Source organism: Schistocerca serialis, chromosome 2 (genome assembly GCF_023864345.2).
Source record: "Schistocerca serialis cubense isolate TAMUIC-IGC-003099 chromosome 2, iqSchSeri2.2, whole genome shotgun sequence".
In the NCBI taxonomy this organism is placed as follows: domain Eukaryota; kingdom Metazoa; phylum Arthropoda; class Insecta; order Orthoptera; family Acrididae; genus Schistocerca; species Schistocerca serialis.
Window position 1 is genome coordinate 341,208,540 of NC_064639.1, and position 288,358 is coordinate 341,496,897.

Consider the following 288,358-nt stretch of genomic DNA (forward strand, 5'->3'; position numbering starts at 1 on the left):
AACTGCCGCAACCTGCAGGCTGTCGGCTCTGTCCCGTTCGACGATTGCACGCGAGCAGCACACGTGCGGCACTGTGTGCTCATGAGCCGCGTGCAGCGTTTGCCCGCCCCTGGCTCGAGTGTAAATCTGTATTGTAAATACTATGTTTAAATTGTGTAATATTTAACACTGGCAAGTCAGGGCATATTTAGTTAACGTTGAAGTCAGAGAGATTGCTTTGTCGCGCCTCTGGGCGCGGGAGCGCGCCAGCGGGTAGTAGCAGCAGTGACGCCGTGCTCGGAGTAAGGCGTACAGTCGAGTGCTGCTAGTCCTAGCTGTGTTACATCTAACGGCTAGTGTGTGGATCTAAGTACGACGGGAAAGTAATGGTCGGCATATCTGGAAGCGTGGCCGGGCAAGTTATTATGGATTAATGGGCATAGTGCTGAAGAAACGAGGACTTAAATGTGAAGCGCACTGTGGGCCCAAGTCGCAACAGTAAAAGCCCGCTGCCACATTGTGTCGCTGCCGTGGACTTCCGTCGATCCACCAACGAGGGAAGTAAGATCTACGTAATTTTCGTAGGATAAAATTGTAGAAGGCTTGCCAGTGACTGTGCTTTTCTCTGATGTTGAACAATTAATAACAAGCACTTTATAATCGAAGTGTTGGAGTTACATTCCACCCGACAATAACATCAAGTAGGTTCCTTCCGATCCTTACCTTATTGAACCGATTGTATCACGCCATTATCAAGAGAAAATATCAAATTATCAAATTATTAATTGTCAAATTATTTGTATAGATGGTGAAGAGTAAATTTGAGACTAGTTATCGTAGTTAATTGTTGCACTTAATAAGCTTACGCCAACCGTAGTAGCTTAATAATAGACTGAAGCAATAAATTTGATTATTAAGATTTATATCAATGCATATTCAGTTGAAGTCAGTTCAAGGATATTTCATGAAACTATAAAGCTTATTCCACCTGACAATCCCCCTATTAATGATTTATTATCATTCAAAACATAGTTTATCAATTATTGGCAATACATTTCATTATCACTAGATTAAACTGTGCAAAGTACCTAATTTTAAAGACAGAATGACAGTCCATTATTCAAAATCTCGATAGATAATTATCTGTGTTGTCAGCATTGCACTTAGCTGACAAATTATGAACAAAATAACTATAAAAATACTTATTGAAAGTTAACCATTAATTTTTAAGTGTAGTTAGATTGTTATGACATTGTTTTATATGACTACTGAGCCTGACATAGCACTTACGTAAAAGTTCCCGTTCCACCTGCTGCGCTACAAACAGGTAAACTTTATTTTTGACACAATTATTCACGTACTTGACAGTACTGTCGCTCATCAGTTGAGCTGGCGACCGATTTTTTAATTGCTTTTACAACTTATCATTTCTTTCAGCAAAATTTTCACTGGCAAAATTTATTTCCAAATTATTTCCATTATTTCATTTACCGATAGTTAATGAATGATATTACTGATTGAATAACGATCAAGTTATAACGTCTCCTGTTTCCCGCGGAATAATCATTATTTACTTCGGATTCGGATGCCTTATCCCGACGCGGGTCAAAACTCATAATTCACGGTGATTGTCAACTAGTAATTTCGAAATTCCCGGGAAGCCGGGGTGGTGTTATATCACTTATTAAGAACCCTCCACACGTTCAATATACTGAGTACTGACCAATAGGACTGAGGCGACAGAAGTCGTGGGGTAGCGATCTGCGCAAATACATTGCCGATGGTATCGCTTACACCACGTATAAAAGGACAGTGCAATGGCGGAGCTGTGATCTGCACTCAGATGATTCATCTGAAAAGGTTACCAACGTGACAATGGCCTCATGCCGGGAATTAGCAGACTTTGAACGCGAAATGGTAATTAGAGCTAGACGTATGGGACATTCCGTTGTAAGGTGGCTATAATTTTGCACCTTACAAGCACTCATCCACATACTTTGCTGTGAACTACAACCACAATTAGGTACCATTTGATAGGTTGTACATCGCATATATGAATATTTTGAGGAGACTGACATTGTCACGTATGCCTTGTAAATAATTGTTAACGATTATTGCATGAAAGGTGACGGGGTGTCTTTATTATCAGAATGGCGTAATGAATGATTGCCTGTACTAGTGGAGGTTGGATCGCCAGTGGAGATGAAACGGCAGGCAGAACTCAAGCTCTAGGTGGAAGGCCCGCACATGTGTTGTCCTGCTTAAAAACAGGAAGTAGCTAGATGGGCGTCGTGGCACCTGAGCTCTGGAGCACAGTACGGTGACGGCAGGCCGCTATTGTAGCAGGACCGGAGGAATAGCAGGGAACTCTGCAAATCTTGGACGCAAGTGAGAGGAACGAAGAGGCGGCATCTCGGAAACCACGCAGGCTGGGTTATAGGCCTTGAAACACTGAACACAGATCAATCGAGAAAACAGGAAGAAGTTGCGTGGAACTATGAAAAAAATAAGCAAAATATACAAACTGAGTAGTCCATGTGCAAGACAGGTAACATCAAGGAGAATGTGATAAAAGGAGCGTCGTGGTCCCGTGGTAAGCGTGAGGCGCTGCAGAGTGAGAGTTCCTTGGTTCAAGTCTCCCCTCGAGTGAAAAGTTTAATTTTTTATTTTCAGACAATTATTATCTGTCCGTCCGATGAGAGGTAACTGCGCCGTAGTATGGGGACGTTGTATGAAAACGTTAAAAACATATGCTTTGACAGAGCACAGGGAAAATTGTGCGACTGTGAAACTCTTGTATTCATTTGTTGCAGTTTATGTGACAAACTCTTATGTTTTCATCACTTTTTTGGGAGTGATTATCACATCCACAAGAAAACCTAAATCGGGCAAGGTAGAAGAATATTTTTACCCATTTGCCAAGTGTACAAATTAGGTGGGTCGACAACATATTCCTGTCATGTGACGCACATGCCGTTACCAGTGTCGTATAGAATATATCAGACGTGTTTTCCTGTGGAGGAATCGGTTGACCTATGACCTTGCGATCAAATGTTTTCGGTTCCCATTGGAGAGGCACGTCCTTTCGTCTACTAATCGCACGGTTTTGCGGTGCGGTCCAAAAACTGATCACAGTGAACAAAAACGCCAATGAACGAACGGAAAGATCATAACTTTGCGAAAATAAAGAAAGTAAATTTTTCACTCGACAGAAGGTTTGAACCAAAGACCTCTCGTTCCGCAGCTCCTCACGCTAACCACGGGACCACAGTGCTCCACAGTTTACGTTCTCCTTGATGTTGCCTATCTTGCTCATGGACTACTCAGTTTGTATATTTTGCTTTTTTTTCATAGTTCCACGCAACTTCTTCCTGTTTTCTCGATTGATGTGTGTTCAGTTTTCCAAGGCCTATCCACTGGGCTAACTTATAACTAAATCTGAGGGGGGTGCGATATGGAGGTTCCCTTGTCAGTAGAGCACCACTGTACGAGTATAGGTTTTTCCTCGCAAACTTTCCGCGCTGGACGACAAAAGACTAAAATATGGTTGGTCGGCGTTCGGAAGACTCTATAGAGAGGGAGAATATTCCGTGGTTTCGGGAATATGATTCGTTTTCGGAATTACGAAAGTGGGGAGCCGAGCCTTGCTGGGAAGCCAGCGGTGGAGAGACGTCTTCCGTTGTGAACGCCCGTGTGTGACGGTCGCTCGGTTTTAGCTTTGTTGGTACAGACGGACTTGCTGTGTTTGCTCTCAGGAGAGTTTATAGTTAGAACAGTTAGGCACTGTACTGATGCGAACGCCGGCCGGGGTTGCCGAGCGGTTCGAGGCGGTGCAATCTGGAACCGAGCGACGGCTACGGTCGCAGGTTCGAATTCTGCCTCGGGCATGGATGTGTGTGCTGTCCTTAGGTTAGTTAGGTTTAAGTAGTTCTAAGTTCTAGGGGACTGATGATCTCAGAAGTTAAGTCCCATAGTGCTCAGAGCCATTTGAACCACTGTTGCGAACCTATACGATTCTGGATTTCACCTCCGGGTTGGAAGTCGTCGTTGGGTACGCAGCGTTCAGTAACTGATAGAACTTCTTGTGCCCATGCTTACTTTGAGATGTTATCTGAACTCCGTCCTTGTGGCTGGGAGTTCGCGTTTCTAATCTGTAGAACACAGAGCAGAAGACAGTATTGAGTATATTAGAGGACCGCCTTCTGCTGTCCTAGTGTTTGAAAGCGTTTGTTTGTGGCCAGAGTTCTTCCATCGTCACAGACGAGTGCGAGAACCATCACTTCGACGCATCGAACGCAGTACATACGGTGATATCGCAAATTGCTTCGGCTTATTTGGGCTATAGAGCTAAACAGCTGTGATCACGTTAGTTTACTTCCACTGAGGTTCCACATCACCGCAGATCATCTTTGAAAGCAGTGTCTTCTAGTGTTTGCGACGTAGATGATGTCAGTCATTTCGCATTAGTGATGTTAGACCACACAGTCATAATAAGGGGCAGAGTTGGGCAACTGATTAATAATTTTAGTTAGGAAATATAGACAATTGTACTTAAAGGATTGATTTTAATCTACAATAAATATATATTGAACAACAACGTCTATCATTTAGTAGTATTAGTTCACTTCATCGTTAATTTATGTTTAGATTGTCATTTATATGTAAAAAAGAGCATTAAGGGCTCCTAAGATCTGCTTCAGGGGGTAGGCAGACAGAGCCAAATAATCATATTAGCGTTTATTATTTTACGTTGCGCACATTCATTTTTACACCCGCCTGGAGTAGCATATTGGACCATTTTGAAAATCGTTAGGGAATTAAATGCTCTTGAGATCCACAATGTCAACAGTGTGCCGGAAACACCAAATTTCAGGTATTAACTTTCACCACTATGGGCAACAGCCTTCTCTGAACGACCGAAAGCAACGTCTGCACAGAGTTTTCACTGCTAGCAGACAAGCAACACTGAGTGAAATATCAGCAGAAATCAATGTGGGACGTACGACGAACGTTTCCGTTAGGAAGGCGTGGCGAAATTTGGCATGAATGGGGCTATGGGAGCAGACGATCGACGCCAGTGCCTTGGTTCAAATGGTTCAAATGGCTCTGAGCACTATGGGACTCAACTGCTGTGGTCATAAGTCCCCTAGAACTTAGAACTACTTAAACCTAACTAACCTAAGGACATCACACACATCCATGCCCGAGGCAGGATTCGAACCTGCGACCGTAGCGGTCGTGCGGTTCCAGACTGTAGCGCCTTTAACCGCTCAGCCACTCCGGCCGGCAGTGCCTTGGTAACAGCACGACATCGCCTGCAGCGCCTCCCCTAGGCTCGTGACTATATCGGTTGGAGCCTAGACGAATGATTGGTTGAAGCGTCCGGCGGAGTCAGCATGTCAGCAGTGTGAAAGGTTGTCAAGAACGTCGCACTGCCGACAGACGTTTCCCACAGAAAAATGTGTGGGAATCAACTTTTAGAGGGATGAGGTGTTTCATTAACATCTACATCTACATTTATACACCGTAAGCCACCCAACGGTGTGTGGCGGAGGGCACTTTACGTGCCACTGTCATTACCTCCCTTTCCTCTTCCAATCGCGTATGGTTCGCGGGAAGAACGACTGCCGGAAAGCCTCCGTGCGCGCTCGAAAGTCCGACCTCAGGAAGATTTCTTTGGTTTCCAGAGGAATGTAGGAACACTCGAGATAGCACTGAGGCTACGAAGTACGGAAGAAGGTAAACTGAAGACAGGCAAATCTACTTTTATATCCTTGGTAGATTTAGATGAAGCGTTCGACAGTGTTGAAAGAAATAGAAGCGTTGCAATTCTGAAGGCAGCAGAGATACAGTGCAGGGCGCGAAATACTCAGTTTGCACAAAAACCAGACCACAGTCGAATCAATCGTTTTGAAAAGGCCATATGTCCAGCTCCACCACGTTTCCATTTTAGTTCAAAATCTGTAAGTACTCGAAGAAACGCGCATTACTTGTGAAAAGGCCATATCCTGCTCACTCCCATGTGAGTGATATTAAGAGTCGTATTTCACCTTCTGCGGGAAAGAGCCATATCTCCTGCGATATGGCCTTTTCGGAGTCGCCAGCTGTTGGATCATGTGCTGACCACTGCAAGGCTGCACGCCGACTATATACACTCCTGGAAATGGAAAAAAGAACACATTGACACCGGTGTGTCAGACCCACCATACTTGCTCCTGACACTGCGAGAGGGCTGTACAAGCAATGATCACACGCACGGCACAGCGGACACACCAGGAACCGCGGTGTTGGCCGTCGAATGGCGCTAGCTGCGCAGCATTTGTGCACCGCCGCCGTCAGTGTCAGCCAGTTTGCCATGGCATACGGAGCTCCATCGCAGTCTTTAACACTGGTAGCATGCCGCGACAGCGTGGACGTGAACCGTATGTGCAGTTGACGGACTTTGAGCGAGGGCGTATAGTGGGCATGCGGGAGGCCGGGTGGACGTACCGCCGAATTGCTCAACACGTGGGGCGTGAGGTCTCCACAGTACATCGATGTTGTCGCCAGTGGTCGGCGGAAGGTGCACGTGCCCGTCGACCTGGTACCGGACCGCAGCGACGCACGGATGCACGCCAAGACCGTAGGATCCTACGCAGTGCCGTAGGGGACCGCACCGCCACTTCCCAGCAAATTAGGGACACTGTTGCTCCTGGGGTATCGGCGAGGACCATTCGCAACCGTCTCCATGAAGCTGGGCTACGGTCCCGCACACCGTTAGGCCGTCTTCCGCTCACGCCCCAACATCGTGCAGCCCGCCTCCAGTGGTGTCGCGACAGGCGTGAATGGAGGGACGAATGGAGACGTGTCGTCTTCAGCGATGAGAGTCGCTTCTGCCTTGGTGCCAATGATGGTCGTATGCGTGTTTGGCGCCGTGCAGGTGAGCGCCACAATCAGGACTGCATACGACCGAGGCACACAGGGCCAACACCCGGCATCATGGTGTCGGGAGCGATCTCCTACACTGGCCGTACACCACTGGTGATCGTCGAGGGGACACTGAATAGTGCACGGTACATCCAAACCGTCATCGAACCCATCGTTCTACCATTCCTAGACCGGCAAGGGAACTTGCTGTTCCAACAGGACAATGCACGTCCGCATGTATCCCGTGCCACCCAACGTGCTCTAGAAGGTGTAAGTCAACTACCCTGGCCAGCAAGATCTCCGGATCTGTCCCCCATTGAGCATGTTTGGGACTGGATGAAGCGTCGTCTCACGCGGTCTGCACGTCCAGCACGAACGCTGGTCCAACTGAGGCGCCAGGTGGAAATGGCATGGCAAGCCGTTCCACAGGACTACATCCAGCATCTCTACGATCGTCTCCATGGGAGAATAGCAGCCTGCATTGCTGCGAAAGGTGGATATACACTGTACTAGTGCCGACATTGTGCATGCTCTGTTGCCTGTGTCTATGTGCCTGTGGTTCTGTCAGTGTGATCATGTGATGTATCTGACCCCAGGAATGTGTCAATAAAGTTTCCCCTTCCTGGGACAATGAATTCACGGTGTTCTTATTTCAATTTCCAGGAGTGTATTTGCGTAGAGTGTTGCCAGTGCTTCCTCGTAGGCTTATTTTATACAATTGTCTACAGTGAGCGGAAGTGATAGTGTCAGTGATTGCGAGGGTATAAAGAGAAAGGGTAGTTTGAGTAAATATTATGGAATAAAGAAACCATAAGTTCAAGGAAAACAGCATGTGAACATGTGAACTACGGTGGAAACGTCGTACAAGCACGCAAAACGGGACCTCACTGCAGTTAGGTATAGTTACTGATGTTGCGCAAAGAACCTTAGGTGACAACTTACAGCCGTATTGGGCAATACTCTTAGAAATCCTAACTCAATTAGCGTGCAGACGTACCTTGAAAAATGAGATGTTTGATCAAAAATTGATTGATTGTGTTGGTGTTTTCAGATGTCCCAGAAAGTGTTTTGAGACGGTGGCAGAGGATTCGCAAATGCAAATGCTGATACACATGAATAGTTTTGCTGAGAAAAATACTCAGGTCTAATTGATGTGCATCTCATAAAAAGAGAAAGGAAGTCAAAGACCTCAAATGTCACAGTGCTAATGGCTAATTTTCATTATCAAGTGAGCAGTGATGGAAGACGAACCTGAGTTTGTAAAAATGCGTTCTTGTCTCTCCATGGAATAAGTGAGAAACATGTTTGTCGTTTAAATCATCTGCTACTGCCAGACAGCTCATCGGTTGACATGCGTGACAAATCGAGGGGGTTCAAGATATAACTTAATCCCCGGAGAAGGATGATCCCTGACTAAGGGCCGTACTGAATCATGAAGTCCATTATTCGAACAATATACGAAGAAAATTCTTACCAGCACAGTTGGATGACAGTGAAATGCAGGAGTTAAATGGTTCAAATGGCTCTGAGGACTATGGGACTTAACTGCTGTGGTCATCAGTCACCTAGAACTTAAAACTACATCCATGCCCGAGGCATGATTCGAACCTGCGACCGTAGCGGTCGCGTGGTTCCAGACTGTAGCGCCTAGTACCGCTCGGCCACTCTGGCCGGCTGCACGAGTTATTTAAACAACAATATCCTGATGCTAAAGTGAACTACAAATTTTATTTGAAATTCGTCAAGGACAATTTTTACTACAAATTTGGAAAATCCGCAGATATTGACACGCAATCGACACGTGAGGAGCTGAATCAAAAAATTAGAAGTCCGAATTCGAATGACACTGCGAAAAGAGTGGCTACACCAAAACTCATAGTGCATAAAAACCGAGCCACGAAATTTTACGAGAAAATTTACACAATAAAGAATCTTGACGCAAATAAAGAATCTAGGTGGCATTACTATTGACTAAATGTCAGAACATCCCACCGCCGGATATTCCAGCGCAGGATGTTCTATTACAGGCGATTGTGGGTTTTGGAATTTTGCATTGTCAATTTACAGGATCATATGCCAACATTTATCTCATACCATGAGGGACAGGCTAGTAAAGGACCCAATACAGCCTGCGCCTTGCTAAACAAGTGTTTTCAGGAAAATATTCCCCAAGAGGTGACAGAGCTACATATCGTCTCAGATGGAGGCCCTGGACAGAAAAAAATAACACCTTGTGCAGATTTTTGTTAGCGACATCATCGCCTGGGCGATTTGAAAAGATCAGTCATTACTTTCTAATCAGCGGACATTCATTCCTGCCTTGTGATACGGCTTTCGCCAAGACAAAGAGATGTATTCGCAAGACTGAACGAATTTACACACCAAACGAAATCAACACACTAATAGGAAGTGCAAGTTCCAATTTCCGAGTTCATCCAGTGCAAACTAATGACATCATTGATTTTAAAGCTTGACAGCCTAAACATTTATAAAAAAATCTGTCCTATAAAGGAAACCACTGGCCGAAATTCCACGTGAACAGGAAGTGACCCTAGAACTGTCGCAGTATATGATGTATGAATACTGTGAAGTCAATCAGGCTTGTTGAAACCACATCAGAGGATCGATGGCGTGCAGCGAGAACATTTTTTGTTAGGGAAGCCTGTGGGGTTCACGACTGAACTACCAAACACTGCTGCATACAAAGGAAAATTTCCAGTCGTTGTGAAAAAATTTCAGACATTAGGAAATTGAATCAGTACATACCATACGATGAATTAGACTTCTACAATGAACTTTGTGAATGACCTACAAATGCCCTGTATGAGCACGAAGAAGACTTCTGATTATAAACAGTTTTTCTGTTTTGTACTGTTCTAAACTTAAAAGATTGTGCAATAAAAAGCACGGCAACATATGAGTCATGCTACATTCTTTATTATCTACATTTATTGTCATTTATATACTTGACATAGCTGCATGGTATCAACGATTTGTAGAATGTTATTTATAAAAACAAGTCCACTGGAAAAGCCCATATCTCCACATCGGTTGCTCGATCATAACATAGGTCATGTATTTTTCTCGCACACAATTTTATAGTCACATTATGTTAAATGACCTACACTATATAAACGAAAACATTTTAATCTTCGGTTTTGCAATCCAAACGGTTTTACCTTTCTCCGGAAAATTTTACTTTGGCCTTTTCGACACGACTTATTCAACTCTAAGAGTCGAAGTAGCAGTTGAGAAGGTAGTGACATAGGTTTGTAGCTTATCCATGATGTTATTCAATCTGTGCACTGGCCAAGCTGTCAAGGGAACCAAGTAGAACATTTGAAATGACAATTTAAAGAACTAAAGTTCAGCGAGAAGAAATGAAAACTTGAGTTACTCATAGCGTATAGAATGATGAAACAGCTTACGAAAATGCATCCTGGTGACGTCTTGGACATTAGCCGACGTTTCGTTTGGTAAATAGTTATTTATTTTCAAAGCACAAATGCAACGAGAAACGTTGTGCAATGAAATTTAAAACCTCTGTATGTAGGGCTACCCCAAACAAGAATCATATTACGTCTTATGCAGAAAGGCAAAACACACACACAGTAAATTACTAGCACACCGCACAACTAAATACACTACTGGCCATTAAAATTGCTACACCGCGAAGATGACGTGCTACAGACGCGAAATTTAACCGACAGGAAGAAGATGCTGTGATATGCAAACGATTAGCTTTTCAGAGCATTCACACAAGGTTGGCGCTGGTGGTGACACCTACAACGTGCTGACATGAGGAATGTTTCCAACAGATTTCTCAAACACAAACAGAAGTTGACCGGCATTACCTGGTGAAACAGTGTTGTGATGCCTTAGTGTGAGGAGAAATGCATACCATCACGTTTCCGACTTTGATAAAGGTCTGATTGTAGCCTATCGCGATTGCGGTTAATCGTATCGCGACATTGCTGCTCGCGTTGGTCGAGATCCAATGACTGTTAGCAGAATATGGAATCGGTGGGTTCAGGAGGGTGAGACGGAACGCCGTGCTGGATCCCAACGGCCTCGTATCACTAGCAGTCGAGATGACAGGCATCTTATCCGCATGGCTGTAACGGATCGTGCAGCCACGTCTCGATTCCTGAGTCGACAGATAGGGACATTTGCAAGACAACAACCATCTGCACGAACAGTTCGACGACGTTTGCAGCAGCATGGACTATCAGCTCGGAGACCATGGCTGCGGTTACCCTTGACGCTGCATCACAGACAGGAGCGCCTGCGATGGTGTACTCAACGACGAACCTGGGTGCACGAATGGCAAAACCATTTATTCGGCTGAATCCAGGTTCTGTGTACAGCATCATGATGGTCGCATCCGTGTTTGGCGACATCGAGGTGAACGCACATTGGAAGCGTGTATACGTCATCGCCATAGTGGCGTATCGCCCGGCGTGATGGTATGGGGTGCCATTGGTTACACGTCTCGGTCCCTCTTGTTCGCGTTGACGGCACTTTAAACAGTTGACGTTACATTTCAAATGTGTTACGACCCGTGGCTCTACCCTTCATTCGATCCCTGCGAAACCCTACATTTCAGCAAGATAATGCACGACCGCATGTTTCAGGTCCTGTACGGGCCTTTCTGGATACAGAAAATGTTCGACTGCTGCCCTGGCCAGCACATTCTCCAGATCTCTCATCAACTGCAAACGTCTGGTCAATGGTGGCCGAGCAACTGGCTCGTCGCAATACGCCAATCACTACTCTTGATGAACTGTGGTATCGTGTTGAAGCTGCACGGGCAGCTGTACCTTTACACGCCATCCAAGCTCTGTTTGACTCAATGCCCACGCGTATCAAGGGCGTTATTACGCCCAGAGGTGGTTGTTCTGGGTACTGATTTCTCAGGATCTATGCACCCAAATTGCGTGAAAATGTAATCACATGTCAGTTCTAGTATAATATATTTGTCCAATGAATACCCGCTTATCACCTGCATTTCTTATGGGTGTAGCAATTTTAATGGCCAGTAGTGTATGTCCACCGAATGTAGTCGATAGTGAATAACTATTATTTCTGTTGTTTGACCAGGGAGACCGGACCAGGGAGACAGCAGGATTTCATGAAGAACGTAAGTTAAAACATGCATCTCTGTTTATAAGGTCACTTACTAACTTAATCTCACTGCTTCCTTGATAATAATATGCTAACTGCTGAAAGTGCTCGTCAGAATCTGTTTGCTGTTGTATTCCATAGGGTGACCAGTCACCAGTTATGAAATGGTAGATTTGGTCCACTGTTGTAATCGTGTATGACACTTAATGCTCAGCACGCTGGTGATCCGCTGTCCTGATGGTCTCTCCACTGTACAACATGCCATCACTGCAAGACATACAGTAGACACACTCCTAAAGCAAACCAAGATCATTCTGATCTTAATTGGTGGTCAAAAACACACTTCACACTTAGTTTCTGTAGAGAATGACCAATTCTCAGAAAGGAAAAAAGGCCACAATCTCAGATGTCACCTCTTTATTTTATTCACACACTCAAGCGCAACCAGCGTCTGATTTGTCTTTTGCTATAACTATTATGGCGGAAGGCTACTACGAGGTGGGCTAACTCGACTAACTATCATGGTGTGAGGCGACACGACCCTATGAACCAAGGTAGGAGCTACCCTTCACGCTGAGGCGGATGATGACAACTATCATCCTGAAAATACTAATAAGTGTGAGTCAGTTTTCTGTAATGGACATGTCCCAACGTATCATCAACCTTTCTTCTTTCAGATAAGGGAAGACAACCATTATTTTCCACCTCCATAGTGAAGCGAATATTCGGCTGAAATGAATTCAGGTGTTGTGAATAGTTGTTTAAATTGTCATTTTCACTAGGTCAAACAATGAAAATATTGTCTAAGTTTGTAAAAAGCAACAAGGTTTTAATTCCGCCAATGTTTGGAAGATCGTTATTAGCCAAGATCACCTTTTCCTATATGCTGTCTTGACTAATAAAGATTTTACAAAAAGTATCACCATTCATTGAAATAACAGATCGGTATCACTACGCCGACAGTCAGGTAGCTAAAAATTACAAAAATATCAGAGTCATAACTTCTGACATTGGTCGTCTTTTGCTGCATGGTGGCGCCAGCTAGTTACATTGTGTGTAGTCTTTCTGCATTTTTGCCTTGAAATGAGGGGTTGTACAACTGACGGAGTACCGGCCGTTGTCACCCTGCTTCATTCCCCCAAGTTGTTTGAATAAATAAAAACATTAAGGTTTGCTGATAGCATTGTAATTCTGCCAGAGGAGGCCAATGGCTTGGAAGAGCAGTTGAACGAAATGGATAGATGGATGGTGTAACATGAAAATCAGCAAATGTAAAACAAGGGTAGTTAAATGTAGTTGAATTAAACCAGGCGATGCTGGAAATGAGACACAAAAAATAATAGGTGATATTTTTTATGTGGACAGCAATATAACTGATAATGGCCGAAGTAGAGCGGATATAAAATGCGGCCTGGTAATAGCAAGAGAAAGGAAATTGTTAATATAGAATATAAATTTAATGTCAGGAAGCTTTTTTTATGAAGGTTTTGTCTGGAGCACAGTTCTTGTGCTGAAGTGAAACAAGGAGAGAATAGAAGCTTTTGAACAGTTGTGCTACAGAAGAACGCTGAATATTAAACGGGTAAGTGTAATAACTAACAAGCAGATACTGAACCGAATTTGGGGGGAAACGAAATTTATAGCACAACGAAACAAAAAGAAGGGATCGCTTGATAAATCACGTAAGGCACCATGAAGTCTATTTGTTTACAGAGTGAAGTTTCAGAAGGAAGCTATGGCTCGAATACATAAGCAGGTTGAAATGGATGTAGGCTACAGTAGTTAAGCAGAGATGAAGACACTTGCACAGACTAGACTACCGAGGAGAACTGGATCTTGGGTCTAAAAACCACGACAATATATCAGTATCTCACAAGGCCTAACTCAGTAAATCTGTGCGATTTTATGAATGTGATTTGTTTACAGAGTGAAGTTTCAGAAGGAAGCTATGGCTCGAATACATAAGCAGGTTGAAATGGATGTAGGCTACAGTAGTTAAGCAGAGATGAAGACACTTGCACAGACTAGACTACCGAGGAGAACTGGATCTTGGGTCTAAAAACCACGACAATATATCAGTATCTCACAAGGCCTAACTCAGTAAATCTGTGCGATTTTATGAATGTGATGACGCTAATAGTACACTGCGTATCATCAAATGTAACTGTGGTGTTATTTTACCTAGCGATATTTGGCAGTAATAATTTTCAACATTCTCAACACAACCTTTAACCATTTATATCGGCTACTTCTGATGCAATTCTGATATTAAATGACACAAGATTTTGCCTTTGCCCTCGTTTCATCGTCGTAAATCATTTCCTCGAAAGAAGAAGGAGAGAGAATGATTACAGTTCAACTTCTCGTCTTTAGGGACGGGGCGCAAACACAAATTCGAGAGATATGGGAAAGGAAATCAGCCGCGTTCTTTTCAAAGGAACCATCCTCACAACAGCCTTAACCGATTTAGGGAAATTTAAATGAGGTTGGGGAAACACAGGAAACGTAATCTGGATGACCGGGGTCTTCCCACTGCGTCACCTCACTAGGCCATTGGTTTCACAATGAGGTCATGTCAACGACACAACTTCAGTTATTTCTTTTCGTTTCTCATTTCTGACGGAGGAGACGTAGAGAAGTAATATGAACTTTTTAATGCTGCTATAACTAAAGATGTTTCGCACCGGTAAAGCTGCAGTCCGAGGCTGTTATTTCATCTCGTACAAATTGCTACAATGTTGCCGACGGAAGACAGACTTGTCGTCCACCTGGTGCTGATTACACGTTTTTCGCTCTTTCGCAGTTTTTGTTCTGAGATTGCCGTCTTCTCAGAAAACTAAATTCCGTACGCGTCATGCTTGCAACTTCCATCTCAATTTGTGAGAAACGGAAGATTAAATGGTACGTCATTTATAATTCTGGAGCACAGACGTTGAGCGAGTTTCTTGCTTCGAAATATACGAAGTCGTAATAGCATACTTGTGTGTGCGTGTGTTTCTTTTTTTTTGTTTTTGTTTTTGTTTTTTTTTTCTTTTTTCACGGAGACTTGAAACGGATCTCTACTTTCGTCGTTTGTTTGTATCTCAGGGGTAAAATTCCGCTGTATAATAAATACGACGACAAATTAAGACTCCTTGTTCCAAGAGATGAATTCCTTCCTTCCTCGTGTCTAGTTTAAAGCACTGTCGCTAATGACATCATCTCAGACGGCTGGTTAAACGCTTACCTTCTTTAGCTTGAAGCAGAAAACTGTAGTTACAAGAAGAGTATTAAGTCAAGTTTGTAGCGTCCGACACGACGCAGACGCTTGTGCCGAGAAGTGAAGCGTTCTCATGGTTTGTGTACAACAGCTAAATCGCGGCTGTTACGATAGTTCCACGCCGGCCGCCAGAGGCACTGTGTTTCGCGTTAAATAAATGAATCGCGGCTGTCAAGAGTTCTGCGCCCGACCGCCGGAGCGCTGTTTATTATATTTTTTCGTGTGTGCATGTGTCTTCTCCATGCACGACGTTCATCGTTTATTACTGTGTTTTTGTGTTCCATGTTTTTTGATGTTTTATGTTCTGCACAGTCACTCTGCGTCACAATTCAGTTAGCGTCTTGCTGTCATCCAATAAAGAGTTTCCTATTAAGCGTAATCCTTTGGTATCGGTTTAACCATCGTTAATCGGTTCTAACTACACTGATCCCGACAAGTTCAGGCTCCAGATTTAGCCTCTCATATCAACACAACAGGTGAAATTAGCTTGTTTCTGAATAATGTCAGGTACAAATTCTGAAGCAGTGTTGCGAGCACTCCATTTATAGTCCATGTACGCAATTTCCCACAGTGACATAGTTTCTGCGACTGATATATTCCTTGGATGGAATCAAAGGTACTACCAGTCTCCCAGTAAAGCCCTATCATCACGCTGCAGCAGGCGGCAAGAACAGAGAAAAGCTACCGGAGAATGAACCGCATTGTATAGTAAAGACTAAGATTAGAAGGTCCAAAACAAATCTTATCACTCAGATATCTCGAGTTTCTAGTTTGATACAAAAAAAATTAAGGGTGCTGAATAAGGCATGGATGTACAAATAAGATGGGGCCAACATTTACCGATACTTCACTCGAGTACCACGTTTCACTATGTTCGTCTTCTACACTGTGGCAAACATTCATGCCTAAAAATACTGAATTCAAAGTCCTTTAACGCAAAGGAAGGGAAATGAAGTCGAACAAGTACTGTGGGACAAGTGAATTTGGGTCACTAACGCAGTAGCGTGTAACATCTATTTTTCCCCGAAAGAATCCTAGTTTGGATTCCACGACAGACCACATTCTTATGGGAACCATTTAACCATGATCGCTCGCCTACAGCGCAAGAAGATACGTCGGAGTTGGACTAAAAGTGCGCCCATGTTGCCCGATGGCATCCCAGATGTAGTTAGTAAGTCAGATTACCTGGTGTCATTGCTGAGGCGGTAGAGTTCTGACAGAATGGGAACGATGGAGCGGTAGGCTGTCTTTCTGAAAGAACAAGTTTCCTACCGGAGGCAAAAGATCAGTCAATAGGCACTCGCAACATTCTCCGTGAGATAACATCATCTTACACGAGAATATCTCAGCCACTTGCATGAATGATGCCCTATTGGTAAGCGGTTAGCTTTCGAGCCTCAGAGCCGCATTTACACAGTCAAGTTAGTCACATTACTGCGATAACCGACAATGTTCGACGTCAAGATGCAACGACCACTCACATACAGCAGGTGGCAGCACTAGCGGTTGATATGGAGAGTACGTAAGGCGTATATATATATATATATATATATATATGTATATATATATATATATATAATGTTGCAGTAAAGTGGTACGAACCCTCTTACACACGTAAACGACGATGACGTAATTATTTTGTATGGGCTTTGTCGGCTGATGTTTCAGTACACAGCTGACACGAATTGTGCCAGAATGTCACCCTCAAACCTCCCACTATTTCGCGTCAAATTATCAATGGTGTCAGGTGATATGAGTGACACTTCATTTAGCACAATCGCTAAAACTTTTAAAATAATAGATGCTGGAATTTAGGTAAGATGAATTTTTTTGAATCTGCAGAAAATGCATTTCCTCCTTTTCATTCCAATAAGGACTGATAAAACTACAAATTAGTGTCATCAGACGCGGATTCACTAATTCTTGAATCCCGGGAAGAACATTTTCAGACAGCTCGAAATGTACAAGATGTCTTAACACCAGTAGCTTTTTGTACAGCTTGTTTCTAAGTCTTTGCTAGAAACATCGAGGGGTGGGAGAGCACGCCATGGGAAACAATTTTTGTTGGGGACAAAATGCTAGCTCACGCATCCCGGCGACGATGGGTGCCGTTTTATTGGATTCGGCGGCCATGGGACAACGAGATTTGGCCCAGCTAGTAGGGTCTACTAACCGGGTGTGCTGCATCTGAATTTTCAACAAGAAAACATTAAGAACGAACGTCTCTAAGTGGAGAAAGATATTTTAGAAACTCGGCCTACCAAATTATACGCAGAGCAAACGACTGGTTTATAGACATCACCCCATCACTCACGACATACGAACGTTGCGGAGTGCTTTGGCTCTGCAGCCTCTCAGGGATATGTAATCACTAAACATTTTGGTTGGTTGGTTGATTTGGGGGGAGGGGACCAAACAGCGAGGTCAGCAGCCCCATTGGGTTAGGGAGGGACGAGGAAGGAAGTTGGCCGTGCCCTTTCAAAGGCACCATCCCGGCATTTGCGTGAAGCGATTTAGGGAAATCACGGAAAAGCTAAATCCGGACGGCCGGACGCGGGTTTGAACCGTCGTCCTCCCGAATACGAGTCCAGTCTGCTAACTACTGTGCCACCTCGCTCGGTAAACTTTTTTCCCCTAACGTATGTTCTTCCCCATGACGCGATCTGTAACTCCTTGACGTTTTTTCGCAAAGTATGTAGCTCTATATAGCTTACTAACTGTTGACGTCGTAGCAAGGTCACGCGACCACTGTGAGCGTTTTAACGAGAAATTTTTTTAAAATTACAGATGAGTGAAAAATTTTTCTCACAATAATTATACTTATAGTTACGGTATATTATTTTTGTAATGGGAATTCTGAATTTGGCGTGGACATGAATCTTAACGATATGCTCGTTTCTTGTTCAGTGCAGTTCTTCTTAGTCAAAATAACAAACTGCATTCAATGCCTTAACTAGTGGAGCAGGACCAGTTCAAAGACAAGGTACAGTGCAATGTCATAACACACCCACGCCCCTAGACTATTGAGTGTGGTACATTCAAGGCCACGGTGTAGCCCGAAACCTGTCACGTTTCAAGACAAGCTCCCGCCCTTTCTTCCACCCACGACATTATGCCAATTGTAGGAATAAAGATGATGGAAAAATGAAGGTGAGCCATCCCCTGTGCGGTACAAGGATATTAATTGATCTAGGCCAAAGGTGTGACTTAAGAGTGGCGGGAAAATCAGGTGCCCCGCTCCCTCTCCCCCTTTCTCCTTCTCTCCGTCTCTCTCTCTCTCTCTCTCCCCCCCTCTCCCTCCCTCCCTCTCTCTCTCTCTATAACAGTATGATAGTCTTGTCGTTCGTGCTCTGTGTACCGTAGTTAATGGATCATCATGAAGCGCCAGCAGCAGAGATCAGCCGCCACCTCTATCCACTCCTCTACGCATGTTATCCTACTTGAAGCTGATGACAAATACTGTATTAATTATGAAAATATTAATTAACATAATTAATTATCAAAAATGGTCACATCAAGTATCTTATATTAGTTATAACAATTATCATCAGGGTGTTGGGCATTATTTGTAAGCATTCCAATTAATAACCAACTACCATTCTTTTCTACTATTTTGGGGTTATACGTTTCACCTTTTGACCGATTTTCTTCTCCCACTGCACACTAGACTTAAGAATTTTAGCAATTACCACAGTGTGATATTATGACAATTACAACTCTATCCCAGTTAAAATGCTTGCACAATGCAATATTTTAGCAAGTGCACAGACACCCCGCGTTAACTATTTGGCACAGGGCGATATTTTAAGAAATACACCGCCGTCACATGTTAAACAATTTAGCACACCGCAACAAATACGCTCTTGCTACGTACCAAGTATATTTCCCTGCAAGGAACTTATCCAGCATTATTAGTGGGTTAAAAATGATGATGTCAGTATCAGTCTGTCTTATTGGAGTCTGACACTATAATATTAAAGTAAACTGGTAAAGTACGGCGGGATATTGGAGTGGGAACGTTTCTACAGACAACACATCATAAGAAATTAGAACGAAGCAATTTCATGTTATTGCACTGCTACCACCGCAGCTGGCGATGGGATCGGGATAGTTTATTCAAAATAAACTAAAAATACAATGTGGAGTCCCACATGTAATTGTCTCCGTGGCCGCGTATAACTCTGCAGATAGTTGGCAAAGGACCGACTGCCTCAGCCGACACACTGATCAGCCAGAACATTATGACCAGCTTCCTAATAGCCTGCATGCATACCTCTGATACGGATAACACATGCGACGCGTCGTGGCAGGAAGCAGTAAGGCCTTAGTAGGTCGCAGGAGTGAGTAGGCACCATATCTGCACACACAAGTCACCTAATTCCCACAAATTCCGGAGAGGGGGTCGATGACCTCCAGTGCCACTTTCAGTCACAGTCCAATAGCTGAACAGCACGATGCGAATTGTCAGCGGAACCATGAGGCCAACACCAACACATTGCCTGCCAATTCTAAGTCACATACCACCTGCGGACCTACGTCGGAAAAATACTCTTCTCCGGGAATATAGGAAGATACTCGACAACGCCCGGCTCCCTATACACTGCGACATGCCTGACCTGTTTCGCTGGCTCTCTATTTGCATTGTTTTACTATTACTCGCGTAACAACTAATATATGAGATAAAATATGTTGCTACGAAAAGAGCCCCGAAATACCTTTTAGTAATGCTGTGCTGTGACTTTCTTTGGATCATTAATTTTCAACAAAACAAAATATATTATGTTCTTATTATTCTGGATCTGGCTTTCTATTAAAGGAACATTTTTTCGTTACTGTAACTCGCCATAAAGTTCAACATATCTTCCTTACTTTACAGTTATTGAAAAGGTTAATGAAAATTACTTCGTTATCAATACTGATGTTACAGTACGCAGTGATTGTTCAGCATCAAAATTTTGCAGTGGATTTTTGTTAACAGTGAAACACCAAGAAGTACCACGACTAACACGAGAACATGAGACTATTATCATAGAAAAAGATGTTTTTACTACAAGGTTTGCCAGACCAGAACTACGCACAGTAAGATTTCTTTTATGTTATGAAGGTAAATTATCTTTTTGCACTGTTAGTAATATATCATCAGCAGCCCGTGTCAAGCTGTAAAACACATCATAAAATCTGCTGCTCTGCTCTGCAATTCCGGAAGCTGAAAGAAATAATTTTAGTTCACTATTACCTGTCCGCTTCTTTGCGGTATGATTGGTTTCATTTAAGCAGTTTGAATGCGCCGCGGCAGCGGCTCGTTCGTTTGTAGCGCAGCTCTGCACCACGAATGATATTTAAATAACTGAAAATGTCTTAAAGGGATGGGATAAAATGCCAGGCAAGCTTATTACAAATCATAATGCAAGTTTTCACTAAGTAACTCTATTCAAAACATTTAAACAGATTAAGTTATTACACACCTTTACAAATCAATGTCTAATGGCATGCCTCTCTCAATCTTGACAAAAGAATACTACGCAAGCGTACAATATAACGTCACAGGCTCTTACTACTCACGAAACTACAAGAAGACGACAGAGAAATTAATGTTCGGTTATTACTATTTATACTAGTCACATATTCTCATCTTTGTTTGATATTTAATAAGTATCGTCTGTGGCGGTTTCAGTACTCGCCGACACAGATATTATTAAAAAAAACAATCAGTACATAATTCTATACAAGAACAAAACATGACACATAATGCTTTCACTTTATTACATAAAGTTCACACAATCGTTGTCCACGCAATTACAATCATCCAGTTCAATTATTCTTTTCTCCTTCTTTTTTACCACATATAATATGTCTTTTGCTAAGAGACGTTACACCTGGACAGAAACAGACTTCGGTCTAGACAACCAACAATGATAACAGCCAAGGAATTGCAAAGTATAAACTTCGATGCAGTAAAGACCTGGAGGGAACAACGGCGAGAGGTGTGCCCTGAGCATTGTCAAGCCCTCCCCTGTATCACTTAGAGGCCGCCCGGATATGAAGTACCACGTAAAATATGGTCATCCCTTAACAGAGTACGGACAAATCACGGATGATGTGCAGATATTCTTTACAAATGGGGAAAAACACCAACTCCCAACTGTGACTGCGGAGCCAAAAGACAGGCCAGCCGCCACATCGTCCAAGAGTGCAACAGAAGAGCATACAATGGCAAGTTCAGTGATTTTCTGATGGCGACAGACGCTGCAAAAGACTTTATATAGAATATTGATGCCGGTATTTGATTGTATTGACCATATATAATCTTGATGTCTCTATTGAATTGTATTGCCGATTATCTGTATGTTTTATTGTGTTTTTTTATGTATATCTTTGTTTACACATCTGTAAGAAGCGTAAATTGATGGCCACTGCCATACGCTAAATAATTACAGTCCAAATCGATCGGGTTCAGATATGGCGAATTGGTGGGACAGCACATCAACTGGAATTCGCCATTGTGTTCTTCGAACCACTCCATCACACTCTTGGCTTTGTGACCTGGCGCATTAACTAGCTGAAAAATGCCACTGCCGTCGGGAAACATGATCGTCATGGAGGGGTGCACGTGGTCTGCAAGCAGTGTCTCCCTGGCCGTCACGGTGCCTTGCACGAGCCCCGCTGGACACATGGATGCCAACGTGAATGTTCCCCAGAGCATAGTGGAGTCGCTGCCAGCTTGTCTCCGTCCCGAAATACGGGTGTCAAGGAGACGTTCCCCTGGCAGAAGGCGGATTCGCACTCTCCCAGCGGCATGATGAAGAAGTTATCTGGATTCGTCAGACTATGCAAGGCTCTGTCACTGCGCCAACGTCCAGTGCTGATGGCCACATGTCCATTTCAGTCGTAGTTGCTGATGTCGTGGGTCAACATTAGCTTACGCACGCGACGTCGGCTGCGGAGGCCTATCGTTAGCAGTGTTCGGTGCACTGTGTTTTCAGACACACTTTTACTCCGCCCGGCTTTAATGCCTGATGTGTGTTCCGATACAGATCGCCGTCTGTACTGTTTTGCCAATATGCCCACTCTACGACGTCCGGCAACTGAAATGAGTGCTGGCCGCCCAGCCCAACTATGAATGAACTTGGTTTCAGCATCGTTTCGTCACATGTTGAAGACACTCACCAGAGCACTCCTCGAACACCCAACGGGTCGTGCACCTTCCAAAATGCTCGTGCCGAGCCTCCGGGCCATCACAATCCGCACTCAGTCAAACTAAGATAGATCGCATGCCTTCCCACTTCTATACACAAACAGCACGTTCACTGATATTACGAGGTGCATTCAAGTTCTAAGGCCTCCGATTTTTTTTCTCCGGACTGGAAAGAGATAGAAACACGCGCATTGTTTTGAAATGAGGCTGCGTTCATTGTCAATACGTCCCAGAGATGGCAGCACCGTACGGCAGATGGAATTTTACCGCCAGCGGCGAGAATGAGAACTGTTTTAAATACTTAAAATGGCGACGTTTTCCTTACTTGAACAGCGTGCAATCATTCGTTTTCTGAATTTTCGTGGTGTGAAACCAATTGAAATTTCCCGACAGTTGAAGGAGACATGTGGTGATTGAGTTATAGATGTGTCGAAAGTGCGTTCGTGGGTGCGACAGTTTAATGAAGGCAGAACATCATGTGACAACAAACCGAAACAACCTCGGGCTCGCACAAGCCGGTCTGACGACATGATTGAGAAAGTGGAGAGAATTGTTTTGGGGGATCGCCGAATGACCGTTGAACAGATCGCCTCCAGAGTTGGCATTTCTGTGGGTTCTGCGCACACAATCCTGCATGACGACCTGAAAATGCGAAAAGTGTCATCCAGGTGGGTGCCACGAATGCTGAAGGACGACCACATGGCTGCCCGTGTGGCATGTTGCCAAGCACTGTTGACGCACAACGACAGCATGAGTGGGACTTTCTTTTCGCCGGTTGTGACAACGGATGAGACGTGGATGCCATTTTTCAATCCAGAAACAAAGCGCCAGTCAGCTCAATGGCAGCACACAGATTCACCGCCACCAAAAAAATTTTGGGTAACCGCCAGTGCTGAAAAAATGATGGTGTCCATGTTCTGGGACAGCGAGGGCGTAATACTTACCCATTGCGTTCCAAAGGGCGCTACGGTAACAGGTGCATCCTACGAAAATGTTTTGAAGAACAAATTCCTTCCTGCACTGCAACAAAAACGTCCGGGAAGGGCTGCGCGTGTGCTGTTGCACCAAGACAACGCACCCGCACATCGAGCTAACGTTACGCAACAGTTTCTTCGTGATAACAACTTTGAAGTGATTCCTCATGCTCCCTACACACCTGACCTGGCTCCTAGTGACTTTTGGCTTTTTCCAACAATGAAAGACACTCTCCGTGGCCGCACATTCACCAGCCGTGCTGCTATAGCCTCAGCGATTTTCCAGTGGTCAAAACAGACTCCTAAAGAAGCCTTCGCTTCTGCCAACGTTGTGAAAAATGTGTACGTCTGCAGGGCGATTACATCGAGAAGTAACGCCAGTTTCATCGATTTCGGGTGAGTAGTTAATTAGAAAAAAAAATCGGAGGCCTTAGAACTTGAATGCACCTCGTATACACAGCCTGCACGTTCACTGATATTACATGCACAGTACGTGTGTCTGGCAAGCAGTCATTCCACGACACGTGACGCTACTATCGCCTGGGCGGGTTCATATCGATAGTAGGTTAGTGGTCACAACGCTCTGACTGATCAGTGTACTTGGTAACAGGGGGATCATCTCAATTTTATTAAAACCCCAGCCGAGTCTTGCATTGTGTCAACTTTTATCATGTAGTAATTGTCTACAAGAAGCTGATGTAGTTGATCCACTAGAACATGAATTTAACATTGGTAGGCTCCAATTTATACGCCATAATTATAGGTTTCCTGCATTTAATCTCGGATTTTGTCGGTCGACTTTTCTTGGAAGGCGTGGAACACCGTGAACACCATGCCATTGATTGGCGTTTGGTCTCCGGATCGTATTGATAGCGACAGGTTTCAACTCCTACGATGGCGTGAATATCCAACAATGAGTGGCCACGATTCTTCGATCAATTCCACAACAAGAGTTTGCAGACAGTTTCCAGCAGCTTTACAACCGATGTAAGAAGCGTTCTGTGATTGATGGTGATTACTTTGAAGGCCAGTAAAAGTATTTTGCTCGAAACTCTTGTTTCCTTTATTTTGTGAGACCATTCACCGAACTTTTCAGGCGCACCTTGTATGTAGAGGATTTTTCAAAATGAATGTACGAATTATAAGGCTTTGTGGCATTTATTACATTCAGCTTATCAAATGAAAGAGCAGCTCAGACGTCGTTCTTACAAGTATTCCATGAGAACACCATTCGTCACCCTTCGAATCAGTGGGCGAGTTATTCCCAAACTTTGATCAATATGACGGGAGTACTGTTGCAACAATGCTGCTACTGAAGTCGGGTGGGTCAGTGTGTAGCGGAGGGACATTGACGTGATTCAATATGAACCCCAATGGTAAATATCGCATAGCGTCAGATCGAGTATGAAAGTGGCGGTCATGCAAAACAAGCTCGGTCATCCGGCCCCACGAGGCGAATCCAACGGTCGGGCACAACGTCTTTTAACCAGTCGCATACAGAGAAATGCTAGTGAGGTGGCGCACTATCTTGCTGCTTAATAAAGTTCTGTGGTTCAACTTCTTCCATTTGAGGAAAGAGCCATAGCTCTAGCGTATCAAGATAGAAAAAATCTGATGCAGTTCCTTCGCCGAAAAAGTAAATCCCATTAGCTTTCGGCCAGGATATGGCACAAAATACATTTAAGTTAGGAGAGTCTCGTTGCAGCCTTAGAATCTCGTGGGGATTTTCTAACCCCCGCCCCCAATGCATACAGTATACACACATCAAAAAAGCTTTTCATCATCCCAGTTCCCAGAACTCCTGCGGATAGACGTTGACTGTGGATATTGTATCACAGACACAGTCCCTTTGACTGCTCAGAGATGTCACTAAACCCACCCAAAGATGTAAATTACTATGCATGAACAGCGCCTGTTAGACGGAGGGGGTCCGACAACCGAACGGTTCCAGTCATTCTACCAGAAAGTGGGAGCACGAATCATGTTGTCTGTAATTCAACCATGCCTAGACGGTCAATACTGCGGTTCGATCGCGTCCGCATTGATACTTTGTGCCAGGAAGGGCTCTCAACAACGGAAGGTGTCCAGGTGTCTCGGAATAAATCAAAGCGATGTTGTTCGGACATGGAGTAGATACATAGAGACAGGAACTATCGATGACATGTCTGCTGCAGTGGATGACCGCTACCTACGGAATATGCCTCGAAGGAACCCTGACAGCAACGCCACCATGTTGAATAATGCTTTTCGTGCAGCCACAGGACGTCGTGTTACAATTAAAACTGTGCGCAATAGGCTGCATCATGCGCAACTTCACTTCCAACGTCCATGGGGAGGTCCATCTTTGCAACCACGACACTATGCAGCGCGGTACAGACGGGCCTAACAACACGCCGAATGGACCGCTCAGGATTGGCATCACGTTCTCTTCATCGATGAGTGTCACATATGCCATCAATCATCGGAAACGTGTATGGAGGCAACACGGTCAGGCTGAACGCCTTAGACACACTGTCCAGCGAGTGCAGCAAGGTGGAGGTCCTCTGCTGTTTTGGGGTCGCATTGCGTGGGGCTGACGCACGCCGCTGGTGATCACAGAAGGCGCCGCAACGGTTGTACGATACGTGAACGCCTCCGACCGATATTACAACCATATCGGCAGTATATTGGCGAGGCATTCGTTTTCATGGACGACAATTCGCGGCCCTATCGTGCATATCTTGTGAATGACTTCCTTCAGGGTAACGACATCGCTCGACTAGAGTGACCAGCATGTTCAGACATGAACCCTATCGAACGTGCGTGGGATAGATTGAAAAGGGCTGTTTATGGACGACGTGACCCACCAACTACTCTGCATCGCTGTTGAGGAGTGGGACAATGTGGACCATCAGTGCCGTGATGAGGTTGTAGATAGTATTCCATGACGAATATAGGCACGCGTCAGTGCTAGAGGACTTGCTACTGGGTGTTAGAGGTACCGGTGTGTACAGCAATATGGATCACCAGCTCTGAAGCTCTCGCTGTGTGGTGGTACAACATACAATGTGTCATTTTTATGAGCAATAAAAAGGGCGGAAAATGTTTTTATGTTGATCTCTACTCCAATATTCTGTATAGATACCGGAACTCTCGGAACCGAGGTGACGTAAAACTTTTTTTGATGTGTGTATTGTGTTCACAGTTCCACTTGGGTGAAACGTCGATTCATCACTGAAGGCGACACTTCCAAAAAATTTTCATCACGCAGCAACACTGTTTGCAAAGTAGGCTTGTAAACCATAGTCTGTAGGTTTAAGAGCTTGTAACAGTTGCAAACGATAAGGACTTAGTTCTCAAAAATGGCTCAAATGGCTCTGAGCACTATGGGACTCAACTGCTGTGGTCATAAGTCCCCTAGAACTACTTAAACCTAACTAACCTAAGGACAGCACACAACACCCAGCCATCACGAGGCAGAGAAATTCCCTGGCCCCGCCGGGAATCGAACCCGGGAACCCGGGCGTGGGAAGCGAGAACGCTACCGCACGACCACGAGATGCGGGCACTTAGTTCTAAGCGTCTCCTTAAAAATCTCCGCACAGTCGTCACCATAATACGTAACTGACAATTTAGCCTTCCGAACTATATTGGGGATGTACGTGTAAGATTCTCTCTCTCGTTTAATATATTCTTCAGTCACTCTTGGTCGTTCTATACTCTGCAATTGCTTACTCGTATACAAACGAACCTGTTTGAGTTGCTGTTTCATTTGATGTGTTATTTATACTAATTGTAAGATGAATGTAATCAGCACTACAAAGCCTTAAAACCCGTATGTTCATTTTGAAACACCCTGTACTCTACTCACAGATGACAGGAGCTATGCTCGAAACTGGCCCTGCGAAAAGGTCTGAATAAATAGGTTTTACGACCCTAAAGTGTCAAAAATGACTTCAGCGACAACAAGTGTTTGGAAATGAGAATGTTACACCCTATTACGACATAAAAAGCGGTAAAAATGGTACATTGTATCTCAGTGTCCAGCCCAAACAAAATAAAACGTAACTATTGTAGGTTAAAGTAACCTGTCTATATGTTAAACTCGCGTCGGTGACCCGTACCAGCAGCGCCCAGTACACCAGCGAGTGACGCAGAATGAAGAGGTCTTCGCTGATCATGCAGATGGGTTGCAGTTGCGAGAAGCGAAGCTAGAGTTCCTAATCTTTCTTTTTTTCTGGGCGAAGGCTCCGTCTTTGATATTCTAGACGCGGCCGGAGCGGCATAAATTCGGCCGAGCGGTTCCCTTTACGGCGCTCACACAGCAGGCCGTGTCTGCCTTTTTGCGACCAGCGCCGGCAGGAACGTCCAATGTACCAACGCCCTCCTCCCCCCGCCCTCCCATCGCACCAAGGGGCCACTAAGTCGCTCTTTTTAGTCCACACCGCGACTTCCGGTTGCAGAATCCGCGCAGCTGCGTCCTCTGGCCATTCTGCACGGGACCCTTAAGCCGTCGGCCGCTTTAGCTGGACACTGAGCGCCCACGCAAACCTTAGGAGGGCCTTGCCACCCTGGCTGGATTTCGCCTACTCGATTACTGTGTGTGTTTACAGTGTCCAGTAACACCGTCGTCCGCCCGCAAAGAATTTTTGCTTTCTGGAGAGTCATACTGCAGCAGCATAGATTTGCATGTTTTTTTGTTGTTGTGGTCTTCAGTCCTGAGACTGGTTTGATGCAGCTCTCCATGCTACTCTATCCTGTGCAAGCTTCTTCATCTCTCAGTACCTACTGCAACCTACATCCCTCTGAATCTGCTTAGTGTATTCATCTCTTGGTCTCCCTCTACGATTTTTACCCTCCAAGCTGCCCTCCAATACTAAATTGGTGATCCCTTGATGCCTCAGAACATGTCCTACCAACCGATCCCTTCTTCTAGTCAAGTTGTGCCACAAACTCCTCTTCTCCCCAATTCTATTCAATATCTCCTCATTAGTTATGTGATCTACCCATCTAATGTTCAGCATTCTTCTGTAGCACCACATTTCTAAAGCTTCTATTCTCTTCTTGTCCAAACTATTTATCGTCCCTGGTTTCACTTCCATACATGGCTACGCTCCATACAAGTACTTTCAGAAACGACTTCCTGACACTTAAATCTATACCTGATGTTAACAAATTTCTCTTCTTTAGAAACGTTTTCAAGCCGTTGCCAGCCTACATTTTATATCCTCTCTACTTCGACCATCATCAGTTATTTTGCTCCCCAAATAGCAAAACTCCTTTACTACTTTAAGTGTCTCATTTCCTAATCTAATTCCCTCAGCATCACCCGACTTAGTTCGACTACATTCCATTATCCTCGTTTTGCTTTTGTTGATGTTCATCTTATACCCTCCTTTCAAGACACTATTCATTCTGTTCAACTCTCTTCCAGATCCTTTGCTGTCTCTAACAGAATTACAATGTCATCGGTGAACCTCAAATTTTTTATTTCTTCTCCATGGATTTTAATACCTACTCCGAATTTTTCTTTTGCTTTCTTCACAGCTTGCTCAATATACAGATTGAATAACATCGGGGATAAGGTACAACCCTGTCTCACTCACTTCCCAACCACTGCTTCCCTTTCATGCCCCTCGACTCTTATAACTGCCATCTGGTTTCTGTACAAATTGTAAATAGCCTTTCGCTCCCTGTATTTTACCCCTGCCATCTTCAGAATTTGAAAGAGAGTGTTCCAGTTAACATTGTCAAAAGCTTTCTCTAAGATTTTCATGGTAAAGTAAATGATTGGCTTAAGTCGCGCAGGAGGCCTTCGACCTTAATGTAAACTCGTAGCACTCCTTACATAACAGCTGTAACACGTCGCTTAAAGTCAACAGATCACTTGCTGTTAGAAATTAAATTTGTCGCGTTTCGGACGTCGCTCAGCATCATAACATCGGAAATTGCGTTAACACATAGATTAGTGTCACATTACATTTCAAACACTGATGTTGAAAATATAGTTACGTGACGGTTTACTTCTTATTAAAGGGACTAGCGCGCGAATAAATGTCAAAAACTGATTTTTTAAATTTTTGTCTTAACAAATTTTTCTGTTGTTTTTCTGATCAAGAAAATATTTACTTCCAGCAAATGGTACAAAAGAGAGCCCAAAAATTGGAGGAATTCAACAGTGTCTACAGACATGACGATGTGCCTATGTCAAGCACACTGCTCTGTTAGAAACATGATTTTGTTCTCACTGTTTCGTTTTTTTGTGATTTTTAGTCTCTAATGTCTTACTCATACAAAATTATTAGGAAAGTAGTTCCATGGTAGCACTCAAAACGCAATTGAAAGTTTTAACAGCTGTGTATGGAAACGGATTTCAAAAAGTGTTCGAGTAGGACTAAATACTTTGAAAATAGGTGTGCTCGATGCTCTTATATGTTTCAGTGATGGCACAGTGTCAAAGTTTAAGGTTATGAAACTGATAGGATTTTTTTTTTTTAAGAGGTGGAGCCCCTCCACGCCCACACCGGCATGATGGCCAACACAAAAGGTCTACTGCCATCTCTGCATAAGGGTTAGTATTCACTAAAGTGAGGTGTCACAGGATGTGGGTACTGCGATGTCTGCGTACGTCTGGTTAGGATTAACCATTAATACGCGCTCATCTGGAGATAGATTGGTCGAAATCTGACGAAGGGTAGCGGTTTGAAGGGCAGAGGAAAAAAAGTGCCAAAGCAAGAGCCAAGGGAAAAAAACCTCTGCGAAAGTTAGGTCGGGCGGCAAGAGCAGTAGAGGTTGTCTTGCTGCCTGCGATAGGTTGTGTAAGGATAGGCTTTGTTAGTAGTGGGTATCATGCATGTCGATACCTTGACGTTGTGCGTTTGTGCTGCTCGGCGGCTGGCGCTGGGTGCTGGTATAGAGATCTCGTTCAGCGTCCTGCAACCTGCAACAGTTAGGTTTGTTATCGGTCTTGTGTCCGATAGGTCATATACCGGAGGCACAGTGTGAGGGAGTGTTGGCAGATTGTTCGTGCGTCTGTGGGCGAGCTCGTCGGTGTCCCTGCTGTGGCCTGTTGGTTGGCTCTAATAGCAGCTGGTAGTTGCCAGTCAGTGTTGCTGATATGCAGTGGCTTACCGGCGTTTGTCGCTGTTTGCGTATGTTAGTTTGCCATAGGTGGTTATGCCCTAGCTAGCAGTGTCTTTGGCCGCTTGTGTTTCCACCTGTGGTTGTGATCGTAGTTTCCCAGAGTGAGGATGAAAGGATTGTTCGAGTGTCTCGAGTTCCTGTATAGTCGTGTGGCGTGTTTCTTGAATACTTCCTTGAGGGTATCAAGGCGGTATTCATGGTGAAGATCCACTGTGCGTGTGTAGCGTGGAGCATTGCTGATGATTCGTAGCACCTTGTTCTGTACGATCTGCAGGCGGCGCAGTCGTGTGGGAGCTGCATATCCCCAGACGGGAGCTGCGTACGTCATCAGAGGTCTAATCAGTGTCATGTATAAGGACCTCGACACCCTCCTATTCAGTGTGCTTGCCCTGTTGAGCATTGGGTAGAGCTGTTTGAGCCTCGCGTGCGCTCGGTTGGCAACGTATTCGATGTGGTCCCCCCATGTAAGTTTCCGGTCCAGCCAGACACCAAGGTATCTGACTTTCTCTCGGAAACGTATTGGGCGTGTATGTAGTGTTATCGGTCTACAGTGTTGGTGTTTGCGCAGTAGTTTCGGTCTGCGTGTGAACAGAACTGCTTCGCACTTGTCGACGTTTACTTTAATACGCCATCGCTCCAGCCAAGGCTCAGCTGTTCTGAGTGCTGTCTGTATTCGTGAGTTGATGTTCGACGGTTTCCAGTCTTGCGCGAGGATGGCTGTGTCATCCGCGTAGACGGCTAACGTCGTGTTTCGTGTCGCTGGGAAGTCATTAATGTACAGGTTAAACAAGATGGGCCCTAGGATGCTTCCTTGGGGTACTCCAGCTTGGATACCGTGTTGTGTTGATTGTTTATCCTGCACGTTAGTGTTGAAACATCTGTTCGTGAGATATGAGTGTATGAGACGCACGAGTCCGTCCGGGAAACCAGCTTCGCTTAGTTTGCGTATGAGTCCGTTGTGCCAGAGACGATCGAAAGCCTTTTCGATGTCTAGGAACACGGCCCCTGTGGCTTTGTTCATGTTGTAGCCGTGTGTTATATGTTCGACTACGCGGAGGAGTTGTTGTGTTGTCAAGTGGTGATTCCTAAAGCCGAATTGCTCCGGTCTTAGGGTGTCGTTGGCGATGCAATGCCTAGTGATACGTTTTAGTATTACCTTCTCAACAATCTTGCTGAGCGAGCACAGCAGACTGATAGGTCGGTAATTTTGTGGGAGGGAGTGGTCTTTCCCTGGCTTCCTGAACATCAGGACCTTGGCCGCCTTCCAAAAGTCAGGGAAGTGTTGGTGTGTCAGGATGGCATTAGTTAAGTGTGTGAGGTATTCTACGGCTTTATCCGTGAACTCCTGGAGGACACGGTTTTGAATGCCATCAGGCCCAGGGGCTTTTCTAGCGTTGGTGTGCTTGATAGCCCATGTGTCTTCATTTGTGCTAGCACGTCTTATTTCGTTGCGCGAGGGCTGGGCTACAAGTCGTGTAACCTCCTGGTCCGTTTCAAGTGTGAATGCTGGGTCTGAAGGAACCAGATTCGGCATGAAAGACGCTCCAAGTGTTGTGACCATAAGTTCTGCCTTCTCCGTCGCGGTACTCTAAATGTACAAAGAGCTTTGATTACCATTGACCGCAAGGAGGCACGTAGAAGCGGAGAAATCAGTGTTGGAAGCCACCAAAGGGCCAAGAATGGAAAAAGAAAAGCAAGGAAGAACAACACCAGAAACGAGATGAATATGGACCTTGAATGTATTAGTGTTATGCAGGGTAGGCAAAGAAACAAGTTTTAACTTTAACTTGAATTTCCCAGAAGTTCACTTTCTTGATATTCTGGTATATTGGTTAAAAACAAAGGGTGAAATTTTATATATTGTCTTAAACATGCTTAATTAAAAATTAGACTATTCGTGTGATATAGAGTGGAATAGTAAAGATATTTTTTTCAAAAATTGTAAGTTAATTACCGAAATTATTAGGAAATTTTTTTGAATAATGATTTATGATAGCAACTATTTTTAAAATCCTGCTTGAAACATAATAGTGTAAAGACCTTCCAGAAAAAGAAACAAGCTTCTACTTTGTTTTGTTTCGAGATATGTGTGCCTATGCTGTACATAAACAATTAATATGCTTCGTTTCGCTGGCAACATAAAATACAATACAGAAGACCGTGTAAGACCTAAAGGTGGTTCATACATCGCATTGCTCTCGAAACATGGGATTAGAACTCTTATTTTTTTAGGTACACTCTTTCGAAACCGGAAAAATTTTTCAGAATTCGCCCTTATGTTCACTTACAAGTTCTCTTTAAGCAATTTGTAATGTGCTGATGGTAGACTGCGTCCGAAATGCTTTAAATATATAGTTTATAACAATAAGTGATTCGAATATTTTGAGTTATCTATTACAGCAGTGATATAAGAAATGGTTCTAAAATACTCGATAATACGAGGTTAAATTTTTTATTATCATCTCGAAAAATAAAGTCATGTAATTGATACTTTCTTTGTTTTTGTATACATGACGATAGCACTGGTACGCATTGAAATCTCTGCGTTACAGCACCGTTGCACGCCGTTAGAGCAGACAAAACAAAATGGTGGATCCCGTTGACACATTTCTCATTATCGTGCAGTAATTAGTGTCGACAGTAGAAACGTCAGGCCATTCGAGACGGCTAAAGAAGTCATCTAGATCGGCTCGCACACCTGTGACATTTCCACATTTCCACTATACCTTAAGAACGGGCTTCGCCATTTAGTTTTGGTCGCCCTAGCGGCGTGTTACGGTACTGTATCGCAAAGATTTCGGTGTGTAGAAGTTCTATAGTCATGTACATAGAACAAAGATGATATTAATTACGTAATTTTTTACACGATGTGATAGTCATCACTACCCCTTATACGCGAATTCTGAAGTTTCCTCTGCTATATATTACTCGGTATTCAACCCGGCTTACAACGCAATCGTTATGTACAATATTTCTATGGCTGATCAGCTTCTAGTAATCAGATCAACAAAGCGACGTCCTCTGTTAACCAGCCTGTTGGTAGGTGGACAAAGAAAAAAAGAAAAAAAAAACCTCGATATCGGGTTTAACCTATCGCCCATGACGAGCTCATTGGAGTATAAGCGAGAATGTGCGAAGCAAGTCAGCAGTGTTCTTTCTGCGGAACCAGCGCGGAATTTTCTGAAGTGATTTAGGCAAATCACGAAAACCTAAATACCAATGGCACGGCGAACATTTGAACCGTCGACCTCCCGAATACGTGTGCAGTGTCCTTCCACAACACCACCCCTTCCAGTACGTTGACAAAGAGGACATTTTTCTGCCTGCAGCGAGAGACCTTTAGATGCTTAATTTTCGACATCTATCTCCTTTTAGGTTAACGCATTTTTCGGACGTTTTTTCAGCGAGAAAGTTCCAATAAATGAATAGCAACGTTAGAAGGAAAGGAAATCTTTTCAAACGAACTGCCCGACATTTAACTTAAGCGATGCCAACCTAAATGTTGGGATTTTAAACTCTATCCTCACGAATGGATGTCCATTGTCGTAACACTGCTCGAACTCGCAGTTGCATTAAAGACACGCTGAACAGAAATTCAGAAAGTAATAAATAAAATGAGACTAAATTGAATAATTAAAATCCCGTGGCTATTTCTATGTACCCATGTGTAAGAAGAGAATAGAAGCTTTCGAAATGTGGTGCTACAGAAGAATGCTGAACATTAGATGGGTAGATCACATAACTAATGAGGAAGTTCTGAATAGGATTGGGGAGAAGAGAAGTTTGTGGCACAACTTGACCAGAAGAAGGGATGAGTTGGTAGGACATGTTCTGAGGCATCAAGGGATCACCGATTTAGTGTTGGAGGGCAGCGTGGAGGGTAAAAATCGTAGAGAGAGACCAAGAGATGAATACACTAAGCAGATTCAGAAGGATGTAGGTTGCAGTAGGTACTGGGAGATGAAGAAGCTTGCACAGGATAGAGTAGCATGGAGAGCTGCACCAAACCAATCTCAGGACTGAAGACCACAACAACAACAACAACATGTGTAAGTAAGGTTCCAATTCTGTCAAAAGACGAAGTTAAACACTCATTAATAAGGCTGCTTACAATAACTGTCCAAGTAGATAAGATGAAGGAAAAGGAAAATAAATTAAGACGTACAGAGAGAATGAGACAAACAAAGTGAATGATTTACACAGAATTTCTAGTTGTTGTGATGAACAGCAGTTTGGTCTAAATTTAGAATAATGAAAGTTAATATGGATGAGTAGGAAAAACAGTCCCGTAATGTTCGAATTTAGCATTAGTAATCTGCTGCTTGACACACTCACATTGATTAAATATCTAGGCGTAACGTTGTTTAGCGATATGAAACGGAATCAGCACGTAAGGACGGTAGTCGCGAAGGCGAAAGCTCGACTTAGTTTTATTGGGAGAATTTTGGGAAAGCGTAACTCATCTGCAAAGCAGACGGCGTGTAGAACGCTAGTGCGAGACATTCTTGAGTACTACTCGACCGCCCGCATCTCGTGGTCGTGCGGTAGCGTTCTCGCTTCCTACGCCAGGGTTCCCGGGTTCGATTCCCGGCGGGGTCAGGGATTTTCTCTGCCTCGTGATGGCTGGGTGTTGTGTGCTGTCCTTAGGTTAGTTAGATTTAAGTAGTTCTAAGTTCTAGGGGACTTATGACCACAGCAGTTGAGTCCCATAGTGCTCAGAGCCATTTGAACTACTCGACCTACCAGGTCTGATTAAAGAAAGACATCGACGGATTTCAGAAAAGTGCAACTAGGTTTGTAACAGGTAGATTTGATCAGCACGCAAGTATTATGTAAGCGCTTTGTGAACTAAAATGGACATGCCTGGAGGTAAGATGAGGCACTTACCGCAAGGCACTATTCCGAATATTTAGAGAATCGGCGTTTGAGGCCGACTGCAGATCGATTCTACACTACTACCCATTAAAATTGCTACACCAAGAAGAAATGCAGATGATAAACGGGTATTCATTGGACAAAGATATTATACTAGAACTGACACGTGATTACATTTTCACGCAATTTGGGTGCATAGATCCTGAGAAATCAGTACCCAGAACAACCACCTCTGGCCGTAATAACGGCTTTGATACGCCTGGGCGTTCTATCAGAGCTTGGATGGCGTGTACAGGTAAACTTGCCCGCGGAGCTTCAACACGATACCACAGTTCATCAAGAGTAGTGACTGGCGTATTGTGAAGAGCCAGTTGCTCGGCCACCATTGACCAGACGTTTTCAATTGGTAAGAGAGATGTGGAGAATGAGCTGGCCAGGGCAGCAGTCGAACATTTTCTGTATCCAGAAAGGCCCGTACAGGACCTGCAACACGCGGTCGTGCATTATCCTGCTGAAATGTAGGGTTTCGCAGGGATCGAATGATGGGTAGAGCCACGGGTCGTAACACATCTGAAATGTAACACGTCCACTGTTCAAAGTGCCGTCGTGCGAACAAGTGGTGACCGAACATGTAACCAATGGCACCCCGTACCATCACGCCGGGTGAGACGCCTGTATGGCGATGACGAATACACGCTTCCAATCTGCGTTCACCGCGATGTCGCCAAACACGGATGCGACCATCATGATGCTGTAAACGGAACCTGGATTCATCCGAAAAAATGACGTTTTGCCATTCGTGCACCCAGGTTCGTCGTTGAGTACACCATCGCAGGCGCTCCTGTCTGTGATGCAGCGTCAAGGGTAACCGCAGCCATGGTCTCCGAGCTGATAGTCCATGCTGCTGCAAACGTCGTCGAACTGTTCGTGCAGTCCCCATCTGCTGACTCAGGGATCGGGACGTGGCTTCACGATCCGTTGCGGCTATGCGGATAAGATGCCTGTCATCTCGACTGCTAGTGATACGAGGCCGTTGGGATCCAGCACGGCGTTCCGCATTACCCTCCTGAACCCACCGATTCCATATTCTGCTAACAGTCATTGGATCTCGACCAACGCGAGCAGCAATGTCGCGATACGATAAACCGCAATCGCGGTAGGCTACAATCCGACGTTTATCAAAGTCGGAAACGTGATGGTACGCATTTCTCCTCCTTACACGAGGCATCACAAGAACGTTTCACCAGGCAACGCCGGTCAACTGCTGTTTGTGTATGAGAAATCGGTTGGAAACTTTCCTCATGTCAGCACGTTGTAGGTGTCGCCAACGGCGCCAAACTTGTGTGAATGCTCTGAAAAGCTAATCATTTGCATATCAGAGCAACTTCTTCCTGTCGGTTAAATTTCGCGTCTGTAGCACGTAATCTTCGTGGTGTAGCAATTTTAATGGCCAGTAGTGTAGTTCCGCTAACGTACATTTCGCATAAGACCCATGAGGATAAGATGAGAGAAACTAGGGCTCGTGTAGAGACTTAATAGACAGTCGTTTTTCCCTCTCCCTATTTGCGACTGGAAGAGTGAAAGAAATGACTTCTAGTGGTACCTGGTACGTTCCGCTATGCACTGTACGGTGGCTTGCGGCGTTTGTATGTAGACGTAGAATGACATCACGTACCGAAGAATTAAATAGAATTTAAATTCTCTTACATTTTCTGTACTATAGATGTAATATCAAAAGTGATACATGTTCCAGTATATGGATAAGAACAATTCGGACGATCAACACCAGCTATAAGAAATCGAAGTAGCCTGCACAGAAGAAGGCGGGCTGATAAAGGCTCTTGAAATAAATCGATAAACAAAGAAATGATATTCGGTTTGACCTAGACGCTCTGTGGATTTCATTCATGAAGCCGAATCCTGTTTCTGAATGTTTCACATTTGACGACGCTTTAGTCTGAGAAGGTCAGACACGAACCAGCAACACCTAAACAACAGGTTTTGCGAAATTAAATGGCCATTACCTGTCACTTCAACGGCTTCGTAAATGGTGATACATTCCTTTATAATTAACGCTCCTGACGAAGCCGTGGGGAGGGGGGCGGGGGGCAGATGCATCGGTCCGGTGTCGTCATAAATAATGGCACGCACTTTTTCGATTCCATTTCTGGAAAGTAATAAGGCAGCATCTGCGCGCCAGTTGAGCTCAACGTGCTCACTCGCGAAGCCGCGCAGGTGTCGTTAATTGTCGATCTCTGTAATTAGAGAGGTGGTCTTTTCTTTGTCCTGGCGGGGAAACGAATGCTGAATCTTTACCAAGTGCAGCAGATGTTATGCACGCCGTCCGCTCATTGCCTGCTGCCGTACCGAAAGTGCAGCTGTCGCCGCTTTTGCAATTCATGACTGCATTTTTACTCATCAGTATGCTTCTGCTGCGTTAACAGGCCCATACTAATAGATGTGGTAAAGCTCCAAAAAACAGACTACTCTGTTAACAACAGATCAATGACTGTTTCCACTTAAAGAGACTGGTTTTCGAGACTGAGGGTCCTCGTTGGATGTCTCCTCAGACCCATTTACAAGATAATCAGAATACCGGTATTACCTTCTGCTGACCATTTTGGGCAGTGTCACCAATCTGGTAATTGCTTGGAAGCTGCACTGGTGAAGGAAAATGTTTCTAAATTTCGTATCCTACAACAAATTCAAGTGACAAATGATGTTAACATCGTATTGGAGCCTTTACTTAAATTAACAGCCGCGCAGGATTAGCCGAGCGGATTAAGGCGCTGTAGTCATGGACTGTGCGGCTGGTCCCGGCGGAGGTTCGAGTCCTCCCTCGGGCATGGGTGTGTGTGCTTGTCCTTAGGATAATTTAGGTTAAGTAGTGTGTAAGCTTACGGACTGATGACCTTAGCAGTTAAGTCCCATAAGATTTCACACACATTTGAACATTTTTTGACTTAAATTAACACGCCGGCATCACGAACAGCAGGAGCTGTTTATTTCGTGAAGCACATCCTGCAAGACAGACGGAGGTAGGGCAAAGCTGAAAAACTCCCCAGATCAAGACCCGGATCAATCTCACGGTGTGAAATGACTTAGAAGTAGACCAAGATTTATGGTGGGAAAATAATGGTAACGAATCAGGTCAGTATGAGTAAGTCATTGTTACTATCGAACTATGTAGAAATAGAAACTCAAATTTTGGTAGTCAGTGGGAGTCAAAGAAGTGTTCTAGCCAGTCATTTTATGAGCATGTAAAAACAGAATATGATGTTGTCAGATTTCCTTCTGTGGGAATAAAATTAATCACTGCTGCAGGAACATATAGAAGACCTAGTAACAAAGAAGGTTTCTTGTGTTACTCAGTTAAATGTTTCACCTGAGAACACGAATTTTTTAGATGTGCCTGAACTGAGTTCAGATATCATTGAGTAATTAGACAGAGTTTTGAAACACGAAACCTGAACAAAATTTGCTTTTCTGAGAACAAAATTGAAGAAATTGCGCACCAAATTTGGAATATTTCGTGAGAGCAATGGGAGGATCTCCACAATGTTTTGGTTGAGACTACAGAATTGTTTTCAGACAAACCAGGTATCGGCAATTATTATGAACATAAAATGAAAACTATGCTGCATGAACCTATCTATACACATGTTTATCAGATACCATTATCTAACGAGACATTGGAAGAAAATGAAGTAGGCCATGACGAAGAATCAGCAGAGCTGCAGGGGTGAAGGAAGTACACAATCTAATCAAAGCAATGTGAAACACGTTGACCAAAATGTTTGGACAAAATTTTTCAAAAATTTCGCAATCTGCAGTAGATGATGAGTTAATATTTTACTGCAGGTTGTTGGCGAATATCCTTGGTCCCACAATCGAGAAAGCTTACAGTTCTTCTATACGCAGATACATGCTATCCGCATTAACTTTACTCAGATATGAATTTTGCCTCATTTTTCGATGGATTTTCTTTCTACGTTCTTAGAAAATGAAGATTATGTAGACACAGTGTAAATGGATAGTATTTATGAAAGTCGACTAGCAGACGATATTTCACGTATGAAGACATATCAAATAGAACGAGGTAAATACTACAGAGAAGTTGAAAGTAGGGAGAAAATTGCACCACTATTCAAAAGTTTCTTTAAATGCTTATGCAGTTCAAGAGATTAATCGTGAATAAAGACAGTTAACAGTGACAAAATGAGATTCCAGATGGAACTCCAAATCAGGGATATAAAGCCATTCGAGTGATGAAGAAAACAATGTTTTAGTGGAAATGGTTGTGGCTGAAGGGAACGTAATGCAAAACTATTTGCGAAATTATTTAGAGTAACTATATGAAAGAAGACAATTTTCCAAAATTGAAACAATGATATTATTTTCGAACTTTACAAGAAACTAGGAAAACAAGACATAAAAGTTGTAGATATTTCAGCTTCTTCTTCAGAAATGTTCAAGATTTTAATCAACTTCATTACCACCTGTAAAGACTTAACAATGGATTTTAAATAAATTAAAGAAGTGAGCTGTGCCCTACAAATGGGTATTTCAAGAGCTGAATCCAATTATAGGAAGGAATAATTAGTATGAATTACCACTTTGTCTGGCACTAATACTTTGAGGAACGTTGTGATACAGTTACGAAAATATCTGAACAAATATCAGTCGAGAAACAAGGCACTGATTCAACTTAACGCAGTATACAGAATAATGTATGTGTTATTCTACAGATTCCATTGGAATTCATCAGTGTAATGGAAAACTGAAATTGAAAGAAGAGTCAGGCGATGATACTTCATACTTAGACAATTATTCTCAGCAGTCCTAGAGCAAATTTTGACATCTTTGAACCAAGAAAAAGCAGAACACATGCATGTTGGTGTTGTTTATGGTCATGTACTGTTTGCCTCTAATGTAGATAAAATTCAGTGACGAACAGAGCAGCTGTATGTAGTAAGTAAGCAACTAATCCAGGAAGGAAGTTATAACAAGACAGAAGTATTCTGTGGGAGTGTGTTTCACCTGGATGACAGTGTACCTAGGAACACATGATTTTACTGGTCGGTGTTTCAATCTACTGACCGAATTTAGAATCAAATGAAGTAATGCGCACTAAGACCGACATATACAGTTCTCGACATTTTCTACTGTTTTTGTTGTAGTGAGACTTGAGGTTGTGTTTTGTACAGAGATTGTACATATTCTGAGTTCTACATGTTTAAGTGCTGTATAGTGTATTAAAGCTATTTGGAGGATATTGTTAATGCTTTAGTTACAGCTTTATTGTGAGTATAACGTCGTATTTTATTTGCAAAGTCCGGCCTCATCGTGTATGTTGCACAATTGGTTATTAGCAATTTCAGCCATATCTCCCAGCAGATCGTAAAAATATTCAGATACTAGTACAAACGTCAATAATTTATAAACATAGGTATATTTTGAAAACTACAGTAGATACGGTTAAGCCGTACTTTGTCAGTCATCCACGACTTTGCAACTTGAAAGAGAAGGTATTCTGCTATAGAACACGTGATATTTCAGATGACTGAGCTTATTTATTGTCCTAAAAATTTTTCCCGTCTTGAAAATAGAAGTTTATGTTAGTTACCAACAAATTCGATTTCAGAATGCTTTAAACTTGTAACTGGTTTTTGATAATGCAGTTAAACTTTCTTATAACGACATCGGTTACAACAACTCGGCTATAACGTCGTGATTTCTGCAGTATGGCCATATTCCTCGTGGTGAGCGTACTTCTCATCTTTGCTTAATACGACATATGTATATGCGTGTTCCTCGTGTGAAACATCATTTTCAGCCTCATTAGCAACAAGAGCTTCCAAGAATCAATGTACTGTGGAAGGAAATCTGTTCTAATATGGCAACCTGGCATACTCTTCTCCCTGCCCTTCCGTCAATAGCAGGTGCAGTATAGACTCCTCACCTCATTGTTACCTTAGCACATTTGTACTACAGTAGTGGTGACGAAAACAGAACTCGTCAACAGTACACGTGGTGTCAGTTTCCGTAACAATTTGCTACGAAGTGGACGAGTTTTAGAACTGCATGGCCAGCGAAAAAAAAAAAAAAATTTAACGGTGGAAGAAAAAGTGAAAGTGATTCACGCAATCGAGAATGGAGCTAATAAGACTGACGTGCCGTCAGTATGACCTCGAAAATTGCGCAGTCCAAACGATTTGGAAGAACAAGGACCAAATTGTTACTGCGTTTGAACGAAATTGATCTGGAATTAAGCGGTTAGGAAAAGCTAAACTGAGCGACAGAGAGGAAGCGCTGCTGAAGTGGTTTAGCAACAGAAAAGCATCAATGTACCCATTAGTGGACCTCTCCTCAATGCAAAAGCAGAAGAATGTGCCAAGAAATTAAGAGATTAGAAATTTGTGTGCAGCAGCGGCTGGATTGACAGTTTCAAGCAATGACACGGTATTACTTTCGGTCAAGTGAGCAGTGAAGCCAACAGCGTGAATACTGAAACCATCTAACAATGGCTCGCTACTGTGTGGCTTACAATTCGACCGCATATGTAGGCTGTGACACTTTTAATGAAGACGAGATTGGCATTTTACTTAAATTGACACCTGCGAAAACTCTGAAACTCGAGGGTGAAAAACGTGTTCGTGGCAAATTATCTAAAGAACGAATAATAGTTCTCGTTTGTGCTACCACAGATGGAACAGAAAAGAAAAAAATTGTTCACAATAGGGAAATAAAAATATGCTAGGTGTTTTAAACATGTAGAAATACCCGCCAGTGCACTACAATGCTAATAAAAAGTCCTGGATGGCCTCCGAATTCTTTGAATCTGAAATAAAGCACTGGGATCGGGAGACTGGAAGTCTTAAAAGGAAGATACTGGTTCTCGTTGATAGCTGTCCTGCACATCCTTCCCTAACTGATCTGGATAATATTAAGCTTGTTTATCTTCATGCAAATGAGACAAGCTTATTGCAGCCCATGGATCAAGAAGCAATTACGAGTCTGAAATGTCACTATCGTTAGCAGTATTGCTGAAAATGATACAGTGCATTGATAAAAAGCAGGATTATTCTATTACACTGATGGATGCGATCAGAAGCATTTCCAAACCTTGGAGCTGGGTCACAGCACAAACCATCAAAACTGTTTGCATCATGCGGGAATTACGACAAATCATCCGATATTTATTTCGACCTAAACACTGTTTGCTGTAATGATAGTACATTACCGGCTACATTTGTTTGTAATTGAAAACGTCTGACAGTTGATCCTCAATATTTGCTATGTTAAGATCATGTATTTCAACCACTCGGTGAGTGTTAGGTATTGAAACTACCAATCAAGTAGTATCACAACTTTCAACTCCATCTCTAAACTGCCATTAACATTATCATTACCAAGACAGACATAACGCTAACAAACCACAGTGACACAAGTTTGCATGCCTACCTACACCACAGGTGATGAACAGATTCAAACAATCTACGATAAAAGAGATTTTTCAGACAGATAAATGAGACAAAAATTTAAAATGTGATGAGAGACTGGAATACTGCAGCAGTTTTACCAAAACTCGAATCAGCTGAACATGAAAGCTTTCAACTATGCTCTGACAGATACTGCATTCACAATCAACTTTATACAGCTCACCGTGACTAACTTCACATAACTCCATGACGTGCCATTATCAATTATATACGTCCATAATTTGTTATATGGAACTGTTTCATAGGCTTTCTGGAGATCTACAAAGACGAGGTGGGTCCTAAGGCCCCTTGCTGTCCTTTTCTCCACTAGGTTTTTGATGGTAAATACTCCATCAGTACAGGAGCGACCAGATTTGAATCCATTTTGTTCTTCAGATTCAGTTATTTCTTCTTCTATCCTCTTATTTAGGTTACGGCCATTGACTTTCGCCATGAATGGCATGACACTAATACCACGATAGTTTGCACAATTTCTCCTGTTGCCCTTCTTAAATATTGATGTAATTGTTGCCTTTTTGCACTCCTTTGGGACTTCGTCACCTCTAAGGTATTTGTCAAAAATCACTGCCAATATCTCAAAGAGTTTGGACGGTGCTGCTTTAACGAGTTCTATATAAACTAATCTAAATTAATCCTAGACCTGACGACTTTCTGTTTTTCATGGTATTAATTGAATTTTGGACTTCCTTCGGTGTTATTGGTGGTATATTATCATTACTGATCTCAATGTGTGGTGAGTTCTCAGTAAAAGCCGCTATGTTCTCAGTTAGTGGTCCTTGGTAGTGTTGTGCGCATTCCTGCATGCTAATGAGGTTTATATCTGCATTATTTTTATTCTGTGTTCTCATTGTTTTTAATACCTTCCAGGCTTTATTTGCTCGTGTATTCCCCATGCTTTTTTTTCTACCTCTTCACCGGTTTTCTGCCAGCCTTCGTTTTTTGCCATGCATTTTAAGGACTATGTTTGATGATGACCACTACCTCGGCTTTATCTATCTTATTTACTAGTCATCAGTTCTTCCGCTATTTAACTTTGCTTTTTCTCACTTTGTTTCTGATAATAAACTGCTGTTCAAGTATATTTTATTTTGTGGTCCCAGTATCTTACCCCTCCCCAAATAGCACCCTGCCGTTTCTGAAACCTGGTAGTCAAGGGAAGGCAGGATTCGGTTACGATTGTGGACGGACCGTAATCAGTTACTACTGGTTGCCTTTTACAGTTACAGTTCCAGACTCAACAATAAATAAAAATACCACGCGTTATTAATGAAGGAATAAACAACTATGTAAATAATAGTACTATCAGTGAGTTACAATTTAGCAAATCACCATTAAATACAGATAAAGCAGATAACGTTTAAAAACCAAGCCTCTGTGATCTGGGCCTTACACGCCAGGAATGGCAACAAATTAAGAATTGTTTAAAACTCGCTGCAACTTACAAATTACAGGTACTGAAATATTAATGGCAAGTCGCCACAAACACAGCAGAAGCACATCATACGCCAGGAATGGCAGTAAATAAGGCTTTAAAGGCTTACTGCGTAAATACAAATACCAAATTAGAATTTTAAGGTAAATGACCACAAGCACAGCTGAAGGCCTTACACGCCAGGAACGGCAATAATATAAAAAAATTAGAAACCTGCTGTAAAACTGCAAATACATTAGCAAAGGTTAATTAAAATCAACTGATTACCAAACGGGTGAAATAAGATGATGGTAAACTTTGTAACACAATCCTTAACATCCACTGAACACTACACTGCTAGATTTATTCCAGAAGGCGACCAGATCTATTAACTAGACATATATAATCTTTAATGTAGGCATTACAAAGTATTGTAATAAAGACCAGTACGTAAGTTCCTTAAAGGGTACTGAGGCAGACTATACCCGCGGAAGACGTGGGCTGAAGAAGCGTTACACTGAACTACTGGCCGTCAGACCTCCTTTTAGAACACACATGTCTTACAAGAACCAAGGGGCCACAGACGGTGCTCCAGGAATCGACCTCTGAGAAGTTCCGGCAACAAGCACTTTCGCGAGCGATGAGATAGGCAGCCAAAAGTAGCATTCACCTCACAAGATGGTAGCTCAGACTAGTGGCAGTCTAACGAATGACTAATCATAACCTTGCTGAAGCTACCCGACGTACGATAAACCAATTGCAACAGTGGAACAATACACCGAAGCCGGAACCGGTGGTCTGCACAACGTCCCCAGAATGCTGTGTTTAGAGGGTCCGGAACGAGAAAGGAACCACTACCACCAGAGTAGAAGAATCACCCACCGGTCTACAATCAAGAAAGCTGTCAAAACTACACGCCTTACCGGACAGCAGCGGCAAGGTGAGGAAACGTACACTGCCGTTACGTACACTAATCCCCAGGGCAGGTAACTGTGGTGTTAGCGGCCACCAGGCAACAAAAATTACCGCTGGTTGAACTTAACAAATTGTAACAAGTTGAACGCAGTAAATAGTAAAAAGAAGTCGAGGAAAGCTAATTAGACCCGCCTTCCCAAAGTACTCCACTCGCTGCTCTTCGCCTCGGCAACACTACGAGCAGCAACACGAACCCAAGTCCCTGGAGAATCGAGAGATATCACAGTGGTGGAGGTTTCTCTACTTGGATTGAAATGCACTCATCTTAAAACTTGCTGGATCCGGTTTACGACGAGGTCGTGCACCCTCGTGACCACAACCCTTCCATCCGGCAGTCCATGCGTGCCAGCAGCGGTCCCGGCGTGTTCTGGCACTGGACGGACCTGGCTCCTACTGAGTCCCCACCGAACTGACCCACCCACACGACCAGAAAAACAACAACGTCGCCCCAAAGATAGAGCAACAGTTACTACATATCGATAACCGCCGCTACTGCCAAGAGCGGACAGGCAACGCTTGCGAAACCGAGTGGCGCCAGTCAACACGAGAAGAAGACAAACAACCGCAACGATGCCAACTAAACGATACCGCCTGGCCTCCAACAGAGGGCGGAAACCTACAAACAGTGCCAACTCGAGCCGCAACACGGCTCAGTTTCACTAATGTTATTACGCACTGAGGTGATAAAAGTCATAAGATATTTCCCGCGTAGTGCAGCAACTAGAGGCATGGACTCACAAAGTCGCTGGAAGTCCCCTGCAGAAATACTGAGCCACGCTGCCTCTATAGCAGTCCATAACTGCGAAAGTGTTGCCAGTGCAGGATTTTGTGCACGAACTGGCCCCTCCATTATGTGTCGTTCGTAGGTATTTATATCGGCTATCTGGGTGGCCAAATCATTCACTCGAATTGTCCAGAATGTTCTTCAAACCAATCACGAACAATTTTCACCGCGTGACATGGCGCATTTTCATCCATAAAAATTTCATCGTTGTTTGGAAAGTTCATGAATGGCTGAATATGGTCTGCAAGTAGTCGAACGTAACCATTTCCAGTCAATGATCGATTCAGTTGGAATAAAGGACCTAGTCCACTCCTTGCAAACACGGCCCACACTATTACAGAGACTCCACCAGCTTGAAGAGTGACTTGTTGACAGCTTGGGACCATGGCTTCATAGCGTCTGCGCCACACTTGAGCACTACCATCAGCTGTTACCAACTGAAATGGAGACTCATTTGACCAGGCTACGGCTTTCCAGTTATCTAGAATCCAACCGATATGTTCACTAGCCCAGGAGAGGCGCTGCTGGCGAACTCCTGTTGTTACTCTCATAGGTCATCTGCTGCCATAGCCCATAACACCAAATGTCGTCGCACTGTCCTACGGATACGTTCATCGAATGACCCACATTGATTTCTGTGGTTATTAATTTTCGTGCACTGTTGCTTGTCTGCTAGCACTGACAACTGTGCTGTAACGTCGCTCGTTAAGTGAAGGCTGTCGGCCACTGCGGAGTCCATGGTGAGAGATAATGCCTCAAATCTGTCATTCTCGACACACTCTGAACACTGTACGTCTCGTAATATCGGATTCCCTAACGATTTCCGAAATGGAACGTCACAAGTATATATCTTCAACTACCATTCTGCATTCAAAGACTGTTTACTCCCGTCGTGTGGCCATAATCTGGCCCGAAATCTTTTCTCGTGGATCCACCCGAGTACTAATAACAACCCCGCCAATGCACTTGATTTGTATTGCTTGTATACGCTATACTACCGCCATCCATATACCTGCATATGACCTTTGTCACCTCAGTGTAGGTACCAGTTTTCGAGAAGTACTACTGTTGCTAAGCACATACGATAAATAATTAATCGCTGCCAGAAGAAGTGGTGCTAATACCGTATAACACTGCCGCTAGCTTTAGTAATCAACTCAATTCAGCGAGTCCACTAATTCTTCGGATACTCTGCTGAAGCCACTCGTTGATGATTAGATGGGGTAGAACAACCAGTCTGCGGGCATGTTCATTGCTACGTTTCACCCGCCGCTACAAGTTGTCCCAGACGTTTTCTATGGGATTGATACGGGGTGATTTAGCTGGCCAGCCGATGTGCCTTAGAGTTTTGACTGTGTGTCAAACCAGGATCGTATATGTGCAACTCTGTAAGTCTTGGAAGAAGAGAGAGTCCACAGTGTACTCGTCATGAAGGTCAGAAAGGGCAAGATTTGAGCACAAAGGCTGCTTAAATAAATACCATGGTTTAAAAAGAGGCTACACACCCTAGTGGCCTGCTTTCCACTTTCAATGTTGTTTGACGACTTACGGACGCGCAGCATTACGGCCGGTGTGATCCCTGACAACGGCAATTGCTGTTGAATTTGAAAACGACTGCCATTGACAAGGCATGGTCCTCTTCTCCGGACTCTATCGATTAGGATCTTTGCACGTTCATGGCTCTCACGCAGTTTGACATGGCTCAGAGTGGTGCAGCATACCTTGTAGACTCGCTCAACAGTCCGCATTGATACACGAACAAATCGGACAAGATCATTTACGGTCATGGGGATGACCAAACACGATGGCACTTTTCTGCCATTTCTCCTATCGCCACGTCGATCCATCTTACTCTGCTGATATCATACAATAGACTGGTAGACGCCCACCCTTCCCCACTACTACAAGTCAGTGGTGTTGTGTCACGTGCCTGCCTGGTAGGAGTTCTATTACATCTGCAGTATTTCAAGGGGACTTTTTTCTGTCATTCCGGGCGGCTGATTCATTACGGTTAACTGAGGTTACGTTTGGGGTTGTACTAACGAAACTATTTCGAAATGTGTTGGCTTCGATTTACTTTTCATTCATTGGACAGTAGTGTGAGTAGACAGAGAGAATTGCAGTAGGAAGCCCGTTGTCACCTATTATTGCAAATTTGTTAATGAATACTTCGAGGAACGTGCCTTAGAGTCGGTGGCTTTGAAACCAGAGTGTTTTTTCGGATAAGTACACGACACTTTTGTTGTTTGGCCTCATGACAATGAGAATTTGAACGACATTTTACAACACCTGAATTCAATCGACCAGAGGTGGAGGTCAAAAAGGATGGCTGCCTTCCCTTCCTTGAAGTGTTGGTCACGAAGAGGTCTGACAGTACGTTGGGACATGCTGCTTATTGGAAGCCCACCCACATTGACTTGTAGCTAAAGGCTGATAGTTGTTACCATCCGGCTCAGCGTGATGGGGTACTTCTTACCTTGGTTCGCAGGGACTACGTCATTTCAGACTTTGAGAGTTTGTCAGCTGACTAACCAACCTTGGTGTTGCCTTTCGTCAGAACGACTACAGTGAAAGACTGATCAAGCGTGTGTTGCGCTATTGATCGCCGGCCGGGGTGGCCGAGCGGTTCTAGGAGCTACAGTCTGGATCCGCGCGACCGCTACGGTCGCAGGTTCGAATCGTGCCTCGGGCATGGATGTGTGTGAGGCCCTTAGGTTAGTTAGGTATAAGTAGTTCTCAGTTCTAGGAGACTGATGACCTCAGAAGTTAAGCCCCATAGTGCTCAGAGCCATTTGAACCATTTTTTTGCGCTATTGATCAACCGTGCACCAGTTGAGTGTTGATAATACCGACTTGGCTCCGGGGTCTACGGCCTTTCTGCCTTACACAGGGAGCATTTCCAACAAGGTTGGTAACATTTTGCGGAAACATGATGTGAAACGTTTTTTCCGGCGTCCGGTCCGTCTAAAATTAGGATCCTTTTCTTCTTTTAGGTTCCGTTAAGGATGATGTTGGTTCGCATAAGACGGGTATCTGTCATATTCCTTGCATTGTGGCGTGTCACATACTGATCAGACGACCAGGACCGTGGAGGAGCGGTATACTCAGCATAAGCGTCATATAAGCTTACAACAGCCGAGTAAGTCGACTACCGTAGAACGTTGTCTTGGCCCCGGTTATCCTATGGAATATAACACGGAGATTGTGGCAATCACTTCCAACTATTGGCATAGTGTTGTTAAGGATACAGCTGAAATTAAATTAGTAAGTAACATTGTACATACAGATGGAGAGGTCTTTCCTTAAAGTCTTCGCGGAATCCTGCTCTCTCATGTGTTAAAAAACAGAGGGGTAGAGTTAATGGTACTTTTGTGTTAGCAGAAGAGCCAACACCGTGTTACGAGTGGAGGCCGAAATGCACGCGTTTTAGCTCACCCAGGCTGGCGTGAAGAGGGAAGAACTATACTGACGTGTGAAGTCTGGGACAATACAAGGAATGAGAATTCAGAAAGCGGATGTAATTAGTTTGATACTTAACTTTAATCCATTAATGATGAACGTCGCTCTTGACGGTACATGATTCACAATATTCTAGGCACTCAGTCCAGAACCGCGCGACTGCTACGGTCGCAGGTTCGAATCCTGCCTCGGGCATGGATGTTTGTGATATCCTTAGGTTAGTTAGGTTTAAGTAGTTCTAAGTTCTAGGGAACTGATGACCACAGATGTTAAGTCCCATAGTGCTCAGAACCATTTGAACCATTTGATTCACAATATTATCTGTTCAGAATACATTCTTGAAGATAGTACATATAGTAACTGAATATGGCGCCTTGCTAGGTCGTAGCAAATGACGTAGCTGAAGGCTACGTTAAACTGTCGTCTCTGCAAATTAGAGCGTATGTAGAGAGTAAACCATCTCTAGCAAAGTCGGCTGTACAACTGGGGCGAATGCTAGGGAGTCTCTCTAGACTAGACCTGCCGTGTGGCGGCGCTCGGTCTGCAATCACTTATAGTGGCGACACGCGGGTCCGACGTATAGGCCTACTAACGGACCACGGCAGATTTAAAGGCTACCACCTAGCAAGTGTGGTGTTTGGCGGTGACACCACAGGTACATTACCGTTCTTTAGTAAATTTCACTATCGATAACTTCCAGCATTGGTCATTTTTGGTTGAGTGGTGCCGTTAATGTTTACAGTTTGTGTGTATGTGTGTGTGTGTGTGTGTGTGTGTGTGTGTGTGTGTGTGTGTGTGCGAGTGTGTGTGTGTTTCCAGAATTGCTCTGCAAACCGAAGTTTCAAATTTCTTTGCGCAGAGCTTTCTTGTTTCCGTTTTCGTTTGAAAATGACAGGTTGGTCACCTGTCGATATAACGGCTGCGTTCTCGTAAGTTATGTGAACATGTACGATGTATGTGAGTGTGATACCGAGCGGCGCTTTTGACTCACTAACATGTGGCCACCAGATCACCTGCTGCTGCTAGCTACTGACGAGCGAATCCGTCAACAGTGAAAGAAATTGTGCGAGACCTGAGGCTGTTTTATCGAAAGTTCTTGAATGATTTCTATGGGCGTATCCATGTATCTGCTAGCGAGTTCAGGGGTTCTTACTCTCGGTAACATAATTATTTCATGACTGTTGCATACTGTCCTCATTTCCCAAGGTAAGAAGACCGCGAATAAGCACCCAGAAATTTTTTCCTTTGCAGGCCTTTTCTCTGGTACAAACATCGATGTGTTGATGTGTCCTTTTATCTTCAAAAGTAACCTTTATATCATCAAATTTCTTTTATTGCTCTAGTTCAACAAACGTCCCTGGGTGCACTTTCGGTCGGTCCCGGTCCGGAAAGGTGACAGAGGCTTGCCTGGTGTGCTGTGGCGTCTTTCTCGGTCTCTGGCTCTAACCTTCGTATAGTTTCTGGCACGAAATGGCTAAGCCTCTATCGTGCCTTGCGGTCGTGTACATTCATTGTTTTGTAACAGTGATCCAACTTGTTTGTCAAAATAAATAGTTGCATCATAATCGAGTAACAGTCCTGCAGTTGCTGTTCGAGGTCCCTTTATCTATAATTATTTGTAAATACTGAACTCAAGTGAAATCACACTATAATTTATAAATTAATAACCTTAAACCTAATCAAATCCGTTATTGCCACATTCGTAGGGCGGCTCTGCAGTTATGTGTCTTCCCCCGCTTCAAGTGTTCCTTGCCATTCATCACGCAGGTCCTCGATCCGTTCAGAGTGTTCCATGTCTTCCAGGGCAAGTCGATGCTCTTTATCCATGGTTTCACTCATGTATAAACAAGTCACGTATATTTCACATTTATTTAACATATTTGGTACATATTTGCACACATACTTCATCAGTATTCTACCTCTCCACTATTGTTTTCACTCATCTCAGTGTTTATGACGTCATATCACATGAAATTCGTGTCATAGAATGATATGCTTTTGGAAGTACGTTCATTGGTATATGTCAATAATGCCTGCAAAATGTGCTCCAAGTAAAGAAGTAATAAATTAAACGGAGATGCGTGATGTAGCAGTTTTGTGCACTAAAAGCGAAAACGTAGTACGCGATAAACTTTTTTCCTTTCATCATTTAGTGGGGAGTGTCGTTAAGTTTGGTGCAAGTCGCTAAGTGCTCTCGTTTCCAAATACTGGATGAAAATCGTCTGGCTATCTGCGTGTCATGAAGCACGCTTCTCTTTTCAGCCCACTCCCAACCCTTTGAAACATACGTAGTTCTTACACACATAGTGGTTCTTTCCTGACAGTGCATGGTATGTGTATTAACTTTGGTTGAGATCGATCCAGTGGTTTAGGAGGAGAGATGGAACGAACATAATAGATACATACATACATACTTACATACATACATGAATCCACTTTTATAATATGTATGGGCGACTGGGACTGGCTATGGACATCTGAGGGTTAAATTATATAACTCTGAAATTTATAACAATGTAAATATGAGCATCATGAATAAAGACAGCTGAGTGGATTATGTTACGTACATGTTATTAATAAATACAGTGTAACTCCATTGAGATCCAACTGATAAATTAATTTAAAGAAATACTGGAATTGATCTTCATATATACTTTGCCATGGTCACAATACGCCAGGCCTCTGAGATAATAAACTAGTAGTGTCCATCGTCCAGGGGAAAGATGTGCTTGATTTGGGCCTAAGGGGATTCGTAGCCCCAGACACAAAATGTCTATTTATGCACCTATTTTTTTTCAATATCTATAGTTGTTGTGCTCATTATGTGCTAACTAGTGTTTGTCGTATGCATCCTCTTGCCACAACGCTGTCCCAATCGTAGTTTTCGTCTGTGTGGCACATGTACATCTCCTCCAGACGTGTGCTGCCTCTTGTATTATGGAGAATTGTCTACAGATGTACGATTGACTTATGTGTTTGAGCTGCAGATGACTCCTGAAAATGATATTCTGCACATATGCTTTGACCATTTTGTGTACAGTGTGAGTGATGAATGTTAATGTGTCACAGTGGGCCAGAATTTCAGGTTATTTCCTCCTGGTTTTTCATTTCTTTGCTTTTTCCTCATTGCATACATTAATCAACATTCTTCTCCAGATGTGACTTTCAAGTCACCTACAGAAGAATCAAAAGTTTTTAATAATTACTAACATAAATTTTTATTATGAAATACAAGTAACAAACTTAAAATTTAAGATACATTAATATTGTTTCTTTATTTATATGAAAGACTATGGCAATTGCAGGCAGAAAATTATTATTGATACAAAATTTTAATACACTTAACCTACAATCAGTCAAATTCTGTATAACAATAACTTTAAAACATTACTTAACTATAATTTACCCTCTTTATCGTTCTCTAACAACAACCAGTTAATACAAACTATGTAATAATTGTTTTGAGAGATAGAGATTTTCAACATATGCAAATAAATAAAAAGTAACAGTTGTAACAGCTGTCACTATTAAAATTCAGAAACATCCTCAGGTTTTTCAATAGTTTATATGAGATCACGTAAATGCTGAGTATTCAATAAACTTTAAGCTAAAACATAGATATCAGATTTACAATTAAATTTTATAAAAATATATCTTTACCTGTTAATGATATTTCTTATACAATGCTTTGTTATTATATAGATATATACAACTGTAGAAAATATTAACTTTAAAATAAGATAACTTTAACAATTTAACTATAGAACTTTTCATTTGAATATTTCTGCAATTTTGGAATCTTATTTGCCACATAGTAACAAACATTAATTAGGGACACAATCTAATAATAAGGATCACAAAATATGGCTTTAGTTCGTTGATGTCGTAATTACATCTAAATTAGATAAAGTGAAAGTTTTGTTTCAGAGAGATATACAAGTGTGCAAGCCTCCATTTTACTTTCTGCAGAAGTTAGAGCAGTTATCTCACGTCCTATACTACTAGTAAGGAAGCTGATGCATCCAGTAAACTGTAACAAAAAACTTGGAGCAAGATATTACCAAAACCTAAGGATTTATGAACTCACTCTATATTATTCCAAGATATTCAGAGTCGCACGAAGTTTGTAAGGAATTCTCTCACATCAACGAAAATTAAATCTTTCTTGTGGTGTTTAATATGGTCAGTGTGATTACCAACATCGATGATCTCTAGAAAAATAATAGTGTGTACTCCACAAAAGCACGTATATAGTCCTGTAGAGACTTATGTATTTCTACTGCATCTATCTAAATAACATTCACTGCCATGAAAATAATAAAAGAACTTTATGATCGTTATGCACATGCTGCCATGAATGAACACTACTTTCTGTTCATGGATGAATAGTACTGATTCACTTTGCCACCTCACTTGGCGTAAAGGTCAAATAGAGGGGCTGTGGAGGGTGTTACGTTATGCCTAGAGGTTGTAGAGGGGAAGTAGCAAACAAAATGTTGATAAAGAACCCATGTTTGGAAATTTACCCTATGGGTACAAAATAAGTTTCAAGATGGGAACACTTATAAATCTCTATCTTCATGATGCTCATACCACCTCCGACTGTGGGTATTCGCAGTTGCTGGTAAGATGTGTCACAACTGCATTGGTAGTTAAATGGTGGTCGTAACAAGGAGAACACCCTATATATGTGATGTGTCATGCTTCAGGCATTGTTTTCGGTATGTTTATCTAGGAACACGGAGTTTTTCTGTACCATAATAGTTTTTTTACAGGTTACTGACATTTGTTAAATTACAATGTGACCCAAAAGACTGTTAATATTTGAAAATATACTAATTCACGGAATAATGTTGGTAGAAAGGTAAAACTTGAAACATATACCTGAAATGACACGGGGTTTCATTGAAACCAAAAACGAGTGCAAAAACGGTTAACAGATGGCACTGGACAGAAAATGTCAGTGATGCGCGGTAGGTGCTAGATACATCGATATATAATCGCATCACTCCTGGCCTAGCAGGCCTGGCAGATAAACACCTGCTGAAAGGTACGACTTTTATGTGACATGGCGCTACGCCCCATATTGTGAGAGATCTCTCGCGCACATCGTTTGGTGAGGATGGCGTGCTTCCCACCAGTTCCTTCATGTTTGGCCACCCAAGTCGCCAGACGTCAATCTGTGTAATTATTGATTGCCTGAACTCACAAGTCTACCGCAATCGCCTGACCTCGAAAGCGATGCCGAAAGACTACATCCCCCGGTACTTATTTCCATGCTGTACGGCGCTATGACGACATTGACCCTCGACTACGAGTATTGCTGATGAGCGTGGCCGACAAATTGACCACTCGTTATAAGGAACATTGTCTTTTCTAAAAATCGTTGTGTTAATTTTTGCTTTTGTATCATTTGAAGCGCCATCTGTTGGTCACGTCGTGTATTTCTTTGGTTCAATAAAACCCCGTGTCATTTCAAGCAAGTGGTCACGGGCAAGGCGAACTCTAGATTGCGGTTTATTGGTAGAATCCTGAAGCGATGCAGTCTACCAACAAACGAAATTGCTTACAGTACGTTAGTTCGTCCAGAGTATTGTTCGTCTGTATGGGACCCTTACCAGTTGGATCTGATTCAAGAAATTGAGAAGGTCCAAAGAAGAATGGCAAGATTCGTGACTGGTACATTTAGCCATCGCGAGAGTGTTACATATCTCACAGGAAGTTTGAGGTAGGACACACTTGCCGATAGACGACGCGCTAAACGGAAGGGGCTGCTCACTAAATTCCGAAATTCCATCTTCGCCGAGGATGTAGAGCATATATTATTACCTCCAACTTTCAAATCGCGCAATGATCACCATTCAAAGATAAGGGAAATTAGAGCTCGTACTGAGGTGTTCAGGCAGTCGTTTTTCCCTCACGCGATCCATGAGTGGAACAGGGGGTGAGGGAAAGGGGGGGGGGGGGGTGCGGAATATGACTTTGGCGCGAATTGTACTCTCCGCCAGACACAGCTTGGTGGCTAGCGGAGTATAGATGTAGATGTGGATGTAGATTTTATCTCTCTGACAAAATTATTCCGTGAAATATTCATTTTCGAAATGTTAACGGACTTTTGATTCACCCTGTATAAGATGTCAGTTGCATAACAAGAAATTTAAAACGTTTGCATCATTGTCAGAACAGCCGACACTGTTTATGTCTCGGCGAATTCGCTGCGGACGTCTTTAACAGTTGGAATTCACCCTAGCTTGCACATCCAGGTGAATCTAATGACGACATGTTTACAAGCCTCAAAGGCACATCCCTGGTGAGAGGCAGAGAAGGTCCACGAGTGGCAGCGTCGCTCACCAGGGCCTCCACATGCTTCCCGGCGGCTGGTGCGTCGCTTCGGGCACCGTCATCAGCAGTCCGGCCACCGGCTTGGCCAAGTCGCTGGCGCTGGGGGTGGAGGACAGCGACGCCGCGGAGGCTGCAGCCGCGGTAGGCGGCGGAGGCGACGCAGTCTCGGGGGCGGCCGCGTAGTGGTCGGAGGGTCGGTGGTCGGCGGTGGGGGCGGCGACGGCGGAGGAGGGTGCTGTGAGCGCGCAGGGAGACACGGGCGGCGAGAAGGCACCGGAACGTGGCGGCGCCGGCACCTGTACGCTCAGGGGGGCGGTGGGGGCGGCGGGGGCGGCGGTGGGCGGCGCGCAACGCGACAGGTGCGACACCAGCCGCGCCGACAGCCGCGCGTCCAGCCCGGGCAGCGACACCAGGAACTGGCACGCCTCCGTCGCGCACTGGCTGAACCCCGCCTGCCGGCAAACGCGACAGCTGTCAAGTCCCGGGCGTCACACATAGGGCCAGCGTCCCAAAAAAGTGATCATAAATACAGAAATAGTTCAGAGTTTCCGCTTAATGGGTCGGCTAGAGTAATTTATTTATTTATTGCCAAATTATAGACCTCTTACCTGAATATAAATAAAATTTTGTTGTTTTTTTAAGAAGAATATAAAAAGATGATAGGTTAGAGGAGAGATTTGTTAGTACCATCACCGAATGTGACTGACGATGAATACCTCAGGATGGTTTCTTCGAGCCGTTGACCGCCAGTCACACACACACACACACACACACACACACACACACACACACACACACACACACACACGCTTATTTACTGTCACATCTCAGCTTCCTCCTCCTGTTCGTCCTCATTGTCACTATTTTCGCTGTCACTGTGGGTATCGCTGTCCACCCACTGGAGATTGTTTTGGCTAGAGTAATGCTGGAATTATTGAATCCTGGTCTTAGAAGTGGCCATCCGTTTCTTCTGAAGGTTGAATTTCTTAGGATGATTTTTTTTATTGAGCGAAATCAAGCGAAATTTTTGTTGAAAGGATGCTATTATATTAGGTATGTACTTGATTGCTGACACTTACTTCATACTTTAATCATTTACTAACCATTAGTACTAGTTAATTAACTTCTTACGGGAATGCAAGCTAGAAGACTTGAAAACGCGAGCGACCGAAATAAGTTTTACATTCCGTCATAAAGTATGTACTATTATCTTCGCGGATCAGCCATCTGTCACGGTCCGCGCGGCTTCCCCCTTCGGTGTATTGTCGGTGTATTGTCCTTAGCGTAAGTTGGTTTAAATTAGCTTAGTGCGTAAGCTTAGGGACCGATGACCTTAGCAGTTTGGTCCCATAAGACCTTACCACAAATTTCCAGTTTTCAATCAGCTGTCAAATCCACCTACTAGCCGCAACGGCTTTGAGCCATTTTTTGAGCGACCGCCACAGTTGCAACGTGCCGTTCTTTACAATGAGAAAATATAATCGAAAATTTTACTAAAATTCAAATAAAACATACATGCGCCGCCCGGGTGGCCGAGCGGTTCTAGGCGCTACAGTCTGGAACCGCGCGATCGCTACGGTCGCAGGTTCGAATCCTGCCTCGGGCATGGATGTGTGTGATGTCCTTAAGTTAGTTAGGTTTAAGTAGTTCAAGTTCTAGGGGACTGATGACCTCAGAAGCTGAGTCCCATAGTGCTCAGAGCCATTTGAACCATTTTTGAACATATATGCATACATAATCATACACTTATTATTTGTATAGCATCGCTAATAAGCTATTACAAAATAAAAATATAAATATTCGATATAAGAACGTATATTTTAAACGCATTAAAAATGTGAGAAGTACACTTTGTAAAATAATTGTAATGTCTCATACTCATAAGCTCTTCCTTCACAAATCTAATTCTGTGAAATTATATTTTATATTATATATATCTTCTTTGCGGTAACAGTCTCCAAGGAAAGTGGACACTTCGTCGTCGGAAGCTATTGCCCTCTTCACACCTGCTGAGAATTATGAGTAATCAGATGCTGAGGTTGATGAAGAGGATACAAATGACGGTGAGAAAGAGGATGATGAGGGACATGAAGATGAACAGCAAGAAATAAAAAAAAAGAAAGAAGATTAGGATGCTGAAGAGGATGAAGAGGATATAAACGTCGGTGAGGAAGGTGGTGACGAAAAGCATGAAGATGAAGAACAACAAACACAAGAGGAAGAAGATTATGAAGTCCTATAAAACTTTCAATTTTTGTTACTAGTATATGTTTTTCGTAATAAAGTCAGTAATAGAGGGAATTTTTTAATAAAGTTTACCACTGAAATTATAGAACAATTTTTGTGCATTTCATAATTTTTTTCACATTGCTTTCGCGATATTGAACCCAACATTTAGAATTTCTCAATTTCGATATAAAATCGTTATAAGAAGGGTCAGACCCATTTTGCCATACTGGAGCAGATTTTTGCAATTTTCGCTACGTTTTCTGGATTCTTGTCCATTGTGCGTTGAGGAGCCTTACAGCCGCTGAAAACTGTGTACAGAGATCTTCTGATTACATTACATTAGATACCAGCAAACCACAAACGCAGATTCTTTAAAAACATTATATCTCCCGAATTATACGCCGTACAACTTTTTACAGTTACTTTCGGTGGAATACTATCTGCAAAATGTGTTGTGGATAGAGTTAACAGTAAAGAAGTAATAAACTAAAAGACCATGCCTGATGCCGCAGTCTTACTGCACGAACAGCGAAAAAGTAGTAAGCGATAAACGTTTTCATTTTGATAATTTTGTGGGGGGTGTCAGCGAGAAGTGTCAGGAAGATTTGAAATTATGTGTAAAGTTTGTTGAAAGTTGCTAAGCGCTCTCGTTCTCAGATACTCGATGAATACAGTCTGGGTCATCCGACCTGCGAAACTTTTCAGTCCTTAGCAAGCAGTTGCACATGACTGCTAAAAGCGAAAATATTTCATCACTCTACTCCGAAAGGAATTCAGTTGGTATAGAGAAAAGGGGCCTATAACGCTATAGTTCCCTAATGTGAGACACCACGATTGTGTCCATAGTAGGTGCTGAACTCTGACGGTGAGTTTCTTAAACAGGTCTCTAGCATGTCCGACGACGACACAGCGAACAGGACGCTATTGTTGAGCCGGACAGAGTACGTGGAGGCTGTTATAATATTTATAGTACTGTTGGAGTTTTTGTGACATCGGTGCTAAGTAAATATTTCTGCTAAAAGGTGAGCGAAAACAGTGTGAATATCAATCAAGATGTTTGGTCCAGTATTATCGGTGACCAAGTGACGGGTATTTGGAAATTTGTGGTAATTTCCTACGGTACCAAACTGCTAGCCTTACACATTACTTAATCTATCTTTAACTTAAGCTAAGGACTACACACACACCCATGCCGGAGGGAGGACTCGAACCTCCGACGGGGACAGCCGCCCGAACCGTGGCAACCAAGTATTGGCCTCTCTTCTGCACCCTCGTGTGAGAATGGTGTAGACACTCTCTAGATAACATCAGACTTGTTGATAGGGTTGCACTCATACTTTCCTACCTTGACGACATCCGAGCCACCGTATCGCTTCCAATTTAATCCCACACAAAATGTGTTGTGTTGGGTTCAGGTGCGGCAGGCAGGACCATTTCAAGAGTTGTTCTCATGTCTTTGAAGTAAACACTCCAAAAACCAATTCACAGAATCCATTTACTGATGGCTCCTTTATGCAAGTACCGATCTATCTGACTGTCACACGTAGTGCATAGGGGCCCGAGGATGGCATTAATGAGCTGCCGAAACTGATTGTCTAAATGAATAACTTCTCAAAAGATACGGCTGTTTGGCGATTTTCCTTGATAAAGATCCAAACCCTTCCATCGAACTGCCACTGGTTATAGCACGATTCATCGCTTGAAATCTCTTGGTTCCCGCCGTCCACAGTTCTGTGCCGTCTCTCCTTACACCACCCCCAAGCGACTTTTAGCACTGCTTACAGAAATATTATATGGGGAGTTGCTCGACCATTGTACACTATAATTTTTAACTCTCTACACACTGTCATTGAGCTAACTAAGACAGCTACCAGCACTTTGGAACTGAAGAAAGATTCCTTGCACTGACTTCACGAGCTGTTTTGCAATCACCCTGAGTAATACTTTCGGTCAGTAGATGAAGTCTGCCTGGTCAACAACGGTCGACTTCAGGAGCTATAGAAGGGTTGAAATAGCTCTGATCAGTTTTTTACTCAGCTGACATCGAGTGACTAGTCCACAGTCGAAGTCACTGACCTTTTCTGACCCAGACAGTCTGCTGTCAACTTCTTCTCTGCTGTCAACTTCAATACTCTCCGCCTCCTTTTATACTGACGGGTGGTCTCACGTGACTCCACATTACGCAGATGTGTCCGGATGTTATCGATCGGATAGTGTATTTAAAACACTGTGTATTTCATGTATTGTATTTTATTGTATTGTATGTTAACCGGGGGCCTAGAAACGACGGATAGGCTCCGTCCCCGCCGCAGCCGCAGTGGTCCACAACCCCACGACGACGCAGTCCACTTCACCCCTCCTCCGCCCCACACCGAACCATTCTTTCAGGGTTATTGTGCGGTTCGGCTCCCGGTAGACCCCCCCCCCCCCAGGGAATGTCTCACATCAGACGAGTGTAACCCCTAATTTTGCGTGGGAGAGTAATGGTGGTGTACGTGTACGTGGAGAACTTGTTTGCGCAGCAATCGCCGACATAGTGTAGCTGAGGCGGAATAAGGGAAACCAGCCCGCATTCGCCGAGGCAGATGGAAAACCGCCTAAAAACCATCCACAGACTGGCCGCCTCACCGGACTTCGACACGTCCGCCGGGCGGATTCGTGGTGGGGCCCAGGCGCTTCTTCCCAATACGGAAAGCCGCGCGTTAGACCGCACGCTCACCGGGCGGGAATTTCATGTACTATTTATTTGTACTCTATTCACGTAATTGCAATCTAGTAGTCTATTTTCAGCAAAACAATAAAAAAATCTCTACCAATCACACTACTGCGCTATGTTGCCCTTATGGTGATAGACAACTTCTTTTCTTTGCTCTGATTTGCTCGTGGCTTTGGGTTGTCCTAAGAAATGCAACAACCTACAGCTGTTCCCAATAGACAGCATGCCTGTTTGTAACGTTACAGGTGACTGGTCAATGTTCCGGCCGAGAGGATGTGCCCAGTGGCCGTTTCACGAATGTCTTAATAAGCTCGGCCAACCACCGTGAGCGAACAGCGTGACCGCGTACGTGATCCACCGCTGGTCATTAACTACGTTTAGCCGCCGTCCGCAGTTTTTAGTGCATGGCTCGTTAGAGGCTACCATCGACAGAGCCTCGGATAACTCGGCGTACTGCACAGTCTAGTGGGCTGCACAGGAAACTGTTTCAGCATGCCAAAGAGCATATATATGTAACCAGGAAGAATCCGTTGCTCTGATTAGATGTCTAGATGCTTACTAGCCGTGTACAGAAGGGGAATTGGAACCAAGACGTCTAGACTTGAGCAGGTAGTTCTCCACCATCTGACAGATAACATAAACGGCACATACCAGCCTCGCCTTTGTACTCTATTTCACCGTCGCTTGTACGAAAGATGCTAATCTACGTGGGAGAATTAGGTGAGAAAATCTTGCAGTTACTTTTCTTTACCTTGCTTTCCGTACACCCTTCCCATCACAAAGTGTCACCGCGTTGCCGTGAGCTCTGTAGCTTCGTGCGGATATTTGCTTCACCGAGCACTGCCTTTCGCTAAATTCTGCACAATGGCGGCGCATACGTAGAAGGGTTGCGAATAAGGTGAAGGCAGACAGAGTTCTGAGGCTTTTGGGATGACAGGCGGGAAGGTTAACACTCGATAATCGCAACAGTAAATTAGATTGTAAGATAAATCTGGAACAGTGCTGTAATTACTCGTATTTTGCTTGACAAAAGGAGACAGACAAAGCATAAAAATTCTTGTCAAACAAAACCACAGCAGCAGCTGAAAAATCTTTAAAGATGCACACAGTCTCGACCACAAAAACATTTATTTTGACGGTAACCAGTTTCGGTCAGTTTTTATCGGTGGTGGTGATCGGAGCGGGTTGACATTAGTGCAGTTACAACGCCCACTCCATTCAGCGCCACCGTCTACTATCACTACTAACGTAATACTACAAAAAATAAAAGCAATAGCAAAATAAAGTTGCTGCGACAATGTTAGGTCATTTATACAGGGTGTCTCAAAAAGAATGACCCGACTTTAACTTGTAATATTATTGAGACAAATGTCACTAGGTTACTGAAACTGCGCTAGATGAAATCGGCATGGTCTAGTGTGAGAAAAAACCCGCTAGATGTCGCTACGAGCGCTGACCTGGAGCGTGCACCCAGTCTCGCGCAATATAGCGTCAGCGCAACAGAAGGCGTATTGTGTTACTGAATTTAGTCGTACTCAGTCAGAGATCGCAGTTCAATGGGCGTTTCATATTCCATTTCGTGCTAAAGCGCCATCACCAAAGAACATTCGACAGTGGTATAAACAGTTTGAAGACACAGGGTGCCTGTGTAAAGGCAAAAGTCCTGCCCGGCCATGCGTTCCTGAACAAACAGTGGAACAAATCATACCTTGCAATGCTACAGAACTGGTTATTTCCACAACTTGACTCTGACAATTTCATATATCAGCAAGATGGAACACCACCGCACTGGCAGAACAACATGCGCAGTTTCCTCAATGCCAATGTACCTCAATGTTGGATAGGGCATACAGGACTGCGAGACCAGGCTTTACACTCTTGGCCTCCGAGGTCCCCTGACCTAACACCATGTGATGTCTTCCTGTGGGGATATGTTAAACAATGTGTTTACGTTCCTCCCTTACCTCGTGACACTGATGAACTAAAAACCAGAATATCAGCTGCTTCAGTGACAGAAGACACCTTATGCTCAGTTTGGGATGAATTTGGCTATCGGCTAGATATCGTCTGTGCAGCCAATGGAGGACATATTGAACATTTATGATGGATTTTTATAAACTTCTGTTTTTTCCGAATAGTGTAGTATGCAATTTGTTGGTGTTAAGCCTTTCTTCCTAATAAATAATTGTATTTAAAATCTGGTCATTCTTTTTGGGACACCCTGTATTAATATGCATGGAACACAAACAACATAATATGTATAATGGAGAAATTATGTCTCAACTAATGATACATCATAATTTTGTTTGGTAGTGACATACCAATGCAGATGTGAACATAAAGTAACCCAGTATTTATTACTAAACATTATAATAAAATACTTGTCTCAGTGATTACATCATTCTTTAGAACAGGGTCTGAGGATGGTCAAAAACTGACCGCAATCGGCTATCAGCAAAATAAATGTTTTTGCAGTCGAGTCTGTTTGTATTAATTGTTAATGTACTTTTTGAAAGACCGCTGTTCTCCGCAAGAAATCTTCTGAATAAGTAGTTGAATAATTCTTTATTACTACTAACTGTTGCACAACCTAACGTTGCACCATCAGGTTCTTTACGTAGAGAAACCGGTTTTACTAATAGATGATTGTTCAACTGCTGCTGCCGTTTTGTTTAACAAGAATCCATTCTTACAGCTGTGGTTGCCCGCGATATAAAGTGTGTTGTTAAGGCATAAAAAACTACGAACTTAAAGACGCCTTTTCTTAATGCATCAATTAATTACTATGAGTACGATAATGAAAGTGATCTTATTTTATAATGTGTTTTCATTAATTCCCCGCACCCCCTCATGTAGTCGCCATACAGTTTTAAACATTTTTCGCAGTAAACAAGCTTTTCTGTGCCTACTCTTGCACTTTCAGTTACCTCAAGTGGCTAAAACTGTCACTAACGGCTGCTTTCAGTTCGTTGTTATTTGCATGGTGCTTACTAGCCAGAAAGTCCTTCAAGTTGGGAAAAAGATGGTAATCACTCGGTGCCTTTGCCTGTCGCGGGCAAGTGATCTACCATCTGAGCTACCCAGGCACGACTCACGACCCTCCTTGGGTAGCTCAGATGGTAGAGCACTTGCCCGCGAAAGGCAAAGCTCCCGAGTTCGAGTCTCGGTCCGGCACGCCTGCCAGGAAGTTTCATATCAGTGCACACTCCGCAGCAGAGTGAAAATCTCATCCTGGGAACTATGAACTGGTTTCTGTACACTACTGTAGTAGTGGTGTTACGGCAGTCTAAGGAAACCAGTCCATAGTTGTTGGCCACTGATGTCATCGTGTATATGAGAGTCAGTTGGTTGTTGATGGTTGCAGACTCAACACCGATGTTACAGTGTATGGATACCAGTTCACAAATGCTGACTACTGATGGCTCCGTGCATACGAGTACATGTCCTCAGCGTCTGAGGATGGTGTATTGAATCACGAAACTAGTAGCTATATAATAAACAACATCGAAATTATTCCTTTTTATTATATAAGTGAACGGCCGTAGTCCCTGAAAACCTTGAGTCAGGAGAATAGACATAAAAAAGCTGGTCATCAATGTGAACTTTCACCCTCATTCAACGACTTTCCAAGGATGCTGACAACAGCTGCTCTCGAACAGCCAGCGAGCTTCGCCGTTTCCGGCGCTCTTCGCAGGTGCCGGTCCATACTCAGCAGATCTTTATCCAACTCGCTTATGATGGTGGATTTCCGCATTCACACTAGCTTCCTCAAGTGCGGGTCCACGCCTTGACAAAATTTCTGAATGCTAAAAGCATTTTGCACAGGATCTGGCATGTAGGGCATCCGCATCTGAGAGGCATGATTAATTAATTTAAAGAGATTAGCTTCAGTTATACTAATGATTTGTTTACCACTAACGGTTTCGATATGTTAAAAATCCATTTTCAGATATCAAACTAATGTATTTGATGCACTGACTGGCCCAACCGCGTCTTGTGCATGACCAAATACACCAGAAGATGGAATTTTAAAATCACGATACCGGTCGTGGTTTGAACAAGAAATATGAGCAGCTGAAGTGGATCTCTTTAAGTGAAACCATTTTCAATGTATGTCGTAGACTGTAACTATTCTTTCTTTAATTCAAATGAACATTATTGCATCATGTGTTATATTACAGGCCAGTTTCGGCCCGTGGCCATTTAGAAGTACGCTTGCGTTGGTGAAATGTGTGTCTTATTTAAAAGCTATTTAGTGCTATTTGCGGCCCATACTGTCGCTAGAAGAATTGTCTATGCTCCGCTTGTATACATTCATTATCATGTCACTTGCACGTAACGCCAACAAGCAGCATTCAATATCGAGGTGGGCAGTCGTCATATCGCTTTGGCTCATAATTGCGCGGGTACACCGCAGAATATCCTCTCGTTCTGTCCTAAGACCACCTCCAACTGCGCTATTCGATGAGGTCGCGCATTCTGATCCATAAAAATTAAGTGAGGGCCGAATGCACTCCTGAAAAGAGGTAAATGGGGTAGTAACACAATGTCACGAAAACACTGAGCTGTTAGTGCACCACGTTCAAATATTTGGAGATCAGTACGCCCATACAACATTGTTCCTCCCCATTTAATAACACATGGACCACTAAAGCGACTATATTAGCTAATGTTCCTGGGTAAATCACGTCTTCCCACCCCTCACCTTAGGAGGGAACGTGCAGTCCTACCACAAGAAACCTTTATCAACCTTGTGGCCATCGTGGGAACACGTTGTAGACAATGCATTCTACATCTACATCTACATACACACTCTGCAAGCCACTGTACGATACTTGGCGGAGGGTACCCTGCACCACTGCTTGTCATTTCCCCTCCTGCTCCACTGGCAAATAGCGAGGGAAACACGACTGTCTATACGCTTCAGTATGAGCCCTAATTTCTCGTGTTTCATCTTCCTGCTCCTCACGCGCGATGTATGTTGGCGACAGTAGAATCGTTCAGCAGTCAGTCTTAAATGCCGGTTTTCCAAACTTTCTCAACAGTGTTTCTCGTAAACAACGTCACCTTCCCTCCACGAGTTTCAATTCAAGTTCCCGAATCATCTCCGTAACATTAATGTGTTGCTCGAAACCAGCGACAACAAATTTAGCAGCCCACCTCTGAATTGCTTCGATGTCTTCCTTGAATCCGACCTGGTACGGATCCCAAACACTCAAGCAGTACTCAAGAATACGTCGCACCAGCCTTCTACATGCAGTCTCTTTCCTAAAATTCTCCCAATAAACCGAAGTCAAACATTTGCCTTCCCTACCACAATTTTCACGTGCTTGTTCCACCTCATATCGCTCTGCAACGTTACGCCCAGATACTGAAACGACTTGACTGTGTCAAGCACGACACTAGTAATACTGTATCCCACCATTACAGATTTGTTTTCCCTTCCCATCCACCATCCGCATTAACTTACATTTTTCCACATTCAAGATGCAGATAAAGACTCAGATCACAACATAGTAGTGATGAAGAATAGGCTGAAGTTTAAGACAATAGTGAGGAAGAATCAATACGCAAAGAAGTGCGATACTTAGGAATGACGAGATACGCTTGAAGTTCTCTAAGGCTATAGATACAGCAATAAGAAATACTTCGGAAAGCAGTACAGTAGAAGAGGAATAGACATCCTTAAAAAGGGCGATAACAGAAGTTGGGAAGGAAAACTGCGGGAAGGTAACTGCGAAGAAACCATGGGTAACAGAAGAACTACCTCAATAGATAGATGAAAGGAGGAAGTACAAAAATGTTCTGGGAGACTCAGGAATACAGAAATACAAGACGCTGAGGAATGAAATAAATAGGAAGCGCAGGAAAGCTAAGACGAAATGACTGCATGAAAAACGTGCAGAAGTCGAAAAAAATATTATTGTCGGTAGGACTGACCCAGCACACAGGTAATCCAGAACAACCTTTCGGTGACGTTAAAATCAAGGGTGATAACATTAAGAGTGCAACGGTAATGCCACTGTTAAATGCAGACGCGAGAGCGGATAGGTGGAAAGAATACATTGAAAGTCTCTATAAGGGGGAAGATTTGTCTCATGTCATAGAAGAAGAAACAGGAGTCGATTTACAAGAGATATTGGACCCAGTATTAGAATGAGAATATAAAAGAGCTTTGGAGGACTTGAGATCAAAATGGTTCAAACGGCTCTGAGCACTATGGGACTTAACATCTGAGGTCATCCGTTCCCTAGAACTTAGAACCTAACTAACCTAAGGACTTCACACACATCCATGCCCGAGGCAGGATTCCAACCTCCGACATTAGCAGTCGCGCGGTTCCGGACTGAAGCGCCTAGAACCGCTCGGCCACCGCGGGCGGCAGGATTTGTTGACCTGGAAAAACCTTCGACAATTTAAAATGGTGCAAGATATCCCAAATTATGAGAAAAATAGGGGTAAGCTAAAGGGTGAGACGGGTCATATATGGCATGTACAACATCCAAGGGGGAATAATAAGAGAGGACGACCAAGAACGAAGTGCTTGCATTAAAAACGCTGTAAGGCAAAGATGAAGTTTTCCCCCCCCCTCACTGTTTAATCTGTACATCAAGGAAGCTATAAGCTAAATAAAAGAAAGGTTCAGGAGTGCAATTAAAATTCAAGATGGAAGGATATCGATGATACGATTCGATGATGACATTGCCATCCTGTGTGAATGTGAAGAAGAATTACATAAGCTGCCGAATGGAATGAACTGTCTAATAAGTACAGAATATGGATTGAGAGTAAATCGAAGAAAGACAAAGAAGTAGTAGAAATGAGAATAGCGAGAAACTTAATACCAGGATCGAAGGTCACGAAGTAGGTGACATTAAGGAAATCTGTTACCTAGGCAGTAAAATGACGAGTGACGGACCGAGTAAAGAGGACATCAAAAGCAGATTATCAATGGCAAAAAGGGCATTCTTGGCCAAGAGATGTCTACTAATATCAAATATCGGCCTTAATATGAGGAAGATATTTCTGAGAATGTACGTCTGGAGTGCAGCATTGAATGATAGTGAAACAAGGACTGTGGGAGAACCGGAACAGAAGAGAATCGAAGCATTTGAGATGTTGTGCTACAGGTGAATGTTGAAAATTAGGTGGACTAATAAGGTAAGGAATGAGGAGGTTATGTGCAGAATTGGAGAGGAAAGGAATATGTGGAAAACACTGATAAGGAGAAGGGACAGGTTGATAGGACATCTGTTTAGACATGAGGGAATGACTTCTGTGGTACTAGAGAGAGCTGTAGAGGGCAAAAACTGTAGAGGAAGGCAGAGATTGGAATAAATCCAGCAAATAGTAGAGCACGTAGGCTGCAAGTACTCTCAGATGAAGAGTTTGGCACAGGAGAGGAATTCGTGGCGGGTTGCATCAAACAAGTCAGTAGACTGATGACCTGCCCCCCCCCCCCCCCCAAAAAAAAAAAAAAATAAATAAATCCGGGGGTTGGGTTGTTTGGAGAAGGGGACCAGACAGCGAGGTCATCGATCTCATCGGATTAGGGAAGGACGGGGAAGGAAGTTGGCCGTGTCCTTTGAAAGGAACCATCCCGGCATTTGCCTGGAGCGATTTAGGGAAATCACGGGAAACCTAAATCAGGATGGCCGGACGCGGGATTGAACCGTCGTCCTCCCGAATGCGAGTCCAGTGCTTCTCTACGCCAGGTATGCTTATTTCTATGTCGTCCATACGGGAGTCTGTTCGATGGTCAAATGACGATATGTTTGTACGGTTCTCTTCTACATCTACATCTACATTTATACTCCGCAAGCCACCCAACGGTGTGTGGCGGAGGGCACTTTACGTGCCACTGTCATTACCTCCCTTTCCTGTTCCAGTCGCGTATGGTTCGCGGGAAGAACGACTGTCTGAAAGCCTCCGTGCGCGCTCTAATCTCTCTAATTTTACATTCGTGATCTCCTCGGGAGGTATAAGTAGGGGGAAGCAATATATTCGATACCTCATCCAGAAACGCACCCTCTCGAAACCTGGCGAGCAATCTACACCGCGATGCAGAGCGCCTCTCTTGCAGAGTCTGCCACTTGAGTTTATTAAACATCTCCGTAACGCTATCACGGTTACCAAATAACCCTGTAACGAAACGCGCCGCTCTTCTTTGGATCTTCTCTATCTCCTCCGTCAAACCGATCTGGTACGGATCCCACACTGATGAGCAATACTCAAGTATAGGTCGAACGAGTGTTTTGTAAGCCACCTCCTTTGTTGATGGACTACATTTTCTAAGCACTCTCCCAATGAATCTCAACCTGGTACCCGCCTTACCAACAATTAATTTTATATGATCATTCCACTTCAAATCGTTCCGCACGCATACTCCCAGATATTTTACAGAAGTAACTGCTACCAGTGTTTGTTCCGCTATCATATAATCATACAATAAAGGATCCTTCTTTCTATGTATTCGCAATACATTACATTTGTCTATATTAAGGGACAGTTGCCACTCCCTGCACCAAGTGCCTATCCGCTGCAGATCTTCCTGCATTTCGCTACAATTTTCTAATGCTGCAACTTCTCTGTATACTACAGCATCATCCGCGAAAAGCCGCATGGAACTTCCGACACTATCTACTAGGTCATTTATATATATTGTGTAAAGCAATGGTCCCATAACACTCCCCTGTGGCACGCCAGAGGTTACTTTAACGTCTGTAGACGTCTCTCCATTGATAACAACATGCTGTGTTCTGTTTGCTAAAAACTCTTCAATTCAGCCACACAGCTGGTCTGATATTCCGTAGGCTCTTACTTTGTTTATCAGGCGACAGTGCGGAACTGTATCGAACGCCTTCCGGAAGTCAAGAAAAATAGCATCTACCTGGGAGCCTGTATCTAATATTTTCTGGGTCTCATGAACAAATAAAGCGAGGTGGGTCTCACACGATCGCTGTTTCCGGAATCCATGTTGATTCCTACATAGTAGATTCTGGGTTTCCAAAAACGACATGATACTCGAGCAAAAAACATGTTCTAAAATTCTACAACAGATCGACGTCAGAGATGTAGGTCCATAGTTTTGCGCATCTGCTCGACGACCCTTCTTGAAGACTGGGACTACCTGTGCTCTTTTCCAATCATTTGGAACCCTCCGTTCCTCTAGAGACTTGCGGCACACGGCTGTTAGAAGGGGGGCAAGTTCTTTCGCTTACTCTGTGTAGAATCGAATTGGTATCCCGTCAGGTCCAGTGGACTTTCCTCTTGTGTCAACGATTTTTTGAACGTGAAATTTAAAACTTCTGCTTTCGTTTTGCTATCTCCAACTGCCACACCAGACTGGTCAACATGCGACTGAATGGAAATCTTAGACCAGATTAAAGATTTTATAATACGACCAGAATTTCCTCGGATTTCCTGCCAGATTTTTTGCTAAGGTGTGACGGTGGTAACTGTTCTATGTATGCTTCGCGCATAGATCTTTTCACAGATGCACGAGTCTCTACTAACCTTCGCTTGTCGTCATTTGTGCGTCTCCTTTTGTACCTAGAGTGCAATAGCCTCTGTTTCCTCAGCGTCCGCCGAATTTCATTATTAAACCATGGTGGGTCCCATCCTTTATCCACTAGGCACGTAACTCTCCAGATCACGATTTACAATCTGCTTCAACTTTGCCCATAATTCTTCAAAATCCATCTTATTGGAATTAGGTGATGTCAATTCGCTGCCTGAGAATTTAGTAATTGTTTATCTGCTCTGTCTAACAGAAACACTCTACTAGCCTTCTTGACTGATTTATTAAGTTCCGAAATCGTAGTTGCTATAATGACATCACGAGCACTAATCCCCATTTCTGTGCTGACATTGTCGATAAGGTCCGGAATATTTGTAGCTACAAGGTCTAAGATATTTCCATTGAGTGTGGGCTGCCGAGCTAGCTGCTCAAGAAAATTTTCAGAAAACGTTTTCAAAAGTATTTCACATGACTGTCTGTCTGTACTCCCGCACAATGAGCCCACAGACATCCCCGTCTGTACTCGGCGGATCAAAGTCGCCTCCAGCTAATATTGCGTGATCTCGGTTTTTAGGAGCTACTGACCGTACACTTTTTTTGAATGGCTCTAGAATCGCCATAGCGGAATCGGGTCTGCGGTAAGACATCCAAAGATTAACTTGGTTTCACCTACACCTGTTATACGCTACCAGATGACTTCATGGTCACACTCAACTTCGACCTCAATAAAGACAATATTTTCGTCAACTGCAAGGAACTCTCCTCCTCCTATAGTCTCTAATCTGTCTTTCCGATGTACGTTCCACCACTCGCTGAATATCTGAGCATTACCGTCCTTTGTGACCACACACCTCACGTTCCGCCTCTTGTAATGTCCAGCGATCTTCATCAGTTGCAGTGACTTAGCGTAATTATTGTCTTTGAGTAAAAGTGTCATTTCTGTTCATCTCAATGTGTATTAGTTTCACTCATCTTCTGTACTATAACGTTGCAGTTCTTTCTATGTATGGTGCTGGGTACATCGAGTTTTGTTACTTGGCATTGACCCATCATGTGAAACTTACTTCCGTCCTTAATTTTTGCGCGCCAGTTCACATATACGTAAAATCACTTCTCAAAATAAAATGCGGGTCTGTTGTCTTTATGAAGTGTATGATTGTCTCTGCAGTCTCAGAAAAGATATACACGCTAAGGGGGGGGGGGGGGGGGGGGAATAACGCACCGCAACGAATTAACCGAATGGGTTGGAAATCGGTAGATGTAATGTAGATCTACAAACAAACAGATCATTACAATATCAGAAAAGATTGGATGATTTATTAAAGTGAAAGAGCTTCTAAAATTGAGCAACTCAGTAACGCGTTGGACCAACTCCGGCTCTTACTCAAGCAGTTATTCGGTTCACGCCAGACTCTGTCGGCCTGTTGGGTCCTCGAAATCCCGAGCTGACTGAAGGCCCGTATGCTCGGTGACAGTTCCGTGACAGTCAGATTGGTATCCAACGTCCAATTAGATCCTCAAAATACCGAGCTGGTTGGTGGACCATATGGAGGAAGACAGTCAGGTTGGTATCCCACCGCTGGCAGATGCCTCTCCAGACAAGTGTTCGCTGGTAATCAGGGCTCAGTCCGTCATCGGGGCTCAGTTCGAAGCGGGACTTACCACTGAAAAACGTTCTATGCCAGTAATGAGATTACATATCGAAGATTTATCTGGATATGACCTGAACAGTGGTGGGATGTCAGTCTGTCGTCCGCCATACTGCCTGACAACCAGGAGTGGTGCTCTGGGGTGCCATTTCTTCTCATAGCAGTACCATTTGGTTGTCATCTGCGGCAGCATAGGGTCGACGTTATTCTGCACCCCGTTTTTTGTCCTTCATGACAAGCCATCCTGGGGTTAACTTTCAGCACGATAAAGCCCGCACAACACGGCGAGAGTTTCTACTGTTTGTCTGCGAACTTGCCAAACCCTACCTTGGCCAGCAAGGCCGTCGGACATGTTCCCAGTTGAGAACGTTTGAGCATTTCAGGCAATGACCTCCAATCAGCTCGGGATTTTGAGGCTCTAAAGCGCCAATTGGACAGAATTTGGCATTGTATCTCTCAAGAGGAAATCCAACAACTGTGTCAGCCAATGCCAAGCTTGCGTATGAACCACGGGTCGACTTGCTCAATTTGTGAAGCTCTTTCGCTTGAATAAATCTTCCAATTTTTCTGAAATTGTAATGCTTTGTTAGTCCCTATATGTACATCACATCTACCGTTGGGATAATTCCGTCCTCGTGTGGTTTTTCTTTCTTTTTTTTTGTCTTAGAGTATATTACAGCTAAATCTGAGAGCGTGTGGAAAAGGTAAGAACGAATTCTTACTTTCAGCTTATATGGGAATAATGTCCCGTGGAGATTAGCAGAGCTAAAGATGCCATTCCATATGCTGTCCGTGATTCAGCGGTATGGCATTTTCGTGAGTAAGCAGCAGCATGCATCACTGGCCACGGCCGTTTATGGCGGCGTGTCTCACCCCAGAGCAATTCACTGTGCGTGTGCTCCCTGACTGTAGGTCGTGCCGCCGTCGGGACGTGCAGCGCATGGCGAGTAGACGCAGACCGGCTCTTCCTGCACTGACCGCCGATTCTGAGCGCGCCCTGTCCAGACTCGAGATTCGGCAAAAAGCGGCGTCCTTGCCTCTCGACGGAACGGGACCAGCTTCCGTTCCCACACTGCTCGCGACGCGTGCCCGGCATTCTATCGGCACCAGCGCGCCAGTGATGTCAGAGATACCTCGCTATCTGTGCCCAACATATCAAACGACTGGACTCGTTTCCTGCAAGTGAACGGTCTGAAGTCTGCATGTCACACAGAAGGTAATTCAGCAGATAGGGGGAGGTCTGCGTCATCCATCTCAGTGTTGATCGAGGTCATCTAAATCGACATCTACATCTACATCTACATAGATACCACGCAAGCCACAGTAAGGTGCGTGGCGAAGGATACACTGCACCACCACAAGTCACTTCCCTCCCCGTTCCACTCGCAAATAGAGCAAGGGAGAAACGACGGCCTATATGCCTCCGTATAAGCCCTAATTTCTCGTATCCTATCTTCATGGTCCTTACGCAAAGTATGTTAGCGGCAGTAGTATCGTTCGGCAGTCAGCTTGAAATGCCGGTTATGTAAATTTTCTCCAGAGTGTTTTCAGAAAAGAGCGTCGCCTTCCTTCCAGGGATTACCATTAGAGTTCCCGAACCATTCCTTAACACTTATACGTTGTTCAAACCTAACGGCAACAAATTCTAGCAGCCCGAGTCTGAAATTGCTTCGATGTCTTCCTACAGTCCGACCTGGAACGGATCCCAAACACTCGAGCAGTATTTCTTTAATGTCAGTACCGCCATTAGACTGTTGTTTATTTACAGCGTTACATTTACACTTACGCAATCATGATTTCAGCTTCAAAGTGCCATTATCAAGTGTTTTCTGAAAGCAGATTAGACAAAACAGTGAAATACATAACAAGTGATATAACCATATAAGAATCCATATTTATAATGCTTACTTACAAGTGATGAAATGGGAGATACGATACTGCGTGAAGAGTTTGACAGAGCACTGAAAGACCTGAGTCGAAACAAGGCCCCCGGAGTAGACAAATAATTGGAACTACTGCCGGCCTTGGGGGAGCCAGTCCTGACAAAACTCTACCATCTGGTGAGCAAGTTGTATGAGACAGGCGAAATACCCTCAGACTTCAAGAAGAATATAATAATTCCAATCCCAAAGAAAACAGGTGTCGACAGATGTGAAAATTACCGAACTATCAGTTTAATAAGTCACAGCTGCAAAATCCTAATCGGCGAAGGTCAGTTTGGATTCCGCAGAAATGTTGGAACACGTGAGGCAATACTGACCCTACGACCTATCTTAGAAAATAGATTAAGGAAAGGCAAACCTACATTTCTAGCATTTGTAGACTTAGAGAGAGCTTTTGACAATGTTGACTGGAATACTCTCTCTCAAATTCTAAAGGTGGCAGGGGTAAAATACAGGGAGCGAAAGGCTATTTACAATTTGTACAGAAACCAGATGGCAGTTATAAGAGTCGAGGGGCACGAAAGGGAAGCAATGGTTGGGAAGGGAGTGAGACAGGGTTGTACCCTGTCCCCGATGTTGTTCAATCTGTATATTGAGCAAGCAGTAAAGGAAACAGAAGAAAAATTCGGAGTAGGTATTAAAGTCCATGGAGAAGAAATAAAAACGTTGAGGTTCGCCGATGACATTTTAATTCTGTCAGAGACAGCAAAGGACTTGGAAGAGCAGTTGAACGGAATGGACAGTGTCTTGAAAGGAGGATATAAGATGAACATCAACAAAAGCAAAACGAGGATAATGGAATGTAGTCGAATTAAGTCGGGTGATGTTGAGGGAATTAGATTAGGAAATGAGACACTTAAAGTAGTAAAGGAGTTTTGCTATTTGGGGAGCAAAATAACTGATGATGGTCGAAGTGGAGAGGATATAAAATGTAGACTGGCAATGGCAAGGAAAGCGTTTCTGAAGAAGACAAATTTGTTAACATCGAGTATAGATTTAAGTGTCAGGAAGTCGTTTATGAAAGTATTTGTATGGAGTGTAGCCCTGTATGGAAGTGAAACATGGACGATAAATAGTTTGGACAAGAAAAGAATAGAAGCTTTCGAAATGTGGTGCTACAGAAGAATGCTGAAGATTAGATGGGTAGATCACATAACTAATGAGGAGGTATTGAATAGAATTGGGGAGAAGAGGAGTTTGTGGCACAACTTGACAAGAAGTAGGGACCGGTTGGTAGGACATGTTCTGAGGCATCAAGGAATCACCAAATTAGCATTGGAGGGCAGCGTGGAGGGTAAAAATCGTAGAGGGAGACCAAGAGATGAATACACTAAGCAGATTCAGAAGGATGTAGGTTGCAGTAAATACTGGGAGATGAAGAAGCTTGCACAGGATAGAGTAGCATGGAGAGCTGCATCAAACCAGTCTCAGGACTGAAGACAACAACAACAACAACAACACTTACAAGTGTTATACATTGCCTAAGATGGCATACTGTCGTATTAAAATACACTATTAGACACATTGTCTAAGAGTCGATATTTCTGCGGCTGGTCCCGGCGGAGGTTCGAGTCCTCCCTGGGGCATGGGTGTGTGTGTTTGTCCTTAGGATACTTTAGGTTAAGTACTGTGTAAGCTTAGGGACTGATGACCTTAGCAGTTAAGTCCCATAAGATTTCACACACATTTGAACATTTGATATTTCTGACTCTTAGCCAACTGTCATTCATTCAAGATCGTGTACTCAGTGAAGAAACAAAGCAGTAGGCTCTCCCAGAAATATCGACTCTTAGACAATGTGTCTAATAGTGTATTTTAATACGACAAAAATGGTTCAAATGGCTCTGAGCACTATGCGACTTAACTTCTGAGGTCATCAGTCGCCTAGAACTTAGAACATTATTAAACCTAACTAACCTAAGGACATCACACACATCCATGCCCGAGGCAGGATTCGAACCTGCGACCGGAGCGGTCGCTCGGCTCCAGACTGTAGCTCCTATAACCGCACGGCCTTAATACGACAGTATGCCATCTTAGGCAATGTGTTAACACTTGTAAGTAAGCATTACAAATATGAATTCTTATATGGTTATATCACTTATGTCTTTCACTGTTATTGTCTACTCTGCTTTCAGAAAACACTTGATAATGGCACTTTGAAGCCGAAATCATGATTGTGTAAGTGTAAATGTAACACTGTAAATAAACAAGTCTAACGGCGCTACTGACTTTAAAGAATTATACAGGGTGATTCAAAAAGAATACCACAACTTTAAAAATGTGTATTTAATGAAAGAAACATAATAGAACCTTCTGTTATACATCATTACAAAGAGTATTTAAAAAGGTTTTTTTTTCACTCAAAAACAAGTTCAGAGATGTTCAATATGGCCCCCTCCTGACACTCGAGCAATATCAACCCGATACTCTAACTCGTTCCACACTCTCTGTAGCATATCAGGCGTAACAGTTTGGATAGCTGCTGTTATTTCTCGTTTCAAATCATCAATGGTGGCTGGGAGAGGTGGCCGAAACACCATAACCTTAACATACCCCCATAAGAAAAAATCGCGGGGGGTATGATCAGGGCTTCTTGGAGGCTTTCATCACTCGTTCTCGGCCGTCCAGAACTTTTCCCTTTGCACAAACACCCATTCTCTGTAAACTGTTTGTACCAACGTTTAATACACCAACTATCAGGAGGTTTAACACCACACTTCGTTCGAAATGCACGCTGAACAACTGTCGTCGATTCACTTCTGCCGTACTCAATAACACAAAAAGGTTTCTGTTGAGCGGTCGCCATCTTAGCATCAACTGACGCTGACGCCTAGTCAACAGCTCCTCAAGTGAACAAATGTACAACTAAATGAAACTTTATAGCTCCCTTAATTCGCCGACAGATAGTGCTTAGCTCTGCCTTTTGTCGTTGCAGAGTTTTAAATTCCTAAAGTTGTGGTATTCTTTTTGAATCACCCTGTATTATGACTGTGGCCCCGCACTATGGAAAAAAAAAAATATTAAACTCGCCCAGTAATCAGCAATAGATCGCACTAGCGTCCTATATGCAGTCTCCTTTACAGATGAACAAGTCTTTCATAAAATTCTCCCAAGAAACGTAAATCGACCATTCGCCTTCCCTACCACAGTTCTTACAAGCTCCTTCCATCTCATATTGCTTTGTAAAGTTAATTCCAGACATTTAAACGACTTGACTGTGTCGACCAGGACACTAGTAATACTGTAGCCAAACATTACAGGTTTGTTCTTCCTACTCATTCGCATTAATTTAAATGTTACCTCATTTAAGGTTAGCTGCCATTTATCACACCAACTGGAAGTTTTTTCTGAGTCGTCTTGTACCTTCCTGCAGTCACTCAACTATGACACCCTACCGTACACCATCGCGTCATCAGCAAAGAACCGCATATTGCTGTCCACCCCTTCCGCCAAATTATTTGTGTATACAGAGAACAACAGCCGTCCTGTTAGACTGCCCTGGGGCACTCCTGATGATACTCTTGTCTCCGATGAACACTCGCCGTCGAGGCAACATATTGGGTGCTGTTACTTAAGAAGTTTTCAAGCCACTCACATATCTGTGAGCATATTCCATATACTCTTATCTTCATTAACAGCCTGCGACGAGGCACCGCTTCAAATGATTTCCGGAAATCTAGAAATATGGAATCTGCCTCTAGCCTTTCACCCATAATTCGCAGTATATCACTTCAGAAAAGGGCAAGCTGAGTTTCGCACGAGCGAAGCCCTCTAAAACCAAGCTGATTCGTGGACGTAAGCTTCTCAGTCTCAAGAAAGTTTATTATTTCGAAACTGAGAATATGTTCAAGGTAAAAAGTAAATTAAAGTGTATCTCTCTTGGGAAACTTACCGTAAGATGTCTCAATGTATCTGTCTAGGCAAACTGCTTCGAAGGCTGCGTCTACATCTACATCTTATGGCGTGTGGTGGAGGGCAATTCTGCACTATGATTGACAGTAAGCCTCCGTATTAGCTCTAACGTTTTCAATTTTCTAGTCGTGGACAGTTCGTGTGACGCATATGGGAGGATGCTGTACGGTCTCGAAATTTCAACAGTGACTATAGTCGACATATTCGTGTCGTGATAATCAGCAACTGTATCAATATCGATCACTCAGGATCATCTTCGGATCTAAAATGTAGTAAAATTAAGTACGTACCATCTAATTTTTTACGTAAGTAGAGAAAAAGAAACTGTACTTAAACGTAGAATTTTCCTCGGCAGTTGCGTCTGCGATCAGTCCTGTCTACTCAGAGCCAAGCATCAGAGTACTGTCTTTTGGAACACTGATTGCAGCCGCGAAATACGGCTCTCTGATGCGGTTCTGAGTAGACAAGACAGGTTCCTGATACAAATATTTAGGTAAAGTCTACATTTACGTACAAAATTTTTTCTGCTGATTGTAAAATATTAGCTGCTACATATTTAATTTTACGTTGTTTGAGGTCTGAAGATATCCTGTGTGGTCGAAACATGTTATCTAATTAAAAACGTGCAATAGAGACTGAAAAATAAATGGGATTGCATTAAATATTAATACAGTTGCTGATTATCTCAACTCCTGTCTCATAGAGTTTGCAACTGTAGTTTGTTGAGTATCTCCGTAATGCTTTCGTGTCGACAAAGCGATCCCGGATTGAAACGCACTACTCTTCATTGTATCTCCCTTACCTCTTCTATTAATCAAACATGGTAAGCCGTCCAGACTGATGAGCAATATTAAAAAAATCCTTTGAACAAGTGTTTTGCAACCCACCTCTTTCGTGAATAACATTAATTAAGATTCTTACAACGAATCTCAATCTGCCACCCGCTTTTTTACAGTTTGTTTTATGTGGTCATTTCACTTTAAGTTATTGAAGACAGTTACAGTAGAAATTTTGCAGTACTTACTACTTCCACTGATTTGTCGACAATGTTGTAATCGAACAGAAGCAGGTATGAACGTAGAATCTTCTAAATAGTTTGACTTGCCACGTTCCCCTTTTGTTTCTTCTTAAGGCCTCGACGTTTCCAACCCCTCTGCTGCGATCCTTTTTCAGGAACTTCTGGTGTTCCCGATTAGGTGAACAGTTTGAATCAAAACGTCGGTTGTGTAAGATGACTCTAAAGAATAACATGACGTGTCCTGACAATCTAGATTTTATTTACCTTCAATAAAAAAAAAACCGCGGACCTGTATAGTAGTTAATATCTTCGCCAGTTTCTGTGGAATACTTTACGTTTCTTTACGTTCCGGCTAAACTGCCAGCCACTCGATCAACCGTTGATGGCCCGGAAATCTTCCTGCTAGAATCTTCTGGCGTCCTAACCCTCCTATGGACAATAGGGTAGTCCACAAACAGCACAACAGAGCTTCCAGCGTTATGTGGTAGATTACTAACTTACACTGTAAATAGCGTATTAGGACTGCTACACAACTCTAAAAGTTTCCTTGGATTTAAACATATCATTCTCGGCAACGCCGTGGACTCATTCTTAGATGCTGGTCTTCGTCAAACACAATGGTTGGAAATATTTTCGTATTTTTGGGCCACAATTATGTATTAATATTTGAATCACACTTCCACCATTCGACTGTAAAAGTTCTGTATTTTATATTACTATCGCTTGTACTTGATAATGATCTAATGCGGAAATATCATTCAAGCATCGTTGATTGTTATTTTCTCGTCTTTTTTTTTTTTGGGGGGGGGGGGGGGGGTTGGAGGAGGGGTGAAGAGGGGAGGAAGAGGTCGTAAGTCTGACAAGTGGTCATACGTGTAATAGGTTTGATGCGGCTCACCAAGATTTCCTATTCTGTGACAACGTCTTCTTCTCTGAGTAACACTTAACCCAACGTCCTCAATTATTTGTTGGGTTGGTTCCAAGTTCTTTCTTCCTCTACACTTTTTTGCCAGCCACGGTTCTCTCTAATGTCACGGAAGTTTCTTCCTGGCGTCTTAATACTTATCGTATCATTCTGCTCCGATACCCGTCTGGCATGCTTTGTGAGCATGTTGGAGCTTTCTTATGGACGTGGAAATGAACTTGTGATGAATGCTGACTGGAGCAGAGGCGAATCGAGGCGAAATAAGTTAGCCTGGACCAGCCGAGAAGACCAGTTACCTTTATACTGCCCACCTCAGTCATTCTGTAGTCTGGAAACGAAGAATTACATTGCACTTTTTTCCAGTTAGCCGCGCGGGGTAGCCGTCCGGTCTTGGGCACCTTGCCACGGTTCGCGCGGCTCCCCGTGTCGGAGTTACGAGTCCTCTCTCGGACGTGAATGTGTGTGTTGTCCTTAGTGTAAGTTAAAATGGTTCAAATGGCTCTGAGCACTATGGGACTTAACTGCTGTGGTCATCAGTCCCCCAGAACTTTGAACTACTTAAACCTAACTAACCTAAGAACATCACACACACCCATGCCCGAGGCAGGATTCGAACCTGCGATCGTAGCAGTGTAAGTTACTTTAAGTTTAGTTAAGTGGTGTGTAAGCCTGCGGACCGATGAACTCAGCAGATTGGTTCCACAGGAACTTACCGTAAATTTCCAAATTTTTTCTTGCAGTTAATAATCGTTCCTGTTACATGCAATGACGGAGAAGATCTCAACACCAAAAAATTATTAATGTAATGAAAATTAGGGATTACATTTGTCTAGGTAACACATTCGAATAACACTGCAAGATGATGAGGTAAAGTGAGCACGAGATAAGTCTTTGCAAATGTGAAATGCTGACAGATTAATAAACGGCGTAACCGCCAGAATGTTGGATGCAAGGGTACAAACGTGCATACATTATGCTGTACAGGCCGGATGTTGGTTCGTGGTATGGAGTTCCTCGCCTGTTTTAATGCAGAGACGGTTAATGCTGTTTGTGGATGATGCTGGAATTATCGTCATATGACGTCCAACATGCGCCCGACTGGAGACACATATGATGCTCGAGCAGGCCAAGGGAACATGTAGGCTGACTGGCTGACTGTAGAGCATGTTGGGTCACAACACCGATATGTGAGTGAGCGTTATCCTGTTGGAAAACATTCGTACACGAATGGCAGAACAACAGGTCGAATCACCAGACTGACGTACGGATTTACAGTCAGGGTGCATGAGAAAACCACTAGAGTGCTTCTGCAGTCATACAAAATTGCACCCAAGACCATAACTCGAGGTATAGGTCCAATGTGTATAGCATGCAGAAAGGCTGTTTGTGGGTCTTCGATTGGCCTCTTTCTAGCCAACACACGGCCGTCACTGGCACCGTTGCAGAACCAGCTTTGATCAGAAAACACAACAGGCCTCCACCCTGCTCTCGAATGAGCTCTCGACTGACACCACTGAAGTAAAGGAGGGCAGTGGAATTCACGCAACAGAGCGTCTAGCTCGAAGCTGTCTTTGAAGTAATCGATTTGGAACAGTTGGTTGTGTCACTGTGGTGTCCACCGCTGCTCATATTGCTGCTACAGATTTAGTCAAATGCGCCAGAGCCATACGCCGAACACGATGGTCTTCCCTCCTGGTACTGCCGCGTGGCCGTACGTGGCCCGGCCCTCTTCGGACCGTACATTCTGGTGAACACAGACGTCAGCAGTCATGTACAGTGGCTACAATCCTGCCAAGTTTTTCAGCAGTATCGCAGAAGGAACATCCCAATTCTCGTAGCCCTATCACACGACGTCGTTCAAACTCACTGAGGTGTTGATAATGGTGTTGTCGCCTTGAAGGTATTCTTGACTAACATCAACTCACCACGTCCAATTTTAAAGGTAACTAACGCTCACGACCGTTACTGCGTGTGCCGGCCGAAGTGGCCGTGCGGTTAAAGACGCTGCAGTCTGGAACCGCAAGACCGCTACGGTCGCAGGTTCGAATCCTGCCTCGGGCATGGATGTTTGTGATGTCCTTAGGTTAGTTAGGTTTAACTAGTTCTAAGTTCTAGGGGACTAATGAAATCAGCAGTTGAGTCCCATAGTGCTCAGAGCCATTTGAACCATTTGAACCATTACTGCGTGTATTTAAAACACAGCTGATTTGCATCCTCATAATGGTGCTGCTAGCACCACTCTTATGCAACTGGCTCGAAACTGAAATAGACATCACGTTTCAGATGTACAAATACGGCTACCAACTTTATGTGGTACAACTCCTTGTCGGTGTTGAGATTTCTTTCCATCGTGTAGATTTGTACTCCAAATAGAAAATTGGATCAGATACCATCACTCATGATTTTTGTAGGGGTTAAACTATACAAATCAATGTCCGTGTCATGGTTTGTTAAAATTCAGGGCCGGTTTTGCCTCTGCAGCCATCGTCAGATCCAACAACAGACGCTTATTCAATACATCATCGAGAATGTTACTGGTGAGAGAAGTAAGAGACCCATGTTTGCAATCAGGAGCTCGCGAAATTGAGTCGTTCAGCAGTCCTAGGAGTTGCAGTCGAAAGCTCTCTAGAGCAGAGGTTCTGTTTTGGTAACATTACTGATTTCTAAGCTCGATAGTTAGTGACCTATCTTCATCCAAAAAGTGTTATTTCCAGTGAAGAAAACTTCAAGAATTTGCAGATGCAAGGATGTGGACTGATGAACTGCCTATCCGAGTTTTGCATTCAAGTGTGTGACAGATGCACGCATTTGTCGAGTAGGAGATGCGTGTATCAGTTCGTGAAGTCGTGAAACACGTATGTAACATAGCAGCGATGGCGAGGCATTGTAGCATCTGTGACCAGAGAGTATGCGCTTGACCGCGCGAGTGTTGCGCATACTCTCTGGTCACAGATGCTACAATGCCTCGCCATCGCTGCTATGTTACATACGTGTTTCAGTCGTTAGTGGTATTTTATGGAAAATATGACTTTGCAAGGTGTAATAGAGAGACTAAATATTTTTTATTACCTTGGACGTTTGTTGTTTTATTGTGACATTTCACGCAGGCCTTCGACCAATTACCCTAGTTTGTCGTTCTGGAGATTATCGGGCGGAAGTTATTATCGACCACCTAGAGGTACCGTAGTCTCTTAGCAGTGTACGTTTTCTAGTACAGCGGTAATCTCTCTGAATAAATTAAAATACCGCACAGGGCCGGCCGGAGTGGCCAAGCGGTTCTGGCTCTACAGTCTGGAACCGCGCCACCGCTATGGTCGCAGGTTCGAGTCCTGCCTCGGGCATGGATGTGTGTGATGTCCTTAGGTTGGTTAGGTTTAAGTAGTTGTAAGTTCTAGGGGACTCATGACCACAGCAGTTAAGTCCCATAGTGCTCAGAGCCATTTGAACCATTTGACACTTTGATTTTGGTGTTTCCGAAGTAGAAATTTCAACCCTGTCCTGAGGGTCCAAGCGTTTCTGGGGATCCTTGTTGAACAGTTTTGTGAAGTATAGCATTGCTGAGGAGCAACTAGGTAGGTCAATAAACGGTTGCTAATTAATCTTTGGAGCAATATATCGCGTAACTTGTCTCATGCGGAAGGGAGCGTGTATTCTGGCCACTGTTGCAACCCAGGCTTCGTTCCACTCCACGGCCTCTCCGATGTTAGCGGACATTCAAGGATACTGGTTTACCTTGTCTTTCTGTCTGTCTGTCTGACTGTCTTTCTCTCTCTCTCTCTGTGTCTAAGTGGCTGTTCTCCGTCTTCATGGATTGGAAGAATCGTACTGAGACCATCCAGCACATCTCACATAACTGCCAAAGCTGTTCCCGCTTCCCTTCCCTTTTGGAACTATGTTTCTGCATTATTTTCTATTCATATTTTCAAAATTTTGAAAGTTTATAAATAGGTGTAATAAAAATGAAGCATTTATGGAAGTTATAACTTTGCAGGGTCTAATAGACCATACTAAATTATTTTTCTTTCCATGAAACACAACATGATTGGATCACTGTTGTAAGTAAACCGAAAATTGTACAAGCTTTCTAAAAAAATGAAATTAAAACAAAACCTGTGTTTTATTATTTATGACAGCAGTTGTACAATGGTTTTAATACGATGTACAGGGTGACTCAAAAGACTATTAACATTTGAAAAAGCACTAATTCACGGAATAATTTAAGAAGAGATGTAAAAATCGACGCACGTGCCTGAAATAACATGATGTTTTATTGAAACTACAAACGAGTGCTACACTGGTTAATGGAGTCGCTCGACAGAAAGATGTCAATTACGCATAGGAGGGGTAGTCAGATCATCCGTAATCTGGCTGACTGTAGCTGTGATTTTTATGCAGGATGGCGTTCCATCTCAGAAAGATCTCTCGCGCGTTGAGCCACCACGTCCGTCACACTTGGCCTCCCAGGTCCGCAGACAACTTAGCTTTTGTATCATATGAAGCGCCATCTGTTGCTCAGTTTACTACCTGTTTTGGATTTTTACCTCTCTACCTACATTACTACGTGAAGTATTTAATTTTCAAATGTTAACGACTTTGGATCACATAGTATAACAAGTAACATATTTTATTACTCTCATAATATTATATTATTCTACACACACTATAGCACGATTCTTGATTTTTTTTTTGTTTAATTGGAAGCATGTAGTACCAGCTGAAACTTGGGTGAAGCAAAAATACTGGCTGGATGACGAAGTAAATTACATATCCCCTCCCTTTTTTAATTGTTTTATTCATCGCTGTGTCTTCAGTCGGCGGATATCGGAAGCTACAATGAAATAGGCTGTTTGCTTCAGTAATCGCTCTCAGGCTTTCACGATTATTCTGCAGTCAGGTAGCAGCGTTAAAACCATTGTTGAACATGTATAACCTTCGTAGGTGGGAGGTTTCTTTTTTTTATCTTTTTGTCAATTTTTCGACTTTTCTATGGGCGCTCCCTTGTCGGGCCTACTTCAACACGCCTTCTCCCTTGTCGGGCCTACTTCAACACCCCTTCTCCCTTGTGTGAATACTACAGTCTCGTAATGTGCGTGTAGTAATGGTGTAAGGCCTACTAAGTATGATACAGACGTGCTGATTAAGGACATCGCGACCAATTTTCTACTTGGAGTACAAAATTATATGAGAGAAACAGTTACAGATTTTAATGAGACGTTTGTATAGCTATTCCTTTCTCATCTCCACGGTAGTCGTCTGGGTAATTTTCCCATGCAATTGTTCGTGTTTACAGATTTTAGCAAGTCTTGAAGAGTCCATCTTTCCACATGTTCATTCTAATTTATTTTCCTAATCTTCATCCATTTATCCATTTTTTGCATTCCGTACCGCTCTCTTGTCGACACATCTGTTCTTTCGTTCCATATGGTCACTCCTTGTATATATATTAGTACTTTCATTACCACTGCCGTTAACTTTTGTTTTACCTTATTCGTTTCTGCTCAAGTTTCTGCTGAGTATGTCAAAACAGGACGCACCATTGTTTTATATATGATTACTTTCCCCTAAATTGGTTTCTTCATACAGTATTTTGCAGGCATCCGGGCATCCTGCCTGGCTTTGTCACTTGACTTTTCAGTTCCATGGTTAAGTCCTTATAACTGGTGATAACATTCCTCAGATAAATAAATTCATCACTCGTTCCGTTGACAGACCACCTACTTCTAATTTACCTGAAACAGGTGCTTCTGTTATAACCATACCCTTAGTTATTTTTATATGAGATTTCCATGTTATATTGCTGAGCTGTTTTATTAAATTGATGAACTAACCTTTGTAGATTATCCTCATTATCTGCTTTACTACTATACTTCTCATTTTATAGCCCAGTTCCTTTCTTACATGATTAGTGACATGGTGCATTACTAGTTGAGAAGAAGTGGATTTAATGAACCTCCTTGTCTAATTCCTTTATCTAGCATAGTTTCATCTGTAAATCGTTCATGTGTTTTGGTTTACCGCTGTGAAGCTGGTGGGGAGGTTTGTGTGCGTCAGTGATCCACTGAGCTATGCTGGTGGGAGATTGCTCCTCATAGGGCCGCCGTGTCAGACGGTTGGTGAGATTTCAGAGGAAGGGTAGTCCTATAAAGGGCCACTTTATTAGCGGTATGTGGATAGCAACCACATGGGCCCTTAGTTATGTCTGACATTACTTCCACTTACTTTGTCAGTCTTCTTCTGTTTTCTTTCCTATCGTTCTCCCTTGACCAGCTCTTTCTTTATTTTTATTTTTTTACCCCTAACTATATTAGATTTCGAGGCCCGAGATGTCTTTCATTTTCCTCCTTCACTGTCTGCTTTCAGGAAAGGCAGGCCTCTGAGAGCAGTAGTGGAGGGCTACCCCCAAGAACAAAACCCTGGTTCTCCACGTTGGGAGTCCCTGCGTGAGATTAGCACCCTTTGTGAGGAAAGGAAGTTCTAACGCTGCTGACAGAAATAGTAACAACCCTCAGGTCTCGGACTTATTGATAAAATACCTTACCCGCGTTCAGTGCGAGTTCTGTCCCCGAAAATTAAAACCCCACCAGGCGTCTGAGAACATTCGCTATGTCCCCAGAGGCCAGACGTGAAAACTGAAACGTCAACGCAATCCAAATCTTTACTTTCTTAGACTGGCTTGTTAAGGTGTTCACCGTTTCCTCTCCGTTCTTCCAATAGAAAGACGAGTTCTGTGCCCAACGTCTTAGTGAGTGGTACAATTAAGATCAGGACCTGGTCACCGGATGTATTCGTAATTCTGGGAGCTGGAAAGTAGTCTTGACAGGCGCATTAGTGGCGACGGCCGATCAGATTGGGAGCAATCTTCTGTTAATTACCAGCGGGCCCGGAGGGATTGCTCTCCCGCCCATAACACGGTAACTGCGGCAAGTAGGTGCGGACCGTTTTTATCGTTTCCTCTCCGTAACCGGTTTCCCTTCGCCATAAGCGACAGAGACGACGTCGACGTCTTTCAGATTAGAGACAAACGGAACTGTTGCGAAAGGAATGCCGTTTTGACGCTAATAAAATTTATATGTCCTTTAAAAGTATCGTCTAATTAGGTACATGTACGAAAGTTTCAGAGTAGGCGAGGAGCTCTAATGAGCATTTAGTTTATTCAAGTTTCTGCAAGTCACCTGTGCTGTAGAGGTGTTGCGTTGTAATATTACACTACAGAGTACTTGTTACTGTTGGTAACTCTTTAGTTGTTAGTTAAAGGTTACCTACACTATCTGATGAGACGTATCTTGACACTGCTATTAGTGGACCTTTAAGACAGCTTTAACTCTGATGAGCACAGTTTCATTGAGGTGTTTTATTGTCTGTGGAGTAATCGCAACCCATTCTTCAAGAGCCGAAACCAGAGAAGGTAAAAAAAATGGCTCTGAGCACTATGGGACTCAACTGCTGAGGCCATTAGTCCCCTAGAACTTAGAACTAGTTAAACCTAACTAACCTAAGGACATCACAAACATCCATGCCCGAGGCAGGATTCGAACCTGCGACCGTAGCGGTCTTGCGGTTCCAGACTGCTGCGCTTTTAACCGCACGGCCACTTCGGCCGGCCAGAGAAGGTAGTTATGCCGGGAATTGGGGTCCGGTGTGTAGTCAAAACTCTTCTCAAAGGTGTTCTATTGAGCTCACGTCGGGACGCTGTGCAGGCCAGATAATTTCAGTTACTGTCCACAAACCATTGCCTCAAAGATGCGCCGCTAGCAGCGCCACGTCACCATAAGGCGTCTGTGCGTAGCACACAAGTATTTCATCAGAATTAAGAATGAAATTAAAAGTTGAAGCAGCTTTCTCAAACTTTGTCAACATATGCTTTAGCGTAATAATGTTTAAACTGTCAAGTATCAGACTGATTAGATCAATAATTTACCTAATTACATCGTTTTATGGAAAAAAAGTGGCGCTAAATAATAAAGCTAGGAAGCCATAAATTGGTGATAATGTACAGATTTATGTTAAAATTAAGTGGTACATGTCTCAACGCGATTAAATCAATATTTTGGTCAGAATCCACGTTTTTAAGAAAAATTGAAGATGCTAAATATTAGACTTAGAAGCGTAAAAATTTGTATGACGCTTCAGTTCAACTTAACAATAATAACTACCTCTAATAGTTTTCGAGTAATTTAATGAAAACTAAATTTGTAACAAAAACGTCCTTATTTGTAGTAGATTAAGTATCTGTTACATTAAGGCTAGAAAGTTTTGGTTAGAGTACGTGATAAAACCTACTATATAACAAAGCTATAATAAGTTTCATGGCCTGGATGTAAATAATAACAAATACAAGATTCGTTCTAAAAATTTTAGAACGCGAAGTCTTAACGAAGGTCTGGAAACTGCTACCGGACGGATGACAGCAGGCGTTCCCTTGGCCGCCCGCTGCGCCACGTATATAAATACAGCCGAGAGACAAGACTAGGCTTTGCTTCGCATCCAGCCAACGTTAAGATCCGCATCAGTCAAACGCTAACGCCGGAATGCGCGCTGCCTCGGATGACGTCAAAGACAGGCTGTTACAAAAAAATGGCTCTGAGTGCTATGGGACTTAACTGCTGAGGTCATCAGTCCCCTAGAACTTAGAACTACTTAAACCTAACTAACCTAAGGACATCACACACATCCATACCCGAGGCTGGATTCGAACCTGCGACCGTAGTGGTCGTGCGGTTCCAGACTGTAGCGCCTAGAACCGCTCGGCCACTTCGACCGGCCAGGCTGTTACAAATCGCGTATTTTCAGTAATAACGGAAAGTGAACTCGCGAGGACTGTACACCGTCCTGGATTGCCTAGATTTCGCAAAAATAACTGTTAGTATGCCACCCGTAATTTTAAAAAATCCGTGTGGCAAGAGGTGACAGTTATTTTCCATTTTTGTGGCGAGCATTTATTTTGATTATCAATAGTCAGGGCGAAAGACAATTTAGTAGGAACTTACCGTAGAGGTCGCCTCTGAACTACTCATAGTGTCGTGTAGGACAGAAAGACTTCCTGTCAGTAACAACATAGTGAATATTACAATGTTGTGCGTGTGAAACTTTACCAAATATATGTATCAATTAGAACTCAAAAATCTTCAATTATAATCATAGTCCTGATTTCGCTGAGCAAATAGAGAATAGAAACATTTCTTCCAGTGGGCTGGACAAGAACGTGGACTTGCAAACTGGGAACTATGGTCAGCATGTTCTCCATCGCTTTCTGGCTGACCACAGAAATAGTTGCCAGGCTCTCGTAAAAAGCGGCGAACAATATTTACAACAATTCCAATTTCCACCAATAATTATTATTCAACCCGCCGCCCCACACCTTCGTTACACCTCGCTGTTGCAAACGGACGTTACATCACGACACAGACACAGATCTGAATACAGTGAATAGACACGTTAGTGATCGGACGGACAGTTCATAATTTTGTGAGGAAAAAGAAATCGGTCAGGAGGCAGAATCGACAATGGATCTTCCGCCTGGCAGTCCAAAACTGTGATCACATAAAAACAACGACATAGCTTTTCAAGCACACCTGATGTTGCTCATCTTGAGCTTGGGCCGTTCACTACTTCTGTTTTGCATCTTCTTTCACAGTTCATTACAACTTCTTCCTGTTTTCTTGCTTGATCTGTGTTCTGTTTTTGACGGGCTGTTCACTGACTGATCTTACCAGGTAAACTGAGGGGGGGGGGGGGGGAGGGGGTGCCATGAGGAGTTTCCCTTGTAGTTGTCAGCCACGATCGAAGTCACTTGGGCTCTCCTGAACGGTCCTTTCCGCTGTTGCTGCTCCGACAGTACCACCCACCCCGTTTTCGTATACTGTCAGGTGCGTCTCTCGTGACATCTAGCGGTCAATTTCACATTACACGGATGTGAGCAGATAATTTTGATTAAAATAGTTCACGGGTGAACTGTCTGATGTCAGTGTCCAAATGTTCATCAGCACACGAGATGATGGCAGCGTGGTCGTCTGCCGAAATATTGTGCCCGTTGGACACTGACACCCAGCAGTTAACCCGTGAACTACTTCGACGTGTCGTAAGCCGGGAAAAGCTGAAGATTCAGATTGCTTTTGATCAGATGAACGTTGTAGACTAGTAGGCAATGTTGACTGTTTCAGTACGGGACCTGGAAGCAGTCGGATTTTCCCGCTGTGTCTCTGATGACGTCTGCCGGCCTCTGTGGCCTAGCGGTTCTAGGCGCTTCAAAAATGGTTCAAATGGGTCTCAACACTATGGGACTTAACATCTGAGGTCATCAGTCCCCTAGAACTTAGAACTAATTAAACGTAACTAACCTAAGGACACCACACACATCCATGCCCGAGGCAGGATTCGAACCTGCGACCGTAGCGGTCACGCGGTTCCAGACTGAAGCGCCTAGAGCCGCACGGCCACACCGGCCGGCTAGGCGCTTCATTCTGGAACCGCGTGACCGCTACGGTCGCAGGTTCGAATCCTGCCTCGGGCATAGATGTGTGTGGTGTCCTTAGGTTAGTTAGGTTTAATTAGTTCTAAGTTCTAGGAGACTGATGACCTCAGATGTTAAGTCCCATAGTGCTCAGAGCCATTTGAAGCATTTTTTTTGATGACGTCTGTAAATGATTAACCACTCTGTTGGAGAATAACGGTAATAAAGAGACGGTATAAGCGCAGATATTTTTATGTGTGGTGCCTCAATATATACACACATCACTGTATTGGTTGTTTTCTCTCTCTATGTCGAACGGTCTCCCCACCTCGTTACAGAATTTACGACCTGACGTTTTCTGCATGGCCGTAAAGCACTACTAAGTGGGCTGCGCCTGTCAGTGTAGAGTAACTGTTTAGCGTCCACATGTCCACAGCTCAACACTTGACTTTCTGCTCAGGGAAAACGAACATTAATGGTTTTCTAAAGTTAAAATCTTCTGGTGTGTTAGGCCGAGTCATATTTCCTCCAAAATAATCGACGTTTCGACTCCTCTGCTGGGATCTTCTTCAGGATCTAGCAATCAGTTGCTAGCAGTAGTGGACACCGGACAATCTTGAAGAAGATTCGAACAGAGTGATCGTCGATCATTTTACAGGAAATATGACGCGGCCAAATACCCCAGAAGATTTTAACTTTAATGACAACGGCCACGAAAGCCTGCAGACTTACATAAATCCTACAGACTTACATTATTGGTTTGCTTTTGCCACATGTAGCTGGAGGTAACTAACCAACCTAAATCATGCGACTTGTAGTAGTTAGAATTATTAGTCTGCAACTAACATAAACTTTGATGATGTAATGTTGTCCAGTACACTGTCCCCAGTCACCAATAGAAATATTTCCACTTATACCCGTTACACCCAGTATAGGGGGAAATTTCCGACTGTGGAGCCTCGACGCTGTTAAGGAGAGTCGAAACGCTATTGGAAGTGGTCGGCCGTCTTTGTGGCCACATCACGGCTTGCCTTTTGCCATGATGTGAGTAGCGAGCAGAGAGCGGGCGGACCCACCTGGAAGCGAGGGGACTGCCAGCAGGAGCCACCGCCCTCCGCCTGCGACAGCCGCTGCAGGTGGCGCACCGTCAGCTCCAGGATGTCCGCCTTCTCCAGCTTGCTCACGTTCTCGCCCTCCGCCTGGAGAAAGAGGCACACATCCGACTTCAAAACACCGAGATTTATGAGTGATAAATTCGATCAAAATTGCATACTCCTATTGTAAGTAGGCTGTTTAGGTTTTTATGTTGGTAACGCCACGTAGCGCTCTGTAGAAAATCACTGGCTGTGCTGTGTGCCGTCCGTGGGTGGTTGGCATTGTTGGAATATTCGCTATTGTAGTGGTGTGTGTGTGTGTGTGTGTGTGTGTGTGTGTCTGTTGGGGCTTATGGGCGCTCAACGTCGAGATCATCAGCGCCCTGACACGCATTAAAGGGAACGAACGTGGGCAGACCTAATAAAACTGAAGCACACACGCAAAGAAAGCAGGAAAAGGATAATGCTACATAAGTGTATATCTTTCCGTGCGAGTCTGGCTTCTCTTATTTTACCACTGTGATCGATTCCCCCTATGAAGGCCGGCGTCAACAAAACATTTTCGCAGTCGGAGGAGAAGTTGGTGATTGGAATTTTGTGAGAAGGTTCCTCGGCAACGAAAAACGCCTTTGTTTCAATGATGTCCATCCAAAATCCTGTAGTGTTGGGCAGTTGGGTGTGGAGAGCGCGTAGCGTTGTGCAGTTGGAGGTAAGCCGCCAGCAGTGGTGGATGTGAGGGGGGGGGGGGGGGGGAGATGGCGGAAGTTTTGAGAGCGGATGTTCTGGACGTGTGTCCATCAGAGACAGTAAATTTGTAAGACTGGATGTCATGAACTGATATATATATATATATATATAATGACTCTTGAACACTATTAAGGTAAATACATTGTTTGTTGTCTATCAAAATTTTTCATTTGATAAGTATGCCTATCAGTAGTTAGTGCCTTCAGTAGTTAGAATCTTTTATTTAGCTGGCAGTATTGGCGCTCGCTGTATTGCAGTAGTTCGAGTAACGAAGATTTTCGTAAGGTAAGTGATTCATGAAAGGTATAGGTTATTGTTAGTCAGGGCCACTTTTTTGTAGGTATTATTGAAAGTCAGATTGCGTGCGCTAAAAATATTGTGTGTCAGTTTAGTGTTGATCAGAATAAGTAAAGAGCGAAATGTCTGAGTACGTTCAGTTCTGCTCAGCTGTTTGAAAATCAAATAACGTAACGGGTTTATCAGCACAATCATTCACTAATTTTTCTATTGGGACATTTCACTATTCCATAGACAGATGTTTAATCACATATTAATTGGATGTGTAATTTTATATATTAAAAAAATAAATAAATCATAATATACAGATGGAAAAAAAACACAACCTGAAGAAGAAATTGTGCGAGATAAATAAAAGTTGTTAAGTGGGTTTCAACATTTGTAAGAAGACCTCTGTTCAGATTTCGCACTAATCGCATAAGAGTGGCGCTAGTAGGGCACTATTATAACGCAAATCAACTTTGCTTTAAATAGGCACTGCAACGATCTTGTGTGTTTGTTACATTTGAGAATGGACGTAGTGAGTTGATGTTAGTCAAGAATGCATTTAAGAAGACGACGACGCCATTATCAACAGCTCATCTACATCTACATCTACATGGATACTCTGCCTGGCAGAGGTTTCACCGAACCAGCTTCATAATTCTCTATTATTCCAATCACGTAAAGCATGCGGAAAGAACGAACGTCTATATCATTCCGTGCGAGCTCGGATTCCCTTATTTTACCACGGTGATCGTTCCCCCTATGTAGGTCGGAGTCAACAAAACATTTTCGCATTCGGAGGACAAGGTGGTTCAGTTTGGAACCGCGTGACCGCTACGGTCGCAGGTTCGAATCCTGCCTCGGGCATGGATGTGTGTGATGTCCTTAGGTTAGTTAGGTTTAAGTAGTTCTAAGTTCTAGGGGACTGATGACCTCAGATGTTGAGACCCATAGTGCTCAGAGCCATTTGAACCATTTTTGAGAAGCTGGTGATTGAAATTTCGTGAGAAGTTCCATCGCAACGAAAAACGCCTTTCTTATAATGATGTCCAGACCAAATCGTGTATCATTTCCGTGACACTTTCTCCCGTATTCCGTGATAATACAAAACGCGCTGCCCTCATTTGAACTTTTTCGATGTACTCCTTGAGTCCTATCTGGTAAGAATCCCACACCGCGCAGCAGTATCTAAAAGAGGACGGACAACCGTAGTGCAGGCAGTTACTTTAGCACATTTTCTAAGTGTCCTGCCAATAAAACGCAGGCTTTGGTTAGCCTACCCCAAAACGTTTTCTATGTGTTCTTTCCAATTTAAGTTCAAGAATGGTTCAAATGGCTCTGAGCACTATGGGACTTAACATCTGAAGTCATCAGTCCCCTAGATCTTAGAACTACTTAAACCTAACTAACCTAAGGACGTCACACACATCCATACCCGAGGCAGGATTCTAACCTGCGACCGTAGCGGTCGCGCGGTTCCAGACTGTAGCGCCTATAACCGCTCTGCCACAGCGGCCGGCCCAATTTAAGTTTCAACGAGGTCGTGTAACAGGGCTACGAGATGCTGGATTTTCCACCTACGGTATTGCAGAAAGACTCGGCGGTAATGTAGCCTCTGACATGATTTGGTGGCCGCGGTAGTCACGGGAAGGTACAATTGCAAGAAGATTGGTTTCCGGAAGACCACTGATGAGGCAATACCATCGTGTTCGGCGGATTGTACTGCATCTGCAGCAACAGTTCGAGCAGCAGTTGGCTCCACAGTGACACAACGAACTGTTACCAGTCGGTTACTTCCAGGAGAACCCTTGCCCGACGCCCTGTAACGTGCATTCCACTGACCCCCACTGATCACTTGAGTGGTGTCACCCGATAGGTCATTGCAAGGCAGAGTGGAAGTCTGTCGCGTTTTCTGATGAGAGCCGGTTCTGCCAGTGAAGGCCGTCTGTTGCTTAGAAGGAGGCCAGGTGAGGGCCTGTAACCAACCTGTCTACGACTCGGGCACATTGGACCTTCATCTGGGGTTATGGACCGAGGTGTATGACAGCGGGACAAAATGACGCTTGCCCACATGTCGCTGTTGCAACTACATAGCGTCTACACGTTGCTTTGGCCTGCTCGATTGCGAGAACTGGCTCCAGTCGAGCACAAATGCCACATCATTTGACGACAACTTCAGCGTCATCCACAGACAACGTTAAACACCCCCGTGTTGACCGATCAAGTGCAACAGTGTATATGGAACTCCATCTCACAAACCGACATCCGGCACCTATACAACAAAATGCGTGCTTGTTTGCATGCTTGCATTCGACATGCTGCCGTCTATACCTGTTATTAATGTACCAACATTTTACATTTGCAACGGCTGTTCTCTGCTGTGTAACTTAAACGCTTAACTTTATTGCCTAGACAGAAGTATTCCTGTAATATCATTACACTACGTTAATGGCTGCTTGGTATTGTTTTTTTTTCGTCAGTATACAGGATGTAAATTTTAAGTTGACAAACAAGAATAACTCGAAAAATAAGCTTCACAAGAAAAAAATGTGTAGAATCCAAAGTTGATTACTTTATAGGGGGAAATCTGCTAGTGCTAAAATTAGCCCGCCACCCCAGCCCCCTGGGGGTGGGGCGGGAGGCAACTTTAAAATTTCAAATGTGAACCCCCATTTTTTTTATTGCAGAATCAGATTCTACTTAAAAAACCACGTACATTTTGTCTTAAACATTTGTTTTGATTCTTGATAGTTAGCGCTGTAATTCAGGAAATCGATTTTTTCAGTTTTGCGTTGAAAATGGTTAAGGATAAATAAAAAATACTTATTTACTTCGTAAATTTTGATTCGCTAAAACTAAAACTCTCCCTTTTGAGAGAGAGGAATTAGAGTTTTACAAATGTTGAGCAAATACTGTATCAATTTTTTCTGCAGATTCGAGTCAACATTTGTAAAACTCTACTTCTTCTCTCTCAAACCCCACCCTATGGGGGGAGAGGTAGAGTTTTAGTTTTAGCGAATCAAAATTTACGAAGTAAATAAGTATTTTTTTATTTATTCGCAACCATTTTCCACGCAAAAATGAGAACATGGATTTTCTAGAATTACAGCGCTAACTAACTGTCTATCAAGAATCAAAACAAATGTTTAAGACAAAATGTACGTTGTTTTTTATGTAGAATCTGATTCTGCAATAAAAAATGGTGGTTCCCATTTGAAATTTTAAAGTTGCCTCCCGCCCCACCCCCAGAGGGCTGGGGTGGCGGGATAATTTTAACACCAGCAGATGTCCCTCTCGAAAATAATCAACTTTGGATTCTACACATTTTTTCGTGTGAAGCTTATTTTTCGAGTTATTCTGGTTTCTCAACTTAAAATGTACACCTTGTATATCACTAGTTACATGAACAATATCAAATGCAAGTATGCTTGTCGGTTTCCTATCCAGGTGACTGCTTCGAATCTGCGCGATGTTTCGGTAAGTGTCAGTCTCATCATCTTCTGGCGAAGTGTCCTATAAATGTACTTCAGGCACGACCATCTCTTCCCACCTCTTCACCCAGGCGGGCGTCCAGCGAACCGAGGGAAAAAGTGATGAGGGATGGCCGCCACTCAAAGATGTATGTTGGATGCCTGCGTTATCTCGAATTCTCGTCATAAGATGATGAGAATGACATTCATCTAAACGTCGGCGGATTGCGACGCAGCCACGCGCATGGAAGCTCGAGAAGATTTCATCAGGAGTACTTTTTTTTGAGCCATCAGTCTTCTGACTGGTTTGATGTGGCCCGCCACGAATTCCTCACCTGTGCCAACATCTTCATCTCAGAGTAGCCCTTGTAACCTATGTCATTAATTATTTGCTGTATGTATTCCAATCTCTGTCTTCCTCTACAGTTTTTACCCACTACAGCTACTTCTAGTACCGGGGAAGTCATTCCCTAATGTCTTAGCAAATGTCCTACCATCTTATCTCTTCACCCTGTCAATGTTTTCCACATATTACTTTCCTCTCCGATTCTGCGCAGAAGCTCCTCATCCCGTTCCTTACAGTCCACTTACTTTTCAACATTCGTCCGTAGCACCACATCTCAAATGCTTCGATTATTCAACTTTTGAAATCCTGACCTCCTCAGTTTCGTGTAACATTACGATATATCGATAGTTTTTAATTTTGGACCGTCTACCTACAACTGAATAAACATAATTTTCAAGCCCCACGCGTTTCACCTTTATTCTCTGCAAGGCATCTTCAGTGGCCTGGAATATGCACATATTTTGCTATTCACTTTACATTTTAGGACAATGTAGTTATAAGTTATAAACAATTCTGTAAGCAGGTGATCCCGGGTTCCAGTCCCGGTCGGGGCACACATTTTCAACTGCCCCGTTTGTCTTTATCAACGCCTGTAAGCAGCTAAAGCTCTGGATTTCACTAAAATTTCATTCGTTACTTTTTTCTTTCTCGAAGTAGAAATGTGATACGCAAACGCATTCTATCGACCGACCTCGTACGTAATCCCCTGATCAAGAAAGCAACGTCGGACATGTCTGCTCATATCATTTAAACTTTTGAGTCCCAATAATATAAAAAAAATTATTTTAAAGTCTTTCACAAAAGTGACCTTTATCATCATAGTAAGCAACGAATACCAGAAGAAACCCCAAAAAGTAAAGAATCAATTATTTTAAGATTGTGGTTTCATTTTGCAGCCACTGTGACATACAGTTTTCAGCCAACCATCATTTCATGAGATAGATTTGAAAGCAATTTCGCATTTTTCCTAGACAAAATCCCACATCATGAAAGATCTATACACTCATAATACCTAAATCAAAATTACAGCCCTAAATAACAAGCCTAAAATTTAATAAATTTATCTCAAAGATAAATACTGCTCCAGTGATCTGCTCCAGTGATTTTATTTCGAAAACACTTATAAAAGCAGTAGTACAAACTCAAATTCACGTTGAAATAACTTTTGATATACTTACTTTTGCTGGTAATGATCTCCTCAATATGATCACCATAAAACAACACGTCACGATCACCTACAATCATGTAGCACACACAAGCTCCATGCCGACTGTTACTTTGAATGCTGTGACTGCTACAATGCATTTCATTCTTAGAAGTACCTCAGTGTACCACTAGGTGTCTGTGTCTTGCAATAGCATCGATTGTTTCATGCGAAAGGCACTGGAACTTAGAACTTACAAAGAAAGTTTAAGGTAGTAACCTCTAGTACTCAGAAGGTTAACAAACGTACTTCTGAGATTTTTTCAGCATTACACAACGCACTACAAATGAGGCAGTAACTCCCGCAACAATAAGAAATGAAAATAAAATCTCACAGCGCACTGGGAACGAACTTACAGGATAGCAAGCAACATGAAGCTGAAGAACAGAGCAAGCAGATAGAAACGTTTGTTGCGGTGGAGGTGACGATTGGTACCGTTGATGTGCGCTCAGTTTTCTTGGGACTGGCTGAATGCATGCCGTGCGTCTTGCATGAACATCACACCACTTGTTCCTTCGCAGCGCTATAATTTTGAACATACTATAACCATATTTGTTCCACGTCCTGCTGAAAAAAGTAAACGCTGTTATCACCCGTCACCACCAGCAGGGCGCATGGGCGACTTTTGGGAATTAATGTACAGGTCGCTTGTTGTTTGGATTTATTGCTACAGTGCTTGGTAAAAAAAAAAAAAAAATGGAAGCACCCAAAAGACATGGTCGGGTGTCAGTGTAACTACGTTCACGCACACATCACCGGCGGACATTTAAATGATTAGAGTTGCAACACCCTGCTACAAGTAGAATGGCCACTAGAGGGCTTTAACATTGTTCGTGTTTATTCCCATTATCGGGCTTTGTAGGTCATATGAGGAGCGTGGTCAGTACTGTTGAATGATCACTGTGAAAGACACGAAGATGACAGATGAGACATACTCACAAAATGCAAACGTTCGAAGTTGTTACGTAGGAAAGGTTAAGTAATTTGTAAATATTATTATTGTTATTATTGTTGTGAAGAGCAAGTAGTGGTAAACAAAGTTTATCGTGTTTCCTAGCCGACAGCGCAAAAAGAAAAGTAATTATATTTGTTTCTTCAGAGGACACTTCTGATAGCTGTGATTACAATTTCAGTGAAATATCACCCCGCTACGACTGTCCGGGTCCATCATAACACTGCCAGCTGTTTGAGACCTGCTTTATCAGCACCAGTGAAAGGGACCTTATTGTAGGACTCAATCTCATCGACTGGTCGAATCGTGCAATATCCAGCTCATTCGGACGTCGGCAGTGTTTCGATACTGAACAGCATGGTAACGTGGGGGAAGGCACACTTGGCGTTCTGAACTCCACGTCTGACCACCACAACGGAGGATCACCGTGTTGTACACCAAGCATATCGTAACCCCTTCACTTTGCTCCTGCCATCCGAGAGCAATTAATAGGCATTGGTCGGAGAATAACAGCAATCGGACTAGGGAATTACCGTCCTGTGAGGAGGCTGCAGTTAATACTACAACACAAACGGCTGCGTCTGGAGTGGACCATGACCGGAAAGCGTGGACTGCTGACGCGCTACCCCGGATGACAATCATCGCCGAGTATGACGGCGACCACGTGAGAGAATGGAACCGCTCTTCGAATGTCTACGAGAGACACAGCGATGTTATTCTTGTGGTCATGGTGAGAAGCCATCGGGTATTTCAGATCACGGCTGATAATGGCTGAGGGAACTTGATTGCATAATGGTACGTCAGAGACATACTGTATCCTCCCGTATTACTTGCCACGCGACAGTATCGTGGTACCATTTTCCAACAGGACAGTGTCACACAAGGCACATGTCCTGTGAACTGTCTACGTGGTATTTAGGTACGCCCGTGGCAAGCAAGATTTCCAGATTCGTCCCCGATATTACATGTGTGAGATGAGATGGCAGGTCAAACCTATCCCAGTTCCATTATCTAGAACATCAAGGAGCAGTATTAACAGTTGTGGACCAACTTGTCACAGGGGAGGATAGAACCGTTTTATGACACCTTCCCCAACCGAAACTGTGCACGCACGCACGCCAGAGGAAATGCAACATCCCACTGGACTCCTACTGCAAAGTTATTTATAAATTTGACTCGATTTTGTAGCCATGAAATAACATCGTGTACCCGCACAACCTGTGAAGTTTCACTTCGTTTCCTTTCACTCTTCTTGGTGTTTCATATTTTCTTCGTCAGAAGCGAATACCCTCAGAACCCTTAAACATATTCTCAGTTCGAATATAGCAAGTTTCTTTGAGACGAAAAAGCTTCTGTCCACAAATCAGAACGATTTTAAAAAGAATCTCACGTGCGAAGGCAACGGCCTTGCCGTAGTGGATACACCGGTTCCCGTCAGATCATCAAGGTTAAGCGCTGCCGGCGTGGGCGGCACTTGGATGGGTGACCATCCCAGCCGTCATGCGCTGTTGCCATTATTCGGGGTGCGCTCAGCCTCGTGATACTTAACCTACTCGACCGAATAGTAGGTGCTCCGATCACAGAAAACCATCATAACGATGGGGAGAGCGGTGTGCTGACCACACGCCCCTCCTATCCGCATCCTCAGTGAGGATGACACGGCGGTCAGATGGTTCCGAAAAAGAAGTGCTGCTGCTGCTGCTTCACGTGCGAAACTCGGCTTCCTTTTTTCTCACATGATGCCCTGCGATGTATCCCAGGCAAGTGTCATCGGACCGTTGTTATTTTCTGCATACATAAATGATGTGGAGGACAGGGTAAGAATCAGTCTGCGACTCATTGCTGATGGGGCTGTGGTGTACGGGAAGGTGTAGTCGTTGAGTGACTGTAGGAAGAAACAAGATGACTTCGACAAAATGTCTTGTTGATGTGATGAATCGCAGCTAGCTCTAAATCTAGAGAAATGTAAGTTAATGCAGATGAGCAGGAAAAACAAACCCGTAATGTTCGAAAACAGGATTAGTAGAGTGCTGCTTGACACAGCCACGCCGATTAAATATCTTGACATAACGTTGCAACAAAATGGAATGAGTATTTAAGAATTAGCCGGCCGCTGTGGCCGAGCGGTTCTAGGCGCTTCAGTCCGGAACCGCGCTGCTGCTACGGTCACAGGTTCCAACCCTGCCTCAAGCATGGATGTGTGTGATGTCCTTAGGTTAGTTAGGTTTAAGTAGTTCTAAGTCTAGGGGACTGATGACCTCAGATGTTAAGTCCAATAGTGCTTAGAGCCATTTCAACCATTTAAGAATTTTACTAGTGAAGAACAACAGTTGTTGAGTACCGCTCGAGTGTTTGTGATCCGCAACCGGTCGGATTAAAGGAAGACATCGAAGCAGTTCAGAGGCAGACTGCTAGGTTAATTACCGGTAGGTTCTAACAACACTCAGGTATTATGGAGATCCTCCGGAAATTCAAACTGGTATCACTGGAGGGAAGCCGACGTTTTCTTGTAGGAGCATTATTGAGAAAATTAGAGAACCAGCATTTGAAGATCAGCACAGAACGATTCTACTGCTGCCAAAGAACATTTCGCTTAAGAACCAAGAAAATAAAATTTAGAGAGCTTGGGGCTCGTACGGAAGCATATAGACAGTCGATTTAACCTCGCTCCATTTGCGAGTGGAATAGGAAAGTAAATGACGTTTGGTGGTACAGGGTAACTCCCCCCCACGTACCATACGGTGGGTTGCGGATTATGCATGTAGCTTTAGGTGTAAATATTCACTTCTCTCATGGGAACACATAAATGGCTTAAGACTGCGTTCGGCAAAATTGTCAACACGAAGTGAGTTGAATGTGTAAGCTCATCGGTCTGGTAGGTGCTCAGCTAGAAAACTAAGATACCAAATCAGAGTTTCTCACCCACGTACTTCCTGTGGGCTTTTCGTAATGTAAAAATAACTTTGATACTTTAGGATCACTAACTACTACCCTGAGCCATATTAAAGACATCAAAACACCATTCCATTTCCAAAGGATACAAGAGATGCCATCTGTGCCAGGATGGCTGCTAGCAGACTCCTCGAAGTTGCCATCTCCAGACGAACTCATAACGTGCTGGCTTCTCGGTCAGTCAACATCTGGAGTAGAACGCAAGCATTGCCATTTATGACTCCCTGATCCAGTTATTAGTAGCCCTCTGCAAAGTTCTGCTTCGTGCCATGAATTCTTTCGAGTTTATTTGAAACCAGTGCTGGAAAAAATATGTAACAACCTCTTTTCGATGGACTGGAATGGACCAGCGCATCAACTGCACATTAGCAAAAGTTAAAAGTCACTTTCTTGGGGATGCCAGATCCCGACACTGGAGTCCCTAGCGTCCAGACAGTCAACCCCACGTCATGGCGAGGATATGTTGCAATAAAAAAAAAAGTTGTAATCTTCATGGCAACAATTGTGACAGACATAGATGAATAGCTGAGTTCCTAATCACAGTCACGTTCAAAAGAAATGTCTCGCAGAATGGAAGTGTTAAGAGGATCCTCAAGATTGTGAAAACAACATATATACGTCACCTTGCTGGCAATCGCAGAGATGAAGAGGACGCCACGAGATATCAGCGCATTTTAACGGAAGTAATAAAGGCCACTGATGTTGTTGGTAACGTAACAGATATTACTGAAGCTGGAGAACAAGTAATATTAAAAAGAACGCTTAGAATGCGTGGACCAAACTGCAACAAGGCTGTAATTGTTCTGCTTTGTGATACAGGAGACAGACACAAAAAGTAATGAGTGTCTTCTCGGAAAAGCACAAGACATTTACGAAGGTTTCACAAGATAGCATTTCTTAAAATTTTTGTTTGGTAATTTCTTATAAATAGGTGATCTAGACTCAGTGGGTAACTCTGATTCCGGAAAGTCCACGCATCTTCGTCTCTCTTCGTCTCTAACATTCATTGCTTTCTCAAATTCGTGATCCCTCAATAGTCTGTGAATTCGAGGACTAACAATAGTTTCAGCTTTCAGTTATTGTAGGCTCAATACATAAAGGAGAATTCATCTTGCGGAAGAGTCCTTACAAATTCATCAACCTTAATTTGATATGTAGTGGTGTAATCAGTACTGGTTTGTGGTCTACAAGCGGTTTACGTAAGATGGTTTTAGTCCCAGGCACTAAAACCGATTTGATAGTTCTGTGGTGCTTTTCCTTTTCCTGGTTATCCCACAGGCATTTTCGTAAAACCAGCATGCTTTTCTAATAAAATTCCCATAAACAGAAACAAAATTTATTCTGTTATGAAAAAGCTATACATGACAAGAAAAACAGCAACAGTTTTGAAACCAGCATAAAACGTTGTTCCGGAAAGTATATTTAGTTTTGTCATTTGATATCATTCTGATTCTTTATTATATACGCCGAGAATGCTATCATATTCTTCGTATGTTCTTTACCATGCAGGTTTATGTAGGAGTGACAGAATTCCCATGACTTTTCTAACCTCAAAAATCGCATGGCTTCGGATAACTGTCACTATTACTTGAGAAAACAGAATTTACCATTTCGCTTCAGGAAGCAGACGTGCATCCGAGGATAGATCCAAGCATACAGAAAAATGACACGTTAAAATTATTAAGTCACTGATATTTACAGCATATAAACTTCCCTAACTTACGAAATATCTGTAAGGAAAAATATACTAATGTGAACAAGAAAATGGCACGGGCGACTACTCCTCGTATTTAATCGCATATGACCTCTAGAAAGCTTTGAGCTGCACATCTGGAACAATCATCCGCAGTTGACTGTTTTAAAGCAGTAAACAGTACAGCCACTTAAGTGTGATCATACAATATATGAAACTGTGAAAGGCACAGAGTCCATCTTTTCTATTTCATGGCTCTCTGCTTAATTATCTTGTGCCATTCAATAACTTCGCTTATTATGTTGCAGCTGAGTCGCACACAAGAAGCAGAGAGACGCCTGACAGTAAAGGCTGCCGAAACAACATCTCTGTAAGGCAGGTAGCGCGCAACGCAGGCGCTTCAATGTCCTTAGTCTCCGAAGTATTCACTGTAGACAATAATTGTGTGGTCCAGAATTAGACGAGCAATCAAGTATGCACGATATGATTACGATTTAAACTCAGAGTATGATCTACGTACTTAAGCGCACTTTAAGAGGTCGTCTTACGTAACTACAGACGAACCATTGGAGCAAGCTGTATGAGCTGTTGGTGGGTATATCACAGCGAAAAGCATCCGCTCCACTGTATTCTCTGCTATGACAGACAGTAGTAAAACATTAGAGGACTATAGTCTTGCATTAAAAGTATTATAGGTTCTCAAGCAAGTGGACTATGTAACAATAACCGAAAGGATTTGAAAATAAACATACGAATCTATAAAAAAGTAATCGCTGATTCTATAGTAGTTTATCTATTTTGGATCTGATGGATCTGTGACGTAGTAATAACAAAGTTGCACCAATATGTGCCCTAGTGTTATGCGTTACCAATAAGTGAGGACAAAATGTCGGAAGGTTCACATACACAGGCAAAAAATACTCAGAGGCTTTTGGTACACAAATCTGTCCATCACATATAAAATATAAATACTCATTTCTTAAAAAAAGATAACGAAACTTGATACTGTGTTCCACGTAAAAATTGTTCGTAAAGTTATAGTACTCCTACATGCCACTAATGATATATATATCGATGATACGATTGGATTGAGGTTGAATTCAGAGTGAAAGGATATCAGTGCTGCGATTTGCACTGAAATTCATGTCCACAATAAGTGTGAGGAAAAATAAAGGATCTGTTGAATGGAACGAACAGTCTAAAGAAAATGGAATAAAGACTGAATGTGTGTTCAGCAGTTGGACATAAGCTTCTGACTTTCTGTGCTTTGTAAATATTGTAAATTTCATCAACTTATAATCGTGACTTTCTTTTCTATGTCTTCTTCTATGTCTTCTATGTCTTCTTCTATGTGTTAGAGATCTGTGTATGTATGTAAAGAAAAAAATATTTGCTTGTGTGATGTGATGCTGGCAATACGCGAAATTAATAAATAATTGACTGACAGTAAACCAGATAAAAAAGAAAGTGGTAAAAGCAACAGAAATGGGGTAAGCGATAATATCAAAATTGGAGAGAACATTGTAGATAAAGTGAAGAAATTCTGTCAGGTTGGAAACAAACTAACACGTAGCGGACGAAATAAGGACATAAACAGCAGACTAGCACACACAAAGAGGACATTCCTGTCCAAAATAAATCTACCAGTAGTAGACGTCGGCCATAGTTTGAGGAAGATTTCGGAGAATGTGAGTTTGGAACACATCACTGTACAGAGGCGAATCGTCGACGGCGGGATAACTAGTAAAGAAGATAATCGAAACGTTTGAGAAGTGGTGCTACTGGAGTATGATTAAAATCGGGTGGAGTAATAAGACAGGAAATGAGGAAATACTCCACGCAGTCGGTGAGGAGAGGAACATTTAGAAAACATTGGCAGGAAGAAGGAACAGGGTGGTAGGACGTGTGTGTCCAGAGTTGATACGGGGGTACTTGTCACACTGTAAGGTCAAATTTAAAGTCCAGAAAATAATCATGCTCTATTAGTCCTTGACATTAGAAGCAAACAACTTCGTTTATGTCGTTTTCTTATTGACGTTTGTTGGTGTCCAGACAGTAGCTTATTACGTTAGTAAACCATCTTATGCTTTCAGTATACATGGAGCACACAGTAGCTGGTAGCTTATATTTTGAGGTTACACTCTCACAATTTTTTTTAATTACTGCATTTTCTGATTCTAGAATAGTAATAATATTACTGCCATTGTGGAGCGCATCGGTGGCTTTTCAAGAGTTCGCCAGACACTTTGTAGAAGGATGCCCTCAAAATTAGCACCCGGGGAACCTGTCGGACTTCTTGGACACCACAGTAGATGTGATAATTTTGTAAATTATGTACACATTGTAACTGTATTTCTAAAGTGATGTGTAATTGCCACACAATTGATAATAAAAGGTATGTCTCAGTTTGCTTAGTCTCGTCATAAGATTCACACATAACGGTATTTGATTTAAATAATCTTGAGTCTCACGAACTAGCTGAGGATTCTATAACCCGTGGAGGGAAATCGGGAGGCTTCTGTGATGGTAACACATGCTTATGATGGGCGTAGGAATCATCAAGGCCTACCACATAATCAATCCCTAACCCACGGTATTCTGGGGGCAGTAGGTTTACATCATAGTCCTTACTGTCTGTGCCTCTGAATTGCATTGTCGGGTGTATTGAGATTCGGTTGAGTTGCAAACAGATCCAAACTCATTCTTCCCTTCCCTGTTTCCCCTCTCTGTCTCCTTTTTGTGAAAGAAGAGGATGAGTTTACTGTGGTGTAACCGAGAGAAATTTTATCGAAGTTCATACTGCTGCAGCCTAGCCACCTGCAACATTAATAGACATTGTTGTTTCTACCTACTGGTGGGGCATTGAGAGTTGATACTACTCTTAACAAGCCACATATGAACAAAATATTGTTCATTACAAGCAGCTTGAGGCACTTGAAAACTTCCACGTTGTCCAGCGTACCTGCGGTAAACACTGATTTTTTTTTTTTTTTTTGGGGGGGGGATGGAGTACGACCTATTTGGACAACAGGTCACAAGAAAGCGCTAACCACCCACACGGCAGATCAATAATCTTCCACCTATCAACGAGCATTTTCATTGCATCCGGCCATTGTATTTGCACAGTTGCCGCGACTGTGTTGTTATAGTTACACGTTCCATTTTGTAGACTGTTTTGAAGGCCGTTGTTGGCGAGCAGACGTCTGTTGCACGAAGCGAGTAGTGGAGAAAAAGGAAATCTGAAATACTTATTTAGTCTGCTGGCTCGGATAATAAGGTAGCTTTCCAGTTAAGTAGCGTTTACTCGCAGTTCCTTCGTCGATTGTGTAATATTCAACGCCACTCGATAAACAACAAAGCTGAACATCAGTTAAGTGAATTTTAGGTGTCTGCACGCACCTTTCTTGAACTGAATATCATTGGGAGGAAATATCTGCAAGGAAAATATGTTTTACATATCTTTCTCTCTTGCTTCCCGCTCGCAACGCCTGGCTTGCTATGTGACGACTGAGATACATTTCTCCGCCTTTTTTGTCGTTAATAACATCAAATCAGCTGCTCGCAACACAAGTACTACGGACAAGTAGATAAACGACAGACATTTTCAGATGAGTGTCAAAGTGCATTTTAAGTTGTAAGTTTTCTAGGCTGACTGACATAGCACCTTCACAAGTCAAAACATAAACATAGGCTCCTAGAATTGGCTTGCAACGCCCACATTTACAATCTCGAATTTCGCATGAGAATCTTCTCGAAACAGAACCTCTTTAAAAAAAACGGAACCTCTTCAGAAAATTTTAATTAACATATTAGTTTTCAGAAAATAAACCTGAGACGTAGGGGCACAGGATCACACTGCTGGTTACCCAAGTCTTATTCAATTTTAGAAAAGAATATTTTACAATAAGAAAAATTTTACCACCAACAACATTCCAAACAAATTAGTTTTGTAACAAGAAAAATTTTCTTTAAAAAGTGGCGAGAAGGAGGTTCCAATTGAGATACGTCCAGCATGATAAAAATATCTTTCAACTTCGTACAAATTTTAGGCAATGCATACTTAGAACGTTCCGCAATTCCTTCATATTTTTTGAAATAAAACGTTTCTAATAACACTAACTATACTGTTACCATCAGAAGACTTATAAGAACTAAATAATAAAATCTAATGTGAAATTCCTTTAATAAAGTTTCAAAAATTTCTGGAACACACTGATTATATACTACCTGTATAATAGACAATATATAAGAAATAGTAGTACATGCTGCCTGAATTATTAGTTCCTCATTTTATTTTTAGTTACGTCCTTTAAGATAGATGTGACGACGAATCTTTATAACTATACAGGATGTAACTAGACTGATGAGCGAAAACATTGCGACCACCTGCTTAATATCTTATTTGTCCGTCTTTGGAACGAAATTTATCACTGATTCTGCGCCGCGCGGGATTAACCGAGCGGTCTAAGGCGCTGCAGTCATGGACTGTGCGGCTGGTCCCGGCGGAGGTTCGAGTCCTCCCTCGGGCATGGGTGTGTGCGTTTGCCCTTAGGCTAATTTAGGTTAAGTAATGTGTAAGCTTAGGGACTGATGACCTTAGCAGTTAAGTCCCATAAGAATTCACACACATCTGAACATTTGAACATTGATTCTGCGTATCAGGGATCCGACTCTTTGTTGGTAGGGGGGTCACGTAAATGGCGTAAATAAAGGCTCGCTGATTTGCGTACGCTGTGATGACTCCCGGTAACGACCCAGACGCGTTCAATAGGATTTACAGCAGGCGAATCTGGTCGCCGAGACATCAACGTGAGTTCACTATAATGCTCCTCAAACCACTGCGGCTCGGTTCTGGCCACGAGACACGGACAATTACATTGCTGACAGCGTGCTTTTTATTACTATGACATGTCAACGTGTGAAGATGCAGAGATGGTCTGCTGCGGAGCTCCATGTTCAACACTGTACGATGAACGGTGTGCTCTGAAACACTTGTGCGGGCGCTAGCATTGTGTTCTTTCGCCAGAGGTGCCACAGATCACCATCTGTCCTACTTTACAGAACACACAAACGTCAGAACCTCACGTTCTGTGAAGAGTCGTGGACATCTAACTATTTAGCTTCTAGTGGTAGTTTTACTGTCCTTCTACCTCTTTCCGTAGATGCTCACGACAATAGCACGTGAACATTCGACCATATTCGCCGTTTTAGAGATACTTGTTCGCAGTCTCTGCGTAATAATAATTCGCTTATCTCAAGGGAGTCCCTCGTTTGCAGCCCATATCTTAGCTTGAATTATCCCCTATCCGTGTCTACCTCAAGTATTTCCATTACCGCTTCACGTGCCCGCCCACCAGGCAGCATCCATCGTCGTGTTGGGCAGTGGTTGTAATGTTTTGGTTTATCAATGAATATTCCCTTTACAGCCGTTGAATACTTGTAATGGCGTCAAGGATGGCTGGGTTTAGCAAAGAAACTCAAGTCCAGTAGCGTACCGTTTCCCCCGCTACATCCAAAATACCCCAACACATGTTCAGATCTCCCGCATTTTTAGCGTCACTGGGTACGGAATTAAGTACGTCATTCAGTGATCGTCTGATGTTCCACACACATTGTAAGGTTCGTTTACACAATCAGTTGAGTATCTGGTCTGCCCAGAGAGGTTTGTACCTGCTGTTGTGCTTGTGATCTTTGTTCATACTATACTACAGATGACCACTTCATGTGTGTCAAAACATGTAGTTTCGTCAGGTGGTACACCCCTTCGTGCAGTGTGACATTATCCGGACCAACGATAAGGGTAACAGTTGGTGCCCGATTGCTCGACCTGCACGTTCTTCTCATCTGAACCAGCTAGACTGCTACCCGTGGATCACATGAAATCCTTGATGTACGGGACCCCTGTGGCATCTGAGGAAAATATACTGCGGCGGGTTTGGCTCTGGCGGATGCTGGAGGAACCGGGTAAGTGATCGTGTTTACCGCAATATGGCACGGAGGTACCGTATCTGTGTTGACGTCGGTGGTCGTCACATTGAGCCCTGCTTGCAAGTGGACCCATGCGAAAAGCGGCAGAGGTCAGAGAGCAACTACTATGTGGTATTTTGCGTGCAGCAGGAAAATGGTACGTTTCCGGACAAGAGTTCCTGTGCTAAACTTGAATTTAGTTACATCCTATAAGTTGAACATACGCGTTGTACTTCAGTATAGCTGAAAAGAAATGCTGTTATTAGTTAGAATATATGACGAATGAAATAAGTAGTAAAATCTGATCGCAAGTATCGCATAACTCGGATGTAAGCTTTTATAGACGTTGGTATCGATTATTACAGTAATGACAATTTTCCCACCCCACACGCCATCGCTATATGGATTTCAAGAGCTGCTAGCACACGAAAGACAGAATAGTTGAGCATCCGGAAGTGATGTGCTAGGCCGACGGTGATGCTCTTCTTGTTGTCCAGCAGAACAGACGCACTCAGCGTCAGAGCAGCTCCCGCAGGTACTTGCCCTCTGGCTTGCACGCGCCTGCGGTCAGTTCCGCTCGGCCGCGTCGCACACTCGCCGCTCTGCTCGACTCGTCCTGGTATACACAGTACGGAGTGGCGCGGCTCCGTCTCGCTGTGGGAACGTCCGCCGCGCCGGAATCCCGGCTACCCGCAGCACTCGCCGTTTCTTGCCTCCCCGTGGCTTCTCCACTCGGCCTCCGGGATGCCGCCTGTTGACATTGGGCCGCAGCGCGCTCCCCACTTCAGCCGCTGCACTCGGCTCCCACGTCTACGCTCGGCCGCGCAGGGAATGCGGCGCACTTAACGGCGGCCTGCCGACTCGACGCGAAACGCCCGCCAGTCTAGCGGTAAGGCTCTCCGCAGACTGTTGGCACCCCGGCACAAACGCATCGTGCGAAAGAATTCTGCGCGGTTGGCGACCACAGTGACGGAAGTGTGACGAAACAGAAAAATTCATTTGGACAGTACCGGGTGATCAAAAGGGCAGTATAAATTTGAAAACTTAATAAACCAAGGAATAATGTAGATATAGAGGTAAAAATTGACACACATGCTTGGAATGACATTGGGTTTTATTAGAACAAAAAAAAGTTCACAAAATGTCCGACAGATGGCGCTGGACAGCAAAACGTCAGTGACTGCACATGACAATCGTGTATAAAAGGAGCTGTAATGAGAGAGAGAATCAGATGCGCCAGCAGTCGCAGCATGTTGACGTTACCTGAAAAGGCGCTTCTAGTGAAGTTGTGTTATCAGAATGGGGAATGTGCTAGTTCAGCGTTACGATCCTATCGCTATAGGAAGGGGATTCGAACGGGTAAAGGTCCGTTGACAAATGCAGCTGTGGCAAGAATGATTTCGAAGCTCGAAGCCAAGAGTCGTTTAGACGATAGACCCCGTAATGGCCGACCGAGCACAAGGTGTAATGCTGCTGAGACAGTTCAGGAAGAAATGGAGACTGTAGCGGGTTCGTCTATGCACGGGGAAGTCAGCGCTCGTGCAGTCGCACGTCACTCCGGCATTCCATACACTACTGTTTGGTTGGCACTGAGGCGTACCCTCCTATGCTATCCGTACAAAAGCCATCGGCACCATGAACTGTTACCTGGTGATTTAGTGAAGCGGAGGGCATTTGCGGTGTGGGCATTTCAAAAGATGGCGGAAGATGACGATTGGTTGAGTAACGTGTTGTGGACCGACGAAGCTCATTTCACGCTCCGAGGGTCTGTCAACGCCCACAACTGCAGAATTTGGGCTACAGAAAATCCTAGAACTGTCGTGGAAACTCCATTGCACAACGAGAAAGTCACGGTATGGGTTGGATTTACCACATGTACCGTTATCGGGCCTTTTTTCTTCGAGGAAATGCGTGATTTTGGTTTTGTAACTGCTGTCGTGACGGGTGACAGGTACGCCGATACGTTACAGAATCGCATCATCCCCAGCCTGGCTTATAAACACCTACTGGAACGTACAATGTTTATGCAGGATGGCGCTCCACCCCATATTGCTAGACGCGTGAAAGATCTCTTGCGCGCGTCGTTTGGTGATGATCGTGTGCTCAGCCGCCACTTTCGTCATGCTTGGCCTCCCAGGTCCCCAGACCTCAGTCCGTGCGATTATTGGCTTTGGGGTTACCTGAAGTCGCAAGTACATCGTGATCGAACAACATCTCTAGGGATGCTGAAAGACAACATCCGACGCCAATGCCTCACCATAACTCCGGACATGCTTTACAGTTCTGTTCACATTATTCTTCGACTACAGTTATTGTTGAGGAGTGATGGTGGCCATATTGAGCATTTCCTGTAAGGAACAACATCTTTGCTTTGTCTTACTTTGTTATGCTAATTATTGCTATTCTGATCAGATGAAGCGCCATCTGTCGGACGTTTTTTGAACTTTTGTATTTTTTTGGTTCTAATAAAACCCTATGTCATTCCAAGCATGTGTGTCAATTTGTTCCTCTCAATCTACATTATTCCGTGATTTATTCAGTTTTCAAATTTATACTGACTTTTTGATCACCCGGTACACCTCTGGCTATCAAAACAACAATAACAGGAAGGATAGCAAAAAACGATATTTTACTGTGCGTGGTATAGTGCAGTAGAACAAATATGTGATTAAATTTGTAGCTGAATTTGGCTATATACAGGGTGCAAAATTTTGCACGCAGACCTACTACCTATGGCTTACAATCCTACTCAGCATGGATAGTGGATACTGGTACGTCATTCAGTTCTGCTACAACTCTATGGCAGTGTCTGGTGAGTGGCGACGTTCCAGATTCTCGGTAACTCACGACCAGATGTCTCCAAAATATCATTTCCTGGTCTCCCATGTTTGCTAGCCCTGTTTCGTTTTGTGCTTGCCTCCGCCAGTTCCCCTTACAGAACGAAAGGCGTTTCTATTGGGCTGAATATCATGGGCTGGGCTTTCCGTAATCTTGACAAATGGTGGTAGTCGAAGCTGATTAGGCTAATTTTAAGAGGGATTTCCCTAAGCCTGATAAATGGTGCTGGTTGAAGCCGAGTAAACTGATCTTATGAGGGAGTGATATACCTATGACGGTCGGTGTTTTCCGATCCAATGCAGAGAAAGATCTTAAACTGTTGCCAGGAGGCAGCACCTAACAGAAGCGCTGTAGGAACAGGAAATAGCCAGTCACAATACCTACATTGTGGTCCTGATTCTGAATGGTTCAAAAGCGTACGTTTTAAACTGTTTCGTGGAGCGATTTTGCAGATGGCGGAATCGAAGACTTGGCCGAAGCACACATGGGATGGAGAAGTCGTGTACAGTCTAGAACGGAGGTGGTGTTCTCGTCCTAATTTTCTGGTCGGTAATAAGTGATCCTTCGTGATCAACCAAGTAACTTACTGTGCGACAGAGGGAGCGGGGACTTGTTCCGTAAAATAAAATTAAATTAAATTTAATAAAGGCATCAGAATATAGCGTGACGGACTTGACTAGGGTTAATTCGTGGCAATACATTCCCGTTTCAGTGTGAATTTTTATGTGCTTCTTTCTCTATTGCCTCTGTATTCCTGCTTTCTCGTTGTGATTATGGGCGGGGGTTGCTAGAAACCAGTTGGAGGCGGTGCACTCCACTTTCAGTGGTGATCATATTCCAATCCAGGAATCTTACGTAAAGATACTCTAGTAGGTGCAGGGGTTTTAGATATTAAATTTCGAGTAGGCCAAACAGTATGGTGGCGTAAGCCCGACGCCGACACTATGATCAGAGATTATGTTTAAGAATGGGGTTTCGTAGACAAACCTGTGGGGGATAATATGCTGTATTCGATTCCACAATGAATCCAACCCACTTTGAGAAAAAGAATTGTAGCTATTGAAAGCCCTTCTTACTAAACTCTTGAATATACGACTGGTTAGCATTAGTGTGCAACCACACACAGTAGGTAAAGAAGGTACGTAAAGGCATTTGAATGGTGATTGTGTATGACAAGATCGCGTCAGGAGGAGAAACGTCTGTCTGGAAGAGTGGGAACCCGAAAGTGGTAGGATCGTGCTCCACTGAGACCGTGGTTAACCTTTCCGTGGTATTCCTTTCCCGTTATTCTGGACTCAACGACTGCAATTTGAAAATGGAGTGGATGGGTTCAGAAGTGAAATGCTCAACGCCGTTACCCCGTGTCGTAGGCCAAAGCCAGTGACTTTTATTTAGACTTACTCGATAGTGTAACAGTACAAAGCATTAATATGGATCACCTAAAAACGTTTACGGTCAAATCTGCGGTGAACTATGCCACGTAATTTGTCTCGCCTACTGCACATGGCGAAGAATACGTTGATTATGGCCGCTGTCGCGAGTGTAACTTTTGCGGTGTACTATGAAAGTGCCAGGGCATGGAAAGAAAGGTTTCAAGAGACCTGGAGGACGTGCTGGCCTAGACAACAGTCTCAACATCATCTGTACCGAGGTGGGTCAGGACAGCAAAGGAAATTTGTGATCTTGTCTTGTTGAAAGATAACGCCACGGAGACCTTGAAGATACTGCCCGGTCACTGGTCTGCGTAAGAAATGTAACATTTACTGTCCAAATTACCGTCTGTGATCGTGTAGAGTACCCCACATCATCACGAACAGATTCTGGGCCTGTATGACAACGAGGAATGCAATTGAGTGTCAATCGTTCTCCTCGGAACATGCATTCTGGGACATGTCCATCTTTCAGCTGTACGAAGACCGAGATTTGTCTGAAAAGACGAAGTGGCGTCCAGGATTGTCGTTATGTGCGCCAGTGTCGGCGCGCCTCTCTGCCTCTCTCTGATTTCGCGTCAAGGGAAGTCGCAATAACGGTCGCTGTGCTGACAGTCCACGGTGCTCCACGCACGCTGCAGACATGGATTCTTGTTACAAAAAAAAAAAAAAAAAAAAAGGTTCATTCATCACGATATACGGCATGGCTTTACGATTCTCCATGGCCGAGCCAACAATATGTCTGGCCTCTAGGGTGTTAGTGGCGTCGGATATCGTTGAAAATGTCACTTCTGAACCCATCTATATTTTCAGATTACAGTCGTTGAATCTAGAATAACGCGAACGGAAGTGTCACGGAAAGATTAACCACTGTCACAATGGAGCCGATCCTATCACCGTCGGATTCCAGGCAGAATTTTCTCCTTCTTACACGATCATCTCATAAACAATCATCTTTAGAAGCCATTTCTGAATATGTAACTCCTCTACGTAATCTTCCTTAAATACTGTGTGCAGCTGCACACTAATGCTAACCTGTGGCATGTCCGAGAATGTAGTACATTACTTTTCTGAAAGTTGGTTGGTTTTATTGAGGATTACAATATTATTCCCCACTATTTTGGCCACGAAACCCTATTCTTCAACATAACCTCTGTTCAACACGATGGCCTTAGGCACCCTTACTGGGATGACCTCCATGCCCGCATGGTACGACTCGACCTGTCGACCTCGGACCCACCGTCTTGCTGCATCAGTAACTTCCCAGTCATCCACGAGCTGCCTCCTGCGGAGTGCATCCTTCCTTAGGTCAAGGAGATGGAAGGTGCGAGATCCAGTCTGTAGGCTCGAAATGGCTCTGAGCACTATGGGACTTAACATCTGAGGTCGTCAGTCCCCTAGAACTTAGAACTACTGAAACCTAACTAACCTAAGGGCATCACACACATCCATGGCCGAGGCAGGATTCGAACCTGCGACCGTAGCGGTCGCACGGTTCCAGGCTGGAGCGCCTAGAACCGCTTGGCCGCACCGGCCTGATCCACAGATCAGATAGAATGAGAATGTCCGCACGTTCCAACATTGAAGGGATCACAGTTGTGTGCAGTCGGTCGGCACGCGGGAGATCGGATAGGTTTGCGCGACTTTGTTACAATGATGACAGACGCCTCTCCCAACGACTCACCGTGCTTTTGTTCACTGCCAAGTCTCCGTTGACAATCTGCGAGTGCTGATGAATTTATGCTAAGCTCTCGTTTTATGCCAAAACGATCACCGTCAGTTCTCCCTTGCAACACACGTCCATTACAATAGCCAATTTGAAGGCTACATGTAACGCAGCCACCTGAACTGTAGGGGCTGAAGGGGAAATGTCTCACAACAAATTTCGTATTTTTTCAGCCGAAATTGGCCGAGAAAAAATACCTTGCATTACTTATTGAACTCTCCTCGTAGACGGCGCGTCGGTAACAACCATACACTCAAATAGGCGGGTTGTCAGGCTCCAGTCGCTCGTCTAAACTAGCCCACGTGCCGGCAAGTTAGTACCGGCCCGTGGAGGCACCACTTGTATAAATATTCCGGAGAACGACCAAAAGATGCTGGCGTGTTGTTCCCAGTATCTCTTGCAGCCGCCACATGAGTCGCCAGATCCGCACGCCTCATACGACATGGCGCTGCAGTCAGGTGACGTGGTTCGCAGGGTAATCTTTCACACTGTCTAATTAAGATGCCGTTCAACGACCAGCAGGTCCGCAGCTCGTGGTCTAGTGGCGCCTGCACGGTAGCGTGTTCGATCAGAGGGCTTCTCGCCCTCTGTAATAAAAAACTGAGTAAATGAATGAACGATCAACTTGAACGGATGTCTTGTGACGTCCGCCCAGACCAAACACAACTAAAAATACCGAACAAAATGAGGAAAAAAAGAAAAAAATGGCTAGCGTTTCTGCTTCTGGATCAGGGGTACCGGTTTCGAATGCCGTCCGGATCGGGGGTTTTTCTCTGCCCTGGGCTGGGTGTTTGAATTGTCCTCACCATTTTATCATTATCATCATCATTCCTGACAGTGGCTAGACTGGACTATGTTAAATATTGGACTGTGTAAAAACTGGGACTTTGTACGGGCGCTGATGGCCGTGCAGTTGAGTGCCCCACGAACCGAACGTCATCAAACATCAACGACCAGCAGACACTATCTGCTTACACTCCAGGCTTTACGAGCGCCGGCTGTTCTCAGTGGCTCGTCAGTCGGAGCACACGCTCTTCACTCAGCATTCGCTCAGCGTAAGCTCCGGGTTCTGCGCCGGCCGCGCCAACCGCCCATCCAAAAGAGCACACGCTCAGCTTACGGTAGCCGCTCCACGTCAGCCCGGACGTCAGCCAGGGATTACGGATTAGCGGAAAGTTACTTGCCAAGTGTTGCTTCTCCTTGCAGCCTACTAAAGAACTGTGGTTACTTGCCAAGAGCTGTCTCGGAACTCACTGCAAATATTCACTGTATCATTACCAATAAATTCTGTTCTTTGCTTACTTGAAGCCAATGCATTCTTCGTGCACCTTATACCAGACACCACAGAACAGGGTGTGGTATGCCTAGCACTGTGCGGGCCACAACAGTACCTTTCAGGTTAATATGACTTAATATGACGTTGTTGCATGCCACCTTCTTGTCGTTGTAATTTTGGTGGCCAGCCGTTTACAACGACCAGAAAACGTGTTACCAATCGTGATAGCGCTGTTTAGTTTAACCCAGAGACAGACTCTTCAAATCCTGATGCTGGAAGAAATTTCGATTGCCACTATTTGTCTAAATGGGTAGAGAAGTGTTCATGATCACTAAGCTTCGCATGATGAACGTGGTGTAATCTGAAGTACTCAGCGTTGACTCCTGTTAGTGGCTTCCTCAGTGACAATCCGTCTCTGTGATGTGCAACTTTACTCTTGGAGATTAACCTGGTGATCTGTGACCAAGGACATGAGATCCATAAGACAGTAAGTAACGGCTTGAGGTACATGCCTTCTGAAGGCATGCGATACAGGCCCCATTGTTACCAAAGGAACAATATACGAACTTACAATACATCGGACGAGATTTACAATTTGAACCAACACTTGCTGCCAGATCGTAGCACGTTTCTCTTCATGGGACGAAATCGTCAGATAGAAAACTTCGGGCGTAGCCCAAGGGATTGTTACAGGTCCACTGCTACTCGCAATTTATAGAGCGTGAACCAGAATTCCTCCGACAGACTTTCAGAGGTGGTGGTATGGAACAAAACATTAAATATGAGCTCTAAAATGCCTACTTAAGAGCTATGGGCAGTTGTTCATCTTCGCTGTTGTGAGACACATATCTTCTATTAAATAGTCTTTACTTTCTATATTTTGAGGTTTGATAATGAAGACCAAAACAAGAAAAAAGCGTCCAGTAAACATGAGCTCTATAGTGCATACTTCAAAAACCATGGACACTTCTTCAGTAGAAGAGATGTGTTTCATAGTAGTGCAGGTGGAAAAGCGCACGTATGTCTTTAGGTACGCATTGTATAGCCCATGTTTACTGGACATTTTTCTTGTTTTGGTGCATTCTTTCTCTTCCAAAAGTATGAAAGCAGGGAGACTGCATTAGAATAGATGCGTTTCGCAGTATCTAAGACGAACAGCCGGCCGCTGGTGGCCGAGCGGTTCTAGGCGCTTCAGTCTGGAACCGCGCGACCTCTACGGTCGCAGGTTCGAATCCTGCCTCGGGCATGGATGTGTGTGATGTCCTTAGGTTAGTTAGGTTTAAGTAATTCTAAGTTCTAGGGGACTGATGACCTCAGATGTTAAGTCCCATAGTGCTCAGAGCCATTTTAAGACGAACAAGTTCTCATAGCTCTTAAGCTGTCGAAACATGATCACTCGTTTTACAGTACGTTGCGGACTACTTCAGCTGAAGACGAATGGCTAATAGAGCACAGTACGTTATATCGGCGCACGAATGTTCTTCATAACTGACAGTAACATCATACTTTGATGCTGGGCAGAGTACAAGTGTGTCTGAACACACAGTGCACCGAATACTCCTAACGATGGACCTCCTGAAGGAAACTTAATAAGATCTCTAATGTTCTCAATGTACATAAAAGATTTGTCAGATAGCATGTTGTTGTCTACAAGAAAGTATCATTGTTGGATGGTCATGGGCAAACGCAGGCAGACTTAGAGAATGTTTCCACTTGGTGTGATGACTGACAGACCAATCTAAATTCTGAAATTCAACATAGTACATATAACCAACAGACAGAAACGATACTGTCCAATTACAAGAGTAATGGTGAAAACATGGAGCATGTAACATTGAATAAGTACATAGAGGGAATACTAAGAAGCTGCATGAGATGGGAGGATTACGTGAAATGACTATTGGGGAAGGCGATTGGGAAACTTAGACTTATAGGAAAGGCTCTGGGAAAGTGCAGTACATCTGTAAAGATAATCACATACGCGATGCTTGTGCATCCAGTTCCAGAGTATTATTCCGGTGCTTGGACTCTTTATCGACATGACAACAGACATGAACTAATTCAGAGACATGCCGCTAGAATCATGAATGTTGAGTAAATTTAGAGAACGTGTATTCCAAGAAGACTGTGCGACTGTTCTGTTATCGGTATCAAACGTCTCTCACAGGGATCATAGTTGTGATTAGAGCTGTGCACATAACTGGTTCGTATCATACTTGGCAGAATGCAAGGAGCCGTTCAGAATGATGCAAACAATGTTGGAAGAATAGAAAATTTTAGTGACTGAGCAGAAATCGCAAAGGGAGCCCCACAGGATTCAATTTTGAGTCCACTCTTATTTCTTACAGTAGCGAATGAGATTCCGTTTAACATTCAACAAGCATAATTGGTACTTTTCACAGACGATACTAGTGTTATAAGAAATGTCATTAGAGAGAAAACAACCCAACAGATTATTAATGATGTTTTACAAATAATTATAGAGTGGTTCTCTGAAAACAGACTCTCCATAAAGTTTAGGAAAACATACTTTATTCACTTTTTTACAACAAATAGTCGTACAAAAAACTGCCATAGCACATGAACAGGAGTCCCTAAATAGGGTAGAATGCACCAAATTTTTGGGTTTACATACACATGGAAACTTGAACTGAAAGAAGAATATTGCTAAAAATGTCAAATAATTAAGTACAGCTACTTATGCTCTTCGTAAAATTGCTAATCTTGGAAACAAACGAATTAACCTCCTGACATATTTTGGATGTTACCAGTCAGTAGTGTCTTTAAAAGATATATCTTTTTGGGTAACTTATCTTTTAAAAGTACTGATTGCACGAAAGCGAGCAGCAAGAACATGTCGTGCTCACCCTTAGCCATCTTACAGAAACATATACAGCGAAATTCATGATAAATAATCTATCATAATTTGAGAAGAATAATGTTGTCCATATCTAACACATTATAGGAAAAAATTACCTTTATTACCCACTAGTGACGCTGTCAGTGGTTCAGGACTCAGGAGGGAATTCAGTATGCAGCGACAAAAATTTGCCCGATATTGTAAACTGTCTGATAGATATCGAAGCAAGTCTTAAATCCAACTCAAACCCCAGATCATTTCTCTGTTTTAAAACTAGTTGCAAGAACAGGACTAAAAAGTATTCTTTTCATTACTGATTCGTTCCACACAGTACGATAAAAGAATCGTTCAAATGGCCTATGGAACACGTAACTCACTAACGGACAAACAGAAACATGAAGTCATTGTTCCGTCCTTAGTACGCGATAAGATAAGAATAGGGCAGAAATACTCTGATATTAATACGAATTATCCTCTGCCAAGCATAGTACCGTGTACATTTAGAACTATCGAATGACACTAAGAAGTGTACCGAAACTTTTGTAAAAACCAAAGTTTTACAGGCGTGTGTTTTTTATGTAACGTGTTGTTGAGACTACGAAGATTTTTTTTCAAACTGGCGATCATTCTTTTGGAATGTCATTTGCTAGTTTGTGAAAAGAAGGGTACTGTGGTATAACACTTTCTGGTCTCTGTTTTAAAGACTGCGAAATATACGCGGGAAATTCACTCGCAAATGTGAGAGCGACATCTTGACTGCAGTCGACTATTGCTGTCCCATTAATAAATTCCATAGCAACACCGTAGGGTCGTATGTTGTTGACAATTTATTTGCACTTCCTACTCTTGAGCTTTTGCAGAGAAATCTCTATATTTTTATGAAGTGATAACTATTGAGTGAGGTCTTCAGGCCAGTCTTATTTGTTTCTCTTTGGTTCAAATGGTTCTGAGCACTGTGGGACTTAACATCTGAGGTTATTAGTCCCCTAGAACTTAGAAGTACTTAAACCTAACTAACCTAAGGAGATCACACACATCCATGCTCGATGCAGGATTCGAACCTTCGACCATAGAGTATTTCTCTTTAAGCGTTCTTATATGGCATGTTCTGTGCCAGGGCTTCAGAATTGCACCTAGGTACACCAGAAAGAGGATCGGTGACAGCCTACATCTCTGAGGCAAATCCTTATTCACCTCGAATTACTTTGTCCAACTATTCCCAGTCCGGACTCTCACTGTGTCATTTTTATATAATTTCATAACAGCCTTGAGATATCTTTTATCCAGTTCTATCTCTCTCATATTTTCGCACATTTTGTTGGAGGGTAAATCATCATAAGCATTTTCTCGGTCAATCAATGCAGCATGTGTCTCACGTCCAACTTTCGTGGGTTTTTCACATATTAATTTCATTATGAAGATGTTGTCCATTACTGACCTCTCTGCTCAGAATCCTACTTCCTCTTTATGGCGCTTGTGTCTTGTTTCTTTTTCCACCAGATTTTTAAGTACTTTCGTACACAGTCTTCCAACCCTTTCTTATGCACAGGTGTTATGTTGTTCATTCCGATGAAACATCCATTTAATACTCTTTGAAACAGGTTTCTTAGCATATCCAACAATTCCCGTGGACAGTTTTCTCCCATGCCTCGTTTTCCCTTTTTAGCACTTTTTACTTCTTTATTTAGGGTCGTATCTCTGTCTCTATTTTGATTCTCGTTGACATCCAGGAACTAAAATAAAACTTCTTTTTTCCTTTCAATTATCTCTGTTATTGCAACATCCCACCAAACAGGTTTCTCCTTCATTTCATATTCTTCGAGGGATTCTTTTGCTGATTCATCTGTGGCCTTCTTTATATATTCGTATTACTCTTCTGCTATTCTTTGCACTCTATAATTTTTTAACAGCCTCTAAATCACCTACGACAATATCTCACAGGAGAAGAAGACGCTCATTTAGTTACAGACCTAGCAATTAGCTTTAATGACAGCGGCGGACAGTTAACTCTTGACGAGTAAAAGAGAAAAGCTTTTGAATGAGGTTAGCTCGTACTGAAAATAAAAATAAAAACATCATTTTCTTACAACATTTTAGTCAAATATTGCATATTTGGAATTAATTACTAGCTACTAATCTTAACTTGTTTTTACGTTCACAGTAATTACGGGTACTGTTACTCCAGTGTCGTTACGATGGTATCTTTACAGAGCCTTCCTCCTCATTATTTATATATGGTTTATTACGTAGCAAATGAACAGATTTTAATATATCAAATCAGTTTTCTTGGGGAGATGGGTAACTCTGACGAAAGCTTCCTGGAGGCGCTACGTTTATTGAGAGACGGGGGGAAGATAAGGAGTGAAAGAGAAGAAATGGAAAAGGCACAGCCGGAGTAGCAGGTGGGAAAACTAAGGATCAGTTTAAAAATCAACACAGCACACCGTGTGACGTACTTGCAATAAATGGAGATTCTACAGCTAGGTACTGTGTCATGAAAGCCACTTACCTCCAAAGCACCCATCATAAGCTCCTTCAACTCGTCCAGGCACCTGTTGATTCTAGCCCTTCTCTTACGTTCCAGCAATGGCTTCGTCACCTGCAAGAATGATCGTTACTATCGTGTAACACCAACTGACACACAGCATTACTTTCACAAATACATACATCACGTCGCATCACTATACATTTTATGTTGTTTGTAAAATGATCAAAATTACGAAAATTGGTATTTGGTTTCTCGGTCAGAAATATGGGTTTCAGCATTTTTGAAAATTCAATCACTAAGGGGTTAAAACAGTGTGAAAGTTTTTTTAAAGTAAATCATTATAAGTAGTACTGAAGCAATGTCAAAGGTTCATACAAGTCTTCTCAGTTGGAAAAAAAATGTGGTCCTGTGTTTTTGGAAGGTCAAATAGGGAATGAAAATTTTTATTAAAAATCTCATTATGAAAACATTTGTAGAGTTAAATCTAAGAAAATTTGAATTTTGCTTCTCGGTTAGAAATAAAAACATCTGTGTTTCACTGTTTTTCGAAATTCAACCGCTATGGTTGTGAAATAGAGGATGAAAAATTTTATGGAATAACTCATTAAGAAGGCTTTTTAAAGATAAGAAAATTTGAATTTGACTTCTCGGTTAGAAACAAAGAAATATATTTTTTTCACTGTTTTTTGGAAATTCAACCCCTAAGGGGGTTGAAATAGGAGATGAGAGTTTTTAAGAAAATATTTCATTATTTAAAAGAAAAGTTAAACTAAATATATGTAAACTGGTAGTTCGCCTCCCTGTTAGGTATAAGAAAATACGTCTTATGGGACGAAAGTTTATCTAAAAATATTATCAAGAATGCAAAAGGCATGATTAAGAAAAACCCAGGACCCCAGCAGCTACCATAATCGCTTCTAATCAGAAGTAAATTCGGAAAACATTTTTCTATGGCCTTAATTAGCAAGAAAATTTTAGTGTTGGAATTTAAGAACAACACAAAAATTCCATGAAAAAAAAATCTGTAGAGGCCATACTGTTTACGCGAGCGAAGAAGCGGGCGCTAAGATATTTAATTCTATACGTAGATTATCTAAAGATTTGCTGAGTGAGTTTTCGAGTGTCAAATATGTTGCATTAAATGGCAGCGACTTTTTGATTCATTGACTTCGAAGCTTAAACTTTTACTCCACGAAGTGAGACTTGAGTAGTTTTCCGTAAATTCCCGAGTTCAGAGAAAAAGGGTCTTAGCCAACGGACAAAAAAGTGATCCTATAAGGATCCGTTTTTATCGGTTGAGGTAGGGAACCGCAAAACTGAAGAATTACGTAAGCTGTACAGACACTGTAACAAAGAAGAGAAGTTTGAACTGGAATGGCTACGTAGCAAGAATGACAGGGAATAGATTACAATAGCGACAATAGGTGGAACAAGAGGGAGAGGAAACCCCAGAATCAGGTGGCGAGATAACTTCGGGAGGGTGCAGCTTGGATGAACATCAACATCAAGTGGACAAACAATGCACTCGACAGAACTAAATGGAAAACATTATGAAACTGATTCGCGTATTGTGGCTATACATTGACATCAGCTATTTGCGAGACATGAAAATTTGTGCTGGGCCAGGAATCGAAGCCGGATTTCCCTCTTGTCACGACCGGTCTCCTTAAACACTTCTAGTACCCGGGAAAGCCTCCAGCACCGACGCAAACTTCCATACGTCACGTAATCACACTCTATTTTGAAACCAGGTAAACCAGCAGACAGCCTCGAAGTTTTAGACCAGTTTCCCTTTTGAGCTGTACTTATAAACTCTTGGAGTGGCTCATTTATAACAGAATTAGCAGCTTCGTTCTGGAACATATCCCAGTTGAGCAAGCTGGTTTCAGGGCACAGAGAAGTTGCTGCGACCACAGAAGGGAGATACACAAATTATTAAAAAAATTCTACGCCGAAAAACTGTAATTCTCATGAACAACATGATAAACAACAGGTATTTTCCGTGTCTATTTGGGAGAAAATTTGAGCAAGGAGAGGAAATTAAGTAATGGTCTGCCACAGGACTCCATAGCCCCTCTATTATTCAACTATATATCTTCGATCTCCCCAATACCAGGTCCACTAAATTGTGCTTGTACCACAAAATGGGATAAGCGGAGACAGTTCGTGCAGAAAATCTAGCAGTTATGAGCTCCTACTTTAGGAAGTGGAGACTTAAACCCAGTTCAAGCGAAACTGAAGTACGTGTATTCCATCAAACAAAAACAAACAAGCTAAGACGGTGCCCAGAGTAAAACTTAACGGAAAGACTATTTGCCATAACGAGTATCCTAAGTACCTTGGTGTCACCTCAGACCGCACCCTTTCACATAAAAAACTTCTTGAAAATACCGCTTCCAAGGCAAAAACTTTTAACAATATTATTCAAAAATTGTATGGAATGACATGGGGAGTTTCAGCAGACACCTTGCGCGCGTCATCCACTGCGCCGGTCTCCTCAGCAGGCCATTATTGTGCCGCTATATGGCTAAAAAGCTGCCACACCAACCTTATCGACGTCCAGTTAAACCACACTATGCGTTTAGTAATTGGGACAATCTTACCGACACCCATTTATTGGCTTCTGTCCACTTTCAATCCACAGCAGCGAGGTCTTCCTTTGAGGACACCACAAGCAGTAGTAGAGCCTGGAATTACCCGTACAGAAAGACATACCTAGTCTGCGACAAAATAGAACTCGTTCAAGAAACCCACCGTTACGGTTAGCAGAACAGCTACGTTCCAGTAATATCGAGGTTAGAGACCTGTAGGATCAGAACTGCCAACTTATTAAAAATCCTGAAGAGCGTGAGTGGTTTCTAAAATATAATTTGATGCTGCTGGCACGGAACTCGACAGGAAACTGCGGGTCAAATTGAACAGAGCTCCCACTGAGCATGGTCGATGCTCAGACTCACTTTACAGATGGAGTGCTACAGAGTCTACAGCTTGTGACTGTGATACTCTGAATCTGCACATTAGAGAAGAATGCCCTTGCGCTGCTATCAGGGGAGTCGAAGCGACTTCATGAAAGCTGACGATACAGTTCTTATATGGGTTAGGATCTTAGATATTAACATTTTGTTAGTTTTATATGTTGTTTTGTCTTTCTGTATTCATGTTATATACATATAATAATGTTGTACACGTATGCATGTGAGTCATACGAATATGGTTCAAATGGCTCTGAGCACTATGGGACTAAATTTCTAAGGTCATCAGTTCCCTAGAACTTAGAACTACTTAAACCTAACTAACCTAAGGACATCACACACATCCATGCCCGAGGCAGGATTCGAAGCTGCGACCGTAGCAGCAGTGCGGTTCCAGACTGTAGCGCTTAGAACCGCTCGGCCACCCCGGCCGGCGCATACGAATAAATCGATAAATAAAGCCTTATGCGGAGGCTTGGAAATGTGCTCCGATAGTCGAAGTTGGTAAGGCGACCGATCGTGATAAGCGCTAAATCAGGGAACAGGTCCTAGTCCAGCACAAATTTCATGTATCGCAAACAGCTGACGTCAATGGAATCACAATTTCGTAATGTTTACCACAGGTTTAATCGTCAGTGACAGTATCTGTTCCTTTAGACATGTATGCATGTTTGAAGGATATTGCATTGTGAAGATACGCTGTATAAATATAGACATAGTAACCGTCAACGAGAAATGGGAGAGGCCTATAGAGCAGGTGTGTGGTGATAAGGCTCTTGCCACATGTAAAGTAATGTTGTATACGTAGAATTAAGACTTGGAGAACCTGATACTGATTTAGATGCATTCGTTAAGATGCGACGGTCTGTATGCCTGAACTTTTAGCTTGTAAATTTCTCTGAAAGTGCCAAAAAAACCTGTCGGAACTAGTGAAGGGCGGGACAACATAAAGAACAGCACGATCACACGGCGCTCGCGCAAGCTGCGCTCTCCGCCGCCAGAGTGCACGCACGTATTTAGCCAGCGCTCGTTACTCCTTTTTAAGCGCGACGGCGCCGCACTTAGGTGCGCCGGAAAGCAGAGATTTATTCATCGCGTGACCGGAAAATTACGGATGTGCTCGCAGCCGGGAAGGCGCTGGTAATAACAACAAAGCAGGCGCGCTGGCCGACTACCGGCTAGAAGGCCCCGCGGTAATGGCCGAGCGGCACCGCCGCTGCGATTGAAACCATTAATACAGCTGTCGGGAGGCGCACCTTTCATTACCCGCTGAGTTACGGGCCGCATTAGATCGCACTCACCCGCCTGCTCCTTGAGCGAGCGAGTGCCGAGTGCAAGCTGAACGCTCGAGTTCTCCCCGTCCGTCCCCCGCGGCTTGCGACTTGCTTATCTGTAAGATACCATCACTTGCGCAGGTACTCGATTTCCTGGCCCGCTGATGAAGATCTGTGGAAGCTGAGTGCCGGATAAGAAGGAAGCGTTGGGTGTCTCGGTTGAGGATCCATGGTGCAAACAGCCCTATCGAGATGGTCCCACAGATTCTCAGTTGGATATAATTCGGGGCGTTTGGTGGCCAGCACAGTATGGCGAACTCAACCTGGTGCTGTCTGCACCACAAACGTACACTGCAAGCTGTGCGACCCATTGCATTGTCCTGCTGGTAGATGCCACAGCGTCGAGGAAAAACAAACTGCATGTACAGTGTGTTAACTGTAAGACGGCAGAGTTGTGAGGGGAGTGTGGGGAGAGGAGGAAGCAAGCATTGGCTGGAGAGGGGTGAGGAGCCGTTGGGGGGGGGGGGGGGGGGGGAGGAAGGCACTCCTATCAGTTGCAGTGCTGGCACTACAAATTGCGCGTCATGCTTACACGAGAGCAGACGAAAGGCTTGGAAGTAAAACTCGCTTTAAATGTTGTTCGTAAACGAAACTGAAATCGTCATGTACATTAAAATATATATATATATATATACACCTCACACACAAATAAAGAAAAGATGTTATGTGGACATGTGTTCGGAAACGCTTAATTTCCATGTTAGAGCTCATTTTAGTTTCGTTCTTCCACCTACGCTTAATGCAGCACGTTATCATGATTTAATACGGAATACTCTACCTGTGCTGCTAGAACATGTGCCTTTACAAGTACGACACAACATGTGGTTCATGCACGATGGAGCTCCTGCACATTTCAGTCGAAGTGTTCGTACGCTTCTCAACAACAGATTCGGTGACCGATGGATTGGTAGAGGCGGACCAATTCCATGGCCTCCACGCTCTCCTGACCTCAACCCTCTTGACTTTCATTTATGGGGGCATTTGAAAGCTCTTGTCTACGCAACCCCGGTACCAAATGTAGAGACTCTTCGTGCTCGTATTGTGGACGGCTGTGATACAATACGCCATTCTCCAGGGCTGCATCAGCGCATCGGAGATTCCATGCGACGGAGGGTGGATGCATGTATCCTCGCTAACGGAGGACATTTTGAGCATTTCCTGTAACAAAGTGTTTGAAGTCACGCTGGTACGTTCTGTTGCTGTGTGTTTCCATTCCATGATTAATGTGATTTGAAGAGAAGTAATAAAATGAGCTCTAACATGGAAAGTAAGCGTTTCCGGACACATGTCCACATAACATATTTTCTTTCTTTGTGTGTGAGGAATGTTTCCTGAATGTTTGGCCGTACCTTTTTGTAACACCCTGTATATACATATAAATGAATGTATGTATGTTTGTCTACTATGCGCTCACAAACCATTTGGAAATGTACTGTAATATGAATGTGTTTCGAAATAATACAGTAACCAGTGGTGTTTCCATACAAAACAATACTGTAGCAAGGAAAAATGAAATATAAGGTAATTCGGACGAAATAGGGGCTCCTTCAAAGTGATCGCGAACAAAATATCTGAAATGGAAACTCACCTTTTCTTGCCAGGCGTTTGTGGTGATACGCCAGGATGATTCTTGGAAAACTGTTTGAATCTTCCAATGCTACGCATGCTTTGTCCTGTGTATGTAGCAGCTCTCACTGAAGATTTGTAAATGGGGTGAAGCAATTTTTTCTGCTCCCTTTCACTTTCGCAGCATTCAATCACACGCAATATAATTTTGCGAGCATCGCTACGTAATACTGGTTTCCTTCTAACAGTAGGCCTACCGGTAGGGGTTGTTGGCGACTCCCGAGATGGGCCAGCAACTGCCTTTTCACTCATTTTGATAATGTTTAGCACAACTGCACAGTTAAAAGACGCAGAACAGCACAGCGCAAAACATTAACGAAGAAGACGACAATGGCTACCTTTACAACACAGTCGGCTACGTAATGTTGGCAGCAGTCGAAACTGCGTGCCTACCGAAGCCTCCCGACGTTTACCGACTTCTACCGATTCAGGACTATGGGGAGGTATGCCACTGTAGGGGTGCACATGGTCTCCAAGGACAGATACATACTTCTGTTGATCCATTTTGCCATCCAGACAATTACGCTTCTTCCTGTGGCCTGGACCCTTCCAACGACAGATGGAGGGCTGTACATGCCTACAGCCGTCTCCCCGATGGAGCACAAAACGTGATTCATTTGAAAAGGCTGCCTGTCGCCACTCTGTAGACATCCAGCTGCGATACTGGCGATCAAATTCTAACCATTTGTAAGAAAATGGAACACCTACAGCCTTTCTTATGATGTCATTAATTGTATGGCCACCAGTTTAAGCGCTTCAGTGCAGCATCTTCAGGTTTTAGCTGATTCCACAGCGTCGAGGAAAAACAAACTGCATGTAGGGATGCATTAATGGCTAACATAACTCCAGCCATGGTAGAGACACAACGTCACAGTTACAGGTAATCTGTGTAAACCAGTTAAAAGGTTCAAATGGCTCTGAGCACTATGGGACTTAACATCTGAGGTCATCAGTCCCCTAGAATTTAGAACTAACTAAACCTAACTAACCTAGGACATCACACACATCCATGCCCGAAGCAGGATTCGAACCTGCGACCGTAGCGGTCGCGCGGTTCCAGATTGAAGCGCCTAGAACCTCTCGGCCACATCGGCCGGCTAAATCAGTTACATTGGCCACTGATGCATCGTGTATACGGATGGTGTCAACCTCATCAGCAGCAGCTAAGGGGTGAAGACGGTGCACTGAAGCTCCGAAACTAACTGATAGCCATGCAATTAACGGCATCATAAGGACGGGTACAGGTGTTTCATTTTCTTACAATAGTAAACGTCTGTAGTCCTCCAGACCTTCAATCTCAAGGATGGACATACAAAAACAAATCCAACCTTAGTCGCCGATGAACAACAGACAGCATGGTTGCATGGTCCAGGCACCTGCTGCGGAGGCCCATATTAGGTCAGTTGTTCAATAGTAGCACGTCTATTTGCTCGTACACATCTCTGCAGTTGTCATTCACCTCTGTTACCTATAGCCAGTGGCGTACATTTGCCTTGTGATTGGTTTTGGATAGCGCCGTTCTGCCACGGACGGTATATTTTATTCTTGGCGGTACATAAATAGACTCAGCCATTGGAAATGCTTCGAAACTTGGCCCAGAAGGCAATTACTAGACCCTATTGGGGGTCAAATAAACCGCTCCATTTCCACAATACGACGACTGCACTGTTTTCCGCATCCCCCCAACACACTTTATGTGCTTCCCACTGCTAGTGGTTCCAACGACCGTTTGTGAGTGGTTATTGCACGCTGACGTCGACCATAGACAGTGATCACACTAATTTGACCGGTCCGTGTATTAGTCTTAACATTTTTGTCGCCGCCTCTGGGTGTTCGTTCTTTTCATATTGTGTACGTTAGTGCCAATTTCCGGTATCTGGAGGAAAGGCGCTTTTGTTCTGGCTGGAGAAGACTAGCCAGTCTTTCCGAAACATTTATAAATTCGTTGTGGTCTGGGTCGACTATAAAGTTTGATCAAAAGTATAGGAACAGCCCTATGTAATGCGGAACTCACCACTAGGTTCACGGGAGGAGAGCCCCGCCATCATTAAAGGAAGCGGGGAGTGTTGTGTTATCAGAAAAGACGCAATAATAACGGAACGGGTGGGTCAGGAGAGCTAAGTGACCTCGAACGTAGACTAGTCATTGAGTGTCACCTGAGTAACAAACCCACCAGGGGCACTTCAACCCTTCTAAAACTGCCCAGTAAAGTGGAAACGCGACGGAGCAACAGCAGCTAAACCAAGTTTAGACAGACTACATGTGCTGACGGAAAGGGTCTGTCGAACATTGTGGACAGTGAGTGTAAAAAAACCGCAGGAAATTAGCGTAAGGTATCACTCGTGAGTTCAGCTAGCACAGTGACTGTACGTACGGAATTACAAAGAATAATGTACAATGGTAGACAGTTCCATACGAACCACACATTTACGTACTCAATGCTGACACTCGAGGTCAGGCATTGGACAGTAAATGACTGGAGGCAAACGATCACTCTGTCTGAAGGAAGGGTTGTAGCCCCGCGGAATGGCCGTTCGGTTTGAGGCGTCATGTCTCGGTCTGCGCGGCGCTCCCACCGGAGGTTCGAGTCCTCCCTCGGGCATGAGTGTATGTGTTGTTCTTAACATAAGTTAGTTTAAGTAGTGTGTAAGTCTAGGGACCGACGACCTAAGCACTTTGGTCCCTTAGGAATTGACACACATTAGAACATTTTGAAGGGTTGTCTGCCATCATGAGTAATGTCAACAGTGAAATGCAGAGGAGGTGTGGGCGTGTTTCTCGTGGTTAGGCTGTGGTACTTTCTAATTGAGAAAACGCTGATCTACCGAAAATACAGCTGGCTATAGAGGTCTTGCGCACACTTTTCTCTACTCTCTCAACAACGTTAAAAAAACGATCTACTACATAAATAGTGAGATTACGTCTAAACGATATAATATAAATAATGGTAGAGTTCAGTCTGATGTTGTTCCCAGCTGGGCAAATGGGGCAAAGGCTAGAACGTTTTATTTCACTTTTGACTTGAGCATAGCTGCTCTAAATTCTGACCATTGCTTTTTAGCAATGTAATTTCACGATTTAGCAGTATTTAATTCTGAAGAAGACACCCCTAGTAGGTGTCGAAGCCTAGTGAGCCGTGGTAAAAATTGCTGTTTTGAAGTGCGCGCCGCAGCGCGTTGTGTGAAGCAGTCGCCCTCCGTTTATGGCGGTGGCGCCGCTGTGGCAATCGCAGCTTTTGGGTCTCCCTCTGGTGGGAAAGGGGAAAGGTAGCCTGTTCACGTGCATTTAAGGGGCGCTGTGAGCTCGCTAGGCGGCGAGTCTGGTGAGTTGGTCAGCCGGGTCAGTATGGGGCAGTCAGTGTATGTCTGTCGCCTGGAGTGCTAGTATGTGTTAGGCCGCCAGTCTGCTCGAGTTTGTGCAGGCAATGGTCATTGGTGGTTGCATCGAGCGGTTGGTCAGTCGGAGTGAGTCTGGGTCAGTCTCGCGTCGCTAGTTGCTGGTCTGTCTCTCGTTCGCATTTGTGCGGCAGTTACTGTCTGTCACTCGTCGGGGTGCTAGTATGTCTGTCGTTTGGATCAAACTTTGAAGCCGGCAAATGAGAGTCTTGCCACTCCACGAGTAACAGAGCTCAGCTAGTGGTCGCCCGGTCGAGTTCCTGCATCTGAGTCTGCGCGTTAGGTCGCCAGTCTACTCGAGTAGCTCGGGAACGGTCACTGGCGGTTGGATCGATCGGTTGGTCGGTCGCGCACTGAGACACAAGATGACTTGTCCGCCTGGAGCGTCGGCGCATGTGAAGTCGCCAATTGAGTCCAGTGGGCCGCGCCGTATAGCGAGGGGTAGTGGCTTCGCGGTTGACAAGAGAGCAACAGGAGTCAACTCACGACATCTGGCTGGCCGGTGCGAGCTGCGACGCCGTGAGATGGGAAATCGGCGCGCCTTCCTGTGTCCGTTGAAGCGGCTAACAGCGGACGGTTCGGGAGAGCGATTTGGGGGTACTGCGCGAGGTCTTCTCGAGAAATCGCAGTATATTAGAAGTTAAGTGATTGGAGATATGTTGTTTCATTTATTTGTTAAATTCTACTTGTTTTCTTGGTGAGGTCACCACCCGCTTTGTTTTGGGGTCGTCCCACCATTCTTCTCCGTCTGCCCACCCGCGGGAAGGTGGTTGTTTATAAATTGGGTTGTCCGTTTTTCCCTTGTGGAGTAGGGGCGGGTTAGAGCAACCTGCGGTTCGGGTTGTTCAGTAATCTCTCTGTCAATCTGCCATACGTTAATAGCTGCCTCTGTCATGTTTGTCGGATTCGGTGTTAATGAATTTATTGGTTGGAGTGTAACGTCCGAATTCCTGAAATATGTTTTTATCTTGCTTATCATCTTGTAGGCGGAATATGTGTAATGTAAGGCAGGTTTGTATATTTTATGTAAGACTGCATTTCATGTTTTTTTTATTTAAATGGTCGTTTTAGTATATAAAGTTGCCACTCTTCCACCGCAAGACTTCTTTTTTTTTTGTCAATTTGCACCTTCGGTGGCAAGTTAATTTTTTAATTTTAGTGTTTTGTACCATTTCCATCCCTCCTACGGGGTGCATAGTTTATGTGCTTGTGTGATTTGTTAAAATTTTTAGTTTAAAGTAATCTGGTGTGTTGCTGATTTGCACCAGTGTAGTCTTTCAGATGTTGTTGTGAGCGGTCGTGTCTACGACCGTGTCAAAAGGGAGCGGTAAGGTTCTCAGCCCGAAAGCTCATACTGTCAATATTTGTTCTTTCTGCCTCTGAATAAATTGTAACTTGATATTTAAAGGGCGCTTTCTGATTATAATTTTAGAAAAAAAGGGCTTTTAGGAATAAAATTTCCATTTGTTGAAAAAAATTTAATTTGTTTTCATCAGTTACCCACTGGCAACTACTTCCACGCTGACATAGTGTGAGTAAATGTGTTAATGTTCTTGATGAATCTCTAATAAATAAAATAAATTTTTAAGAATATTCTTTGAAATTAAATTCACGGTTCACCTAGGTCAATGTACCTACCAGTTATGTGCAACCGGTTGGCTGTATAATCCTCTGTTGAAACTAGTACACGGCTGCTGAGCAGCAGCCATGTTCAAAATTGTAAATGAATAAATAGTTCGCCCGCTGATCACAACATCGTGCACAACATATTCCCACCTTCTAACTTTTTTCGTTACCGCCACTGTCTCGGTCAGAAACTCATATCAAACTTTGACGAACTCGCCCATTTTCCAAAAATACGCATTATATTTCGAATTGTTAACAGTGCTCAAAAGTAGGGACAGTTGGCATTCTGCGTAAGTCTTACGTCGTCATGACACCCCTCAAAATTGGGACATTCCGCGGAAATCAAACCATCTGGCAATATGTCCTCGGGGGAAGTAGTAGTCGTGTTCCCTCTGGAACGGAGGTGATGTTTTCGTGGTATATTTCAGAAGGTGGAAGAAGGTTATCCTCTGCGGCCACAAAAAAATTTCTTGAATTACAGAAAATTTAAGGAAGGAAGGAAGACTGGGCTTAACGTCCCGTCGACATCGAGGTCATTAGAGACGGAGCACAAGCTCGGATCGTGTGAAGGATGGGGAAGGAAACGGCCATGCCCTTTCAAAGGAACTGTCCCGGCCTGTACCTGGAGCGATTTAGGTAAATCATAGAAAACTTAAATCTGAATGACCGAACGCGAGTTTGAACCCTCGTCTTCCCGAATGCGAGGGCAGCGTGCCAACCAATGCGCCACCTTGCTCGGTCACACAAAACTGAAATAACCCGAAAGTGCGTTCTTGTGCGCGGGTGAGGATTTCGAGTTGTCTCATCTCAGATTTCTCTGCAAGTGTTGCCATTTACACTCCTGGAAATTGAAATAAGAACACCGTGAATTCATTGTCCCAGGAAGGGGAAACTTTATTGACACATTTCTGGGGTCAGATACATCACATGATCACACTGACAGAACCACAGGCACATAGACACAGGCAACAGAGCATGCACAATGTCGGCACTAGTACAGTGTATATCCACCTTTCGCAGCAATGCAGGCTGCTATTCTCCCATGGAAACGATCGTAGAGATGCTGGATGTAGTCCTGTGGAACGGCTTGCCATGCCGTTTCCACCTGGCGCCTCAGTTGGACCAGCGTTCGTGCTGGACGTGCAGACCGCGTGAGACGACGCTTCATCCAGTCCCAAACATGCTCAATGGGGGACAGATCCGGAGATCTTGCTGGCCAGGGTAGTTGACTTACACCTTCTAGAGCACGTTGGGTGGCACGGGATACATGTGGACGTGCATTGTCCTGTTGGAACAGCAAGTTCCCTTGCCGGTCTAGGAATGGTAGAACGATGGGTTCGATGACGGTTTGGATGTACCGTGCACTATTCAGTGTCCCCTCGACGATCACCAGTGGTGTACGGCCAGTGTAGGAGATCGCTCCCCACACCATGATGCCGGGTGTTGGCCCTGTGTGCCTCGGTCGTATGCAGTCCTGATTGTGGCGCTCACCTGCACGGCGCCAAACACGCATACGACCATCATTTGCACCAAGGCAGAAGCGACTCTCATCGCTGAAGACGACACGTCTCCATTCGTCCTTCCATTCACGCCTGTCGCGACACCACTGGAGGCGGGCTGCACGATGTTGGGGCGTGAGCGGAAGACGGCCTAACGGTGTGCGGGACCGTAGCCCAGCTTCATGGAGACGGTTGCGAGTGCTCCTCGCCGATACCCCAGGAGCAACAGTGTCCCTAATTTGCTGGGAAGTGGCGGTGCGGTCCCCTACGGCACTGCGTAGGATCCTACGGTCTTGGCGTGCATCCGTGCGTCGCTGCGGTCCGGTCCCAGGTCGACGGGCACGTGCACCTGTCGCCGACCACTGGCGACAACATCGATGTACTGTGGAGACCTCACGCCCCACGTGTTGAGCAATTCGGCGGTACGTCCACCCGGCCTCCCGCATGCCCACTATACGCCCTCGCTCAAAGTCCGTCAACTGCACATACGGTTCACGTCCACGCTGTCGCGGCATGCTACCAGTGTTAAAGACTGCGATGGAGCTCCGTATGCCACGGCAAACTGGCTGACACTGACGGCGGCGGTGCACAAATGCTGCGCAGCTAGCGCCATTCGACGGCCAACACCGCGGTTCCTGGTGTGTCCGCTGTGCCGTGCGTGTGATCATTGCTTGTACAGCCCTCTCGCAGTGTCCGGAGCAGGTATGGTGGGTCTGACACACCGGTGTCAATGTGTTCTTTTTTCCATTTCCAGGAGTGTAGCAAGTGTGTGAACCTTCAGTAGGCAGACAGCGCAAATTAGATTGTGGAGCCAAGTCGCTAGCTGTATAGTGGTGTTCAGTGAGTGAGATAGATTTGTTGAACTGACACCAAAAACTTGTATTCGTTTCCGTGCAAATTTGAATGTGCCGATTTGGTGTCTTTTTTTCCCTAGTCTCAAACTGTATTCTTGATTTGTTTTTGTGGAAATTACCGGCCGCAGAAATTGCTAAGAGGCAGCCGGAAGGAGTGTATGAACTTACGCTATAGACAATCTGTCCAGTGGTCGGATCTCGGAATATACCCGAAAGCTACGATACTATGGCGCACGGATTTCAATGACTGCAAGACCGTTGGCGATACTCGTAGATATAAAACTCAACCAGTCTTTTTTTTTTTTTTTCATTAGATGCGATTTATTGTGCCGTTTACCAGTATTCGAAGCACTGCAGGAATGTCATATTAGGTTGGTGTAAGAGTTCGTAGCGTTTCTCTGTAACTTTGATAAATGCAACAGACACACATAATAGAGACTCTAGTCATAAATGATACACTCTCCTTCACTATTCACAACAGTCTGTCAACGCTGGGGTAACTGCCGATTCCGCGACTGTAGAAACCACGTGGTTTTGCGTAAAGAACACGTCGAGCCACGTTCGGAGCGCATTTACATCCAGAAAAGGTGAAAATCTGGGGTCGCAAGATCAGATGAATGAGGTGGGTGTGGAACGACTTCCCAATCCAACTCCTGTATAGTGTTTTTTGCCAGTCAGGCAGAGGGCGATCGAGCGTTATCGTGGAGTAGCGTCACTTCACGCAGTTTTCCAGGTCGTTGTTCTTGGATTGCGTCTGCAAGAAGTCTCAGTTGTTGGCAGTAAATGTCAGCAGTGATGGGTTCATCTCGGGGAAGCAATTCGTAATACACGAGACCGTCGCTGTTCCACTGGAGTCATACATTATCTTTTATGGAAGCGCGCTCGTCTTTGTACGGGGAGCTGCTGCTCTGTTTGTGTTCAACCATTCCTTTCTTTTCCTTATGTTACTGTAAAGACACGATTTCTCGTCTCAAGTAACGATACAGGACACGACTGGTAGGTGTTATTCACGAGCCAATCGATGACGCTTGCACATATGGCCACCCGCTGATTTTTGTGATTTTGGGTCAAAGCATGCGCTATCCATACATCAGATTTTTTAATCTTCCCCATTGCATGCAAATGTCGCGCTATGGTGGGATGATCAGAGTTCATCACATTTGTCAGTTGTCTAATACACTGGGGTGGATCATCGTCGATCAATGACTTTAAACGATCTTCATCAACCCCGAAGGTCTTCCTGAATGCGTAAAGTCATTAATGTCAAAACGGTCCGTGCTCTGCCCAATGCCGTTATTATCATACACGGTGCAATTTTCTAGCTGCCGCCGCCTCTCTCCATTTTACTTAAAAATAAGACTATTTCGGAAATGTTTCGCTTTCCCCACCGCATTTTCTAGCATCCACAGCTCCACTTACTAGCTCGAAATGACAAAATGATAACACATAAATAGCAACGGTGAACTACAAATAGAAAAATGACAAATCGATAAATAAACTCCTAACAACCGGAATACCAACATGCGAAAGAAAAACGCTACGAACTTATTCACCAACATAATATACGTCTTTGTTAGGCGTAATTTGTTTTGTACTCAGGATTTACTACCGGCTGTTTTTGTTTACTCCATGTGAGTGTTGTTATTTAAATTTTGTTTGTACTTCCTTTTATAGAACTAGCCTAAGACATCAAAATTTGAAATCAAGCTAAGTACCTAGGTATATTCTCTCTTGGTTCAAATTTGCTTTCTACCTAATGCCATCTTTGGCTGTATTTTACTAATAACGGACTATTTAATGAGAAAACTTCTACCTATTCATGAGAGCCGCGAAATGATGTTCTCATTTACGTAAAAGATATATTTCATGTTTTTTTGTAGTTTCTCGTTCCTCTTGTGATCTATTGTTCTTACAAGGATTAACTGATATTTTAACTCATTGTTTGTTGATGCTTGATGTGTTATTCTGAAACATTTGTAAAGTGAACTGTTTTTCTGTCTGTTCCAGCAGTTCCTGAACTTGTACTGTAGGCCTATTTTATTGAATTTGTTTTGAGACATAATCACCTTAGTGAGGTGAAGCTCTATTCAGTGTTATGACTTGAAATGTCAAATTAATATTAATCAAATTTAAAATACTAAATGTTTATTTCTGATTCCCTTGGATTGTCATAAGTAAAACTGCATTAATTCGAGTTTGTCAAATTTCATACGTTAAAAAAGATTAATAATAAAAGTTTTCACTATTTGTTAAATAATCAGTGTGAGTGTGTGTGTGTGTGTGTGTGTGTGTGTGTGTGTGTGTGTGTGTGTGACATTTTCGTAATGAATTTGTCATGAATACCAAGAGGCAGTTCAATATAAATATCTTGAACATCGTAAACATTTCGTGAAATAAATTTCCGTTGTTTCCACAAGCAACGCGATCTTGCCATATTGTTGCGAATGATCCAGAGTATAACGTTTCTGTAACGCCTCCATCTGATGACGAGCGTACAGCATCTCTAAAGGTACTCGTAGGAAACGCTACACTAACTCGTATCAAATTCAGTTGTTTAGGTGATCTCTGTAGGCGGTGAGGTTGCGGGCCAGAACCTGTATTTGCATAGAACGGCGGGCAGCCCGTAATGCTAGGGGAAGTTGGGGTAAGAGAAATTGAATTTTCATCAAGCCATGGTTATTGATAGAAGTTTGCCGCTAACACATTTTGAATCTACTTATTATAAGGTTTCGCTCTAAGTATTTTTAAATAAAAAAGAAAATAATGTGTAGGAACTACATCCAGTTTGCTGGATGCTCACGTAGTGGCCACATTTCCCTACCTATGTTGTCAGTACCATCAGAACAGGATCCATTGTTCGTTCTTTTTTTGGTCTTTGGATATATTTTCTATACTTCTGCCTTGGAATCTGAAACAATACCAAGAGGCTGCAGCATAGAGATTGTAATCGGATTTTTGTATTAGGCGAAATGTAACAGAATAAGAGACGGTTTCAATAATATAAATTAATTCAGAAGCGTCACAAAGGGACGGAATGACAGATGATAGCCTTGTACATAAAAGTGAAAATCTGTTCAGTAGTATTATGCGCGATATCTGGAAGTACACCCGTGGACGCTTTTTGCGACGAATAGTGTAGCAATTTTTCCCGATTGGACACCATCTCAATATTAATGAGTGAGAGATGTACCTACCATACAGAAAGAAACAATAAAGAAACTGCATTAACTCTGCAAGCCAAAAGACTTCGTTTGAACACCGATATTATAGGAAGCATTACTCTGTGTATATGTGAGGTGACAATAATAATGTAAGTGACTAATTTTACGTCAGACGACGGAACAAGCTTCCTCTGCCAGACTCACTGACAACAATGACAGGGTACAGCGTGTTTCAAAAAGGACTTTACAATCTCAAAAATTCATATAAATTTGTTGAAAGAAGTTATAGACCTGGGTTTAGTGTTATTTTGTAGGGAAATACATCGAGATTTTTACCTTAAACTGAAGATGTTGTATGTGGCTTCCGTTGATTATCCTTTGCACATCCCATCGGAAGTCAATGTCTCATCAGACTCGCTGTAGCATTGTAGGTGTAACTTTCTGAGTGGCGGCGTGAATTTTTGTTCCAAATTCAGGTAGAGAAGCCAGTAGAGGAGGTACAAACACGACATCCTTCTGGAATACTCATAAAAAATCGAGTGGTGTCAGGTCTGGGGCGTCACGACCAATCCATTGACCTGGAAAGCGGTCCCTAAGAAAATCCCAGACGTCAGCCAGGTAGTGGGGTAGTGCACCATCTTGCATGAAGTAAACATTTCGAATTTGGTCATCGTTATCGATCTGTGGTATCAACAATTGTTGTAACATATCCAGGTACACTATCTCGAGTTCAGCACACGTAGGTCCAGTGAAGGCAGATATCTTTAAAGCAACTGCCGCTAGCACTCTTTACGGTGCAATTTGGAACTACAAAACTTTATGTATTTCCCTACAAATTGACACTAAAATCATCTCTGTAGGTTCTAAGAATAAATTTATATGAATTTCCAGAGTTATTAAGCCCTTTTTGAAACGTCCTGTATATTAGAACTAGTTTGACCACTTCTCGGTGGGCAGCAGTGCTGTTCAGAGCAAAAAATATGAAATGGACACTTTGCCCGACTTACATAACCAGCCGTGTCAAATCACAAATGCAATTCGTCATCCACGATGGATATAGTGAACATACCTCCAAAGCAAGAAAAGTTAATTATGGAACTTTGGCTTATTATAGGTGATAATTAAAAGCTTATGGATAGCCCTCTCAGACTGCGGTCAGGTAATGTAGGGACAGTGGCTTCGGCCACTTATGACAGAAGAAATCTCTGCCGGAAGTTCGTTGCGTCTCGACCAATCTGACAGGGCTGTAAACCGTAGAACGCATTATAAAGAGGTGTTAAACGCCTTACGAAGGACTGGGTGGGCAGAATAGCCAGGTGTTTAGGTGAGGGGCCTCAGTCCGGGGCGACCTCTGCACGTGGCGAGGTTCCGGGCCAACGCGTGCATTTGCATAGAGCGGCGCGCAACCCGGAATGCTAACGGCAGCCGTCGGAGTAGCAGGTGTTGGCCGGACGCCTGCCCGCTACGCGATGCGGCACGCCTGCTGCCAGGACGAGCGTTTGTTTTGTGCGCGCGGCCGATTGGCAGCAGATGGGCCGAGCGTGTTGCGTGCGCCGGCTGATGGCCGTGCTGTGGCAGCTACAGGTGTCCCGGGGGCGGCCCTGCCCATCGCGATACGACACGCCTCCCTCCACACCTGCGCCGGACGCTACTGCTCACCTGACACCGGTTGCCAACATCCACGCCTTGTAACTGCTACACTTAGCAGCCCTACAGAACACAGTAATCACTGCGGCTGTCTTACTGGAATGTAGCATGGTTCAAATCCTTTGTTCAGTCTATGCGATTTAAATTTACGGATGTTCCCTTAGGCCACTTTCTACAGTCCTACAATTTTTTCTCTGTACACTCTTCTCTCTAAAGATATCAGTTCCGAATAAACTTCAAACCTCAAACTGTCAGGTTTCTGAAGCAGCATAAAAATGTTTAAGAACCAACCGTGAGATGTCCTACCTCTAGTGTTCCTATTTTTGGCTCAATTGTGTTATGATTAGCAGATTGCTCTAAATAAGGAAAAAATGAAAATTAATGCGAATGAGAAAGAAAAACGGTCCTATAAGATGTTAGTGGTGTGCAATGAGAAGATCGCCTGTAAGGAAGATGAATGATAGAGTTCAGCTTATTGGGAGCGTGATAGGAAAGGTAGCTCATCAACAAAGGAAACTGCGTGCAGTAGTCTTGTGCGACCCATACGTGAATACTGTTAGGGTTTTTCGGACTCTCATGAGGTTGGATTAGAGGATGACTTTAAAATAATTTAGAAGTATGTTGCCAGATTTGTTTCCTGCACTTTTGATCAACACGCGAGTATTACGAAAACGCTACTTAAGCTCAAGCGGAATTTCCTGGATGGAAGACGACGTTCTTTTCGCAAAGCACTATTGGCAAAATTTAGAGAACTGGTATTTGCGACAGACTGGATCAGCAAAATGCTGGTATTAGGAAAGGATATGGCCTGTTTCTTTCCTTGTTTTCCATCCAGGTTTGTGCTCTGCCTCTAATAACCATCTCTTCGACGAGACGTTACACCCTAAAATTTCTTCCATTTCATTCACACAGACGGATTAGAATTTTACAAGTAGCTCCTTCTGTAATAGCACAGCCGCTTAAAAGTTAGTTCAAGAGCTGTTGTACTGCACTTTGTATTAAGCATTTGTGGTTCTTACAGGGTGGAGACTGTTGCTGATAAATTGCTATGAAAAGAAGTACGAAAATACACATGAATTCCACATGATAGTCGGAGATCAGTTTTAGAGACAGTGTGTTGTCGATAACGGGTTGATTAGTGACAACATCTTGAACATTTCCGTGGTACATGGTAATACAGCTGTCCCTACCTACCTATGGATTTTATGCAAGCTGCAACGGCTTCAGATACCACGAGCAACATATTCATATTTTCTCCATCACTACAAGCACACTATTAGACCTTCAGAAAAATGAATGGGACTTTTTTGTAGGTCATATAACGTAGTTAAATTCTGAACTGGGATACTTTTCACTAGTGGCTGTAGATTTCGAATTATACTAGGAAAACGTAAAAAAGTGTCATTCAAACACGTTTTTCTTGAATAACTCGAAAACTGTGGCCTCCAGCGAAAGCATATCCCAGTAAAAAATTTAACTATATTAAATTTCTTACGAAAAGTTCCCTGTCATTTCTTCTTTTATGACTAATAGTTTACACATAGCGAGAGAAAGAGAGACTATGGAAGTCTCAAGTGTGGTTTTGAAGACACTGCGGTTGCATAAAACACATACATAGATGGGGCCAGCTGAAGCGCTCTGTATGGTTCCATCCAAAATCTGACCGACAATCGTGCCTCTGTTCCCTTTAGTCAATCACACTTTGTTTCATGATTCCGAAACCAGGAGCTGGATTTCCAGCGATGATAAATGCTCTTCAACTGGCACAGGATAATTGGGGGTTAGGCACATCTGCGTCTGCAAATGACCACCTTCGAGGAGAAGCTTTGGAATTGCTATAATTGGTTATCTGCTACACTTACAGTGAGAAATCTCTAAAAGAACAAATGTGACTTCATATGTAATTGAGACTTCCAAAAATCAAATTATCGCTTCAGGGAGCACTAAGCCCATCTAATTGTGTCTGAATTATGACTTTCGTCTGGGTTTAAACATAGCTCACTCTCTACCGCCTCCACCAGCATCACCATGTTTGTCGACATTAGTATTCCCACAACAGAGACGGGAGGCAATTGCCAAAAGGTAATAAGAGAGGTGGTCATTAGTAGCGTTCTGAATGCAGCGCAATCAATCTAAAGGTTTTTTTCCGCAATGAAGCCAATCGCTAGCAGATTTCGAGGAAGATAAAGCACAAGCTTTGCTTTAATATGCCGACAGCCGAATATTTAAATTCCCCGTAAGGAGCTTATTATGTTATGGTAAGAGTTAAGGAAGGTAATTGAAAGCTTGAACCGTAGGGCTAATCGGAGGGCAGTTACTGCAAAAAATAGTAGTTGGATAGGGTAGTGTGATGACGATCTTAGTAAGAGAACAACTGATACTCCGTATGAAACGGATGACGTCATAAATAACCAGAACACCAGGTAAAATGGTAGAAAACAGGCTCCAGTCTTGAACAATACAGCTAATCGTGCAGTTCCTAATAATATACGAAGGGAAAGTATATATATATGTGTGTGTGTGTGTGTGTGTGTGTGTGTGTGTGTGTGTGTGTGTGTGTGTGTGTGTGCGTGTGCGCAAGGCTGTGTGGTTTGTTATACCTTAGTCTTGAACACCTCAAGTAATTCCAGTAGAACTTACTGTACATAGACCTATAAATTAATATTAGGAAAAAATACTGTGATGACGAGACAACCATAATATCTAAAAGCGCGAGGAGTTAGGTTCCGGGAACATACAAACGCCTATAGTTATTTCCACCAATCTCTGTATTGGACACATATCAATTACAATAAATTATTATCTGCAGAAATAAGCTAAGATAGGACATTCCTAGCAATGTCCTAGCACTCTTACGTATAGTAGTTAGAGAAGCAACTGTGGAATTTCTGAAGAAATGTAACTGGAACTTAGTACTCTTATGTTTTACTATCTGGGAAAAATAGTATGGGACTACAGTACCCATTATAAAATTTTATGTTAACCCATTCTTTTACATACGGGCAACAAAAACAGAGGACGTTGGCTGTTCAGTATGATATAATTTAACACTTATCATAATGACATATTGACTCCAGACTAAACTGTGTTTTGTTATAGTTACTGTTTGATTTCCCTGTATTTTTATGTATATATGACATTTTTAGTGCAATATTCTTTTACATAGGAGTAAATAAATAGAAGGCGTTGCCGGCCGGGGTGGCCGAGCGGTTCTAGGCGCTTCAGTCTGGAACAGCATGACTGCTACGGTCGCAGGTTCGAATCCTGCCTCGGACGTGGATGTGTGTGATGTCCTTAGGTTAGTTAGGTGTAAGTAGTTCTAAGTTCTAGGGCACTGGTGACGTCAGATGTTAAGTGCCATAGTGCTCAGACCCAGCCTTCCTTTCTCTTAATAGCAGAACACGATTGGTGTTGATAGACGTGTGTGTGTGTGTGTGTGTGTGTGTGTATGTGTGTGTGTGTGTGTCTGTGTGTCTGTGTGTGGAAACAGTGGCAAGAAGAAGGGACTCGATGGTAGGACATCTGTTAATACATCAGGCAATAACTACTATAGAGGATGAAAACTGTAGAGCTAGGAATACATTCAGCAAATAATCGAGGACGTATGTTGCAATTGCTGCCCTGAAATGAAACGTATGGAGCTGGAGAGACATTCGTGGTGTGTCGCATCAAACTCGTCAGAATTCTGATGACTAGAAAGAAAGAAGACAGACGCATACAATTTTCCCAAATAATTTTTCCTAAATGATGCGTATTCCTGTATACATGCAAATAGTGACATCCAAATAAGGAGATTAACTGTACCAGAAGAAGGGGAAGTGAAGGGATAAATAAGAACGCGGTGATTCAGAAGCTCCGAGCTCTGTCAACGTACCGCTGGTAGCTACGCATAAAGAAACTAAAAATTGATTAAGGTGTTCGACACTCTTATATTTACGTACTTTTTTGTTCTTAAATGGCATAGCATATCACCTCGTTTGAACTCGTCGTCTCTCTCTCTCTTTCTGTTTTGTGCAGTGTGATCACCTCGGTGGACTTGGGATACCCATCACCCATAAAATGACGTGTCAAACATTCTAATTTCCCATGTATTGAAAATCCACGTCTTCCTCCACTGTCAGTCATATTATCGGCTCTGCTGACGCTGTAGTAGCCAGTAACCCCAGTCCCTTCTTTAAAGAATCGAATTCCGGCTTATAAAACAACTTCAAGTGTCTGATTTCTTCACAAGTGAGATAATAAGTATGTAAATCGCAAATGCTCTCACTCTCAAATGCTGGATTCTGTAGCGTGAGTAATTTGTGTGCCGTAAATTACGTTGCCTCAGGTTTCTAACTTTAATATTAGGCTTATTATGTTAAATCTGTAACGTAAGATTATACCGCTTAATCAGTAGATTATGACATAATTTTAAATTTTTAAAGGCGGTCAATCATTGCACGAAAAATAACTTTTTTCCCCTAAGAAGTCGTTTGATAAGCAACTTAAAACTGGAACTGGGTGCCGTTTTACTTTTTTTACCTTCACCCATTTTACGCCTCCTCCGAATGATGGATTTCCACTTCGCTCATTCTACAGCTTCTCCATTTCGTAGTTCACCTGTACATTTAAGTTCAAACTTCCATCTGCAGTTTATCTGCAGTACTTTCAGTTTCCTTTTTCCATCATTTTGATCTTTGTCAGTGTTACTTCCAGCTTTTTTGTCTCAATTTAGAGTCTCGGAAATTTATTTCTTCGTTATATAGGATGGTTATAAACTTTCGCCACCTGAGAGGGACCTCCATGAAGAATAAGTGATTGTAGGACAACGAATCTTTGTGGATAGGTTTGTAAGGACATTCGGAAGAGACATAAAGAATAAATCATCGAAAGAAACACATATTAATTTTCCATATGAGAGGGTTCAATCCGATGATCTTGTTGGTTACATAGTTTGGAACGATCGGGCGATGATCCGGTTTACTCCTGGAAGAGGTCAACGGCCAGTTGCGCCCCAGATTGTTGGGGAAGCTACTGTTGCCATGGCTGAGAATGCTGGAAGCAATGTACAATCTTCAAGCAGCTGAACTTTCGATGGTTCACCTTTCGAACTATTGAGAAATGGTACCCACACAAACTTAGACTATCAACCGATGGTTTCTTTTATTGTCCTCGGACAAGACCAGTCATACAATGTCCATAGCGTAGTAACTACTTGGATTCAGAGACGAAGAAGAGATGAGACGTTTCACTCGGTCTTCGCCTTCTGTACTGGAGGTTTTGTAATGGTTTACGGCACTCACATCATTGGTGATAGAGTCACTCTGTTAATATCTATGAAATCTTATGTCCGTAACTGTGATCATCCATTGGGGCAGACCCCAGGAGGAGACTACAATTTCCTGTAAGATAAAAGATTGTCTTGTATCCAAGGCAATGACAGCCAAGTCTGAAGAGTTAACAAAAGGAGAAAGCTCCACGAGTGTAACAAGAGAAAAGTACGTGGCACATAGGCGGCACTGAGCACCAGAACATCACAACAGGCTTACAGAAATTGTCAGAAGCTTCAAGTCACCTACAGTCATGCTCATAAAATAAGGATAATGCTGATACATGGTGAAACAACGCTCTGGTGGGCGGTTTTCGGGTCTAAAGCACCTCGGTGAATTTGACCTGCGGTCGTCGCACGGTGGCGCTGGCTGCAGTCCACATACGCAGAGATATGTTGGTGCATGTCAGAGTACGGTGTAGCGAGTAAGTGTGCAGATGTTTTCAGACGTGCTAATGGTGGCTGTGTGTTCAAAATGGCTCAAAGAACATATATTGATGACGTTATGAGGGGTAGAATACTAGGGCGACTGGGGGCTGGTCAAACGCAGCAGATCTACATCTACATTCTACATTTATACTCCGCAAGCCACCCAACGGTGTGTGGCGGAGGGCACTTTACGTGCCACTGTCATTACCTCCCTTTCCTGTTCCAGTCGCGTATGGTTCGCGGGAAGAACGACTGTCTGAAAGCCTCCGTGCGCGCTCTAATCTCTCTAATTTTACATTCGTGATCTCCTCGGGAGATATAAGTAGAGGGAAGCAATATATTCGATACCTTATCCAGAAACGCACCCTCTCGAAACCTGGCGAGCAATCTACACCGCGATGCAGAGCGCCTCTCTTGCAGAGTCTGCCACTTGAGTTTATTAAACATCTCCGTAACGCTATCACGGTTACCAAATAACCCTGTGACGAAACGCGCCGCTCTTCTTTGGATCTTCTCGATCTCCTCCGTCAAACCGATGTGGTACGGATCCCACACTGATGAGCAATACTCAAGTAAAGGTCGAACGAGTGTTTTGTAAGCCAGATCATAGCACTGGTCCTCCGTGTGCAACAAAGTGTGATCTAAAGACTATGGCAACGATTCCAGCAGAGAGGAAATGTGTCCAGGCGCTACAGTACGGGACGTGCACAGTGTACAACACCACAAGATCGACACCTCACCATCAGTGCCCGCAGACGGCCACGGACTACTGCAGGTAGCCTTGCTCGGGACTTTACCGCAGCCACTGGAACAGCCTACATACGTCAGAACAGACATGGTTAATTCGCCCGGAGACCTGCAAGGTGCATTCCACTGACCCCTCGTCAAGGAGCGCCCGTAAAAACTGATGTCATGAACACAGTACATGGTCATTGAAACAGTAGCCCAAGGTTATGTTCACGGACAAGTCCAGGTATAGTGTGAACAGTTTTTTCCGCCGGGTTTTCATCTGGCGTGAACCAGGAACCAGATACCAACCTCTTAATGTCCTTGAAAGGGACCTATATGGAGCTCGTGGTTTGATGATGTGGGGTGGAATTATGATTGGTGCACGTACACCTCTGCATGTCTTTGACAGAGGAACTGTAACAGGTCAGGTGTATCGGGACGTCATTTTGCACCAGTATGTCCGCCTTTTCAGGAGTACAGTGGGTCCTACCTTCCTCCTGATGGATGATAACGCACGGCCTCACCGAGCTGAGCTGCCATCGTGGAGGAGTACTTTGAAACAGATATCAGGCGAATGGAGTGGCCTACCTGTTCTTCAGGCCTAAACCCCATCGAGCAAGTCTGGGATGCTCTTGGTCGACGTATCGCTGCACGACTTCAAACCCCTACGATACTTCAGGAGCTCTCACAGGCACTGGTTCACGAATACTCCAGCAGCTGCTCGACCACCTTATCCAGAGTATGCCAACGCGTTTTGCGGCCTGTGTACGTGTGCACGGTGTTCATATCCCATATTGATGTCGGGGTACATACACAGGGAGCAGTGACGGTGTAGCACAAGTGTTTCGGGACGGTTTTCTTAACTTATCACCAATACCGTGGACTTACAGCTCTGTGTCGTGTTTGTTCCCTATGTGCCTATGCTATTAGCGCCAGTTTTGTGTAGTGCCACGTTGTGTGGCACCACATTCGGCAGTTATTTTATGAGCATGAGTGTAGAAGGAAATCTTTTCACCCGGTGGCGCCATGGAGACGGAAGTAGCACTTAAAATACATAAATAACCTTGTAAGCCATAAACATCATTTCAGAACGGGAGTAAGAGAGGGATAAGGGGGAGAGTCTATGGAAGGGGCAGACATTTGTCATGAAGAGCTTACAGCAGGTCCACAATTTACAACAGACGCCTTCCTCAGCTCGGCTTCTGATTGCATAATTACAACCAATGAGTTGGCGAAGGCCCTTCAGCAGGGACTGGCGAGAGCGAAGTGGAAATTGGTTAAAACTCGGACGCAGATACCCAAAAAGAGTGTCACGGCATTTAGAGCAGACAGGAGTAGACAGGACAGGCTGGTCCTAGTGGAAGTGGGAGTGGAGAGAGAGCAGTATTGACAGAAACAGCCGAAGTTATTAGCTGATCAGGTCTGAGCAGAGACACCTGCGTAGTTCGGAATTTAGGTGGACCTCTAGCCGGGTAGCTGACGTCTCCTGCGCATCCAGCCGTGGATGCAGATGGTGTTAATACTGACAGTTTCTTTTAATAGACCGAGCGGCGCCGGTTAGTCGCCGTCTCCGTGTAAAGGGTTGGTCTTTCGTGGATACAACTTATTTAGGTTGAGGGTACTCTCTGAAAAAATTCAGTAGAGAATAGAAGCATTTGCGATGTGGTGCTGCAAACGCATGTTGAAGATTAAGTGGGCTGGTAAGGTAAGGAATGAGGAGGATCTGCACAGAATCAGAGAGAAATGGAATATGTGGAAAACACTGAGAAGGAGAAGGGGCAGGATGATACGCCATCTGGGACATCAGGGAATGACTTTCGTGGTACTAGAGGGATCTGTAGAGCGGAAAAACTGTAGAAGAAGACAGAGTTTAGGATACATCCAGCAAATAATTGAGGACGTAGATTGTATGTGTTACTCTGAGAGGAAGAGGTTGGTTGGTAAAGGAGAGGAATTCGTGGCGGGTTGCATCAATCCAGTCAGAAGACTGAAGACTCAAAAAATATAAAAATAAATAAATAAAATAAAATAAAAAAGCTTTTCGTCATTCCTCCTAATTGCAAGTAACACTCACGTTTGGGACAGCACAAGATAACGTTCAGACTGCTGAAAATTTGTATTTCACGGGTATTAGGATGAGGTAACACATCTTCACTGGCCTTATAATTTGCCTAATTTGAACATTATTAATCAACATATTTCTTGAAGCTGGTACCTCACACGTCGAAAATATTTAAAAAAAAATCATAGATTACCACGAGTAGCTGCTTACAAATACTTCTTAGTTAGAATCACTTTCATTCCTCACACCTTCGTCACATATCTTAAAACACTCGTAACAGTTTACACAGCGATGTAAAACATATAGTGTCAATTAACATAAAATTCATCATAGGTCACTATTGTCAAGTTATAAGTTGACAATGTAACACATTTTACAACATGAGAACAAGTCACTTGCTTTCAGTATTCGAAATACAATTTTACAATCTTCCAGTATATCTCAAATAACTGAACCAGCTACTTCTCACGTATTTGTGTAAGAACCCATTAATCACCATTAATGAATTATGTGGACGTATACCTTGGAAGATTGGAAAAGAAAATTGAGGGTCTGTTAAATGACGATCAGTTAGGATAGGTAAACGCGTGAGAGGGGGAATTCTGACGTTGCGTTTGGTAAAGGAGGTAAGAAATTTAAGACAGCTTCATAGAATACATATACATACAAAAAACCTTAGATAATGTAAAATCATGCGGAACTGTCAGGAAAATATGTGTGGAAGATGTTGGAAATTCTGAGTAAGCTATAGGCGAAGATGGACACTATAGAATATTAACAAGAGCAAATAAGGAACAATAGCAATGGAAGATGAACGAAGTTATCGTTATAAGACAGATTGTAGTCCATCGCCCCTGATGAAGAGTGGGATTAAAATTCAGAGTGAAATGATTGCAAATATAAGATTCTCTAATGACATTGCTATCTTAAGTGACAGTGAGGAAGGACGAAGTTGAATTCAATGAACAGTTTAATGACCACACCCAATAAATTGAGAATAAACCAGAGAAAGACAAACGTAATGAAGAGTAGCAGAAGTAAGCATAGTGATCAACTTTTAACTGGATACCACAAACTAAGCTAAGTTAGAAATTATATTACCTTGGAAGCAAAATAACGCATTACGGGCGAAGCAAGGTGGAAATGAAAAGCAGGTTAATACAAGCGAAAAGAGCATTTGTGTCCCAAAGAAGCGTACTAGTATCAACAATCGGCCTTAATTTAGGGAAGGAACTTCCGTAGATGTACGTTTGTAGCACAGAATTGCATGGTAGTAAATCATAGACTTTGGGGAAAACGTAAAAGAAGAGAATCGAAGCGTTTGCGCTGAAAATTTGGTATAATGATGAGAAATATGGAGGTTCTCCACAGAATCAGTGATGAGAGGAACATGTGGCAAACTTTTACAAGAAGTGGGACATGATGAAAGCATCAGGTAATAGCGTCCATGACACTTGAGGAAGCTGGGGAGGGTAAAAAACTGTAGGGGGAACAGTCTGGAATATGAAACTTCCTGGCAGATTAAAACTGTGTGCCCGACCGAGACTCGAACTCGGGACCTTTGCCTTTCGCGGGCAAGTTCTCTACCATCTGAGTACCGAAGCACGACTCACGCCCGGTACTCACAGCTTTACTTCTGCCAGTATCTCGTCTCCTACCTTCCAAACTTTACAGAAGCTCTCGTGCGAACCTTGCAGAACTAGCACTCCTGAAAGAAAGGAAGAGCACTTGCCCGCGAAAGGCAAAGGTCCCGAGTTCGAGTCTCGGTCGGGCACACGGTTTTAATCTGCCAGGAAGTTTCATATCAGCGCACACTCCGCTGCAGAGTGAAAATCTCATTCTGGAGTCTGTAATATATGTATCAAACGACTGAGGATGTTGTGCGCAGGGACTACTCTGAGATGAAGAGTTTGGCAATGGAGAGGAAGTCATGGTGGGTCGCATCAAACAAAAAGTAAAGTAAGTCTTCGGGAGAATTCAGTCAGTTTTGGACATAGTAGCTAGTGCCGATCATATTAGGTTGCTGCTCATATTTTCATGTCTAATCGTAACATAAGAGAAGTTAGCAGTAAAATTGGTGAACAAATGAGCTACAGAACAGCACTGTTTTAACTTTCGCAGTACCGAGAGGGGGGAGTGGGGCGGTGTATTTTACTCTCACCTTTTGAAAATATTGTAATGTAGTCAGGTACTTCATATTTTAAAATTTTGATAGGAATATTTATTTATGGAGTCTTATAATAGATTCCATAAATGTTTTATATTTTTCAGTTAAACTTAACCCAACGATTTAAGTAGATTTAACTTTTCACAATGAATATCATGACCCTTCTTACATACCCATATCTCTTTAAAAAGTATGTTGCGAGTAAAAGTCAACAACAAATAACGAAATTTGTATTTCTTATTTTTTTGTGGTGGCTATAAAGTACCTGCTCTCTTGGTGGTACAAGTCATTGAAAGTGCGTTGGTATTGCTAAGAGGGTGCTAAAGTATATTTTCAGATTCTGGCCCCCTGCTTTCAGATCAGTACCTCTTTAAGATGATGATGAGGTCCCATACTGCGAGGAGCAGAGTGGACGATGCGGGAGGCCCGCACGCCAAGGTCCTAGTGGAGGTGGTTTGCCATTGCCTTTCTCCGACCATAATGGGGATGAATGATGATGATGAAGACGACACAGCAACATCCAGTCATCTCGAGGCAGCAAAAATCCCTAACCCCTCCGGGAATCGAACCCGGGGCCCCGTGCACGGGATGCGAGAACGCTACAGCAAAACCAGTAGCGGCGGACCCTCTTTATGAAGCATTTTGTTAATATGTCAATAACAGTTAACAAATTTAGTTTTTTTTAAATTTTTTTAGAGTCGGCATAAAGTAGCTCTCCCTTCGTAATAAGCGTTATTGAAAATGCGTTGGTACTGTGGGGGTTAACATGTTCAGATATTCATGCGTGTTCAAAAAATGTAAATTTCCAGTGAATATGTTGCGCGTCTGCTACAGTATGAAACTCTGACACTAATCGACACACCTGTTGATCCGGGTGTTTGAAATCTTCGGAGCTGAAACCTTGACTGATTCTACGTACTGCGTCTTTCGTCTCACACGTCCCCATTGTCTAAAGTTTACAATCGCGTCATCCTCATGTTAGATCTCTTAATGACCACCGAAGATTTTTCTGAGGCTTGACATGGTGTCCACTCAGCCTAGTGAGATCAGAATGTTTGAATTCATAATTAACGACTCTGATATGCATCGTTCCGAAGTAGCTTTAAATCAAAGGGCTTGCACCAGTTTATGAGTCAAACATTTTATTTTACGGACAATTCTTACGTCCGAAAAAACAGCTTTGAGGCGTCGTCTGGATAGCGGCTTAAATAGCAGATCGCACCACAACTAGCTGAGGGACTGGGTTCAGAGGTCGAAGGATTGCGTGCTACAGGTGCACTGTGTTTCGCTACAGCTAAACTCGGCTACATCAGTAGTGAAATGCAGGTATGTTGCTTACGAAGAGTGCTTTCATTTGACGCAAAAAGTCTAAAATGTTTCTTATTATAGTCAAAGCAACATGTAAGAAATAAAGAAAAAAGAGCTGTGTGCCTGGGTGATGCAACTGTCACACGTTCGCAAGAAGAATATTTTTCACAGTCGGCTGGCTGCATTAGCATGCGCGATTAGACCCAGCTGCAAGATCAGGCCTGTTATTACTGAGTTACCTGCCGACCGACTGAAAAAGTGGAACCTCCACAGGACAGGTTGAGCTTCGTCTCAAAAAGCCGCCCAGCTCGACATAACCTCTATCGTGTCGCTCCACATCACCCTGGCATTTTTGAAATGCTGGCAGCACTAAATTTAATAGTGAGGCTTGTGAATGTAGCGCAGTGTTACACCTGCAGCGAACCACGCATGTATTTGACTTTTTCCTCTCTCTTAATGAGAGCGCACTGTGTCCTTGGCAAACAAGTTCTCATCATAGTCGCTTATTACGATTTATAATGTCGTTGCACCTCGACTCCGTTCCTGCTCAGAACTCTGGTCATACACGTCCCTTAGAGTTTAATAACCGGATTTTCTCAAGATTGGTAATGGTTATGATGGAAACAGCGCGCATCGAGTAGTTGGGTCACGTACGTACGGCCGACTCTTCTCTGCCAGTATCTCAGGGATGGCAACAACGCCGGCTGCGAGCCACATGTGGCTGTTGCTTCAGTCTAGTACGGCTCTAGCATACGTGTGCGTCCTTCTTGATGCCACGATAACACTGTACACGCCAGCTAGTAGCGACAAAGCATACTTTATATCTCTTTAGTGGACGTCGTCTTCGTGTCATCCATTGCAACGTATGGGTTCCTGGCCGAGCCCGTCTTCTAGTACTGGTCTCTACAGCGAACACCAACATCGATTTTCTACGAGACGGAGACCGTTCTCCAGCCTGGAGATAATAAGTCGATCTTTATTTAATCCGGGAAATGTGGCGTGGCCTGTTTTCAAAGGCATCGAATGTCCGGTGTTTCGTAACATCTTTTGGAGCAGAAACTTCTGCGAGGCTTGGTTGGAAGCAACATCCCCAGCAAGCAATAAGAGCGACAGCAAGAAATATTCAATTAAAGTGCTTATATTCTGCTGTGGAGGCAGACTGGCGAAAAAGCTACATTAAAGCAATTTCTTTGAGCAGTATGGTGGCCCATCGAAATCTGGAGTCAGTCGACAGACACTCGACGGTAGGGGTCGTGGGACCTGAAGAGGCTGATTTCAGGTTTTAAAAGTGTTGCGCGTATCAGTCCCAGAGTGACTAATTCTCATAATCAGCTACCAGAAAACACAGAATGTAGCTTCGGTAGGTACGTTAAGGATTGGAGTTGCAATTCTGTGAAATACTTTACTGGCCATTAAAATTGCTACACCAAGAAGAAATACAGATGAAAAACGGGAATTCATTGGACAAATATATTATACTAGAACTGACAGGTGATTACGTTTTCACGCAATTTGGGTGCATAGATCCTGAGAAATCAGTACCCAGAACAACCAGCTCTGGCCGTAATAATGGCCTTAATACGCTTGGGCATTGAGTCAAACAGAGCTTGGATGGCGTGTACAGATACAGCTGCAGCTTCAACACGATACCATAGTTCATCAAGAGTATTGACTGGCGTATTGTGACGAGCCAGTTGCTCGGCCACGAATGACCAGACGTTTTCAGTTAGTGAGAGATCTGGAGAATGTGCTGGCCAGGGCAGCAGTCGAACATTTTCTGTATCCAGAAAGGCCCGTACAGGACCTGCAACATTCGGTCGTGCATTATCCTGCTGAAAAGTAGGGTTTCGCAGGGATCGAATGAAGGGTAGAGCCACGGGGCGTAACAAATCTGAAATGTAACGTCCACTGTTCAAAGTGCCGTCAATGCGAACAAGAGGTGACCGAGACGTGTAACCAATGGCACCCCATACCAGCACGCCGGGTGATACGCCAGTATGGCGATAACGAACACAGGCTTTCAATGTGCGTTCACCGCGATGTCGCCAAACACGGATGCGACCATCATGATGCTGTATACAGAACCTGGATTCATCCGAAAAAATGACGTTTTGCCATTCGTGCACCCAGGTTCGTCGTTGAGTATACCATCGCAGGCGCTCCTGCCTGTGATGCAGCGTGAAGGGTAACCGCAGCCGTGGTCTCCGAGCTGGTAGTCCATGCTGCTGCAAACGTCGTCGAACTGTTCGTGCAGATGCTTGTTGTCTTGCAAACGTCCCCATCTGTTGACTCAGGGATCAAGACGTGGCTGCACGATCCGTGACAGCCATGCGGATAAGATGCCTGTCATCTCGACTGCTAGTGATACGAGGCCGTTGGGGTCCAGCACGGCGTACCGTACTGCCCTTCTGAACCCACCGAATCCATATTCTGCTAACAGTCACTGGATGTCGACCAAAGCGAGCAGCAGTGTCGCGATACGATAAGCCGCAATCGCGATACGCTACAATCCGCCCTTTATCAAAGTCGAAAACGTGATGGTACGCATTTCTCCTCCTTACACGAGGCATCACAACAACGTTTCACCAGGCAACGCCTGTCAACTGCTGTTTGTGTATGAGAAATCGGTTGGAAACTTTCCTCGTTGTAGGTGTCGCCACCGGCGCCAACCTTGTGTGGATGCTCTGAAAAGCTAATCATTTGCATATCAGAGCATCTTCTTCCTGTCGGTTAAATTTCGCGTCTTTAGCATGTCGTCTTCTTGGTGTAGCAATTTTAATGACCAGTTCTGTAGGAACAACGAATACTAGATAGCGTTACTGTTATTCGTGTTTATCGTTGTTACCAGGCCTGGTAAGACATACAGTGTGATTCAGCTCCTCCTACCGATGGGTTTTAAGCAACCCACAACGCCTTCAAAAAGCATATGCGTGATTTTCATATTCTCTTACTCGCCACAGGCAAGCTTTTAGTCGTACATAAAAAATGAACATGATATTTCAGTAAAAAATTTAATGTAGGTAAAATTTGTGCTGGTATACGTTTTCGATGCAGGTCATAGTTTTCGACTTATTCAAGACAATCGTACGAAAGTGACCTTCAAACGCACCTCCACCCCCAGATTCAACACTCACCAGCCAGGATTTCTGGTATGTCGTTCATGGCAACCCCTCCTGTCACTGTACAAAAATTTTCCCTTCATGGCATGCCATTGTGAGACTACATTTTTAGCAAGATAATAATCACCCGCACACGGCGAGAGTTTCTACCGCTTGTTTTCGTGCTTGCCAAACCATACCTTGGCCAGCAGCGTCGCCGGATCTTTCCCCAATTGAGAACGTTTGGAGCATTTGGGATGACCCTCCAATAAGCTTGATATTTTGACGACCTAATGCGCCAAATGGACAGATTTTGGCACGATGTTCCTCAGGAGATCATCCAACAACTCCATCAGTCATTGCCAAGTCGAATAACCGCTTTCATTAGAGTCAGAGGTGGACCGACCGTTAGTCATTTGCTCAATTTCTGAAGCTCCTCCTCTTGAGTCATCCATTTTTTGAAATTGTAATCATTTGTTTGTCTGTACATGTACATCAAATCTAGAAATTTCGGCCCAGTTCGGATAACTGCTTCATGATGCGTCTCCTTCTTTTTTTGAGTCTTTTTCTTTCTTTGTCTTATAGTGTGTACAGTCAGTAACAGCTTGGACGGAATATGTTTTCTTTTCTAAAATATGAATGTCTGGGGAGGAATGAGATAAGGAGAAAAATCAACTATCCACCCAAATGCTGTGAGTCCAGCAAAATAATACCCGCCCGCACACGGCGAGAGCTTCTACTTCGTGTCTTCGTGCTTGCCAAATCATACCTTGGCCAGCAAGGTCGCTGGGTCTCTCCCTAATTGAGAACGTTTGGAACTTTATGGTCATGGCCCCCCAACAAACTTGAGATTTTGTTGACCTAACACTCCAGTGGACATAATTTGGCACTGTGACACCTAACTCGGTAGAAAGTGGTCACATGTTTCATGTTGTATCGTGTTGCTGGCGAGACTTTGGAAACAAGAGCACGTTAAGAGCGACGTAACTATTGAAGTATGGATAGAATTTTCGAGAGCCTCAGCTGTGTTTCCAGAAGAATTGGCCAGATACTTCTATCTAGGATGTTTCTTGTTTCTTATGTTGGCCACGGACGCGTTCAAGTACGTTCTCAGTTCTGATGTAATGCTATTTCAGAAGATACGAGTTTGACCCATCTGTCGCGGCTTTCCCAAGGCGACAGTGGAACTTCTGGGAACTCTGGGAAGATTAAAAATGGTGCGAAATTTGCTGGTATGGGGCCACTGCAGAGTGAAAGATCGGTTCCGAAAACAGCACCTGGGCAATGGCTCAATCTCTTCTCCACAACACTTTTTTCATCCAGGAGGACTAACTCTCCATGTAGTTGTGCATTCCACCTAGTTGCGCAGAACAGCTTCGTCGAAAGTTACGAAGTAGGACACAGGTGTCGGCAGAACTGAAGCTGCGGAGGCGTGTAATGAACCGTGTCCACATAGTTCGTGGGAGTATTGACCACCAGAGGCAAGAGTCTGTGCACGAGTTTCTGTTCAGCATACAGTTTAAGTTACCAGAAAATTTCGATAGAGCTGTTATATGTGAGTTAAGAATTAATATAAGATTGCATTCAAAAAGTAACGAACTGGAGACGGTGAAATGAAACCGGCTGAATGTATCGTAGTGTCATTGCCTGCGGGAGAAGGTGCGAGCCCTATAAAAGGTCCCAATCTCGCTGCTAGAGGGACACAGGCGCACATCCGCATGACAACATGAGCGAGCATGTGAAAGGGACGACCATCCACTGCACTCAGTCGTGCTGAGAACTGTGAAACGGAGGTTTCAAAAGAAGAGCAAAGGGATGTAGCTGAACCGTGGTGAAAAATACTGTTTTGAAGAGCGCGCCGCAGCGCGTAGTGTGAAGCAGTCGCCCTCCGTTTCTGGTGGTGGCGGCCGCTGTGGCAATCGCAGCCTTGGTGTCTCCCTCTGGTGGGAAAGGGGAAAGGTTGCCTGTTCACGTGCATTCAAGGGGCGCTATGAGCTCTCCAGTCGGGCAGTCTGGGTCTGTCTCTCGTCCGCATTTGTTAGGCAGTTAGTGTCTGTCTGTCGTTCGGATCAATCTATAAAGCCGGCAAAATGAGAGTCTTCCCACTCCGCCAGTAAGAGAAATCAGCGAGTGGTCGTCCGGTCGGGGCTTAGTTCCTGCATCTGAGTCTGCGTGTTAGGCCGCTAATCCGCTCGAGTTTGCTCAGGCAATGGTCATTGGCGGTTGGATCGATCGGTTGGTCGGTCGCGCACTGAGATACAAGATGACTTGTCCGTCTTGAGCGTCGGCGCATATGAGGTCGCCACGTGAGTCCAGTGGGCCGCGGCGTATAGCGAGGGGTAGTCACTTCGCGGTCGACACGAGAGCAACAGGAGACAACCCACGACATCAGTCTGGCCGGTGCGAGCTGCGACGCCGTGAGACGAGAGATCGGCGCGCCTTCCTGCGTCCGTTGAAGTGGCTGGCAGCGGACGGTTCGGGAGAGCGATTTGGGGGTGCTGCGTCAGGTCTTCTCGAGAAATCGCAGTTTATTAGAAGTGAAGTAATTGGTGATATGTTGTTTGATTTACTCTTGTTAAAGTCTGTTTGTTTTCTTGGTGAGGTCACCAGCCGTTTTGCTTTGGGGTCGTCCCACCATTCTCTCTGTTTGCCCGCCCGCGGGAAGGTGGTTGTTTATAAATTGGGTGGTCCTTTTTTCCCTTGTGGAGTAGGGGTGGTTAGAGCAACCTGTGGTTCAGGTTGTTCGGTAATCTCCCTATCAATCTACCGTACGTTAGTAGCTGCCTCTGTCACGTTTATCGGATTTGACGTGTTAACGAATTTATTGCTTGGAGTGTAACGGCCTAATACCTGAAATATGTTTTGATCTTTGGAAACTTTGATATTATTGCCAATGATCTTGAGAGGCGGTATCTGTGTACTGTAGGGCATCTTAACTATTGTTTCGCCAACCTTTTAGAATTTTATATAAGATTGCATTTCATGGGATTTTATTTAAATGATCATTTTAGTATATAAAGTTGCCACCATTTCACCGTAAGACTTTTCTTAGAAGTTAAAATCAAGTTGCACCTTCGGTGGCAAGGTTAAAGGCAAGGTTAATATTTTAATTGTTAGTGTTTTGTACCATTTCCATCCCTCCTGCGGGGGGTGCGTAGTTAGTGTGCTTGTGTAAATGGTTAAAACTCTTAAAGTTATCTGGTGTGTTGCAGATTTGCACCAGTGTAGTCTTTCAGAGGCTGTTATGAGCGGTCGTAACCACGGCCGTGTCAAAAGGGACGGCAAGGTTCTCCGCCCAAAGGCTCATACAGTCAAAACTTGTTTCTTTCTGCCTCTGAATAAATTGTAACTTTGATATTTAGAGGGTGCTCTCTGATTATAATTTTATATCTGTTTCTTTTAAAAAAGGCTTTTAGGCACTAATAAAGTGAATAAAATTTCCATTTGTTAAAAGGAATTTGGTTATGATTTCATCAGTTACTCCCTGGCAACTACTTCCATGCTTACATAGTGTGAAAAAAAGTGTTACTGTTCTTGATGAATCGCTAGTAAATGAAATAAATTCTTAAGAATATTCTTTGGAAATAAATCACGGTTCAGTATCGCGTTTCGTGACTGTGGAAGGTGTGAAGATTACTGCATTTACTTTACTAGGCTCAAAGTGCGACACAGGTCATTCAAGGAAGGACGGATGACGTCGGACCATGACGCACGATCTGGAACGCCACACCGTGTTACCGATAACATTGTTCAGCGGGTGGGTACTCTCATTACTCAAGCACGGATTCAGAGAATATCGTTCATGTGAAAAACAACTAGCTCTTTATATTCATGAAGTAATGAAATTTTTGGAAATTTGTCGTAAGGACTATGGGACCAAACTGCTGAGGTCATCGGTCCCTAGGCTTACGCACTACTTATTCCAACTTAAATTAACTTACGCTAAGGACAACACACACACCAATGCCCGAGGGAGGACTCGAACCTTCGACGGGGACAGCCGCGCTAACTGTGACAAGTCGCCCTAGACCGCACGGCTACCCCGCGCGGCGAAGTAATGAGTGCCATCGACAGGGAATGTTAAATTGATTCCATATTTTTGGATTTCCATAAGGCTTTTGACACCGTCGAGTACAACAGAAGTAACCTCCAGCGTTCCCTAAGGAAGTGTTATAGGCCCTCTATTGTTCCTGATCTATATTGGTAACACAGGAGACAATCTGAGTAGTCGTCCTAGATTGTTTGCACATGATGGTGTTATTTACCGTCTATAAAGTCATCAGATAACCAAAACTAATTGCAAATTTATTTGGTGCGAAAAGTGGCCATTGACCCGGAATAAAGGAAAGTTTCTACATGAGTACTAACAGAAAACAGCTAAATTTCGATTACGCGATAAGTCACACAAATCTGAAGGCCGTAAATTGGACTAAATACTTCGATTACAATTACAGATAACCTAAATTGGAACGATCTCATAGATAATGTTGTGGGTAGAACAAACCAAAGACTGCGATTCATTGGCAGAACATTTAGAAGGTGCAACAGGTCTTACACCACGCTTGTCCTCCCTATTCTGGAGTATTGCTATGCTGTGTCAGATCCGCATCAGGTAGAACGGACGGATGACATCGAAAAAGTTCAAAGAAGGGCAACTCGTTTTGTATTATCGCGAAATAGGGTAGATAGTCCCACAGACATGATACCTGAATTGGAGTGGGCAATCATTAAAACAAAGGCGATTTTCGTTGCGACGGGATCTTCTCATGAAATTTAAATAACCCGTTTTCTGCTCCGATTGCGAAAACTTCGATTGCGAAAACATTCTGCTGGCACCCACCTATGTAGGGAGAAATGATCATCACGATAAAATAAGAGAAATTAGAGCTTTCACTGAAAACTTTAAGTGCTCGTTTTTCCCGCACGCAGTTCGAGTGGGGAACGGTAGAGAGACAACTTTAAGGTGGTTCACTGAAAACTCTGCTGGGCACTTAATTGTGAATAGCAGGGTAATCACGTAGATGCAGATGTAGAAGACTAGTAACTTATTGTGGCAGCCTTTGGCTGGAAATGTAAGGAAGTGAAACACCTGCACCCGTGCTTTCGACGTTATTTATTACATAGCAACCAGTTTAGGTGACACAGTACACCCTCTTCACGCCTTAATTGATGCTGATTGGGTGATCTCCAACTGTATCAGTGGCCAACATCTATGAACTGGTTTCCGTAGAATACTGTAACAGCTATGCTGTGGTTGCAGCGTCAGTCAAGGTCTGAAGATGGTGTACTGAGTCAGAGAAACTGTTTGCTATATAATAAATAACATCGAAAGGAAGGCGCAATTGTTTCATTCTGTTACATAAGCAACGGGCTGTAGTCCCAAAAGCCGGCCGCGGTGGCCGTGCGGTTCTGGCGCTGCAGTCCGGAACCGCGAGGCTGCTACGGTCGCAGGTTCGAATCCTGCCTCGGGCATGGGTGTGTGTGATGTCCTTAGGTTAGTTAGGTTTAAGTAAAGTTCTAGGGGACTTATGACCTAAGATGTTGAGTCCCATAGTGCTCAGAGCCATTTGAACCATTTTTGTAGTCCCAAAAACTTTCAGTCCGAAGAATGGAGATTGGCTGGATAAGTCGGATTGAGTACTCTTCATACGGTTGTCCGTTCTTCGACGAATTTCCTTTCCTGCACTCCTCCCTCTGTCAGGAAACGCACAACAGCCCTTTGCTCTTCTTCTGAAGAACGCAATTCGTCGTATTTAGCGTGACCGAGTGCAGTCAACGGCGGACGCGTGCGAGTGCTTGGCTTGCCTTCGTGTGGACGTGCACGTCTCTCTCTGGTGATGAGTTTGGAACCTCACAGGGATGGAACCTTCTCTTACATGCAATGACGTTACGATCCATTCGGTGATTTTCATTTTATGGTCTCCAGCTCGTTTTCTTTCGCATGCACCTTACAGTTACATTCGAGAATGAAAGCAAAGAAAGATGTGACGACCGCAAGCGATCAGAAATAATTAAGAGTACATCAGCTGATACATGAACTGCTTCCATTTTTCAGTTACTTTTGGTCTCTCTAACAATCTTCAGGTACAGAAACTTCACCACTGTATACAGGTGTTTGTACTGAAATTTACGAACATGTTCATAAGGTCAGTCTATCTCAAAAGTTCCTCAAACCTCTTTTGAACAAACCCCAAAATTCGATTTTAGTCAACTAACGACACAAATGGAGAATTTAAATCTAAGTGTGAACATATGTACACCAAGGTGATGTGTATACAGCTGAAAATGGTCTGAAAAAGGCTGTAAAATAATTGCAATTCATTACATTTCTACGTGTTATGAGTTTCGTGCTGTTATACACTGAAGAGGCAAAGAGACTGGTACACCTGCCTAATATCGTGTATGGCCCCGCGAGTATGCAAAAATGTCGCAACACGACGTGGCATGGACTCGGCTAATGTTCTGAGGTAGTGCTGGAGGGAATTGACACAATGAATACGGCAGGGCTCTCCACAGATCCGTAAGAGTAAGAGGGGATGGAGATCTCGTCTGAACAGCACGTTACAAGGCATCCAAGACATGCTCAATAATGTTCATGTCTGGGGAGTTTGGTCGCCAGCGGAACTTTTTAAGCTCAGAAGAGAGTTCCTGGAGCCACTCTGTAGCAATTCTCGACGTGTGGGGTGTCGCATTGTCCTGCTGGAACTGCCCAAGTCCGTCGGAATGCATAATGGACACGAATGGATGCGTGTGATCAGACAGGATACTTACTTACGTGTCACCTGTTAGAGTCTTATCTAGACTATCAGGGGTCCCATATCACTCCAACGGCACATGCCCCACACCATTACAACCTCCACTTTCTTGAACAGTCCGCTACTGACATGCGGGGCCAATGGATTCATGAGGTTGTCTCCATAGCCATACACGTCCATCCGCTCGATACAATTTGAAACGAGACTCGTCAGAACAGGCAACATGTTTTCAGTCATCAACAGTCCAATGTAGGTGTTGATAGGCCCAGGTGTAAAGCTTTGTGTCGTGCAGTCATCAATGGTACACGAGTGGGCCTTCGGATCCGAAAGCCCATATCGATGATGCCTCGTTGAATGGTTCGCACGCTGACACTTGTTGATGGCCCAGCATTGAAATCTGCAACAGTTTATGGAAGGGCTGCACTTCTGTCACGTTGAACGATTCTCTTGAGTCGCCGTTGGTCCCGTTCTTGCAGCATCCTTTTCCGGTCGCAGCGATGTCGGAGATTTGACTTTTTACCGGATTCCCGATATTTGTGGTACACTCGTGAAATGGTCGTACGGAAAATCCCCACTTAATCGCTATCTCTGACATGTCATGTCCCATCGCTCGTGCGCCGACTGTAATACCACTTTCAGACTCACTGAAATCTTGATAATCTTCAATTGTAGCAACAGTAACCGACCTAACAACTGCGCCAGACACTTGTTGTCTTATATAGGCGCTGCCGACAGCAGCGCCCTATTCTGCCTGTTAAGATATCTCTGTATTTGAATACGCATGCCTATACCAGTTCCTTTGGCACTTCAGTGTATTTCTGTATTTGACTACGCATGCCTGTGCCATGTACCTTGGCGCTTCATTGTTTAGCAAAACTTCTTCAAACTAATTTAATTGAAGTTATTAAGTATGCTGTGGTGTGAAGGATAAGTGCAATTCAAAATTCTATTTATTGATTTTATCAGAAATTACAGTTGTTAGAATAGATACACAGGATGTTTCGAAATGAATAAACGGGTTTTCATGCCTTTGTAACATTTATTACATTCAACTTATAGTCATAAACGATACATCAGATGAAAGAACAACTAAAATTGTTATGTTTACACAGGGTGTTACAGAAAGGTACGGCCAAACTTTCAGGACACATTCCTCACACACAAATAAAGAAAAGATGTTATGTGGACATGTTTCCGGAAACGCTTAATTTCCATGTTAGAGCTCATTTTAGTTTCGTCAGTATGTTCTTCCACCTACGCTCAATGGAGCACGTTATCATGATTTCATACGGGATACTCTACCTGTGCTGCTAGAACATGTGCCTTTACAAGTACGACACAACATGTGGTTCATGCACGATGGAGCTCCTGCACATTTCAGTCGAAGTGTTCGTACGCTTCTCAACAACAGATTCGGTGACCGATGGATTGGTAGAGGCGGACCAATTCCATGGCCTCCACGCTCTCCTGACCTCAACCCTCTTGACTTTCATTTATGGGGGCATTTGAAAGCTCTTGTCTACGCAACCTCGGTACCAAATGTAGAGACTCTTCGTGCTCGTATTGTGGACGGCTGTGATACAATACGCCATTCTCCAGGGCTGCATCAGCGCATCAGGGATTCCATGCGACGGAGGGTGGATGCGTGTATCCTCGCTAACGGAGGACATTTTGAACATTTCCTGTAACAAAGTGTTTGAAGTCACGCTAGTACGTTCTGTTGCTGTGTGTTTCCATTCCATGATTAATGTGATTTGAAGAGAAGTAATAAAATGAGCAGGTATACTTGGAAAAAGAGACAGCATTTGTCGTATATTTTTTACTATTCCAAAATCGATTTTCTGTCACTGAGTGACCATCTTCAGTGCTATATTGTATAACTTAAATTGGGATGCACTGTTGTCACTAAGCTTACGGCAATCACATAGACTGGTCTAGAGCAGTCTATGTGATTGCCGTAAGCTTAGTGACAACAGTGCATCCCAATTTAAGTTATACAATATAGCACTGAAGATGGTCACTCAGTGACAGAAAATCGATTTTGCAATAGTAAAAAATATACGACCAATGTTTTCTCTTTTTTCAAGTATACCTGTTATCTGGTCGTAGTGCACAAGACAACATGGAGTCGCCAATCAATAAAATGAGCTCTAACATGGAAAGTAAGCGTTTCCGGACACATGTCCACATAACATATTTTCTTTCTTTGTGTGGGGAATGTTTCCTGAAAGTTTGGTCGTACCTTTTTGTAACACCTTGTATAGCTGTGTGCAAACGCAAAAGGACGGTACTACCAAGAATGACTGAAGAACATGTCGCACGAGTAGCTCCAAGAAATGCTGTGAATTAGCAATTCCAACGATGTCTGTGAGGAGACTTCTAAGGATACGGTTACAGCTACAACCCTATCGTTTTCAGTGGTCGTGTCATCTTCAGTAATAAATCGACATTTCACTCAAGTGGAAATGTGAGAGTAATATAATATATGCATCTGAGGGAGGGGGGGGGGGGTCAGCAAATAACCCCCCTCCCCCACCGAAATGGTACAGTTGCAACAAGACTCCCCTAAATTGAATATTTTTGTGACATATCCAGGCGGAAAGTTTATAGTTCTTCTTTCTTCGGCGAAACAACTATAACTGATGTTTCCAATGTTGATGCGCTAGGATTACGGCTCTCTCCTCAACTGGAGGAAGTTGACCACAGGTCTTTATGTGGCAGCATGATGGTGTGCTGCTCACTGGCATTATTCAGTACGGGATTGATTAAACGGTGTTGTACCCGACCGCTGGGTAGGCCGCAAGGGGCTGGATGACAGGCTTGTTTTGCATGACCTCCGCGTTGTCATACTGACGCCATACAACTTTTAACTTTGGGGATTCATAAACCATCATGTGTGTGTGCCTCCGCTATCATCTGATCTATCCGACTTTACCAACAACGCTGTGGCAACAATTACTCCAAACAAACTGATCCAGGTTTGGATAGAAGTCGCCTAGTGATTCAATGTGTTACGAATGGTGCTCACATTGAACACTTGTAAGAAAATCTATTGAGGTGTTCCTTCATTTGATGTATTATGTATAAATGTAATTTGAAAGTTATGAATACTACAAAGTCTAATTAAAATAAGGAACAACAGGCCTACTCTGACAAACTGAATACTATACTAAGAGCAGAATAATCATCTTCTCTGAAATACATAAAATTAATGACTGCACCTGAGGTTGCAAGTATCTCAACAGCGTTTTCGTAAATAAGAAAAAAATTTCAAAACTGACGAAGAAAACAGCGCATATTACAACAAGATTATGTGAACAGAAAGGATAACGTGATAGTGTTGAGAATGAATATCACCAAAATTGAGCGATCCAAGACTGGATCATGAGATGAAAACTTAGGAGAAATTGGTGGCACATAAAACAAAAGAGATAGATAATCATAGCCCTGATTTGTGCTTAAGTTTCTAATAAACATCCTCAGAAATCTCGTATTAACTGTTGATCATGCACCGTAAATCTTGTAGCAGATTGCTTGCCGTTCGTCCAACAGCCACTCTGTTAACTCCTAATCTAGCATCAGAGTCCATTAAATTGCATAACTATTACCCGTTTCGTAGCTATTCGGAAGCAGATAAAGCAGCTTGGCAGGCCAATTAGGTCCTTGCTTACTCAGTTTGAAACCAGTCTCGTGTTAATTACTTGCCGGTTGGTCACAGTTAACTCTTCCTCGATTTCAGTGACGCCGCTACTTCTGTGCGAAGTCTTTTTTGTGGCACGGAGTTTAATGACTACTGCCTCGCTCCGTGAAGAAGGAACATTAATTTTTTCCTTAAACATCACGAATGTGTCGAAGTAATGGCTGAGGTTTTTCAGTATTTTGAACCCTAAAAATACTATAAAAGAGTACTAGATGGGGATAAGCAAAGTGTTGAGAAAGCAAGAATATTTCTCTTCTAAAATGAAATCACTTTGGGTTCAACAGTGATCATTTGTGTGAAACAGTTACTCTCGTCAAAAACAATATCTTGTAAACTGACGTCGGATTAAACACCGGTAGACACCAAGTTCGATACGTCACTGTAGCCTGAAGTTAATCCACCAATTGCAAATAGGAAAATAAGCCCTAGAGCTCATAATAATGGTGGATTGAATTTAGTTCCGTACTTATGTAATTATTACGCTGCCTCCTGAAATTATATTAGCCTTAAAATAATTCTGTAAGTTTCTGTGTAGTTTAAGAGACGAATCAGAAACAAAGCTAGTTGATAACGACAGTAATGATACTTTGTAAGAAATGTCAGAGGAGGCGGAAACTGTCGACATTGACAGATGAACATCTCGCAGCTTCGAGGAACTGTTGAAATAAGGGATCGTTGCGCATGGTAAAGTAAATCCTATGTGGTCAGGACTACGGGGCTTCAGCATCAACGATACCAGAAGATAGCGTTACCTTTGTAGGTAAGAAGCTGATCTTTGTTTGTGTAAGGTGGTTGTCTACCACATCCCCTACAGTTATGGCCTGTCATACATAGGTCATACGGTCAGTACCATCTAGGTCCGATGTAAAGAACGCACGATTACAGCTATAATAGCACAGATACTCTGACGTGCACGTCCATTTACTGGTATAGTGTTAGTTAGTACGCTGATGAGATTAAAAACGCAGGTCGTCTAATAAATAGGGACGCCACCTTTGCTTAAATTCTGATTCAGTTCTGTTCTCTCGTTGGCCAAAAAAGAAAGGGATGGAGGTTCTTGCTCGACCATTGTTGGTCAATACACTGGTGAGCAGAACTTAGGGACGAAAGTAGCTTTGCGTGATGTGTCACTGTCGAGTAACATAGCTGGACGAAATTTGGTCCATATATTGAAAGTACTTCTGCAGTATAGTACAGTACAGTCCAGTACAGAAGGCAACTGAAAGAGATATGCAATGAGAGCGAACGGAAACGACACTTTTATTCAGAGAATAGTTACACTGTACCGACCGTGATTTATGCCGGTCCTCTGGAGATTATAAAAAAGGAGGGAATAGGGTGTGTGATCTCCACAAACAGCAATGCCCTCTCTGCAATGTGCTCCCGTGCTGGCCACAAGATTGGTAAGGAGTTGTTGTGGTAGGATGTTCCATGCCTCGATCAGCGCGGTTCACACCTGCTGGATGGTCGTTGGGGCGTGTGGACGCGCCGCAAAACGCCTCCCAAAGGGATCGCACACGTGTTCGATGGTATTTAAGTTGTCAGACCAATCCGTTCGCCGAATATCTTCTCGTTCCATGAGCTCCTCCAACTGGACAGTTAGAGGCGGTCGAGCGTTGTCATTCCTGATGAAGAAGACAGGACCAAATGAAACCCTGAAAAGACACACATGGGGAAGGAGTACAATAACGTTGATCTTTGAGATTTGGAGATTTCTACGTCCATACAACATCGTACTTCCCCGTACCATAAAACCTGGACTACCAAAATCATCACGTTCCACATTGTTCGTGGGTGCATTACGTCCAGAATCACTACTCAGAATGAATCTGGTCTAATCCGTGAAGGGCTTGCCACGTCATTCCCGTTGGTCGAGTCCCAGTGCTCTTGGCACCATCTAAAGTGGTGATGCCGATGTGCGGGTATCAAGGGAACACAACGCACTGGTAGTCGGGGAAACAGATCACCCAAAAGTAGTCACAATGCAACTGCGGAGGGTGAGATTACGTGTCTTCCAGTCCTGTTAAAACTGGCTGCAATTGCACCCGCTGTTAGACGTACGTCCCTTCTTGCCTGTTGCGCAGTGTAGTGGTCAAGTGCGCTGTAGTGGACCATTGTCACCCACATCATTTAGGCAGCAGTTCTAGGTGCTTCTAAATGCTCACCATGGACGTGAAACAACGCGGCGAGGTTTCCCAAACACCTGGGCTACATTCCTCGCACATTGTCCTTCTTCCAGTGTCTCGACGATTCTTCCCCGTGTGAAGACGTCCAAATATTGTCTTCGGGTCACGTTGTGATGAAGAATAATGTTATAATGAATAATAGCACCGGAGTGCGTCGTAACTTCTCTCTGATTAACACACACTGTATTTTTCCGGCTGTGCAGAGTAGCCGCGATGCTGGAGACGCCTGTCACAGATTGCACGGCCCCTCCCGCCGGAGGTTCGAGTCCTCCCTAGGGCAGGTGTGTGTGTGTGTGTGTGTGTGTGTGTGTGTGTGTGTGTGTGTGTGTTTTGTTCTTAGCATAAGTTAGTTTAAGTAGTGTGTATGTCTAGGAACCGATGACCTCAGCAGTTTGGTCCCTTAGGAGTTCACACACATTTGAACATTTTTTTTTGTATTTTTCCGTTTCTTCTACTGCCTCATGTTGCATGGCCAGTCCCACCTGACGCTGTACGTGCTGGCTTCTCGCCACTTGACCAACGCTCTGTACCCAACAGAGCAACCTCTGGCAACACGCTTCCGCATTTTCATTCATTTACACCGAGTAGTTAAAATGTTACGTTACTTTCTTTACCTCCTCCTTAATGGCTATTTCACTGTCACGTCTGACTTTTGCTGTGAGGTGGCTCTATTTGTTTACAGTATGTTGTCTTTCTGCATAGGCTGTCTTTTAGTTTCTTGGTTAGCGCTACCCAGAGAATCGTAGTTTACACTGCCAAGCAAAACACTATTTCGTTTCATCTGTCCCTCGAAAATAACAGGCATTTCACCGAGCAAAATGTCCGTGGTTTCCGAGGACGTTACGCGGCTGCAGTTACTTAGCTGTATTGTTTTTTCTCACTACGAGTATGCTCTCTTACTTAACTAATAGGGCAGTAGTAAAGACAGTCTTTTGTATAGGATGATTCAAAATTATGGTTCAAAATGGCTCTGAGCACTATGGGACTCAACTTCTGAGGTCATAAGTCCCCTAGAACTTAGAACCACTTAAACCCAACCAACCTAAGGACATCACACACATCCATGCCCGAGGCAGGATTCGAACCTGCGACCGTAGCGGTCCCGCGGTTCCAGACTGTAGCGGCTAGAACCGCTCGGCCACTTCGGCCGGCTCAAAATTATGTTCGAAGTTATATTCAAAATTATTGTCCTATCAGATGGGATGGACATGTATCTGTTAAACATGCACCTAACCTGAACACTATTCAACTTGCGCATTGCGTATTTCTATGTGTTAAGTCAATAGCGCAAAAACATCTTTACTGATAACTAGTTTCGGGTGAGTGATGAGACATCTTCAGATTAGTATGAAATTATCGTTCGGTTCAGTGTGTATCACCTACCCGGCCACATTGAATGAAGTAATTATTTCGTATTGATATGAAGGTGGCCCGTCACTAAGCTGAAAGTAGTTATAAGTAAAAACATCTTTTGGGTTCTTGATCTAGGATTTTTAAGCCATGTATGTAGTATAACAAATTCCTTATCTCCTTAACGTCAAACAACAACAAAATTCATTTAAATTTACATTTCAGCAGTAGCAACTTATCTGCCGTGTGAGTAGTAATATAGTTTTTAATCAAAGTACACTTGAGATGATGTGTCCAAATGGTCAGATTTAGATTTACCATGGTCCCCTAATCGATTCAGGGCAAAATCAGAGATCAGGCATACATGCAAAAGGCTGGAATGTATTTAACTTTAATTTTTGACGTGAGCATATCTTTTGTAAACTTTGACCATTGCCTTCTCGCAATTTAGCTTTAGGGGTTCTTAAAATTTCATTCTGATGAAGACAACCTTATAGGTGTCGAAACCTAGGTCAATCTACTAAAGAACTATTTTCAACCGGTTGTCTGTGTGATTCCTATGTTGAAATTCCCAGGTGCTTCTTTTGAAATAGGATACAGCAGAACTCCTTCTCCGTTCCAAATACATGACGCTCCTCTAACGGCCTCACCCACGCAGGTGCCGCTAAGAATACCTTCCCCTCCCTTGCTCAGTGAATTAGAGTTCCGTCCGCAACAAGATTGACGTCTAACCTTCCCTCCTTCGTTCACTTTCTAGTATCCACATTGTATCACTTCTCATCACTAGCCAGAACTGTTGAATGTGAGGTTGGTAATAGTGAACTTCTCGATAGACGCTTTTTTCCACACTCTGCTTCCTCTCTGGAGTGGCATGTAGTGAGATGATTCTTTTGCTTGTGTAGTGATGTGATACAAACAAAATTTTCTGTAGAAAGACCTCGACGATGGTAACTGAAAATGCTCAGTGTACGATCTATGAGATTTTCATCATTAGGGCTGCCCAGAGGCAAGCAAAACCGACCTTCTGGCCGTAGATTGCACAGTCTGGCCCGATCTACAGCCATGTCATCCTCGCCTGATGCCACACACCGAGAGGTGTGTGTCCCGGCCGATGTCGCGTTAGCAAACCTCGAGCTCCTACAACTCCGTCAAGCAGCTCCTCACGAGACCTGAGTACACCCCGTTCCAGTCGTCGCATCAAGGAAACATGACTCGCAGTACCGCAAATCGAACCCGCGTCTCCTGCATAACAGTCAACCGCACTGACCACTAAGCTATCGAGGACCACGCAGAAATGAAGTTGCATTCACATATCCACGAACGTTTTACTGAAGGCAATGTTCGTGACCCAGACAGTGTCAACCACAGGTACACAAGCTTCTGTAATTCCATCTTGTGTAAATGTAATGGGACTGTGGCTGGTTGCAGACACCAACAGCCGTAATTTTATTTCTTAATTTTATTTAGCTTCCAGTTTCGGTGCCTCATTGGATAACTGTCGTTAGACGTGCGAAGGGTCCACGTCAACAGATAAGTCACCGGAAACTAGTTGGATATAGCAGCTCCTCTAACAGCACAAACGCTTACATGACTTACAGATGGTTCAAGATTGTACAATTGAGACACCAAAACTACTAGTTAAATGATGATTTACTGTCGTCGCCAAGAAATAAAATCCTAGGGGTCTAAATACCGGGTGATCAAGAAGTAGGTATAAATTTGAAAACTGAATAAACCACAGAATAATGTAGATAGAGAGGTAAAAATTGACACACATGCTTGGAATGACATGGGGTTTTATTAGAACAAAAAAAAAGTGTTGCTAGACGCGTGAAAGATCTCTTGCGCGCGTCGTTTGGTGATGATCGTGTGCTCAGCCGCCACTTTCGTCATGCTTGGCCTCCCAGGTCCGCAGACTTCAGTCCATGCGATTATTGGCTTTGGGGTTACCTGAAGTCGCAAGTGTATCGTGATCCACCGACATCTCTAGGGATGCTGAAAGACACCATCCGACGCCAATGCCTCACCATAACTCCGGACATGCTTTGCAGTGCTGTTCACAACATTATTCCTCGGCTACAGCTATTGTTCAGGAATGATGGTGGACATATTGAGCACTTCCTGTAAAGAACATCATCTTTGCTTTGTCTTACTTTGTTATGCTAATTATTGCTATTCTGATCTGATGAACTGCCATCTGTCGGACATTTTTTGAACTTTTGTATTTTTTTTTTTTTTTGTTCTAATAAAACCCCATATCATTCCAAGCATGTGTGTCAATTTGTACCTCTCTATCTACATTATTTCTTGATTTATTCAGTTTTCAAATTTATACTGACTTTTTGATCACCCGGTATGTTAATTGACATTTTTTACAGTGCTTACACTTCGTTCAGTCCGACTTTTACTTTACCTGAAATACATAAATGGCCAAATAATGTGCAGCAGGTTCAGTATGAATGACTGACTTTTACGGTACTTTAACTTGCAGCGGAGCTGCTAATTTCGTTCCGAGCATGTGCAGTTCACAAAGTAGGATCCGATGATGTGAGGAGCACATTTATACAGGGTGACAATTACTGAATTACATGATAAGAAACGTAAATTGGTTACAAACTGCGGCGTGCATATTTGACCTCAACGTAAAAGATGTCCTATAAATGCAGTTGCTATACCTAGGAATAGAATTACTGTCCCAAACACACATTTTAGTCAACATGTAAACGTCACTACAGATAGTCGGATTTAGGTTCTGGCGTGTTCGAGATGCTCGCCATCATTGGCGATGACGAGACGCAGACGAATACCGAAATTCTGCATGACCTGCTGAAGCGTTATAACGTGGATTCTTTCGATGACCTCCTAAATGGCTGTTTTCATCTCAGCAATGGTTTTAGGGGTGTCTTTGATATAGCCCCACAAAAATGAGTCGCATGTGTTCACATACGGAGTATATGGCGGCTAATCGAAGCCCACGCCAGTGGCCCCTTTGTACCCCAGATCCAGAATGAGGTCCCCAAAGAGCTCGTCCAGGACATCACTCTCCTGCTTCGATGGGGTCGAGTTCCGTCTTCCATGAACCACATCTTGTCGAAATCAGGGTCACTTTCGATAATAGGGATGAAATAATCTGCCCGAACCTTCACGTACCGTTCGACCGTTCGGTAGTCACCGTGCCATCATTCCGTGATTGGACATTGCACACCACAGAGTTACCCGTTAAGGGTGAAGAGACTTCTCGATCACGAAAAGAAGATTCTCAGTCCCCCAAATGCGCCAATTTTGCTTATTAACGACCCCATCCAAATGAAAGTGGGGCTTCGCCGCTAAACCAATCCATATTCGCATCAAAATCCTGTTCGTCAGTTCTGTGGTCAATAGTGTCGGCGAAACACAACCGTGGTTCAATGCTCCTGTGGCTTACTGGCTGATGGGTCTGAATGTTGTATGGGAAGAAATGCAGGTCTGCAACAATAATTTGTCGCAGTGTCTCCTGATTGATTCCTACCTGTTGTGCAGTTCGTCTGATCAATTCACTGGAGCTGGTTTGAAACACGGCTCGTATCTTCTCGAGCGTTTTCACCCTCTTTGGACGACCGACATTGCCAACACTGTCATCGGGAACACTACCCGTTCTCCCAAACTTGAGAATCAAATTCTTCATTGGTAGCACACTTTAACCGGTTGTCTTCGGCTTGAACTCGGCCACAACTTCCTTTGAGCCGGAGTTGGGCTGTTTGGTCGCGTAGTAGTCCTTTACAACTCTACATGCTCAGGCACGCTGTAGCGTGACATTTTCACGTGCAAATGGCCGACAACATCAAGGCGCAAGCGCATGCGCATACTAATTCCCTTCATGCCAATCGTGCTATTTGAACGTCCTAACACAAACCGTTCAGAAGTTATGATGATATTATTTCATATAGTTCAATAATTGTCACACTGTATGTAGAATCACGTGATAACTGTGGCTTCTGAAAATACCAGTGGTCTAAAATGTCTAGTTACTAGCACACTTGCAGATCCGTGAGCACATGGCGGAGAAAACTTTTCTTCGTCACCGAACTTCGGCGACCCACAACTCGTTAACTGTGCCTCTCCGACGATAGTTTTTTGCTCGTCCTACGCAACAGGATGCCGCGCCGGTGTTCGGGCGCTGTATTCTCGAGCACACTGTATATTCTTCCCTGAACAAGCAATAAATATTTTGGGGAGAAGGCTGGGGGCGTTTCTCACTCCAGATAGAAATTTACTGCAGATTAGGGAACTCTCGTTTAGTCATCTGCCTGATTCGATGCCCGCCCCTAATCGTCCCCCCCCCCCCCCACCCCTCTCTCTCTCACTCTCTTCTTCTCTGTGACATCCATCCTTCTCTCTATCTTCCTCTCTTTCCCTTTCTCTCTCTCTCTCTCTCTCTCTCTCTCTCTCTCTCTCTCTCTCTCTCTCACACACACACACACACACACACACACGCACACACACACACACACACACACACGGACACGGACACACACAAGCGCTCGCGGGCGATCGCGCGCACAAACAGCTTAAAATCTGAAACGAATTGGTACGAGATATTAACGCCAACCGTAAAGCTCAAATAATGGATTGGCAAACCTGACCGCTATAACAAACTGCTATATGAGTGACTATGCGTTTTGTACACGTTCAGGCGTGAAACGGGCTATTGCTTGATTAACGCGTGATATCAGAACGGTAGCTCGGCAGCTACAGTGAAACCTGTTCATGAAGCACCATGTTTTTTTTCTCATAAGGAATATCAGTCGACTGAAGAGTATTACTGGGTGTGATGTCTAACAAATCTGTCATACAGGTTTTTTTTTCCAATGGGGAATGAAACAGCCGAGTTTCGGATCAGAGCACCTTCCACACTTAATGTCACAAACAGCATTAACCGAAAAAGTATATGTTTTTCCTCACTTTTTGAAGTTTTTAAGTGATGGTTTTATGACTGCTTACAGGCTTGGAGAATCAGACACCAGTGCAGAATGCGGGAACTTGGAACGGTATCCAACTCGTTTCCAAGAGAATTTTCTTTTTATTCTCATTGGTTGCTTTGTGTTTTGCCCGCATGTCACTTTCCAAATTTTCATAACAGTTTTGGCTTATGGTCCTGAATTCCATAAGCCAATTATAAGACTCTTAATGAAAATCAGAGGCTGTGGTGGACGACCCTATTCGGTGCAGATCGTCCTACTGCCAATGAGTGAGTGGAAATGTATCCCTAAGGACTCTGCATTTTTCAACAACTGGGTACATTAGAGACACAAATTTACAAGCCATAAATGTAAAATTCTCAAAAAAATGAGATTCGAAAACAATGTAAGATATAAGTAAAAAGTGCAATACACATTGTGTATAACACCTAGAAACCAGACGAAATAAATCTCGGGTGAACAGCCTGGTATGAGAGCGCATAGGACACAATATTTCGGCAATCGGCCACGCTGCCATCATCAGGTGCGCTGATGTACCCGAGATTTATTTCGTCAAAAAATACGCCAGGAGAAATTGAAGAATCACACCCAGAAACCAATCACACAAAATAAGAATGGAAGAACAAGAGCGAAAAGCCTTGATTCAAAGGAATGTAAGACGGGAATGTTCGCTCCTGCTGATCAGTCTACACACCGAAGAAACAATGGCCGTAATAAAAGAAATGTTCACATGTGGGGTTAAAATTCATGATAAAAGAATACCAATGATAAGATTTTCTGATTACTTTGCTATCCTCAGTGAAAGTGACAAAGGACTGCAAGATTGGCTGAAAGCAATGAACAGTCTAGTAACTAAACAATATGGATTGAGAGTCAACCGAGAAAAGATGAAAGTAATGAGAAACAGCAGAAATGAGAATAGCTAGGGACCTAACATCAAAACTGTAGACCACAAAATAGACGAAGTTAAGAAGTTCTGCTACATTGAGAGCAAAGAGCGATGAAACAAAACTCCTCCCGAACAGGTCATGAATGTCCAAAATTACCGACCGGCCGCCGTGTCATCCTCAGCCACAGGCGTCACTGGATGCGCATATGGGGGGGGGGGGGGGGGGGGGGAGGGCGGCATGTGGTCAGCACACCGCTCTTCCGGCCGTATGTCAGTCTATGAGACCGGAGTCGCTACTTCTCAATCAAGTAGCTCCTCAGTTTGCCTCACAACGGCTGAGTGCACCCCGCTTGCCAACAGCGCTCGGCAGACCGGATGGTCACCCATCCAAGTGCTAGCCCATCCCGACAGCGCTTAACTTCGGTGATCTGACGGGAACCGGTGTTACCACTGCGGCAAGACCATTGGCGCGATGAAACAATGAGGACATAAAAAGCAGACCAGCACAGGCAAGAGGGCATTCATGGCCAGAAGAAGTCTACTAGTATCAAACATTGGCCTTGACTTGAGGCAGAAATTTCTGAGAATGTGCGGTTGGATCACTGGGCAGTGGGAAAATCTGAAAAGAAAATAATCGAAGCGTTTAAGATTTGGTAATACAGGAGAATATTGAAAATTAGATGGACTGATTTGTTTCTGCTCAGAATAGGTGAGGGGAGGAAAGCATTGGCAAGAGGAATGGATAGTATGACAGGACATGTGTTAAGATGTCATGGAATAACTTCCTTGGTACTAGAGGGAGACGTAGAGGATAAAAACAGCAGGGGAAGACAGAGACTAATACATCCAAAAAACAACCGAGAACACTGTGTGCAAGTGAAACTCTGAGACCATGAGGCTGTAGGAGAGAAATTCGTAAGAGGGCGCATCAAACCAATAAACTGATAATAAAACATTAAAAATATAACATATGAAGTGCCTTTGTTTTTGGGGGGGGGGGGGGTTCTACTCGATCTTTTGCTGACCGTTAGTTATGTTCGTGACGTTTAGAAACTGTGCATGATTGAAACTAATATTCCACAATCATTATTGGCAGTGGTTCCGGAGAGGAGGTTATGGAGGGGACTGAATCTTCAACAGTGCCACCTACTCGTACTTGCAAACTCGCAGAAACAAGAGTTAAGCAACCGACAGTCTAGAATATCTGAACATCGGAACATCGCCGAGGTTCTGTGATCAACGAAATCGGAATAGGTCCTTTTCCTTGTAAAGACAACGAGCACAAAAACGTTTTCGTCTTTCGGATCTTCAGGCACTTAGTAAGACGTATATGTGGAGCAAGGATAATGTGTTGTGTTGGCAGAAGAGCCAACACCGTGTTACTATTGGAGGCCGAAATGCACGCGTTTTACCTCACGCAGGCTGGCGTGAGGGGGAAGAACTATACTGACGTGAGGTCTGGAACATGACAAGGAATGAGAATTCAGAAAGCGGACATAATTAGTTTGATACTTAACTTTAATCTATTAATGATGAACGTCGCTCTTGACGGCACTTGATTCACAATATCAATATCAATAGTAACTGAATATGGCGCCTTGCTAGGTCGTAGCAAATGACGTAGCTGAAGGCTATGCTAAACTGTCGTCTCTGCAATTGAGAGCGTTTGTAGACTGTGAACCATCGCTAGCAAAGTCGGCTGTACAACTGGGGCGAGTGCTAGGGAGTCTCTCTCTAGACTAGACCTGCCGTGTGGCGGCGCTCGGTCCACAATCACTGATAGTGGCGACACGAGGGTCCGACGTATACTAACGGACCGCGGCCGATTTAAATGCTACCACCTAGCAAGTGTGGTTCAAAAAATGGCTCTGAGCACTATGGGACTTAACTGCTGTGGTCATCAGTCCCCTAGAACTTAGAACTAATTAAACCTAACTAATCCAAGGACATCACACACATCCATGCCCGAGGCAGGATTCGAACCTGAGACCGTAGCGGTCGCGCGGTCCCTGACTGTAGCGCCTAGAACCGCTCGGCCAGTTCGGCCGGCTAGCAAGTGTGGTGTCTGGCGGTGACACCACATAATGTTCAGCGACTCGGTGAATGGTACGTGAGAAATCTGAACCTTATCGTGAAACTTGAAACTATCAATGCTGACTGTTAAGGGAAAACAAGACAACATACGACTGTATACGTTCCGTTGTTTAATGGGCACTTTCAATGCTCAAATACGTTTACATGTGTCTATAACAGTATCACTAATGACTTTACTTAAAACGAGAAATCCAAAATTTCATAAGGACATTTTGAAAAAGTAGGCAGTCATCGTTTGATCCCGTGACGTAAAACTCACACTCATGTTTCAGCTGCAACTGTGATGAAAGTTGTGTCTTGTAATCTCGGACAGAGAATTTTGTCAAATCCTTAAGGTGCGTAAGGACATCTACATCTACACGGATACTCTGCAAATCACATTTAAGTGCCTGTCAGAAGGTTCATCGAACCACCTTCATAATCTCGTATAGCGCTCGGAAAGAACGAACACTTATATCTTTCCGTACGAGCTCTGATTTCCCTTATTTTATCATGGTGATCGTTTCTCCCTACGTAGGTCGGTGCCAACAAAATATTTTCGCATTCGGAGGAGAAAGTTGGTGACTGAAATGTTGTGAGAAGTTTCCGTCGCAACGAAAAGCGCCTTTCTTATAATGATGTCCAGACCAAATCCTCTCTCCCATATTTCGCGATAATACAAAACTTGGTGCCCTTCTTTGAACTTTTTCGATGTACTCCATCAGTCCTACCTGGCAAGGATCCCACACCGCGCAGCAGTATTCTAAAAGAGGACGGACAAGCGTAGTGTAGGCAGTCTCCTTAGTAGATCTGTTACATTTTCTAAGTGCCCAGCCAATAAACGCAGTCTTTGATTAGACTTCCCCACAACATTTTCTATGTGTTCCTTCCAATTTAAGTTGTTCGTAATTGTAATACCTAGGTATTTAGTTGAACTTACGGCTTTTAGATTAGACTGATTTATCGTGTAACCGAAGTTTAATGAGTTATTTTTAGCAGTCATGTGGATTACCTCACACTTTTCGTTATTTAGGGCCGACTGCCAATTTTCGCTCCATTGAGGTATCTTTTCTAAAAGGGAACAGCAAAGGGCCTATAACACTACCTTGGGGAACGCCAGAAATCACTTCTGTTTTACTCGATGACTTTCCGTCAATTGCTACGAACTGTGACCTTTCTGACAGGAAATCACAAATCCAGCCACATAACTGAGACGATATTCCATAAGCACGCAATTTCAATACAAGTCGCTTGTGTGGTACAGTGCAAAAGCCTTCCGGAAATCCAGAAATACGGAATCGATCTGAAATCCCTTGTCAATAGCACTCAACACTTCATGTGAATGAAGAGCTAGTTGTGTTACGCAGGAACGATGTTTTCTAAACCCATGTGGACCGTTTGTGAATAGACAGTTTTCTTCGAGGTAATTCATAATGTTCGAACACAATAATGTTCCAAAATCCTGCTGCATATCGACGTTAACGATATGGGCCTGTAATTTAGTGGAGTACTCGTACTACCTTTCTTGAATATTGGTGTGACCTGTGCAACTTTCCAGTCTTTGGGTACGGATCTTTCGTCGAACGAACGGTTGTATATGATTGTTAAGTATGGAGCTAATGCATCAGCATACTCCGAAAGGAACCTAACTGGTATACTGTCTGGACCAGAAGACTTGCTTTCATTGATTTAAGTTGCTTCATTACTCCTAGGATATTTACTACTACGTTACTCATGTTGGCAGCCGTTCTCGATTCGAATTCTGGGATATTTACTTCGTCTTCTTTTGTGAATGCATTTCGGAAGGCTGTGTTTAGTAACTCTGCTTTGGCAGCATTGTCTTCGATAGTATCCCCATTGCTATCGCACAGAGAAGGCATTGTTTCTTGCCGCTAACATACTCCACATACGACAAAACTCTCTTTGGATTTTCTGCCAGGTTTCGAGACAAAGTTTCGTTGTGGAAACTGTTACAAGCATTTCGCCTTGAAGTCCATGCTAAATTTCGAGCTTGTGCAAAAGATCGCCAGCCTTAGGGATTTTCCGTCTGTTTAAATTTGGCCTGTTTGTTTCGTTGTTTCTGCAACAGTGTTCTAACTCGTTTTGTGTACCAAGGAGGATCAGCTCCATCCTTTGTTAATTTATTTAGTATAAAGAGAAAAGTAAATGTTCATAAGAGTAGCAAAACAAAAAGTGATTAAAATGTCTGACTCAGATTCAATACATGGAATCTTGACTAAAATACTGTTAAGCAGTATTATCTCTTCTGTACGTCATTTAACCAATACGATGGTGTTTGATGTTAAATAACATTTAATGTACGTTTGCTGAAACTGGTGACACCGTAACTTTAAGTTAAGGCTACTGAAGAGCCAGAAACAAGAAGAGAAAGAAATAAGCAAGCTGATCGTTAAAGGAAAGGACGGAAATACGAACCCACCGTGTGACGCCTAGACCAACTTTGCTACGCTCGCCTTCCAATCAACTGTGTTCAGTAGTGCCTCCTAGAGGACTATTTACTTCAGTCAGATTACTTTTTAGAATTCCTGTGGAAACAACGTCTGCTTCTCGTAATGGGGACTAGATAATAGCATATACAGTGGGACAATAGAATTTCTCGATTTTCTATTCCAGTTGAGTTATCGTATCAATACACCCTCTTACACTGACCTTGCAGATGAAACTTACGACGAACATCAAAAGTCCACAATTTGCACTCCTACTGAGTTTTGGAAATTAATGTTAAGAATTGCATTACGTAATACGCGGCTATAACGGTATATTTTATTACAGGCCATCGATTTCGGTCTAGGATCAGACCGTTGTCGGGTCCACTCTAAAAAATAAGAACAGAAACACGTATGACAAAGTTTGTGAATAGAAGTATACAGCTGTTACTTGAAACAACAATAACTACATTAAAACTTATATGGCTCTAGCAAAGTACTTGCAAAAGCTTCTCAGCTATGTATCTGCGTAATTATAGTACTAATTATCAGATGTACACTGTTCCATCATTACTATTAGCTGTATATGTATAACATTGTGTCCATTTGCCCGCATAGCGTTAACTGTGTGGTAAACTCTGACCGGAGTAGGTCAAAGAAACATTGAAAGCAAAAGAAAGTGCACCGACTTGAGACGTCGATTATTAATAACAATCAATAACAATTTACGACTATGAGGGGAAATGGACACATTGCTTTACACATATAGCTAACAGTAATGATGGAACAGTGTACATCTGAAAACTGGTACTATAATTACGAAAATGCTTAGCTGAAATGCTTTTGTAAGTATTTTATTACAGTGATGTGATATATTTGCTGTTGCTTCAAGTAACAGCTGTATACTTTTACCTTTCACGCTGTGATATGTGTGTTTCTGTTGTTCTTTGGTAGTGATGGTCTGATCCTAGACCGAAATCGATGATCTGTAATATAATATACCGTTACAGCTGTGTATTGCATAATGCAGTTCTTAACATTAATTACAGCTGTACAACACCACCTCCGTACAACACTTCTGATTATACTTTCTCCTCTCCTTAGTTTACAATTAAAAGTGACAGAAACTTGCACGTTGGTCAGAAAAAGGAAACTTTAAATTATTTAATTTCGTGCAACAAGTATTAATAAAATGTACAGGTTCCTTTCATATGAATTTCTTAGTCATTTTACAAACAAAACTATAGAAGATGATAGGTACTGTTAGTTGCGAGGAATATCAAAAAAGTATTTTCAGAAGTTTGACAGAGCACTTATATAAATGTAAGTAGCAGGAAACGAAAGTCACCCTCGACACTCTAGTTTTGTAACATACAATAAGTATCGTACTGTACTTGTTTGAGTCTCCATGGATCATTGTACGGATGAGAGGATGAGACTTAGTTATTAAATAAAGTGATATCTTAAAAGTATGCTTAACAAGTGCAAGAAAGATAAATAGAGGTAGAGTTGGCTAAAAGTGAATGTTTAATTTGTACAGATACTAGTTTCCTTATCAGAACTCATTCAGGAAGACTGAAGGCTCATCATTCCATGAGAAATTAGTAAGTTTTCCATCTTAAATATGCGACTATCATAGGAATATACTAGTTTCGTGATTCTTGGATAAGAATTCTTTTGTGAGGCCAACGTCTGCAAATATTTCGACTTACATACAAATTTTTTAAAAAAATAGTTGCAAACTAGAGACCTTTTTGCTAAGTCTTACAAAACATTTATGGACAAAATTTCTGGTTATTAAATAAAGAGCATGTATTGAGAACAACTCAGCTGCATTGAAATATGTTTGTCGTATGAAAACAGAAATAAGTTCGTTTTGCAAAGCTGGACCTTCATTAATATTTCCTCCTACATAAAATACATAAACACTTAAAATAAATACATAAAATAAGATTAAGCAAAAGTTTTAAAAAAACTACCAGCACACCACCACATATTATATGCGAACAGATTTGCTCATTATAAGATGAGAAATTTATGCCACTTTGTAGAAATAATTTAATGGTTCTGCAGATCATGTTTCTTGATTTTTACTATCATGGGTCCCCAAGTTTCACGTTGTTCTGCATCTCGATTCATTTTCTTTGAGTAGATGTTTCGACGATCATGCTATCATCTTCAGGTGGGCATCGCTTTTTACTTGTGGAACCTCATTCGTGGACTAGAATTGAACAGATACTGATTTTACTGTGAGAAGACAATGAAAACCATTTTTGACACTAAGCGTTGTGAAGGTGCTGTCAATAACACATTTCATATATGATCCATGAATGCAAAAATAACGAAATCCCCATGCTGATGATAGCCACCGAAAGTCGTAGTGGGCGTAAACTTGGAGCATGTACATTTCCTCGTCAGATCGCTGGCTACGAAAACACATCTGCTGGCTACAATAGTAGTTCCACATATAAAATACAAGAAAGTCCACTTGTCAGTGGTGGCATCATCGTCGAATCAAGTAGCTGATATAAATAATGTGCGACCGGTGCAAAACGTTGCTGATATGTATGCTGTAGTAATCGGTGACAGCCCTCGAAAATTGGCCAGTTATAAACGAAACAGTAACATACAGTGGAAAATGTTTAACACTAAAAACCCTTAACACGAAAGATAGATTTACGCAAAGTAATACTGCAGTCCCGTCATATCACCATGTAATTTCGTGCTTTTCTTCTACGTGAAATAACAACTGATTAACACGAAAAGACTTCACCTATCGGTCGAATACATTTATTAGTTCTCAGTTGTAACGACTCTCGACGTCGTCAAGATTTATTGGCTTATCTTGCGAATGGAACAACAAGTTTAGAGTTATTTGTCACTGTTTATTTTGATAATTTGTTCCGAAAGATTAAAGCTCTATCATCAGGTGAATTTTAGTATTGTGGTGTGTAGGTGTTGTGTTAGGACTTCGGGGTAGTCTGTGGCACTGTCTTCAGTTGTCACACGCTCCTTTCTCTGTCGTGATATACCGTATGTAAACCATCACACTTCGTAAACACGAAGTTGATGGTATATATGTAATGTATAAATCATCACACTAAATAAACGCTAAATTCCGTGTATCACGACAGAGAAATGAGCCTGTAACCACTGGAGACAGTGACACCGGTTGCCCAAAAGTCGTGAGACATCAGTAACATGTTACATTAATCCGAGAAAATACACCTGATTATGGAGATTTGAACATTCGTTTGTAAAAATAAATAAACAGTGACTGGTAACAGTAAACTCGTTTCATTCCGTATCAGTAACAGTCACGGTAAAGCATAAGTTTCGTTACACCAGAAAAAGGAAAGGTTGACTGCTATTTTACAGCTTGTCTTTCGCTGTTGCAACTGTCAAAAGTCTTCAATCAATTTTCGGGTACATTAAAACCGTTTCATGTACTTTGTTTTTAAATACATATACCGTCAATTTATTTATTTATTGACATGCGATGCTAAGGAAATCGTGAAAGCTTCTATGTTATTGAATTGTCCTACATATCAGAGCATCAATTTGCTGTAGGCGATGATGATGAGATGATGATGTGTAAACAGTGGCGATTGTGATAGACGGATACATTTTGTAGCTCGAAAGATCGTTCGACGTTGGCGATGACGACGACGATGTCGAATTTAACAATAGTTTCGACAGTGTAGTCCTTGTCCGTGTTACGTCAGCAAGGCAGAACGCCTTGAAAGCTATTCGAGCTGTTTAGATGCGCATTTGACTGATGAAATGTAGAAAACTATGGACTATTTCTTGAAGATTTTATGTTAAAAAAGACACTGCAGAAGTACAATCTCTTTCCACAAAAAAACGATAATGTACAGCAATACACTCTGAATCTTCAGTACGTACCTAAAAGAGTAAACTGAGGAGAAAATTAAATTTGTGTCTTTGAAATAAACTTTGACAAGATCAAAAATAAAGTTTGTTTTGTCACATGTAACGTTTAACATGAAAAAATACTTTATCTCCTAAAGTTTCATGTTAAGCGTATTTAACTGCACTCGCTCATCGATGATTAATTTGCTTTAATGAAGTTACAATCGTCAAATTTTTGCTGCGATGAGAGGTAAACACTCCGTGCCTAGTGGCGTCGATAAATGAAAGTATTTTCTGTTGACTTGTGATCATAGTCCTGCAACGGTTTGGATAGGACAAGAACATATTCCGAATGAACTATTATTACGCGTATCCAGAGTCGTGATTTCGCCGTGTTACGCCATTGTCAAGTGACAGCTCACTGTAAAGTGCGTCAATGTATATTGTTTCTTTAAAGAGGACACTGTGTCCTGGTGTCAACAACCATGTTTATCAATAACCATGTTTATCAGCAACCACGTTTGTATATTCCACGTGGAAAAAAAAAAAAAAACACGAGTCCTCATCATGTATACAAAACAACGTACGACTCAAGCACGATATTACTGCACTTGGCCTGCTGCGGCCGTCATCGGAAACACGTGATGACGTCACAGTAAACAAGTTCGGTGCTGACTAAGGAAAACGCATCGCACTGTGGATGGTTTCAAGACAGTTGTGCATACAGTATCAAGTGATTTATCGTGTCGTCTTGGAATATCACGATAAACAATGACTTTAAGCTACCGATACACCCTTACTCCCACGTGTGACAGTGTTGTGGTCGGCTAATAGTATTTCCGCTATCAAATGCATCAAAGCGTATTGTTCCTTTCAAGAGGACACTGTCCTTGTGTCACGATGTTTACATTTACATGGGTGCAGAATAGGGCAGAAGACTTCCTGCCTTACACAAAATTGCGAAGCAGTTCATATAATAATTAGCGTCGAATCCACGAGTACTTATTTACACTGTGCGTCCACCATACGTGATACAGTTATTATTACAAGAAGTGGTGCTTTTTTTATATAAGTGACGAAGGCTCCTTCTTGTTATGGACGTGGAATATGTAAACACGGTTCACACAAGGGTATGAATGATATGCATTGACGCACTTCATATGAAGCTGTCACCTGAGAATGACATAAGAGCAAGGAATCGTGATCGTGGTGAATAAATATTGTCAACTCAAAAAAAAAAAAATAATAATAATAATCAGTGACAACATGAGGTTAGCAAAGTGTGACTCTGGCGTAGTGTTGATAGTGATGTATGTGGCATAAGAGGTGAGGCACGCGACGACAGCTCAGAAGGTGTGGGCGGGCGAGCGGTACCTTCTTGTACTGCGTCGTCCTGGAGACGGCGGCGGCCGCAGCGGCGGCGGCAGCGACGTGCGTCTGGTGGTGGCGCGGCGCCAGCATCACGCTACCTGCGCGGCCGCTGGCCTTCTGAGGCGCCGTTCGCGCACGGGGCTCCTGCGCGCGCACGCTGCTGCCAGAGGGGGGTGAGGGAGAGGCTGAGGGTGGGGGGTGGGGGTAGTCGCGTGGGCAGGGAGGGGCGCCGCGCGCTCCCCACCTGCAATTAGCCCGCCTGCGCCACCGCAGGTAATCAATTACTGCACTCGGCGGACTGCGTCACTGGTCCCGCTTTGCGTTGAAGGCAACGGTTCGCACGCAGCTTCTCCGCACTCGTTCACTACGTTGGAACCGTTTTTCTTTATTTTTTTATTTTTAGGATCACATAAGAAATGCAATTCCTCTTCCTTCCTTGCCGTTTTTCATTTCTCCAGCACTCCTTCATCTTTTCCCCGTGTTGTCATTACCTTTCTTCTGTACGTATGGTTCCAAATTTCGTATTTCTTCTGCGTTGAAAGCCTTCTCAATTTAATATTTTATCCTTAAAAAGATTTCTGTCCGGTATTTCCGAACATTTCTTTCTAGATGCTTCTTAATTTCTGTAATCAATGTTACTGTCGATTTCTACTTCCGGAAATAGCGGAATATTTCCAGCAAGAGATTTTCACTCTGCAGCGGAGTGTGCGCTAATATGAAACTTCCTGGCAGATTAAAACTGTGTGCCGGACCGAGACTGGAACTTGGAACTTTTGCCTTTCGCGGGCAAGTGCTCTACCAACTGAGTTAAGCCATGTCTCCACAATATCCTTTCTTTCAGGAATGCTAGTTCTGCAAGTTTCGCAGGAGAGCTTCTGTAAAGTTTGGAAGGTAGGAGACGAGGTACTGGCAGAAGTGAAGCTGTGAGGACAGGGCGTGAGTCGTGCTTGGGTAGCTCAGTTGGTAGAGCACTTGCCCGCGAAAGGCAAAGGTCCCGAGTTCGAGTGTCGGTCCGGCACACAGTTTTCACCTGCCAGGAAGTTTTATTTCAGCGGAATATTTGCTTCGCGGGCCTGTTCTCATACATTCAATAGAGGTGTACAAAAAAGATTAATCTTCATTTAACCATTATTGCTGATATTTTCTCTATATATTTGTAGATCTCTTCATTACTTCTCATTTCTCAGCCATTGCAGCCATTGTATTCATTGTTTTTCTATCTGTATTTTAAGTGCCTCTATTCTGTCCAGCTTATAGTTCATTGTGAGGCATTCACGTGCTTATAAAGATTCTGGTCGTACCACTGTGGTATTTTAATTTTGTTTTTCTGGATATGTGTTTCTTACCGTAAATATTCTTTCTCAAAACATATCATCTCTCCATTTTCTCAACTCTTCCATCTACTGCAAATGTCTCTACTCCATTCTGTTGTGTTTCTATGAATTTTTGTGCATCTTTTATATTTACATGAATTTTGTTTATTCACTTCAATTTTTGAGATGAGTTCTATTTTCTAGTCGGCCGGTGTGGCCGAGCGGTTCTAGGCGCTTCAATCTGGAACCGCGCGACCGCTACAGTCGCAGGTTCGAATCTTGCCTCGGGCATCGATGTGTGTAATGTCCTTAGGTTAGTTAGGTTTAAGCAGTTCTAATTTCTAGGGGACTGATGACCTTAGATGTTAAGTCCCATAGTGCTCAGAGCCATTTGAACCATTCTATTTTCTATTTCCTCCGGAAGACTTATCTGAATAACTGTGCCTGTCAAATTTACGGAAAATATTGCAAAATGGTCTGTAAAATCAAGACAGTTTAACTTATTTCCGTCTGTTTATCTTTCACGTTTTATTCAAAGTAACTTACGTCCGGTCTTTAGTATGGTGTAGCTGTCCACGCCACTTTGTATCTACAATGCTGGTCAATGAAACTGCAGCACCAGGAAGGATAGAAAAAAAAAAAAGTTCAAATATGTGTGAAATCTTATGGGACTTAACTGCTAAGGTCATCAGTCCCTAAGCTTACACACCACTTAACCTAAATTATCCTGAGGAGAAACACACACACCCATGCCCGAGGGAGGACTCGAACCTCCGCCGGGATCAGCCACACAGTCCATGACTGCAGCAAGTAAATAATAATTTTTAATTGTTCTGTCTATAACGCATGGTAGGAAGAATACGTGTTTAAATTCATAGGCTATTTACGGGTATACAGAGTGCGAAATTTAGTACACAGAGCTGCCACATCAGGCAGCAGCGGCGGCTCTAACACCACTGGAAATCGAGTCGAACTAAACTCGGATGCAGACACCTCAACTCACACTACTTCAGTCTTATGCTTAATCGTAGTGGCTCTCTGTCTCTGATGAACACTTGATCAGATGTTACCAATGGATATGTGGTGAATTGGTAGTCAAGACCGCAGCCGGAAACCCTCCGAGGCAGGAAGAACATCACTATCAACAAGCAGTCTTGCGTTATCTTGTTGAATGATAAAGGCACGGAGACATCAAAGATAGATAGCAGGTACCGGGTTCAAAACATCAGAAACAAAACACTTGCTGTCCAAATTACCAGAATTGATCGCTCAAGTATTCAGTGACATCCAACACTATCCCGTTAGGTGGTGGCCACGAATGACGATGACGAATGCCATCTGGCACTGTTCGTTCTCCTGACAGCCTCCACACATGTGTGATAGGACACGACTTTGCCGCTGTCAAATTCCGATACGTGCTCGTAGACGTTACTCCTTCTTACGTGGAACATAACACGAACCTCTCACAAACAACCAGCATTCCAGTGCTACTTCTCAATCGAAAACGTTCTGGGTTACCTTTCCATACCTGTGGTCTATTAATCCCTTCTCTCCATATGCAAACTGAAGTCGCCTCCTAGCGGCCGTTTGCATGTGCAGGCTAATCTCAGGAACTGTTGTAGGCATTTTGATCTGGTATTCATTAATAGATGGACTGGTTGATGACTTACAAGGGAACATCTTCATCGCGCCCCCCTCAGATTTAGTTATAAGTTGGCACAGTGGACATGCCTTGAAAAACTAAACACAGACCAATCGAGAAAACAGGAAGAAGTTGTGTGGAACTATGAAAAAAAAAGCAAAATATACAGACTGAGTAGTCCATGCACACGACAGGCAACATCAAGGCTAATGTCAGCACAGGAGCGCCGTGGTCCCGTGGGTCAAGTCTTCCCTCAAGTGAAAAGCTTAATTTTTTATTTTCAGACAATTATTATCTGTCCGTCCGATGTGATCAATTTTTTTTGGGAGTGGTTATCACATCCACAAGAAAACCTAAATCGGGCAAGGCAGAAGAATCTTTTTACCCATTCGCCAAGTGTACAAGGTAGGTGGGTCGACAACATATTCATGTCATGTGGCGCACATGCCGTCACCAGTGTCGAATAGAATACATCAGATGTGTTTTCCTGTGGAGGAATCGGTTGACCTATGACCTTGCGATCAAATGTATTCGGTTACCATTGGAGAGGCATGTCCTTTCGTCTACTAATCGCACGGTTTTGCGGTGCGGTCGCAAAACACAGACACTAAACTTATTACAGTGAACAGAGACGTTAATGAACGAACGGACAGATCATAACTTTGCGAAAATAAAAAATAGTAAAATTTTCACGCGAGGGAAGGTTTGAACCAAGGACCTCTCGTTCCGCAGTTGCTCACGCTAACCACGGGACCACGGCGCTCCTAACCTTACATTATCCTTGATGTTGCTTATCTTTTACATGGGCTACTCAGTTTGTATATTTTGCTTATTTTTTTCATAGTTCCACACAACTTCTTCATGTTTTCTCGATTGATCCGTGTTCAGTTTTTCAAGATCTATCCACTGTGCCAACTTATAACTAAATCTGAGGGGGGTGCGATGGGGAGGTTCCCTTGTTAGTACGACGAAGTGTTTGTACATAATTTATAAACATTTCCTACAAACTGTCTGAATGTGTGAAAACCTACTGAGCAGCAGCCGTAACCAATCGACGATGAATTCCTTAAAGTATTTTGGACATCAGCAGATAATTGTTGCTGTATATATCACTTCCTCTGTACACTGTATATAATGTTTTTAGCAAATTTATTGTACCTAGATTTTTTTCCCTTTGAAACCCTCCTGTAATAGCAGTACATGTTGGTATGTGAACACTGTTTAATTTCTTCCTGTAGAGCTCATATCGCCTTCTTAAGTACTCATGTCATCCAGTGACCTCATGCTGATGTTAAATGTAAAGATTCCTTAGTTAAAACTCCAATTTCTTTGTAAGTGATCATAATGGTAAGATCTGTCTTTTGATAGAACGCTTACTTTGAGACGGAGGAACTTTGCTGTTAATAACCGTCTGTATCACTGAATACGATTCATTTGTTGTCTCGCATCCATTCGTGTTCCGCTAATTCCGACCCCACCTATGAAATCACTGATAGAAAGAGGATTCTGTTTACGAAGTGTGTGACAAATATACAGGGTGGTCGGAAATTCCCGTTACAGACTTCTAGGACTTGTAGAGGGGAGTGAGTATATCGTATTTTGAAGAGGAACTCGAGTCCGGAAACGTCATGCAACGAGACTACAGAGCGTCAAAGTTATAGGCGCGGGCCCCTGTAAATGTACGTATACGTGGCGTGAATCCGTGATGATGTTACAGACTCTCTAGGATGATGGTGGACGATAAATGTATTAATTTGAAGTGAGGATCCCTCTACCGGAAACGAACGAGTCGAAAGTTATAAACGAAAACTGTTCTGATACCTCTGTCAGTTGAATACATGTACCGGTTCTTGTGTTGCAAAGAGTGTAGGGTTGGTAACTTGCAGTAGTGGTAGTGTGGACAAAAACGAGAAAAAATGTCCAATAAACGTGGGCTCTCTGGAAGCGTATAGTTTCATTTGCTCTAAAATATGACCAAGACTCAGAAGTAGGGATAGCTGTTTCTGAACGAAAAGTAACCTTTTAATTTGTTTACCTCAATGCTTAGAACATCGCTTCAGCGTAAGATGCAAGAAAATGCAGTTCAAGGAAATATAATAGCATTTATCGAAAGATTGAGGAATAACTGCGTCAGTCATTTGATCTAAAAATTACGTATGACAAAGTGAAAAAAACCTTCGCAGTATGATATTAATTCAAACTGTGCATTCACTATTAGTAGTATTTCACTTAGCACTAAGAATGTGACCACAAGTCTGCACTCTATGGCTATGCGACCATGTAAATGACTGCGATGCTTTGTCTTTCAGTCGTTTCCGTCTACGTTCGGGAAAGCCAGTAATTCTGTTTTTTGTTTTTTCCGTTATGATTTCTGAAGTTTAGCCGGCGCTCGTATTCCATGACATCTCGGGGTTGAATCTGGGTGACGTCGACATCTCGTCACGATATATTGGCTGACATCCATTCAGCTATGTTTGGGTAAGTGTGAAACACTCGCCTGAAGATGGCTGACTGATTGTCAGCCGAAATATCGTTGTAAGACATCGACGTCATCCGGCTGCAACCCCTACACTTTATGGAATATCTTTTTTCTTTGCGGATTGTTTTCCCTCTTCTGTCTCGTCCAACTTCCGACATTTACCGTTACAAACTCTGGGTCATAAACTGTGTCAGTTTTGCTGTTGGCAGCAGGTATGACAAATCTGTGAAAGACCACCTTTTTGTAGTTGGAAGTATTCTGCAGCTAGACGGACAACAAATCACATGGGTTAAAGCAACTGAAATCTCGTGTTAAAAGGAGCTCTCAGTTTTTTGAACTGTCTCACTATTTCCGATGCTCTTATCTTTCGTGTTATCTTTCTTTCTCCGAAAGTTATCCGCAAAATTTTGGAATTAATATACGAAGTGTGTTCACAAAGGATCGGGAATTTTTCAGTTTCGCAGGCTGTATTCGCAGGCTGTATTCGCACTTTTTCGTTGTTACGTCGGTAAACATGTCTGAAATAATCTGGAAGTTTAGTCTGTCGTCAGTTACCAAGAAAGTTTCGTATGCTCGCTTACGAGTGGCCATTTCTTATTTGCTTTCAAAATGGATGACGGAATTTGCGTAAAATTTTCTTGTAAATAAGGAATAAAATATAACAAAGTTTTAGAAATGTTGAATATTGCTTTTGGTGAGTCTGCTACGAGTAGAACAAGTGTTTACGAGTTGTATTAGCGTTTCTAAGATGACCGTAAGAAGTTGAAGATGGCGAACGTTCTGGATTCTCGAGCACATCAACAGGCGATGAAAATATGGAAAAAATGAAAGGAATGACTTTGAACGAATCACAGTCAGAGAAGTTGCTGATGGTTTTGGCATATCAACTGGGTCATGCCACGAAATATTTTCGGATGTTTTAGGTATGAAACATGTGACATAAAAATTTGTGCCATAGGTGTTGAATTTCGAGCGGGAACTACGGCTAATGGAAGTTGCTCAGGAGTCGCTAAATGAAGTCAAAATGATTCACAACTGCTGAAGAGCGTCATACCAGGTGACGAGATATGGGTGTTTGGATATGAAGTTGAAACTAAGGCTCAATCGTCCCAGTGGAGGCATTCCGTACAGCCAAGACCGAAAAAAGCTCGGCAAGTGCGGTCGAATGTGAAGATTCTGCTCACTGCTTTCTTCGATTTTAACGGCATAGTTAATGAATTCTAGCCAAATGGTCAAACGATCATTATGGTGTACTACCCACGAGTTCATCTCTTTTTGAGGGAAGTAATCCGAAAAAAACCGGATTTGTGGTGAAACAGTTCATGGCTTTTGCATCACGATAATGCACCTGTTCATACTCCACTCTTTGTTCGTGAATTTTCGGCGAAAAACAAGGCTGTAATGAAGCCCCGGCATCCATATTTGCCAGATATGGCCAGATATGACTTTTTTATGTTACAGAAACAAAAACAGAGTCTTAAAGGGCCGGCGTTTCACAAGCTTAGAAGAGATTAAAAGTGCATCGTTGAAAGAGTTAAGTGCTATCGCAGAGATCGAGTTCCAGAAGTGTGCCGGGGACTGGAAGAAGTGCTCGCATAAATGTGTAATATCTAATGGGAACTTGGTTCAAATGGCTCTGAGGACTATGGGACTACACATCTGAGGTCATCAGTCCTCTAGAACTTAGAACTACTTAAACCTAACTAACCTAAGGACTTCACACACATCCATGCCCGAGGCGGGATTCGAACATGCGACCGTAGCGGTCGTGCGGTTCCAGACTGACGCGCCTAGAACCGCTCGACCACACGGACGGCTAATGGGAACTACTTTGAAAGAGATAATATTTATATAGAATAAATTAAAATTATTTTAAGAAAATTCCCGAAACTTTTTTGACACACCTCGTATGTAAAAATATAAACTCTTTTAGCAATTTTGGGGGACGTATTGTGCAGGTTTCATGTCACCGCAAACCCAAAGGAGCTGAGTTAATTCTATGTTTAAATATTCGAGAGAACCAAGAGAGAGAAATATCCCGTGCGGTCCATTACTAGTATCATTTTATCTGTCCAGTGGTCCAACGCTGAACCGTTGCATCTTGAGGATTCTTGTTATCCAGTTTCTTTGACCAGAGCAAAAACTGGTAAAGTATTTCGTTCCAGCAGGAAAGGATGCCGTGACGGACGAGACTTTATACAGCAGTAGAGCTGCTGGCCGCGATGCGCATAAAATACAGGTAGCAGTGGGCGGAGCGCAGTTCACTGGCAAAAAAGGGTAGAGATGTCTCTGTTCAATCCCGTGCCGGCTCGTGACAGCTTGCGATAGCTCTTACTCTTTTAGTAAGCAGCAGGATACCTGTGTCCTTGCTTCAATGTAGTATGATCATATTCTTAGCGAATGTGATGTTTTTACTTTTCCTCACATGCGTACCATTGTCAACAACCTGGTTGGTGTAGATATTAAAAGCACGAAATGGAAGGTATAATTCGTTGTGACAGTGGAGAATGTGCGCTCTTTGAGTAGCCGTGGAGAGTGACATGACCGCCTTGCACTAGTTCTGCGTCCTCTGCACCACTCCAAGGAGACCACTTTTAAGCAGGGTGACTTAACATTTCTCCCAGTGAGCTTACGATACTGCCCTGCTTTTAATGAGACGGTGGGTGGGGGGGGGGGGGGGGGTAAATGTACGGCTCTGGATAAAGCTTGGTTCGTGTATGACACAAGAAAGAGGCGTACGCCGTCTACTTTACGCCCTGTTGGTTGTAGTTGGGATTGTTTGGGGGAGGAGGCCAAACAGCGAGGTCATCGGTCCCATTGGATTAGGGAAGGATGGTGAAGGAAGTCGGCCGTGCCCTTTCAAAGGAACTATCCCGACATTTGCCTGGAGTGATTTAGGGAAATCACGGAAAACCTAAATCAGGATGGCCGGACGTGGGATTGAACCGACGTCCTCCCTAATGCGAGTCCAGTGTGCTAGCCACTGCGCCACCTCGCTCGGGTTGCTTGTAGTGGCAAAATATTTTGTTTAAATGTGATCCTGCGGTCTTGTATTCGAGCATAGACAAGCTATACGAAATATAAGGTAATGAACAGGGAAACATTTGTAATAAACATAGGCAATACTCTGCAGATCTAACTTTTAAGAACATGTAGTTGATTCAGAAAGGTCGTAACTCCTACTGAACGGTGGTCCTAGAAGCAGTTTTAGACGTAAATATAGTTAATTACTGAAATATACCACATCCCTTGAATTAGTGCGACACGAAAGATGACAGAAACCCTACTCAGACCAAGTCACGACTGATACTCAATACATAAGTCTCTTCGTCTGCATTCTTAGACGCCCGTATCTTTGATCCGATAAGTGATGCGAACTGTCTCTAAGATTCAATCAAGCAACTCATCGTACTCTCCGATGGCAGAAAACTAGTTTCTCCTTATCGATCGATGTCTCGAACTGTTCTCTCGTCTCTTCGCCTCTCCTGCTTCCAAGAGCATCTCTTCCACCAACAACAACCATCAACGTCATGACACTTCAACCAATGAGAGCTCGAGCGGCTCCACACAGAGTTACAAACTTCGTACGACACTTTGACATATATGCAAATGGACCACCAAGCCTATACTAATGATTCTGAAGGCAAAATGCATATTCTAATTGACAGGTTATGTCATGACGTGTCTGCTGACACCAGTTCTTACCGTTTTTAATTATATGTCTTATTAACGCTTACCTATTTGGGCTTCTGGTGCACCCTCTTTCATATTGTAATCTACACTGATCATAAACTAATAAATCAATTCACTAATAGCTACATACTGCTTTATTTTACCAGTGTAATTGTGGAGAATGGTCTGGTTCGACACACTTAGACATATAAACTTAATATTATGAAATAATTATCAACAACAGTGCTATTCTCGTTCTTTGGCTCGATGATGGCTACAGAGCAATGCCATTACCGGCCATAATTTTATTTTGTATCATAACATTATTTATTACCCCGTAAGTCTAAACATTTGTGGTGGAATGAATGGTTTAGTTGTAGATATGTTTAGCAATTTTTTATACGATGTCTTGCACTCTGTTGATTGATTTGATGCTCCTGCATGTTGTTAAAGCAGGTCTGCCGTTAGGCAGCCGTATGCTTAAGGATCAAACTACCTGTAGTCCATCGGGGCTCTCCGGTTGCCAGTAATCGCTCTGTCAGTAAAACCCAGTCGCTTGCTCCCACTAATCTAGTCTCCATACCTGCTTAGCGGAAACCATTTCCAAGCTTCTACCTTTCTGTTCATATTTAATCAGACTCAAAACCTATTTAATTCTCTGTTATGTTTCACTGCAGTCTCGCGATTCTCCCAAAACTCGTTAGGTTACGGTCTTCTAATCGTAAGCACGTCTTCGACAGCACAACAGACATCAACTACTTATTATGTTCAGTTCCAGTAAGCGTTTCTCCCCGGACTAATTATGTTGTACAGTATGTGATATATCTTATATCTTATTGGACTTAAATGGAATATTGAACACGTATGTTTCGTGTGATTTGTTGTATAATCCAAGTATTTAGTTTGTCAACTTGGATATCCGAGATCTTAGATGCGTAACTTTGTTGTGACGTTGACTGTGAAGAGTGCGTATAACATATAGTGTCGTGTTTACGTCGTCGAGTATAACGATGAATGATGATGATGATGGTAATATTGATGATGATGATGAGAGAAAATAGGAGGAAGTTCCTTTCCAAATAGGATTGACGGAGGACATCGAAAAAACACAAAGACGGAAAGCTCGCTTTATAGTATTGCAAAATATAATTGAGAGTATCACGAATATGATAAACGAGATGGGATAGCAATCATTAAAACAAAGGCATTTTTCGGTGCGACGAAGCCTTTTCACGAAATTTCAATAAGCAGATTTCTCCTCTGAAAGCCAACGCGTTTTCCTGACTCTCACCTACATAGGAAGGAACGACCATTTAATGAAATAAAAGAAATCATCTTGAATAACTCTAGTCCGAATAGTGCGAAAAATTCGCAGATATTTCGAGACTTTTTTCAAAACGCGTTCATTGTATGGAACTCATGCCATGTTCTGATTATGGTGGATAAGATATAGCACTTTGTACCAAGGTTTTGTCAGAAACGGAACATTTACATTTATAAAGCACCTCGTGCACATGGTCATGTCAGTATTCGTGGCGCTCATTGACTACTGATTGTTAATTCTTAAAAATCTATCATCTATGAGCGCTACGTATACGGAAATGGCCAAGTGCAAAAGGTGTTTTTCAATAACAGATGTTTTATCCACAATAATGACAACATGGGATGAGTTTCTTACAATGAACACGTTTTGTAACAAAAATTTTTTGAAAACCAAAAGATGACAGTTACATCTTTCGAAACCGTTTAAAAATTAAGTCGAATTTATGAGAACTTGGCTACTGAAAGCTTTTTACCAAGTAAAACAGATCGTTTCTTCCCATTCCTCAACATGAAAATATTCAGTTTCGAGAAAAACTTAACAGGCAAAAGTAAAACAAGATAGCAAAAGCCATCTTCGGCTTTGAAGTGATCAACAACTGCGTTAGTAACTGAACAACGAGAGTCGGCCGCTGTGGCCGAGCGGTTCTAGGCGCTTCAGTCTGGAACCGCGCTGCTGCTACTGTCGCAGGTTCGAATCCTGCCTCGGCCATGGCTGTGTGCGATGTTCTTAGGTTAGTTAGGTTTAAGTAGTTATAAGTCTATGGGACTAATGACCTCAGATGTTAAGTCCCATGGTGCTTAGAGCCATTTGAACAACTATGACAAACGTTAAAGGATAACCTCTGCTCCTGACTACAGCGAATGTGTGGATCGCTCTAAGCTTGTGTGAACAATCGTCCATATGGAGCCTATCATTACAAAGCTTACCGGTAGCGTTCGTAGCTCAGTGTGTTGTGTAAGCTTTCTCTTGGGAGTTTCTAACACCCCTTTTTGGTTTGTATTTCATAGAGACATAAACATCTGTCATGAAAATCAGCTACTCAGGTGGGACATCCTTTGTCACATTTCCCATGCGAATCTTCTCGGAATGCTTTCTTCGGAAATAGCACGGTTGATTTCTAGTTCCTGCAAATGCCACTGAGCTGGTGCTGCCAATGTTGCCTGGCCTTGGGTCTCTTATTTTTGATTAGGTCTTTCTTTTAGATTAGCGACCAGGCCAGCCTTTAGGCTGTATTACTGTTAATTTTCTTTACGATTCACATTTTTAGCACAGACCGTAGAGACAGAACAACGATCGTTACTTTAAAGGTATAGGCTGTCCGATTGCCGATTCTCACGGTAACGTTTGTGAACAACTTCGACTATCGGGTATCAGTTCTCCACGACCCTTCTAGATCCTGCCGCTCTGACGAATTAGTTAGTTCCTGGACGCTCCTACTGGAGTCAACGACTCCGGATGACTTCCAGTCCCTGGGATTGTATGTAAAGCGAGGAATGTGCGCAAGGTCGACGCTCGATTCTCCTCGGTTGATGACAATGGCTGGTTGGCCGCCAGCCAGAATCAGGCATGGAGACCAGATTGCGACCGGTCCATTCAATTTTCTTGTAGGGGATTTCCGCTTGCGCGTTATACTCTGATAGAGCCCCTAGCGGCTTGCTCGCTGCTCAGGTTCCTCTTTGGAAGAAATAAAAGGGGGATGCAATAACAGTTCACTGGCTTCTCTGTCCAGTTAGAGAGGCTGCTATAATGAGGCGAAACATGATGGCAAGTTTCTGGCAAGTACTAAATATCTTCACTGGAACTTCATCTCGTTCATTCAGGTTTTCCTCTATCAGTATTTTATGCACAATCAGACACTGTCGCATGCACTATGTTATTGTTAACTTTTCCAACTCCTTTCTGCGAAACTGAACAGTCACACATTCATTCACCATGTTCTCCAGCAATCAGTCGAGTAATGTGCTCAAGAATTTGAACACTGGACTCGAAAGCGGGAGTAGCAGATCGAGGTAGTAAGGAGACTTAACATTAGAAAGTAACGGTCCGTATAAAGTTTAAATTTTTTGTAGAAAGCTAAACTGTTTTGGACTTTAGTTCCATAATGAATTACCCTACACATTTCAAATGTTGAAATTCGATATTGGTGCAAAGAATACATGTCAGTCCAAAAATGTAAACCACTGTACCATATACCGAGTTTTTTCAGTGTGACTCACATTGTAATACCATTCGCAGATAAATAAACGATTTCTTCTTTGTGAAATATAATACGTAATATTATTTCAAAGAAATAAAAATTACGTAAAAAAGAGGCAATACATTTAATTAATAAACATTGTAAAATGTTTCGTAGTTATGACTTCGTAGTTATTGTCTTTTTATTTTTCTCATCGTGGTTAGCTACAATGTTTATTTGTCCGCGTCTCAGTTGGATAGATATCGTAAATTGAAGAAAGTGTATCAGTACACAAGCGTCTGATACCTGAATTTTAAAAATCTGAGGATCACCACCTTAATTATTAAAATAAGTTTTTCAGTTTTGAAATAATTTGTGCTATAATGAGATGTACTACCGACTATGCATGGCATGGCCGGATTGAATTTGAAGATGACCCTCGTTCAGGATGCCCTTCGACTTAGTTACCACCCACATTCCACCACTGACTTCCGGTATAAGTCGCACGCAGTTAACGTCAACAACTGTACGGGTCTGAAGATGACATTGTTACAACGTTGAAACTAGTTGTCAAAATAAAATCGACACCTTAAATACAGCTGGAGGGATTTCTTCATTTTTAATATAAATTTATACCAGCTGACGTCCCACTGTCCTCCATTTCAGCTATGGATGTACGAAGATTTCCCGTTTTTGGCTTACAGGATGCAGCTTAACAGGCAAGAGGTTGGTATCGGCTGCTAGCCATATTCCATTTATTGGTGAAACTCTTCACGCCTAAGCATGGTGGTGAGCACTTGCTTACAACACTGTTGGATAACAAAATTTTGAGGGAATGGCAACGGATTTGGATGAGCGGAGCCATTGACGGCCCATTCTTATATCTGCGTACACCGTGGTGAATTTGTCACAGTTATATTCTAAGGACTTGCAATGACTTGTTGGCAGCTGTCTTCAAAGGAGTTTGGAAAAAAGGCCTACGAAACCGTTTCCATGAACAGTAGTGCTCTGGGTATCCACTTCACTCCACTAGCACCTATAGCCAATGCAGACCATGGGATGAACAACTGGACGCATTTGTTCCTTAAATAGATAATTTAAAGCCTTCTCCCTGAGTTAACAAGCCTTGCACATCTAAGGGATGAGCAGAAAAATAATCAAATATCGCTCCGCAATATGTGTTTGTCATGTCATAGTAGATTCAGATTACAGAAAGTGTAGCAAAGATGCGACACCAGGATAGCCCTTTGGCATCCTATAGCGTCTGCTTATACTAAAAATAACTGCACCTTTCATACCTCTATGTCGGATTGAACCATCCATGTAGGGAGTACAGTAATTGTTTCTCTCTGTCATTGACGGAACTCTTCCACATTGCAAATGCCTAACTCCACCCCTTCTTGGAGATCAGGATTACTTCTTGTGTCTTTGCCTGGATATACTTTCCCAGAGATGTCCATTTTAGTGACTGAAGGTGGACTGTAAAACATCTGTAATGTGCATCAAAGCTTACTACTGGAAATTTGACTAGTAAATGAGACCTCCGTAGGCTGTCTCAGAAGCAGCTGCGTAGGACTCAATTGCCTACGTAGCACACGGTGCACTGCTCCTGCAATGCTATTACTTCCACTCTAGCATCTCCTCTGCTCTCCAAGAGAGACTGTAAGAGTCTTGCTACTGCGACTCTGGTATCGCATAGATTCATCTGGGTCTGTGTTATGTTCAAATGCTGGTTTACCGTCTCTGTGCTTTCACATATGCTGTTAGGCCTGTAATCAAGAGATTTCATCATATTGCTTTGCATGTGCTGTAACTGATCGTTTACACATTTTTGACATGGTTTTTGCATTTTCGGAAATACTATTTTGATTATTTGTTACGGTGATCTGCAAATGTGTCCCGGCACGAAACTAGTCATTGAGGGAATAAGATAAGTGAAATTAGCAACTTTGGCTGGTTTTCATTTTACTGATGAGTGTTTATTGACAATGTCATTTCTGTGATTTGGTTTGGCCTTGATATCGTGTAATAAATTTCTTTTACTGTTCATTGTATAGAGGCCAAATCTATAGTCTGGCAACTTTACAGCATTCTGGTCTATTTCCTCTTGCTATTCGAGTGCCTTAGCATTCGCCTTTTGTACTCACTTCTGTTTTTTTGCAAAATTTCGTTTCAGAACCCAATTTTTTTCCACCTTAGGTTCACTAACTGGATAAGGTGATGGGATCTAACTTCCGTACACCACCTCATAGAGCCAGAGCTCAATGCCATCATGCACCTTTGAATTTTATATAGTGACAATAGAGAGTAGGTAAATGTCCCTGTCGTTGTGATGTCTATTTATGTAATAGATCAGCATTCTACCAATGGTCCGGTGAATGTATTCAGTCCTCCCATTAACTGACGAGTGCAAGGAACTAGTTCTTCATTTCCACTTTTATAACAGGTGACATTGGTGTTTCATTAGTTCTTACATAAAAGTTGTGCCCTGATCAGTAATAATATCCCCATAACCAGTTATTCACCATTTCTTGTCCTACAGTACTCACTTGGTGGAATTGCAGTCACCGTGACTTAAAACGAAAAATGCTCTTTGATATTGTGAGATTCCACATCCGTCAAACTCTTCTGATGCACTAAAATTTGACAGACTCCCAGCAGATTCTCCTTAATTACTCTTTACAGTAATTACTAGTAAATCTCAGTAGCTTATGGATAAAACACTGTTTAATCTTCGCTCTTCATACAATGATTGACTCTCACCTTATTTTACAGACAAGCTCTTAACATGAAGATACAAAGAAGCCTAATGCCATTACATTCTTGGCCGTCGGACGCTGGGGTCATCGGTATTTCTTGGAGCACATAGGCACAGACGTCTCTTTGCTGCACTTGTGGACGATGTCAGGTGTGGCTCAACCATACTCAGTATCGCACAAACGCCGAAGAAATATCTCAGATGAATAACTCACAACAACAACAAAAGCAATCTAAAGAAACTATTATCCCAACTAGGGACAACTGTAAGTCTAGAGAAAATGATTTTATCCCCCTCCCTCTAACGCGAAATTCGTCTCGCTTGTTCATTTCCATGCTTCTACAGTATGTGATTTTCCCACCAGTTCATTACATACATCAGGATTATTACTTATAAAATCGTGGAATATCTTGTACCCTTCGATTAGTGAATACATAGTAGTTACCCACTGGCATTTGACTAAGGTTTAAATTTGCAAATTGTGAACATGGTGCAGAATTTATAACGTACTTGCCAAGTCCTGCCTCCGGACTCACCACCAATATACTTCCACTACCCCACGAACCCCTTTTCTGCATCCTCCAATACCTGATAATATGAGGGTGTGAATTAATTTTAATACTTTCTCCCATGGCACATCAATCACAAAGTAGAATGGATGAAGCTTTTTTGTCCTACATGGCACCCATTATGAGTGGTGAACTGTGATTGTAGTAAAATTCTCTCAAGCTTCCACCTTGTCAAGCGATTTAAAAACCATAAGCTTTCAGTTGAGTACCCTTCAGTCATTATCAAATGGTGACTGTCTTTTGGTTGCTGCTATCATTCCTATAAAGCCGACGTGGCTTGTGACAAAACTGGGGCTCGCTTCATCACCATGTAAAGTAATTTTTTTGTTGCACGATGGCTGCACCTTCTACAAACTTCCTGTGAACGGGCCCCAGGCTGTGTTCAAGGTCCCTTTCTTTATTGGGGGTGTAGTCATAATTTTTTACCTTGATCACTTCTTAATTTCTCGCGTCCTGCACAGCAGTAGAATGCACAGTCCGTCCGACTTATTATTGTTCACAGCCATGTGGTATTTTCTGTACTGTTGGTGTTCTGAGGCCGTCTTTCCCAGGCCTCATGAGTTATCGAATTTTTGTTTGAGCCCTAAAAACCAATCGATTTTATCCCTCTTTAGAAGTTGGCCAGAGAGCAGCAAAGACACAAGCTTCTTTGAGTCCTCCTCAGGATCCTTCTGCTTCCGTGTTTTCAAAATGATTGCTTGCAAACTCTGGTGTATGTTGTAGCCATTTTCCTTGAATAATTTCCGTAAGTGTCTCAGTTCCTTCAGTAAGTTTTCAGTGTCTAAGGTGGCTTCTGCTCGATGCATCAAGGTCCTCAGAACTAAACGTTTCTGCGATGGGTGATGGTAGCTATTAGCGTGCAGATATCGGTCTGCAGCTGAGACATCCACTTGCTGTACAGAGGACGAACGTCAAGGAATGGCATGGTATCATCGGGTTCTACCTCCATCGTGAACTTGATGTTGTCATAGATACCGTTGATGCAGTACAAGAATTCTCGCAGCTTTCCATGTCCATGAGACCAGATTCCACCATGTCGTCAACGTAAGGATAGAAGCAAATTGGCTCTGCAGGAGCCGTGTCCAGGGTGATGGACTCAAAGTTCTCCATACACAGGCTGGCTATTGCTGAAGCTAATAGGCTGCACATTGCAACGCCGTATGCCTGATTATAGTATTCTCTATCAAACAAAAGAATGATGACGTCAAAGTCTGCTTAAATAATAAATCTACAACACTGATGTCGAATAAGTGGGAGAACAGATCTCTAGAATCTTGAATGGGAGCGACTATAACATCTCCTTCTCCAAGACGCAGGCATTTAATTCGAATCATGAAGGAAGTTGCATTCTTGGCGTGATGCATACAGTGACCAACGTCCAGACTAAGGAGCTGGACGGATGTTTCACGAGTCTGTAAGTTGGTGATCCAATGGTGCTAACTGTGGAACGTAGAGGTGTGTTCTTCTTGTGAATCTTTGGAAAGCCATACAGTGTAGATGGTTGAGGTGACCGAGGGAGAAGATTTTTAATGACAGCAACCAAAATGCAGTCATCACACGACAATGACCAAGAAGTCCTCGGGCGAAAGCTTATGGATTTTAAACCATCTGACACCGCTGGAAGCCCGAGAAAATTTTATCAGTACATATCGTTGCGAAACCGTGCAATCAGCTGTGGTTGTGTTTCAATATCCGACATTCCGCATTAGCGTTTTGCAGCTTCTGCCATACTGCAAGGCTTCAATCAAGTGCTCATATGACACCAGTCTTTCTGCCTAGTCTATCTGCATTACCATTCTTTCTGCGCCCGGCTTGTGGATTATCTCCCAACTGAGGCAATCTGCTCAAAGTATCTCTCAGCTCTAATAACCATGTTAAAGCTATTCGTTAAGTCTTTTAGACGAAACAGCATCCTTTGTTACTGGTAATGCCCCGAGGGGAAGATAAATGTGGTCTTTAACTGGTCCTCTGGCACTTTTTCCACCTGCTGACAGCCGCGCGTGGTAGTCTTGCGGGGTAGCCGCGAGGTCTGGGGCGCCTTTCCACGGTTCGCGTGGCTCCCCCCCCCCTCCCCCCCCCCCCCCCCCCCCCGACATCAGAGGTTCGAGTCCTCCCTCGGGCATGGGTGTGTGTGTGTTGTCCTCAGCGTAAGATAGTTTGATTAGTAGTGTGTAAGCCGAGAGATCGATGACCTCAGCAGTTTGGCCCCATAGGAACTTACCACAAATTTCCAACTGCTGATAACCGCTTTTTTGGTCTATTGTAGAAAAGTATTTGCGTTGTCCCAAGTTAATTAATGTTTCCGTGATTTTTGGTGTGGGACATGCATCCATAACCATTCTATCACCTGACTGCAATAGAAGCTGACTGAAAAGTTTTTGGGTACAAGACTACCAGCTATCCCAGGAACTATTATTCTCTTCAATAATGCCACCATGAAATCGACGATTAATAAACTCCTCCATAACTGGTTGCAAATGCGGACGTATTCTATACAGTTTTATACACGTGGGACACTTCTGGGAGTCTGTCGTGTGTTACGGGTGTTGCTGGCAATGACCCACTAGGATTTCACAAAACCGCAAACTTTATCAATACTTCCTCCATGGCTACTCTATCTTCTACCTTCAAATGCTAAATTTTCTTTTGCGTTATAGCTGCATTGATGCTTTGCTTACGGCAGACGTCCTCACTTGACTGTCCATATAGTTCTCATCCAGACGTCCAATTTTGTACTAATACACCTTTTACAGAAACCATGCTCGCCACAGACACTTACGCTCTGTACCATATATTATGCCAACTAATGAGCCCTGTGCTTCTGCATACATCTTTGTAGCACTGAATTATATTGGGAGTGCCGTCTGGCAGTTTTGGAACGCCTGTTGGTATTTAACAACTATTTACTACTTCCTTGTCCGTTTTGTTTTCTACTCCTACAATCTCACCTGCGGTATTCCATGACTCTGAACTCATGGCATTGCGGTTGGCGATACTGCTTCCGAATGTGCCCAAGCCCACATCTATAAAACTTCATATCTGTAAAGAAAGCATCGCGTTTATCCTGCATTCGGGTCACTACATCCATCTCTACCCTGATGGTGACTGATAAATCCTTTGGGTTTCCTATTCAACATCTCCTAGACATGTCGGATGGCAGCTCCTAAATAAGACATCCAACTTTTTATGCCCAGCCTCCTGCAGAATGACTCAGTCTGGCCTCGCACTCTACGTTAACTGATCAGTCTGAACATTTAATTTTCCAATTCTGTGTAGAAAACCTTCTGCTGAGCTATTCTGCTTTTGGGATACTTCACTGAAATGGTCACGAAAGAGCCTGGTACTAGAATGAAGGCTTTCGCGACCGGATGACACAGCTGCTGGTAAACCTTCCGGGATGTGAGGCAGTGGTCCAAGAAACTCTTCCGTTCCTGACGTTTCGTCCAGGACTGCGCTGGACATCCTCAGAGGCGCTCCTCCACTGAGTCTTGCCGACTGACTGGTCGGACGTCCGAGAGCGACATATATACTGTAGGAAAGGGGGCGTGGTCGAAGTAACACATGGTAAGCAGAGATAACCATTGTCAAAAATAAAGCTTAACTATCGATTGTCGTCTTGTCAAAGATAAAATCGTCTAGCGATTCTGCAGTGCTATTGTCCATATGTCGCTAAGTTTCATTGCCTCTTCTTTTCTGTTAAAATTATCCTGATCTTATAAACTTCAATGGCTTCTCTGCATAGTAGTGCATAATAATTTGACGTTGTAGATAAAATTTCTGTTTCAGAAAACTTCACTTCGTTGTTTCCTGAATGAAGAGCATACTCTGCTGCAGCTGATTTTTCTCTATTTTTCCTAATCGACAAAGACTTTTGTGCTCTTTTAGCAGTGTATTTAGGATCCTTTTGGTAGTTCCAATCTAAACTTTACCGCATGTACACGGAATTTTGTATACACCACATGTCGACAGAGGAGGTTGTTTATGTTTCACAGATCGAGGTACTTGACTTATTTTCTTTTTTGGTGTAAAGACCGGTCTGATGTCATGTTTCTGTAAAATCTTACCGACCTGATCCGTTAGTTTTTTAATAAAAGGGAGAGAAACTGTATTTCTCCGTCTTTGTGGTTCATCCTTCGGTCTTCTGTTCCTTGGTCGTAAAGTTCTCTTTACCTCTTTCCTTGAGTAGGCATTTTTCTCGAAGGCTTGCTCCAAATGTTTTATTTCAGCGTCCGGGGGGTGTTCCAATGTGCATATCCGTTCGGCCCTATTGACAAGACTTTTAATGACACCTCTCTTTTGTTGTGGATGGTAATTGGAATTTTTATGCAAATATCTGTCGGTATGTGTTACTTTCCGAAAAGCTTTATGTTCCAAACTTCCATCGGATCGTCTCATAACTAAAACGTCCAAGAAACATATTTTATTATCATTTTTCATTTCCATGGTGATCTGGATTTTTGGATTAATTTTATATAGATGATCAAAGAATTCGTCCGAAGTCTTTCTACCATGGGACCAAACCACAAAAGTATCATCTACAAACCGATACCAGCGAGATGGTTTTTTATTTGCTTTGTCCAGAGCCGATTGCTCGAATTTCTCCACATAGAAATCAGCGATCGCAGGACCTAATGGGTTACCCGTAGCTACAGCGTCGAGTTGTTCATAAAATTCATCGTCCCACTGGAAATGACTCGATGTAAGGCAATATCTAAAAAGAGCAGTCAATTTATAGGGTTGCAATTTATCTAACGTTCCACTGTTAATTTGGCCATTGCGCACACCATGACACTTAAACGACATCTTAGCGTACTCCTGATTACGTTTCTTCAAAACTAGTCGCCTAGTAATGGGAAAGTTTGTTCGAAGTAAGGTTCATAATAGAAGTCGATAAAGTAATTAGTCAATATTTACTCAAGCCCAAAACCAACATGGAATCTTATTGCAATGTCACTCTTAAAATACAAAAACACAGGAAACTGACATCGAATGTTGAAGTTCACTGTGTGAGACTTTGACGTCATTAGGGAGACTGAAAGATGTTCAAAGTCAGAGTTCTTCATCTGTGCAACTCGTGTTTCCAAATTAACAAGAGAAAATAACCCAATGAAGTCCACATTTAAGATGCACAAAGTACTAGTTAAATGCTAGCCGCTCAGAATGCTGATTCTGAAATGTGAAACAAACACCTCACGCTATTAGCAAAAGCGATACTTAAATCTTCAAATTGCACAGTTAGCACCGGACGACATAATGGAAGTGGATGATAAGAACGTAGAGTTTCCTTGATAGAGTGGACAAATACACATAAACAATCTGCTAGGTTGGTATCGAGAACGGCCTTTCGCTGTTGGCTGATGCAGCACGTATGCTGTCTAGCAAGAGAAGCAGTAGACACGATCGGACAAACAGAAATACTCTTGGGATGGTACGTAATTTCTCACGTTCCATGGACACGAAAATACAGGATTCTCGCTGACATCCGTGGTTGATAGATACTAGCAACATCTCAAGTGGACACTTAAGGGCAAAGACGCCCTTGAAGCCCTGCGTAATGGATTAATGTCTAGAAGCTGCAACTTAAGAATACGCTAAGGTTATGCGAGAACCTTGCAGTCCCCACCCAACTGGTTGCGGAACCTAAATTTATTTGCGAAGTAAACGAAACTGAATTGATACATGACCATGCAGCGATCTGTACAGATAGATGTTCACCGCTCAACTTAATGTGACCATCGTCAACGTTCGACGTCAAAGAGCAATAACCACTCACAGAAGGCAGGCGGCAGCCCTAGCAGCGGAGCGTATACAAGGTGTTTCGGTAAGAGCGTGAAAAATTTAACAGGCCATAGAGGATGCTCCACTGGACAGTTTGAGGTAGCGAACTGCGGCCGGAGAAGCCAGCTTAAGGTGTAAGATGGCAAGAACTATGCCCCCTACATGAAGTCATTAAAGATCACCTAACTCACGTTGAGCGAACAGCAGGGCTGAACAAAATGACTGACAAGGCACAACGCATCTTGTAGAGGGTATAGTATGGACGTATTGGAATAATTAATGTCGGGTGATGGTTTTAAAGTAATTCACACGACATGAAAACTTTGTGGAAATGAGTCGATTTACTGGACGCTAGTTTACCCCAGGGAAGTATTTAGAGTTGACCGTGGGCGGCTGGGGAACGGTGAAGGGAAGCGACAATAGGCAGCTTAGGGCGGCTCACGCTCTGAGAAAGTGGCAACGCGGCGTGGCCTCCAGCCGCCTTAAGATGAGTGACAGCACGCGTGGTTGACCCCAACCCCATGCTGGTGTACCGGGAAGCAGATGGAGAACTTGTACGCCTGTTGATAAATGTCCGTCATCCCATTTTAAGGGAAACATGGGACAAAGCCACGCAAAGCTACGGTGGAGCAGTCAACAGAGGTCAAAATATGCGTGTTCGTGACTATAGCAACTTCACGCTGAATTCATGGTCCGCAGAGTCTGAAGTAAATTAGGTGAAGAGCGACAGAATGAAATACGCCGGCCTCCAATGGGAACGTAGGACCGAGGAATTTGAAGTACTCTCCTGGGAGTCAGAATTCCGGAAAAATTGGTGTTTGTGCAGATCCCTAACCTTGATGGGTGGCCTGGGAGGAGCTAAATAGAAGTTGAGAGGAAGGGAAATTTTGTGGGAATTTGTTCACTTCCCAGTGCAGGCATTGGTCGGCGCTGGGTAGCGACGCATAATTAACGCGACTTGCGCTGCATTTGGCGTAAGTGATTTTGCTGGAGGGGAAACCGAGGCGAAGAGCGGACTGGGAGAAGTCCTCGTAGAGGTCTTCCGTTCCCAGCTTGCCTAGAGTGCGGATGTGGCACTCTTTACTCAGCTTGCCTGAGAAAGAGTGAGCATCTCTGCAGTTTAGGACCTAGCAAATGGAACGATTGCGCTTGCAGATAGGACGTTTTGGTTCAGCTATATACTGAGCAAGATAGCTAGGAGTGAATAGACGAGCGCAGCCTTGCAGCACCACGAGGTCGGCCGACGTCTGCACAACGACGCCGCTCCGTCACGCTGTATTCGGTGATATTGCGACCTCTCTGGCCACTGATTAATTTGTTGGATCACGTAGGCAAAGTTTCCACGAGGGTTTCATGGGCCATGTATTGTAGAATTCTTCTTGCACTTCGCATTACGCATGGGTCAGTCGATAGGAATTACTTTTGAGTTATCGCGCTGTACTCCACGCAAGCGCAATTTATTACCACTGCCTGATAGGAGAGTCTTGTAATGTGATGATTGAAGGTCGGTAGTTAAAATAAATTTGTGCTAATCGACTGCATCTGTTTTCAATCAAGTAGCTGAAGTCCCAAATCACTTTCTTAATTAATTTTATGTTCAACATTTGCATCTGGTGTTCAATAGCTGAATATAACATCAATGTGCACCCCTTTTTAATTAAAAGTGATCAATTCTGTATAAATTAATGTCAACACTGCCACCGCAGTTCAACCAGGTGTTACAGGGCCATATTACTTTTTTTCGATATCCGATACTGCGGCAGTTTTGCACTCTCTGTTGATCTGTTAGTCAATTAGTTGGAGTGAACACACGCCAAAACCAGCTAAGTGACGGGTGGGGTGTTACAAAGGAGATGAAGAAAATGAAAATCACATTTCTGTGTACTTTTTTATATACATTAGTTGCAATTAACTGCAAGCATCATCATTGACGTAGTCAACGTACCAGTTGCACTATGTTAAACGCAGTCATAGACATAATAAATGTACCAATTTTACTGTATCTTAAAAATGTGCTGAAACTGACGGCCATCAACCTCAATGCAAGTATGACATCGGCGAACAAGATTCTGACGCACGCTGACAGATATCCATGATGTGTTTCGAATCACATCACTTGCAGCTACAATTCTGTCAACCAATTCCATCTCCATCTCCTTTGGGCTCTCATACACAAATGATTTTAGATATTCCCATGAGAAATAATCAAGGGGATGCTGGTCAGGTGACCTTGTAGGCCATGGAATGAGACCTCCCCTTCCAATGCAGCGACCAGGAAGTACAGCACAGACATGGTAGCGGACAAATGGTTCAAATGGCTCTGAGCACTATGGGACTTAACATCTAAGGTCATCAGTCTACTTAAACCTAACTAACCTAAGGACATCACACACATCCATGCCCGAGGCAGGATTCGAACCTGCGACCGTAGCAGCAGCGCGGTTCCGGACTGAAGCGCCTAGAACCGCTCGGTCACAGCGGCCGTCCGGTAGCGGACATCCACACTTAAGTGAGCCGGTGCGCCCTTATGTTGTATCCACATCCTCTCACGAACAGCCAAGGGTACGTTCTCCAGAACATCAAGCGCAGGTGGCCATCAAGAAGGCCAGGTAGATGATATGTCCCAATGAGATTGTCGCCTACAATACCGGCCCAGATATTCAAGCAGAAAGTACTTGGTGTTTCTCCACTACTGCGTGAGGTTTCTTCTCATCCTAACATGGCTGTTCCTGCTATTCGATATACAATCAGGATCAAATGAGGCCTCGTCAGTAAACAGCACGATTTGGAGGAAGTCTGGTCGATTAATCCATTGTTGGAGCAGCCTCCGGCACAACGCGACGCTTGGTGCAAAGTCAGTCACAAGCTTTGCATGGACTCGTTGTGGGTGATAAGGATGTAATTGTTGTTAGTTGCATTGTGCTGCCCCCTACTGCCAGGTACTCCATATCAGCGACCTCAGTAGTCATTAGACATCTAAACATCCCAAGGTCCACTGTTTACGATGTGATATTGAAATGGAAACGTGAAGGGATACGTGCAGCACAAAAGCGTACAGGCCGACCTCGTCTGTTGACTGACAGAGACCGCCAACAATTGAAGTGGGTCGTAATGTGTAATAGTCAGACATCTATCCAGAACATCACACAGGAATCCCAAGCTACGTCTGGATCCACTACAAGTACTATGACAGTTAGGCGGGAAGTGAGAAAACTTGGATTTAATGGTCGAGCGGCTGCTCATAAGCCACACGTCACGCCGGCAACTACCAAACGATTCCTAACTTGGTATAAGCAGCGTGAGCATTGGACGACTGAACTGTGGAAAAACGTTGTGTGGAGTGACGAATCTCGGTACACAATGTGGTGATCCGATGGCAGGGTGTGGGTATGGCAAATGCCCAGTGAACGTTATCTGCCAGCGTGTGTAGTGCCCCCAGTAAAATTCGGAGGCGGTGATGTTATGGTGTGGTCGTGTCTTTCATGGAGGGGGCTTGCACCCATTGTTGTTGTGCATGGCACTATCACAGCACTGGCCTACATTGATGTTTTAAGCGCCTTCTTGCTTCCCACTGTTGAAGAGAAATTCGGGGACGGCAATTGCATCTTTCAACACGATCGAACACAACTCACGGCTTGTGGTGGAGTGGTTACACGACAATGACATCCCTGTTATGAACTGGCCTGCACAGAGTCCTGACCTGAATCCTATAGAATACGTACATGCAGTCCAAAACTCTAGTCACGGAGTATTCTTGTTAAAATTTGCAGATGACAACAGCCAATTATTTACAGAGTCAAACGTATGAATTTTTATACTGCAATAACTGAAACCGCTCCCCGTACCTAGTGTGTCCCTGTGCGTTGAAATACCGTATAAGTACAGAAGGCACTTCCGCTGTAAAGGAAAGGGAGGCTATCGAGAGAAGTAAAAAGGAAAGGAGACGCTGAGTTGTAAAAGTTGGCCGCGTGCAACGTCGAACAAAAACAGGTCACTCAGTTCGCTTGCTCTCTGCCAGACACCAGCTAATGATTCACGTTGAACGAATCTGCGACGGATAGCCAAATGTCCCTTATCTTGCATTCAGGATACTGAGTACGAAATGGGCACACCTGAATTCAGAATTTGCGGACACTACTTATTCAAGGGCAGCTTCTTTACAGCGACGACAAGACGTCTGGCATTTAGAACGACAACCTTAAAATTTATTTTACATGCTCCAGCGCAGTCCGAATACATGAATACAGTACGTCAGAGAATAACGTCGAAGCCGGCCGAAGTGGCCGTGCGGTTAAAGGCGCTGCAGTCTGGAACCGCAAGACCGCTACGGTCGCAGGTTCGAGTCCTGCCTCGGGCATGGATGTTTGTGATGTCCTTAGGTTAGTTAGGTTTAACTAGTTCTCAGTTCTAGGGGACTAATGACCTCAGCAGTTGAGTCCCATAGTGCTCAGAGCCATTTGAACCAATAACGTCGAAGGTAGATACGCCTGACGTTACTAGTGAGTCCAGTAGAATAACAGCTCAGTTTCAGGCGAAAGAGGTGTAAAATACAGTAGCTGTTTCTGCTACTACACTTGTTTTCCGACGCACCATCTTTCAGCTGAAACAGGAGGAATAATTGAGAATTGTTGAACACTTGTGACACTAAACAAAGGCAAATAAGGTAAAGATCATGTCTTTTGTGCAAGAAGTCACTTATTTTTTGGTTTAGTCTGCTTTTGGATTTAATAATTTTTGAGATCATTATGGTAAAACAGCGACCGTACTTAATATTTTAATAAAACGTAATCCACATCTGAATAATAATAATAATTATTATTTTTAGAACAATGCACACTGTTCAGATTTTTAGTTGCTGAAGCGCGATTCTTTAAAACTAGCGAAAACGTATCTTCAGCTGCCATATCCTTCTACTCACTCATGATTACCTGTAAGGGAAACGTGGATCGCCATCCAGCAACATATCGTTAAGTTAAAGTACTCGTACATTATCAATGAATGGTTTTCTAATCCTCGCGAAATATTTTCAAGGGAATAAATATTTGACGTTTTTGGGTGCGTAGTCATAAAATTTTAAACGTTACCACTAGAGAAGTCATCTCATGTGGCGTGACGCAGCTGCAACATTTCCACTGCTGCAGAAAAGGAATTAACGCACGATACCCGACTTTATCAGTGGGCTGTACCAGACACGTACCTGCAAACAAACAAAAAATTAATTACCTAACTTCTTTTTTACACGGTGACAGTTGAAATTATATGACCGCTTTCTTATCTCTGTTGCGCTTACTTACATTTAGTTGGACACAGATTGCATCTTATAAACTGAAGCCGCATTCCGATGAGCATTTCATACTAAACGCAAGTCGTATTGAAGAATACAATGAAACATAATGTAACAGAGAAAACGTTGGTGTTGTTCAAGAACTCTTAGCATAAGTACGCGTTCCTCGTATTCTACATAAACATTTCGTCCTTAACGAATAACTACAGTTAAGAACTTAAGAGATAGGGCTGTCTGTCATTATTTCCCGACGGAGGAGGTGCTCCAAGGATAAATGTTCTTACTTTTCAGTGGTTTTTGTATGTCAATATTAATACAGCTCACTTGTGTATCCTTTTAGCGTATTCATAACAGTTACTTTTTGTGGTGTCACCGCCAGACACCACACTTGCTAGGTGGTAGCCTTTAAATCGGCCGCGGTCCGTTAGTATACGTCGGACCCGCGTGTCACCACTGTCAGTGATTGCAGACCGAGCGCCGCCACACGGCAGGTCTAGAGAGACTTCCTAGCACTCGCCCCAGTTGTACAGCCGACTTTGCTAGCGAGGGTTCACTGACAAATTACGCTCTCATTTGCCGAGACGATAGTTAGCATAGCCGTCAGCTACGTCATTTGCTACGACCTAGCACGGCGCCATTATCATTTGCTTTTTATCTTGTGATGCATGTACCGTCAGATCGATGTTCACCAATTATGGATTAAAGTTAAGTATTTCAGAAGCTACGTACTATTTTGCTACTATAAAGACCTTGTCCTGTTCCAGACCTCACGCCAGCCTGCGTGAGCTTAAACGCGTGCCTTTCGGCTTCCTCTCCTAGTGGCTTGGCTGTCTTGCCAAGTCACAACACTTTTTTGAAAAGCAGAATTATTTTTCGATTAACATTGGGTAATATATCTAAGATAACTTTTAACTATTTCCATTGGTATTTGCTTACTATTTGATTTTATCTCTGTTTACTATGCAAAATCCCGTGTGTGTTTAGAATGTTTAACCTAAACGAAGAAGTTAATCAAGAGCTGGACAAGCCTTTAAGACGCAAGATGAAATTATTCTATACAACGGAAGAATTTATGGCCCCAGCTGTGGAAGGTGTTAACAGAAACAAATTTTAAATGAAGGTATTAATTTATTAAACTAAAAACACAAATTAAACGCGTCTGACTATGAAAGAAGTTCAGTTCATATTAAAAAAATTGCCCTAGGCGAGTTGTACTAGGTAAGCCTCCTGGCTTTCAGTATTGAGGGTAAAAGAGAACATGCCATTTATATGCAACCGACACTCTAAACTTAGAAGCTTTTATCCCAATGGATGCAGTGATTGGCTTCCTGACAGTCTTAGAAACGCACACATCTACTATAGGACTTGAGGCAGATAACCACAATGATCTGTGCAAACGCGGACCAAGTGTTCTCCCACGATGCCAACGCCGCTAATAATTCTAACTGAATAGTTAGCATGAGACGCCAAGGGAGATGCCATTGAGGGTGTGTCCCTGTGCTAGTAGATGAGGGTCGTGTTTCTGCCAACGTGAATTGTGAACCCCGATCTCTCCTAAGACATACACCACATCTGCACCTCCCAGTCTCCGGGCGAACTCTTCCATGTAGATGTGTCTCCATCCAACAACAGTTCCGCACGCTCTACCTCAACTGTGCAGCCTGCTCTTTTCTTCCGACCAAACAGGAAATCCGCGCCTGTTGCTGAACAAGAATACTTATCCAGCCAACGGCGTGATTTTTCTAGCACAAAAATCGCTCCAAGAAAGCTTGCTGCATTAAAACTCCAATGACTTTCCAATTCGCTCTTCCTTCTGTTCCATCTTAGTGAGATCACAAACATTTTTACCAGTAATGCTTTTTCGCACCAAGTGACTAGCCTCACATCGAAGGTCCTTTGACAGTAAAAGAACTGCACCCAGTGCTAGGCTCTTACTTTTCTGCAAGCCATGTTTATTTAGGAAATCGTAAGATTGTTATATGCTGAAGGCACCCTTCAGAACACGGGAAAGTGCCAGCCTGCCACTGATAAAGTTCCCTCCCTGGCCTTTGCCCAACCGCAGGGATGGAAGTGGCTCACAAACGCACAATAGCTGCGACCCCTGGAGCCCAGCCGGAGATGTGACTTTCATGGAGGGAACACCTGAGGCTGCCTCCCTCTGCGGTTGCCAGAGGCTGCTTTTTTCGTTACGTCAGACGCCGCTGTGCCTGTCCCGGATCCAACGTTCTGACCTGTCCTCAGCTACGTGTAGTGAAGATCTGATGTCAGTTAGAAGTCAGTACGTACAGTAACAGGTGTCCCTTTCGCTTTTATAAATATTCGTATCATGTTCTTCCCGTTGATGGTCCTCTAAGTAGCGTGCTATCTGTTTAATTTCTACGAAAAGCTGTGTCTCCAGACAACTGAACCATAAGAGAACAGATACATTGCATGCTGACAAAATCGTCCTTAAAATTACTGTGGAAACGAATGAAACTTTGCTACCTTTTATAACAGGTACATCTGAATGTCTTTGGATAAAGTTAATGACAAAGTAGCAAAGAAACAATCAAAAACGTAAAACACTCTTGGTATGTTAACCCTCTCAAAGCTGAATTAAAGTTCAACATTCCAAGATTGCATCACCAGGAGTGAAGATTATATTCGACACATTGAGTTTCAACTGACCATGTGGAAGGCCGACCATCTCCGAATGTGGTTTTGAACACCAAAATGCTTGACTAGGTATGGTCTTAGTGAAACAGTATGTGGCGTCGTTCTCGAATCTTAGTTGGTATCTACAGGGCGATCCAGTTTAATGGGGGTTCCAAATCACAGTCCACCTTGCATTTTTCATATTAACAAATTGTTGATGGGAATGGCGCAATAAAAATAGAAAAATGCTAGGACTGACTGAACCCCAGACTATTTTTATTGAGTGATCAGTCTTCTGAGTGGTTTGGTGCAGCCCGGCACAAATTGCTGTCGTGCGTCAATCTCTTTATCTCAGAGTAGCACTTGGAACCTACGCCCTCAATTATTTGCTCGATGTATTGCAATCTCTGTCTTCCTCTACAGTTTTTTTCCTCTACAGTTCCCTGTAGTACCATGGAAGTCATTTCATGATGTCTTCACAGATGTCCTGTAATCCAGTCCTTTCTCTTTGTAAGTGTCTTCCACATATTCCTTTCTTCTCCGATTCTGCACAGAACCTCCTCATTCCTCACCTTGTCAGTCTGCCTATTTTTCAACATTCGTCTGTAGAACATCTCAAATAGTTCAAATCTCTTTTGTTCTGGTTGTCCCACAGTCCATTTTTTCTACCATACATTTTTGTTTATGGTGTGGCATTAACATGCCTGCCAGCGTGCCACAATTGAGCGCCTACAGGATCAGAATATTAAGCGTTGTTTGTGCCAAAATGTTGCAGTGAAAAATTTTGTGGACACTTATTTCTGGTTCATGATCGTGATGTTCTTTGTCTTGTCTATTGAGGGGACTACTGAACACAGCTATCGCAGTACATGTGTAGTTCAGTTGAAACAGAAACTACAAACTGTCGCAATTCTGTCTTCAGGTTTTGTTTTGTTTTCTTTCGTAAACTATTTTATTGTCATGCAAGATTCCTTGACAATTGGTGGATAGAACACAGCCTGCATTACTTTTCCTTTTTGCTTTTCATGAACTTCACAAGTCTATGTCTTTCATGGTAAACTCCTACTAACGTTTGCGAGATGGAACTAAGTGTGACAATGGCTGTAACGTCTTTATACGAGAACCAACACCACAAACACGAGGTTTTCTGTTATCCTACTTCGTCCATGCTGGCTTTTATATGAGTAAATGCTACTGTTTACTATATGAAACGATATACACTACCTGAGAAAACATGTGAAACACCCAGAAGTCAACTAAATGAAACGTCACCGGTTGAGAGATATGTGGAGCTAATTAAGTGATCGAATGAAATTTACAAAGAACTTGGCAGTATGAACCCACTTATAAGCATGACGATGTAGTCTTGTGGCCTGGATGTATGCAGTAATTCGGTTGAAAAGAGTGTCATGAAGCCGTTGTTACCTCTCCTGGAGCAAAATGGTCCGCAGCTAGTGTAACTGATCCTTAATACTCTAGATACTGGTTTTGGAAAAGAGCTGACATCAGAGCTGGTGCGACACATGTTTTGTCGGAGATAGATCTAGGGATCTCTCTGGCCACAGGAGCTCCTCAACATCACACAGACAGTTCATAGAGACGTTTGCCACGAGCGGACGAGCATTGTCCTGTTGACAAATGGCACCACAACACGTTCGCATGGAAAGTAACACATGAGGATGACAGATTTCCGTAACGAATCATTGTGCCGTTAGAGTCTCCTCATTCACTACCAGCTGCGACGGGAAGTCAAACACAATGACTACCATTACCATGACGCTAGGAATAACACCGCTGCGCATATCCAGAACACCGGTAGAACAGGACTTCTCCTCAGGCTGCCGCTAAACTCAGCGACAATGGTCATCGATGGCAGTTTAGAGACAAAACGATACAATTTTTCAGCGGTCCATGCTTCCAGGTCACGGCACAACTCCGGACACAACCGTCTTTGTTTTAGTGCTAAACGCAGCCTACGCTTGGGACGGAAATTCGCAAGTCCTACTCTTACTAGTCTCTGACAGATGTCACAGAGTGTAGTAGCGAGTCCATTACTTGTTCTCGGATAGCGGGTTACTATGTGACTGATGCGTTACTAGATTGTGGTGGTCAGTCGTCGTCGACCAGAACCATGACAAAAAGTAGACCTGCCCTCATATTCCCATGCAGTCCAATCTTGGACCAGTGCCACATCAACATTTCCCTCGAATCATCATATAGCACGATTCGAGCAGCTGGCCAAATGGAGACACACAATGAGGCCCCCTCTCAAACTCTCCCAGGTGCTAAAACGCAGTCTCACACCAGCAACCATCATATACGCTGAAGCGCCAAATAAAATGGTGTAGCCATGCTATTCAAAGGCAACGCCTATATAATACAATTATCTGGGGCAGTTATTCGGTTACTGCTGCTACAGTGGCAGATTATCAACTTGTAAGTGAGCTCGAACGCGGTATTACAGTCAGCGCACGAGCAATGGGACACAGCATCTCCGAGGCAGCGATGAAATAGGGAATTTCAAGTACGACCATTTCAGGAGTGTGCCGCGAATATCAGGAATCCGGTAAAACGATCACCGACATCGTTGCGGCCGGAAAAACATCCTGCAAGAAATGGACGAACGACGACTGATGAGAATCTTTCGACGTGACATAAGTGCAATCCTTCCGTAAATTGCTGCAAATTTCAGTCCTGGGCCATTCACAAGTGTCAGCGTGTGAACCATTCAACGAAACATCATCGATATGGGCTTTAAGAGTCGAGGGCACTCTCGTGTACCCTTGATGAATGCACGAAACATAAGCCTTACGCCTCTCCTAAGCCGTCAACACCGACATTGGACTGTTGATATTTGGAAACATGTTGCCTCGTCGGACGGAGTCTCGTTTCACATTGTATCGAGCGGATGGACGTTTACGAGTATGGACACAACCTCTATGAATGCATGGACCCCGGTTGTCAGCAGGGGACTGTTGAAGCCGGTAGAGGCCCTGCAGTGGTATGGGGCGTGTGCAGTTGGAGTGATAAGGGACCCCTGATACGTCTAGACACGATTCTGACAAGTTACACGTACGTAAGCATCCTGTCTGATCACCTGCATCCCGTTGTGCATTCTGACGGACTTAGGAAATTCCATCAGGACAACGCAACACCGCACACGTCTAGAAGTGTTAGGGAGTGGCTCCAGGAACACTCTTCTGAGTGGCGCCGGCCGGAGTGGCCGAGCGGTTCTAGGCGCTACAGTTTGGAACCGCGCGACCGCTGCGGTCGCAGGTTCGAATCCTGCCTCGGGCATGGATGTGTGTGATGTCCTTATGTTAGTTAGGTTTAAGTAGTTCTAAGTGCTAGGGGTCTGATGACCTCAGATGTTAAGTCCCGTAGGGCCCAGAGCCATTTTTTTTTTTTAACTTCCGCTGGCCACCAAACTCCCGTGGCATGAACATTATTGAGCATATCTGAAATGCCTTGCAACGCGCTGTGCACAAGAATCTCCACCATCCCGTACTGTTACGGATTTATAGACAGCCGTGTAGGATTCATGGTGTCAGTTCCCTCCAGCACTGCTTCACACATTAGTCGCGAATATACCACGTCGTGTTGCGGCACAATGCATGTGCGAACATTAAGGAAGGAGAAACTACTCGCTGTTGAGAGGAATGTAGTTACACGTAGGCCTAGCGCCAAATGCATTGAGATTGACGGACATCATTTTGAGCATTTATTGCATTAATGTGGTATTTACAGGTAATCACGCTGTAACAGCATGCGTTCTCAGAAATGATAAGTTCACAAAGGTGCATGTATCACATTGGAACAATCGAAATAAAATTTTCAAACGTACCTACGTTCTGTATTTTAATTTAGAAAACCTACCTGTTACCAACTGTTCGTCTAAAATCGTGAGCCATATATTTGTGACTATTTCAGGGCCATCTGTCACAAAGCGAAAAAAGTGGTCCAACTAAAACATTCATATTTCTTTACGTACTACACGAATATGTAATAAAAATGAGGGTTCCTATTTAAAGAAACGCAGTTGAATCCGTTTGACCTAGGGCAGCTCCATCTAGCGGACCAACCATAGCGCCATCTGGTTTTTCCCCCTTCAAGCTAGAAGAGTTTCGTTCTTTGTAGTTTTTTGTTTGATGCTTATTTCGTGAGATATTTGGCCCGGTCGCTATCAATGGACCACCCTGTGTATATCGTTTATTTTTTGTGCAATACTAGCAAACCCAGCAATGCTTCGCAGTTGCCAAATATATATGGAAATTTTATATACCTCCTAATCATCTCCTCCCTCTCTCTTCCTCTCCCCGCCCCTCCACCCCTCTCTCTACCTATGTCTTCTACTGCCGCCTCTCTATGCCCACTTACTCCCCTCCCCACGACCTCAGCCTTTTCCCCCCTCTATCTAACTTTGAGCCTTATTTATTATTATTGCGAATGTTATTGCGAAAATGATTATGAATTGGAGTCGCTTAAAATGAATGGGCTTGTAACATTGGTATTCGGGATATGAGAGAAACCTCTCGAGCTGCTGGATCTGCGTAGACAGCAAGTTCCAGACAATTCACATTCCGTAGTATTATTGTGTTCATAACCCCATAAGCCACAAATACTACTTTCCAGTTTTCTGTTTAAACCGATTGCAAGGAAAATAACACGGCACGTTGTTGTGCATAAAATTTTTGTTTAAAATTACGCATAAAGAGAAAAGAATAAGTAAGGGAGAAACAATTTGTCTGATGGTTTAAATGGCCTGCTACAGTGGTTAAGAATGATTGCGAGAAGGAAAACGAAACCGCATATTTTCGTGGCACAACGGAGCACAGCATTTTGTTTCACACAGTTGATTGTAACAGAAAACCTGTACACTATTGTACTTCTGCAGGTTTTTCCTAATAAAGTTCAATAAACCTTCCTGATTGGCTGTTTACTATTTCTATAAGAAGACGATTTCTGTCGGAACGGTTATCAGAATGTCGTGTAAACATTCGAAGCAAATCGGTGAAAAACTTCTCTAGATTTTCGGGTTTAGAAAGAAACAGAACACCCTGAAGGACTGGAGACAGGACGTTCATATTCACAGAACATGTACTTTAGTATGTTCTGCATAAATGATAAACATTTGCCGGCCTCTGTGACCGAGTGGTTCTAGGCGCTGCAGTCTGGAACCGGGCGACCGCTACGGTCGCAGGTTCGAATCCTGCCTCGGGCTTGGCTATGTGTGATGTCCTTAGGTTAGTTAGTTTTAAGCAGTTCAAAGTTCTAGGGAACTGGTGACCTCAGATGTTAAGTCCCATAGTGCTCAGAGCCATTTGAACCACTTGATAAACATTTCAGTCACCTCGGTTTAGCGTGTATCTTGTTGCTTAGCGGGCACAGGGTCCGCCATGGGCACTGATAACTTGTTCCATGCGTGATGGCATCAACGCTTATAAGGCGCGAATGGCGTCCTGTTGTATAGCCATGCATACTGCATTCATCCGGTTCCCAAGTTCGTATGTGGTGGGTGGCACAGCGCTGCAACCGTCTTTCGCGATATCTCACAATTTTTTCGATTGGCGGAAAATCTGGCGATGTGGAGGCCAGTGCAAAAGGCTGACATCCTGTAGCACCAAGAAGGACGCGTTCGTGCAGCAACATATGGTCGTGCATTGTCTTGCTGAAAATGGCATCTCTTGGGTTCCTGGGTTCGATTCCCGGCGGGGTCAGGGATTTTCTCTGCCTCGTGATGGCTGGGTGTTCTGTGATGTCCTTAGGTTAGTTAGGTTTAAGTAGTTCTAAGTTCTAGGGGACTGATGACCATAGATGTTAAGTCCCATAGTGCTCAGAGCCATTTGAACCATTTTTGAAAATGGCATCTGTGGTGTTGTGCAGAAAGGGTATGGTTACAGGTCACAGATTGTCATTCACGTAGGTCATACTGGCCACAGTGCCCTAGACAAGCAGAAACTACCAGCAAGTCTTTTGATCTGGTGGACCAGGGCAAAAGGCTGACATCCTGTGACACCAAGAAAGGCAGCAACATGTCCTCGTGAATAGTCTTGCTGAAAAATAGTGTCTAGAATGTTTTGCAGAAAGGGCATGGCTATTGGTCGCAGGTTGCCATTCACGTAGGTATACTGATCACAGTGCCCTGAACACGGACCAACTATGGTTTGTAGTTGTACCCAATAGCACCCTGCACCAAAAGGTCTTGAGTTGGCACTGCACGTCTTGTGCGATTGCAATCACTGCGATGCTGCTCCCTCTGTTGCGGCCAACCAAAATGAGGCCATCATTTTCAAACAATTAGAAACTGGATTCGTCCGAAAACACTATTTGATGCCATTCCTCTCCCCAGTGACATCGTTCCATACACCATTGCCGTCTGGCATGCTTCTGCACATTCTCAAAGGTAGGTGGAGAAGTGGACGACGCGCACGTAACCCATGCCTCAATATACGGCGATGGACTGTCACCCCCAATAATGTACACTTTTCAAGTGCTAGGGGAGTGGTCTAGATGATGCGACCTGAGCCATATCGTCATGTTCTACGACCTTCCCTGAACCATACTGCACACACCAGTTGCACTGCCCAAATATTTTTTCCTACAGGAGCAGCAGTTTCCCAGATGGGTGCATGATATTCTCTCATGCCAATAATACGCCCTCTTTCACTCACTGATCTGACGGTACAATTCGAGCATGTGTTTGCGACGCATCCTGTATGTCTGCTCAAGTCACACTGATCATTACCTTCAATTTATGGCAATAATGAGAGCCACAGGCACATTATACCGGGGGGTAGTGCTGTTCCGCGATATCGATGTTGCCCTTGAACCCGCGGGCCAATATAGTTCAAATGCTAATGAAATACAGGGTGTTACAAAATGCTACGGCCAAACTTTCAGGAAACATTCCTCACACACAAACAAAGAAAATATGTTATGAGGACATGTGTCCGGAAACGCTTACTTTCCATGTTAGAGCTCATTTTATTACTTCTCTTCAAATCACATTAATCATGGAATGGAAACACACAGCAACAGAACGTACTAGCGTGACTTCAAACACTTTGTTACAGGAAATGTTCAAAATGTCCTCCGTTAGCGAGGATACATGCATCCACCCTCCGTCGCATGGAATCCCTGATGCGCTGATGCAGCCCTGGAGAATGGCGTATTGTATCACAGCCATCCACAATACGAGCAGGAAGAGTCTACATTTGGTACCGGGGTTGCGTAGACAAGAGCTTTCAAATGCCTCCATAAATGAACGTCAAGAGGGTTGAGGTCAGGAGAGCGTGGAGGCCATGGAATTGGTCCGCCTCTACCAATCCATCGGTCACCGAATCTGTTGTTGAGAAGCGTACGAACACTTCGGCTGAAATGTGCAGGAGCTCCATCGTGCATGAACCACATGTTATGTCGTACTTGTAATGGCCCACGTTCTAGCAGCACAGGTAGAGTATCTCGTATGAAATCATGATAACGTGCTCCATTGAGCGTAGGTGGAAAAACATGGGGCCCAATCAAGACATCACCAACAATGCCTGCCCAAACGTTCACAGAAGATCTGTATTGATGACGTGATTGCACAATTGCGTGCGGATTCTCGTCAGCCCACACATGATGATTGTGAAAATGTACAATTTGATCACGTTGGAATGAAGCCTCATCTGTAAAGAGAGCATTTCCACTGAAATGAGGATTGACACATTGTTGGATGAACCATTCGCAAAAGTGTACCCGTGGAGGCCAATAAGCTGCTGATAGTGCCTGCACACGCTGTACATGGTACGGAAACAACTGGTTCTCCCGTAGCACTCTTCATACAGTGATGTGGTCAACGTTACCTTGTACAGCAGCAACTTCTCTGACGCTGACATAAGGGATATCGTCAACTGCACGAAGAATTGCCTCGTCCATTGCAGGTGTCGTCGTTCTAGGTCTTCCCCAGTCGCGAGTCATAGGCTGGAATGTTCCGTGCTCCCTAAGACGCCGATCAATTGCTTCGAACGTCTTCCTGTCGGGACACCTTCGTTCTGGAAATCTGTCTCGATACAAACGTACCGCGCCACGGCTATTGCCCCGTGCTAATCCATACATCAAATGGGCATCTGCCAACTCCGCATTGTGAACATTGCACTGACTGCAAAACCACGTTCGTTATGAACACTAACCTGTTGATGCTACGTACTGATGTGCTTGATGCTAGTACTGTAGAGCAATGAGTCGCATGTCAACACAAGCACCGAAGTCAACATCACCTTCCTTTATTTGGGCCAACTGCCGGTGAATCGAGGAAGTAGAGTACATAATGACGAAACTAAAATGAGCTCTACCATGGAAATTTAGCGTTTCCGGACATATGTCCACATAAAATCTTTTCTTTATTTGTGTGTGAGGAATGTTTCCTGAAAGTTTGGCCGTACCTTTTTGTAACACCCTGTATACTAATGTACATGTCCTGTGAATATTAACGTCGTATCTCTAGTCGTTCAAGGTGTTCTGCTTTTTCTGAACATGAATGTATATATGCCTATCTCTATCCGAATGTTCATTAGAGTGTCGTGTAAAACTCTTAAATAAATCGGTCAAGAACTTTTCGAGATTTTTCTAACAAAGTTAAGCAACGACTTGCCTTTATATAGTAGTATACAAAGATGAGTAGTTTCGATGACATGCGATCACCTTCAGATTTAAGCATTTGCCTAAGGAATCCGTCCTGTCATAAAGAAACGGCACTTCAGAATACCAATCATCTACATTACCGCCGATGGAGTGTACCTGTACGAAGTTACACGGACATCCGACCATATTTTCTATACGAAGTTGGAGTCACATACGACCAAGTCTTCTGGCATCTTCACTTTTTTATCAGGCTGTGTTCTTTACGTCGAAGTCAGATGTTAAGTATACGACTGTCTGCTACAAGCAGAAACACGCTTAAAGCAGTTTTCGCATTAGGATAAGTGTGTATACACTCAAAACATTTCGTTACTCTTAAGAAAGACGTCTACCCAGGCGATTGTCATGTTCTGTTTCGCAAGTTTCTTATCGCAAAACCTCTGGAAAAATTTGATAGTCATCTTTTCTGTACGAAATAAATGTGCAAAACACTGCTGGAGAATCGCTGATGACATGAACGTTCTCCTCGTGCGAGGGTGGCGATCCACCCGTCTCCAGCAGATGCCGTGCGTGGGAGCCGAGGTATCAGTATTCAGCGCTGGGTGCGGCTATTGAAAACGCAGCCGGGAGGACGTGTGGAGAGATTAATGGTGGCGGCAGGTACAGGGAGGTGGTGCCAGCCGGCTGGTCACGTGGCCTGCACGTGAGTGGCTGCGCCGACTGCAGCGCCTCCCCCTGGCCCCAGCCAGGCCCAACAGGTGCACCCCGACAAGGTCACAGCGGTCGCTTCCTCCGACGCAGTTTAGGAATTTTCCAGCTACGAAGTACAGATACGAAAAAAACACAACTACGGCGTAATTGTCTGTTCCTACAAAGAGGTTGTTAAGTCCCTCACTGTACGTAAACGACGTACTATTTCACAATTAACAATCCAACAATTAGCTTTTTAAAACTTTTGTTCCATGCGCTTTACAGGGAGCTACAGTCTTGAAAAAAGTATTCATACAGCGTTGTTCAAATGTTCAAATGTGTGTGAAATCTTATGGGATTTAAGCCGGCCGCGGTGGTCTCGCGTTTCTAGGCGCGCAGTCCGGAACCGCGCGACTGCTACGGTCGCAGGTTCGAATCCTGCCTCGGGCATGGATGTGTGTGATGTCCTTAGGTTAGTTAGGTTTAAGTAGTTCTAAGTTCTAGGGGACTGATGACCACAGCTGTTAAGTCCCATAGTGCTCAGAGCCATTTGAGCCATTTGAACTTATGGGATTTAACTGCTGAGGTCATCAGTCCCTAAACTTACACACTACTTAACCTAAATTATCCTAAGGACAAACACACACACCCATGCCCGAGGGAGGATTCGAACCTCCACCGGGATCAGCCGCTCGGTCCATGACTGCAGCGCCTAAGACCGCTCGGCTAATCCCGCGTAGCATACAGCGTTATTCATGTAGAATAACATTATTTAGTAGAACTAAAAATCGGAATCAGAGATGATTTTTGGTAAACAATATAGGGTATTCTTCCCAGTCTGTACATATAAAAGGATTAACTAAATTAGCCTTCTGCAGAAAATAAATAAAAAATATATTCATACATACAAAGCAAATTACAATGTACAATAATACAATATAATGAAAACGTTAGTACTTTGTAGGCATTCCTGTTCTACGTATCACTTCTGTTAACTTCTTTGGAATGGAATGAACCAGTTTTTGGTAGCCTCTGAGGCAATATTTTACCATTATTGTTGAAGACACTGTTTCAGAGCAGCCTTACTTCGTATTTCATGTTGTCTCACTTTTCTTTCTAGCGTAGTGCGACGATGTTCAATTGGATTAAGGTTTGCGCTCTGCACTCTGTGCTGGAAACTTGAGAGCATGAGGAGTATGGTACAACAACCAGTTCGAATAATTTCCATTGTACGCTTAGGGTCATGGTCTTGTTGAAAGTCGTAATCTGTGCATAAATTCATCAACAATGTTTTGCATATTTTCCTTTAGGATATCTACATACTGGACCCTGCCCATGTTACCTTCAACAACAACAAGTTGCCCAGCATCAGACTCAGCCAAACGTTCCCATATCGCAATTCCGCCACCACTGTGCTTTACTGGTGCTTGAAAGTGTTTGGGATCCAGTTCCATATCTCGTCGTCTCCACACCAAAATTCTGCCATCATTTACAAAATATGTTAAATTTACCTTCATCTGAAAAAAATACCTTGTCCCAGGAACTCGTGTTATTGCTTCACATAGTTATGCTAATCTAAGTCTCAATTTCTTGTTCTTCTTGCTTGTGTATAATTTTCTTCTATGTACCCTAGTCCCAAAGCCTGCACTAATTAAAATATAGCGAACTTCCATTGGTGTGGTTTCCTTCCAGAAGCCATCATTAACTGCGCAGACAATGCAGAAACTGTCAATTTAGAATCTTTTCTGGCCGTCCTTAATAACATATACACACAAAAAAAGAAGTTTTGCATCACCTTGGTTGCGAAAGTTCCGGAACCTGTACAGAAAATTGGAATAGAGGTCAACATAAACATCATTTCCGCCTTTTTTATTGCTCATGAAAACCACACATTCCATGTTGTACCACTATACAGTGAGACGTTCACAGGTGGTGGTCCAGATTGCTGTACACATCGGTGCCTCTAATACCCAGTAGCACGTCCTCTTCCATTGATGCATGCCTGTGTTCGTCGTGGTATACTATCCACAAGTTCCTCAAGGCATTGTTGATTCAGATTGTCCCACTCCTGAAGGGCGATTCGTTGTAGATACCTCAGAGTGGTTGGTGGGTCACGTCGTCCATAAGCAGCCCTTTTCAATCTATCCCAGGCATGTTCGATAGGGTTCATGTCTGGAGAACATAATCTATCCCAGGCGTGTTCGATAGGGTTCATGTCTGGAGAACATGCTGGCCACTCTAGTCGAGCGATGTCGTTATCCTGAAGAAAGTCACTCACAAGATGTGCCTGATAGGGGCGCGAATTGTTGTCCATGAAGACGAATTCCTCGTCAATATGCTACCGATATGGTTGAACTATTGTTCGGAGGATGGCATTCACGTATTGTCAGCCGTTACGGCTCCTTCCATGACCACCAGCGGCGTACGTCGGCCCCACATAATGCCACCCCAAAACAGCACGGAACCTCCACCTTGCTGCACTCTCTGGACAGTGTGTCTAAGGTGATCAGCTTCACCGGGTTCCCTCGAAACACGTCTCCGGCGATTGTGTGGTTGAAGACATATGCGACACTCATCGTTGAAGAGAACGTGATGCCAATCCTGAGCGGTCCATTCGGAAAGTTGTTGGGCCCTTCTGTACCGCGTTGCATGCTGTCGTGGTTGCAAAGATCGACCTCGTCATGAACGTCGAGAGTGAAGCTGCGCATCATGTAGCCTATTGCGCACAGATTGAGGTGTAACACGCCGTCCTGTGGCTGCACGAAAAGCATTATTCAACATGGCGGCGTTGCTGTCAGGGTTTCTCCGAGCCATAATCCGTAGATAGCGGTCATCCACTGCGCTAGTAGCCCTTGGGCGGCCTGAGCGAGGCATGTCATCGACAGTTCCTGTCTCTCTGTATCTCCTTCATGTCCTAATATCATCTCTTTGGATCACTCCGAGGCACTTGGACATTCCCTTTTTGAGATCCCTTCCTGGCACAAAGTAACAATGCGGTCGCGATCGAACCGCGGTATTGACCGTCTAGGCATGACTGAACGACAGAAAACACGAGCCGTGTACCTCCTTCCTGGTGGAGTGACTGGAATTGATCGGCTAGCCGGCCGTGGTGGCCGAGTGGTTCTAGGCCCTTCAGTCTGGAACCGCGAGTCCGCTACGGTCGCAGTTTCGAATCCTGCCTCTGGCATGGATGTGTGTGATGTCCTTAGGTTGGTTAGGTTTAAGTAGTTCTAAGTTCTAGGGGACTGATGACCTCAGCTGTTAAGTCCCATAGTGCTCAGAGCCATTTGAACCATTTTTTTTTGTTTTTTTTTTGTTTTCAACTGATCGGCTGTCGGATCCCCTCCGTCTAATGGGCGCTACTCATGCATGGTTGTTTACACCTATGGGCGGGTTTAGTGACATCTCTGAACAGTCAAGTGCCGGCCTTTGTGGCCGAGCGGTTCTAGGCACTTCAGTCCGGAACCGCGCTGCTGCTACGGTCGCACGTTCGAATGCTGCCTCGTGCGTGGATTTGTGTTAGTTACGTTGAAGTTGTTCTAAGTCTAGGGGACTAATGGCCTCTGATGTTAGGTCCCACAGTCTGTGAACATATAAATACAGAAAGCATGCTTGGATAGGATTTTTTTTTGTGGAAACAAATGTTGAAATAAGACGAAAAATCTATGGAATGAAGTTTTGGGTTGGACTGCAGTACCAAATGTTACACTGAAAACAAACACTGTCCTGTACTTTTGTGTTATTACACTATGTGAATTTGTGTTTTTCCTGTCTGTATGTGTTTAGCTAATAAGATTTATATTGTAGAATTTTTCTGATAATATGTTATTTACCTTGTAAAGATGCTTAGACATTATTTATTCTGTTTTGTTTTAATGATCATGTGTGAAATTATTGTTTTAAGAACTATTCTCATTATTTTATTTATTTACTTATGTTATAATTCCTGTAACAGTGATGTATATGTCTATTTCTATTGTTTTGTAAAGTCTGTATTACTACAAATGTTATCTGTACTATTATGTTCTTTAATGATGTTTTTTGTACCTTCGTATGTTGTAAATTTATAATAATATAGACACCAGTTCTTCAAATTAAGTTACATTCCACTGCACACGTTTCTGTTGGTCATAGTAATGCACAATATGTGAGAAGTTGAGACTGTTAGTGTTTGCACGTGTGTTAATAATTCAGCAAGGGACTGGATAACAGCATTGCTGGTTCTAAGGTCATTTCAAAAAAATTTTTGTGAGTGCACAAGTGGTGGTGTATGGACTTGCTATATTGTCCGCAAGACTCTTCGATGGTGATTGTGCACCTGCACAGCCGCAACAGATGGCTGCTGGCCGTCTCTACAAGGACTACAGTGGGTCTACATCTTTAATGACTCACTGTTACCATTATTTTTACAAGGACTGCAGTGGGTCTGCACCTCTGGTGGCCCACCAGTACCATACTATCTACGAGGACTACAGTGGGTCTGCTCTATGATGACCTACCTACCAATATTCTTCAAAACTTCGACTGACTCCGCTGTGGGTTTGCTCTGTTGTGGCCCATTACCTGTCTGCATGTCAAGAGTCAGCACTGTCTGTCCGTTGGAAGGACAACACTACTTCTTCAAGACTGCATGGAAATCCACTACTTCTGTTTGCATTTTCATTTACTGCTCGGACTTTGAAAAAAACACTGCTATTTTACTGTGATGAACGATCAGGACTGTCTTTATGGACTGTGAGAAAATTTTAGCTTTTGACCAACATTTTATCAATAAGTGTGTGCATTTGATTTCTTTGTAATTGCAATTATGATTATGAAAAATTTCTTCAAATCTGTATTGGCCACTGCCCAAAACAATTTGTAAAATTTTTTGTGGGGAGCATGGGGGCTATGTAAGTAGGCTGTCTAGGTTTTTATATAGGTAACGCCACGTAGTGCTCTGTATGAAAATCACTGGCTGTGCTGTATGCAGTCTGTGGCTGGTTTGCATTGTTGTTGGCTATTGTAGTGTTGGGCAGCTGGATGTTAACAGCGTGTAGCGTTGCGCAGTTGGAGGTGAGCCGCCAGCAGTGGTGGATGTGGGGAGTGAGATGGCGGAGTTTTGGACAGAGACAGTAAATTTGTAAGACTGGATGCCATGAACTGATATATATATATATTATGACTTTTGAACACTATTGAGGTAAATACATTGTTTGTTCTCTATCAAAATCTTTCATTTGCTAATTATACCTATCAGTAGTTAGTGCCTTCAGTAGTTTGAATCTTTTATTTAGCTGGCAGTAGTGGCGCTCGCTGTATTGCAGTAGTTCGAGTAACGAAGATTTTTGTGAGGTAAGTGATTTGTGAAAGGTATAGGTTTATGCTAGTCAGGGCCATTCTCTCGTAGGGATTTTTGAAAGTCAGATTGCGTTGTGCTAAAAATATTGTGTGTCAGTTTAAACACAGTCATGATAATTTTTCTAAGGGGACGCTTCAAGTCAAAGGGACTGCGTCTGTGATACAATATCTACAGTCAACGTCTATCTTCAGGAGTTCTGGGAACCGGGGTGATGCAAAACTTTTTTTGATGTGTGTATTTCTTTCTCTTTGTGTTAGCCTTGTGGTCGACATCTTCTGTCGCTAATAATGAGTACTTCTTTCTCTAAATTGTGAAATTATTGACTGAACAGTGACCCGTATTCGTCCAATAGTATCAGCTATTTCTGAAAATGATTTTCCCTTTTCATAACGGTAGATAACTATTTGCCTTTCCGTTACAGTTGTTTTCTTCTCTTTGCAGCCCATTTTGTTGTTGCACAGTGTTCATTGCGTATCAGAACTAACATGCACAATGTGCAGCTGGCCACTGAAGGTGTACCATGCTGTAAGCGGTTCGTTAGTCATTTTTGCGTCTACATTTCTAGTAGTTTATGGATACTTTTTCTCCACTGTGTGAAGCCGGCTGGTACGGAATTTTTATTTGCTTTTTGCAGAAGGCTAATTTCGTTATTCCTTTTTTATGTACAGATTAGGGAGGATACTCCACGCTGTTGATTTACCGATTAACATCTCTGATTTTGATGTTTAGTTCTAATAAATGGGGCTATTTTCTGATAAATGAAGTTATTCTTCACGAACACCGGTGTTTGAATACTTTTTACCATGGCTGTATATCTCCCTCTTCAGCGGTAAATACCTGGGGCTCTATATCTCTTGAAACACATTGTTCTGTGCACAGAATTCTTGTTTAAGGAGTTACAGTTATTGTACTTTGACCAAATGAGATGCTATTGTTTGGTCTCAAAAGATTATAATTATCCCTGCGTCTGTATTTTCACACAAAACAAGTCTGAAAACCGTTCACATCGCACCAGCGCCACTTTATTTATATTGCTTTTCTCTTTTAGTCCTGTAATGGAGTAATCTGCATTCACATTTCCTCTACCTACAAAATATCATTGCAGAGGTGGTTGTAAAGCCCCGCTTGAGGTAAAGACTCGCATCTGGTTTTTGAATTGACTACCATCGGCTCGTGGGTTGACCAGTAGGTGGGTGATTTGTCTTATTGTAACATAGTATCATGAAAGGTCGTCCCTTCAAATCGCTCCAGAGAAGAGAAAAGGTCTGTTTTTTTTTTTTTTTTTTACTACGTTCATGTAATATTTTTTATGTTTTACCTGAAACTGTAAAATGTAGAGTTTGAATGGAAGAATCAACGAATTACTCTTTTACTCTACTGAATTTAAGCTTCACTTTCGCATGGAAATAATTTTTCCATCTGGTCCCCAAAACAGACAATGGCGAAATTGGGCAAATCCCCTCAGGTGTTTTGAGGTAAATCCCTTCAGCTCCATGTACGTTACGACAGTTCTTCATTGATAACCCCTGTAAAAGATGACATTCAACACATTCTGCGTGGCATTACCTCACCTGAAGATACAATTCCGCTCTCTACCATAAAGATTTAGGAGGAGCCTTCTGGCAAAGCATTGAAATTTATGCTTCCAATGTTGACACAATAAAGAACTGATGGAAACAGAATGCTTGGGAAAAGGAAAGCTTGGTGCTGAAAAGGAGAGATGTGCCAAAGAAAGAAAAGAGCGCACTATAGAAACGAATAGATGTATGCTCGATTTCTTAACATCAGTGGCAAAAAAAGGAAGAAAACCGATCAAAAAGCCAGTTGATTATTCCTTAGAATCAGATTAAGACGTCTCTCATCATGACAGTAGCTCAGGTGTGGATTTATTATTTGGCGATGAAATATCCTAAGAAGAATAACAAGAGAGTGGGACTTCAAGGAAGAGTCAGAAGACCTAACACACTATTACTTAGTAACTGTGTAGTTTAGCCTAAGTAACTGAACTCTTTCAGGTTGCTCCACTAAGCCTCCTTTCGTGAAGAAGAAAGCATTATTTCTGTACAAGTACTTTTAAGGATTACGTTCAAATTTACGAGACACTTCAGTGCAGTATTGTGTTGAGTAATACAACGTTACAAAGGATTATTTCTAGTGTTTTTATTATGCAGTCATCCATTTTTATCCATGTTTATCTCAAATTGGGCGGAGTGGGAATTATATCAAAATGTTAAAAGTAGTCACCATCAAGCTACAGTAGCCCATTACAAATAGTATTGTAAGGTGCTTAAAAATGTTATTAGCAAGGCAAAGAGTATGTGGTGTGCAAGCAGAATAGCTAAATCACAGGATAAAATTGAAACCATACGATAAGTTGTGAAGGAAGTGTCTGGTCAGCAAAACAATTCGACTATGTAAAGTCAGTTCGTATAAAAAATATTTCTGTTACTGGTAAGTCAGATGTGTGTACAGTATTGAAAAATCATTTTCTGAGTATTTCTGGTGAATTAAATAAAAACTTAGTTTCTACAGGAAATCATATAACTCTCTTAGAAAATGCTTTGCCGAAATTGATATCTGGAACACTCCTCTGTGGTGCTGCAAAGGGGGAGATGTAGTCAACAATTAAATCACTTAAGACTAAGGACTCGCATGGACATGATGGAGTGCCTTGCAGAATATTAAAGTACTGTGCTGCCCATGTTAGCCCTGTACTTGCCATATCTGTAATTTTTCCCTTAAGAATGGTCAGTTTCCTGAACGATTAAAGTATTCAGTAGTAAAGCCACTTTATGAAAAGAAAGGGCTAATGTAGACAATATTAGACCTATGTCTGTGCCATCAGTGTTTGCTAAAGTTACTGAAAAGGCTCTGTATGTAAGGATAATTGATCATTTTATGTCACATAATGTGCTATCAAGTTTACAGTTTGGCTTTAGATGTGGTTTAACATCTGAAAATGCTATATTCTCTTTTCTCTGTGAGGTACTGAATGGATTAAACCAAAGGTTTCGAAAGGCAGATACATTTTTTTATTTATCTGAGGCGTTTGATTGTGTTGATCACAAAATATTGCTCCAGAAGTTGGACGATTAGGAAATATGGTGAGTGTCTCACAATTGGTTCGCCTCTTACTTTAACAACAGACAGCAAAAGTGTTGAGAATGGCTGTGACAGGGAGTCTGAGTGGGGCACAGTCAAAAGAGGGAAGGGGCGAGGGGTTTCCCAGGGATCAGTTTTGGGGCCACTCCTGTTCCTTATTTATATAAATTTATATAAGACCTCTAGTGTTACGGGTAAATCTAAAATATTTCTGTTTGATGATGACATCAGTTTGGTAGTGAAGGACGTTGTGTGCAACACTGGCTCTGTTTCAAATAGTGCAGTTCATGACATGAGTTCATGGCTTGTAGAAAATAAACTAACGCTGAATCACAGAAAGAGTCAGTTTTTACAGTTTCTAACACACAATTCAACAAAACCAGACATTTTAATTTAACAGAAAGGGCGTATGATTAGTGAAACTGAATATTTCAAATTTCTAGGTGTTCAGATAGACAGTAAACTGTCGTCGAAGGCCCACGTTCAGGTTCTTGTTCAAAGACTTAATGCTGCCACTTTTCGTATTCGAACGGTACCTGAAGGATGTGATCGTTCGACACGAAAATTAGTCTGTTTTGCTTATTTTCATTCCCTTATGTAATATGGTGTCATATTTTGGGATAACTCTTCCCATTCTCAGAGGATATTTTTGGCGCAGAAACAGGTAGTTCGGGCAATAAGTGGTGTAAGTTCACGAACCTCTTGTAGATCCGTGTTCACTTGTCTGTATTTCCTGATGTTGGCCTCTCAATATATATATTCTTTACTGTCGTTTCTTGTTATCAGCTTATTCCCAACAGTTAGCAGCTTTCACTCGGTTAATACTAAGCTCCAATCTGCTTTTGGATCGCAGTTCCTTAACTCTTATGAAGAAAGGTCTGCCGTATACTGCAGCATCCATTTTCAATAAGCTACCACAAGAAATCAACAATCTTAGCAGTAATACACGCGCTTTCAAATCAAAACTGAATTGTTTCCTCATGGGTCACTCCTATTCTGTCGAGAAGTTGCTTGAAATATTAAGCCGGTTCTTATGTTATATTGTTGATTGCGTTTGCTTAAACTTATGGCTTGACTTACTTTTTATTCACAAACATTTTATTTAATCTATTATTACTTTTGTGTTGTAATTTCATGCACTGACACGTTGTATGACCATGTAGATTTGCTCCTCAATTTGCTCCTTTTCTTTTTTTTGGTCATCAGTCTACTGACTGGTTTGATGCGGCCCACCACGAATTCCTTTCCTGTGCTAACCTCTTCATCTCAGAGTAGCACTTGCAACCTACGTCCTCAATTATTTGCTTGACGTATTCCAATCTCTGTCTTCCTCTACAGTTTTTGCCCTGTACAACTCCCTCTAGTACCTTGGAAGTCATTCCCTCATGTCTTAGCAGATGTCCCATCATCCTGTCCCATCTCCTTATCAGTGTTTTCCACATATTCCTTTCCTCTCCGATTCTGCGTAGAACTTCCTCATTCCTTACCTTATCAGTGCACCAAATTTTCAACATCAAATGCTTCGATTCACTTCTGTTCCGGTTTTCCCACAGTCCATGTTTCACTACCATACAATGCTGTACTCCAGACGTACATCCTCAGAAATTTCTTCCTCAAATTAAGGCCGGTATTTGATATTAGTAGACTTCTCTTGGCCAGAAATGCCTTTTTTGCGATAGCCAGTCTGCTTTTGATGTCCTCCTTGCTCCGTCCGTCATTGGTTATTTTACTGCCTAGGTAGCAGAATTCCTTAACTTCATTGACTTCGTGACCATCAATCCTGATGTTAAGTTTCTCGCTGTTCTCATTTCTACTACTTCTCATTACCTTCGTCTTTCTCCGATTTACTCTCAAACCATACTGTGTACTCATTAGACTGTTCATTCCGTTCAGCAGATCATTTAATTCTTCTTCGCTTTCACTCAGGATAGTAATGTCATCAGCGAATCGTATCATTGATGTCCTTTCACCTTGTATTTTAATTCCACTCCTGAACCTTTCTTTTATTTCCATCATTGCTTCCTCGATGTACAGACTGAAGAGTAGGGGCGAAAGGCTACAGCCTTGTCTTACACCCTTCATAATACGAGCACTTCGTTCTTGATCGTCCACTCTTATTATTCCATCTTGGTTGTTGTACATATTGTATATGACTCGTCTCTCCCTATAGCTTACCCCTACTTTTTTCAGAATCTCGAACAGCTTGCACCATTTTATATTGTCGAACGCTTTTTCCAGGTCGACAAATCCTATGAAAGTGTCTCGATTTTTCTTTAGCCTTGCTTCCATTATTAGCCGTAACGTCAGAATTGCCTCTCTCGTCCCTTTACTTTTCCTAAAGCCAAACTGATCGTCACCTAGCGCATTCTCAATTTTCTTTTCCACTCTTCTGTATATTATTCTTGCAAGCAGCTTCGATGCATGAGTTGTTAAGATGATTGTGCGATAATTCTCGCACTTGTCAGCTCTTGCCGTCTTCGGAATTGTGTGGATGATGCTTTTCCGAAAGTCAGATGGTATATCGCCAGACTCATATATTCTACACGCCAACGTGAAAAGTCGTTTTGTTGCCACTTCCCCCAATGATTTTCGAAATTCTGATGGAATGTTATCTATCCCTTCTGCCTTATTTGACCGTAAGTCCTCCAAAGCTCTTTTAAATTCCGATTCTAATACTGGATCCCCTATCTCTTCCAAATCGACTCCTGTTTCTTCTTCTATCACATCAGACAAATCTTCACCCTCATAGAGGCTTTCAATGTATTCTTTCCACCTATCTGCTCTCTCCTCTGCATTTAATAGTGGAATTCCCGTTGCACTCCTAATGTTACCACCGTTGCTTTTAATGTCACCAAAGGTTGTTTTGACTTTCCTGTATGCTGAGTCTGTCCTTCCGACAATCATATCTTTTTCGATGTCTTCACATTTTTCCTGCAGCCATTTCATCTTAGCTTCCCTGCACTTCCTATTTATTTCATTCCTCAGCGACTTGTATTTCTGTATTCCTGATTTTCCCGGAACATGTTTGTACTTCCTCCTTTCATCAATCAACTGAAGTATTTCTTCTGTTACCCATGGTTTCTTCGCAGCTACCTTCTTTGTACCTATGTTTTCCTTCCCAACTTCTGTGATCGCCCTTTTTAGAGATGTCCATTCCTCTTCAACTGTACTGCCTACTGCGCTATTCCTTATTGCTGTATCTATAGCGTTAGAGAACTTCAAACGTATCTCGTCATTGCTTAGTACTTCCGTATCCCACTTCTTTGCCTATTGATTCTTCCTGACTAATGTCTTGAACTTCAGCCTACTCTTCATCACTACTATATTGTGATCGGAGTCTATATCTGCTCCTGGGTACGCCTTACAATCCAGTTTCGGATTTCGGAATCTCTGCCTGACCATGATGTAATCTAATTGAAATCTTCCCGTATCTCCCGGCCTTTTCCAAGTATCCCTCCTCCTCTTGTGATTCTTGAACAGGGTATTCGCTATTACTAGCTGAAACTTGTTACAGAACTCAATTAGTCTTTCTCCTCTTTCATTCCTTGTGCCAAGCCCATATTCTCCTGTAACCTTTTCTTCTACTCCTTCCCCTACAACTGCATTCCAGTCGCCCATGACTATTAGATTTTCGTCCCCCTTTACATACTGCATTACCCTTTCAATACCCTCATACACTTTCTCTATCTGTTCATCTTCAGCTTGCGACGTCGGCATGTATACCTGAACTATCGTTGTCGGCGTCGGTCTGCTGTCGATTCTGATTAGAACAACCCGGTCACTGAACTGTTCACAGTAACACACCCTCTACCCTACCTTCCTATTCATAACGAATCCTACACCTGTTATACTATTTTCTCCTTCTGTTGATATTACCCGAAACTCATCTGACCAGAAATCCTTGTCTTCCTTCCACTTCACTTCACTGACCCCTACTATATCTAGATTGAGCCTTTGCATTTCCCTTTTCAGATTTTCTAGTTTCCCTACCACGTTCAAGCTTCTGACATTCCACGCCCCGACTCGTAGAACGTTATCCTTTCGTTGATTATTCAATCTTTTTCTCATGGTAACCTCCCCTTTGGCAGTCCCCTCCCGGAGACCCGAATGGGGGACTATTCCGGAATCTTTTGCCAATGGATAGATCATCATGACACTTCTTCAATTACAGGTTACATGTCCTGTGGATACACGTTACGTGCCTTTAATGCAGTGGTTTCCATTGCCTTCTGCATCCTCATGTCGTTGATCATTGCTGATTCTTCCGCCTTTAGGGGCAATATCCCCCCGCTAGGACAAGACAGTGCCCTGAACCTCCATCCGCTCCTCCGCCCTCTTTGACAAGGCCGTTGGCAGAATGAGGCTGACTTCTTATGCCGGAAGTCTTCTTTTTTTTTCTTTTTTTTTTTTTTTAAATCTTATCTTGTTCGCTTTTGTTCGTTGCATCTGCTCGGGGCGGACGTCGTAAGACATCCGTTTAAGTTCGTTGTTGATCGATTAACTCAGTTTTTTTTATTACAGAGGGCAGCTAATACTCTGACAGAACACGCTGAGCTACCGTGCCGGCGAAAAAATTCAGGCAGTGGCGGGGATCGAACCCGGGACCGAACACGTTTATGATTATGAATCGAGGGCGCTACCCCTACACCACTTTTTTTTTTTTTTTTCATTAAAACATTTATTAAAAAAAAACAATGTTACACACTCCAAATACATACTAAGTTATACATACATGAAGTTATTTAAACAAAACGGTTTGATCATTTCAATTACGCTGACGTTAAGGAAAGACAACAGAACATTGTGTTACTGACTAAATTACCAGAAAGAATTACGTTAAACATCAAGAAAAAAAAATTTTTTTAAAGGCATTTAAACTTCAACCTGAAGAAGTAAAATCTGCACTTTGAATTACATGAACTGCAATCTTTACAGAAGCATAATTTCTTTATGATGGATATCAACAAGTTCGTGGGATTAAATATAAAACAATTTAATAATCATATTAGGCAATTTCTGAAATACTTGAGAATGGCGGAAAGGAGATATATATTACATTTATCAGATAGAATCTCATGGTTTTAACCAATCGATAAGGACATTTCTATAAAAACTATTTCCAAATTTCTAGTATAACCAATCAATGTCACATAAGTTCTGTACATTAGCTTATAAATTTCAAACACTACTCTCTGAAGTAGAAAAAGCACACATCATAAATATACTGTAAAATCGTAAATAGTATCCTTAAGGTAACTACAATACATAATTGTCAACACAGCCTTCTTTTTTATATTAACCAATGCCCATTCTTTCAAATACAATTTTTAACATATTGCCGAACTTTTTCTTGTGATTCGAATAGCTTCTAATTTTGTGGAACTCTATGAGGCTATCGGATCCTAATTTGTTAAGGACGTAGTTAATAAAGTTTCCCAGCAACCAGTACACAGCGTTATTTTTTGCTTCTGGGAAATAGCGTGCTTCAGGCCTGTGTATCAATGACAGCGATACATACTCAGGGGATGTTCTTGTAATCAGAGCTATTTGCTCCCTGATCCACTTCCAACTATTCATGTGACCACTGCAAGTATATCTATGAATTACTGTGTCAACTAGATGGCATTGTTGACATAAATTTGTTTCACAGAGTCCGATTGCATGCAGTCTTTCATTGGTGCAAACTATGTTGTTAACCGTCTTGTACCATGACGTTTTTATATTAGACGTGAGCACATTAGAACTAATGTTCTTCCAAATCTCAGTCCACTCAACGTTTGGAAATTGTCTTTCTATTTTGTTCCTTCCTTCGCTTTTCTTTCGTTCCCGCATTATGGCTCTCGATGTTAAGTGTCGGGACTGCCTGAGTTCGACACTGACATAACTAAACTCAACATAGAAAATCCTCACGTGCTGTAAGCGACTGTTGATATTCTGCACGTCAATCGGGGGAAGCAGGCTTGGAGGTTTAATGATCTCGAAAAGTTGGCTGGTTATGCTTTCTCGCGAGTCTCTTATTAAATTAACTTGCCTTTTGATAAAAAGAGCAGAGGCTTTATCCGTTATATCAGTTAATCCTAGTCCACCATTTTTAGGATCTAAAGTGGCTACTTTAGCAGGTACTCTGAACACTTCACCTCTCCACAAAAAGTTGGTGATTTTAGACATTATTCTCCTCGCTATCATTCTCGGTATTGGAAACAGCTGGGCAGTATAATAAGCCTTAGCAAGGATGCATGAGTTGATATACTGTGTTCTTTGAACTTGGTTCATATAACGAGTTAAATTCTCTACAATGGCTCCTTGCACTTTATCTGCTGCAACTTTCCAATTTAAAGCCATCATTTTCATAGGGCATGCTGTCAGGGTGATCCCAAGTGTTTTATGTTGTGGGACTAATTTTGCCCACTCGACGTTTATATTATCAAAACCTCTGAGATTTAACATCTTACTTTTTTTTTCGTTTGCATTGGCTCCAGATGCTCTACAGTACGAATCAATCACTGTTGCTAGCGTGGTTACCTCATCATTGTTCCTTATAATGACCCCTATATCGTCAGCATCTCTTATAACGGTTTATTTCCTGATAATGTTAAGCCTTTTAATCTAGCATGGACATGGCGGAGGAAAGGTTCCAGCGAAATGGCGAAGAGCGACATGGACAGAGGACTTCCTTGAGGAACACCTCGTTGTATTTGCATCGGCCTGGATTGTTGACAATTCACCGCTATTTTAGCATTTATTCCAGTTGCTATGTTCTTAATCAACTGTATGACCCTATCGTTGAAACCTATTTTCTTCAATGTCTGTAGAAGATATTCATGATTTACTACATCGAACGCTTTATAAAAATCTAAAAACAATAAAGCACACTTTATGTTTGTTACCGAAGTTATAGCAATGATATCCCTGAATTCCGCTAGATTTTGAAAAATGGTTCTGCCTTGCGCACAGTTCTGATGTTGACTAATAATTTTATCTGTAAGGCATGAAATTCTCTTGTTTATTATTCTAGCTATTAATTTATAATCAGAATTCAGCAGTGAAATTGGACGAAAATTATTTAAATCTTTTTTTCCATTATTTTTGGGCACCAGAACAATTTTACTCTCCTTAAACTCAGCCGGAATCATTTTACCCTGAATAACCTCATTTACAATGTCCGTGATTTTCTCACCTACTATTGGCCAGTAACGGATGTAAAACTCTGCTGGCAGACCATCCGGTCCTGGGGATTTTTTTGGTGGTGAGGCGCACAGAGTCTCATACACGTCTTCTTCACTGACAACCTCTAGAAAATTTTCGTTGTCATCTTCTGTCAGCTGTGGGGCTAGGATGTCAAGGAATTCTTCCAAGGAAGCATCACTACTTTGATGTACAGAATATAGCGCGCAATAGTAGCGATAAATCTCGTTCATGATATCGTGCTGGGTTCTGAGAGTCGTACCGTGTTTTGTTCGAATTTCATCAATAAAAGTCCTTCTCCCGTTTTTCGTATGCTTCACTAAATGATATAGGGAAGTAATTTCATCTTCTGACACCGAATTTGCCTTCGATTTTATTTTCAACCCTTCCATTTGACTTCTCTTGATATTAAGTAACTTGGCTTTGACTTTTTTGATGTCTGCTATCCGAATTGAGGAACCTGCGGAGACTTGATCATATAGATCTCTCAAAACGGAATAGTAATACTCTATAGTGCATTTCATTTCCCTTGCGCTCTGGGCACTGTATTGAATAAGAACTTTCTTCAACTTTGGCTTTGCCATTTTAACCCACCAGTCAATAGCAGTGGCATATCTACTACTGGCTCGCAGGCATATTGCCCATGTTTCTTTAATCAGATCTTCTAAATCATGATTTACTAACAAGGAAGTGTTCAAATTCCACTGATTCTTGAATCGGTGAACCGGCTGTCTTTTTAGATTTATGCAAGCTAAGACACTTGAATGGTCTGAAAAGTACGTAGGAATGGTTTCTACTTTTGTCACGGAAGTTTCAAGATTTTTAGAAATATATAGTCTATCAATCCTGCTACGTGATGTTGCCGTGACATAAGTGAACTCAACTGTGGAGGGGTATTTGATTTCCCATATATCTTTTAATTCTAAACCAGTAACTAGTAGTTTTAGTTCACTTGAGAAATTAAAATTAGGTAACTGATCTTTTCGATTTAAAACACAATTAAAATCACCTCCTAGTAATAACTGTCTTGGCGATTTCCTTAACAAGTATATCAGGTCATCTTTGAAGAAACGTGCCCTGTCAGCTCGATGAGAACTTCCTGAAGGGGCGTACAAGTTGATGATAGTCATATCGTAGATATTTAGTCCTATTCCCCTTCCGGATTCCAGTCGTTCCACCTCGCTTACTGTAATCCCTTCCCTCACCAAAATAGCTGTTCCAGCACTTGTTTCGGGAGACACATTTATGTAACTGACAAAGCCGGGAATTACCAACTCCGAAACTAGAACTTCTTGTAATAGGGCAATATCAGTCGCGGATTCGTACAGAAATTCCTTAAGGGCCGATAATTTCAAACCGGTCGTGATTTTATTTATGTTTATAGTGGTGACAGAATAAGATTGCGTCATTGTGTTTTCACTATGTAGTTGTTTTGATGAACTAATTTAGTTTCCTTTGGTTCAGGGTTCAGCTAAGCTGTAACAGTTTTCTCGGAAGGCTGAACATGGAATAACACTTCCATCTGTTTATTAGTTACTGTCCCGTTTTTTTCTGCTTCTGATGTTTTCTCTTGTAACGCAAGCAGAATGATTTCCTGGTAAACTTTCTGATTTTTCCTCCAGTGATTCGTGTACGACCGTTTCGGACTGAACATTCTTTGGGCTTGGATCGCCCCTACCGGATTTTCCCTTCCCTTGGTTACGAGCTACATTCTCATTTGGTTGCGTCGGTATTTTACTTCGCGGCTTATCTGGAGCAGCAGCAGACGCTTTCGCAATGTCGGTTGCCGGCGCCTGCCCTGAGGTGTTGACCGTGATTTCAGTTTGGCCACCACTTCCTCGTTCTTTATTAATTTCACTCACTTTCTGATCGAGGGAAACAAATGGAGACTGCAGTTTTGCAACCTCTCCCTGAATTTGTTTATTATCAGATAGATTCTGATCTTTGCAATCGGCTACTGCACCTGTTGTTTCTTGCACATTAATGCTGTTTACACCCCCTTCATTTTCTGGTACCGTATGTGTATTATCTTTCTGTTCATTAGTTTCCATTCGCATTTTGCCTTCAGGTTCCTCTGTCTCCTCATCGCACTGTTTTTGCTTGCGAAGTGAGGGAGTGGGACAAGACAGCTCGTCCTCTGAACAACTATCAGTTATCTCCAGAGGTCGTTTTTTCGGTTGCGTTTCAGTTTCACGAGTAGTGGCAACAGGGTTTCCTTTTGTTGTTAACGGGGGAAATTGACTGTTATCGTGAAGGGACACATCAGTTTGGCCTGCTGCGTTAACATCCTCAACCAGTTGTTCCGGGCTATTCTTTGGTAACAGATCATTTAAGGTAAGCTTCTGACGCTGTATCAAATTACTTTTAAGAACAACAGTTCGCCGCGGACATTCCTGTCTGAAGTGGCCGGTTTCGTTACATATATGACATGTAGCTTCCTGACCTGTATAAACAATTTGTGCCTTATACCCACAAACAGTTATGTGGGACGGAATATTTGTCTTAACGTCCATCTCTACACTGCGGACACCGTTAAAACACTGCAGTTTAAAGCGAGGCGACCATCTTTCATTTGCAATTGATTTAACGTCTCCGTAGTTTGAAAGAGCTTCCTTAATCTTATCATTTTCAATTTCAATGGGAAGATTCAAGACACGAACGGTTTTGTAATGAATGTCCGCTCTATAGATGGAAACCTTACTTTTATAACCATTTCTATGCACAAAATCTACTTCATAGCCCCACTTTCGTAACACTTTATCAACAGTCGAAGCACTGATTAACTTGACAAAAACACAGTATTTTTCCTGATCCAGTTGCCAGGTATGAACGGTTTCAGAATTTAGTCCAATTACCTGTGTAATCCAGTCATCTATTTCCAGGGATGTCGGCTGAACAGGACGGGATTCCTTGTCAAACGCAAATACCAGAGTATTCTTCCTGAGGTTTGTAGCCATGGTTAATTCAGCGAAGCAATTTCGGTTAAACAACCGAAATTCCACGTAGCAGCAGCAAGACCAGAAAGAGCGATCAGATCACAAGGAACAGGAACGAACACGGAGATTAACGGACGGACAGCACTCGGCGAAGCACAAGTACAGCGATGTAAACACTGAAGCGCAGCGCAACAGTTAACAGCGGCCACTCGCGAGCGCGGCTGAAACGGAACTGCACGGGTACCTACGTCTTCTACGGAACTAGATCTGTTAGTAAATAGAATGAAAACCTGCAATGTGGCGCTTTACCCCATGGTTTAGCCCAGTTTTCGGGTTAAAACCATACAATTTCTCTTTTACCTAAATTGTAAATTCCTCCATAGTTGATAATTAATTAGACAGAGCTGGAATTTGCGTTGATTGTACGTAACAACGCAGCCTATGATTTCAGTTTGAAGTTGGGGTAAATCTACCCCTCATTGACCGAAACACTAGAAAAACTGAAAATTTCGGGGCTTTACCCTCGCCCCCTACCTTACATAGGGCCATATCTGTGTTAATTCCTTAGCGTAATATTTGATAATAAGTTTGGAGGCAAACTGCCTCTCAGACCTTAAGGAGACGGACGGAAGTCTCAAGATATTGCCAGCTTACAACATACATTAACATAATTAAATAAAGGTATTTCTCGGTACAGCCAACCGTGATAGCAGCTCCGGCAGCAACAACTAAGTTTGGTAATTTGGCACGGTAAACCACTGTGATATTCAAAGTGACAAGTGGTTTCACTTCGAGTATAAACAACGAGGATGTTTATCGAAAATCTGTTAATATACTGGCAGAAGTAAGGCTATGAGGACTAAGCGTGAGATGTGCTTGGGTAGCTCAGTTGGTAGAGCACTTGCCCGCGAAAGGCCAAAGTCCCGCGTTCGAGTCTCGGTCTGGCACACAGTGTTAATCTGCCAGGAAGTTTCATATCAGCGCACACTCGGCTGCAGAGTGAAAATCTCATTTTGGAAACTCCGAATTGTTACTATCACTCACTACAAATCTTGTAATGGGTACGAGCGAGGCAACATGTAGGGTCCTTTAAATGAAATACAGTGCTTAATATCCTTTACTTCATGTCACAAATTTTTATGTCATCAGAGTACCGATTTAGATCCATAATGATGATCTTCGGATCTGTTTTACATAAGCATGTCCTAATGTACAGGAGCCATAGTGGCACCGTCAAATGGCTCCAGCATGTTATGACAAATTTTTATGAGAGAGTTTTGAAGATGGTCATTACGGACCGAAATCGGTAGTCTGATGACACAAAAATTCGTGACCATAGACGTGAAGTAAAAGAAATGTATTCTATTTTCGGATCACTGTTCAGTACGCGACCATGTCGCAGCATGTGAATACAACGCTGATAATTATTCGTCGCAGTTAGCAGTGCCTCGGACAAAGTTTGTAAGAACTCACTAGAAGTTTTACATCAGGCGTTAACAAATGCGACACGTGCTTCGAACGGGATAGTGTAACGAGTTAACGAAAATCATTTCTTTTGTTGACAGTGCCTTGGTGAACGGTCCTGTGAAGTTGTGAACATCTTCTAATAACACGAATCATTAGCTTGCGTATGGTTGCGGTGCTCCGAACACAGTCAGCTTCGACGATATTTGATTTAATGAGTGGACATAACCAGGATCTTACTTGCATTTCTCGATTACCACTAAACGTTAATGAAAACGAAAACGTGGCGTCCTATGTTTTGGTAATTTTGTTTCGAATCACTGGATTTTTCTCCCACTCTGCCACTCAGTACGGCACAGTTGTAGTTTGCACGTCGAAGCTAATCAGGACAAGATCAATGAAACAACTCTGGAAGGCTAGAGGTGAGAAAATTACAGTTAGTGACGCTAGGAAATTACATATCTTCATAAACTGTAGTACCAATAAAACCTGGAATATTTCGAAATTTGGTAGGGAGCTTTATTGAACCCACCTTGTAACGGATAGGTTGTTGTGTTGTTGTGGTCTTCAGTCCTGAGACTGGTTTGATGCAGCTCTCCATGCTACTCTATCCTGTGCAAGCTTTTTCATCTCCCAGTACCTACTGCAACCTACATCCTTCTGAAGCTGCTTAGTGTATTCATCTCTTGGTCTCCCTCTACGATTTTTACCCTCCACGCTGCCCTCCAATACTAAATTGGTGATCCCTTGATGCCTCAGAACATGTCCTACCAACCGGTCCCTTCTTCTGGTCAGGTTGTGCCACAAACTTCTCTTCTCCCCAATCCTATTCAATACTTCCTCATTAGTTATGTGATCTACCCATCTAATCTTCAGCATTCTTCTGTAGCACCACATTTCGAAAGCTTCTATTCTCTTCTTGTCCAAACTATTTATCGTCCATGTTTCACTTCCATACATGGCTACACTCCATACGAATACTTTCAGAAATAACTTCCTGACACTTAAATCAATACTGGATGTTAACAAATTTCTATTCTTCAGAAACGCTTTCCTTGCGGATAGGTAGGCAAACATTATAATGGTAATTCCCCGTCACCATTCTTTTATTTTTTTAAACGTTACCCTGGCTTTCACTGCATCCTCTTTCGTCAAAAATAAACACTTTGGCGAGGACAGCATTTTGCCTTGTCGGATAGCACGTAACATATTGTGACACCAATCGATGTGACTTGTTGTTGTTATGGTCTTCAGTCCTGAGACTGGTTTGATGCAGCTCTCCATGCTACTCTATCCTGTGCAAGCCTCTCCATCTCCCAGTGCCTACTGCAGCCTACATCCCTTTGAATCTGCTTAGTGTATTCATCTCTTGGTCTCCCTCTACGATTTTTACCCTCCATGCTGCCCTCCAGTACTAAATTGGTGATCCTACCAACTGATCCCTTCTTCTAGTCAAGTTGTTCCAAAAACTCCTCTTCCCCCCAATTCCATTCCATACCTCCTCATTAGTTATGTGATCTACCCATCTAACCTTCAGCATTCTTCTATAGCACCACATTTCGAAAGCTTCTGTTCTCTTCTTGTCTAAACTATTTATTGCCCATGTTTCACTTCCATACATGGCAACACTCCATACAAATACTTTCAGAAACGGCTTCCTGACACTTAAATCTATACTCGATGTTAACAAATTTCTCTTCTTCAGAAACGCTTTCCTTGCTATTGCCAGTCTACATTTTATATCCTCTTTACTTCGACCATCATCAGGTATTTTGTTCCCCAAATAGCAGAACTCCTATACTACTTTAAGTGTCTCATTTCCTAATCTAATTCTCTCAGCATCTCCCGACTTAATTCGACTACATTCCATTATCCTCGTTTTGCTTTTGTTGATGTTCATCTTATAGCTGCTTTCAAGACACTGTCCATTCCGTTCAACTGCTCTTCCAAGTCCTTTGCTGTCTCTGACAGGATTACAATGCCATCGGCGAACCTCAAAGTTTTTATTTCTTCTCCATGGATTTTAACATCTACTCCGAACTTTTCTTTCGTTTCCTTTACTGCTTACTCAATATACAGATTGAATAGCATCGGGGAGAGGCTACAACCCTGTCTCACTCCCTTCCCAACCACTGCTTCCCTTTCATGTCCCTCGACTCTTATAACTGCCATCTGCCTTCTGTACAAATTGTAAATAGCCTTTCGCTGCCTGTATTTTACCCCTGCCACCTTAAGAATTTGGAAGAGAGTATTCCAGTCAACATTGTCAAAAGCTTTCTTTAAGTCTACAAACGCTAGAAACGTAAGTTTGCCTTTCCTTAATCTTTCTTCTAAGATAAGTCGTAGGGTCAGTATTGCCTCACGTGTTCCAACATTTCTACTGAATCCAAACTGATCTTCCACGAGGTCGGCTATTACCAGTTTTTCCATTCGTCTGTAAAGAATTCGCGTTAGTATTTTGCAGCTGTGACGTATTAAACTCATAGTTCGGTAATTTTCACATCTGTCAACACCTGCTTTCTTTGGGATTGGAATTATTACATTCTTCTTGAAGTCTGGGGGTATTTCGCCTGTCTCATACATCTTGGTCACCAGATGGCACAGTTTTGTCAGGACTGGCTCTCCCAAGACTGTCAGTAGTTCTAATGGAATGTTGTATACTCCCGGGACCTTTTTTCGACCTAGGTCTTTCAGTGCTCTGTCAAACTCTTCACGCAATATCATATCTCCCATTTCATCTTCATCTACATCCTCTTCCATTTCCATAATATTGTCCTCAAGTACATCGCCCTTGTGTAGACCCTCTATATATTCCTTCCACCTTTCTCCTTACCCTTCTTTGCTTAGAACTGGGTTTCCATCTGAGCTCTTGATATTCATGCAAGTGGTTCTCTTTTCTCCAAAGGTCTCTTTAATTTTCCTGTAGGCAGTATATATCTTACCCTAGTGAGATAAGCCTCCACGTCCTTACATTTGACCTGTCGATCTCATTTTTGAGACGTTTGTATTCCTTTTTGCCTGCTTCACTTGCTGCATTTTTGTATTTTCTCCTTTCATCAGTTAAATTCAGTATCTCTTCTGTTACCCAAGGATTTCTACTAGCCCTCGTCTTTTTACCTACTTGATCCTCTGCTGCCTTCACTATTTCATTCCTCAAAGCTACCCATTCTTCTTCTACTGTATTTCTTTCCCCCATTCCTGTCAATTGTTGCCTTATGGTCTCCCTGAAACCCTGTACAACCTCTGGTTCTTTCAGTTTATGGAGGTCCCATCTCCTTAAATTCCCACCTTTTTGCAGTTTCTTCAGTTTTAATCTACAGTTCATAACCAATAGATTGTGGTCAGAGTCCACGTCTGCCCCTGGAAATGTCTTACAATTTAAAATCTGGTTCCTAAATCTCTGTCTTACCATTATATAGTCTATCTGAAACCTTTTAGTTCTCCAGGGTTCTTCCATGTATACAACCTTCTTTTATGATTCTTGAACCACGTGCTAGCTCTGTGCAAAATTCTACCAGGCTGCTTCCTCTTACATTTCTTTGCCCCAGTCCATATTCACCTACTACGTTTTCTTCTCTTCCTTTTCCTACTGTCGAATTCCAGTCACCCATGACTATTAAATTTTCGTCTCCCTTCATTACCTGAATAATTTCTTTTATCTCATCAAACATTTCTTCGATTTCTTCATCATCTGTAGAGCTAGTAGGGATATAAACTTGTACTACTGTAGTAGGCTTGGGCTTCGTGTCTATCTTGGCCACAGTAATGCGTTCACTATGCTGTTTGTAGTAGCTTACCCGCACTCCTATTTTTTTTATTCATTATTAAACCTACTCCTGCATTACCCTTACTTGATTTTTTATTTATAACCCTGTATTCACCTGACCAAAAGTCGTGTTCCTCCTGCCACCGAACTTCACTAATTCGCACTATATCTAACTTTAACCTATCGATTTCCCTTTTTAAATTTTCTAACCTACCTGCCCGATTAAATGATCTGACATTCCACGCTCCGATCCGTAGAACACCAGTTTTCTTTCTCCTCATAACGACGTCCTCTTGAGTAGTCCCCGCCCGGAGATCCGAATGGAGGACTATTTTACCTCCGGAATATTTTACCCAAGAGGACGCCATCATCATTTAATCATAGAGTAAAGCTGCATGCCCTCGGGAAAAATTACGGCTGTAGTTTCCCCTTGCTTTCAGACGTTCGCAGTACCAGCACAGCAAGGCTGTTTTGGTTAACGTTGCAAGGCCAGATCAGTCTATCATCCAGAATGCTCCCCCTGCAACTACTGAAAAGGCTGCTACCCCTCTTCAGGAACCATACGTTTGTCTGGCCTCTCAACAGATACCCCTCCGTTGTGGTTGCACCTACGGTACGGCTATCTGTAGCGCTGAGGCACGCAAGCCTCCCCACCAACGGCAAGGTCCATGGTTCATGAGGGAGGACGATGTAACTTACAGAAACCATAAAATGGCAGATTGACCTTAGATTACGAACTGAACGTTCTACCATTTCCGAAGCACTTCACGGTAAGGACCCAGTGCTTCAGTTACACTATAAATTTTAAACAGTGCCTTAGTGCCTGGTAAGTATGCGAGTCGGTGTGGAAGAGTGCCTAAAAGGACCCCCAACAGTCCCACGCACAGAAAAGCTGTTCACGGAAGTATGCTTTGAAACTGAATGTCGGTAGATAATTAATGCAGAGGACTGCTGTGACACTTTCCTTCACGTTAAAAGCAACAAAGCCTACATTTATTTCTAAAAGTAACGCCCTATAGTCCCAATTTAGGATATGTGTCTCCACCAACGTAACTGGTATCCAGAGTTCCGGATTCAAAGCATACTATAAATAGTGTTAAGGGCAATCTGGACGCAGCATTCTTCAGTGCGAGCTGCTATCATAAGTTCTCATCAGCGTAGGCCGGATAGCATAGCCGGTGTCGTAAGATAACATTCCAGAGTGTAGAGATGTGCGTCCTTGTGTAAGTAGACCGGACGAAATACAGGCTGCTTGAGCAGAAGAACATATTAACCATCCAACAACATACAAAAACATATGACATAAAAAGGAATGTTCGTTTCCTTAAGGACGACGCGTCGTTCGGAGCCATATTTACGTTCCATACGTTACATCAGAAAGCAGGTGCGTATTAAGAGCGCTCAAATGAAACACAACTTCTCCAGCGCTGGATTTTTCGGACTTAATAACAGATAAAACGATGTCAGAAAAAAACGCAACTGCTAAAGGCAAATTCTCCTGCCTTTCTGAGAAAAGAAGTTTACGCTTCTTTTGTCCGCGGTTAAATTCGTACCTGTCCTAAGTAAGATGTATGTTTACTTTATTACAACCATAAACAGCCGCAGTGTAATCCAATGGTGTGGCCATTAGCGAAGGGCAGGAAAAATCCTTAAAGGCTTTTTCTGTTGATGATTATATTTCAAAAGCTTCGACCAAGACTTTTTCTCCAGGGCGGGACCTGTTTCCGTCCCACGTGGCCGACGTCGTTTTGCTTGCGCCGTCCGTATTGCTAGATGTGAAAGAAGCAAAGGTCATACTCCGGAGATTACACGAATCTCTTTTTCGAGGCTTCCTGCATCACTTGGAGGGTTTCCACGGGATCATATTCGTTGCAGCGGAAAGATTATTTACGCGTAACATGAACTACTGGTGCTCACCCGCCGTGAATGCGGTTTATGCGTGGGGTGGCAACCATTCAGGGAGACTTGTATTGCCTCGCATTCCTCGGAGGGAAGGGAGCGCTTCTACAGGCAACGACATAAAATGAAAATGCATGTGTCATTCACACTGGTCAGGGACTGGGTGTTTGTGTTGTCCTCATCATTTCCTCATCATCATCACCATGATCATCATCATCATTCGTGACAGTGGTTAGACTACATTGCAAAAAAATTGGGCTGTGTAAAAATTGGGACTTTGAACGGCGCTGCTGACCACGCAGTTGAGCTCCCCACAAACCAAACATCAACACTGGTCAGATTTCCAAGTCTGTTAATTCAATTGTCATTGGGGGATAATTTCAGCCTTTTTACGTTTCAAAATTATTTCAATAAAGATATCCTTGATCGCATATAAGTTATTCATTTCCTACCGTGACATGTTTCGATCTCTTATAGGATTATCATGTGATTATTTTACTCTTTGAAAAAGAGTAACGCGCCTTCTTACAGGTAAGCAGACCTAAATACAATAACAAGAGTGAAATAATATATAAGTGTGGTTGATGTAAACTTGGTGAGACCGTGGAGAGCACGAGGCCGCTCTGGAGAGGCGAGGAGAACGCAACTCAATAAGGTTCAGCCGCTATTAGTTTAATGGCGCAAGATGCACCCATCGCCTTCGACATAGCGTTAATAACTGACAACAGTTACGAGACATGACCACATTCTATGAAATCCATTTATAAAAATGTATAATTCCACTACTGGCCATTAAAATTGCTACACCAAGAAGAAATGCAGATGTTAAACGGGTATTCATTGGACAAATACACTCCTGGAAATGGAAAAAAGAACACACTGACAGGGGTGTGTCAGACCCACCATACTTGCTCCGGACACTGCGAGAGGGCTGTACAAGCAATGATCACACGCACGGCACAGCGGACACACCAGGAACTGCGGTGTTGGCCGTCGAATGGCGCTAGCTGCGCAGCATTTGTGCACCGCCGCCGTCAGTGTCAGCCAGTTTGCCGTGGCATACGGAGCTCCATCGCAGTCTTTAACACTGGTAGCATGCCGCGACAGCGTGGACGTGAACCGTATGTGCAGTTGACGGACTTTGAGCGAGGGCGTATAGTGGGCATGCGGGAGGCCGGGTGGACGTACCGCCGAATTGCTCAACACGTGGGGCGTGAGGTCTCCACAGTACATCGATGTTGTCGCCAGTGGTCGGCGGAAGGTGCACGTGCCCGTCGACCTGGGACCGGACCGCAGCGACGCACGGATGCACGCCAAGACCGTAGGATCCTACGCAGTGCCGTAGGGGACCGCACCGCCACTTCCCAGCAAATTAGGGACACTGTTGCTCCTGGGGTATCGGCGAGGACCATTCGCGACCGTCTCCATGAAGCTGGGCTACGGTCCCGCACACCGTTAGGCCGTCTTCCGCTCACGCCCCAACATCGTGCAGCCCACCTCCAGTGGTGTCGCGACAGGCGTGAATGGAGGGACGAATGGAGACGTGTCGTCTTCAGCGATGAGAGTCGTTTCTGCCTTGGTGCCAATGATGGTCGTATGCGTGTTTGGCGCCGTGCAGGTGAGCGCCACAATCAGGACTGCATACGACGGAGGCACACAGGGCCAACACCCGGCATCAAGGTGTGGGGAGCGATCTCCTACACTGGCCGTACACCACTGGTGATCGTCGAGGGGACACTGAATAGTGCACGGTACATCCAAACCGTCATCGAACCCGTCGTTCTACCATTCCTAGACCGGCAAGGGAACTTGCTGTTCCAACAGGACAATGCACGTCCGCATGTATCCCGTGCCACCCAACGTGCTCTAGAAGGTGTAAGTCAACTACCCTGGCCAGCAAGATCTCCGGATCTGTCCCCCATTGAGCATGTTTGGGACTGGATGAAGCGTCGTCTCACGCGGTCTGCACGTCCAGCACGAACGCTGGTCCAACTGAGGCGCCCGGTAGAAATGGCATGGCACGCCGTTCCACAGGACTACATCCAGCATCTCTACGATCGTCTCCATGGGAGAATAGCAGCCTGCATTGCTGCGAAAGGTGGATATACATCGTGCATGCTCTGTTGCCTGTGTCTATGTGCCTGTGGTTCTGTCAGTGTGATCATGTGATGTATATGACCCCAGGAATGTGTCAATAAAGTTTCCCCTTCCTGGGACAATGAATTCACGGTGTTCTTATTTCAATTTCCAGGAGTGTATATTATACTAGAACTGACATGTGATTACATTTTCACGCAATTTGGGTGCATAGATTCTCTGGCCGTAATAACGGCCTTGATACGCCTGGGCATTGAGTCAAACAGAGCTTGGATGGCGTGTACAGGTACAGCTGCCCATGCAGCTTCAGCATCATACCACAGTTCATCAAGAGTAGTGACTGGCGTATTGTGACGAGCCAGTTGCTCGGCCACCATTGACCAGACGTTTTCAATTGGTGAGAGATCTGGAGAATGTGCTGGTCAGGGTAGCAGTCGAACATTTTCTGTATCCAGAAGGACCCGTACAGGACCTGCAACATGCGGTCATGCATTATCCTGCTGAAATGTAGGGTTTCGCAGAGATCGAATGAAGGGTAGAGCCACGGCTCGTAACACATGTGAAATGTAACGTTCACTGTTCAAAGTGCCGTCAATGCGAACAAGAGTGGACCGAGACATGTAACCAATGGCACCCCATACCAACACGCCGGGAGATAGACCAGTATGGCGATGACGGATACACGCTTCTAATGTGCGTTCACCGCGATGTCGACAAACACGGATGTAACCATCATGATGCTGTAAACAGACCCTGGCTTCATTCGAAAAAATGACGTTTTACCATTCGTGCACCCAGGATCGTCGTTGAGTAAACCATCGCCGGAGCTGCTGTCAGTGATGCAGCGTCAAGGGTAACCGCAGCCATGGACTCCGAGCTGATAGTCCATGCTGCTGCAAACGTCATCGAACTGTTCGTGCAGATGGTTGTTGCCTTGCAAACGTCCCTATCTGTTGACCCATTGATCGAGGCGTGGATGCACGATCCGTTAAAGCCATGCGGATAAGATGCCTGTCATCTCGACTGCTAGTGATACGGGGCCTTGGGATCCAGCACGGCATTCCGTACTACCCTCCTGAACCCACCGATTCCATATTCTGCTAACAGTCATTGGATCTCGACCAACGCGAGCAGCATTGTCGCGATACGATAAACCGCAATCGCGGCAGGCTCCAATCTGACCTTTATCAAAGTCGGAAACGTGATGGTACGCATTTTTCCTCCTTAGACGAGGCATCACAAGAACGTTTCACCAGGCAACGCCGGTCAACTGCTGTTTGTGTATGAGAAATCGGTTGGAAACTTTCCTCATGTCAGCAAGTTGTAGGTGTCGCCACCGGCCTTTTGTGAACGCTGTGAAAAGCTAATCATTTGCATATCACAGCACCTTCTTCCTGTCGCTTAAATTTCGCGTCTGTAGCACGTCATCTTCGTGGTGTAACAATTTTATTGACCAGTAGTGTATTAGATGTCTGGTCATAGAATCAACAGTTAAGGGAGTTGTATATATTATTTAAAAGAACTGCATTATGGAAACTTTAAAAGCAGAAAATAAATCATTATCCAAAGACATTGGCTCATATAAACGTAAGCTGCGATGCCCAGGGACTTATGGTAGACATAAGCGTAGTAAATGTGGTTGATAGGAGGCCAACTGGTAACCAAGGAAACGAAATGACTCCATATGCTTGATCAACAGCCAAAGATGTTGTAGAACACTGCTAGAAGAAAGGACACCAACCGGTAACGAAGGAAATGACATGGGGATCGATAAGAACCGACATCAGTCATAGATGTTGCGGAGTTACCTGAAACTATGTTTTGACATGTACGTATTATGCATACATACACGGACAATTAGATGACTGTTATGTTATTAAAGCCGAGTAGAAGTGACATTTCGTTTAAAAATCCAAGCCACAGTTTACAAGTGAAACAGAGGCATAAAAGGCTACAATCTGGAGCTCAAATTACAAACATACAGCAGACTCTACGCAAATGCGATATATGTATTGTAACACCCTACCCGTCATTTATCTGGTTTTGGCGTGTGTTCACCCCAGGTAATTCACTAACAGATCAACAGAGAGTGCAAAACTGCCGCAATATCGGATAATGTAAAGAAAGTAATAAGGCCCTGTGACTCCTGATTGAACTGCGGTGGCAGTGTTGACATTAATTGATTCAGAATTAATCCTTTTTAATTAAAAAGTGGTGCACATTGATGTTATATTCAGCTATTGAACACCAGATGCAAATGTTGAACATAAAATTAATAAAAAGTGACTTGGGATTTCAACTACTTGATTGAAAACAGATGCAGTCGATTAGCACAAATTTATTTTAACTCACGACCTTCAATCATCACATTCCATGGCTATCCTAACAGGCAGTGGTGACAAAATGCGTTAGCATGGAGTAAAGCGCGATAAATCAAAAGTAATTCCTATCGACTGACCCAGGCGTAATGCGAAGTGCGGTAAGAATTCTACAATACACGGCCCATGAAACCCTCGTGGAAACTTTGCCGAAGTGATCCAACAAATTAATCAGTGGCCAGAGAGGGCGCAATATCACCGAATTCAGCGTGGCGGAGCGGTGTCCTTGTGCGGACGTCGGCCAACCACGTGGTGCTGCAAGGCTGCGCTCGTCTATTCACTCCTAGCTATCTTGCTCAGTACATAGCTAAACGAAAACTTTCTATCTCCAAGCTGAATTGTTCCGTTTGCTAAGTTCTAAACTGCAGAGATGCTCACTCTCTCTCAGGCAAGCTGAGTAAAGAACGTCACGTCCTCACTCAAGGCAAGCAGGGAACAGAAGACCACTACTGAGACTTCTGCCAGTCTGCTCTTCGCCTTGGTTTCCTCTCCAGCAAAATCACTTACTCCAATTGCAGCGCAAGTCGCGTTAATTATGCGTCGCTTCCCAGTGCCGACCAATGCCTGCTCTGGGAAATGAACAAATCCCCACAAAATTTCCCTTCCTCTCAACTTCTGCTATTTAGCTCCTCCCAGGCCACCCATCAAGGTTAGCGTCTGCACAAAACACCAATTTTTCCGGAATTCTGACTCCCAGGAGAGTACTTCAAATTCCTTGGTCCTACGTTCCCATTGGCGGCCGGCATATTTCATTCTGTCGCTCTTCAGCTGATTTACTTCAGACTCTGCATACCATGAAAATGGTTCAAATGGCTCTGAGCACTATGGGACTCAACTGCTGTGGTCATAAGTCCCCTAGAACTTAGAACTACTTAAACCTAACTAACCTAAGGACATCACACACATCCATGCCCGAGGCAGGATTCGAACCTGCGACCGTAGCAGTCGCACGGTTCCGGACTGCGCGCCTAGAACCGCGAGACCACCACGGCCGGCCATACCATGAATTCAGCGTGAAGTTGCTATAGTCACGAACACGCATATTTTGGCCTCTGTTGACCACTCCACCATAGCTTTGTGCAGCTCTCTCACATGTTTCGCTGAAAACTGGATGATGGTCATTTATCAACAGGCATACAAGTACTCCGTCTGCTTCCCAGTACACCAGCATGGGGTCAACCACCCCCACTGACTGTCACTCATCTTAAGGCAGCTGGAGGCTGCGCCCCGTTGCTGCTTTCTCAGAGTCTGAGCCATCCTAAGCTGCCTATTGTCGCTTCCCTTCACTATTCCCCAGACCGGCCGCGGTCAACTCTGAATACTTCCATGGGATAAACTAGCCTCCAGTAATTCGATGCGTTTCCACAAAGTTTTCATGTCGCGTAAATCACTTTAAAACCATCACGCACCATTAATTATTCCAATATGTCCATACTATACCCGTTACAAGATGCATTGTGCCTTGTCAGTCACTTTTGTTCACCCCTACTGTTCACTTAACATGAGTTCAGTGATTTTTAATGACTTCATGCAAGGGGCATAGTTCTTGCCATCTTACAGTGTAGGCATATCAAGAGTACAAATGACCACAGACAATACATGAATCTTAACTGCACAATGATATTACCGTCAAAAAACTTTGTCGTTCTTTTCTGACTAAGACTCATTCACTATGTATATGGAGTTAAGGTCTGGGGAATGACCTTGTCTTTCTGGAAGACACATTGCTCGAGTACAAGTATACATCTATCCTTTGGGACCATTTTTTTTTTTTTTGGTCATCAGTCTACTGACTGGTTTTATGCGGCCCGCCACGAATTCCTTTCCTGTGCTAACCTCTTCATCTCAGAGTAGCACTTGCAACCTACGTCCTCAATTATTTGCTTGATGTATTCCAATCTCTGTCTTCCTCTACAGTTTTTGCCCTCTACAGCTCCCTCTAGTACCATGGAAGTCATTCCCTCATGTCTTAGCAGATGTCCTATCATCCTGTCCCTTCTCCTTATCAGTGTTTTTCACATATTCCTTTCCTCTCCGATTCTGTGTAGAACCTCCTCATTTCTTACCTTATCAGTCCACCTAATTTTCAACATTCGTCTATAGCACCACATCTCAATTGCTTCGATTCTCTTCTGTTCCGGTTTTCCCACAGTCCATGTTTCACTACCATACAATGCTGTACTCCAGACGTACATCCTCAGAAATTTCTTCCTCAAATTAAGGCCGATATTTGATATTAGTAGACTTCTCTTGGCCAGAAATGCCTTTTTTGCCATAGCGGGTCTGCTTTTGATGTCCTCCTTGCTCCATCCGTCATTGGTTATTTTACTGCCTAGGTAGCAGAATTCCTTAACTTCATTGACTTCGTGACCATCAATCCTGATTTTAAGTTTCTCGCTGTTCTCATTTCTACTACTTCTCATTACCTTCGTCTTTCTCCGATTTACCCTAAAACCATACTGTGTACTCATTAGAATGTTCATTCCGTCCAGCAGTTCATTTAATTGCCGGCCGAAGTGGCCGTGCGGTTAAAGGCGCTACAGTCTGGAACCGCAAGACCGCTACGGTCGCAGGTTCGAATCCTGCCTCGGGCATGGATGTTTGTGATGTCCTTAGGTTAGTTAGGTTTAACTAGTTCTAAGTTCTAGGGGACTAATGACCTCAGCAGTTGAGTCCCATAGTGCTCAGAGCCATTTTTTGAGTTCATTTAATTCTTCTTCCCTTCTGCCTTATTTGACCGTAAGTTCTCCAAAGCTCTCTTAAATTCCGATTCTAATACTGGACTCCCTATCTCTTCCAAATCGACTCCTGTTTCTTCTTCTATCACATCAGACAAATCTTCACCCTCATAGAGGCTTTCAATGTATTCTTTCCACCTATCTGCTCTCTCCTCTGCATTTAACAGTGGAATTCCCGTTGCACTCCTAATGTTACCACCATTGCTTTTAATGTCACCAAATGTTGTTTTGACTTTCCTGTATGCTGAGTCTGTCCTTCCGACAATCATATCTTTTTCGATGTCTTCACATTTTTCCTGCAGCCATTTCGTCTTAGCTTCCCTGCACTTCCTATTTATTTCATTCCTCAGCCACTTGTATTTCTGTATTCCTGATTTTCCCGGAACATGTTTGTACTTCCTCCTTTCATCAATCAACTGAAGTATTTCTTCTGTTACCCATGGTTTCTTCGCAGCTACCTTCTTTGTACCTATGTTTTCCTTCCCAACTTCTGTGATGGCCCTTTTTAGAGATGTCCATTCCTCTTCAACTGTACTGCCTACTGCGCTATTCCTTATTGCTGTATCTATAGCGTTAGAGAACTTCAAACGTATCTCGTCATTCCTTAGTACTTCCAATCCCACTTCTTTGCCTATTGATTCTTCCTGACTAATGTCTTGAACTTCAGCCTACTATTCATCACTACTATTTTGTGATCTGAGTCTATATCTGCTGCTGGGTACGCCTTACAATCCAGTATCGGATTTCGGAATCTTTGCCTGACCATGATGTAATCTAATTGAAATCTTCCCGTATCTCCCGGCCTTTTCCAAGTATACCTCTTCCTCTTGTGATTATTGAACAGGGTATTCGCTATTACTAGCTGGAACTTGTTACAGAACTCAATTAGTCTTTCTCCTCTTTCATTCCTTGTCCCAAGCCCATATTCTCCTGTAACCTTTTCTTCTACTCCTTCCTATTTGGGACCATGTCAACCCCTATATGCTGGTACAATGGCATCTACCAGCAGGACAATGCAAAGTGTCACGCTGCTCGCAGTGTACATACGATGTTCAAATAGCAACAGAATGAGTCACCATACTCCATGGATTTAAAGCCAGTCGAGAATTTGAGGGACCAGCTCGAATGGACTGCCCGCGCCATGGATCCTCTCAACCAAAACATCTAGTGCAGGTTGCAAAGGCACTGGAATCAGCCTGACCCCACTACCTTCCAGAGCCCAATTGGCTCTCTTCCTGCAAGTCTCGCAGTGGTCCGCGCTTCAAAAGGTGGTTGTTCAGGTTTTGACAGGTGATCACGTTAATGTGACTGGAGAGCGATTTACTGCTGACGGCGGAGGTGCTGTGGCTTCTATCCACGGACGTTGTAGCTTCGGACAGTAAACATCAGATGCCAACTAATTGAAGTGAGACTTCAACTGCCGTGGTAGTGGTGCCGCCACTCTGTAACGTGGATGACCTGCGAGCAGAGGTGACCAGCAAGCAGTGGTTCCAGAGGCTGCAATATTACGCAGCTATTTTCCGTTCAACTTGACGCACACGCTTGACGCTTTCCACAGCTGCAAGAAGACATGCATTTCGTGCACCGTTGTTTTGTCGGAAATGACAATGAGATTTATGGGCTTAACTCTCAGCCCCTGCTCGGAATCTCGTTAGCTACTTCATCGACAGTAGCCAAGAGTGACCAAACTATTTACGAAATAAATGTGTATTTCGACGAGTAGGGCGAGACGACGCCTTTAATTCTTAAACCAGCTGTTACACTGATTTGCCACTGCTGAGAAACAACTGATACTTACTAAGGAACAACTGTGAATTGCTACTGAACAACCGAAAATTGTTACGGTAATAGGAAAGAGGAACTGTTGAGGGCGGAACGTGTTGACCGCAGCGAAGCCTGTGCTCAGCAGACGCTCTGTACACATTCGACAGTTCTTGCATTTCGATGTTAGTGCGACACTCAGTATGGTACGGTAACATGTCTGCAAGGCGTAATTTGATTTCTTACGATTGTGGACGAACAGTTGGAAGGATGAAAGCCCTTCAGACTGTCACTACTGTGCTCACAGTAATGCGTGTGTCCAAAAGTATTATATCTATATCAAAAATGGAGACTGAAGTTGGAAATGCTATGCGAAAGCATGCTGCTGGTCACAGATAGACCACCGCACCGCAAGAGGAACGATAAGTAGCCCTAGTGGCGAAAAGGAACAGACAATCCTAGGCAGATGGCTACAGACCTTGCAACCGTTACCGGTACAGGGTCTCTGCCAGGACTATTTCACGGCGACGAAATGAGGCTCTCGTTTCTATGCTTGGAAGCCTATTAAATGCATCCCACTTCAACCACGTCATTGTCGAGAAAGAGTTCTTTGGCGTAAGGAGCAAGTTGGTTGGGATCAGCAACAGTGGCCCAGAGTGATGGTCTCTTATAAATCCTGTTTCATTGTGTCAGGAAATTGGCCACCAGTTACAGTGCGGAAAGAGAGAAGGATACGTTACGCACCACAGAATGTTCATAAATGTTATCGGTACAGCTTAGGCTTTCTGTTGTGGACAGCCATTATGCACAATGGCCGAACATTGCTGCATATCTTTGCGTGAGGTACTGCTACAGCACAGAGATATCGCAGGGAGATTATTCTCGTTCATGTTCATCTATTTAGCGGTGTTGTAGGTCCTGATTCTCTCTTTATGGACGAGAACGCCCGTCCACACAGGACAGCTGAGGTGCCAGACACAATAGAAAGTGAAGATACTGAACGTATGGAACAGCATGGATACCACCTGGACCAAAACTATAAGTGTACATATAATGCTCTTGGCAGACATGTTTCTCAACAAACACCCTCTCCTCGAACAGTGCTAGAACTGAAAACCGCCTTGTGTGGGGAGTGGGACAATATCCCCCAAAGACTCATCACCAGTTTGGTAGCCAGCGTGAATAATAGGTGCAAAATGTGTGAGCCGTGGTCGGCTCTCGTTGATGCCTTGTTCTTTGGCATTTTGTCACAATCGAGTGGCGTTTTATTTCTCCCAGAGTTACTGCCATAACGTGTTGCTGACTTGCCTCCTTGAGTGGCAGCAGCAGCGCTTATCGATACTAGTACTACTGTGTCATCTTGGTTTGACCACTATATTTGCGTGTGTGGTGTGTGTGGCAGTCGGTCAGTTGGGACAGAGCAGTGAGGAAGTCTCTTGGTTGCATGGTCAGGCTGGGGCCGCTGGCGGCGCGCATGCGCAGTTGGATTTGTGAGGCGCTAGCTGCGAGAGCTACAAAGTTCGTCGCTCACCAAACCTGGACACTGAAGTTGAGTGATCAGTTAACCTATCATGAAACCTCAACTGCTGCGACATCTCTTCATTCATTGCCAGTTGTTGCTTTCTGTGTCGTCCCCACAAACAGCAACGTATGGTGTGTTTGAGTTGGCGAAATTTTGCGGCCGTTTTCCTGTATGGTATTTAACTACTGAATTGAATTAAACCTATTAGTGAAGTGCACCAGCGGTATCTTCTGTCTTGTGGCCATTAACGCCCCAGTTACCTGCCCTGGTTGTTAGCTTAGTTTTCTGGCAGTGTGTTTTTCCTCACCATGTTGATGCTGTCTGACATGGCGTGTAATTCGACAGCCTTTAGCGTTGTTCATATTTTGAGTGGTTATTGTGTCTTGACTGTATTTAGTCGCCAACTGTCAAGACGTAGTGCTGTTGGTATCATCGTCCTTGCTGATTTTTCTGTTGTCGGGCTGTTGGTCGAGCAGAAGGGAATTGATTACGTTGTTGGTCAGTCCTTCAGCCATCCCTGGGTAAGGTTGCCATCCGGTTATTTATTATTACACTTGGATGCCTGTCTCACCTGAAGTTATGTTAGATACCTCCTTAGGCCGACCCTTGAAGCACTTCTGTGCACCACTGTTGTTGTTTTAGATTGTGATTATCTTTTAGTCTCAAGTACTGTGCGAGGCCTTCAGCCATCTATTAATTTAGTTTGTTTTAATGTTAAGATAAGGCCTTCAGCCTGCTTAAATTAAAACTTTGAAGATTCTTGCTTAAACTATTTTTTTTAAAGAAAAGGGGAGTTTGCCCATTTGGAAATCCTTGTTATTATCCAGGTCTTAAGCCTTGAGTTATTCTATGTTCAGTACGTGGCCTTCAGCCGAACTTTATATGAAATATTTCAGATAAGGCCTTCAGCCATCTTCAATTAAAATTTGAAAAGTCACTTTTTTAAAACCTTTTAAAATTTTCTTGTCTACCTGAAATTCTTTTTATCCAGGCCTTAAGCTCTCAGTTCTTCTATCTCCAGTATGTGGCCTTCAGCCGAGTTTTTATTTAAAATTTTGTAACTAATGCCTTCAGGCGTATGTATTCCTTAAGACAATTTTAATAACTTGTGTCCGGGCCTTCGGCCGTACTGTTTTTGAATGCTTTTAAGGGCATGTATGATTAAGTGTTTTAGGAAAATAAAGTTTGTATGTTTTGTGAAACTGGCAGTAACTGATTTTTGCCTCTTTCCACAACTAGAACCTGATCTGCTCTGTCCTGCGAAACCAGATTTCAACGTGCGTCAGTGTGTGTGGAGGGCATAGTCCTTACTGAGAATCTGACGTCGGCCTTTATGTTGAGAGTTGACCTGTGTCAAGCACGAACGTTATTGATGTCTGTCTTCCTGCTTTCCCGTATGGTGAAATCTGTACCATTTGTTGTTATGAATATATCACTCCACCTCTATTTTACGTCGTCCATCATGCGTGTGATTATTCCTGTACAACAATCTATTCCTTAGCAATTGTCAAGCAACGTACATTCTTAAGTATTACGTCCGATTGCTGTGCCCTATCTTCAAGGTCTCTGCGATCTTATCTTTCAGTAAGATAACGCACGACTGTAATGTTGCGCTTGAGGTTCTGATCTACCTCTTACCTTAGCCAGGGTGTTCTCCAGATTTCTCACCCATTAAAAACATTTCATCGTGCGTTGCAGAGAGAGTTTCATGCCACCTCTTCCCAGCCACTACCAATGATAAATTCTGGCATAGATTCTGGAGCAGCGTGGAATTACGTACCCGTATCTGTCATCCAGGTGTAAGTTCGACTCAGTGCTCAGCTAGGTTAGAGTTATTATTGGTGCCTGAATTTGTTATTCTGTGCACTAAATTTCGCGCCCTATGTACTTCCAAATCAGGGAAAGGAGTGCTGTGGCTTGGTTTCCTAGATTCTCAGCACAAAGTGGCTGGTTGCTAATTGAAATTAAATCTGATGGCGAGGTACATCACCAATTGGCCTTGACGTCAAATGTTTTGAAACCCTAACGTAGTTGGTTATTTCTGCTTTTCTGTTGAAATTACTGTCGTGTTTGGTAATCTACACTCCTGGAAATTGAAATAAGAACACCGTGAATTCATTGTCCCAGGAAGGGGAAACTTTATTGACACATTCCTGGGGTCAGATACATTACATGTTCACACTGACAGAACCATAGGCACATAGACACAGGCAACAGAGCATGCACAATGTCGGCACTAGTACAGTGTATATCCACCTTTCGCAGCAATGCAGGCTGCTATTCTCCCATGGAGACGATCGTAGAGATGCTGGATGTAGTCCTGTGGAACGGCTTGCCATGCCATTTCCACCTGGCGCCTCTGTTGGACCAGCGTTCATGCTGGACGTGCAGACCGCGTGAGACGACGCTTCATCCAGTCCCAAACATGCTCAATGGGGGACAGATCCGGAGATCTTGTTGGCCAGGGTAGTTGACTTACACCTTCTAGAGCACGTTGGGTGGCACGGGATACATGCGGACGTGCATTGTCCTGTTGGAACAGCAAGTTCCCTTGCCGGTCTAGGAATGGTAGAACGATGGGTTCGATGACGGTTTGGATGTACCGTGCACTATTCAGTGTCCCCTCGACGATCACCAGTGGTGTACGGCCAGTGTAGGAGATCGCTCCCCACACCATGATGCCGGGTGTTGGCCCTGTGTGCCTCGGTCGTATGCAGTCCTGATTGTTGCGCTCACCTGCACGGCGCCAAACACGCATACGACCATCATTGGCACCAAGGCAGAAGCGACTCTCATCGCTGAAGACGACACGTCTCCATTCGTCCCTCCATTCGCGCCTGTCGCGACACCACTGGAGGTGGGCTGCACGATGTTGGGGCGTGAGCGGAAGACGGCCTAACGGTGTGCGGGACCGTAGCCCAGCTTCATGGAGACGGTTGCGAATGGTCCTCGCCGATACCCCAGGAGCAACAGTGTCCCTAATTTGCTGGGAAGTGGCGGTGCGGTCCCCTACGGCACTGCGTAGGATCCTACGGTCTTGGCGTGCATCCGTGCGTCGCTGCGGTCCGGTCCCAGGTCGACGGGCACGTGCACCTTCCGCCGACCACTGGCGACAACATCGATGTACTGTGGAGACCTCACGCCCCACGTGTTGAGCAATTCGGCGGTACGTCCACCCGGCCTCCCGCATGCCCACTATACGCCCTCGCTCAAAGTCCGTCAACTGCACATACGGTTCACGTCCAAGCTGTCGCGGCATGCTACCAGTGTTAAAGACTGCGATGGAGCTCCGTATGCCACGGCAAACTGGCTGACACTGACGGTGGCGGTGCACAAATGCTGCGCAGCTAGCGCCATTCGACGGCCAACACCGCGGTTCCTGGTGTGTCCGCTGTGCCGTGCGTGTGATCATTGCTTGTACAGCCCTCTCGCAGTGTCCGGAGCAAGTATGGTGGGTCTGACACACCGGTGTCAATGTGTTCTTTTTTCCATTTCCAGGAGTGTATATATTACGTCTCTGTGCCTGCCACGATGTCTGCCACGATATGAGTCTTATCAAATCGTTATGGCTTCCTGATTGCACACCCTGTTCCGATAAAGCCGATTTTACATTCTCCCGTTAGAAAATTATGTTTATGATCTGTTCCTTCTTCCACTATTTCTTCAGCTTATTCACGGTCATTTGCCCACAGCTAAGTGGTATTCTGTTTACTACATTTTCAACGGTTGAGTATCCTTGACCAGTTTTTAACATCCCTTTATATTGCTCGTGGGGTAGTGTGCTTTATGTTGAATCGAATCTTCGGGTTAACTTGATGCAGGTGTTTAGGAAAATAACTTAGTTTCCTTCAGGTACGCCTCCACAACAAAAAGATAATGCGCCACGTAACAGAACAAAGGACTCCGATTTTTAGTGTCAGTTCCATGCAGAAATTTTCCTCCACCAAGCTTAGAAGTTTCTCATCGAGACAGCCTACATCTCTTTACAAAATTAGTCGCTGTATCTAAAATAAAACGTTTAAGCAACTCTGAAATAACAGCTGGCAAAATATCATTTGAACTTCTAACTTCAACATGGTGAAACGTTGGGTTTACCAAAGATTACTCTCAACATGAAAGTAATACTACGGAAAACATCAGTACTTGTAACACCAATGACTGTGAAAGCTTACTTTTCACAATTTCAAACACGACAATAATGTACGGTGTTGAGCAAGAGTAGACAATGGTAATGCAGAACGGATGTACACATACGCAGGATGGATATAGCATTATAGAACTCGACTGTGGCTCTATACCCACTACTTTGCCGAAACTGGAGCACACGGTATAATGTACCGTTAAATGGCTGTGTCCACTACACTGCACAGAAATTACGGCCGATATCGCCTGGGAGCTTACGACGTGCCGACACTCACATAAGCGATTACGGGAGGTGTACAACACTCTTGTCCCTAACGGTCCACAACCCAGCTGGAGGCTCTGCTCCACATACACACGTGGACTTAAAGAGTCACGAGACGAGGGTACCGATACTGAAGTATTCAAATTTTATCGCTTCTTGATCACTAAGGCAAACATAAATATTCGTGCAGCACAACGGCTGCATGAAGCATGTTCACCACCGTTACTACAAGGGATCACGCGGACGTGGTGAACAGATATTAAAATTCCAGTCGACGCAAGCGTGAAAACTGGAACACGCAACGGGATATGCTTAAAAGGACAAGTTGCTTTATTACTTGGTACGTAACAAGTTAAATCAATTTGTCTCTGTGCAATTTCAGATATGCCATCTACCATTTATTATCCCACCTGAACCACAGGTACCCTGCTTCTCCAGTAAGAATGAAACACGACTTAAAAGAAAATAAAAAGACAGATCTGCAAGATGTAGTAGGGACACGTTATTGCCAGGACCGGAGTTGTTTATCCTCACGATCACATGATAACCAGGGTGCAGTCACGCATCTCTTCAAACAGTCACAACGCAGCTCATCTTAAACGACATAGTGCGAGCTTCCGCAATTGTGCTTACTTCCAGTTACTAACAACCACTTGCATTTGGTATTTACAAATACATGGTGGCTGAAAGCAAAATAATGCACGGCAAACGAAGCAAGGGGGACACAAAAAGTAAAACATCATAGACAAAGAGGGCTGAAGAAAGTGTTTTATTATCAGACATAAGTCGTAACTAAAGGAAGAAATGTCTGCAGCACAGTTTCGTATGGACCTGAACCACGGACTGTGAGAGAATCTAAGCTTTTGGGTTGGATAAATGCAGTAAGATGCTGAAATTAAGCAGATTGGCAAGATAATAAATATTCTCTGCAGAACAAACAGGGCAAGGAATAAGTAAAAATCTATAAGAAAGGACTGGATGACAGAACATGTGTTAAGACATCTGGAAATAACGTCCATGGAATTAAAGGAAGTCGTAGAGGGAAGAAACTGTGGAGGAAAACGCAAACTGGAATATGTCCAACAAATTATTGAGGAAACTGGATGTGGTACTCTGAGATGAAAGCTTTCGCACAGGAGACGAAGTCTTGAGAAGCTGCAGGAAGCTAGTCAGACGACTGATGACCTCTGAAAAAAAAGTCAAATCAAATGAAACACAAAAATGAATAATTAAAATTCATGTGACTGATTATTGTTGTGGTGTAGAATGTTCAAATCGTTTATACAGGCGTAAATTTGCTCAGGTAATGTAGATGTGCTTACTACTTTACACAACTGGTTTTAATTAACAGTTTCATCGAAGTTACATTATTTTCAGTTGTAGCGCACTGTAAGGAATTATAATTACGAGGATCTTTGATCAATAGTGGATTACGATACTAAACCAGTATGATGAAATTTGCATATCATTATTTTTTCGCTGATGTTCTGCCTAAAAATTGTAAGTCTGAAGTAGAAGTCCGGGATCGGTATATTGTATGGAAATATTTACTTAAAATTTCACACTTCCACATGTTTTTCTGTTTCGCTATGGAACATTATTTTTATATTTTATTTTAAAATCAGTTAGTTAAAAATACTAAAAGTAGTCAGTCTGTGTCACGGGCTCGAGTGGTACAGTGTCTGTCTAAAAGTGGAGTTTTAAGGTAGTCTCTGTGCTGTGGAAGAATATGCGGCAAAAATGACTTATTTAATTTGTATAGAAAATGCATACGAAAGGTTTCACGAACTTCTTGACTGGGGACAAAGTCTAACCAAGTATTTTTCTGTGAAGGAAACTAGTTTTAAAATACAAATGATTGAAACGTGTTTCTATCGTATATCAAAACATTTAATTCGGTTCGTGTGTCTGTCATATATCACAACATTGAAAACGCATACGAAAGGTTTCACGAACTTGTTGACTGGGGACAAAGTCTAACCAAGTATTTTTATGTGAAGGAAACTAGTTTTAAAATACAAATGATTTAAACGTGTTTCTATCGTATATCAAAACATTTAATTCGGTTCGTGTGTCTGTCATATATCACAACATTGAAAACGCATACGAAAGGTTTCACGAACTTGTTGACTGGGGACAAAGTCTAACCAAGTATTTTTATGTGAAGGAAACTAGTTTTAAAATACAAATGATTTAAACGTGTTTCTATCGTATATCAAAACATTTAATTCGGTTAGTGTGTCTGTCATATATCAAAACATTCAATTCGTTAGAGACATTGTGAAACACTTCCTCCTATTTTTGTACTAGGATCACATTAAATAGTGAAAATTAAATGTATTTTTTTGTCTTAGTGTTGTATTTAGCAGTGCTTTTGTTGTTTTATAGCTGCTGATTTCAGAGTGAAGTGAATGTATAGCGACGTTCTGTAACTGGATTTATTACTGATGACTTTGAATCTTGTGAACAGTCTTTATATTGTAAGTTACCTTCCGTTAGGAATGTGGACAACGACTGTGACATGACTATCAAATGATAGAGCAGGGTCATCAATGGTCCTTTACTTTCAGGTTTTATTACTCTAATCTAGATTTTGGCTAGTGCCTAGCCATTATCAATGCACTATTTCATGGTATCAATGCATGTCCTAGTACGTCAGTCCCCTGTTCTTCGGGCTTCTGTCACAGTTCGTTCAACACTACTATATATGATACAGTAGTCTCGAACGAACTGTGAGAGAAGCCCGAACGACAGGGGCTGACGTACTAGGACATGCATTGATAAAGGCTAGGCACTAACCGAGATGTAGATTTGCCTAATAAAACCTGAAAGAAAAGGACGACTGTTTGCTTTGCTCTATCATTTGAAAGTCTTTATATTGTATTGACTCGTAAGTTATACATGGTGGTCTATTGATCGTGACCGGGCCAAATAACTTACAAAATAAGCGTCAAACGAAAAAAATACAAAGAACTAAAATTGTCTAGCTTGAAGGGGGAAACCAGACGGCGTTATGGTTGGACCGCCAGATGGCGCTGCCATAGGTCAAACGAATATCAACTGCTTTTTTTTTTAATAGGAACCCCAATTTTTATTACATATTCGTGTAGTACGTAAAGAAATATGAATGTTTTAGTTTGGACCACTTTTTTAGCTTTGTGATAGATGGCGCTGTAATAGTCACAAACATATGGCTCACAATTTTAAACGAACAGTTGGTAACAGGAAGGTTTTTTAAATTAAAATACAGAACGTAGGTACGTTTGAACATTTTATTTCGGTTGAACCAATGTGATACATGTACCTTTGTGAACTTATCATTTCTGAGAACGCATGCTGTTACAGCGTGATTACCTGTAAATACCACATTAATGCAATAAATGCTCAAAATGATGTCCGTAAACCTCAATGCATTTGGCAACATCTGTAAGGACATTCCTCTCAACAACGAGTAGTTCGCCTTCCGTAATGCTCGCACATGCATTGACAATGCGCTGACGCATGTTGTCAGGCGTTGTCGATGGATCACGATAGCAAATATCCTTCAACTTTCCCCACAGAAAGAAATCCGGGGACGTCAGATCCGGTGAAAGTGCGGGCCATGGTATGGTGCTTCGACGACCGATCCACCTGTCATGAAATATGCTATTCAACACCGCTTCAACCGCACGCGAGCTATGTGCCGGACATCTCATGTTGGAAGTACATCGCCATTCAGTCATGCAGTGAAACATCTTGTAGTAACATCGGTAGAACATTACGTAGTAAATCAGCATACATTGCACCATTTAGATTGCCATCTTTAAAATGGGAGCCAATTATCGTTCCTCCCATAATGCCGCACCATACATTAACCCGCCAAGGTCGCTGATGTTCCACTTGTCGCAGCCATCGTGGATTTTCCTTTGCCCAATAGTGCATATTATGCCGGTTTACGTTACCGCTGTTACTGAATGGTGCTTCGTCGCTAAATAGAATGCGTGCAAAAAATCTGTCATCGTGCCGTAATTTCTCTTGTGCCCAGTGGCAGAACTGTACACGACGTTCAAAGTCGTCGCCATACAATTCCTGGTGCATAGAAATATGGTACGGGTACAATCGATGTTGATGTAGCATTCTCAACACCGACGTTTTTGAGATTCCCGATTCTCGCTCAGTTTGATTGCTACTGATGTGCGGATTAGCCGCGACAGCAGCTGAAGCACCTACTTGGGCATCTTAATTTGTTGCAGGTCGTGGTTGTCGTTTCACATATGGCTGAACAAAAATGGTTCAAATGGCTCTGAGCACTATGGGACTTAACATCTATGGTCATCAGTCCCCTAGAACTTAGAACTACTTAAACCTAACTAACCTAAGGACAGCACACAACGCCCAGCCATCACGAGGCAGAGAAAATCCCTGACCCCGCCGGGAATCGAATCCGGGAACCCGGGCGTGGGAAGCGAGAACGCTGCTGCACGACCACGAGATGCAGGCATGGCTGAACACTTCCTGTTTCCTTAAATAACGTAACTATCCAGCAAACGGTCCGGACACTTGGATGATGTCGTCGAGGATACCGAGCAGCATACATAGCACAATCCCGTTGGGCACTTTGATCACAATAGCCATACATCAACACGATATCGACCTTTTCCGCAGTTGGTAAACGGTTCATTTTAATGATGTATCACCAAGCAAATACCGTCCGCGCTGGCGGAATGTTACGTGATACCACGTACTTATACGTTTGTGACTATTACAGCGCCATCTATCACAAAGCGAAAAAAGTGGTCCAACTAAAACATTCTTATTTTCTTACGTGCTACACGAATATGTAATAAAGAATTTGGGTTCCTATCTAAAAACGCAGTTGCTATCTGTTCGACCTATAGCAGCGTCATCTGGTTTCCCCCTTCAAGTTGGACGAGTTTCATTCTTTGTAGTTTTTTCGTTTGATGCTTTATTTCGTGAGAAATTTGGCCCGGTCACTATCAACAGACCACCCTGTATACAACAGTTACATACGTACACTCTTTGACATAAAACTCGACCGGTGGCCGGCCGCTTCAGAGGCTAAGTCCGCGCCGATCGCGACATGGGACAATAAAACTGGCCAACTCGGTAATTCTCCAAGTCCGGTTATCTGCACAATCTGGCAACACTGCAGACTGCGGCACTTCCTGGAGGAAAACTTGTCCCATGATAGAGAAACACTAGTCCGATTACGCCTGTGGTTTAGCGGTAGCGTGCGTTGTTTCTGTTCGTAATGTCAGTGGATCGAGAGCAGCTGGCATAAAATATTTTTATAGCCTCTTCTGTCTGAATGCTGAAGACGTGAATGTAATGGTAGCGCAGATTCAATCTATTTCGCTTTCTGACACACCGATATCAAAATTTTATCCAGTAACGATTTTGCGGCAGATTTCCTGCAGACTGTCCTCCTCTGGACGCCGTATGCGGCAAAGCTCCGGGATCCATTTGCTGGCTACCGGCAGCGGCCGTGGCGACAGCAGCGGCGCTGCACTCCCCCGTTCTTTATCGAAAGCGCCTGCTCCCGCTAATCGCTTTTGATGATTTAAAACGCTTTATTATTAAATGTTGCTCCACAGAAAATTTCTACGATTTCCATTCACGCTCAAAAGCAACGGAGACAGACACCCTGATTAGTAGGCGGGTATTATATTACATTAATCGGCAAGAGCTGAGTATGGCCTGAAATTAATTTTATAGACTGGGACGAAATTAAACCACGTCGCTACATTCGATAAATTTATAAATGCTTTATATCTCGTTTCTTTTCCTTTCAAACTCAATTATTTGTGCAACTTTTGGTCAATGTTCGGATGTTTTCGTCAAGCCGAGTTGAGCGTCTGTGGTATAAAGTGTATTGCAGTTCTTGTTTCATTCCTTATGGTAACTCTATGCGGTAAACTGTGTGAATACCTTGCAATGCATGCTCTGTAGCAGTGCAGGAACACTGCACATTTGGAGTTCCATGTATGGGTTCATGAAGTATTTAATGTTGATCGGAAGTGATAGTTAAGGTCATCAGAACTGGACCAGAAAAATTTGTCGTTTTGGAGGTTACAGAGAACGGAAAGGAATTGCTATCACCGGTGTTAGAAAACGTCTACAGTTAAATGCTATTGCAAAAATTTAGAAGAGGGGAACTATATTAATCAACACGTGCACTTCATAAACAACCTTCTGACATGTTAGACCTATATGACGAACAAAACTCAAATTTATTTCGTTGACAGTGGCTTTTCAGGATCTATTTTACAGTGAAGCACCTTGGCATTTGCAAAGCAGACATCCATGATATTAACTTAATTTACTAAGTCGAATCGGACGGAGATTGATGTTTAAATGCATTCTTCAGATTTCGTATAAACAATTTTTACTAGCCGTTTGCAACTCCATTAATTAAAATGGAAAATAAAAGGTTGTAGTCAGCGGCTTCCACCGAGATTGGAACTGCAATGTCATACAGTACGACCACCGCAACGCACAAGGGAACCTCTTTTTTTTAATTTTGCTTTTTTTCTTTTACTTTTTTTGACGATTACCCCTTTTTTTCTCTCTTATTTTAAAGCCCCTTAGGAAAATGGCAATAAAAAAAGAAACTAAGTGCCACCGCCACTTTTCATCCTATAACAAAAAAAAAAAAATATCTGGTCCACGTCAGGCGTTGGCTCCTGACTAAACCTACCCCAAGAGCTGCCTATATACCAGGGGAAATATGGGAATTCAAGGTTAGGGCTATCATTAAAAACAAAACAAAATCTTCCTTTTTCTGAATTTTATTTTTATTTTTATTTTTGTTTTGTTTATTTTTGTTGTGTAATTGATCAGACTCCTTCTGCGCCCCGCTGGTAATATGTTGAGTCACGTCTTCTCGAAATTGGTGTGTTCCGTTCAGTAGTTCAGAAATGTTCATTGGTTCAAACTGGAAACCTTCTTCACTCTTGGCTTAACACATTCCAGCTGCGAGGCGGGTCGTGGAAAGCACTCCCAAGGAAGTTCGAGAAAAATTGTCTGTATTTTGGGTGGCGGACAACGACATAATGACGGTCGTTGAGGTATGTCCAAAAATCGAGTACAGAGTCTACAGTTTGTCCAACTAGGTAGTGAATGGCATGTCCGCGAATCCAATTCACAGCATTGGTCTTTGTCCGAGGAAAATAGTCACGTCCCGGAACTAATAATGAAAGGGGAGTATTCCGATTCAGAATGTCCCGCGTTAGAAAAGCCACAATATGACGAATAACCTCTGAGCTAACGACACACTGGCGACCACAGACGGACTATAGTCACTGCGATGTTGCCTGAGCCTCAAAACGCAACCTTAAAACACCCAAACAGGTGTTACTCATGTGAAGAACGCCGTTCTTGGAGTCCAGAAATTAATTATACTTTCTAAGTGTCTCATCTTACAGTGGATTCTATCGTACGAGTCTTCGATGTGGAAAACGAATGTCAAGTGAATTTAGCGAGGTAACGCCGGCCTACACCCGGAAGTAAATGCACTATCAGAGTGTTGACAAATACTTGCTACGACGCTGCCATTTCTCGGTTCTCTTACGAGGCAGCTCTTCAGCGAAATGCTTGCCGTGATTCTCCGATACGGTCCTTCAGAGTGGAGACGCGCGCTCACGTTTGGTTTTTATGCGGCGTTCTCCCCTGATGGTTTCTGACGTCGCCTTGTGGGCTATGTCTACATTTGTGACATTCAATTATCACTAATCCAGAATGATACAAGTTTCAGCTTCTGGCGTGGAAGGAGGCTGTTGACGCCGACATTATATCATTTCAACGTAGGGAAAGCAAAACGGGTCATTCAATGTTTCTCATTCAACATAAAGCATGTGAGATAATTTTCCGTAACGTTCATAATCATCTAAAAATACAAACGAAGTAAAAATACATCTGAAGCTTATTCGAATTGAATATAATGTAAGATACCAAACGCTTTGCACCTCGATGTCGAATTTGTCCACGTGCAATCTTTTGCAGCATACAAAAAGAATGTCATGATTACCACGAGAATGAAGAAATATGTTGGTACGGATGGAAGGAAGGAGAGAGGCAGTCAACAAATATTCGATTCCTCATGGCATTCATTTCATTTGAGACGTAAGAAGAGTTAAAGCGGGATATTACTTTCGTTAACACGAAAGATATGCCGCACATATTGATAACGAGGAAGTCTGCGTCTTCATACGTTTCCTCCTTGAAATCTGTATGCTCTCTTATATACTAAGTATCCTGATCATTGTTTCAGTAATGTTACCCTCTTGTTTGACCCCGTAACGATGAACAGATTCCAAATGCATGTCTCTGCATGAAAGTAGCTGTTCGAACCCTTCCTGGGTTGCTTTTTGTGTTTTATTGCTTGGAATTCTTGAAGCAGACCACTGTGCCTTCTCCCCTTGTGGGTTAGGTCTCAAAACTAAACCGCTTTTTATCCAATGGCATAATTTATTCAGACAGCATCAGCACAAGACTGTCAAACAAAGCCTTCCATTTACAGTTGCAACACTCTAACCAGCACTGACCGAAGTGTAATCCACGGTCATGGTCCGAAATTAGCAGCTGTCTGCTACTGTGGCAAAGTCCGTACTACACTTTCGATTCCGCAGCACCATTTTATCTGGTAACACTGTGTAGTTGCACAGTTGTGCTAGCATGTCTGTCCTCACACTGTCAACTTTATGTATCTCACTTCTCCTGTAGCGTTGATCACAAGGAGCAGAAGTAAATGAGTGTATTCTGCATGACGTAACATTCAGTATTCCCTTCTTTCATAGCCACTCTTCATGTGCATCGATACCAAATAGGAATGTGAAAACTCTTGCGAGTGAGAGAATGACAATAACAATCGTAACAAGAACAATCAAATAATGAATAATGTTTATTCCAACGCAGAACGAGAATGGCTTTAAATATAAAAATCTATATCTATATCCATATATATTGATCTTTGAGTTGGCACAATGCTAATACACTCCTGGAAATGGAAAAAAGAACACATTGACACCGGTGTGTCTGACCCACCATACTTGCTCCGGACACTGCGAGAGGGCTGTACAAGCAATGATCACACGCACGGCACAGCGGACACACCAGGAACCGCGGTGTTGGCCGTCGAATGGCGCTAGCTGCGCAGCATTTGTACACCGCCGCAGTCAGTGTCAGCCAGTTTGCCGTGGCATACGGAGCTCCATCGCAGTCTTTAACACTGGTAGCATGCCGCGGCAGCGTGGACGTGAACCGTATGTGCAGTTGACGGACTTTGAGCGAGGGCGTATAGTGGGCATGCGGGAGGCCGGTTGGACGTACCGCCGAATTGCTCAACACGTGGGGCGTGAGGTCTCCACAGTACATCGATGTTGTCGCCAGTGGTCGGCGGAAGGTGCACGTGCCGGTCGACCAGGGACCGGACCGCAGCGACGCACGGCTGCACGCCAAGGCCGTAGGATCCTACGCAGTGCCGTAGGGGACCGCACCGCCACTTCCCAGCAAATTAGCGACACTGTTGCTCCTGGGGTATCGGCGAGGACCATTCGCAACCGTCTCCATGAAGCTGGGCTACGGTCCCGCACACCGTTAGGCCGTCTTCCGCTCACGCCCCAACATCGTGCAGCCCGCCTCCAGTGGTGTCGCGACAGGCGTGAATGGAGGGACGAATGGAGACGCGTCGTCTTCAGCGATGAGAGTCGCTTCTGCCTTGGTGCCAATGATGGTCGTATGCGTGTTTGGCGCCGTGCAGGTGAGCGCCACAATCAGGACTGCATACGACCGAGGCACACAGGGCCAACACCCGGCATCATGGTGTGGGGAGCGATCTCCTACACTGGCCGTACACCACTGGTGATCGTCGAGGGGACACTGAATAGTGCACGGTACATCCAAACCGTCATCGAACCCATCGTTCTACCATTCCTAGACCGGCTAGGGAACTTGCTGTTCCAACAGGACAATGCACGTCCGCATGTATCCCGTGCCACCCAACGTGCTCTAGCAGGTGTAAGTCAACTACCCTGGCCAGCAAGATCTCCGGATCTGTCCCCCATTGAGCATGTTTGGGACTGGATGAAGCGTCGTCTCACGCGGTCTGCACGTCCAGCACGAACGCTGGTCCAACTGAGGCGTCAGGTGGAAATGGCATGGCAAGCCGTTCCACAGGACTACATCCAGCATCTCTACGATCGTCTCCATGGGAGAATAGCAGCCTGCATTGCTCCGAAAGGTGGATATACACTGTACTAGTGCCGACATTGTGCATGCTCTGTTGCCTGTGTCTATGTGCCTGTGGTTCTGTCAGTGTGATCATGTGATGTATCTGACCCCAGGAATGTGTCAATAAAGTTTCCCCTTCCTGGGACAATGAATTCACGGTGTTCCTATTTCAATTTCCAGGAGTGTATATTCTTAGCATTTAGTTACTGAATTTAGTTCGGGATGTTTGCAGAGAAAAGGAAAAGTCGGTACTTCTCGCTAGTGTAATGTAATGTGAACCAGCAACTACCCTTTCCTTAGAACACGACTCAAGCAGGTCCCCAAGTAGATACCAAGGCACTGCTGCATTCTGTTCCCTGACATTGCTGTGATGACGGTTAATGCAGATAGTTCCGATTATGAAATACAAAACGTATTGCAGGTTAGTTCCTAGGATAGTAACATTAAATTTGCGTTGTAGACGGCACATGAACGTGACGACTAGCCATATTACTCATCAATATAAAAAGACAATATTATGGGAATTTAGCAGGATTACTCAACATGAATTCTGAAATTGGTTGACTGACCGCACAGGTGCTAAACGTCGTCAAGAGTATACCATGTCCTAATCGCATTAGGAATATGAAGATCGTCTTCGACAGCTCGCAACTTTCACATTGCTATCTCCACCCTACTCCAGACAGACTACATATTGTAAAATACAAGCGAGTTCTCTTGCAGCGTAAGCTTATTGTAACTAATCTAAAAATTATTGGACAGCAACATTGTCCTATTCAAAAAAAGCTGTCCAGCAGGTCCTCTAATCGCTCCTTGGTACAGTCGTTTGACTATTGAAAATGGTTCCAACAAGTCACCACTAGAAAACACTGCTCTGTACCGCAATAACTCAAGATGTAAAGTAATACCACGACACTACAAATATCAGGGAACACCTTATCACAGATAAGACTGTCCTTAAGGCTTGTAAGCTCACATTTATTACAATAAATGACATACCTGAAATGTTACCACTCTCATTATTACGTCAGATTGGTAATGCACGTAGTAATTTCGTCGTATTCATGATTTCCTCTTCAAAGTAACATACCGTACTTATAATTTAACACAAAATGACATTAAAAATGTAAGTTATTCACGAGCAGCTAGTTGAGAATATGTATGAACTTCAAATGACACGACGAACCGTCTTGTTCCGCATATGGATTCAAGCCCAGCTCATGCAGACTAAGCAAAGATTTCGTTACTGACGGAAACTAACAGTCATTCCTGATTAAGCATACAGAGAGTGATATACCTCGATTTCAGACAGTATCAGTTAGCAAATATCAACTTTAAATTGCATAACGCAAACATGTTTAACAGACGCGAATTGCTACCCATCATCTATTGTCCCTGTTAACGAACTACGAGAGATGTTAAATATTGCTTCTTCACAAGTAACTTACTTGAAATGCCGTGAGGTAAAGCTTTGTGTTGGACACGGATTCGAACCCAGAACCTAATCGGATTGCTATCGAAGCACAGTCAAATGTGACATATCGGATTTTCGCGGCAGTAGCTAGATGTTTTAACTGAAATGACGAGACGAAACATTAATTTTTTCCTTCCCAGGACTCCTACCCGGCACCTATCGCTGTTATATTCTAGAGAAAACGAACGTTAAATATGGGTTTGTTGCGCCAGCAGTAATATGTGAGCATGTTTGAACTAGAAATAATATGACGAAGAGTTCAGCGCTCACTGGGAATAGAGCCCCACACATATTATTGTTGACTACACACAAAGAGACGTCAGCTACCGAATTTTTCTCCACGAGCTGCTCAGAATAACATCTTGAACTTTCAGTCATCTCGCAAATAGTTCTGTGTCTCACTGGGAGTTAAAAACGTCAGATATCGTTAGTGTTGACAACGAATGAAAATACGTTAAAAATCAAAATTCTTATCCACCAGCATATAGGTGTTCTCATGCTAGAGCTTGATAATACATAATTAAATCTTTAGTGCCGGGCCAGGATTCGATCCCATTCACGCGCAATATGTGGAGATGTTGAGGAATCTGCAGTTTTGAACAAACAACAAATTGTAGCCGAGCTGTATTGTCACGAAGGGATCAAATTCCGCGTTAAGGGCGGTCTGAGTTGCATTCCCAGTTCAGAACCAATCTTATCGACATACAGAAGCTCAGATAAAAGATGGAATAAGTGTCCTGTGACCATACATAGCGTTTGTTTCGTCACTTGAAATAAATAACTAGTATAAGAAAGGTTACTGGTGATAGAGTTTCTACATGTCACCACTCCAGACTTTATTGTGGTTCAACCTACCGTCTACTTGGTAGAGAAGGGAAATCATCTTTAATGTGAATTTTCAGGCCACACTGCCATTACATCTTCTTCACTTGGTGTAGCCAGGAGAGAATGAACTCTGTCTCTCCCTATCTAAAATTCTTGACAGAAGTGGGAATCCAACCCAGACCATAGGTATAACAACCTACCATCCGTCCAACAGACCACGAAATCCTCTTCTCTCATTTTTCTATCGTAACGCCGTTGCGCCACACTGGATAAGAATTCTGACACACAGGCGTCCTGTAGTAATTTGCACCATGTTCAGTAAATTCATTTACTTGGTTGACCGAATCACCATGAACTAGCTGCCTCGGCTACCCAGTGCATACATTCCACTCTATATTTTGTAATCACCGAAATAAAATCACGTAACTGCCACCTACACAGAACTGCCAACAGTGTAGGATGCAGAAGTTTAAATATGAGGTGTTCCTTTCCACTTGAGCTATTCTATTGCGCTATCTGTTTGTAGAAAACGTCGTTCAGTAAAAAAAAGGCAAAAGCTGTAACTGTTTGTCTCTCAGAAGTCAAGACCTGGCCATATGCATAATCTCACTGTGCTGTGGAATCAAAAAGTACTGGAGGAATAGTTGTCGAGCTCTGGAGCTGTTGTAGCTACGTGTCAGCTAGTAGCGTAGATAAGATGTCGCGAGTTCGAATACATTCAGTGCTACATTTTTTAAAACGCAATTCTGCTGTCTGCTGAAGTTGTCAATCTAATGGAACTTTGAACATACTTCCCTTCACTTCTCAACCCAAAGTAGTCGCATGTGGAGAAAGGGCTAACTACTGTGACATTTTGTTCCGTTCAGGTTTAATAGACAGCAGGCAGCAGATGCATCTCGAAGATGTGTAGGGAGAGCGCATCGTGCCATAATATGTCAGAAAAGTATTTTCTACATTAGCTGTCGTGTGGTAGTGAGATTTTATTCTTCTTCAAACTTTGTTTGACAGCTTTAACTCAGAACAAGTTTTCTACATGCATGTAATCAATAAACTGCACGTGCATTGTCATACTGTCATAGATAACATCAGAGAATTCGCATATATCGTTGATGATTAATTTCTCTCTCATGTTTACTATTGTTTTAACAACACTAAAGGGAACCTTACGAAAATTGTGCACTGTATTATAAGAAATGAAATAAAACTAACCACGATAACCTTACGACGAAAATATGTTTTAATAAAACCAAGTATCTGTACACAAATGTGCCTCTATCGACACGAATTAGTAAAATACTACTCACTTAGATTTTGATTGGGTCTGTGTTTCATTGGTATGCTGTGTCGTACTCAAGAGGTATGCAAAAGTGGCATTTCATAAATATAGTTACGTATTCCTAGAAACCCAAAATTCGCTTGTCAGCAGCGGAAAGAGGCGTTGCCTGTTGTGCAGCATTGTAAGTTTTTCAACATTGCACTATGAGCCGAAAGTATTTTCTTGCGATTTCCTTATTGATGTTTGATCAGACTCCTTGTAGCTCTTTCACAGAAGGGATAAAAACGTTGCAGTCAGCGAGACTGGAACTGCAAACCATAACAGACGTTTCTCCACAGGTCAGCACGTTACCACAGAGCTGGCGAAGAGGTATGGGTCTAAGCGTCCTCTTACGACGGCAATAGTGCCTAGAACTCGTAAACCGCTATTTAAAGGTCGAGATTAGTTGCGATTTCCACCTGCAACGACTTTCCTGGGCTGAAAACCGTAAATTTACAATCTTTTGTTACCCTTCAAGTGATAATAACTCAGATTATTCAATGGAAATGACAGGTAAAATCAAGTGAACTTTGAGGCTTAATTCCGTGCACACCAGGAAGTAACTCGTCGATCACAGAGTTGCCAAACATACGTTGCCTTGTTGCCAAATCTCAGTTACAGTACCAGCAGGAAGAAGACGAGCCGATGTGATCCTACAGCGGGCTGGGAAGTGACCATAGCTGGTGTCTCCAAGTCGCGGCTGCTACGGCCTGGAATACGTAATGCGTCTGACTCGCTTACTGTAACTAGGTTTAGGGACTGGAGCGTAGTTACTAATAATACTCAGAACTGACTGCAAACCAAGCATCATAAATCAGTAACTCTCATTGTTGTTTTTATATTTCTTTAATAAGTGTACTCAAAATTAAGAAACTCATTCACAGGCGTTTTCGTGCCTTGCCGATAGTCGAGCACAACAAACGAATAAAAATAAAAAAGAATTTTTATATGTGTGTGTGTGAGTGTGTGTGTGTGTGTGTGTGTGTGTGTCTGTGTGTGTGAGAGACAGAGAGAGAGAGAGAGAGAGAGTGAGAGAGAGATAAAAAAGAGTGAGAGTGTAAAAAATTGTTCTAAAGAAATTGAATCATGGTATAAAGGAATCTTTCATTGTAATGACACGTTCCACATCATTACGAAATGTCGTATTCATGATCTATGGAACAAGAAGTAATCTAATGTAATGTAATATAATCTAATCACATCATGATTGAACTATACTGTTCCGAGAGATTCAGATCCTCGAAAGAGGAGATACGAATGCGAATCACAGTCCAGCACCAAATTTTTCAACGTCTCTAGTTCAATCAAGTACAAGTAAACCAAGAGCCCTGTCCCTTTAAATGGCTATCGGTTCATCAAATAAAATAAAATTTGCTAATGTAAGTAAGCTTACTGGCGACTGTATTTCTGTTTACAATGACTTCCGCTATGTCATTTCCCAACGTAAACTGGCTCTGCCCAGTTGGTAATGAAGGAACGTGATGCTTAATGCTGATTCTGGATTATAACGTCTTTCTCTTGAGGTTACCAGAGGTAAAATAAATCTGTTTGTGCCTCTTAAAAGCAAATGCCTGAACCCACGCATTGCACCTGTGATAGTTCGTTCCACCAGACCATTGTGGCCACATTTCCCAGCCCCTGGAGTGTGCTGTAACGGATGATGTGCTTAGCTTACAAAATTAATCACGGTGGAAAAAATGCGAGTCTTTTAAATGGTTAAGTAGAAGCAAGCTTCTGACGCAGAGATTATGCTATTCTCATGTCAGCAGGATGTAAAGACTCTTCTAGGCATCATAGGCTGGATGTGAAGCCATTTTGATTTTTCACAAATTCAGCAAATTTCTTAGTTCGAGAAAATCCACTGTGAAGTGTGAAGTTGCCGGATAATTCGATTATTACCGTTATTATTACTATCATTTAATTCATACCGCTGCTGGAACACAAGTGCTTGAAGATCATTTAATGCCTTTTGGTTACTATAGAAGTAGTTTCCCAAGAACAGGTTCTTTCCCTGTCTACGGAATCCTTTTCATGTTAATATCAAACATCAGCAATTACTCTTAGATTACATTAAAACTAAAGTAATTGACGAAGACGTTACTTGATGACAAAAACGCGCTGCCTTTCGTCATTTACTTGCACCTAGAAATGGCTATCGAGTACTGACAAACCAAAAGGCAAGAGATCTTACTGCCTTCCGATGTACGTCGCTGTCAGTTCTTTCACATGATTTGGGCGACATGACCTGTTTCAAGTTGCGTATGGCAGACAATGTTTTAGAAAATCTATTGTTTCCCTCTGAAATAAACAGAAGTATTTTCATTCTAAGCTGTCCAAGTACAAAAGTTTCGCAATATTAGTTCAAATTTAATATTCGCTTCGATAATGTAGGAAAGTATTTCACAGTTGCAAAACTCGCATCCGAAACATTGACCAGACCATAAATTCTAGCTCAGAGTGACACCAGTTTAAATAACCTCATGTAGCGAAGACTGTTTGCCAGTGCTCTTTCGCATTAGGGAGGACGACGGTTTGAAGTGGCCGTGCGGTTAAAGGCGCTGCAGTCTGGAACCGCAAGACCGCTACGGTCGCAGGTTCGAATCCTGCCTCGGGCATGGATGTTTGTGATGTCCTTAGGTTAGTTAGGTTTCACTAGTTCTAAGTTCTAGGGGACTAATGACCTCAGCAGTTGAGTCCCATAGTGCTCAGAGCCATTTGAACCATTTTTGAGGACGACGGTTCAATCCCGTCTCCGGCCATCCTGATTTAGGTTTTCCGTGATTTCCCTAATTCGTTTCAGGCGAATGCCGAGATGGTTCCTTTGAAAGGGCACGGCCGATTTCCTTTCCAATCCTTCCCTAACCCGAGCTTGCGCTCCGTCTCTAATGACCTCGTTGTCGACGGGACGTTAAACACTAACCACCACCAACACCACCAGTGCTCTTTCTCACCGGAAAATACGCAATCCACTCATTTGGCTCCATAAGGACACTGTAACATTAATTTCTGTCTGAAATTAGTCAGTAAGCTTTTGCCTTCCAACCGGCGAAATACGGCAGAGTGCGGCCGGTAAACAATTCACAAATCACGAGTTAGTGCTGATAAGCCGATTTTTTTAAACATTATCGAAGCTGAGGGAATTTAGTTTTTGCTTAAGTCGTCTTAAGCAGCAACGTTCACAGATTTCTCAAATAGGAAAAAGCTCATTATCCAGGTACGAAGGTTGTGAAACAAACTTCCCACAGTTTGTGTCAGGTTGATCTTTTCGTCTGATAACACTGCTTAAGTATTTTGTCTAAGAGGTATCACAAGTAGTGTTCCTGTAGCTATGGGAATCATTGGTTGAAAACGAGTTTAACACCAATTGGTACAGTGCTGCTAAATATTCAAAATTATTATCAACCTAAGTCTGAGTTCATCCACAAACTGAGGCGTATTTATAATATTGAAGCTAGACTGTGTATCCTTGTCATCCTTGAGTGGTCATATGAAGGCGTTTACATACACGTATTCAGTACTATGAATACTTCGAACGCTATGGTTAACGTTGCTCTCATAAACTACTTTTGCTTTTTTTAATTCTTCTGGGTCTTCAGCGTGCAATATGTGTTGTAGATACAGTCTTAGACCAAAAAATTGACCGCCGAGTCGTTCACGTAAGGTGGACAATACAGTCGTGCTCCTCTCAGAATTCTATGTCTGGCAACATGCTCGATCTGGCAACATGTAGACTGCGGCACTTCCCAGAGGAAGTCTTGACTCCAGTCTTAGTACATTACTCTTCACTACGACCGTAGTCTTGAGGTAAAACGCGAGACCAGATAATATTATATAGTAGATTCGCTTGAATTACACTCATAGCTTCAGCACCGAGAGGAAAGGGGCGATAAAAATTTTGTCGATATGTGCTTTCGGTCGCCGGACGTCATATTAGCTGGTCTCGCGTTTTACCTCAAGACTACGGTCGTGTTCCAGCAGCGGTATGAATTAAATGATAGTAATAATAACAATAATAATCGAATTATCCGGCAACTTCACACTTCACAGTGGATTTTCTCGAACTAAGAAATTTGCTGAATTTGTGAAAAATCAAAATGGCTTCACATCCAGCCTATGATGCCTAGAAGAGTCTTTACATCCTGCTGACATGAGAATAGCATAATCTCTGCGTCAGAAGCTTGCTTCTACTTAACCATTTAATAGACTCGCATTTTTTCCACCGTGATTAATTTTGTAAGCTAAGCACATCATCCGTTACAGCACACTCCAGGGGCTGGGAAATGTGGCCACAATGGTCTGGTGGAACGAACTATCACAGGTGCAATGCGTGGGTTCCGGCATTTGCTTTTAAGAGGCACAAACAGATTTATTTTACCTCTGGTAACCTCAAGAGAAAGACGTTATAATCCAGAATCAGCATTAAGCATCACGTTCCTTCATTACCAACTGGGCAGAGCCAGTTTACGTTGGGAAATGACATAGCGGAAGTCATTGTAAACAGAAATACAGTCGCCAGTAAGCTTACTTACATTAGCAAATTTTATTTTATTTGATGAACCGATAGCCATTTAAAGGGACAGGGCTCTTGGTTTACTTGTACTTGATTGAACTAGAGACGTCGAAAAATTTGGTGCTGGACTGTGATTCGCATTCGTATCTCCTCTTTCGAGGATCTGAATCTCTCGGAACAGTATAGTTCAATCATTTCGTTCCTTTTCCCAAGACTGCAGTCTTCTCTAGGTCTCATCCAAAGGTAAATATGTGGGTCCGAATCCTGATCCAGTACAAAAATATCCATAATTTCATTTCCAGCTCTATCAAGTGCACACTCACCTGCTAGTGAAAATTAACGCGCATTTTTAATGAAACTTCCTGGCAGATTAAAACTGTGTGCCCGACCGAGACTCGAACTCGAGACCTTTGCCTTTCGCGGGCAAGTGCTCTACCATCTGAGCTAACGAAGCACGACTCACGTCCGGTACTCAAAGCTTTACTTCTGCCAGTATCCTGTCTCCTACCTTCCAAACTTTACAGAAGATCTTCTGCGAACCACTTTTAATGTCTGTTCATGTGTTTCCAACAATCGCAACAGGTGTCGTTATTTCTGGTCAAACACGCACACATCTTACTGTTCGTGAGTAAGAAACTGATACTTAAGCTACGTTCGTGGATGCACGGTAGGTGTGCAGTTCGATTGTCTCTTAGGCACAAAAGTTTGTATCCTTATTTTAGATTCAGACACCTAGCGGCTCGTAAGAAAAGCCGATACGTAACATTTGATTTTTCTTAGTTAACAATCCGATTACGTGTTGGGCTTGTATCTCCGTCACAGAACTTCACATCATGCACTTCATCTTTAAATGCATGCACACTTTGTTACTTCAGAATGGAGGTATATCAGACATCTTTCGTGGTTAGATAACAGGGACGAAAGGGTCTTGATAGGAGTTACGGTTTATTACAAAACTTGTCGTCTTTTATTTTCAAGTTTAGATTTGGTTACTGGTATTGGCAAAAATTTCGGTAATTCATGACTCTTTATGGCTAGTCATCAATATGATGTGATTAGATTATATTACATTACATGTAAGTAGGCTGTTCATGTTTTCTCTATGTAAGTAGGCTGTTTATGTTTTCTCTATGTAAGTAGGCTGTTTAGGTTTTTTTATTGGTAACGCCACCTCTGTATGAAAATCACTGGCTGTGCTGTGTGCAGTCTGTGGCTGCTTTGCATTGTTGTAATACTCGCCATTGTAGTGTTAGGCAGCTGGCTGTGAACAGCGCGTAGCGTTGCGCAGTTGGAGGTGAGCCGCCAGCAGTGGTGGATGTGGGGAGAGAGATGGCGGAGTTTTGAAATTTGTCATGAACTGCTATATTTATATATGATGATATCAAGGTAAATACATTGTTTGTTCTCTATTAATGTCTTTCATTTGCTAACTATCCCTATCAGTAGTTAGTGCCTTCCATAGTTTGAATCTTTTATTTAGCTGGCAGTAGTGACGCTCGCTGTATTGCAGTAGCTTGAGCAGCGAAGATTTTTGTGAGGTAAGTGATTTGTGAAAGGTATAGTTTAATGTTAGTCAGGGCCATTCTTTTGTAGGGAATTTTGAAAGTCAGATTGCGTTGCGCTAACAAAATATTGTGTGTCAGTTTAAGCACAGTCATGTATAATTGTTCAAAGGGGACGTTTCATATGTCGACCCTTAGCCGAGGATACCTCACTGGAATCTTCTGATTTTTTTTCTTGTAGTTTGTGTAATTAGTGTAGATTTTGTTTATTGCTAGCGCGTAATTATAGAGAGAATTTCCTTTGTAGTTGTAGTTTTTCATTGTTGTACAGTAAAACAGTTCTAGCATGCATGTAGATTTGCACCAAGTATTTCGCAGCTGCGCTGGCAATTAAGTAGACATTATTCCCATTGCTATGTTATTTTATTTTGCTCTTCAAATTGCGCTTTTCTGTGTTATCGTGTGAAATACTGTGACAATTATGGCGTGTGAAAAACGCAATACTAGGCTCCAAAGTAAACTGAGAAATGACAGTGAAGACGAAAGCAGTGTGTTAGCGCCGCAGAGTAATGAAATAACTAATGTTCAAAGTAGTAATTTGGTAATTGCGCATAGGGAAATGGAGCGGGCGGCAAACAATGGTGTAGACAGTGAAACAGGTAGTGAACAGGGAAGCGTTATCGATCGATTGGTCGGCAACAGCTCGCCTCAGGAATCGGGAATGACAGAACACAATATTGCAAATACTGCAGACTCAGGTTTTGGGTTCTCACCGTTTTCTCAAATGAGTCAAGACACATTTTCCGCTTGTCAAAATGTGAATGTTGTCGGTGCAACTTCACTGCCGAAAAGCACTGAGGAACATGTTTCAGACACCAGTGCATTGTTATTACAATTAATGCAACAAATGGGACAAAAGCTTGAAAAGTTAGACACAATGGAACAACACCAGAGACAAACACAGCAACAGTTAGACACAGTGGAACAAAATCTTAAAAAGTTAGACACAATGGAACAAAATCAGAGACAAACACAGCAACAGTTAGACACACTGGAACAAAATCAGAGACAAACACAGCAACAGCTTCAAAAGTTAGACTCATTGGAACAAACTCTTGAACAAACGCGTGAAGATTTAACTACTGAGTTACATAACATTGAATCGAAATGTCAAAAAGTCTGTAATGACGTAAAAACTCAAATTTGTGAGCATTTTCAACCTATTTTTTCGCGGCATGAAAAGGCATTACAGAATCACGAAGCAGCCATAAAAGAACTGCAAATTATTGTTCATGAAAATCATGAGACCTTGCAAGCTAAATTTGACTCAGTTGCATCTACCGATTCGGTTACGCAACTTGCAAAAACTCAGGAAAACTTTAAGGACACAGTAGATACTCTGAAACTTGGTTCAGAAAAACACACTGAGGAAATAAGTACACTATCGGAGAAAGTAGCCGAACTTTTGGATCAGTTCACTAATTCATCTACGAAGGTAGATGATAATCTGATTGACGCAAGATCGGTAGTCTTTAATGACACGGAAGAGTACGAACAAATTAGGAAATTCAAACAAAATCAGAATCAAATTAATACACAACACCAAAGAGAAATACGGGAAGTACAAGATCAGCTGACACAGGTAATACAAGAATTACGTATTTCAGAGGACACTCGCGCTCCAACACGGGAAGAGGGACTTAGAAATACGGAAAAGCCGCAAAATAATAACACAGGGCATTTCGGAAGTTATGAAAGAAATTGGCAATGTGCACCGAATTTTGAGATGGAACGGCCGACACGACCTAACAATGACCGATATGCGACTCGCCGACATGATGATTTTGACTATAAGCTGTTCATTACTACACGTAAATTCAAAACATTTAAGAATTCTGGCAACGACATTCATCCACAAGCATGGCTCCATCAATTCTCTCATTGTTTTCCTCCCAACTGGTCATTAGAGCACAGATTAGAATTTATGTGTGGCTACTTAGAGAATGAACCAGCTGTAAGAATGCGGTCGGTCATTCACGATTGCCACAGTGAAGGAGAGTTTTACCATGCCTTCCTCTCAGCATATTGGTCTCAGGCCACACAAGACCGAGTAAAACAAAGCATCATAATGATGAAACGTTTCGAACAATCTGAATTTTCCAGTCTTATGAAATATTTTGAAGACATGTTGCAGAAGAATCAGTACCTGTCAAACCCATACAGCCCCTCAGAACTCATCCGCATTTGCTTAATCAAACTGCCTGAACATTTACGACATATTATTTTGGCAGGACGTTGCAAAGACGACATTGAAGCATTTCAGGGACTGTTACAAGAATTGGAAATTGACACTGACAATCGCGGAATGCGGAAACAGGAACACAACAATTACAGGTCACATCCGTCATAATTCCTCGATAATAACTGGACGCGACAAGGCTATTCTCACAACACAAATCGTGACCAAAACAGACACCACCCGTATGACAACCGTTGGCAGAGTAGTAATAATTACAGGGAAAGATCACCTCTCCGCGGTAATGACTATCACAGAGACAATCAGAGAAACAGACAATATGGGAACCAAAACAATTATTATTACGGGAGACAGAATAACTTGAGACGCAACGGTCCAGCGCGCAGTTACGATTCAGGGAGAAATTCTCCACCACTTAACCGACAAGAAAGAAACTACAGGAACTACCGACATGACGACAGACGATGTGATCGTAACGACAGACCTGAATTGCATCAGAACTGGCGGGATTCAAACAGAGCAGGGCCCTCTCGTCACGATATTTCTATTCTTTTGTAAAGCCCCTATTACTACAAACGTTATCTGTATTATTATGTTTTTAATGATGTGTTTTGTACCTTTGTTATTGTATTCTTATGTTATAAAATTGTAATTGTCACCAGTTCATGATATTATTAACTTGTTAGTTACATTTCACTTCACACGTTTCTGTTGGTCATAGTATATGGACAATATGTGAGAAGTAGGGACTGATAGTGTTTGCACGTGTGTTAATGATTCAGCAAGGGACTGGATAACAGCATTGCTGGTTCTAAGGACAATTTCAGAAACTTTGTGAGTGCACAAGTGGTGGTTTATGGACTTGCTATATTATCCGCAAGACTCTTCAATGGTGATTGTGCACCTGCACAGTCACAACAGATGGCTGTTGGCTATCTCTCCAAGGACTACAGTGGGTCTGCATCTTTGATGACCCACCAGTACCACTATCTCTACAAGGACTACAGTGGGTCTGCATCTATGATGACCCACCATGCCATTATTTCTACAAGGACTGCAGTGGGTCTGCACTTCTGGTGGCCCACCAATACCGTAATCTCTACCAGGACTACAGTGGGTCTGCTCTGTGATGACCTACCTACCAATACTCTTCAAAACTTCGACTGACTCTGCTGTGGGTTTGCTCTGTTGTGGCCCATTACCTGTATGCATGTCAAGAGTCAGCACTGTCTTTCCGTTGGAAGGACAACACTACTTCTTCAAGACTGCATGGAAATCCACTACTTCTGTGTGCATTTTCTTTTACTGCGCAGACTTTGAGAAAAACACTGTTATTCTACTGTTATGTACGATTAGGACTGTCTTTATGGACTGTGACAAAATTTTAGCTTTTGACCAACGTTGTATCAATAAGTGTGTGCATTTGATATCTTTGTTATTGTAATTATGAAAAAAATTTTCAAATCTGTATTGGGCACTGCCCAAACCAATTTGTAAAATTTTTTGTGGGGATCATGGGGGCTATGTAAGTAGGCTGTTCATGTTTTCTCTATGTAAGTAGGCTGTTTATGTTTTCTCTATGTAAGTAGGCTGTTTAGGTTTTTTTATTGGTAACGCCACCTCTGTATGAAAATCACTGGCTGTGCTGTGTGCAGTCTGTGGCTGCTTTGCATTGTTGTAATACTCGCCATTGTAGTGTTAGGCAGCTGGCTGTGAACAGCGTGTAGCGTTGCGCAGTTGGAGGTGAGCCGCCAGCAGTGGTGGATGTGGGGAGAGAGATGGCGGAGTTTTGAAATTTGTCATGAACTGCTATATTTATATATGATGATATCAAGGTAAATACATTGTTTGTTCTCTATTAATATCTTTCATTTGCTAACTATCCCTATCAGTAGTTAGTGCCTTCCATAGTTTGAATCTTTTATTTAGCTGGCAGTAGTGGCGCTCGCTGTATTGCAGTAGCTTGAGCAGCGAAGATTTTTGTGAGGTAAGTGATTTGTGAAAGGTATAGTTTAATGTTAGTCAGGGCCATTCTTTTGTAGGGAATTTTGAAAGTCAGATTGCGTTGCGCTAACAAAATATTGTGTGTCAGTTTAAGCACAGTCATGAATAATTGTTCAAAGGGGAAGTTTCATACATTAGATTACTTCTTGTTCCATAGATCATGAAACGACATTTCGTAATGATGTGGAACGTGTCATTACAATGAAAGATTTCTTTATACCATGATTCAATTTCTTTACAACAATTTTTTACACTCTCACTCTTTTTTATCTCTCTCTCACTCTCTCTCTCTCTCTCT

The 288,358-nt window shown here is 43.2% G+C and overlaps 1 protein-coding gene and 1 pseudogene across 1 annotated transcript; both read right to left on the reverse strand.

Annotated features, from left to right (window-relative positions):
* Positions 1 to 55,912: 55,912 nt before the first annotated feature.
* LOC126455966 (enhancer of split mgamma protein-like) lies at positions 55,913 to 184,519 on the reverse strand. The gene is made up of 4 exons (XM_050091723.1): positions 184,418 to 184,519; positions 121,619 to 121,708; positions 91,349 to 91,471; positions 55,913 to 56,359 (listed from the first exon to the last, which is right to left on the reverse strand). Exons 1-4 carry the CDS (start codon positions 184,502 to 184,504, stop codon positions 55,913 to 55,915), a joined length of 747 nt encoding a protein of 248 aa, XP_049947680.1. The 5' UTR covers positions 184,505 to 184,519.
* Positions 175,002 to 175,119, reverse strand: LOC126458654 (5S ribosomal RNA; annotated as a pseudogene).
* Positions 184,520 to 288,358: the final 103,839 nt, after the last annotated feature.

What these genes read in the sequence shown, in the direction of transcription:
- LOC126455966 (XM_050091723.1), bottom strand. Translation starts at nt 184,504, where the DNA reads ATGCTGGCGCCGCGCCACCACCAGACGCACGTCGCTGCCGCCGCCGCT. An exon ending in GGACGACGCAGTACAAGAAG is followed by an intron (nt 121,709 to 184,417) that starts GTACCGCTCGCC and finishes TCATTCTTGCAG; the next exon opens with GTGACGAAGCCATTGCTGGA. An exon ending in TTATGATGGGTGCTTTGGAG is followed by an intron (nt 91,472 to 121,618) that starts GTAAGTGGCTTT and finishes CTCTTTCTCCAG; the next exon opens with GCGGAGGGCGAGAACGTGAG.